General features: G+C 41.8%; 5 protein-coding genes across 10 annotated transcripts; 2 read left to right on the forward strand and 3 right to left on the reverse strand.

The window, feature by feature from the left end:
- Positions 1 to 12,232: 12,232 nt before the first annotated feature.
- plk1 (polo-like kinase 1 (Drosophila)) lies at positions 12,233 to 29,717 on the forward strand. Its single transcript, XM_060898562.1, has 11 exons — positions 12,233 to 12,883; positions 15,253 to 15,421; positions 15,774 to 15,918; positions 16,005 to 16,098; positions 16,807 to 17,029; positions 17,194 to 17,248; positions 17,381 to 17,481; positions 17,638 to 17,715; positions 24,168 to 24,322; positions 24,502 to 24,684; positions 29,173 to 29,717. Exons 1-11 carry the CDS (start codon positions 12,521 to 12,523, stop codon positions 29,380 to 29,382), a joined length of 1,776 nt encoding a protein of 591 aa, XP_060754545.1. The 5' UTR covers positions 12,233 to 12,520; the 3' UTR covers positions 29,383 to 29,717.
- A 10,013-nt stretch (positions 29,718 to 39,730) lies between these two features.
- Positions 39,731 to 149,177, reverse strand: ern2 (endoplasmic reticulum to nucleus signaling 2). Of its 3 annotated transcripts, none has more exons than XM_060898564.1 (22): positions 148,904 to 149,177; positions 131,780 to 131,897; positions 127,406 to 127,439; positions 125,944 to 126,016; positions 125,794 to 125,866; positions 98,765 to 98,887; positions 94,157 to 94,261; positions 93,788 to 94,055; positions 93,431 to 93,509; positions 93,204 to 93,357; positions 88,382 to 88,509; positions 68,672 to 68,800; positions 68,230 to 68,464; positions 67,852 to 67,942; positions 65,941 to 66,130; positions 63,720 to 63,819; positions 63,069 to 63,268; positions 59,474 to 59,621; positions 56,147 to 56,274; positions 52,694 to 52,817; positions 49,355 to 49,422; positions 39,731 to 41,228 (listed from the first exon to the last, which is right to left on the reverse strand). In XM_060898564.1, the coding sequence occupies exons 1-22, from the start codon at positions 148,955 to 148,957 to the stop codon at positions 41,058 to 41,060; spliced, it is 2,793 nt and encodes a 930-aa protein (XP_060754547.1). In that variant the 5' UTR covers positions 148,958 to 149,177; the 3' UTR covers positions 39,731 to 41,057. The 3 variants fall into 3 exon arrangements, with proteins under 3 accessions (XP_060754547.1, XP_060754546.1, XP_060754548.1); XM_060898563.1 differs by having other exon boundaries at positions 68,230 to 68,467; XM_060898565.1 differs by lacking the exon at positions 148,904 to 149,177 and adding an exon at positions 148,555 to 148,784 and having other exon boundaries at positions 68,230 to 68,467.
- A 4,289-nt stretch (positions 149,178 to 153,466) lies between these two features.
- chtf18 (CTF18, chromosome transmission fidelity factor 18 homolog (S. cerevisiae)) lies at positions 153,467 to 193,564 on the forward strand. Of its 2 annotated transcripts, XR_009650536.1 has the most exons (23): positions 153,546 to 153,653; positions 155,447 to 155,587; positions 156,001 to 156,115; positions 156,325 to 156,547; positions 158,381 to 158,473; positions 158,553 to 158,605; positions 163,498 to 163,642; positions 164,181 to 164,387; positions 164,634 to 164,731; positions 164,806 to 164,929; positions 165,057 to 165,202; positions 165,331 to 165,424; positions 166,073 to 166,171; positions 166,318 to 166,448; positions 168,233 to 168,356; positions 180,884 to 181,108; positions 181,340 to 181,489; positions 182,009 to 182,139; positions 182,286 to 182,430; positions 191,234 to 191,350; positions 191,840 to 191,906; positions 191,988 to 192,658; positions 193,066 to 193,564. XR_009650536.1 is itself a non-coding variant. In XM_060898566.1 (22 exons), the coding sequence occupies exons 1-22, from the start codon at positions 153,566 to 153,568 to the stop codon at positions 192,113 to 192,115; spliced, it is 2,844 nt and encodes a 947-aa protein (XP_060754549.1). In that variant the 5' UTR covers positions 153,467 to 153,565; the 3' UTR covers positions 192,116 to 193,563. The 2 variants fall into 2 exon arrangements, 1 of the variants encoding a protein (XP_060754549.1); XM_060898566.1 differs by having other exon boundaries at positions 153,467 to 153,653; positions 191,988 to 193,563.
- On the reverse strand, positions 191,610 to 206,293 carry gng13a (guanine nucleotide binding protein (G protein), gamma 13a). Of its 2 annotated transcripts, XM_060898569.1 has the most exons (4): positions 206,220 to 206,293; positions 205,717 to 205,854; positions 192,504 to 192,601; positions 191,610 to 192,415 (listed from the first exon to the last, which is right to left on the reverse strand). In XM_060898569.1, exons 2-4 carry the CDS (start codon positions 205,795 to 205,797, stop codon positions 192,310 to 192,312), a joined length of 285 nt encoding a protein of 94 aa, XP_060754552.1. In that variant the 5' UTR covers positions 205,798 to 205,854; positions 206,220 to 206,293; the 3' UTR covers positions 191,610 to 192,309. The 2 variants fall into 2 exon arrangements, with proteins under 2 accessions (XP_060754552.1, XP_060754553.1); XM_060898570.1 differs by lacking the exons at positions 205,717 to 205,854; positions 206,220 to 206,293 and adding an exon at positions 192,924 to 193,053.
- Positions 206,294 to 206,349: 56 nt separating this feature from the next.
- Positions 206,350 to 217,805, reverse strand: ubn1 (ubinuclein 1). 2 transcript variants are annotated; one of them, XM_060898568.1, is made up of 13 exons: positions 217,457 to 217,805; positions 216,240 to 216,338; positions 214,220 to 214,354; positions 214,029 to 214,120; positions 213,571 to 213,919; positions 211,795 to 211,865; positions 211,539 to 211,665; positions 210,188 to 210,507; positions 209,932 to 210,075; positions 209,596 to 209,646; positions 209,461 to 209,500; positions 209,169 to 209,272; positions 206,350 to 206,430 (listed from the first exon to the last, which is right to left on the reverse strand). In XM_060898568.1, exons 2-12 carry the CDS (start codon positions 216,288 to 216,290, stop codon positions 209,171 to 209,173), a joined length of 1,482 nt encoding a protein of 493 aa, XP_060754551.1. In that variant the 5' UTR covers positions 216,291 to 216,338; positions 217,457 to 217,805; the 3' UTR covers positions 206,350 to 206,430; positions 209,169 to 209,170. The 2 variants fall into 2 exon arrangements, with proteins under 2 accessions (XP_060754551.1, XP_060754550.1); XM_060898567.1 differs by lacking the exon at positions 206,350 to 206,430 and adding an exon at positions 208,533 to 208,796.
- Between the last annotated feature and the right edge of the window lie 12,468 nt (positions 217,806 to 230,273).

Consider the following 230,273-nt stretch of genomic DNA (forward strand, 5'->3'; position numbering starts at 1 on the left):
ACCTAACCTGCATGTCTTTGGACTGTGGGGGAAACCGGAGCACCCGGAGGAAACCCACGCGGACACGGGAAGAACATGCAAACTCTGCACAGAAAGGCCCTCGCCGGCCACGGGGCTCGAACCCGGACCTTCTTGCTGTGAGGCGACAGCGCTAATCACTACACCACCGTGCCGCCCATGTATTAAATTATCATAGAAAAACATATAAACATTCATGTGAAGTTCCTTTCAATAATCCATATTAAATGTACTTTTGATGAGAGAAAAAAAAGAAGAAACACTAGTAACTATTGAACTGCATGAGTTAATTAGACTGCATTTCCGCAGAGAAAATGCAGTGTGCTTGCTGAGCTGTAGCAGAACAGCTATCATGCTAGCATGCCAACATGCTAATGCTAACATGCTAACAGTTAGCATGCTAACAGCTAGCATGTTAAAACGTTAATGCTAACATGCTAATAGATAACATGCTAATGATTAACATGCTGGGGCGGCACGGTGGTGTAGTGGTTAGCGCTGTCGCCTCACAGCAAGAAGGTCCGGGTTCGAGCCCCGTGGCCGGCGAGGGCCTTTCTGTGTGGAGTTTGCATGTTCTCCCCGTGTCCGCGTGGGTTTCCTCCGGGTGCTCCGGTTTCCCCCACAGTCCAAAGACATGCAGGTTAGGTTAACTGGTGACTCTAAATTGAGCGTAGGTGTGAATGTGAGTGTGAATGGTTGTCTGTGTCTATGTGTCAGCCCTGTGATGACCTGGCGACTTGTCCAGGGTGTACCCCGCCTTTCACCCGTAGTCAGCTGGGATAGGCTCCAGCTTGCCTGTGACCCTGTAGAACAGGATAAAGCGGCTAGAGATAATGAGATGAGATGAGATTAACATGCTATTTGTTAAAATTCTAACACTTTAAGGCTAATATGCTGACAGCTAACAGGCTAACATGCTAATGGCTAGTATGTTAACTTTTAGCATGCTAACACACTGAGGGTGACATGCTAACAGTTAGCATGCTAACATGCTCAGGCGAACTCGCTAACAGCAAACATGCGAACTCTGCATGCTACCATGCTAATCCTAACATGTTAACAGCTCTCATGATAACATGCGAACGGTGAACATGCTAACAACTCGCGAGCTAACAGCAGGCATGATATCGTAATGGGTAACATGCTAAGAGCTAGCATGGGAACATGTGAATGCTTATATGCTAATTGCTATCGTGTGTGCGTGTAAGTATTCCTAATAAAGTGGCCATTGAGTTGAAGTTGATTTGCTGTCAAAGTCTGAAATGACAGGGTTCCCGCAGGTCCTTAAAAAGTCTTAAATACAACTTTCGGTTTTCAAGGCCTAAAAACGTCTTAAATTGTTTGGAATGACTGGAATTTTCGAAAGGGAGGTCTCATCTCATCATCTTTAGCCGCTTTATCCTGTTCTACAGGGTCGCAGGCAAGCTGGAGCCTATCCCAGCTGACTACGGGCGAGAGGCGGGGTACACCCTGGACAAGTCGCCAGGTCATCACAGGGCTGACACATAGACACAGACAACCATTCACACTCACATTCACACCTACGGTCAATTTAGAGTCGCCAGTTAACCTAACCTGCATGTCTTTGGACTGTGGGGGAAACCGGAGCACCCGGAGGAAACCCACGCGGACACGGGGAGAACATGCAAACTCTGCACAGAAAGGCCCTCGCCGGCCACGGGGCTCGAACCCGGACCTTCTTGCTGTGAGGCGACAGCGCTAACCACTATACCACCGTGCTGCCCCTCGAAAGGCAGGTATTAAATTTAATATTGGACCGAACGAGTGAAATGTCTCCATCCGGTTTGGGGTATTTTTTTAACCGTAATTTTAAAAGTGACCAGCGTAGCTTTTGGGGGCAGCATTGGTTCTGTGCATTCCGTAGATCAAGAACTAACGTTAGGAGGCTACTGGAGGAAGTGTGGTGTGGTGTGGTGAAGAGATGCGCAGGTAGCTATGCGGGCGCTAGAAAGCGTTGATAATTATGGGAAGATGTCTGTTTAACGACAAGTGGTTGGGGGATGACAAATACCCCCAAAATAAAGAGAAGAATCGTTTGCGATAAAAAGCGCTGGATCGCACAAATGTGTTTAAAGCCGGTACCGCAGCACTGGGGACACGGCGGACTGGGAAACTGGCTTTTCACGGACACGAGGTGTGCGCGTGTGTGTTAGAGGTCAAGCGCTCCGGAGTGAAACGCAGGGGGGTTCGCGCATGCACACAAGAGTCAGGTGGAAAATGGGACTTATAGGAAATACTACTGATAATAGTGATTAACATATTTTCTTTTACATAATTAACATTGTTTATTGTACTAAGTTTAATACAAATATATAAACAACCTTTATTTCAAAACTCAATTAAAAAGAACTCCAGAAAATACAATAATTCTAAATATAGTACAATATAAATAATTTGTACAAAGTTTTTTAGTTTTATTACCTATCGTCGACAACAGTGTTTTTAATATAATAATAAGAATAATATTAACAACCACTAATAATTAGTAGTAATAGTAATTATTATTGATTATTAATCATTACTACTTATGAATTAGTGATTAATAAGTACTAGGGATTATTAAATGTTATAAAATTAAGTTATTAAAAATGATTACAAATAATTAAAAAGTAGTAATTGGTAGAATACAAACAAATACTCATGGATTATAGATAATTTTTAAAATAGTGAACATTGATATAAAATAACTATACTACTAATAATAATAATAAACAATAATACTACTAGTAATACTTGTTGTTAATGTTGTGATTATTATCAGTTCAATTGTTATATCAATGTCCACTATTAAAAACAAATTATGATCTATAATCCATGAATAATTGTTTGTATCACTACTAATAATAATAATTACTACTTTTTTAATAATAATTTTAACTAATCTTATAACTCAATTTTATAGCATTTTAATAATCACTACTTATTATTTATTAGTATAATTTAGTAGTTGATAATAATAATTACTACTTATTATTAAATTACATTTTGATAATGGGCGGCACGGTGGTGTAGTGGTTAGCGCTGTCGCCTCACAGCAAGAAGGTCCGGGTTCGAGCCCCGGGGCCGGCGAGGGCCTTTCTGTGCGGAGTTTGCATGTTGTCCCCGTGTCCACGTGGGTTTCCTCCGGGTGCTCCGGTTTCCCCCACAGTCCAAAGACATGCAGGTTAGGTTAACTGGTGACTCTAAATTGAGCGTAGGTGTGAATGTGAGTGTGAATGGTTGTCTGTGTCTATGTGTCAGCCCTGTGATGACCTGGCGACTTGTCCAGGGTGTACCCCGCCTTTCGCCCGTAGTCAGCTGGGATAGGCTCCAGCTTGCCTGCGACCCTGTAGAAGGATAAAGCGGCTAGAGATAATGAGATGAGATGAGATTTTGATAATCACTGCTTATTAATTAAGTAGTAATTAATAATACTGAATTATAATAATTGCTACTCTATTATTAATTAATATAGCTAATAAGTAGTGATTATTAAAATGTTATAAAATTGAGTTTTTTTCTTATTAAAAAAGTAGTTATTATTATTAGTAGTAATACAAACAATTATTCATGGATTATAGATAATAATTAATGATTATTTTTGAATAATGAACAGTGATATAACAATCGCACTGATGATAATTAGTTTACAGTTATTACAACACATTGATTAATATTGATAATGGTTATGAAAGGTGACAGTTGTTTTTCTGTGTTTAATGTAACGCTCTGATGATTGTATGACTGCATAAACAGGTTTACGCTGTTACCTGCTATAATGCAGAAGATACTCGAGAACTTCCTCAGCCAGCTGTGTACTGTACCACACTCAGACTGATTTTGCTGTCGGACACAAAATCACACATCAAAGATAATCTTTGGGGATTGAAATAATGCCGGCTAAGGTTGTTCAGCTGGTTCTACTTGCCGTTTATCGTTTTCGTTTTTGAAATGATTCATGGTGTTTTCTCCAGTAAACCCCAGTCTTCTCCTTGCTGCTACAGTAGTTCTGCAGGTCCAAAACACACGACTTTGCTTCAGCTGTTTGCATGTCTAACAGTTGCCATCGATGCACCCTGTTCACCAATTGTGTGCATTCTTCTTAAAGTTAGTAAAAAAAACTATTGCAGAAAACAGTTTTAAGTTGTCATATTTATCATTTTCTTTTCCATGGTACAGTCTTAAATTTTCCATTTAGAGATCTTGAAAAGGTCTTAAAAGTCTTTAAATTTGTACTTGAAAATGTGCAGATACCCTGAATGAGCAGATCCTTGCCAAATGCATCATCACCTATGGGGGAAGGGAGGAATGACTCAGTCAAGCTTCCATTGATTAGCGGCAAAATGGAGAAAAAATGGACAGATGAAAGGCAAGACAAAGCCGAGTGCGGGTCAGAACCGATATCATGTGTGTGATGGGTGATTTGGCCTGAGGTGCCCTATGAAGTTTGGTGGATGTGTGGTGAAATGTTACTGAGCAAAACTCCATTCATTTGAATGGGGCCAAAAATCAATGGAAGCCTATGGAGGTAAAAAGAGATGCGTGAAAACCAAGGAAAAGACGAGTGCAGGTCTCAGATGAGGGGATGGTTCTGTGCAGGGACTTGGCCTGAGGCATGAAGTGAAGTTTCTTGAAGTTTGGTCACTTGGTTAAAAAAATTGATGGAGAGTGAAAGTTTTTCTCCTGAAACACCATTCATTTTCAATGGGGCCAAAAGTCAATGCAAGCCTATGGAGGAAAAAAGGATGAGCAAAAAGAAAGGAAAAATATGAGTGCGGGTCAGGACCGATTGCATGTATGTGTCGGGGGAGTTGGCCTGAAGTATCACATGAGGTTTGGTGCATCTGCGATGGAGCGTGTCCGAGTAGGACGATTAGATTCATGAGCCCTATTCATTCTCTATGGGAAAAAAAACAAAAGAAAAACAACAAGAACAAGAGAACGGGCGCATTGATCTAAAAGCTGTATACAAGCACACTACACCACTTCGGGCCAGACGTCTCAGAGTTGGAATGGTGTCTCTATCTCAAACGCCCAAGGAGGAGTAGCGGATCCAAAAAACGTGTCGGAATAAGGCAGAATAAGTAAACTTAAGAAGAACAATAGTGTGCTTGCCTTCGGCTGCTGTGTGCTTGAGCAAGCACAATAATAAATCAGTTTAGCCCAGAATTAAAACTGTACAATGTCCTTCTTATAGTAAACGAAGCAGATCAACTCAGACATGTTTGAAATCTGAAGTGTGCTTTTGAAATGATGTCCTGGAGCTATGACACTGTGGACGTTATTATGGAAGGGAAGCATCTAGCTGGAGGTTCAGCATCACATGAAAAATAAGAGCAATGAAATACAGTGGTGCTTGAAAGTTTGTGAACCTTTTAGAATTTTCTATATTTCTGCATAAATATGACCGAAAACATCATCAGGTTTTCACACAAGTCCTAAAAGTAGATAAAGTGAACCCAGTTAAACAAATGAGACAAAAATATTATACTTGCTCATTTATTTATTGAGGAAAATCATCCAGTATTACATATCTGGGCGGCACGGTGGTGTAGTGGTTAGCGCTGTCGCCTCACAGCAAGAAGGTCCTGGGTTCGAGCCCCGGGGCCGGCGAGGGCCTTTCTGTGTGGAGTTTGCATGTTCTCCCCGTGTCCGCGTGGGTTTCCTCCGGGTGCTCCGGTTTCCCCCACAGTCCAAAGACATGCAGGTTAGGTTAACTGGTGACTCTAAATTGACCGTAGGTGTGAATGTGAGTGTGAATGGTTGTCTGTGTCTATGTGTCAGCCCTGTGATGACCTGGCGACTTGTCCAGGATGTACCCCGCCTTTCGCCCGTAGTCAGCTGGGATAGGCTCCAGCTTGCCTGCGACCCTGTAGAAGGATAAAGCGGCTAGAGATAATGAGATGAGATGAGATTACATATCTGTGAGTGGCAAAAGTATGTGAACCTCTAGGATTAGCAGTTCATTTGAAGGTGACATTAGAGTCATGTGTTTTCAATCAATGGGATGATAATCAGGTGTGAGTCTCTCTGTGACGCGAATACCTGCATACAAGCCCCTGCTGATCAGGAAAAAAAACCCACAGTGAAGCAGGTGAGGGTTTGACCTGTAGGAGCTACGGAAGCATTACAGGACCGCTTCGAGCACACAGACTGGGACATGTTCAAGGCAGCTGCAACAGACAATGATCACACGCAGGTGGAGGAGTATGCTGATTCCGTCTCTGCGTTCATTCAGAAGTGCATGGATGTTGGTGTGATCAGAAACATCTCCACACGGGCCAACGAGAAACCCTGGATGGCCAGAGAGGTACGTGCAATGCTGAAAGCACGGAATGTTGCTTTTAAATCTGGCGACATGGTGGCACTCAGAACAGCTAGAGCCAACCTGAACCATGCCATAAGAACTGCAAAGCATGCCCATGGCCAGAAAGTGCAGGACTTCTTCCATGACCCCACGAACACCAGACAAATGTGGCAGGGTATCCAAGTCATCACAGACTACAAAGCTACTCCTCCCCCCTGTGATGACAACATCAACTTTCTCAACAAACTCAATAACTTCTTTGGGAGGTTTGAGACACTCAACACCACTCCTGTGAGGAAATTTATTCCTCGCCCTGATGAGCAGCCGATCAGTCTGGACACAGCTAATGTCCGCAGAACCCTGAGGAGAGTGAACACACGGAAAGCAGCCAGTCCTGATGGCATACCAAGACGGGTGTTCAAAGAATGTGCTGATCAGCTGGCTGGCGTTCTCACGGACATCTTCAACACCTCACTGATCCAGGCTGTGGTACCAACATGTCTAAAGACTGCTACGATCATCCTGGTGCCTAAAAAACCCATAATCTCCTCCCTCAACGATTACCGCCCCGTAGCACTCACCTCCATAATGATGAAGTGCTTTGAGAAGCTGGGAAAGGACCACATTGTCTCCGGACTCCCCCCCCCCCCCGTTCAACCCGTACCAGTTTGCTTATCACCCTAATTGCTCCACAGAGGACGCCATCTCCTCTGGACTCCATCTGAGCTTAGAACATCTGGAAGGGAAGGACACACATGTGCAGATGTTGTTTTTGGACTTCAGCTCAGAGTTCAATACCATCATCCCACAGTGCCTGGTGAGCAAACTGGCCCCTCTTGGTTTCAGCTCCCCCCTGTGTAACTGGCTGCTTGACTTTCTCACCAACAGATGTCAGTCTGTGCAGGTGGGCAACAACACATCTAGTGTCATCTCCCTGAGCACCGGCTCCCCTCAGGGCTGTGTCCTGAGCCTGCTGCTGTTCACCCTGATGACCCATGACTGCTGTCCCAGGTCCACTACTAACCATATCGTGAAGTTTGCAGACGACACAACAGTAGTGGGCCTTATCCAGGGTGACAACGACTTGGTCTACAGAGAGGAGGTGATACACCTAGTGGACTGGTACAAAACCAACAACCTAGTCCTGAATGTCGCCAAAACCAAGGAGATCATCGTTGACTTCAGGAGCCGGCCCACTCACACACCACTCATAATCAACAACACAGCAGTGGAGAGAGTCAGCAGCACAAAGTTCCTGGGGGTGCAGATAACAGACACTCTAACCTGGTCCCATCACACCTGGGCCCTTGTAAAGAAGGCTTAGAAGCGCATGCACTTTCTGAGCCGGATGACGAAGGCACATCTCCCCCCACCAATTCTCACCACTTTCTACAGAGACACTATAGAGAGCATACTGACTTGCTGCATCTCTGTCTGGTCAGGAGCCTGCAGGGCCTCTGACTGGAAGTCCCTGCAGAGGGTGGTGAAGACAGTGGAGAAAATCATCAGGACTTCACTTCCTCCAATACAGGATATTGCAGAAAAACGCTGCCTGACCAGGGCTCGCAACATCAGCAGAGACACCTCCCACCCCCACTATGGACTGTTCTCGCTGCTGGTTTCTGGAAAGAGGCTATGCAGCCTCCGGAGTAGAACAGCCAGGTTCTACAACAGCTTTTTCCCACATGCCATAAGACTGTTGAACCGAATTAATCCCCACCACCACCGAGGCAATATACTTTATATTCAGGCAATACACTTTATATTGTGTATATAGGACTTTATACACAGTTTTCTCATCTCATCTCATTATCTCTAGGTGCTTTATCCTGTTCTACAGGGTCGCAGGCAAGCTGGAGCCTATCCCAGCTGACTACGGGCGAAAGGCGGGGTACACCCTGGACAAGTTGCCAGGTCATCACAGGGCTGACACATAGACACAGACAACCATTCACACTCACATTCACACCTACGGTCAATTTAGAGTCACCAGTTAACCTAACCTGCATGTCTTTGGACTGTGGGGGAAACCGGAGCACCCGGAGGAAACCCACGCGGACACGGGGAGAACATGCAAACTCCACACAGAAAGGCCCTCACCGTCCACGGGGCTCAAACCCGGACCTTCTTGCTGTGAGGCGACAGCACTAACCACTACACCACTGTGCTGCCCCCACACAGTTTTCTGTTTTATATATATATATATATATATATATATATATATATTTTTTTTTTTTTATTTTTATTTTTTTTTCAGGTAATATACTTGCTGCTGTTTCGTTCTGCACTACACTGAGCCAAAGCAACGAAATCTCATTCTGATGTGTATTGTTTGATGCAAATCAGAATGACAATAAAGAAATTCTAAGTCTAAAGTGTGACTGGGCACCCTGTTTTATTTAAAGAACAGGGATCTATCAAAGTCTGATCTTCACAATGCATGTTTGTGGAAGTGTATCATGGCACGAACAAAGGAAATTTCTGAGGACCTCAGAAAAAGTGTTATTGATGCTCATCAGGCTGGAAAAGGTTGCAAAACCATTTCTAAAGAGTTTGGACTCCACCAATCCACAGTCAGACAGATTGTGTACAAATGGAGGAAATTCAAGACCATTGTTACCCTCTCCAGGAGTGGTCGACCAACAAAGATCACTCCAAGAGCAAGGTGTGTAATAGTCGGCGAGGTCACAAAGGACCCCAGGGTAACTTCTAAGCAACTGAAGGCCTCTCTCACATTGGCTAATGTTCATGAGTCCACCATCAGGAGAACACAACAACAATGGTGTGCATGGCAGGGTTGCAAGGAGAAAGCCACTGCTTTCCAGAAAGAACATTGCTGCTCGTCTGCAGTTTGCTCAAGATCACATGGACAAGCCAGAAGGCTATTGGAAAAATGGTTTGTGGATGGATGAGACCAAAATAGAACTTTATGGTTTAAATGAGAAGCGTTATGTTTGGAGAAAGAAAACCATTGCATTCCAGTATAAGAACCTTATCCCATCTGTGAAACATGGTGGTGGTAGTATCATGGTTTGGGCCTGTTTTGCTGCATCTGGGCCAGGACAGCTTGCCATCATTGATGGAACAATGAATTCTGAATTACACCAGCGAATTCTAAAGAAAAATGTCAGGACATCTGTCCATGAACTGAATCTCAAGAGAAGGTGGGTCATGCAGCAAGACAACGACCCTAAGCACACAAGTCGTTCTACCAAAGAATGGTTAAAGAAGAATAAAGTTAATGTTTTGGAATGGCCAAGTCAAAGTCCTGACCTTAATCCAATCGAATTGTTGTGGAAGGACCTGAACTGAGCAGTTCATGTGAGGAAACCCACCAACATCCCAGAGTTGAAGCTGTTCTGTATGGAGGAATGGGCTAAAATTCCTCCAAGCCAGTGTGCAGGACTGATCAACAGTTACCAGAAATGTTTAGTCACAGTTATTGCTGCACAAGGGGGTCACACCAGATACTGAAAGCAAAGGTTCACATACTTTTGCCACTCACAGATATGTAATATTGGATCAATATTAATATCAATAAATAAATGACCAAGTATAATATTTTTGTCTCATTTGTTTAACCGGGTTCTCTTTATCTACTTTTAGGACTTGTGTGAAAATCTGATGATGTTTTAGGTCATATTTATGCAGAAATATAGAAAATTCTAAAGGGTTCACAAACTTTCAAGCACCACTGTAGTTCGGTATTTTGTAAGTCAATTTTGAACTAATAAGGCATAGTAATTCCATAGAGATTGGAAGGTGACAAAAATATTTGAATATAAATTTCATATATATTTGAGTTATTTACTAGCCTGGCAAGGCAGACTAAATGTGAATATAAATATAAATATTTTTGGCCGCTAGGCGGGTGGGTCTAGTTTACTAGGCTAGTTATTTACACATCACATTAAATAAAATAAATGTTTTCCCCGGTGGTGTGTTTAATAAATTAACATTTTGTTTTGAACTTCCTTGGGGTAAGATTAGGGTGGCACTGTTGCCTCACAGCAAAAAGGTTCTGGGTTCAAGCCCATTGGCTGATGGGGGCCTTTCTATGTGGAGTTTGCATGTTCTCCCCATGTCTGTATGGGTTTCCTCCGGGTTCTCCAGTTTCCCCCACAGTCCAAAGACATGCGGTTAGGTTAACTGGCTCAGGGCCGGACCTGCCATCAGGCAGGACACTAAAGAAGAAGGGGTAAGATTTGCCTATATAGAATACAGATTTTTGTACCTGGATTTTGTACCTCATAATAATGACAAGAACGTGCCCTTTACTTATTTGTCCTCGACTAGATCTAGACTCATAACATTGGAACCGATGAATCCTCTTCCTTTAAATTTATTCAAGCTGCTAAAAACCTTTTCTCATGAGTTCACAGTGTCTTTTCCAAAAAGGACTCTGAAGACACAGGGCACTGGATCATGGTGACATTTGTGGAGGATGTGAGGATACAAACAGTTTTTACATCATGGCACAGGAATACTTGTTGTTATGGTAATTGAGTGCGAGAAAATGAGTCATCTGAATAGTAATCTGGAGGAGTAAACAACACGGGGTCAGTGTGACTGTTCCATTCTGCTAAACATTCCCAGTCAACCGAGACCCATCCTGAGTCTCTCTCTCTCTCTCTCTCTCACACACACACACACACACACACACACACACACGAGTCAGGTGGATGAAGATTTTCCTCTGACATTATCACATCCACTCTTCTCCTGACCGAAACAGTGACCCATGCTCTTCTCTACACGTTAAAAATCACAGAAATGTGTAGATTTGTGCTTTCTCATTTTTTTTTGTTCAATGCACTTTTATTAATTTTTAGGTTATACAAAATACAATTTTAAATATAGTCCAACACACAACCCTATCCCTTTGCACCATCCCAAATGTAAAACATTATGCATCATATTAAGTATGATAGACAATTCGTAGAACATACAAAAAGAACCACAAATAAGTTCAGAAAAGTTCAGAAAAAGGAAAAATAATAATTGAGAAAAAAAGAGGGGGGTTACATCTATACATTTAATATGTTTGAAGTGGGCGGCACGGTGGTGTAGTGGTTAGCACTGTTGCCTCACAGCAAGAAGGTCCTGGGTTCAAGCCCCGTGGCCGACGAGGGCCTTTCTGTGTGGAGTTTGCATGCTCTCCCCGTGTCCGCGTGGGTTTCCTCCGGGTGCTCCGGTTTCCCCCACAGTCCAAAGACATGCAGGTTAGGCTAATTGGTGACTCTAAATTGACCGTAGGTGTGAATGTGAGTGTGAATGGTTGTATATCAGCCCTGCAATAACCTGGCGACTTGTCCAAGGTGTACCCCGCCTCTCGCCCATAGTCAGCTGGGATAGGATCCAGCTTGCCCCCGACCCTGTAGGACAGGATAAGCGGCTACAGATAATGGATGGATGTTTGTATAATCAATAAAATAATGTTTTGAGGGGCAGCACGGTGGTGTACTGGTTAGCACTGTTGCCTCACAGCAAGAAGGTCGTAGGTTCGAGCCCAGTGGCTCAGGAGGGTGTACCCCGCCTCTCACCCATAGTCAGACGGGATAGGCTCCAGCTCGCCCACGACCCCGTAGAACAGGATAAGCGGCTACAGATAATGGTTGCGGTTTGTGCAATGTATAAAAAGTTTTAAATTTTTTTTTAAAAACTCTATAATTGTTGATAAATAAACGGAAAACACTCTGGAATGTGCTGTTACAGGAAAATAATCAACTCTTTTCAATATATTACTAGTCAGGACTTTTAATATGAATTACACCGTCTCTCATGATCCTTTCCTGTACTCGCTTGGAATTTCAAATCAGGCGAGCCAATCAGAACCGACCGCAACACGACAGCCAATCAGAAGTGACGCTGGTATGAAAGCCAATCAGAGGCGACGCTAACGAACAGGGCAGAATTTAAAAATGATGCAGTCGGCAGAGCGTCGGTGCTGAGCGTCAGGAAGAAGCGCACCTACCGTACTCGGTTTTATTGGTTTGCACGTTTATTATTTTATTTTCTACATAAACAGAGGTGGAGTTGTGTTATTGTAGGTCTACATGGTTTGGGGTTTAGGTGTATATATGTATTTGTTTAGGTAACAGAGGTCCAGTTGGAGTTTTTATTCGAATCGGACATCATTTGGAGATCTTCATCGCGCTTTCTTTCATTAAAAATAATAAATAAAACTAAAAAGACATGAGCGCTGGCATGGCGAAGGCGGCGAAGCCTTCCTCACATGGAGACCCCAAGTGCGCTCCTCTGAAGGAGATCCCGGACATCCTGGTGGATCCCCGGAGCATGAAGCGCTACATGAGGGGACGCTTCCTGGGGAAAGGCGGCTTCGCGAAGTGCTACGAGATCACGGATATGGACACCAAGGAGGTGTTCGCAGGGAAAGTCGTGCCCAAGTCGCTGCTGATGAAGCCGCACCAGAAGGAGAAGATGAGCACTGAGATCGCCATCCATAAGAGCCTGGACAACCCGCATGTCGTCGGCTTCCATGGCTTCTTCGAGGACGATGACTTTGTGTTCGTGGTGCTGGAGATCTGCAGGAGAAGGGTGAGCGCTCTCTGCCTCGGGCTGCGACCCAAACACCCTGTTACTGAACATCTACTGCACTGTAGTATAGTCCTGTAGTGGTAGGGGTCAGATTTATAACTTGAGCGCTTTTTTTTCACCTCTTCTCTTTGTAAAAATATTTCAGTATATTTACTTGTTAGAACTGCTCACAATGCTAGCTAAAAAAAATCTCTCTCTCTCTCATTCATATATATATATATATATATATATATATATATATATATATATATATATTTCAAAAAAATCTCTATATGCTAGCTCAAAAAAATCTTTATATGCTAGCTCAAAAAAATCTCTCTCTCTCTCTCTCTATATATATATATATATAAAATTTAGTTCAAAAAAATCTCTATATGCTAGCTCAAAAAAATCTCTTATATAGCTAGCTCAAAAAAATCTCTTATATAGCTAGCTCAAAAAATCTCTCTCTATATATGCTAGCTCAAAAAATAACTATATGCTAGCTCAAAAAATATAACTCTATATGCTAGCTCAAAATAAAATCTCTATCTCTCTCTATATATGCTAGCTCAAAAAATCATATATATAAAATAATAAATAAAATATGCTAGCTCAAAAAAATTAGCTTTTCTTGCTAACTCGTTTAGCCAACGGTCGAAGTTACTCAGCTGTATTTCGCGAGTTCGCACTAAACAACCGACTCGTTTTGGATTTTTTTTTTTTTTACAGCATTAGTCAGTAAGCTGTTTAACAGAAAAACAAACAAAAAAAAGCGTTTAACCTGTTTATTATACATTTTTTTCCCCCCATTTGAGGAGGTTTTAAAAACCTTGCTTGCAGCAGGCGTCTGTGTGTCCAGTGGATTTAAACGGCCGGATGTGACGTCACAATTGCCAGTATTTGAATGGAAGGAAACACAATGCATGCAGCAAACATGTAGAAATGCTTAAAAATGTAACCATTTTTATTTTTTGCAGCTGTGGAATAAACTCAGCCGGTGTAATTTTTAAAAATATATTTATTTTGAATATCACAATTGTCATTTATTTTTAATTATTACTGCTTTTGTTTTATTTTTTTAAAGTATCAATTTAGCATTTTATTTTGTTATTGCTGCTTTAATTTGTTTACAGAATGTGTCCTGTTTTTTTTATTCATTGGTGTGTGGAAGGGCTCCATATCAAGCAAATTATAAGGGTTGTTTTACAATCAGGGTATGCAAGCTAAAAATCAATTATCTTCAATATCAAAAGGCTTGACTAAATAAACTTGGTTGTTTACTGTAGCCCTGTGATCGCTCTATTTACCATGCAAAAAAAAGTGGTGATGACGTTATTTTTGGTGAATGTATGGCAATATGTCATTTAGCAAAATTACTCGTGTCATTTAGAAAGTGTTTTTTTTGACCACAGGTAGCTCCAAAAGGGATGCACTTACATCATTCTCATCTCATTATCTCTAGCCGCTTTATCCTGTTCTACAGGGTCGCAGGCAAGCTGGAGCCTATCCCAGCTGACTACGGGCGAAAGGCGGGGTACACCCTGGACAAGTCGCCAGGTCATCACAGGGCTGACACATAGACACAGACAACCATTCACACTCACATTCACACCTACGCTCAATTTAGAGTCACCAGTTAACCTAACCTGCATGTCTTTGGACTGTGGGGGAAACCGGAGCACCCGGAGGAAACCCACGCGGACACGGGGAGAACATGCAAACTCCACACAGAAAGGCCCTCGCCGGCCACGGGGCTCGAACCCGGACCTTCTTGCTGTGAGGCGACAGCGCTAACCACTACACCACCGTGCTGCCTTACATCATTCTTTATACCATAAAACACATATTTGGTTCCATATCATTGGAAACATAGTTAAGTTTTAATGTTGAATGCCAGTAAGTTTTCAGACTATTTGGATCAAATTAGTATGCAATTGTGTCAAAAAAAAGTCCTCTCCGAGACAGCTCATTTTTCAATATAAAATAACATCTCTAAAATGATTATTTTCATTCTAAAATGTGGTCAAGATATTGGGACATAAATATTAGAGACAACTAACACAAAGCTTACAGCCGTATATTTAAAAGCACTGTGGAAGTAGTGGATTCTGATTTGTCAAAAAAAAAGTCCTCTCCGAGAATCACTTCATTTGTTTCTCCCAGCCCTGCTTAAAGCTACACTTAATCTTGTTATACAAACTATTACACATGCCTATGTTCATATGTGTATTAATTTCCAAAAGTGCAGATTTGATAGGTTTTTTAAAAATTTGAATTTTGGACCCCTGTGACACAAACTTTGTACCCTGATTGTAAAACAACCCGTGTAATTTCATCTGTTTTCAAACCATTAACATTTTTGTTAAACCGTCTGATTGAACTTCCAGTCCCTTCTGGAGCTGCACAAGCGCAGGAAAGCTGTGACGGAACCCGAGGCGAGATACTTCATGCGTCAGACCATCCAAGGCGTCCACTACCTCCACAACAACAGGGTTATCCACCGTGACCTTAAACTGGGCAACCTGTTCCTCAACGATGACATGGAGGTTAAGATTGGTGAGCCATGAGGTTTACGCTATTGTGGTCGACATCTGGTCAGACTGAATTGTCCAACACTGACTATCTTGAGGGTTTGAGCTGTTATGTTGGTAAATAATATATATAAAATAAATGAGATTCGTGCAGCTCCTGTAGTGTTTGATTTAGAAACTGTCACTTAACCGGTTATGAAATGATATCAAGGAAATATAATACCAGCTAGAAAACCAGAGTTCTATAAATGTTAACTTTTTAAATCTGACTCTTCTGACCAGTCCTTCGGTTGGAGATTTAGACTCTGTTCCTACTATAAAATAGAACGTCAATATAAAACCCAGCCGGCTACATTTCCAGTCCTCTTGTGTCTCAGGTGACTTCGGTTTGGCCACCAAGATAGAGTTTGACGGCGAAAGGAAGAAGACGCTGTGTGGAACCCCGAACTACATCGCCCCCGAGGTGCTGTGCAAAAAAGGCCACAGTTTCGAGGTGGACGTCTGGTCCCTGGGCTGCATTCTGTACGTAAGACTAGCGGCTGTCTCCTGAACGTGTTTAGATTGTTCTGGAAATGGTTTCTGATTCCGACCGCTGTCTTGGGCATTAGGTACACGCTGCTGGTGGGAAAGCCGCCGTTTGAGACGTCGTGCCTGAAGGAGACGTACGTCCGCATCAAAAAGAACGAGTACACTATTCCCAGGGTGAGCAGCACTGAATCATACCCCTTTTCCACCAAATCAGTTCCGGGGCTGGTGATGGTTCACAACTCGTTCAACTTGCGAGCCGGCTGAGAACCAGTTTGCTTTTCCATAGCTCACGGTGCTAAGGGAAGCCACGTCAGTTACATCGCTACATTTGCATGAACCTTGGTGTGAATATCGAAGCAAAAAACAACACGGAAGAAGCAGCAATAATAAATTACTTTGCGTTTGTACAGCTGCTGCTTCTCGTCGCTTAAAAATGGTGACCTTTCGCCGTCTTATTGTTGGTCTTAACAACTCCGCCCCCCTGCTGATGTAAGCGGTTCTCTCTTCTGGCCCAGCAGAGTTGGTGCTAGCCTGGAACCGGTTTTTCTGGCTCCAGAGCCAGTTCTTTGTCAGTGGAAACAGAAAACCCGGTTCCAAACTAAGCACTGGCCCCGAACCAGCCCTGGAACTGCTTTGGTGGAAAAGGGGCGAGGTGTCTCAAACCTCCATTTCATGAAGTTTTTTTTTTTTTTTAAGCTTGATTGTCAAGTGTGCCATAAATTTGTGGGAAGAAGTGCTCTTAATTTGTTCATTATGGGGGGGAATCCAGTTTAAAGCTTTTCAGATGTTACCAGCTGTGTGAAACTGGACATTTTTAGCAGTAAAGGATGGTGCTGTGTATCCTGGAACAAAAATGTTCTTGTTCCCCTTCTCACGCTGTAGCACATTAACCCTGTGGCTACGTCACTGATCCGGCGGATGCTCCATGCAGACCCCATGCTCCGCCCCTCCGTCGCTGACCTGCTCTCAGACGAGTTCTTCACCTCGGGTTACGTTCCATTGAGACTGCCGACGTCCTGCCTTACCGTACCGCCGAGGTTCTCAATCGCCCCCTCCAGCCTGGAGGCCGGCCTGCCCCGCAAACCTCTCTCCGACCTTAATAAAGGTGTACACACGTGTACTAAACTTCTTAATATATGTAAATAAAGTAGCTTTACTTTGACCTGAAGCTTTTCCTCCAGTCACATCACTGTACCGGTTTGCTCACTGTTCTTGAGTGTAAAGTGAACACACTGAGCCTGAAGTTGACTTGAAGTTTTTGATTTGCAGAGCATGAAAAAATTGGGAAGGTGGAAGAGCCATTGAAGGAGGAGCCTCCACAAAGGTCTGAGTTAAATCCCCTTCCTCAACACCACCTCCTTAGGTTTTCTTTAGAGCGCTCCAGAACAAAGTAAATTCATTTTTTTTTTTTTTTTTTTTATACCTGATCATAACCTGAAGGTTTTTCCTGATTCAGGGACGGATCAGAGCAGCTCGACTGCCACCTGACGGACATGCTGCAGCAGCTGACGAGCTTAAACGCGACCAGGCCATCTGAGAGAGAGTTCATACGGCAAGGTAACGTCTTCACCGCACGCTCCAAACGATCCGTTTTCACTCCTCAGAGAAGTTTAAATTTGGTTTCACTTCTTTAGCATCGTGCTCAGATTCTGTATTTTCTGTGCGTCTAAATCTGTAGACAACATAATCATGGTCGCTTTTCTTTTATAACAGAGGAAGCCGAGGACCCGGCCTGCATCCCCATCTTCTGGATCAGCAAATGGGTCGATTACTCTGATAAATATGGACTAGGTAACTACACACAGGCGTTGTATCTTCTGAATTTAAAACTAACCCGATGGTCCTGCCTCATACCGGCATAGCGTTCACTATTACTGACGCGGAAACGATTTTGTTTGGTTTGGACTCGTACTGAGGGTTGTGTAGCGCTTGAGGTCCTTGTAGAACTCTCTTCAGCTGGAAATGTGTGAAAGAAAAGTTAAACTAGACAGGGACACTAACGAGTGCAAACCCCACCTTTTCCCTATTAAAATACATTGGGTGAAAATTTCGAAGTTCTGCCATGACCTTGACCTTTGACCTCCAAAATTTAATGGTTTCCTTCCTGGGTGATTGGCAACACATGTACAAAATTTGGTCCAAATCGATCCATTGGTTCTTGAGATATCTTGCAGACACACAGACAGACAGATATATATATATATACACACACACACACACACACACACACACACACACAGACTGACGCAGGTGAAAATAATAACCCCTCCGACTACTGTCGGCGGGGTTAACAAGCGTGTGTAGAAATCCCAAAACTCAACCGTGCTCAGGAAGTCATTAGATGATCATAGAAATAGTGATCGTGTCGCACCACAGCGTCCTGCACAAATTCAGTTCCTGCACGGAGTCGAGCCAGAGTCGTTTATCGAGACCCCCCCCCTTGCTTAGACGCTCTCGTACGAGTGTGATTTCGCTTCATGAGTGTGTTCTTGCCTGACTAACGAGAACACACCCAGGTTCCTTTCAGGTGGAATAAACTGTATATGGAACGTGCTGGGGAAAATGATTTTAATTTTAGCAGCTCTCGTACTCTTTCCCAGGGTTCCCGCGGGTCCTTAAAATCTTAAATCCAACTTTCGGTTTTCAAGGCCTAAAAACGTCTTAAATTGCTTGGAATGACTGGAATTTTCGTAGCCTGGCAAGCCAGACTAAATGTGAATATTTAGGCCAAGTTTACATTAGACCAGGGGTGGGCAATTATTTTTTCCGTGGGGCCACATGAGAAACAGAATTTTGTAGAGGGCCGGACCAAAAGGCTGAACTAAATTCTGCATAATATTAATTGTATTTCTTTATATAAAGCAGTAAATAACATTGTTTGTTTTTACAAGCTGCTAAGACTGGTAAGAGTATGGGGAAAAAACGAGGTTGCCTTCCAAAAAATGTCATTTATTCAATCAAATTTCCCAAAACAATGGTTAACAAAATGTGAACGTTTGTACCTTTTTTTTTTTTTTTCAGTCACATTCACCCCAAAACACAATAAAGACATCACAATATTGTCTTTCTACTCCAAATATCAAGCAAGATGCATCATATTATAATAATGATGCCCACATTTGTAGTCTAATCACCTCATTTGGTGTTTTTCGGATCTGCTCTCCGCAAACTAAACCCAGCTTTATCTCTGACTTCAGTAAATAAATACTTAGTCCATGTTTTGTTGAAAGCCCTGCATTCGGCATCTACCTTTCTTCTTTTTGCGGACATTTTGGGGACTAAAGTCTTCTTGTGACCTGCTCGCAACAACGTCGATTCGGTGTAGGTATCAGATCTACAGATCGGCTCGGGCTCCGGCGCCTGCTGGTGACGTCACACTGTGTGATTGGCTGGACCGTTTGAAGGATGACGTACAAGTTTGTGGTTGGTCTGGACAAATTACGGAAGTAGTTATCGCGGGATTAGGTTTCGTGGGATTTCATGTCATGTTCGTGTCGCGCGCGTTGCGTATTTGTTGAACACAACTTCAAAATAAAAGCAATGCACATTCAGTCCATGCATGAGGTCAAATTAGAAAATACATTTATTTTGTAATTTCTAATTAACCTTACGCGGGCCGGTCAGAATGAACCAAAGGGCTGGATGTGGCCCGCGGGCCGTAAAATGCCCAGGTCTGCATTAGACCGTATCTGTCTCGTTTTCTTCGTGGATGCACTGTCCGTTTACATTAAAACGCCGGGAAACGGGAATCCGCCAGGGTCCACGTATTCAATCCAGATCGTGTCTAGTCCGGTGCTGTGTAATAGTGGTGTGTCGTTCACGAACGAACCGTTCTTTTTGAACGAGTCTTTGAAGTGAACGACTAGAACTAGTTCGCGCTGCTTCTCGTTCTCGGTCGTTGGCGAATCAGCAGTCTCTGCTCGCTGGCAGCAGGGCGGTCGCTGAATCTCGGTCGTTGGCGAATCAGCAGGATCTGTTCAGTAGCAGAAGGGCGTCCAACTTGCATTTTGATCTGTGCAGAGCAGCGCCACTTTACTTCTTTAAGGGCTCTCTGAGCCCTATTATCAGAGCGTTGACACATGCCAGGTCTTTAGTTTACAATTTAGAGCTCTCACTCAGCAATACATTTCAGTTCACAGCGAACGAGCTCAGCAGTTCGCGAACGAACCAGCAGCCAGCCTGCCTGCTGTTCGCTGAATACGATGACTTGTAAAGTTGTTTATTCTCTGAAATGAGTGTTGCTGTTAAATAAGCAATTTTTTTTTTTTTTTTTTTTTTTTTTTGCTTAATGGTTTTGAGAGAACAACTGCATAGCCGGCAGACCATGGCTCTACTAAAATAAATATAATATAAAAACAGCTTTATTCTCATCTACATTTAATTAACTTTCAGAGCTTTGTTTATGTAGTCTTTTTCAGATAATGCTAGGATAATGTTTTTCTTCCATCTTTTTCTCAAGCACATTGTAATGTATGAAAATCTATTGTGGATGGCACCTCTGCCGCCTCTCGTTCACTCAAGATGAACTAAACTTTGGACGACAGCCATTGTTGTGCCGCTTTGGTGTGACGTCATCAAAATGAACGAGTGAACGAACTGAACGAACGAATTTCTCTGAACTGAACGAACTGGCGGAAATGAATCGCCATGTGCCACCAATACTGTGTAAACATTGAGATTACGCGGATACGCTGTGCTGAGCTCTAGCTGGCGTCGTCATTGGACAACGTCACTGTGACATCCACCTTCCTGATTCGCTGGCGTTGGTCATGTGACGCGACTGCTGAAAAACGGCGCGGACTTCCGCCTTGTATCACCTTTCATTAGAGTATAAAAGTATGAAAATACTGCAAATACTGATGCAAATACTGCCCATTGTGTAGTTATGATTGTCTTTAGGCTTGCCATCCTTCCACTTGCAAGTGGTAAGTGACGCGCATACCCGATATGCACTGGAATCTCACACAGCGGCTCAGTCCCAAATCACTGCTCGTGCGCTTCACTTGCGCGCTCTGTGAGCTGTGCAGGGCCGGAGTGCGCACCCTCCAGAGGGCACTCGCTGTTCAGGGCGGAGTGATTTGGAGCGCAGGATGCCTGCGGAGCCGAGCGTATCCGTGTATTGGCGTTGCTGTGTGCACGCGAATCGTGTATTGGCGTTACTGTGTGCACACTAATCATTTTAAAAACGTTAATCTGATGATCCGCTGATGCGGTCTAATGTAAACCCCACCTTAGTCTGGCCTCGATCCGTAGACATTTCCGAAGGGTGTGGGAGGAACAAACTGCTGTCTTTCAAACTGTCTCTGTGCATATAGGCCAACGCTCTGACCAATCAGCGCAACAGTGACTGTGACGTAGTCAGAGCGACAGAAAGCAGTGGGGGAGGCCTTGAAATAAATAATTTTTCAAAATGCGTATTAATTAATAAACAGGTTCTAGATATTAAGAAGTTTGGAGATAATGACCACAAGTTTGGAGTCTGTACCACATACACTCTTATTTTTCTTCAAGTGTTTTCCAAGTGTTTTCTTAAACTGTTTTTGAGTTTTTATTTAGTGGTGTTTGGTGAAATAATTTCCCTTAAATTTAAAATAACGGGAAAATAAGAAACAATCAAAGTAATGTTTCAAAGCTGTTTATTAATTCTTCGTACTGCACAAACTAGCCCCATCCTTTTGGCTACGAGCGGAGCCAGCTGGTAGATCAGACTTTTGCCATAGCCGGTCGGCAAAACAGCGAAAATGTCCTTCTTGAAAAGGAATGAGCGGAGAGCCTCTTCCTGCTCATGTTTCAACGAAAACGCCAAGTCTAATTCTTCTAAAACTGATTCCAAAGCGGAGTCAAACGCGCGCTGTTCACTAGCCATAGCCATCTTTCCTGTTGCGCTTTCTCCAGCGTCGCGCAGCTTTGTCGTCACTCCTGCAAAAGCCCGCCCAAAGAATCCAAACAAAAACCTTGCGTTGTGATTGGCGGGCACGATTTGATGCCCGGGGTGTTTTGTTGATATAATGCGAGGCTAGACCCACTCGCTAGGCAAAAATATTTTTGGCCGCTAGGCGGGTGGGTCTAGTTTACTAGGCTAGAATTTTTGAAAGGCAGGTATTAAATTTAATATTGGACCGAATGAGTGAAATGTCTCTGTCCAGCTTGGGGTATTTTTTTTTAACTAATTTTAAGTGACCAGCGTAGCTTTTGGGGGCAGCATTGGTTCTGTGCATTCCGTAGATCAAGAACTAATGTTAGGAGGCTACTGGAGGAAGTGTGGTATGGTGTGGTGAAGAGATGCGCAGGTAGCTATGCGGGCGCTAGAAAGCGTTGATAATTATGGGAAGATGTCTGTTTAACGACAAGTGGTTGGGGGATGACAAATACCCCCAAAAGGAGAAGACTCGTTTGTGATAAAAAGCGCTGGATCGCACAAATGTGTTTAAAGCCGGTACCACAGCACTGGGGACACGGCGGACTGGGAAACTGGCTTTTCACGGACACGAGGCGCGCGCGCGTGTGTTAGAGGTCAAGCGCTCCGGAGTGAAATGCAGGGGGGTTCGCGCATGCGCACAAGAGTCAGGTGGAAAATGGGACTTGTAGGAAATACTACTGATAATAGTGATTAACATATTTTTTTACATAATTAGCATTGTTTATTGTACTAAGTTTAATATAAATATAAACAACCTTTATTTTAAAACTCAATTAAAGAACTACAGAAAATAATTATAAAATATAGTATAATATATATTGTACAAAGTTTTTAGTTTTATTACTTATCGTCAAGAATGTTTTTAATATAAGAATATTAACAACCACTAATTAGTAATAGTAATTATTATTGATAATCATTGCTACTTATGAATTAGTGATTAATAAGTACTAGGGATTATTAAATGTTATAAAATTATTACAAATTATTAAAACGTAGTAATTGGTAGAATACAAACACTCATGGATTAGAGAATTTTTTTTTAAATAGTGAACATTGATATAAAATTACTACTACATAATAATAATGATAATAATAATAAACAATACTACTAGTAATACTTGTTGTTGGTTATTATTATTATTATTATTCAGTTCAATTATCAATGTTCACGATTAAACAAATTATCTATAATCCATGAATAATTGTATCACTACTACTAATAAATTACTACTTTTTAATAATTTTAACTAATCTTATAACTCAATTTTATAGCATTTTAATAATCACTACTTATTTATTAGTAGAATTTAGTAGTTGATGATAATTACTAATTAAATTTCATTTTGATCACTGCTTATTAAGTAGTAATTAATAATACTGAATTAATAATAGAGTAGCAATTATAATATAGCTAATAAGTAGTGATTATTAAAATGTGATAAAATTGAGAATTTTTATTAAAGTTTATTAGTAGTAATACAAACAATTCATGGATTATAGATAATGATTGATTATTTTTGAATAATGAACATTGATATAACAATTGCACTGATAATTAGTTTAGTTATTACAACACACTAATATTGATAATGGTTATGAAAGGTGACAGTTGTTTTTCTGTGTTTAATGTAACGCTCTGATTGTATGACTGCATAAACAGGTTTACGCTGTTACCTGCTATAATGCAGAAGATACTCGAACTTCCTCAGCCAGCTGTATACTGTACGACACTCAGACTGATTTTGCTGTCGGACACAAAATCACACATCAGAGATAATCTTTGGGGATTGAAATAATGCCGGCTAAGGTTGTTCAGCTGGTTCTACTTGCCGTTTATTGTTTTCGTTTTTGAAATGATTCATAGTGTTTTCTCCAGTAAACCCCAGTCTTCTCCTTGCTGCTACAGTAGTTCTGCAGGTCCAGAACACACGACTTTGCTTCAGCTGTTTGCATGTCTAACAGTTGCCATCGATGCACCCTGTTGTTCACCAATTGTGTGCATTCTTAAAGTTAGTAAAAAAAAAAAAAATATTGCCGAAAAGTTTTAAGTTGTCGTATTTATCATTTTCTTTGTCATGGTACAGTCTTAATTTTTCCGTTTAGAAGTCTTGAAAAGGTCTTATGTCTTTTAAATTTGTACTTGGAAAAATGTGCAGATACCCTGATTTCCTGATTTTTGCACACATTTGGCTTTACAATACATTGGATGAAATGCATTCTGGGTAGTTTAATATTTTACATATTTAGTTTAAAGCATCCTGGACACCTGTATGAGTTGTTGAGCTCAACCTGGGTGTCGTGTCGCATCCCCCTGCTGTAGGGTATCAGCTGTGTGATAACAGCGTCGGAGTTTTGTTCAACGACTCCACCCGCTTGATCATGTACGAAGACGGAGACAGTCTGCAGTACATCGACCGCGCCGGGGCGGAGTCTTACCTGAACGTGCGCTCCTATCCTGTTGCTCTGTCCAAAAAGGTACGAGGTGCACTTCAGGATGTGCTGTTTGAGCAAATGAATCCACTCTGAAGCAGTAACTACTCAATCACTGATTAATTTCTTGTAAAACACACCACTGACTTTTTTTTTTTTTAATAAATTCTTTATTAAACTCCTTGCTGACCCGTCTCTGTTCTGAACGCGTCCCTGTCCTTTAGATCACTCTGCTGAAGTATTTCAGGAACTACATGAGCGAGCACTTGTTGAAGGCGGGTGCTAACATAACGCCGCGCGACGGAGACGAGCTCGCACGCCTACCCTACCTGCGACACTGGTTCCGCACGAAGAGCGCCATCGTGCTCCACCTGAGCAACGGCACGGTGCAGATCAACTTCTTCCAGGTTTGTACACGTGTTCTCCTGGTTAATGGGGATTACTCATGGTACAGGTCTGAATCTCTTGGACCATAAGCAAGTAACTATTCAATTCTGCACGCTTATTCGCCGACTGCCTTTCAGATTTAAGTGTAGGTCATAAACTTTCCCTGATACCCAATTATTTGTTTAGTTGACCGAACGCTACTGAATTCGAATCACAGACTTCAAATTTTATTAGGCTTTTTAAAAATGCAACAATTAATGTATTTAGAGCCACATGGCCCTAAATTCTTTTTTTTTTTTTTCCTGCTTTACCATGACCCAATCAGCGCTCGAAACTAACGGTGTCCCGGGGAACATAAAAAATGTCATCGGGACACAAAATTATCATATCTGGGACAATCCCGGGACAATGGAAAAAAATAGATCTAGAAAAAAAGTTCTACATTAATATTTACAAAGCCGTAACACATACATAGACATTCACCTAATTTGTCAATTTTAATTTTAAAACGTTAACAGCGAAAAATACATAGTAGCTTCACTTTCGATGCACCTGCATCCGTAGGCTACAGAGCAGCGCATTCTGTTCTAGAATCTTCGGCCGGAGTCCGCATTATATGGACTTGGAATGGAATTGCTACCGCACACGCTGCGCCGACTCTTGCCAGAACAAAAATGCTGAAGTGGTTGAAGCGGACCGACCGCGGGGAAGAAACTGAAAGCCCAGACATAACGTCTCCGGGACCTTCAGGATCCAAAGTGTCATCGCCTGGTCTGCAGGCAACGCTAGCAACTGAATGAACTTAATGAACACTGTTAGACACGTTATACAATACAACAGGAATGATGTGGATGATATTGATGGAAGATACCGTTCAACAGAATAAGTGAGTTTTCTTGGTGTCTTTCTAGTTCAGAAAGTTTAGTCAGTCAGCAGCACAACTAGGCTCGGACCTGGCACTATGTTGATGTTGCTAACATTTGCACCCACGTTTCGGCAGCGAAAGTTCATAAAATGGATAACGGTAATGGATAACGGAAAGTTCATAAAAATGGATAACGGTAATGGTGAAAATTATAAGTTGGCCTTATAAGTGCCAACAGATATTCAAGGTATAAGTAGATGAAATGAACATAAAAGGGGTCTTATTTTCAACTAAAGTGTACTGCAGATGTAGGGAGTTGAAACATTTTCTGAATGAGCTAGTTGGCCCCTTTAAATAAACGGGTATCTATTCATACAGTGAGATCGCCAAAGTTTAATAAACTGAAAATGCAATAACTGTAATTTTGAAGTAGATGATGTATAGGACATGTGTCTCTTGTGTCTTGTGACTTATTGTAAAAATGATATAAAGGGTTCAAAATCGCATAGTTACAAATATAATAGTAACTTCATATGATAATATTAACCACTGGTTATTTCAGAGAGGAAAAAAATGGGGACACTATTGCTTCCATTCGGGACAATACAACACAGAATTCGGGACCACTGGGGGACACAAAGAAAAAAAGTTAATTTCGAGCCCTGGACCCAATACAAGATACTAGATTATGCATCACGTGGTGGGCTTTCCGTGTTCGTACAAGGCATTGTGGGATATAAATTTGAAACAGGAGAGAAAAATGGATGATGTGAGTGTGCAAACAAAACGTGCAAGACAGGCCGACTACAGTAATGGAAAGCGAGAAAAGGGGTTGCGTTCTATATGAAGGGAAGGAAATGCAGGACCAAACTAATAAATCTCGGCAGTTAGCGAGCACCTCGGTGTGATCAGCTGTTCATCTAGCGACCGAATGATGGAACAGTCAGTGCACAGTAAACCTGTAGACGCAACACTGGATGCCGCACGACGGAAAACCCAAAAGAAGACAATGAAGGAACGCACGCACATCACTGAGCTCTATATAAAATCTGGACAGCTCCGAGCCCATTCCCTGCTATTGAGGTATTTCACCTGACGTCACAGGGTCACGTGACGCCCCGGTGTCCGCCATTTTGAAGGTCAAGCTAGCTAATGTCAACAGCATAGTAGCTAGTATGTTACTGTAGCAATGTTTACGTTCAGTCATTTGGATGACCTGTTAAAACCTTTCAGTCAAGTTTTTCCTTTACTGTATTTACTAGTTTACTGTATTTACTAGTTTACTGTAATTATGATCCGGCAGCAATTTACACCGGATCCAGTGTAAATAGCTGCCGGAGTGCACTCCGGCTTGCTTCCCCTCAGATTAAGCAGCGCGCTCCGGCTTGCTCCTGGAGTGCTCCGGCCGAGGTTCCGGAGCGCGCTCCGGCAGCTATTTACACTGGATCCGGTGTAAATAGCTGCCGGATCATAATTACAGTAAACTAGTAAATCCAGTAAAGGAAAAACTTGAGACTGAAAGGTTTTAACAGTCATCCAAATGACTGAACGTAAACATTGCTACAGTAACATACTAGCTACTATGTTGTTGACATTAGCTAGTGCTATTAGCTAGTGCTAACAGCTAGCTGCTACAACAGACACCGACCCTAATAATACAGTTCTTGGTCATTCCCTGGTAACAGCAAATTTATAACGGGCCATGTCTCAACAGACTAAGAAGTTATTTCAATGACATTTTAACATTTTGTTTATCCTGAGGACTGAAAGTAAATGAAAATGTGAACAAACCTTAGCTGTAATAAGATGGCGACCACCGGCTCCAGGGACGACCCACTGATGTAGGCATGTTACCCAGCCTGACACTAAATATTTGTAGGTATCCAAACTCTTGTACGCTTTCAGATCAATACCTGTGTATGGCGATGGGTTTTTAACGACATGGGTATACAGATCATGTGGGCCGAAGTCAGGTAAAGACGAGGGCTTCGTGTACTTCCGTACGTCAGTGAACAATCCTGGTGGAAGCAGGTAAACGTCGTTCTCTAAGCCTGCTAACCTCAATTTTTGCAAATACCTCTCCCTCTGCTCGCCCTGTAAATGCTCTACGTCGCTGGATAGTGAAGGTGTTTTCTGCATCTCGCTCCTTTTTCTTTTATGTTTTTCGTTTGTCGCCTTCCTCGCATTCAAACTGATTCGAGCCGTGACGTCCAAAATGGCAGCCTAATGATGCATCACATGACTTGGTCACGTGGGTGAAAAACCTCAATAGAGGTGAGTGAAGCCATATGATTGCCATCTTACCACTCACATCGCATGTATTTTGATTTATGTTAAACAGTCATATCTGATCAAATTTGCCCCAAGAAAAGTATCTCCTGACTTTTTTTTTTTCCCCCTTTCATTACTTTTTTTTCCTTCAATTTGGGCCCCCCCAAAAAAAATTGCTTATCTTTATAGTACTCTTCACTTTTCTTTCCAGTCATCTTTTTTTGGAATGGCTCTTTTACAACTTTTTTTTTATGGAAGTTCAGTTTTTCTCTTTATACAGTGTGTTTTTTTTTTTTTTTTTTTTCTTTCTTTCTCCATATTCTTCCTTTCTATTTATTTTATGTAACTTCTATTATGCCAAATTTTATTAGATCTAACTTTTTTTTCTCCATATTCTTCCTTTCTATTTATTTTATGTAACTTCTATTATGCCAAATTTTATTAGATCTAACTTTTTTTTTTTTTTTTAAAACAAGCCAAATACATGCAATGGGAGTGGCAAGATGGCGGCTAGATGGCTTCACTTGGCTCTGAGCTCTCCAGATTTTAGAGTTCAGTGATGCGTGGATATATACACACACTTCATGCACATTACACTACCGTTCAAAAGTTTGGGGTCACCCAGACAATTTTGTGTTTTCCATGAAAAGTCACACTTTTTTATTTCCCACCATAAGTTGTAAAACGAATAGAAAATATAGTCAAGACATTTTTCTGGCCATTCTGAGCGTTTAATCGACCCCACAAATGTGATGCTCCAGAAACTCAATCTGCTCAAAGGAAGGTCAGTTTTATAGCTTCTCTAAAGAGCTCAACTGTTTTCAGCTGTGCTAACATGATTGTACAAGGGTTTTCTAATCATCCATTAGCCTTCTGAGGCAATGAGCAAACACATTGTACCATTAGAACACTGGAGTGAGAGTTGCTGGAAATGGGCCTCTATACACCTATGGAGATATTGCACCAAAACCAGACATTTGCAGCTAGAATAGTCATTTACCACATTAGCAATGTATAGAGTGGATTTCTGATTAGTTTAAAGTGATCTTCATTGAAAAGAACAGTGCTTTTCTTTCAAAAATAAGGGCATTTCAAAGTGACCCCAAACTTTTGAACGGTAGTGTATTTCTTGGGAATCCACTCAAATTAAATAACTTCCCAGCCATAGAATGGCTTTTTAAGATGTTACAGAAATAAACATGTATTACGGTGACTAAATTTGACCGATTTTTATGAAATCGAAAGGCTGTCTCGCTTTAGCGTGCATCGATTGAGTTTTGCCTCTGTTGGGAACAATTTCAAAACATTCTTCGGTCTGTATTTTGTTTGAGAATTGGTAGTTCATTGTTTTGCTTTATCCCCCTGGTTGTAGGACCACACGAAGCTGATCCTGTGTCCCCTCATGGGTGCCGTGACGTACATTAATGAGCGGCGTGACTTCTGCACCTATAAGATGACTCTGATCGAGGAGTACGGCTGCTGTAAGGAGCTCGCCTCGCGCCTGCGCTACGCCCGCAGCATGGTGGAGAAACTCCTGGCCTGCAAAAGCACAACCACCACCACCACGTCCTCCACCCGCTAACTCGACACACCGGACTGTGCACTCGCACACAGCTGAACACTTGGTCATGAACTCTGACACATGAACTGAACTTTCCAAACTGTACAATTTCCTCTTTCTCTCTCTCCTTAAAACTTGTGATGAGGGAAAGCTCAATGTGACCACGCTCTTCGTCTGCTGTATCATGTACATTTTGTGTGTATGGGGTTTTTTTTTTTTTCCTTGTTTTCTTAAAGCCTTTTCCTTTTCATCTGTCTTTTTTTATAAAGCTTTTATGGCTTTACCGGAGATGGCCACAAGTGTAATAGAATTGTATTACAGTATATTCAGTTTAATAAAGATCCTTTTTGGTGAAATTGCTTCTGTACAAAAGATTGTTAATGAGATGCACCAATACCCTAGTTATTGAATCTTATTTCATATTAACTTCTATTCACTACATTTCCAAAGTCTTTTTTTCATACAATCAAGGAACTTGAATTCCTCACAAATCTAAACTTTAATGAATGTGACAGTGAATGACAGACCTAATCACTGTTTTCTATCTGCTATGTACACTTTATTTGTATAACACCTACAGTGGTGCTTAAGTTTGTGAACCCTTTAGAATTTTCTGTTTCTACATAAATATGATCTAAAACATCAGATTTTCACACAAGTCCTAAAAGTAGATAACAAGAACCCAGTTAAACAAATGAGGCAAATATACTTGGTCATTTATTTAGGGAAAATGACCCAATATTACATATCTGTGAGTGGCAAAAGTATGCAAACCTGTGCTTTCAGTATCTGGTGTGACCCCCTTGTGCAGCAATAACTGCAACTAAACGTTTCCAGTAACTGTTGATCAGTCCTGCACACCGGCTTGGAGGAATTTTAGCCCATTCCTCCATACAGAACGGCTTCAACTCTGGGATGTTGGTGGGTTTCCTCACATGAACTGCTCGTTTCAGGTCCTTCCACAACATTTCGATTGGATTAAGGTCAGGACTTTGACTTGGCCATTCCAAAACATTCACTTTATTATTCTTTAACCATTCTTTGGTAGAACAACTTGTGTGCTTAGGGTCATTATCTTGCTACATGACCCACCTTCTCTTGAGATTCAGTTCATGGACAGATGTCCTGACATTTTCCTTTAGAATTGGCTGGTATAATTCAGAATTCATTGTTCCATCAATGATGGTAAGCCGTCCTGGCCCAGATGCAGCAAAACAGACCCAAGCCATGATACTACCATCACCATGTTTCACAGATGGGATGAGGTGTTTTCCTTTCTCCAAACATAACGCTTCTCATTTAAACTAAAAAGTTCTATTTTGGTCTCATCCGTCCACAAAACTTTTTTCCAATAGCCTTCTGGCTTGTCCACATGATCTTTTGCAGATGAGCAGCAATGTTCTTTCTGGAGAGCAGTGGCTTTCTCCTTGCAACCCTGCCATGCACACCATTGTTGTTCAGTGTTCTCCTGATGGTGGACTCATGAACATTAACATTAGCCAATGTGAGAGAGGCCTTCAGTTGCTTAGAAGTTACCTTGGGGTCCTTTGTGACCTTGCCGACTATTACACGCCTTGTTCTTGGAGTGATCTTTGTTGGTCGACCACTCCAGGGGAGGGTAACAATGGTCTTGAATTTCCTCCATTTCTACACAATTTGTCTGACTGTGGATTGATGGAGTCCAAACTCTTTAGAGATGGTTTTGTAACCTTTTCCAGCCTGATGAGCATCAACAACGCTTTTTCTGAGGTCCTCAGAAATCTCCTTTGTTCGTGCCATGATACACTTCCACAAACATGTGTTGTGAAGATCAGACTTTGATAGATCCCTGTTCTTTAAATAAAACAGGGTGCCCACTCACACCTGATTGTCATCCCATTGATTGAAAACACCTGACTCTAATTTCACCTTCAAATTAACTGCTAATCCTAGAGGTTCACATACTTTTGCCACTCACAGATATGTAATATTGGATCATTTTCCTCAATAAATAAATGGCCAAGTATAATATGTTTGTCTCATTTGTTTAACTGGGTTCTCTTTATCTACTTTTAGGACTTGTGTGAAAGTCTGATGGTTTTTGGTCATATTTATGCAGAAATATAGAAAATTCTAAAGGGTTCACAAACTTTCAAGCACCACTGTAGCTAACGTGTGAGATTAGCCTTCACTAATTATGGTTTCTTATTGAAAGAGCAACTGATTTAGCATCAGGAACTAAAACTGGTTTGGTTTGAAACTGAAGCAATTGGAAGTGTCCTGTGAGACCAGGCTGGAGTTTAATTTAAAATTTGGTAAATTTTAAGCATTTATTCTCTGCTTAAACTTTTACTGAAGGGTTTCTTTAGACGAGTGACTACTCTTCTTTTACCGAAGTTAAACTGCAGTGACAAAATTGAAACAAATCTTAATCAAAATGGCAGAAACACTGACTGACGCACACACTGCAGAACGTCAAGCATAAAGATTTCCAAAACACAGATTTATTTCCCAACTGGAAGAAATCTCATTCAAGGCTTTTTGGTATTGTTCAAAAAACAGAACTTCATGTAACTGAAATAAATAAATCCAAAGTAACGTATACACCACCACTTCCAGCCATCTTTCATTTTCCTTTATGTATAAAATAAGAATAATAAAAGTAACACATTCAACTTTGTTGTTTAAAGCCACTGCATTAAGCAGAAGAACCTTACTGATGGTGTGAGTATGTCGGATCAGAATGCAGTTGGAAGGCACGGTGTAAGAAAAAAAAAACCTTTATAGAATGTTTTAAAACTAGACATTGGCACTCTGGTCTTTAGCAAGTTTTTAGTTCCGCACCTTATAACATTTCTTGCAAATTTTCTCGGTATAAAATATTGAGCAATGTGAAAATCTACAACAGTAGCACATGATTTTCTTTGTAAAATAAAGTTCCAAGATGTTTTTAAAAAATGTTAGTCAATGCCGTCGCATTAAAACCGTGTATGAGGTTGTTGTGTGAAACCTGAAGCTCCAGCTACAGCACTTTGTGTAAGTACATTTCCACGTTTTTGTGGTGGTGTTCTGATGCAGCCACTTGACATCATAAAACAGAATTACACCTGTGATCTACATAGGTTCACCAAACACGATGCTACCACCAGCATGCTTCACATTTCCAGGTCGTAACACTACAAAAAGTAGAAAAGTTCAAGTGAGTGAATACTTACACAAGGAACTGTAAATTACAGTGCTGAGCGTAAATGAGTGCACCCCCTTTGAAAAGTAACATTTTAAACAATATCTCAATGAACACAAACAATTTCCAAAACGTTGAAAAGACAAAGTTTAATATAACATCTGTTTAACTTACAACGGGAAAGTAAGATTAATAATATAACTTAGATTACACATTTTTCAGTTTTACTCAAATTAGGGTGGTGCAAAAATGAGTACACCCCACAACAAAAACTGCTACATCTAGTACTTTGTATGGCCTCCATGATTTTTAATGACAGCACCAAGTCTTCTAGGCATGGAATGAACAAGTTGGCGACATTTTGCAACATCAATCTTTTTCCATTCTTCAACAACGACCTCTTTTAGTGACTGGATGCTGGATGGAGAGTGATGCTCAACTTGTCTCTTCAGAATTCCCCAAAGAAAATCATTTCTTTACACCACAAAGCTGAAGGCTACAAGATGATCAGCAAAGCTTTACTTATCGGTCAGAATACTGTAGCAAAAGTGGTACAAAAATTTAAGAAAGATGGAACTGCAACCATCTCACAGAGACGTCCAGGTCATCCATGGAAGTTAACACCTCGACAGGAGCGTCTTCTGATGAGAAGGGTTGAAGAAAATTGGCATGCAAGTTCACTGCAGTTATCTAAAGAAGTAGAAAGCCAAACTGGGGTGACTATTTCCCGTGACACAATACGGCGTACGCTGCAGAGGAATGGCATGCATGGATGCCGTCCACGAAAGAAGCCTCTCCTAAAACCCAGGCACAAAAAAGCCCACCTAGAGTTTGCCAGGGCCCATGCTGACAAAGATGAAGACTACTGGGACTCTATACTCTGGAGTGATGAGACCAAGATAAATGTTTTTGGAACTGATGGCTTCAAAACTGTATGGCGTCGCAAAGGTGAAGAATACAAAGAAAAATGCATGGTGCCTACAGTGAAACATGGTGGTGGCAGTGTCCTTATGTGGGGCTGCATGAGTGCTGCTGGTGTCGGGGAGCTGCATTTCATTGATGGCATCATGAATTCACAGATGTATTGCTCTATACTGAAAGAGAAGATGCTACCATCACTCCGTGCCCTTGGTCGTCGTGCACTTTTCCAACATGACTAAACACGCATCTAAGGCCACTGTTGGATTTCTGAAGAAGAACAGGGTGAAAGTGATTCAGTGGCCAAGTATGTCTCCTGATCTGAACCCAATCGAACACCTATGGGAAATTCTGAAGAGACAAGTTGAGCATCGCTCTCCATCCAGCATCCAGTCACTAATGGCGTATTCACACCTACGTTGTTTGGTCCGGACCAAACGACCAAATGAACCAAATTTCCCTTGGTCCGGACCTTTTGGGTTGGTCTGAATACAAACCACCGAACTCTGGTCTGGACCAAACAAGCGGACCGAGACCGAGCTGCAAGGTCGGACTCGGTCCGGACCAAAGGAACCCTGGTGCGGACCTTCTGGAGGTGTGAAAGCAGACCGGACCTAATCCGACAGTTTTGCTTTTTTGTACCTCGGGAGCTTCCGTCGTTTGTCGAGCATTATGGGAAACAGAGTCTTGACACTCCACCGCAAAGCGCAAACACTGTTTCGGTTGTCAAGGGAACCTTACAACAGTCGTTCAGTCATTCAGACCAGTGGTAGGCTAGACTACAGAGTACAAAAAATGAGTAGGGGGCAAACGTGGGCCGAGGAAGAAACGCGTCCCCTTGTGGATATATGGGCAGATGTCCACATATCTGAGCTTTTGGAGAGAACACACAAAAATCCCGACGTGTTTGCTGTATTCAGTGAGAAAATGAAGGAGAAGGGGTTCACGCGCTCCCCAGAACAGCGCTTTGTGCGCGTGTCGTCTCTGACCAATAGCTGAACGACCTCAGGGCACGTGGCTTTGTTGACAGATTTTGGTCCGCTTACTAAAATGTACAGTGTGAAAGCGAACCGCACCAAAATGAAAAAAAAAAACAAAAACATTTGGTTCGGACCAAAGCAAGTGAACTATCGAACTATCCTGGTCTGAATACACCCTAAAAGAGGTCATTGTTGAAGAATGGAAAAAGATTGATGTTGCAAAATGTCGCCAACTTGTTCATTCCATGCCTAGAAGACTTGGTGCTGTCATTAAAAATCATGGAGGCCATACAAAGTACTAGATGTAGTAGTTTTTGTTGTGGGGTGTACTCATTTTTGCACCACCCTAATTTGAGTAAAACTGAAAAATGTGTAATCTAAGTTATATTATTAACCTTACTTTCCTGTTATAAGTTAAACAGATGTTATATTAAACTTTGTCTTGTCAACATTTTGGAAATTGTTTGTGTTGAAAGGGGGTGTACTCAATTACGCTGAGCACTGTACATAGTTAAACAGTTACTTACGTATCTGTAATGCCAAGAGAAAACAAAATTTCCTGGTATCACGTTGCGTAAATTAAGCGTATTTAAAGTAAAAGCTTGATTAATGTTTTTAGCAGCGTTGTGGGAATTCTGAGAAATGATTTGAATTTTCATCAATTTAATACTCGCGTACAAATACGATTCATTTTTCACTTAATAGTGTGCTGAAGTTTTGGCAGTAAAGGCTGAATAGCAAACGTAGAAACGGAAATGGCCGTCTGAAAATGGCTGGTGGCTCATTTTCAGACCCGATCTAATCATAGAATAACCAAGGGCAACTCTCAACATGATCCTACCACCACCATGCTTCACAGTGATGACAGGTGTTGAGTTTCTGCCAAACACTGAAGACAAGAAGTTGTGCATTTTAGTCTCACAGACCAGACAACTTTTCTCCACATTCTGTACCATTGATTTCTTTCTTTCTTTCTTTCTTTCTTTCTTTCTTTCTTTCTTTCTTTCTTTCTTTCTTTCTTTTTCAACCCCTATTTCATTATCATAGAATATTTTGTGTAGATTCGTGACATACAATCCAATTAAGGGCATATGGGTTCCAGGATGTAACATTACAAAATATGGAAAAGATCAGGGAGTGAATACTTATAGAAGGCACTGTTTATGGTTGATCACCTTAAATCTAATGAATATACCTGCAGGACAGGACAGAGCTCCGGTGTGCTGTCCAGTCCTGTGTTTTATTCGTTAATTAAAAATGATATAAAACAAATAGTCTGGACGTGAAATGGGCTTGTCCTGTGATCCCGGGCTGCTGAGTTGTCCACCCCGATCAGACCTTCTCATTCGTTAACAGAGATCTGCTAAAGGTGATTTTAAGGTTTGGTCTCCCAGAGTTTAACCAATCAGAAAGTCCTCAGAAGCTGTAATGCTTGTCACTAACCTGTTACGCTGTACCACTGGATTTGTGATAGCCTCCTCTAAAGAGAATGTTTATTCCTATTGACCTCACCCTCGCTGCGTGTTGGCTACCGTACACACACTGACCAGTGTTATAGTCGAGTCACTAAACCTCGAGTCCGAGTCCAGTCTCGAGTCCCCGGTGTTCAAGTCCAAGTCATTACAGAAAATTTCGAGTCGAGTCCGAGAACAAAACTCCAACCGCACCGTTTGACGGTGGTTGTTGCTGCCTTTATGTGAAAGCGTCTCTGCTACTGTGTCGGACTAACGTTCCTGCTCGACTGCCCCGTTTTAGTTAACAGGCTACAGATAAAAAGCTTGTTCATCGCTCAGCAAGCCCCGCCCACTATCAACAGGACAAATAACATGAGAGAGGGTTAACACCAGGGCTTTGAACCGGTTCAAGGAACGAAAACGAAAACCGGGAACTTTTTCTATTTCACATGGAACAGAAACGAAACCAGAAACTTTATTATTTTTTATGTTCCGGAACAGAAACACATTAAAAATAATGGTAACCGGTTAATACCGGTTTTTATTTCGTTCCTCAAAGTTTCCGTAGCCTACAAATAAAAAAGTCATTCTTCTCCTGTGCAAGTTTCTATGACCCGCTGGGGTTCACTTCCTGTGTGACGTTCGCTGACTGAATGGAGAGAGCGGGAAGGTGGACTACTATCACGTCTCCACGTGATAATAAGTGAGTAAGTGCATTACTGAGTGTCTGAGCAAAGAAGAGCCTGAACGATGCAACCTCCCTATTGGCTGTTTGTAAAAATGTATCAGTTGTTGCCCCTCCCACGGGAATCATCGCGGGCTCGAGAGACGAGACCTGACGAGTTAGTTCGTTGGTAGCAGAACAAAATGTCTGGACACAAATCGGGTTTTCAGAAAAGGAAAGAAAATAAACAGAGGGTCGAAAATACAAAAAAGGAGGCAGAAAATGACAAATGAGTTTTAAGGTAGGACAAATGGTTACTTTTTAAGGCAGCCCGCCGTGGCTGCAGGCTTTCAGTTGTGTCATTGAATGGTTACTTTTCTGAGGCGGCCCGCCGTGGCTGCCTGCAGGCTTATTTATTATAGCCCATTTAGTTAAAATAGTTGATATAAAATGTTTATAGTTATAGTTATGTGATGGTTGTCCTGATTTAGACTGTTTTTTTTGGGGGGTGGGGGGGTAGGGGGGGGGCTTGCGCGATGTTGCACCCAGGTCCAGATTAGGGCAGAACCGGCCCTGGCTACATTTCAGGTGTAGTTTGTTTTATGTATGTATGTACTTGCATAGATGTGTACTTGGTCTTCCAATATGGCGCCTAACAAAATCTCGCGGCGCGGTGACGTCATGCGGTAGCCCTCTATAGGGTCTGACTAGCCTTTGGTAACACACTAAACGAATTATCTTTCATTTTTGGCACTTTTTCTGTTTGTGTAGATGGGAAGACATACTGAGAATCCAAATCGCCAACATTTGAAATAATAATTGTTTTGAATTATTTCTTGTCTTATTTAATGAAGGTTGTAATAGAATTAGCCTACATTTGGCTTAAGCTGGATGAGACAGAGACATAATTTTATAGCTATTTGTTAAACAGCTGACAGGGAACGTAATTAACCGTTCCGGGAACGAAATTTTTTTGTTCTAACCGGTTCGGGAACGTCTATTTAATGGTGGAACCCAAAACCGGAAACGTTAAAATTCCGTTTCTGTTCGGAACGAACCAATAGGAAAAAAATTCTGGTTCAAAGCCCTGATTAACACTAGCAAGTTCATCGCTCAGCAAGCAAGCCCCGCCCACTATCAACAGAGCAATGAACACAGCGTGTCACTTCCTTCTCTGGGTGGAGTCTTACCAAATGACGATTGAAATTCGAGGTCGTCCCCGTCATCTCCTCGATCGTTCTTCTACATATGGAACACATAACGGTGCATTTTTCCCCACTGCTTGAGAAGTCTGTATAAGCAAAACGGACAATCCTAGAGGCTTCTCTCCAGGCATTTTAGCGCCATTAACGTTAGTTTGTTCCTGAACACGACGTATGAACAGGTGAATGTGTGTTCTCTTGCATGAAATTAGTACAATTAGATATAAATATGTTATGCCAAATTATTATTACATGTTACAAAAAAAAAAATTCCGAGTCCTCGTCTCCAATTTACGAGTCCGAGTCAAGTCACGAATCCTTAAAATTAGGTCACGAGTTGGACTCGAGTGGTACAAGCCTGACACTAACACGTCCTCCTTTTAATAAGGCACCATTACGTTTAGTCCTATTTATCTTTTAATAAGTTTATGGATTTGCTTTCTTTCAAGTCATTAATATAAAACGACCAGGTTTTCACAAAATAGTGTGTGTAAAATACTGAAACCTTGACGGTGTGTAAAGTCGTATAAAAACTGATCTTCAGCCAATCAATCGAGATTCACGTTGTACATAAAACTGACACCAAGTTGTAAGATATTAACGTTTCTCCCTAACCGATGAGATTGTGGAAATGCCATACATGTCAACCTATACGGAATGTCCGTATTTTATATGGATTTGATTCAATAAATGTAGTATACGGGTGTATAAATAAAGTTATACGGATTCTTTAAAAAAACTTCAATATTTATTTAGAGCTATAATCAATTCCCACGATGATAAAAGAGCGCATAACATTTACAAATGTACTGTACAGCACAGACAGCCAGTAAAGAGTCTTATGAAATCGCGCGTTGTCTTGTGGTAGCGAGACTTCATTCCACTTTTGATCATGCGCACACCGCATTGCGAGAATCCCGCCAACCGTGAAGTCATAGACATATAAACATAGACGCCGCCTTCTGCGTAGAATCATACGTCATCCTCGCCGCCATATTGGATGTGGCAAAGTGGAGATTCTTCAACCGTCTCTGGTATTGAGGTTTTTCACCCACGTGACCAAGTCATGTGATGCATCATTAGGCTGCCATTTTGGACGTCACGGCTCGAATCAGTTTGAATGCGAGGAAGGCGACAAACGAAAAACATAAAAGAAAAAGGAGCGAGATGCAGAAAACACCTTCACTATCCAGCGATGTAGGGCATTTACAGGGCGGGCAGAGGGAGAGGTATTTGCAAAAATTGAGGTTAGCAGGCTTAGAGAACGACGTTTACCTGCTTCCACCAGGATTGTTCACTGACGTACGGAAGTACACGAAGCCCTCGTCTTTACCTGACTTCGGCCCACATGATCTGTATACCTATGTCGTTAAAAACCCATCGCCATACACAGGTATTGATCTGAAAGCGTATAAGAGTTTGAATGCCTACAAATATTTTGTGTCAGGCTGGGTAACATGCCTACATCAGCGGGTCGTCCCTGGAGCCGGTGGTCGCCATCTGATTACAGCTAAGGTTTGTTCGCATTTTCATTTACTTTCGGTCCTCAGGATAAACAAAATGTTATTAAATGTCATTGAAATAACTTCTTAGTCTGTTGAGACATGGCCCGTTATAAATTTGCTGTTACCAGGCAATGACCAAGAACTGTATTATTAGGGTCGGTGTTTGTGTTGTAGCAGTGTACTAGCAGCTAGCTGTTAGCACTAGCTAATGTCAACAACAGAGTAGCTAGTATGTTACTGTAGCAATGTTTACGTTCAGTCATTTGGATGACTGTTAAAACCTTTCAGTCTCAAGTTTTTCCTTTACTGTATTTACTAGTTTACTGTAATTATGATCTGGCAGCTATTTACACCGGATCCAGTGTAAAAAGCTGCCGGAGCGCGCTCCGGCTTGCTTCCCCTCAAATTAAGCAGCGCGCTCCGGAACCTCGGCCGGAGCACTCCGGGAGCAAGCCGGAGCACACTGCTTAATTTGAGGGGGAGCAAGCCGGAGCACGCTCCGTCAGCTATTTACACTGGATCCGGTGTCTGTAACACGTTTTTTTCAAGCTGGTTCTCCCTCTCTGTCTGCAGCGTTAGTATGTAGCTTGACCTTCAAAATGGCGGACACCGGGGCGTCATGTGACCCTGTGACATCAGGTGAAAAACCTCAATAGCGTCTAGAGAGTAGCCGAGAATAAAGATGCCTCATTCATGTGCTGCGTTTAACTGTACCAACAGGTTTGCCGTCCAAACGAGACCACATGGGATTACCTTTCACAGGTGAGACTGGAAAAATACTTTTCATTGTATTTGGTCATTATAACGTAATTTTACGAACAGATTTTCCTGACTTTGTGGCTAATATGAAGTCTCGTGCATAATAGCCGCTCGGTGAAACCTGTCTCCAAACAACGAAGTATTTCCTTCGTAACTACGCTGATAACACTTTGTGTTTTTGTCAAACATTGGAGCTTTGTATTCATTCTGAAGGTTTATTGTTATTAATATTGAATAAAAAGTAACTGGGATATATCATTGTTAATTATCATTCAAATTTTAGGTAAATTATTTTAATTTGCATCTTATACGGATTTTATAAGGGAAATACGGATTTTGGAGGTTGGTTATACAGGTTTGATTGACCAAAGGTTGACATGTATGAAATGCTCTCGAGAATGATTTACGAATGAATTTGTTCGTATCCGCTTTGACAAACTGTTTGACAAAAAGAAATGGACGCGTAAAAAATAATTAGTGCTCGTAACGAACAGCTATCACTCGCAGTCGAGTTCATGGTACGGCAGCGATTAAAACAAACAAGCTGCAGCTTTTAAAATCAAATCCGTTTCCTTGATTTCCCATTCGGGATTTCGGGTTTAAAACCTCAGGGGGCTGTTTCCATGACGATTACAGCTAAGGAATAACGCACAGGACTCCGAGAGCTCTACTTAAACAACACCTGCAGCTGAAGTGACTTATTCTCCAAGGCATCGCTCATCAAGGCTTAATAATGCTCAACACTAAACAAAACCTCATCCACTGCTTAATCCGTTCGCTCGAGTCATCAGTCGGAGAATCGGATCTGAGATCTGCTGGATGAAAGAAATGCTGGCCGTTATGGATGATCATATCAGCAGTTCCACAGGACACGTCGGTGCTAATACTTCAGCAGAACCACAACTTTTGCCTGAAAGTCTTCTGCATGCCATGACTCAGGACACACAGTGTCTATTAAATCGTTCCATAAAGAATCCTGAATGAATCACGTTTTATCCTGTGTCACATCCTCTTCGTCTGCAGCAGGAGCGTATCGTTTCTGTGTGTGTGTTTAGTTGTGGTAATAGGGGTGGAACGGTCTCTCAGGAGCGCAGATGCTCAGTGCAGTGTGTGTGTGCAGCAGTAACCGCGGGAAGCGCGAGGTGAAATATGCCACAAAGCCTTCTGGGACTTCACCAAGCGCCGCTTGAACTTCAGGGGGGAGTTCATGGTAATGATGCTTCTGAAACACACACACACACACATAATCCTTGTGTTCTATTCACTAACCTAGAAAGCAAGGTGACAAACTAAAATCACACTTTTGTTTCAGGTTTACAGACACACATCATCTACAATATGGGTGAGATTACGTTCAAGTCATTTTAATATTATATTTAAACATTTTTAGTCATAGTTTAGCATATATATGGGTCATTCAAAAATGCGGGGTACATTTCGCGTCTCCGAGATAAACCTTTCGTTATTTTCCACAAAAGAAATCGTTACTGAATCAGTTTTGAGCAAATTATGACAAACTTTCACCAGAAGCGATGCTTGATGTACATTTTAGACCCAATTTATCCATAAAACATGAACTAAATGACTCCCACCCCTTCCCCCACATTACTGGCTGTCTTCGAGTCCTGATTCATTCATTCAACTCAAATAAACACGACGTGGTTCAGTCTAACAATTTGTTTTTTGGCGGCTTATTCTCATATCATCTCATCTCGTTATCTGTAGCCGCTTTATCCTGTTCTACAGGGTCGCAGGCAAGCTGGAGCCTATCCCAGCTGACTATGGGTGAAAGGCGGGGTACACCCTGGACAAGTCGCCAGGTCATCACAGGGCTGACACATAGACACAGACAACCATTCACACTCACATTCACACCTACGCTCAATTTAGAGTCACCAGTTAACCTAACCTGCATGTCTTTGGACTGTGGGGGAAACCGGAGCACCCGGAGGAAACCCACGCGGACACGGGGAGAACATGCAAACTCCGCACAGAAAGGCCCTCGCCGGCCATGGGGCTCGAACCCAGACCATGTTGCTGTGAGGCGACAGCGCTAACCACTACACCACCGTGCCACCCACGGCTTATTCTATTAACTGTTATAAAATCAATTGCATACAAAGTCTATTTTCTGTATTATGTGAAATTTCAGTAACAAAAAAAAAAAAGATTTTTTTTTATCTGTCCCTATAGGGCGGCACGGTGGTGTAGTGGTTAGTGCTGTCGCCTCACAGCAAGAAGGTCCTGGGTTCGAGCCCAGTGGCCAACGAGGGCCTTTCTGTGTGGGTTTCCTCCGGGTGCTCCGGTTTCCCCCACAGTCCAAAGACATGCAGGTTAGGTTAACTGGTGACTCTAAATTGACCGTAGGTATGAATGTGAATGGTTGTCTGTGTCTATGTGTCAGCCCTGTGATGACCTGGCGACTTGTCCAGGGTGTACCCCGCCTTTCACCCGTAGTCAGCTGGGATAGGCTCCAGCTTGCCTGTGACCCTGTAGAACAGGATAAAGCGGCTACAGATAATGGATGGATCTGTCCCAATGTTTGTGTCAACTCTGTTATAAAACCCGCAAAGAATTTTAATAACACGCAGGACACCTCTGGCGGGAAACTTCAGAAAGGCAGCGAGGTATGTTGTGATGTTTCTTCTCTCATCAACTTGAACGAAATGTTGAGGATTTTACAGCAACAGTAGATTAATTATTCATCAACTCTGTTACCGCGATACTGGAGTGACTTGAGCGCTCGTTTTTTCAAAAAACGACAATATGATTAAAATCCATAAAATTCTGTTTTAAACGTGCCGTGTGGTAGCTAGTTTGAGGCTAGCATGTTGGAGTTAAGACACAGAATGGGGGAAAGTGTCAACACTGTTATCATCAGTTCTGTCAACGGATTGCCCAGTTTAACGATCACAGAGTTGACGGTGACGAGCAGAGTCAAAAGCTTCATCCGGGACATGGGGAACCAAAACCGTGACATAAATCTCTATATGTCACTTGCTAGAAACTTGATGAATTGTTTTGATAAATTTGGGGACTTTTTGTTTGTGAGCGTGTCTATATACGGTAAATAAAAGGGAAAAACAATCACATGTTGGCTTGAAGATATGAAGTTTATCTTCTCGTGTTTGAAAAACTCTCATTTTTCATACGAAATACATCGCAGATCTAAGTGACATATTTCCCGATATTCACTCCGATGATGTCACTCCCAGTGGTTTCCCGCTGACTGGACCCGCGTTGTTCGCCATTCATTTCTCGAAGATAAGCATCATATCTTCACGCCACCATGTAATATCATCTACGTATATTTAATAGTTATTCCATGAAATCAAGTCGTACATGAGCTGATACGGTAGCTGATGAGATGCGGAGCGCTGAGTTGGCTATAATCCATGTACGACGAGATTGACTGATTGGAATAACTGTTCTATTTCATTTCTACTGACCGCCAGAGGCGGTGCTGTAAGCACCTGGATGTCCATCACATGCGCATGCAGTTCGAGTGTCTGTATACCAACAAGGTCGCTTGCGACAGGGGGTGACGTATGTCACTGCACCGGTACTTAAGGTGCGTTCACCCCGGAAGCGTTCTCTTGCATCTTCTCGTGCAGAGCAGATTATTCGAGTAGTACTATTTTCTAAGAGCAATCGCTGGAGTCTTGCAAACCCTTAACGGGTTGGAGCTGCGTTTTTTTCGCCCTCTTAAGACTGCGATTTGCCATTTGCTTAAGGTAAGAAACCGTTTATGAGTAAGTTCGCTGACTTTGGCAGCTAGCAACTTCCAATTATAAATTTCAGTTTTACCGCGACCGTAGGGGTGTTTTCTCGCCTTGTAGCGATCTAATAAGTATCGTTTTGTTGCAAGTATGACACTTATTTGGTGCTTGTGTGCGCTTCTGATTCGCACGGTAGCTTGTTTACTTCAGCTAATTGCTGAGTGAAGTCCGCTCTGACTTCGGCAACTAGCAACTTCTAATTATAAATTTCAGTTTCACTGTGATCATAGGGGTGTTCTCTCGCCTTGTAGCAATCTAATAAGTAGCGTTTTGTTGCAAGTATGACACTTATTTGGTGCTTGTGTGCGCTTCTGACTCGCACTGCAGCTTGTTTACTTCAGCTGATAGCTGAGTGAGTTCGCTCTGACTTCGGCAGATAGCAACTTCTAACTATAAGTTTCAGTTTCACCGCGATCATAGGGGTGTTCTCTCGCCTTGTAGCGATTTAATGAGTATCATTTTGTTGCAAGTATGATACTTAATTAGTGCTTGTGTGCGCTTCTGATTCGCACTGCAGCGTGTTTACTTCAGCTGATTGCTGATTACCTAAACGCGGCTGGGTGAGCGTGTCCGCTCCTGACTCCGATGTTCGCCTGACTCCGCCGCGGATATTTCGTTTTGTTTGCTTGACGCACTGCTAGGCTTGCTCAGCTGGAAAGCAGTTTGGGCTCTCGACTGCCCCCAGCACCAAGCGACTACGCTCTGCCTCCTAAGTCTAGGAAGCGCCCTAAGCAGCCGTCACAGGAGGCTCCCTGTAGGCCCAAGTACCAGAAGGTGGACCCCTTGGCGCAACAAGTGGGCACCTTGGCTCTTTTTGTATTGTATTGATTTATTTCGCAATAAAAATATAATATAAATATAAATATTACGGAGGATAACACAAAAGTAAAAATACTTTTTTCCATTGTGGTCCTTCAGAGCTTGCTGAGATTAAGGCTTTGCTCTATAACCTATAACCGCCTGAAGCACAGCCTGCTGATGCTCTTGCCTCTGCTGCTTCATTTACCCCTCCTGAGCCACAGCCTCCGGTGCTGTCCCCGGCCGCAGAGCTTCAAGAGGAGGACGTGCTTTCCACTATGGTCAAGCCCGCGATAAAAATGGCGCCTGGGGTTGGACACGGCACCATCTGAAGTACGGATGCAGAGTGCCTTTTTTAGACTCCCCTCTGCTGTTTTCACTGTTCCACCTTCAGCCCCCTTTATTGAGGAGCTGTAGAGATACAGGATGCGTCCAGTCAGGGTCTGGTCAGCATGGAGGTGTTGAGACCCGACGCTCGCTGTCCACGGCCACAGTGTCGTTTGACCGATGACTTCATCAGGAAGAGCTATGACGCTGCAGCACGGGCTGCACGCATAGGCAATTCGTTATCTCGCCTGATCCTGGCCCAGTCTCAGGCTCTTCAGTCTTCTGGAGCAGACCCATCACTGCAAAGCCTAAGCGAGGCCTCGCTGCAGGCATTTGCTTTCATGTCCAGGGAGCTGGGCAGACTAATGTCGTCTTTAACTCTCGCCAGGCGTCAGGTATGGTTGGCTCAGTCACCACTCTCAGATCCCTGCAGGAGGGCCCTCCGCACTCTCCCAGTGATTCCGGGACAGCTCTTTGGTGCCGCCGCACAGGCACGTCGGGGTACAATTCCCACTCCCCCCCCCCCGTAGGGGGCGTGGAGGCAGACATTGACTACTCCACTCCGGCGGTCGGACACTTCACCAGTCAACAACTTGCCTACTGGGAAGTGGTAACATTGGACCCTGGGTTATATCCACCCTCTCTCAGGGTTACAGCATACAATTCAGATGATGACCGCCGAGATTTCAAGGGGTCAAAATGAAAGCTCTGGCAGTACGCCAGGAGGTCTTGACCCTCCTGGAAAAAGGGGCCATCGAGCCATTAGATCCACCTTCACAAAACAGTGGGTTTTATTCCACCTATTTCATCATCCCCCCCCAAAAAAAGGGGGGTGGGCTTCGCCCCATACTGGATCTGAGACATTTGAATGACCATCTCAAGGTCTTCAAATTCCGTATGCTGCGCACATCCGATGTCTTAAACAGCATCAGACAGGACGATTGGTTCACAACCATCGATCTGAAGGATGCATACTTCCCAGAATCTTTGAGATTCGTCGCGGCAGCACTGTCCCTACTTCAGAGCAGGGGAATGCGTAACCTCCCCCTACCTGGATGACTGGTTGATTGGTTCTCAGTCAAGGGTAGACACGCTCAGCGACCCAGCCGTGCTGGTTTCTCACATCACCAAACTTGGGCTCAGGGTGAACCACGCCAAGAGCTCCCTTACACCCAGCCAGAAGACTGTTTTTCTTGGCCTTCAGCTGGATTCTCAGCTGTTGAAGGCAACCCTGTCTTAGCGACGGGTGAGCGATATTGTCTGACGGCTACATCGCTTCAGGAAGGGACGAACCCTGACCTTCAGGTCTTTCCAGACACTACTAGGTATACTCACCGCGGCCTCGTCGGTAGTTCCGTTGGGCCTCCTCACACTCAGGCCTCTACAAATCTGGATGAACAGCTTTGGGTTACATCCACAACATCACAGGCACAGGCCAGTCAGAATCACGGCCAGTTGCTCCTCATGTCTACGTCCATACCCTCTCGCAGAGAAGTAGTCGCCACCGATGCGTCACTGATCGGCTGGGGCACAGTGTGGCAGTGCAGGACTGCCCGAGGCATATGGGCCCCACAACAGCAGGGACAACACATCAATGTGTTAGAGCTGCGGGCCGTTTTCCTTGCCCTGAAACATTTCCGTCCGGTTTTAGCGGGTCGGCATGTCCTTATAAAGACTGACAATACATCTGTGGTCTATCATATAAACCACCAGGGCGGCACCAGGTCACTACCTTCCCTGAAAGCTCACTCGGCACCTACTGACATGGGCTTACCCTCGTCTGGTGAGCCTGAGGGCAATGCATTCACCAGGAGTGAGGAACACTGCTGCGGATCTTCTGTCACAACAGAACCCCGATCCGGGGGAGTGGAAGCTGCACCCGGAAGTGGTGCAGAGTATTTGGCTGCAATACGGCAGGACAGAGGTGGACCTTTTCGCCTCCCAGGCCACGACACATTGTCCCCTGTGGTTTACACTGAAAGAAACGTCAAGCCCCTTGGGCCAAGATGCACTGGCACATGAGTGGCCACAGCAGCTCCTATATGCTTTCCCACCACTCCCGCTAATTCTGCCCACTCTCAAGAGGATCCTCAAGGAGGGTCACAGGGTGCTGTTGATAGCCCCCTATTGGCCGGGGAGAGTCTGGTTCCCTACCCTGTATGGGTTGCTGCACAAGGAGCCTTGGTGTCTTCCTGCACGGATGGACCTCCTCTCACAGATGGAAGGTCAAATTTGGCATCCGAACCCAGTACGGTTGCAGCTGTGGGTGTGGCCTCTGAAGGGCCCGACCCACTGCTAGCAGAATGTGAGTCGACCGTTGTGCGGACCATCCAGTGTTCCCGCGCACCTTCCACCAATGCGCTCTATGCCAATAGGTGGAAGCTCTTTGTAAGTTGGTGCCAAGCACGCCATCAGGAACCGGCATGTTGCCCGATACCGGGGATTCTCAGCTTTTTACAGTCTCATCTGGACGAGGGCCTTGCACCCTCCACCATCAAGGTGTATGTAGCCGCTATATCCGCAATGCACAACAGGGTAGACGGGCTGACTGTGGGATCCCACACACGGGTGAGCCACTTTCTTAAAGGTGCTCAGCGCATAATACCCCCTCAACGCAGTCCAAGACCAGCTTGGGACTTGCCTCTGGTTTTAAGTGCACTGTGTAAACCTCCATTTGAGCCCCTACAGGGGACGGAGCTCAAGTGGCTATCTTTAAAGACAGCCGACGTCATAGCTAAAAGGAATGCTAAGAGAACGGGTGAACTACACGCCCTGTCTATCGGCCGGGAGTGCTTACAATGGAGCCCGATGGCACAGGTGTAACATTGTGGCCTAATCCTTCATTTATGCCCAAGAACAACTTCTCCTCTTCATACACCAATCAGCCCCGCAGCCTGGAAGCCTTCAGACCACCACCTGAGGAGAATGAGCAGGGCCAAGGTCACGTCCTTCTTTGCCCAGTTCGAGCACGGAGGGCATACATTGAAGCGACTGCTGCATTTCGGCAGTCGGATGCACTGTTTGTGGGCCACACTGGACATAGGCGCGGCCACGCGCTGTCCAAACAGACTGTCGAACTGGACCGTGGAGGCCATTAGCAGCAGCCTCCCGGTCCCTCCCCACATCCGAGGCCACTCCACTCGGAATGTGGCTGCATCATGGGCGGCTCTACGTGGAGTTCCACTCTCTGATATCTGCGCCGCTGCCTCATGGGTCTCAACTTGCACATTTGCAAGGTTTTATAGGGCTAATGTGGCCATGCACAATCCACTGGCCACAGCCACCCTTTTCAGCCATTCGTAGGGTAAATAGGTCTTCCTCGTGACCCTGTTGGTATAAGTCATCCAGGTGCTTACAGCACCGCCTCTGGCGGTCAGTAGAAATGAAATAGAACGATGGTTACATATGTAACTGCGGTTCTATGAATTTCGGATGACCGCCAGAGCTTGGCCGTCACTCGGAAGGCTGACGAGAAGACTGCCAAGAGAACGCTTCCGGGGTGAACGCACCTTAAGTACCGGTGCAGTGACATACGTCACCCCCTGTCGCAAGCGACCTTGTTGGTATACAGACACTCGAACTGCATGCGCATGTGATGGACATCCAGGTGCTTACAGCACCGCCTCTGGCGGTCATCCGAAATTCATAGAACCGCGGTTACATACGTAACCATCATTTTATTCTATCCACGTTCACTGGATTTTGTGAAACGGAGCATTTTTATTTTTTGCAAATTCGATAAATAAAAACTTTATACAAAACGTCCGACAAAATCATTTCCGCTTCCCAAATGACAGGAGCAATTTGTGAAAAACGCGATAATAATAATTCTTGAAAAATAAAAAACATACCATCAAATACTTTCATTCCATATTTTGTTGCATTAAAAAAAAAAATTCAGGTTTTGTTTTCGAGTAGAGTTTTTAATTCATCCTCGGGTGCATCGGCAACACGCTCCGCCATTTTGTTTTTCTCTACTTACGGTATATGAGCTGATATCCTAGTAGTAGAGTAGCCAATCAGAGCGCGCGATTGCTCATATCCAGTGAATGTGGATAGAATAAAATACGTGAGGTGCACTGAAGGCGAGTGCGTGTCTTCTTCTTCTTCTTCTTCATCATCTTAAATTTGTTATTTATAAAATAAGTAAAAATAATGAATAGATGAACTTTTACATTTAAACCTGATGAAAGAATAGAATGTCAAATGTTTCCCGACTTGGAAAAAAAAAGCACGAAGAGTCAAAATTTGTAACAGCATGTCATTATAAATATCAATAAATATATCAATTTTTAACAAAGTTTATGTTCAAAATGACAATTTTCTAATCTGAAAACCAAAACAGTGACTGACGAGTCAATTCTTCTTCAAATAATTGTTTCTTGACCTTTTGTAATAATAATAATAATAATAATAATAATAATAATAATACACAAGTACTCACTTTATTTCTCATGGCTCTGAGCAGGTCTCTGACTGAGTTCCCTTTATATGTGCGGAATTTCCTCAGATCTGACAGACAGAAGAGATAGTAAGACTATAAATCATTACACTTATGATGCGACCTACTTTATAGTGTGTACAGCAGTATTTTCCTCAGAAAAAAATGAAAGCCCTAAATTCTGGCATGATAAAACACAGACAATTGAGCACCAATGGCGCAAAGTGAAACTAGAGGGGTCCGAGGGCATGGCCCCCCCGCAAAATTTTTTGAAAACAGATGCTCTCAGGTGCATTTTCAGGGTCTCTGAGAGGTTTTTGATAGATGATTATAGGATAGATTTTACCAGTGTTTCAATGATTTCTGACCTAAATACAACCCTGATTCCAAAAAAGTTGGGACAAAGTACAAATTGTAAATAAAAATGGAATGCAATAATTTATAAATCTCCAAAACTGATATTGTATTCACAATAGAACATAGACAACATATCAAATGTCGAAAGTGAGACATTTTGAAATTTCATGCCAAATATTGGCTCATTTGAAATTTCATGACAGCAACACATCTCAAAAAAGTTGGGACAGGGGCAATAAGAGGCTGGAAAAGTTAAAGGTACAAAAAAGGAACAGCTGGAGGACCAAATTGCAACTCATTAGGTCAATTGGCAATAGGTCATTAACATGACTGGGTATAAAAAGAGCATCTTGGAGTGGCAGCGGCTCTCAGAAGTAAAGATGGGAAGAGGATCACCAATCCCCCTAATTCTGCGCCGACAAATAGTGGAGCAATATCAGAAAGGAGTTCGACAGTGTAAAATTGCAAAGAGTTTGAACATATCATCATCTACAGTGCATAATCTCATCAAAAGATTCAGAGAATCTGGAAGAATCTCTGTGCGTAAGGGTCAAGGCCGGAAAACCATACTGGGTGCCCGTGATCTTCGGGCCCTTAGACGGCACTGCATCACATACAGGCATGCTTCTGTATTGGAAATCACAAAATGGGCTCAGGAATATTTCCAGAGAACATTATCTGTGAACACAATTCACCGTGCCATCCGCCGTTGCCAGCTAAAACTCTATAGTTCAAAGAAGAAGCCGTATCTAAACATGATCCAGAAGCGCAGACGTCTTCTCTGGGCCAAGGCTCATTTAAAATGGACTGTGGCAAAGTGGAAAACTGTTCTGTGGTCAGACGAATCAAAATTTGAAGTTCTTTATGGAAATCAGGGACGCCGTGTCATTCGGACTAAAGAGGAGAAGGAAAACCCAAGTTTTTATCAGCGCTCAGTTCAGATGCTCGCATCTCTAATGGTATGGGGTTGCATTAGTGCGTGTGGCATGGGCAGCTTACACATCTGGAAAGACACCATCAATGCTGAAAGGTATATCCAGGTTCTAGAGCAACATATGCTCCCATCCAGACGACGTCTCTTTCAGGGAAGACCTTGCATTTTCCAACATGACAATGCCAAACCACATACTGCATCAATTACAGCATCATGGCTGCGTAGAAGAAGGGTCCGGGTACTGAACTGGCCAGCCTGCAGTCCAGATCTTTCACCCATAGAAAACATTTGGTGCATCATAAAACGGAAGATATGACAAAAAAGACCTAAGACAGTTGAGCAACTAGAATCCTACATTAGACAAGAATGGGTTAAGAATGGGATGTCTCACAGTGGTAAACATGGCCTTGTCCCAACTTTTTTGAGATGTGTTGTTGTCATGAAATTTAAAATCACCTAATTTTTCTTTTTAAATGATACATTTTCTCAGTTTAAACATTTGATATGTCATCTATGTTCTATTCTGAATAAAATATGGAATTTTGAAACTTCCACATCATTGCATTCCGTTTTTATTTACAATTTGTACTTTGTCCCAACTTTTTTGGAATCGGGGTTGTAGTATTAATGTATACACATTTGAAATTTCACCTTAAAGTTCAACATGCAAGTTAAACTGTTTTGTTCTAGATTACTGAGGTCTATGACCGATTGAAAATCTACGGGGATCCCTTAATTATCTATCATCAAGTGGTGCTGTAACAAAAATGTGCATGAAAATATGACCAGCGGTTTACTCCGTCTTATGCAATCCAGTGAAGAGAATCGATCATCATGACCTCCTGTTGATCACAAAGGGATCTGAACCTAAGACCTGCCACCTTAAAATAAGTTGCTGTTTTACTATAACTGTAATGGTTTAGAATGTTTCTGATGCAATTACCGTAATATATGTAGAACTAAGATACACTGAAAAGAAAAGTAAGGTGACTGCATATTATAAAGTTTCAATTTTGGCACTTTATTAAATGGACTAGATTAAGATTAAAACATGTTTAAAGGAAAAGAAAACTTAATTCATACATTGAAGTTGGCAGAAAGATTATGTATTTATAAACACATTCATGAATGATAACAGACGAGGTCAAACTTTTGTGATTAAAGTCAGTCGGCTTTGTCCGTCTGGTCGGGGACAACATCGGCAGCCAATGAGATCGCTTATAATGAATCGGAAACTTCCAGGATGTCTGACGTTTTCTTTCGATATTTTTATTGGACGGTTTGAACGCGTGATCTTGACACAGCCAACAGATTACAGTTTGTTTACATCATACCACGCAGGCATATTACTTTGACAGAAGCAACACAAACATTGGAAAAAAAGGCCGCTTGTTTAGCACAAATCTCAGTCAATACGTAAATGGATCTGTTATTTGCTCTCCTATGTAAGTACTTACTTGTGGGTAGGAAATTTAATGTATTGGTATAAATCTAAGCGTATTGGATTTTAACTAAGTGTATCGGCAGGCAGAGCAAGCATATCGGGCCCGATACGCTCAAACGCTTTGGGGAAAACCATGTACAGGCAGTTTTTCTGAACAGCCATTTGGGTTAGACATGCCAAATCATTTCTTACAGAAGCGTTATTATTGCGTTTTACATTTTGCTGTGACTCTAACACTAATAGCTGGATGATTAACTGGATTCAGGGATCTGCTGCGCATGTCAGGGGATGAATCTGATTCCCTCTTGGGCCCTTAGTGGCTCATTTCTTAGCGCTGCTCTATGCTGTAGAGATACTCATACTAAAAGCTTCATCACCAAGAACGTCAAAACTGCTTTAAAATGTCTCACAGACTGAGAAAATCATTTTTCGGAACAGCTCACCCGAGACAAGCGATCACCACATGGGGGCGTAGCGATCTGTTGCCAGGTTTGGGGTGCAGCTGTTGCAGAGTCCTGATATTAGTGTACGACAGGGAAATTTAGAAGTCTAAACAACGATCCAAAAAGATGTTTGGCGAAAAAAAAAAGGTTGCAGTTCCACTAACCGGCCTGTAGAGGTGCTGAGATGTGCATTCTCCAGTTGGTTCGGACCACCGATCGGCCTGACGTCTCTAAACGGACCACGATAGGGCTCTCAGGTGGCTCCTTTTCTATACGATCACTGACATCCTGCAACACACACACACAAGATTTGTGATTTTCAGTGACTAATAAATGACCACATATTCTATATTTGTATCCATAAACTCTATAAAACTCTGTCTGTGCTCAAAATTTAAACCTGCGACAAAGCCGCAAATATTTTTAGAGCGATTACATGATCACATCAGAAGTGCTGATTTTCTGACACTTGGCTCCATTCAGGGATTTGAACATTTTCAATATGTGCAGTACAGTGGTGCTTGAAAGTTTGTGAACCCTTTATAATGTTCTATATTTCTGCATAAATATGACCTAAAACATCATCAGATTTTCACACAAGTCCTAAAAGTAGATAGAGAACCCAGTTACAGTGGTGCTTGAAAGTTTGTGAACCCTTTAGAATTTTCTATATTTCTGCATAAATATGACCTAAAACATCATCAGATTTTCACACAAGTCCTAAAAGTAGATAAAGAGAACCCAGTTAAACAAATGAGACAAAAATATTATACTTGGCCATTTATTTATTGAGGAAAATGATCCAATATTACATATCTGTGAGTGGCAAAAGTATGTGAACCTTTGCTTTCAGTATCTGGTATGACCCCCTTGTGCAGCAATAACTGCACCTAAACGTTTGCAGTAACTGTTGATCAGTCCTGCACACCGGCTTGGAGGAATTTTAGCCCGTTCCTCCGTACAGAACAGCTTCAACTCTGGGATGTTGGTGGGTTTCCTCACATGAACTGCTCGCTTCAGGTCCTGCCACAACATTTCCATCAGATTAAGGTCAGGACTTTGACTTGGCCATTCCAAAACATTAACTTTATTCTTCTTTAACCATTCTTTAGGAGAGCGACTTGTGTGCTTAGGGTCGTTGTCTTGCTGCATGACCCACCTTCTCTTGAGATTCAGGTCATGGACAGATGTCCTGACATTTTCCTTTAGAATTCACTGGTATAATTCAGAATTCATTGTTCCATCAATGATGGCAAGCCGTCCTGGCCCAGATGCAGCAAAACAGGCCCAAACCATGACACTACCACCACCATGTTTCACAGATGGGATAAGGTTCTTATGCTGGAATGCAGTGTTTTCCTTTCTCCAAACATAACGCTTCTCATTTAAACCAAAAAGTTCTATTTTGTTCTCATCCGTCCACAAAATTTTTCCAATAGCCTTCTGGCTTGTCCACGTGATCTTTAGCAAACTGCAGACGAGCAGCAATGTTCTTTTTGGAGAGCACTGGCTTTCTCCTTGCAACCCTGCCATGCACACCATTGTTGTTCAGTGTTCTCCTGATGGTGGACTCACAAATATTAACATTAGCCAATGTGAGAGAGGCCTTCAGTTGCTTAGAAGTTACCCTAGGGTCCTTTGTGACCTCGCCGACTATTACACGCCTTGCTCTTGGAGTGATCTTTGTTGGTCAACCACTCCTAGGGACGGTAACAATGGTCTTGAATCTCCTCCATTTGTACACAATCTGTCTGACTGTGGATTGGTGGAGTCCAAACTCTTTAGAGATGGTTTTGTAACCTTTTCCAGCCTGATGAGCATCAACAATGCTTTTTCTGAGGTCCTCAGAAATCTCCTTTGTTCATGCCATGATACACTTCCACAAACATGTGTTGTGAAGATCAGACTTTGATAGATCCCTGTTCTTTAAATAAAACAGGGTGCCCACTCACACCTGATTGTCATCCCATTGATGGAAAACACCTGACTCTAATTTCACCTTCAAATTAACTGCTAATCCTAGAGGTTCACATACTTTTGCCACTCACAGATATGTAATATTGGATCATTTTCCTCAATAAATAAATGACCAAGTATAATATTTTTGTCTCATTTGTTTAACTGGGTTCTCTTTATCTACTTTTAGGACTTGTGTGAAAATCTGATGATGTTTTAGGTCATATTTATGCAGAAATGTAGAAAATTCTAAAGGGTTCACAAACTTTCAAGCACCACTGTAAACAAATGAGACAAAAATATTATACTTGGTCATTTATTTATTAAGGAAAATGATCCAATATTACATATCTGTGAGTGGCAAAAGTATGTGAACCTTTGCTTTCAGTATCTGGTGTGACCCCCTTGTGCAGCAATAACTGCAACTAAACGTTTGCGGTAACTGTTGATCAGTCCTGCACACCGGCTTGGAGGAATTTTAGCCCATTCCTCCGTACAGAACAGCTTCAACTCTGGGATGTTGGTGGGTTTCCTCATATGAACTGCTCGCTTCAGGTCCTTCCACAACATTTCGATTGGATTAAGGTCAGGACTTTGACTTGGCCATTCCAAAACATTCACTTTATTCTTCTTTAACCATTCTTTGGTAGAACGACTTGTATGCTTAGGGTCATTGTCTTGCTGCATGACCCATCTTCTCTTGAGATTCAGTTCATGGACAGATGTCCTGACATTTTCCTTTAGAATTCGCTGGTATAATTCAGAATTCATTGTTCCATCAATGATGGCAAGCTGTCCTGGCCCAGAGGCAGCAAAACAGGCCCAAACCATGATACTACCACCACCATGTTTCACAGATGGGATAAGGTTCTTACGCTGGAATGCAGTGTTTTCCTTTCTTCAAACATAACGCTTCTCATTTAAACCAAAAAGTTCTATTTGGGTCTCATCCATCCACAAAACATTTTTCAAATAGCCTTCTGGCTTGTCCATGTGATCTTTAGCAAACTGCAGATGAGCAGCAATGTTCTTTTTGGAGAGCAGTGGCTTTCTCCTTGCAACCCTGCCATGCACACCATTGTTGTTCAGTGTTCTCCTGATGGTGGACTCATAAACATTAACATTAACCAATGTGAGAGAGGCCTTCAGTTGCTTTGAAGTTACCCTGGGGTCCTTTGTGACCTCGCTGACTATTACACACCTTGCTCTTGGAGTGATTTTTGTTGGTCGATCACTCCTGGGGAGGGTAACAATGGTCTTGAATTTCCTCCATTTGTACACAATCTGTCTGACTGTGGATTGGTGGAGTCCAAACTCTTTAGAGATGGTTTTGTAGCCTTTTCCAGCCTGATGAGCATCAACAACGCTTTTTCGGAGGTCCTCAGAAATCTCCTTTGTTCGTGCCATGATACACTTCCACAAACGTGTTGTGAAGATCAGACTTTGATAGATCCCTGTTCTTTAAATAAAACAGGGTGCCCACTTACACCTGATTGTCATCCCACTGATTGAAAACACCTGACTCTAATTTCACCTTCAAATTAACTGCTAATCCTAGAGGTTCACATACTTTTTCCACTCACAGATATGCAATATTGGATCATTTTCCTCAATAAATAAATGACCAAGTATAATGTTTCTGCTCTACAAAATTTACAAACCTGAAAGAATTGCAGTTGTTTTTCTGGCCTCCAAAAAAACGGATGTTTTAGTATTGAGGCGGTGGAGGGGCGGGACTTGGGATCTGCACTGATCATCATTTCGATCAAATCTCTTGCAATGACGTCCTCTATAATCACTCACACACACACACACACACACACACACACACACACACACACACACACACACAAAATACATTTTTTAAACAAAACAGACTCTCCTTTAAGTATGAAATATTGCTCGAACCAATTTGTACCTCACACACCCATTTATCAAACAGGATGAAGGAATTTATTTAAATTCCTGAAAATCCAGTTCGCTTGGGAAAATGTTCATTTCCTCCATTTTGTGTCACTGTAACGTGAACTTCGATTAATCAGCTGCAGGTGATGAGTTACTGCGGGTTTATACACAGATCACACTCCTGTTGTTCGCTCACTTATTCCTTTCAATTACACACCTTTTATTTAACAAACTCAAATTTTGTCAATTCATATTAATGACTTGAAAGAACAAATCCATAAAAGGATGAATAAGGACAAAAATAATGGCACCCTAGAAAAGGATATAAGCAAAAGCTGCACTTACGAGGCTCCGTCACCGTTTAGTCTTAATTTTATTGTTTTTTGGTACACTGTGGAGTTTTGTGGGCGGGGCTAAATCTGAATCTGAATGTTCCATTCATGGTTATGCTTCGTAATTTATGGCTGACTGGTGCTTATTAACACATACATGAGCAGGAGAAAGAGAAAAATCCGAAACCTTTGTAAATCTGGTGAGTTTTGCCAACTTATGACTTTAACTTCACTCCATTTAAAAGGCAAATATCGTACTTTTCACTCCACTACATTTCTATCCAGCTCCTCGTTACTCGTTACTATGAAGCAGCTTTGAAAGTGGATGTTTTTTTCTTTTCTTTTCTAAAATGTGATTGGGTTTTTTGCAGGTGACGCTGAAACAGCCGATCAGTAATCACTAGGGTCACGTCACGTCCATAGACTGTATAAAATCAAGTTCAGTGATTTCTCAGCAGCATTATTTAACACCATCAGTTGATGGCAGAATGGAAGGAGGCGGTTCTTCTGGGGAATGAATGCACCCATGGCCATACCTAGAATCCATGTTTCAGTTTTCTGAAAGGATTAAAGATTTGTTTCATTTTAAATGTTTGCTTTGTTTGCTTAAAACGAACCACATCACGGCCTACAAAAACTCGCCATCCAACCTGCGGAAGCATATTGAGGTATGTAAATGTTTTATTCAAAGAGGAAGCTTGCAACAAAGTTATCTGTGCTTTAGAGCTAGCGATAATGTTGCAATAGCTATGCAGTCTGGTTAGTCAAATGACTTTCTATGGATTTGCCCGCCAAGTTGCCGTAGCCTTGTCCACAGCTAACGTTAACACATAGCTAGTTAATGTGGACACTGTTAGTTAGCATGTAAACACCGAGTTACGCTAACATAAATAACGCTAACTTATCCTTTCAGAAATATGTTTTAGCATAATCTTGCCAAATAAACAGAATGTAGAAATCTTTCTTTTCTAGTAAGGTTAGCTACCCAATATGATTTCGAGTTTGAAAAGAGTTTGCTAGCATGTCAGATGGAGCTTCACTGACTAGCTAGCTTAACGTTAAACCACCATGACGGCACAGCATGCGTTCATTTTGTGAATTCACATTTCTGTCTTTGGTAATGGCGTTAGGTTTTGTAAGCGTTGTGGCAATAATACAACGATGCCTTGACAGAAAATTTACTTTTAATACTTAAGTATTTTTAAAAGCAAGTACTTCAGTACTTAAGTAAAAATTTGACTGAACAACTTTCACTTGTATCGGAGTAACATTTGACCAGTGGGATCTGTACTTTGACTTAAGTAATGAAGTCGGCGACTTTGTCCATCTCTGGTTTGGCCCAGTGACTGTTAAAAACATGGACAGCGAATCGTCTCTATAAAGTGAAGCCACTGCAGGTCTAGTGCCCCTGCTGGCTGGCTGCAGTACAACTTTTAGCCCTGCCCATCCCCATGAGTTTCAATGACAAAACAGTCTTTTCTCCCTCCCCATGTCACTTTTCTCATCTAAACTGTATTTCCATCTACACTGTCTTCCCCTGTGCTGATCTGCATATTTTTAAAACCTTATTCCACTCTGTGTTAAGAAGGCGTGGCTACACTTTGGAATGAAGTGATTGACAGCCTTGGTGATGTGCTGGATTTTGGGATTGGAAGAAGGGGGCGGAGCTCCCAAATGAGTAGGTGTACCTGACGTCGACTCTCGTCTCTACTGCGCAGACTCTGGTTCCAAATTTGGCCCCATGATGAAGGAATTTTGGCTTCATTTCTATAGAGCAGAAGTTGATGGAGCCACGCCCTCCATGTTTTTTACAGTCATTGGTTTGGACAAAGTAAAAGCGTCCCAGGGAATCACATCTGGTGATACTGGGATGGACACAATCAGGATAAAGAGCTTACTGATGATGGCTGAATGAATGAATGAATGAATGAATGGCATTGACTTTATGGAGGTGTGTTTTTTGGTGAACGAGACACTAAAAGTGTGACAGAAATTAAAAAACTTGTGAATGTGAGAACGTGTCAGTATGCACCAGCAGGATTTTATGTTACACAAGAGCAAGGGCGTAGTTTTGGTCTTAACATTGGTGGGGACATAAACCCAATGCCAACCCCCAGTGGCGCCAACCTCAGGCCAACATTAGAGGGTCACAATATTTTGCTCCGTCGTGTTCCACCAAACGAGTATCCATCATCTCTCCAAAGTCCAGACTTTTAAAATTTGAAGTTCAGAACTGTAGTAATTAATGAATAATAATAATAATAATAATAATATGCAATTCATTTGATTAATTGCAAATCTTACACTGAATACGAACTGTTGTTAACTGATTCATTTTACAAGCTAATCTAACGTTACATTCCTCAAGGACAGTTTGCTAGCTAGCAGCCGGTCACTGCACTGCAACCGCACTTGCTAACTGACATGGTAGCCAAACTTGTTTGCTATTTTCGCAAGTGAATATTCATGAGCGAATTTTGCGTGGTGTTTCGCCCAGTGGAAACCTACAGTAACCATTTGTGTACCGCACATGGAGTGTGATTTTTTTTTCTTCAATCAGAAATATCGGAAGGGACATATCAGCCGTTGTTTGATATTGGTAGGGACACGTCCATACTCAATTCTACACCTATGCACAAGAGGAACAAATGTGGTAAGCAAAGTTTGAATAAAGGATTAAATGGCACTCTCTCTCTCTCTCTCTCTCTCTCTCTCTCTCTCACACACACACACACACACACACACACACACCGTGCATATCCTCCATAAAGTTCTCCAGACTGTACGTTCCACAGAGGATGTTAGCTTGACGCCGCAGCGTGTCCCCGAATGGATGCTGTCCTCTGGATACCACGTAATAAAACAAACAGCCTGCTGAGAACACGTCCACCGCACTTGTCTACACACACACACACACACACACACACACACACACACACACACACACACAAACAGATTAATAATAACTTAAACATTATTTCCTCCATGTTCACCGTATACATAAGGAATAACACACTTCAGCGAGTGCTGTTACAGGAAAATCATCAACGACAGGGTGCTGTGATGACAGGGTATCTGCACATTTCTGATAACCAAAAATAATACTTTTTAAGGCCATTTTAAGACCTGTGAGAATAAAAAATAAGACCACTACCGCGGGGAAAAAATATTTTAAAAAATCAGACTCTAGGCTATTATGGTCAAAGCATATTTATATTTTAATCAGTGCATCTCCAGTTTACGAACAGAATCTTGTCTTTCCCACAAGTAAACGATTTTGCATATTCAGAATCAGGGAACATTGCCCTGAAGACGGTGCCTACGTCTCCGTTCGAATTGTAGGAGTGGTGTCGGTCAATCATTTGCAGAACCCACAGTATTTCAGCCTTAAGTGTAGCGGTCGAGGCGAAAGCACCGAAGGCACTTGTGCTGGGAGAAGTAGGCACCGAAGGGAAAGTGGGCTTTGCGCTAACGTTTGCAACCGGTGCTGCAAACATCTGCATGGAAACTGTTGTTACCTGACTGGCGGCAAAGCGTTTATGCTTTTCCCCTTTCATGTGAGCGTCAAGGGCAGTAGAGCCCATTGTTCCCAACTTTATGTCTTTCTTGCAGAGTTTACACCGAGCTTCATTTTCGGACGTTGCTTTTGACAACCAACTGCTATATTTCTGGTCCTCAAGCCACTTGTCCCTAAATTTACACTTCCCCATCCTACATGTCTGCCACGCTAAAGAAACCACTTCTTCGTCTTTTCCCACAACACTATAAGGAAAACACTGCCCCCTAAGTGTTGTGTGACGCCTGTACTTTTAGGTACAGAGCGGTCTTTTTGCCATCTTCCTGTTACACATTGACGTGCGCTGTTTGAACAACGTTAGCACAGAAAAAAATGTACAAACATATATATTTTTGTGCCCCGATGAAATTTAATGCCACCCATATGAAAATTAATGCCACACTTCGAAATATTAGCAAAATATAAGGCTATTTAAGGCCTTAAACGCCATATACTGTATATCAGACTTTTTCAGACTTTTTAAGGATCCGCGGACACCCTGGATGAAGTTACTGTTATCACGGCAAAGCTGATTATTTTCTAAAATCAGCATATCAAAGTGTTTTATCCTTCTTATACCACAGCAAACTGCCAGCAATTTTCTAGGGATTAAATAAAACAACTTATTTTTTTCGCAGTGCGGTTTCCATCAAATCCTGCGCTCTGATTGGCTGGCGAGCGGGTCCGTATCCTATGGTACGGACCCCAGTTACGGACCCCGGTTACGGACCTCTGGTGACTCACTCGTTCACAACAACAACAAACATAGTAGCATTTTTTTGTCAATATTTATCTTTTTTTATAAGATTTATTTATAAGATTATCAAAAATCTTATAAATTTTTGCCAGCATTTCTCAGGAGAATAGCATTAATTTTACAGCATGGATAGTGATAACGACAGTGTTCACAGCGAAAGCGAGTTTTACTACCCTGAGGAAGAAGAAATAAAAGAAAAATTTCAGGAGAAAGCTAAAAACCTCTAACTGTTGCTAACGGCAAGCAAAAACATGGTTGAATCCTCTCATCTCATCTCATCTCATCTCATCTCATTATCTCTAGCTGCTTTATCCTGTTCTACAGGGTGGCAGGCAAGCTGGAGCCTATCCCAGCTGACTACGGGCGAAAGGCGGGGTACACCCTGGACAAGTCGCCAGGTCATCACAGGGCTGACACATAGACACAGACAACCATTCACACTCACATTCACACCTACGGTCAATTTAGAGTCACCAGTTAACCTAACCTGCATGTCTTTGGACTGTGGGGGAAACCGGAGCACCCGGAGGAAACCCACGCGGACACGGGGAGAACATGCAAACTCCACACAGAAAGGCCCTCGCCGGCCGCAGGGCTCGAACCCAGGACCTTCTTGCTGTGAGGCGACAGCGCTAACCACTACACCACCGTGCCGCCCACTGGTTGAATCCTGAATGACTCCTATTTGTATAAATAGGGGACTACATAGGCAGCAAAATGTAGTTTTTTTCCTGCCATGGAAGTGCACTTGTATACCGAGGAGGAAGCCATTTGCATTACAGCCGTGAATGAGGATTCAAAATGGCGGCTCGGCTCGGTTTTCCCTTTCGGGCGCTCTCGTTTTCTGTTAGAATTTGGTAAAGAAAAAAATAAATATATTATTTACCAGCTTAAGCTCGGTCCGTATGGTGAAATACTGTGACCTCGGCCTTGAATACTGACCTCGGCCTTTCAAGACCTTGGTCACAGTATTTCAGGATACGGACCTCCCAGCTGGTAAATAACATATATTGTACTTTTAAACTCCTCTGTCCTGAAGATGTCGGGAAAGTATCGTAAAATTACAGCTTCACCTCCCACACTGGAGACTCCTTCCATTAATGTTAAAGCTAGCCTGCCTTTCAGATTTTTCACGTTTAGGTCATAAAAAGAATTTTCCCTGACACCCAATTATTTTTTCAGTGGCCCGAAAGCTACTGAATTTGAATCACAGTCTTCCGATTTTATTAGTTTTTTTTCCTAAAAGAACAGTTAATGAATTTAGAGCCAAGTGGCCCTAAATTCTCCGCTATTTTTTCCTGCTTCACCATGACCCAATACAAGATACTACGTCATGCATGACGTGGTGGGCTTTCCCCGTTCGCACAAGGCGTTGTGGGATACAAATCTGAAACAGGAGAGGAAAATAGAGGATGCGAATGAAACGTGAAAGACCGACTACAGTAACGGAAAGCGAGAAGAAAAGACGTTATGTTCTATACGAAGGAAAGGAAACGCAGGACCAAACTAATAAATATTGGCGCTCAGCGAGCACCTCAGTGTGATCAGCTGTTCGTTTAGCGACAGAATGATGGAACTGTCAGTGCACGCTCAAAGGTAAACCTACACATGCGCACACACACGGACTTCCTCTGTCGGCTTGACTGCGCGAAGCAAGCGATTTCATGCATGTTATTTGCTTTAATCCCCTCAAATGAAATAACTTCCCAGCCACAGAATGACCTGTTTTTTAAGATATTACAAAAATAAACATATCTCACAATGACCAAATTTCAGAGGGAACTAAATTTCACCGGTTTTATGAAATTGAAAGGCCGTCTCGCTTTCAATAAATATCTCCTTACAGGAAACTTCACCATGTTAAATTATTATTAATAACGAGTGCATTCATATAAACCGGTAATTCAGTGTTAAAGCTGCTGTGAAAGAAAATTAATCAACACCTTCTGACCAGTCAGATTCACGAGTTCAACAGAGCTGTGGTATAAAACTCTACATCACAAAGATGATGATGATGATGATGATGATCGTACAGGGTTTCCTTTCTCCACACCGATGAGTAATTCCGGAGCGATCCAGCCTTCCGTTCCTGGGATTCCGGAGCGCAGGCTGAAACTGTGCCGGCCGTCTGGAAGCTTTTTACACAATCCGAAGTCGGAGATCACGGCTCGCACTCGACCGAGCGCTCCCGGGGCGGAGAGGAGAATATTGCGAGGCTTCAGGTCTCTGTGAACTGAGAATGAGATAAAACCACGTGAATGTGAAGAGTTTATAAACGTACACAATGGCACAGGCGTGTTAAATACACCGTGGAAATGTGAGAACGTTCCAGAGTCTCCCATCAAACGCTCTAACACTTCCTTTATAATTGCATTATAACTCTATTATTACTAAATCAGTTGTTGGTTCTTTTCTCAGAACGGAGAAATTACTGTGGAAATGCCGTTGAATATATTTTGAAAAGGTTACGATGATGACCTGAAATCCCGTCGGACGTTACTGCGTGAGAATTCTAAATAATTAGATTTCACTAGAGTGATGCGTAAAATATTGGATTTAACTTTCTAACATCATTTCACGTCGTATAAGGAGCCAGTTTAATGAACGCTATCCATCTATAACGGCAGCATATTCAACCGGATCCTGTTACTATTGATACGGTCGCCATGGCGATGGAAACTCACCGATGTTGAGGGAGTGAAGGTGGTTGAGTCCGCACATCGTCTGCTCCAGCAGAGTCACAGGGTCCAGTTTGGAATATGGACAGCTCGGGTCCTCGACATACTACAAACAAATACACGCGTACGAGACTTTTAGCTTTTATTTCTACATACACCGTGCTGTGCATAAGTATTCGCCCTCCTTGAATGTTTCTACATTACAACCTGGAACTGAAATGGATTTTATTGGGATTAAGCAAAATGTGAAGCACGGTGATGGTAGCATCGTGGTGAGTATAACCACTGATGGCGTTTTTGCTTATCATATTATTCCCATTGCTCTTTTATATTTTTATAACCACAGATTGATTGATACTGTTCTCGAACTTTGTTTATTTCTGTAACAACCTCTGGGTTCTTCCAGGAGCTGGCTGACTGGATTCACCGAGTCATGTCGTTTCTGAAGGTAACTGCTTGCACCAGAAGTAATTGATTTATGCAATCACAACTTATTTCTCATTCTCATTATCTCTAGCCGCTTTATCCTGTTCTACAGGGTCGCAGGCAAGCTGGAGCCTATCCCAGCTGACTACGGGCGAAAGGCGGGGTACACCCTGGACAAGTCGCCAGGTCATCACAGGGCTGACACATAGACACAGACAACCATTCACACTCACATTCACACCTACGCTCAATTTAGAGTCACCAGTTAACCTAACCTGCATGTCTTTGGACTGTGGGGGAAACCGGAGCACCCGGAGGAAACCCACGCGGACACGGGGAGAACATGCAAACTCCGCACAGAAAGGCCCTCGCCGGCCATGGGGCTCGAACCCGGACCTTCTTGCTGTGAGGCGACAGCGCTAACCACTACACCACCGTGCTGCCCCACAACTTATTTATTTATTTTATTTACAAACTGTATTGATTTTTCCCACCATTACTGTATTACGATATATTTTGTGTAGATTCATGACATAAAAACCTCAATGAGGTCCAGTTCAGTACCAGGTTGTAACACAGTGGTGGGGGCAGAGGGGGGCCCCCCCCCAAAAAAAAGGAAGAAAAATTATGTTGGAGGGCATTACAATGGGAATCCTTTGACTATTTACAAGGAAGAAAAGGAGAGAGAGTAGTGTGAATAAAAAGCCCACTGCACACCTTTGTATTCCCTTATTAAATCCCGCTGCGTCCCTTCATCCCGGTGCCCCGGCGACATCCCTTTGTACTACAGGTTGGTAGCACCCATTTGCACCAAAACCGATGCAAATTGGCCTGGCCCTGACGTCACCGATTGCCTCCGCTTTCCGGGATTTTCCTTATTTGGCTTACGCAGAATTGCAAAACCCATCATTTTTAGTAGACAAGCAGATTTATGAATATTCTGTGAACTAATTAACCCGTTGCTGTGGCAACTGTCTAGCCATGTCTGGTCTCCTTGGGTACTTGCGCCAAAGCAGGGACCCTGTGACAACAAGGCTATGACAGTGTCGCTGCATTTGTATCTGACTGATTACTCGTGTCCTGTCTGGATGGCTAGACAACGTTCACGAGGCGTACAAGCAGTTTTGGGCGCCCAAAAACTTGATGCTGCTCTAGATCTACATGAATTTGCTTGCTGCCCTGACCACTCACTGAAAATCAGCATGAAGAGGAGTTTCAGACAAATATCAAACTTTTTGGGCTCAACAAAGGCACCCACGCTGCTTGATGATAACGAGGTAAGTTTTCAGTATACGTTTTTTTTTAAATCCCAAGTCAAATTTCACAAACCAAGAAATGAATGACTGTTTACTCGCACTGAAGACTAAAGGAAAGACGGTTATTCATGCTCTTGCTTTATACCACGTAGCTGAGCAGGTAATACCTGGTAGATACCAGGTATACTAAGTAGACGTAATTACGTTATAGTATCATTGGTTCTGTTTCATATAGAAAAAAATACATGGATGAAATGTACTCTAGTAGAGACATTAAATTTAGCTTTACTCCACCAAAATTTACCTCTCAAAATGCGGGAAATAGCGTTTTAGAGGGTTAAAAATTCCAAAATTTCCTGGGAGGGCATGTCCCCGGACCCCCCTAGATTTGGCGCATCTTTGGCATGCGACACATCGCCCCCCCCATCCAAAACTTCCTGCCAACACCTCTGTAACACTACATATGCTGAAAACGTCGAAGGGGTGAATACTTATGCAATACATATACATAACACACACACACGTGCACGCATACGCACACACACCTGCTGTAAGGTGGCAGCACACAGCTCGATGGCGATGTAGATGAACTGGCGGTCGCGCTCGGTGCAGAAGTAGCGGATGACGTTAGGATGTTCATCTGATTCACGCAGCAGCTGAACCTCACGCTCGGCAAACTCCACACACTCAGGCAGGATACGCTTCACTGCGACATGTCGCCCGTCAAAGTGACCTCTTTACACACACACACACACCTCCAAAGTTGATTACCCCTCTTATATCACAGCAATTACAATTTCTATTCTGACTTATGTTACACCAGCTATAAACCGCGTCTCCCTCACCAGCCTCTCTTTATTCTCTCTCTTAAAGAAAATTTCACCGTATCAACAACTGCATGTTTTTCTTTTTAATCTGTTTAACACCAATCGAGTGTCCGCTAGAACAGGGGTTCTCAACCTTTTCTACTGTAAGGCCCACCTATTCATACTTGTAACGAGTCGGGGCCCTAAAAAAAGAGCCCCAATTATTTTGGCTCATCTATTCTATTAGAATCTAATAATCTATTGTAAAGTGTATTAATGGGATGCGACATCACTCCTTGTTACAGACGGGAGCCCAGGAATTACATAAATGCAATAAAAACAAACTGTTTTTAATTGTAGGTTTTGTATTTAAAACTGTATGGATGTGCCAGAAGCCAAACCATGCATGCAAGGCATTCTCAGTCAAAAGAGATTAATGATCCAAAAGTGGAGTCTGGTCCATTAACACAAGAACTTATTGCCATGTTTGTGTACAGCAAACAAGCAAGTTAATAAAACCAAGAAGTGGATATAGAAACCACTCAATGGGATTAGATCCTTACACGCTAACAAAGACGGATTTTTCCAATGAAAGAAAAATTTACGAGCTAAATTTGACATTAGTCGAATAAATTTTGATCTTATTGTAGTCAGAACTAAATAGAAAGACAATAGTTATGCATACTATTAATTAACTTAATGTCAAAATAATTAACAGATAATCAACAGATTTTAAGTTGATTTTTTTTTAAGATTGTGTTTATTTTTAGCCTTTTGTATTTGTAATTATTTGTATCTGTACATGCACGACCCCACCAGCTCTGCTGATCAACTTATCATGTTTAAATAAAGTTATTCATTCATTCATTCATTAGGAGTTGGAAAATTATCCATCCATTAAGTTCCCCGACATCTCAAACTACCTGGTGCTGCAGACATCGCTCTACACGGACACACAGATGAAAACCTGGAAGAACATGGAGGAGAACAACTTTTTATATGTGGCTGGGTTAAAGATCTGTGGATCAGGACACTGCAAGATAAATCCTGTATCGTTTTTGCCCGGGTAAGGAGGGATTTCTGGGCTTTGTACGCATCTTTGCGATGGTTGCTAGGATGCCAGAAGTTTTAGCATCTGGTGTAAACAAACCACAGCTGCTTGATTCTCAATCCTTCCTGCTCTTCTCTTCCAGTAGGCATCACAGATCCATAATATTTACCCACAAACGTATTTATTTATTCTGCCCACTGCGCATGCACACTCTGTGTGTGTGTGTGTGTGTGTGTGCAGGGGTTAAATGCAAAGAAGGAATGTGACAATAATAAAGACTTGTTCTTCTTAATTCACCCACAAATGTATTTATTCCACCTGAAAGGTGTACGTCAAACCGGCTACCGGATTTGGGACACTACGACACCCTGAATTATTGAGTATTTGGCTTCAAATTTGAAATTTTTTTTGCAGTGGGCCACAAAGCACCATCTAGTGGGCCCAGTGGTTGAGAACGCATGCCTGTGAATGAGCTGTTGCTATAGAAACAACGATATATTACAATGAGCGCATTAATATAAGCCTGCACTCCTGTCAGAGCTGCTGTTACAGAGAATTAATCAACACCTGATGACCAATCAGAGTCCAGCAGCACTCACCTGAACACGAACGTCCCCTCTGTACCGTGTCCCAACACTTCAGAAGGGCTGAAGGAAATTTTTCCCACTTCCACCACGTTGGGCTGCACATCTGAAATTTTTTGGAAACCGGTTTTTTTAACCCGTCTGGAAATTCTGTTACATGTGCATACTGTGCGGATTTTCACTTTAAATCAATAACGTACTCAGTACTTAAAGCCCAGGAGACGAAGATGTTGAGTTCCTTTTGTCATAACTATAATTCGTCATTTTATTATTTAATAGAGATGTAACTTGTAAGCACTTACTGAAACCTCTCTCAGAAATGATAAAGATGTGGGACTTTAAAAAAACAAAAACAGCACATAGTTCATCCTGCGCTGAGCACAAGTTTCTCACCCTCTGACTCTCTGGACAAGTTGGGCGTGGCTGTAGGGACCGAGTCCTGAGTGCTCGAGTGAGGCTGGGTCTGATTGGACAAGACGGAGCTGCTGTGGTCTGATTGGTTGCCGTTGCTGTAGGTTGACGATGAAGTGATGTCATTTCCTGTAGGCAAAACCTGACTTGTCTGACTGGTGTTATCTATTAAGGGTCTTGAATCCATCGTCTCTTTAGATTTCTGCGTTTTTTTGACCTGCTGGTGACAAACAAGCAGAAACTTGGTAAAAACATTCAAAGGTAAAGGTTGCGTCTGTGTATTTTTGTGTTCCAGAGTTTACTAAGGTTTTATATTTTGGCTGATGATGTAGCTGGATGTGTAACCAGAGTCACAGGCTGGAACGTAATATACTAAAACAACAAAAACAAAAGAACAACACATCAAATTCATAAACGCTCTTACTTGCTTGTAGGTGAGCAAGAATGCTAGCAGTGTGGCCAGCAGCAGTGTCACCAAGAATGAGGTCACAGGGTCAGAGGTCAACAAATCAGGCAACGTAGGGGAAGAACTTTCATGTGTTACTGGAGGCATCTACGCAGAAGATGTAAAATAAGGCTTAATATTCTGTGGAATATTATTGATTATTATACATACAGTGCTGAGCGTAAATGAGTACACCCCCTTTGAAAAGTAACATTTTAAACAATATCTCAATGAACACAAACAATTTCCAAAATGTTGACAAGACAAAGTTTAATATAACATCTGTTTAACTCATAACGTGAAAGTAAGATTAATAATATAACTTAGATTATACATTTTTCAGTTTTACTCAAATTAGGGTGGTGCAAAAATGAGTACACCCCACAACAAAAACTACTACATCTAGTACTTTGTATGGCCTCCATGATTTTTAATGACAGCACCAAGTCTTCTAGGCATGGAATGAACAAGTTGGCGACATTTTGCAACATCAATCTTTTTCCATTCTTCAACAATGACCTCTTTTAGTGACTGGATGCTGGATGGAGAGTGATGCTCAACTTGTCTCTTCAGAATTCCCCAAAGAAAATCATTTCTTTCCACCACAAAGGTGAAGGCTACAAGAAGATCAGCAAAGCTTTACTTATCAGTCAGAATACTGTAGCAAACGTGGTACAAAACTTTAAGAAAGATGGAACTGCAACCATCTCACAGAGACGTCCAGGTCATCCACAAAAGTTAACACCTCGACAGGAGCGTCTTCTGATGAGAAGTGTTGAAGAAAATCAGCATGCAAGTTCACTGCAGTTATCTAAAGAAGTAGAAAGCCAAACTGGGGTGACTATTTCCCGTGACACAATACGGTGTACACTGCAGAGGAATGGCATGCATGGATGCCGTCCACGAAAGAAGCCTCTCCTAAAGCCCAGGCACAAAAAAGCCCGCCTAGAGTTTGCCAGGGCCCATGCTGACAAAGATGAAGACTACTGGGACTCTATACTCTGGAGTGATGAGACCAAGATAAATGTTTTTGGAACTGATGGCTTCAAAACTGTATGGCGTTGCAAAGGTGAGGAATACAAAGAAAAATGCATGGTGCCTACAGTGAAACATGGTGGTGGCAGCGTCCTTATGTGGGGCTGCATGAGTGCTGCTGGTGCCGGGGAACTGCATTTCACTGATGGCATCATGAATTCAGATGTATTGATCTATACTGAAAGAGAAGATGCTACCATCACTCCATGCCCTTGGTCGTCATGCACTTTTCCAACATGACTAAACACGCATCTAAGGCCACTGTTGGATTTCTGAAGAAGAACAGGGTGAAAGTGATTCAGTGGCCAAGTATGTCTCCTGATCTGAACCCAATCAAACACCTTTGGGGAATTCTGAAGAGACAAGTTGAGCATCACTCTCCATCCAGCCACTAAAAGAGGTCATTGTTGAAGAATGGAAAAAGATTGATGTTGCAAAATGTCGCCAACTTGTTCATTCCATGCCTAGAAGACTTGGTGCTGTCATTAAAAATCATGGAGGCCATGCAAAGTACTAGATGTAGTAGTTTTTGTTGTGGGGTGTACTCATTTTTGCACCACCCTAATTTGAGTAAAACTAAAAAATGTGTAATCTAAGTTATATTATTAATCTTACTTTCACGTTATAAGTTAAACAGATGATATTAAACTTTGTCTTGTCAACATTTTGGAAATTGTTTGTGTTCACTGAGATATTGTTTAAAATGTTACTTTTCAAAGAGGGTGTACTCATTTACGCTCAGCACTGTACGTACAGGCCACTTTTTCCATGGAATAGAAACGTATTCCATTCCCTTCTAGTGGGTTTATTGATTGCATGCAATATTGTTATCATATTGCTTATCCTCTGTGTATTACGCCACTCTCCCCAATGGAGAACGAGCGTGCAATATTGTTATAATATTGCATGTTGTTGAGACAACATGACATCACATGCAAAGATCCAATGACAAAACTTTTCTGTTGCGCATGCGCACAATCATTTCTTTGTTGGCCGGGAGAGAGAGAAGACGGGGTTAATTCAGTGCTCCGTTTAAGCACTAAATAAATAAACTGAAACTAAAGACGCAGTGAACACCTGAAAGGCTACCAAAACTTCATTATATATTCTTCACACATATTTACAAGAGAAAAACATACCAACGGACATCGAAAAACTGGAAAAGAGACACGTCAGAGATGTAAAACATCTGCACTAGTGAGTGACTGACAGTTTGTAAACAAACATGGCCGCCAGGTTTGCTTCATTAAATGCTGAAGATTTAAAGAGAAAGATGCGCTGAACACCCAAAAGGCTACAAAAACTTCATTGGATATTTTTCATGCATATTGACAATAGCGGAAATATAAAGTTCTACTTGGAGGTGAGGAAAAGTGACGGAGACTTTTCCAAGAGGACTTCACTCATGGACTTCACTCAGCAAAGCCCTTTTGTTTTGAACAACTGCAATGGAACAATTAACTACGACCAAAAGTAACTGTGAACTTGAACTGTCACCCTGGATATAGCTTGTATATAAGTTGGGTTGTTGTTCAGGCTTTTTGGACTCGTACCTCTTTTATTGTTAGAACTTTGACTTTGTACAGTACATTGGATTGACAGAACATTGAATTACATTCGATCAGAATCAGCATTCAATATTGGTAATATCGGTAGCCCTGTCCTTAACTTTTAGTAAAATCTATAATTGTTCCATTGAGTGTGTATGTATAATAATAATAATAATAATAATAATAATATTGGCTAGCTTTTTTTGTGGTATATCAGATATATTCCATTCAGCTACTCATCTTCAAACATTCAATAGCATGCTGGCTAAATGGAATATATCAAATCAAATCAAATAAAATCAAGTTTATTTGTACAGCGCTTTTAACAATAAACATTGTCGCAAAGCAGCTTTACAGAATTTGAGCGACTTAAAACATGAGCTAATTTTATCCCTAATCTATCCCCAATGAGCAAGCCTGTGGCGACGGTGGCAAGGAAAAACTCCCTCAGACGACATGAGGAAGAAACCTCGAGAGGAACCAGACTCAAAAGGGAACCCAACCTCATTTGGGCAACAACAGACAGCCTGACTATAATATTAACAGTTTTAACTGATATATATATATATATATATATATATATATATATATATATATATATATATATAATATATCTGATATACCACTCAAAGCCAGCCAATATTATTTAATCCTCTGGGGTTGAGAACTTCGCCAGCAAAGCTCAGCAGGTTTAGAATGAGTAGGTCATGTACTGAGATAAATATCTTTGCGAGTTTTTATCATACAAGCATGATAATCATATTGACCAAAACTTTAATACTTTACACTTTCCTATGTGTCCACTGCCAAATAATATTATAGTTTTTAAATTACCTAAATTAGATGAAACATAAAACGTGTCACCTTACTCAGTCACACCGGAGTCGGAGCACTGAGCGCCCACTTACACATTCATAAAAGACTTCACATAGTAACCTCGTGATAATCACTTTCAGTCTTTCGGTTTTGACTGGTTTCTCTTTTGCGATGGGAACGCCCACCGTGAACAGGATAAAATCTGTCAGACAAAGTTCAGGCTATTTGGAGGTAAAACCCGTTGCGAGATGGCACGCAGATTTTATGCGCTTCGGATGATTCAGGACAGCGAATCAATTCATGATTCAGGACAGTGATTCGGTTCAGTCTTGAGAACTGTGACACTGATGATGAACGGAGCCTTTTTTTTTAACTTCGACTCGATCCAGCTAAAGATCAACTCGAGTAAGTGTAAATATTTCTTCTATTTATTATGAGCACATTGGTTGATATGTGTGTGTTGTAGTGCATACACTGGAAAAATGACTGAGCAATTTTTCCAGAGTTAAAAGTATTTTCCTCAAAAATAGCTACTTTTATTCTATTTTGAGTTCAGAGAGTAAAATTTGGCGTTGGAGTGGGAGCAAAATTACAGAGTAATTGTGTAACAGAGTAACAGAGATGGTTGTGGCTCTGAACTGAGTAAAATAGTACAAGAGTTAATTTCAAGACTCACTGAATAGAGTCAAACACCAAAATAAAGTTAAATACCAGATAAATGAAGCTGTTGTAAAAAGCAGTTTTAGAACTGTGTTGGAATGGGTGAAAAAACATGACCTTACCCATTGGGACTTGACCTGATGGGATTAAGAGTTGGTAGTGGGAGGGGTTTTCACTCTTCTCATTGAATGGAATGGAAATTTTTACTCTTCTCATTGAATACCCCTCCCACTGCCAAACCTTTATCCCAAAACAATAGGACATACGTTTTTTGATGGCCAATTAATTGTTCAAATCAATGGAACAGATTCAAGTTTTTGTGCTTGATCCATTCCTAAGACTGAACAGAATGGGGTCTTCCGGTATGGCGATGTGGGGGTGAGACACGTTCTACAGAGCTCCCAGTGAACTTGTGAAATTATACTGTTTTAACATCGCTCTGGTTTTAAATATTTGTTTTTGTGGGATCATACATTGGTGAGACAATGGTTATTGCGTTTTATGTTACCTCTGAAATGAGTGGCAAATCGAAATCTTTGCAACAAACTCCGTCGACACGACAGGCTAGTCTGGCTAGCAAAGTTTCAGCTATGGCAGAGGACAAGGATAGTGGCAAGATGGCAGATATTGTATCAATGCCTCAACTGGTGGCTGAGCTAGCTAAGCGGAGGTCTGTTCTAAAAGAAGACATCTCCACATTGATTCAAGAGTCGCTAAAACCACTCCAGACTGCTGTGGATGCTATACGGGACACAGTAAATTCGTTCCAAGCCAGGCTGACATCAGCGGAAGCTATAGCTGGTGAGAATTTTGAGCGCTTGAACACTGCTGAAGCAACCATTAAAACTTTGAAATTAGCAAATCAGGAATTGTTGGATTGGGTTGACGATCTGGAAAACAGATCACGCAGGTCGAACCTGCGAATTGTGAATATTCCGGAGGGCAGTGAGACTGGCAAAGACCCCGTTAAATTCATGGAAGAGCTACTTATGGAATGTATGGGGTCGAGTGTGTTCACTGCACCGCCAGAACTGGAGAGAGCTCATCGATCCTTGGCTCCTAAACCGGCGCACGGGAGGCCTGCTAGAGCATTTGTGGTGTGCTTTCGTAGTTTTCAACAGAAAGGAGCAGTGCTGCATTGGGCAAGAAACCATGAGGTTAAGTTTCATGATGCTAGCCTTTGATTCTATAACGACCTGAGTGCTACTTTAGCGAAAAAACACAGGGCTTTCAACGGAGTTAAACAAGCGCTGTATGAGAAAGGGGTGAAGTTCCGCCTGGTTTATCCAGCCCGCTTGAGAGTGACTCTGGGAGAAGAGACGCTTACCTTTGAATCACCGGATGAAGCACAGGAATTTTACAACAAACGCATTCGGTCCAATGAGCGAAAGTAGGTGATGGACATTATGCGACCTGGGCTGTACGACAATTAGGTAGCCTACTCTGCTGTTAACTTGTGCTTTACTTAGTTTGTAAAATATATGACACTTTCATAATGATGTACAGTGCCTTGAAAAAGTATTCATACCCCTTGAACTTTTTCACATTTTTCCACCTTACAACCACGAACTTAAAAGTTTTTTATTGAGATTTTATGTGATAGACCAACACAGAGTAGCACATAATTGTGAAGTGAAACGAAAATGATAAATGGTCTTCAAAATTTTAAACAAATAAAAATCTGAAAAATGTGATGTGCATTAGTATTCAGCCCCCCTGCGTCAATACTTTGTAGAGCCACCTTTTGCTGCAATTACAGCTGCAAGTCTTTTGTGGTATGTCTCTACCAGCTTTGCACATCTAGACACTGAAATTTTTGCCCATTCTTCTTTGCAAAATAGCTGAAGCTCAGCCAGATTGGATGGAGAGTGTCTGTGAACAGCAATTTTCAAGTCTTGTCACAGATGCTCAATGGGATTTAGGTCTGGACTTTGACTGGGCCATTCTAGCACATGAATATTCTTTGATCTAAACCATTCCATTGTAGCTCTGGCTGTATGTTTAGGGTCATTGTCTTGCTGGAAGGTGAATCTCCTTCCCAGTCTCAAGTCTTTTGCAGCCTCCAACAGGTTTTCTTCCAGGATTGCCCTGTATTTAGCTCCATCCATCTTCCCATCAACTCCGACCAGCTTCCCTGTCCCTGCTGAAGAAAAGCATCCCCATAGCATGATGCTGCCATCACCATGTTTCACAGTGGGGATGGTGTGTGCAGGGTGATGAGCAGTGTTAGTTTTCCGCCACACACAGCGCTTTGCATTTAGGCCAAAAAGTTCAACTTTGGTCTCATCTGACCAAAGCACCTTCTTCCACATGTTTGCTGTGTCTCCTACATGGCTTCTAGCAAACTGCAAACGGGACTTCTTATGCCTGTCTTTCAACAATGGTTTTCTTCTTGCCACTCTTCCAAAAAGGCCAGATTTGTGGAGTGTACAACTTATAGTTGTCCTGTGCACAGATTCTCCCACCTGAGCTGTGGATTTCTGCAGCTCCTCCAGAGTGATCATGGGCCTCTTGGCTGCTTCTCTGACCAGTGCTCTCCTTGCTCGCTCTGTCAGTTTAGGTGGACGGCCATGTCTTGGTAGGTTTGCAGTTGTGCCATACTTTTTCCATTTTTGAATGATGGATTGAACAGTGCTTCTTGAGATGTTCAGAGCTTGGGATAATTTTTTATAACCTAACCCTGCTTTAAACTTCTCCAGAACTTTATCCCTGACCTGTCTGGTGAGTTCTTTGGTCTTCATGATGCTGTTTGTTCTTCAGTGTTCTCTAACAAACCACTGAGGCCTTCACAGAACAAGTGTATTTATGCTGAGAGTAAATTACACACAGTAGGACTCTATTAACTAATTAGATGACTTCTGAAGGCAATTGATTGCACCGGATTGTATTTAGAGGTATCAGAGGACAGGGGGCTGAATACTAATGCACACCACATTTTTCAGATTTTTATTTGTTTAAAATTTTGAAGACCATTTATCATTTTCATTTCACTTCACAATTATGTGCTACTCTGTGTTGGTCTATCACATAAAATCTCAATAAAAAACTTTTAAGTTAGTGGTTGTAAGGTGGAAAAATGTGAAAAAGTTCAAGGGGTATGAATACTTTTTCAAGGCACTGTAAATTGACACATGGGAGACTTTGTGTAGATAACATGGTTCTTAAAGGATGTTCACCGGTAAGGCATGTTTTAGCAAGCCTGCAGTTTATCTCATTTTGGGATCTAGACATAGGCAGTTCATGTGCTATGGGTTTCAGTTTGTTATAGTTTTGTTGTAAGGGGGGAGGGGGGTTAAGGGTTTGGGGAAGTGCGTCAGGAGTTTTTTTTGTGTGTCAGTTTTGTTGGGTGCATGTAGCCTACCAGTTTTAAGTTTATTATGATTAATAGTAGGCTTAATCAAGACTTGGGTGAAGCTGTCAGATTTATGAGCTGGAATGTCAAGGGGATGAATGGGCCTGTGAAGCGAGCAAGGATATTTGCACATTTAAAATTTTTAAAAGGTGAAATTGTTTTTTTTTGCAAGAGGCTTATTTATTGGTAAAAGATCAGTTCAGATTAAGGAAATCATGGGTAGGTCAATTATTTCATTCAAAATTTGATCATAAGTCTAAGGGAGTGGCTATTCTGATACATAAAAAAGTTCCTTTTAGCCCAACAAAGGTAATAGAAGGTTCAGAGGGACGATATGTTATTGTATTAGGGTCTTTATATTTTAAGCCTGTCATACTGGTGAATGTATACGCTCCTAATTGGGACGATGAGAGATTTATGGAAAGAGTCATTGTATCCATACCAAGTCTCAATTCTCATTCTCTCATTTTCGGTGGAGATCTAAATTGTACAATGATTCCATCTTTTTTTTTTCTCCTCGTGCTTCCACGGAAGGCAGTCGCATTTTCTGCTCTCCCTCTATCTCCTTTTTTCCCCTGCTTGTGCTTCTGTGTCTTGTCTCGTCTGCTGTACTTTTTGAAGAGACTCTCCCTGCATTACTTTCTAAACTAAAAAAAGCATGGAATTGATAAACTGGTCTCTTAACGAAATTGACACAGTTTTCTCGACGGGGGAACTCGTCTGTCCTGCCGGAACGTTTGCGGCTGGTTACACGATGGACGCATGGGAGCGGTGGCGGGTCGTGTGCCTGGCGATTCTTTCTGTGGAGGATATTGAAGATATCTACCTATTCGGAACCATGATTACAGGACTTTTGCTGATTGGAGTAGGCATTGCCTTGGTATATCGAGGAAATCAGACAACGGTGACAGCTGTTAAAGCCCCACAAAGCTGCCCGATATGATTGGAGTGGTGGGCAAAGCTGTTGGCACTCAGACTGTGGACATTCAGAACTTTAACCACAAAATGGTTGTTATCTCGAAGCAGCTTTCAGCTTTGCAAGGAATACATTTTTCGGAGATCAATTTGAATTTGAATAGAATGGACGGAATGGACAGATATGGACGAGCGGTGTGGACGTGCAAAGACTGCATCTGGAAAGACCAAACAATTTATATCTTATCAACATTCGGCTCCCTGAGACAGCACTGGCCTCGGTTCAGGCCGTTGCTGAGGCAACATTTCCCCCTGAAGGTCACTGCCGGGAGACACTCTCGCATTCCCCGCATTCCTTCTCTAACTTTCCATGGTCGCCATTTTTACCCCCAGTGTGACAAGCGGGTGCGTGACCAGCGCCTTCATGGCTGCAGGAGCGGACGGCTACTTGCTTACGCTGGATTACCTCCTCCCCTCCCCTCCCCCCTGCCCCCCTTACCCCCTACCCCTGATTCCCCCCTCAAGTCCCGTGTTTAAAGTGTACTTGTGTTGTTGTGTGCTTATGTGCAAAGGTTTTTTAAATGTTCCCACACTGTACTCTTGACAGGAGCATAGTGGGGGGGTGTTCTTTTTTTCCTTATCTCTCCTCATGTTGTGTTTCCTTTTTATCTTCATCCCTGTCTTCCTGTCCTGTCTACCCTATGTCAATTGTATGTTGTACATGTATGGACAGGTTGACGGCTAATTTCGCTGGTACATGTGACTAGTGACAATAAAGGGCATCATCATCATCATCATCTTTGGATCGTTCCAACCCAAAATCTAATTCTCCTTCTAAAATGGTGAAGAGACTGTCAATGTTTATGGATCAGGTGGGCTGCACTGACCCATGGCGTTTCTCTTTCCCCTTGAGCAAGACCTATTCTTATTTCTCCCATGTACACCATACATATAGTAGAATTGACTATTTTTTCATTGATAGTGCACTGCTATCTTTGGTTAAAAAATTGAATATTCATCTATAATTGAATCTGACCATGCCCCGGTACTTTTAGACCTCTCTTTGTCACACAAGGGAAAGGAGTACATTCCTTGGAGATTGGTCACTTCTTTATTAAAAGATAAGGGATTTTGCCAAATTATTTCATCTGCCATTGATGATTTTCTTAAATTTAATAGAGGCGATGGTGTGTCTCCTACTATTCTGTGGGAGACGCTTATTACAGGGAATATTATCTCATATAAATCCATGGTAAATAAAAGTAATCGTGTAGAGCAAGAAAGATTGATCACAGCTATACAGGTGATAGATAGCCAATATTCAATCTCCCCATGCCCAGAACTTTATAAAGAAAAAGTGGAACTTCAGGCTAAGTATGAGTTATTGATGTCGGAAAAAACTGAAAAGATGTTGCTGAAATCACGGGGCATTATGTATGAACATGGGGAAAAGTCAGGTCGTCTTTTAGCCCACCAGTTAAAAAGCAGATCATCTGAGCAGCATATTTCATGTATTAGGAAAGAGAATGGGGAACTCACAGTTGATCCTGTAGAAATTAATGATACATTTCAGGCATTCTATTCAAAGCTGTATTCATCTGAAGCTCCCATAGACAATATAGTTATGGATAATTTTTTCAGCAATCTGGATATGCCTAAAATTATTGCAGTCAGTGGAGCAGAATTAGAATTTCCAATCACGCATACTGAAATTGCAGATGCAATTAGGACCATGCAAAATGGTAAGGCACCGGGCCCTGATGGGTACCCAGTTGAATTTTTCAAGAAATTTTCTGAGCAATTAATTCCACTTTTACTTGACATGTTTAGAGAATCAAAAGCTAATGGTACCTTGCCCAGGACATTGAGTGAAGCTTCCATAATTCTATTGTTAAAACCAGGGAAGAACAGAGAGGAATGTGGGTCTTATCGCCCGATTTCCCTCCTCAATTGTGATGTCAAGATATTGGAAAAAGCACTTGCACGCCGTTTAGAGAAAGTTATGCCAGAGGTGATTTCCCCTGATCAAACAGGGTTTATGACAGGTCGTCGCTCTTTGTCTAATGTGCGTCGCCTTATAAATGTTTTATACTCACCAGCATCTACTGTGGTGGCTGAAGTGGTCATTTCCTTGGACGCTGAAAAAGCGTTTGATAGGGTAGAGTGGAGGTTTTTTTTGAGTGTTTGAGTAGATTTGGTTTTGGCCCCAATTTTAGATCATGGATTGAGCTTTTATATTTTAGCCCAAAAGCATCAGTAGTCACTAATAGGAACCATTCTAATTTTTTTTTCCTTGACGAGGGGAACACGTCAGGGATCGCCAATAAGTCCACTTCTGTTTGCTTTGGTTATTGAAGCTCTTTCTATTGTGCTTAAGTCAAAGACAGAAATATGTGGAATTCATAGATGGGGTTTGACTCATAAGTTATCCTTGTATGCAGACGACTTATTATTATACATATCTGACCCTATACATTGTATTCCCCATGTTTTGAATATATTGCGAACATTTAGTGTTTTTTCTGGTTATAAATTGAACCTAACTAAAAGTGAGTGCTTCCCAATAAATGGCTTGGCCCAGTCTCTTCAGGACTCAGATTGACCCTTCTGTATGTCCAGAGATGGGTTTAAGTATTTAGGTATTCATTTAAGTCGTACCTTCCCTGAGCTATACCATAAAAACGTTACTCCATTAGTAGATAGGTTAAAGTCTGATTTCCAGAGATGGAATGCCATTAATTTGTCGTTGGTTGATAGGATTAACTGTATTAAAATGAATGTTCTCCCTAGATTTCTTTATCTTTTTCAGTGTCTTCCAATTTATTTGCCCAAATCATTTTTTCTGTCTATGGATAGGCATATAACATCTTTTATTTGGGCTGGTAAAGCGCCTAGAATTCAAAAGAGATTTCTTCAAAGACATTGCTCTGATGGAGGCTTGGGTTTGTCAAACTTACAATTTTACTATTGGGCAGCAAACTGCCAGAAAAATACTTTATTGGTGCCAGTCATCAGATATGGGCTGGTGTGAGTCTGAAAATAATTCTTGCCTTTCAACTTCGCTCCCAGCCTTAGTGACTTCTAAAATCCCTCTGGCTAGTTCAACATTGTGGCAGCGGGGGCATGGTCAAGCGCCGGTCTGTGACAGGAGGGCGGAGTCAGGGAAGGTAAGTGGCAGAATCACTACACCTGACGGCAATTAACCTGTGTTTGTGTGTGTCTTCCCAGTGACCGTGCCCTACTTAGGGAGAGAGAGCGAGAGCAGAGGAGCTGATCCCCGAACTAGACGCCGGTTGTGTGTGTGTCTGTGTGGTTTCAAATTGTTCACTGAAAAGTGTGGCAATAAAGCCCTATTTTGAACCTGATCTCTGTCCTGCCGTCCTCTGTGCTCCACCCAAGCATACTGAACCGCTACAGTGGTGCCAAAACCCGGGAAATTGGAGCGCAGCAGCTGATCAGCCCCATGGAGTCCTCCCCGTTCGCCAACCTGGTCCACGCCCTTGCCACAGCCCAGCAAAGCCAGCACCAGGTGCTAGTCGCCCTCCGAAAAGAACAAGAACAGCGCTTCGAGGCCCTGGTGCTGGCCCAGCAAGAAGATCGAGAGGCGTTCCGGCACCTCCTCACATCGGCGGGGTCCACCAGCGCTCCCACCGTGGGCCCGTCCCCCCTCACCCTAACCAAGATGGGTCCGCAGGACGACCCCGAGGCATTTATCACGCTCTTCGAGCAAGTAGCAGAGGCCTCGAGGTGGCCGATGGAGCAGCGCACGACGCGCCTCCTCCCCCTGCAAACGGGAGACGCGCAGCTGGCCGCGCTACAGCTCCCCACCGACCGCCGGCTGGCCTACGCGGACCTCCGCCGGGCCGTCCTCCAGCGTGTGGGGCGCACCCTGGAGCAGCAGCGCCAGTGCTTCCGCACTTTGTGCTTGGAGAAAGTCGGCCGGCCGTTCGCGTTTGGCCAGCAACTCCGGGACGCCTGCTGGCAGTGGCTGAGGGCCGACAACTGCGACGCCGAGGGGATCGTCGACCAGGTGGTGCTGGAGCAGTTCATCGCGTGCTTGCCAACAGGAACTGCGGAGTGGGTCCAGTGCCACCGCCCGGCATCACTGGATCGGGCCATCGGGCTGGCGGAGGACCATTTGGCGGCTGTTCCGGCAGCAGGACAGCAGACAGCCTCTTCTCTTCTCTCCTCTTCTCTCTCTCTCTCTCTCTCCCTCCTCCTGTGTCCCGTCCTCGCCCCATTCCCCCATCGCGGAGGCGTGGGCCGGCACCACCCCAGCCGGCCCGCCGCACCCGCGGTGCCCTCCCGTTTCTCCCTTCTGTGTCTGTCTCTCCCCCCCCCCCAGGTGAGTGAGCCCCAGAACACCGGTGCAGAGAGGAAGCCCGGGCCGGTTTGCTGGCGCTGCGGGGAACCGGGACACCTCCAACAGCAGTGCACGGCAATGGAGGTGGGCGCGGTGGTTCGGATCCCCGACGCGCCAGAAGCTGCCCTCGATCGGGCCGGAGCGCATGGCATACCGGTGAGTATTCAAGGGGATACATATCAGGCGTTGGTGGATTCTGGTTGTAATCAGACCTCAATTCACCAAAGCCTGGTGCAAAACAAGGCATTGGGGGGAGCACAGGGGGTGAAGGTGTTGTGTGTGCACGGGGACATTCCCAGCTACCCTTTGGTGTCGGTCCACATTTTTTTCCAAGGGGAAAAATTTATAGTGAAGGCGGCGGTTAATCCTCACCTTACCCACTCCTTAATTTTGGGGACTGATTGGCCGGGATTTCGGGATTTAATGACACACTTAGTAAAGAGTGGGTCCTGCCATTTAACAGGGGGAGGTCCCGGTGTCGCTTTGGCGGGAGCAGCTGTCGCAGAGCCGTCTACGTCATCTCCGCGTCAGAGTGAGGAGCCACCGGCCCCTCCTCTCTCTGTTGGGGAATCCCTTGCAGATTTCCCATTAGAGCAGTCGCGAGACGAGACTCTGCGGCATGCGTTTGACCAAGTGAGAGTAATCAATGGTCAAACGCTCCAGCTGAGCGCCACCCCGTCCTTCCCCTACTTCGCGATTATGAAGGATAGGTTATACCGAGTGACGCAGGACACTCAAACTAAAGAGCGAGTCACGCAACTTTTAATTCCGAAGAGCCGCCGGGAATTGGTATTCCAGGCGGCTCACTTTAATCCCATGGCTGGACACTTAGGGCAGGATAAGACACTAGCCCGAATAATGGCCCAATTCTATTTGCCGGGGATTCGTGGCGATGTTCGTAGGTGGTGTACGGCGTGCCGCGAATGCCAGTTAGTAAATCCAGCGGCCATTCCAAAAGCGCCTTTGCGCCCTCTACCATTAATCGAGACCCCATTCGAAAGAATTGGGATGGATCTCGTCGGGCCATTAGATCGGTCAGCACGAGGGTACCGCTTTATATTAGTTCTGGTGGACTATGCAACGCGATACCCGGAAGCAGTGCCCCTGCGCAATATCTCAGCACGCAGTATTGCGGAGGCGCTGTTCCGCGTTATCTCCTGAGTTGGAATCCCGAAAGAGATTCTGACTGATCAAGGCACCACGTTTATGTCACGGACACTGTGCGAACTGTATGGGTTATTGGGGATTAAGCCGATCCGCACCAGCGTGTATCACCCACAAACGGACGGTTTAGTGGAACGGTTCAATCGCACCCTCAAGAATATCATTAAAAAATTCGTAAGTGAGGACGCACGTAATTGGGATAAGTGGCTCGAGCCCTTGTTGTTTTCAGTGCGAGAGGTCCCCCAAGCCTTCACGGGGTTCTCCCCGTTCGAATTATTATATGGGCGTAAGCTGCGCGGCATCCTAGACGTGCTGCGGGAAAATTGGGAGGAGGGACCGTCACAAAGTAAAAACGAAATTCAATACGTTATGGACCTGCGTGCAAAACTCCACACGCTCACCCACCTAACCCAGGAGAATTTGCGGCAGGCCCAAGAACGGCAAGCCCGCCTGTACAACAAGGGTACGCGCCTTAGGGAGTTCACACCGGGAGATAAGGTACTCGTACTGTTGCCCACATCGAGCTCCAAATTGATCGCCAAGTGGCAAGGACCCTTTGAGGTCACATGGCGAGTCGGGGACGTCAACTACGAGGTGAGGCGAACGGACAGGGGTGGGGTGCTACAGATTTACCACCTCAATCTGCTTAAACTCTGGAATGAGGAGGTCCCCATGGCATTGGTGTCGGTGGTTCCGGAGAAGGCGGAGCTGGGGCCGGAGGTTCAAAAAGGGGCATTGGCATCACGTACCTCTCCGGTCCCCTGTGGAGACCACCTCTCCGCGACCCAACTTACGGAGGTCGCCCAGTTGCAGACTGAGTTTTCGGACATGTTCTCGCCCCTGCCCGGTCGCACCGACCTCACAGAGCACCACATTGAGACGCCCCCAGGGGTGGTAGTGCGTAGCCGCCCTTACAGGCTACCCGAACACAAAAAAAAGTGGTTCGGGAAGAACTCGAGGCCATGCTTGAAATGGGCATCGTCGAGGAGTCCTACAGTGACTGGAGCAGCCCGGTGGTCTTGGTACCCAAGGCCGACGGGTCGGTCCGGTTCTGTGTGGACTATAGAAAAGTCAACGCGGTGTCTAAATTTGACGCATACCCAATGCCTTGTATTGATGAGTTGCTCGATCGACACTGCTCGCTTTTATTCGACACTGGATTTGACGAAGGGATATTGGCAGATCCCCTTGACTCCACTATCCTGAGAAAAAACGGCCTTTTCTACACCGTTTGGTTTACACCAATTCGTCACACTTCCGTTTGGGCTGTTTGGGGCGCCCGCTACATTTCAGCGGCTGATGGACAGAGTCCTCCGCCCCCACGCCACTTATGCGGCTGCTTACCTAGATGATATCATCGTCTATAGTAATGACTGGCCGAGGCACCTCGAACATCTGAGGGCCGTCCTTAGGTCGCTGAGGCGAGCAGGGCTCACAGCCAACCCAAAGAAGTGTGCGATTGGGCGGGTGGAAGTACGGTATCTGGGCTTCCACTTGGGCAATGGGCAGGTGCGTCCCCAAATTAATAAGACGGCAGCAATTGCGGCCTGCCCGAGGCCCAAGACCAAAAAGGGGGTGAGACAGTTCCTGGGGCTGGCTGGCTATTACCGTAGGTTTATACCTAATTATTCGGACATCACCAGCCCGCTGACTGATCTCACTAAAAAGGGGGCACCAGATCCGGTCCAGTGGACGGAGCAATGCCAGCGGGCTTTTTCTGAGGTAAAGGCTGCACTGTGTGGGGGGCCACTTTTACACTCCCCTGACTTTTCTCTCCCCTTTGTGTTGCAGACCGATGCGTCAGACAGAGGGCCGGGGGCGGTTTTGTCCCAGGAGGTGGAGGGGGAGGACTGCCCCGTCCTGTACATCAGTAGGAAGCTGTCGGTGCATGAGGGGCGCTACAGCACCATAGAAAAAGAGTGTCTGGCGATCAAGTGGGCGGTCCTCGCCCTCCGTTACTACCTGCTGGGGCGCCCTTTCACCCTCTGTTCGGACCACGTGCCCCTCCAGTGGCTCCACCGCATGAAAGATGCCAACGCGCGGATCACCCGTTGGTATCTGGCACTCCAACCCTTCAATTTTAAGGTGGTCCACAGGCCGGGGGCGCAGATGGTCGTGGCAGACTTCCTCTCCCGTCATGGGGGGGGGGGGGGGGGGGGGGGAGTCGGCTGCAGGCCGAACAGCCGCCCGGCCTGAGTTGGGCGGTGGGGGTATGTGGCAGCGAGGGCGTGGTCAAGCGCCGGTCTGTGACAGGAGGGCGGAGTCAGGGAAGGTAAGTGGCAGAATCACTACACCTGACGGCAATTAACCTGTGTTTGTGTGTGTCTTCCCAGTGACCGCGCCCTACTTAGGGAGGGAGAGCGAGAGCAGAGGAGCTGATCCCCGAACTAGACGCCGGTTGTGTGTGCGTCTGTGTGGTTTCAAATTGTTCACTGAAAAGTGTGGCAATAAAACCCTATTTTGAACCTGATCTCTGTCCTGCCGTCCTCTGCGCTCCACCCACGCATACTGAACCGCTACAAACATATACTTCAAATCCAACGGTTATTAATACCTTGCGTATTTGGCAACAATTTAGAAAACATATGGATCTACCTAATTTCTCCATTCAAGCCCCAATTTGTCATAATCACTCATTTATTCCAGTTAGAATAGATGCCATTTTCTTGAAATGGAGTAGACAAGGCCTTGCCAGATTTAAAGATTTTTATAAGGAAAGTGTATTTGCAAGTTTCAATGATGTGTGAAAGATTTAATCTCCCCTGCTCAAATCATTTTAGATATCTACAGATTCGCCAATTTATTCGTAGTAATATGACTGATTTTCCAAATGAACCAGATCCATCTGTTTTGGAGGATATTTTGGATGTGTCTTCTAATTTAAAGGGGCTTATTTCTAGAATCTATAACATCATCACTTCCCATGGTGATAATACCCTGGATAAGATTAGAGCAAAGTGGGATGATGAACTTGGAGAGGCAATACCAGATAGTGTATGGGAGGAAGCCGTACTGTATATAGGGTCAATGGGACAACATCCTGTGCTCGTTTAATCCAGTTTAAAGTTTTACACAGGATGCATTTTTCTAAAGTTAAATTGGCAAAAATATTTTCAGGCATGGATGAACATTGTAGTAGATGTCATAGGGCACCAGCAATGTTGACTCACATGTTTTGGTCATGCCCAAGTTTGGATTAATTTTGGTCAGGGGTCTACAAAACGATATCTGAAATTATAGAAATAGAATATGAGCCCAATATGTACACCTCAATTTTTGGAACTGTATCAGGTGACCCTGTGAAGTTTTCTGGGTACAAAGATGTATTAGCCTTTTCAACTTTGATTGCCAGGCGACAAATTCTTTTACATTGGAAATCCCCATACTCACCAAAAGTATCTGTATGGCTGACTGATCTTATGATGTACAACCCCAATTCCAAAAAAGTTGGGACAAAGTACAAATTGTAAATAAAAACGGAATGCAATAACTTACAAATCTCCAAAACTGATATTGTATTCACAATAGAACATAGACAACATATCAAATGTCGAAAGTGAGACATTTTGAAATTTCATGCCAAATATTGGCTCATTTGAAATTTCATGACAGCAACACATCTCAAAAAAGTTGGGACAGGGGCAATAAGAGGCTGGAAAAGTTAAAGGTACAAAAAAGGAACAGCTGGAGGACCAAATTGCAACTCATTAGGTCAACTGGCAATAGGTCATTAACATGACTGGGTATAAAAAGAGCATCTTGGAGTGGCAGCGGCTCTCAGAAGTAAAGATGGGAAGAGGATCACCAATCCCCCCAATTCTGCGCCGACAAATAGTGGAGCAATATCAGAAAGGAGTTCGACAGTGTAAAATTGCAAAGAGTTTGAACATATCATCTTCTACAGTGCATAATATCATCAAAAGATTCAGAGAATCTGGAAGAATCTCTGTGCGTAAGGGTCAAGGCCGGAAAACCATACTGAGTACCCGTGATCTTCGGGCCCTTAGACGGCACTGCATCACATACAGGCATGCTTCTGTATTGGAGATCACAAAATGGGCTCAGGAATATTTCCAGAGAACATTATCTGTGAACACAATTCACCGTGCCATCCGCCGTTGCCAGCTAAAACTCTATAGTTCAAAGAAGAAGCCGTATCTAAACATGATCCAGAAGCGCAAACGTCTTCTCTGGGCCAAGGCTCATTTAAAATGGACTGTGGCAAAGTGGAAAACTGTTCTGTGGTCAGACGAATCAAAATTTGAAGTTCTTTATGGAAATCAGGGACGCCGTGTCATTCGGACTAAAGAGGAGAAGGACGACCCAAGTTTTTATCAGCGCTCAGTTCAGATGCTCGCATCTCTGATGGTATGGCGTTGCATTAGTGCGTGTGGCATGGGCAGCTTACACATCTGGAAAGACACCATCAATGCTGAAAGGTATATCCAGGTTCTAGAGCAACATATGCTCCCATCCAGACGACGTCTCTTTCAGGGAAGACCTTGCATTTTCCAACATGACAATGCCAAACCACATACTGCATCAATTACAGCATCATGGCTGCGTAGAAGAAGGGTCCGGGTACTGAACTGGCCAGCCTGCAGTCCAGATCTTTCACCCATAGAAAACATTTGGCACATCATAAAACGGAAGATACGACAAAAAAGGCCTAAGACAGTTGAGCAACTAGAATCCTACATTAGACAAGAATGGGTTAACATTCCTATCCCTAAACTTGAGCAACTTGTCTCCTCAGTCCCCAGACGTTTACAGACTGTTGTAAAGAGAAAAGGGGATGTCTCACAGTGGTAAACATGGCCTTGTCCCAACTTTTTTGAGATGTGTTGTTGTCATGAAATTTAAAATCACCTAATTTTTCTCTTTAAATGATACATTTTCTCAGTTTAAACATTTGATAAGTCATCTATGTTCTATTCTGAATAAAATATGGAATTTTGAAACTTCCACATCATTGCATTCCGTTTTTATTTACAATTTGTACTTTGTCCCAACTTTTTTGGAATCGGGGTTGTATCTGAAATTAGAAAAGATTAAGTATGCACTTAGAGGGTCTGATGACCTTTTTTCTGGTATCTGGAACCCTTTAATAGCATATTTTGAAAAACTCAAGACCCTTCCTGAGTCTCTGTAATGACATGAAAGCACCAAGATAGTCTGATGGCATAGGCCTAAAGAAGTCTGCAATATTGTTTTATGTACCACTGGTATGGTTTGGTATTACTGGATAATGGATATATGTTTTTTGTTTTTTTTTTGTATAAGAATTGCACAAGTGATTTAATGTCTTTTGTTTGATTGGTGACATACTAAGACGCACAGGTTTTGATGGGGGTGGAAGGGTGGGCAGGGGGTTGTAGATTGGAAATGTAAGAGAAAAATGAATGTCTTTCATCTAAGCTTGTAACTTTGTTGTCTTTCATTGATAAAAAGAGTTAAAAAAAAAAAGACTGAACAGAATCACCTCAAGTGATCAAAACGGTTCGTCACAACGGGTAAGCTCATGGTTTTTTTCACACATTCCAACACCATTCTAAAACTGCTTTTTACAACATCTTCATTTATCTGTTATTTTTAAAAAAAGTACAATCATGACATACATACTACACAGATATTATTGTGGCTGAACTTGTGCTGAATACAAAAAAAGTCATATGACTTTGAAAATACTGCTTAGATTTGTTGAAATTGACAACAAAATCAGAGCATGCCAAAATCATTAGAGCACCAGAAAATACCCTCAGACCCCAGAGGGTTAATTAATATATATATATATATATTGTGTGTGTGTGTAAAAAGTCGTGTAATTAACTTACTGGGCGGGCTCCGGGTCGATATGCGGAGGAGGAGCCTCGAGGAGGGATGATGTCCCCGGAGTGTTGCAGGTTCTCTGGGAATCCTCTCAGCATAGTGGTGTGGGCCAAAGGGGGAATTTCATGATGGCCTACACACACAGACACAATTAATCACCGATGAAATAAATTACTTTTACAGCAAATCAAAGATCATTACAGAAGAATAACGTCAAGATTATGATAGTTAATAAATCATGTTCTCGTACTGATACACTTTGGAGACATTTATACAAAAAAAACAACACTAAGCGCTAACAATCTGTAGCGTTTGCCTTTTTGATTTTTAATGAACTCCTTTGAGGAGGATCGAGATGTTGTGAACCTAAGGAGTGATGCCACTCTGGGATTAACGTAATGCTCCCAAAAGGAGGAACACATTTGAGTGGAGAAGTCAGACCAAATGACCTCTGTGAAAGCTACAAAGGGACTATCGGTGCGTTCCGTTTGTACTGGAAAGTCAGGATTTGTGAGTTCCCGGTTTGGAAATGTCAACTGGAACGCCCCCTTAAGTTGGATTTCCGACTCGGAAAGTCGGAGAAACCTCACCAACCCTGACTTTAAAATCCAAGATGGCTGCTCCACACATGGACAGGAGTGAAAGCTGTAGCAAACTACTGTTTATTAACACTTCGATCTTATTTGTGTCTCATTAAATCAGTTGTACGCACAGTACTGTGGACATGCTGCTACAGTGTTTGTACTACCGCATTATTATTGTCAGCAACTGGTCTTGGACTGGTTTTCTGACTTGTTGTACTGGAACACAGTCAACTCGGGTGTGACATCATTCCCAGCTCCAACTTCCAAGGTAAAATGGAACGCAGTATAAATGTTCTGGTCCAGATTAGGGTTACCCAAACCCACCCCTGAATCCAGGCCTGATTTTCACACAACCAGAACTTGTGAGAATCAGCAGCTCCAAGTCTGAGGCCATGGTGTGTGATACTCTCTTCAGGTGGCAGGAGAAATGACGCCCCTAGTGGAGGAGTTTGGGTCTCTTGGGACTCTCTGAGAAGGCACCTTACAGCAATGCCCATTGGTCGAGCTGTATCAGACACGCCCCTCTATTCAGAGACGCCGCTGGAGAGATTATATCTCACAGTCAGCTTGGGAACATCTAAGGAGGAGCTGGAATCTGTGGCAGAAGATGGAAAAGTCTGCAGTGACCTTCTCAACCTGCTGCCACTGCAACACACAGCAGGAAAAGCAGGAGGGAAATAAATGCAAGAGGAAAACTGAACTTGTGCAACCACTAGAGGAAATGCCATGCAATGCACTGACTTTGTAACAGTTCTGTTCGTTTCAGCTGTTTGCTCCACGTTAATAGTGGAAATGGGAATAAATACATAAACAAAATTAGAAAATTGACAAAACTGTTGGGAAAATAAGGGGAAAAGTGGTTCATTTGATCATCAGAGACACCGTCCAGAACAAAGGCAGAATATAAACTGCCCTGTGATGTATACAACCAGCCAATAAGTAAGGAATGAACCACTAGGGGGCGTGCTCTTACTGGAACATAATCCACGACAGGTGGCTGTGAAGTGAGCTGAGACAAAGTGGAGTTACTGTCACCACCCCGAGGGTGAACAGCACAAAGTGTTTTATTCCTCATATACTACAGCAGTTTGGCAATTACAATTTTTTTTATTTATCCATTTTTAGCTACATTTAATGTTCAGAAAACAAGTCAGTTCCTGTCGTCACTTACGGCAGCTACAGTGCCTTGAAAAAGTATTCATACCCCTTGAACTTTTTCACATTTTTCCACCTTACAACCACGAACTTAAAAGTTTTTTATTGAGATTTTATGTGATAGACCAACACAGAGTAGCACATAATTGTGAAGTGAAACGAAAATGATAAATGGTCTTCAAAATTTTAAACAAATAAAAATCTGAAAAATGTGATGTGTATTAGTATTTAGCCCCCCTGCGTCAATACTTTGCAGAGCCACCTTTTGCTGCAATTCCAGCTGCAAGTCGTTTGTGGTATGTCTCTACCAGCTTTGCACATCTAGACACTGAAATTTTTGTCCATTCTTCTTTGCAAAATAGCTCAAGCTCAGCCAGATTGGATGGAGAGCGTCTGTGAACAGCAATTTTCAAGTCTTGCCACAGATGCTCAATGGGATTTAGGTCTGGACTTTGACTGGGCCATTCTAACACATGAATATTCTTTGATCTAAACCATTCCATTGTAGCTCTGGCTGTATGTTTAGGGTCATTGTCTTGCTGGAAGGTGAATCTCCTTCCCAGTCTCAAGTCTTTTGCAGCCTCCAACAGGTTTTCTTCCAGGATTCTTCCTGTATTTAGCTCCATCCATCTTCCCATCAACTCTGACCAGCTTCCCTGTCCCTGCTGAAGAAAAGCATCCCCATAGCATGATGCTACCACCACCATGTTTCACAGTGGTGATGGTGTGTGCAGGGTGATGAGCAGTCTTAGTTTTCCGCCACGCATAGCGCTTTGCATTTAGGCCAAAAAGTTCAACTTTGGTCTCATCTGACCAAAGCACCTTCTTCCACATGTTTGCTGTGTCCCCTACATGGCTTCTTATGCCTGTCTTTCAACAATGGCTTTCTTCTTGCCACTCTTCCAAAAAGGCCAGATTTGTGGAGTGTACGACTTATAGTTGTCCTGCGCACAGATTCTCCCACCTGAGCTGTGGATTTCTGCAGCTCCTCCAGAGTGATCATGGGCCTCTTGGCTGCTTCTCTGACCAGTGCTCTCCTTGCTCGCTCTGTCAGTTTAGGTGGACACCCATGTCTTGGTAGGTTTGCAGTCGTGCCATACTTTTTCCATTTTTGAATGATGGATTGAACAGTGCTTCTTGAGATGTTCAGAGCTTGGGATATTTTTTTATAACCTAACCCTGCTTTAAACTTCTCCAGAACTTTATCCCTGACCTGTCTGGTGAGTTCTTTGGTCTTCATGATGCTGTTTGTTCTTCAGTGTTCTCTAACAAACCACTGAGGCCTTCACAGAACAAGTGTATTTATGCTGAGAGTAAATTGCACACAGTAGGACTCTATTAACTAATTAGATGACTTCTGAAGGCAATTGATTGCACTGGATTGTATTTAGAGGTATCAGAGTACGGCGGCTGAATACTAATGCACACCACATTTTTCAGATTTTTATTTGTTTAAAATTTTGAAGACCATTTATCATTTTCGTTTCACTTCACAATTATGTGCTACTCTGTGTTGGGCTATCACATAAAATCTCAATAAAAAACTTTTAAGTTCGTGGTTGTAAGGTGGAAAAATGTGAAAAAGTTCAAGGGGTATGAATACTTTTTCAAGGCACTGTATAAACAGTCATTCCACCAGCCTCTTTTTATTCTCTCTCTTTAAAGATATTCTGCCTTTTACATTTTTCAGGTTTAGGTCATAAAAAGAATTTTCCCCGACACCCGATTATTTTTGTTTAGTGGACCGAAAGCGACTGAATTAAAATCACAGAATTCCAATTTTATTATTTTTTTTAAAATAGAACAATTAATGAATTTAGAGCCATGTGACCCTAAATTCTCCGCTATTATTTCTTGGTTCACCATGACGCAATACAAGATACTACGGTACATCATGCATCACGTGGTGGGCTCTCCCTGTTCACGCAAGGCATTATGGGATACAAATTTGAAACAGGAGAGAAAAATAGAGGACACGAATGAAACGTGAAAGACCGACGACAGGAACGGAAAGCGAGAAGAAAAGACGTTATGTTATCTACGAAGGAACGGAAATGCAGGACCAAACTAATAAATATCAGCGGTCAGTGAGCACCTCGGTGTGATCAGCTGTTCGTTTAGCGACAGAATGATGGAACTGTCAGTGCACGGTCAAGGTAAACCTGCGCATGCGCACACACACGGACTTCCTCTGTCTGCTTGACTGCGCGAAGCGAGCGATTTCATGCACATTATTTGCTCGGGAATCCGCTCAAATTAAATAATTTCCCAGCCACAGAATGGCCTGTTTTTTTAAATATTACAGAAATGAACATATCTCACAATGACCAAATTTCGGAGGGAACTAAATTTCACCAGTTTTATGAAATTGAAAGGCTGTCTACTTTTAAGTTAATAAAATCAAATCTCTAATTAGAAGTCCAAGCACAAAATGTGCTGAGTCCAATCAGACCATTGGTGATGCTGTAGTACAAATTTTACAAACAATATTCCTTTTGCCGGCGGCACGGTGGTGTAGTGGTTAGCGCTGTCGCCTCACATCAAGAAGGTCCGGGTTCGAGCCCCGTGGCCGGCGAGGGCCTTTCTGTGCGGAGTTTGCATGTTCTCCCCGTGTCCGCGTGGGTTTCCTCCGGGTGCTCCAGTTTCCCCCACAGTCCAAAGACATGCAGGTTAGGTTAACTGGTGACTCTAAATTGAGCGTAGGTGTGAATGTGAGTGTGAATGGTTGTCTGTGTCTGTGTGTCAGCCCTGTGATGACCTGGCGACTTGTCCAGGGTGTACCCCGCCTTTCACCCGTAGTCAGCTGGGATAGGCTCCAGCTTGCCTGCGACCCTGTAGAACAGGATAAAGCGGCTACAGATAATGAGATGAGATGAGATTCCTTTTGCCCTTGAGTTCTTGACAAAAAATACCAAGAATCATTTAACTCCGCCCACTCAGATTTTGAGATCATTTGTATGATATGGGAAACTTACTTAAGATTAAACTTTTTATGAACGCTAACAGTCAACTCAGATTTATGAACGCTTATAATGAGACTCGTTAATCCATTAGTAGATGTTTATGCTTGTGTGCGTGTGTACTGAACCTATCAGCAGCCACTGGTTCTGCAGCGGGTTGGTGCTTCCTGGTGGGAACTTGACATCAGTGCTGGGCGTGATCTCACACTCAACCTGCCCATTCCCCACCGTCACGTCCGCCGTGGTCGGCCCCTCAATACGTGCCAGCGTGAGGCTGTGAGGCTGCCGGGAGGAAACGTCAGAGGTCAAAGGTCACTATCTGCAATGAAAGAGAATGGACAAGAGCGAAACTTACCACGACAGCGACTCCTTCATGGACGAGAGACGTGGAGGCATACAGGTGAGAATCCATTTTCCCTACGTACAGAGAGGGACTGGAGAAAAAAAAATACGGAACATTATACTTTTTATCCATTTATATTTACGTTTCACGGAACTGAAACAAGTCAGATCTCATTCTCATGTTCTAGCAGCTAGAAAGTCTTTCCCTCACCAGCTTCTCTTTTAGTTAATAAGATGAAAAAAAAATTACTGTTTGTCATGTTCGCGTTCAATCAACACCTTCTGACCAATCAGAATCCAGAAATCTACAGCGCCCATGAAGCAACAGGAGATTAAATCAGATCTCTGATGCTCTGCGTGCACGTCTTACACAAGCTGTGTTTTGGTGCTGTGCTGCTCCTGTGTAAACTGGTAGGTCCACCTCATGGTGTGCGAGTGTGCATTTTGTGCCGTAAATGTGAGATATCGCAGCGTTTCCGTAGCGACAGTGAGGTGAGGCACTCGCCGCAGGCTGTCCTGAATCCACAGGTAAACTCCAGCTACAGGGGATTCGAACTTCTGCATCCACAGCATGTCTCCCGAGTCACGGTCCACCGTCACCACCAGGCCGTCACTGCTCGATGCAAAGTGGGACATCCCTGTAACACACACACACACACAGGTGCTTAAAAACAACACATTCACAAAAGAATGCAGAATATGAGTGACGCTTTTACGTATCTGCACAGGTGGAACTTACTGTAATCATATTTTTGGTCGTCGTAGAGAGGAGCTGAGTAGTCGTTATAGGTCGCATTCCAGCGCAGTTCCTGTGTCTTGGTGTCAAACATGGTGATCATGTACTCTAAAAACAAACCGTAAAAATTAAAAGATAAAAGAAAAAAAACAGAACCAAGATCCTTTCATCACTGTATAATACTTAATAAATATAGGCTTCTGAGTTGGAATAATCTTGTTCTATTTAAAAATTGTTGTCTTGTATATAAAATCAGACAAAGCTTAGCCCCACCACCACTTTGCAGCCTCTTGCAATTTAGATCATCTGTAACCAGTGTTACTAGAGGGGCTGCTAGAGGTGATTGTGTAGTGCCTTTCAAGAAATCAACTTTTGGTCAGGCAGTTTTCACTTATAAAGCAGCTAGCGAATGGAATATAATCCCACAAAGTATAAGAGAGTCCAGTTCTTATAGTTCATTTAAATTTAGATTAAAGAAATGGCTGATAGACAACCAAGTCTGTCAGCATTAGTTTATGAGATGTTGTATCAGTATGAGTGAGTGTGTGTGTGTGTGTGTGTGGGTGCTGTGTGGGTGTGTGTAGGGGGATGGGGAGGAAGGGGGGAGGGTGTGTACTTCTGATGTGTGTGTGTGTGTGTGTGTGTGTGTGTGTGTGTGTGTGTGTGTGTGTGTGTGTGTGAGTGTGTGTGTGAGCCTCTGGTGCATATAGTTGTGTTGTGGAGATGTGTGTGTGTGTGTGTGTATGTGAGTACCTCAGGCTCCTCTATTGCGTGTGTGTGTGTGTTGTGTATCTCTGGTGTGTGAATGTGTGTGTGTGTGTGTGGGGGGGGGTGCTGTTTGTTGTAATTGTTTTATTTTTTTTTGCTTGCTCCTTTGGTAATTTATTCTTTTAATTGATAGGTAACTGCCATGCTCCTTCTGGCAGGGGGACTACCAATGGAAATTAGCCTTTTGGCTATAATTGGGTGCATTTACATTTTCTCTGTAAAATGTTAATTAATGTACAATGTCCCTCTATAACAAATAAATGTTAAAATAAAATAAAATAAATTAAAAAAATGAACGTATCTTATACTCTGTTCAGTCTGCTGTGTGTGTGAGAGTTAAAGGGGAACTGAAGTCATTTTTAAACTTGCTTTATTTCTTAATTAACGTGTTATTCAATTACATTTTCGGTTTTATTAACCTTATATTGTGACTCGTATTGGCATATTATATTACACTTATCAGCCTTTTCGGTTTTTAGCCGTGTCGAATATAGTTCGTTTGGCAGGCGTCGCTTATCCGCGCGATCTTTATGAGACTTGTGCGAGACTTCAAACGTGAAGTGTCGGCGCCGCTATTTTGAAAACTGTTTACACAGCGGCCAGATCGCCATATCATTCCATGAAATTGTTTTTCCAGTTTCCGGTTGAGAGTACGTTGTGCGCGTTCTGGCTGCCGCTTCTCACCGGAGCGTTTTTGTTTTATTTTATTTCTTTATCTATTTTTTTTTCTGTGTGTTTGTGTGGTTTGATGTTTGTTTGAATGTTTTGTCCACCGGTTGTGGTGTAGCTCCGGACCCAGTTTTGGGCGTTGGTTCCCTCCAGGCCTTGGTTCGCCGTGAGCGATGCCTGCGCTCCCAGCTGTGGACTGCAGTGAGCTCATTGCTCATTTTACATCGTGGTTGTCCAGCGCTCTGTGCTTTAATGCTTGGCGTGATGTTCCGAGCGATGTTGCTCAGTGGTGTCGCGGCGGCTGTGCAGGCGGTTTGGGACACACCAGCGCTCTGCGTGGCGAAGCTTCTCTGCTTGCCTTGTGAATTCATGGCGTGGTGTTCGAGCGATGTTGCTGGCGGCGGTGCTGGAGATGTGGGACCTGTTTTCGTGCGCCTTTTGGTGGGACTGTGGCTGCTACACCACGGGAATTACATCCTGACCCCTACTTGGTGGACTTTTTATTTTTATTTATTTATTTTTTATTATATTTTTCTGTTGTCTGTGTCTGTGTGTGTGTGTGTGTGTGTGTGTGTGTGTGTATGTTTGAACCTCCTGTAAAGCGTCTTTGAGTACCATGAAAAGCGCTATACAAAACAGATGTATTATTATTATTATAATTCCAATTTAGATTCATTTCGAGATTTGCCAGCTTCATCAGTGATGGAAAGTATTCCATATGACTTCGAACCAACGTGGAGTAGAGAAGAGTTGGAAAGACGACAGGATAAGGACAAGTCCGTCGTGCTGGTATTTACGTCATTACTGTCGCACAATTAAAACATGCCAGATCAGGCGGCTGGTGGGTTTTCAAAATAATAAATACTGTACATGCATGCATTTTTGTGATAAATCCATATTATACTGAGCGCATTTCCCACATAATCCTCACTAAGGTTTCGGACAGCACTACAAAATGGCGTCCCCACTACAGTATACAGTTAGGGCCATATATATTTGGACACTGACACAAATTTTGTTTTTTTACCTGTTTACTGAAACATATTCAAGTTATAGTTATATAATGGACATGGACATAAGGTCCAGGCTTTCAGCTTTCATTTGAGGGTATCCACATTAAAATTGGATGAAGGATTTAGGAGTTTCAGCTCCTTAACATGTGCCGCCCTGTTTTTAAAAGGACCAAAAGTAATTGGACAATTGACTCAAAGGCTATTTCATGGGCAGGTGTGGGAAATTCCTTCGTTATGTCATTCTCAATTAAGCAGATAAAAGGCCTGGAGTTGATTTGAGGTGTGGTGCTTGCATTTGGAAGATTTTGCTGTGAAGAAAACATGCGGTCAAAGGAGCTCTCCATGCAGGTGAAACAAGCCATCCTTAAGCTGCGAAAACAAAAAAAAACCATCCGAGAAATTGCTACAATATTAGGAGTGGCAAAATCTACAGTTTGGTACATCCTGAGAAAGAAAGAAAGAAAGAAAGAAAGAAAGAAAGCAAGCAAGCAAGCACTGGTGAACTCATCAATGCAAAAAGACCTGGACGCCCACAGAAGACAACAGTGGTGGTTGATCGCAGAATAATTTCCATGGTGAAGAGAAACCCCTTCACAACAGCCAACCAAGTGAACAACACTCTCCAGGAGGTAGGCGTATCAATATCCAAATCTACCATAAAGAGAAGACTGCATGAAAGTAAATACAGAGGGTTCACTGCACGGTGCAAGCCACTCATACGCCTCAAGAATAAAAAGGCTAGATTGGACTTTGCTAAAAAACATCTAAAAAAGCCAGCACAGTTCTGGAAGAACATTCTTTGGACAAATGAATCCAAGATCAACCTCTACCAGAATGATGGAAAGAAAAAAGTATGGCGAAGGCGTGGTACAGCTCATGATCCAAAGCATACCACATCATCTGTAAAACACGGCGGAAGCAGTGTGATGGCTTGGGCATGCATGGCTGCCAGTGGCACTGGGTCACTAGTGTTTATTGATGATGTGACACAGGACAGAAGCAGCCGGATGAATTCTGAGGTATTCAGAGACATACTGTGTGCTCAAATCCAGCCAGACTGATTGGTCGGCGTTTCATAATACAGATGGACAATGACCCAAAACATAAAGCCAAAGCAACCCAAGAGTTTATTAAAGCAAAGAAGTGGAATATTCTTGAATGGCCAAGTCAGTCACCTGATCTCAACCCAATTGAGCATGCATCGCACTTGTTAAAAGACGAAACTTCAGACAGAAAGGCCCACAAACAAATAGCAACTGAAAACCGCTGCAGTAAAGGCCTGGCAGAGCATTAAAAAGGAGGAAACACAGCGTCTGGTGATGTCCATGAGTTCAAGACTTCAGGCAGTCATTGCCAACAAAGGGTTTTCAACCAAGTATTAGAAATGAACATTTTATTTACAATTATTTAATTTGTCCAATTACTTTTGAGCCCCTGAAATGAAGGGATCGTGTTTAAAAAATGCTTTAGTTCCTCACATTTTTATGCAATCATTTTGTTCAACCCACTGAATTAAAGCTGAAAGTCTGAACTTCAACTGCATCTGAATTGTTTTGTTCACAATTCATTGTGGTAATGTACAGAACCAAAATTAGAAAAATGTTGTCTCTGTCCAAATATTTATGGACCTAACTGTATATATAGTGCCCTATACAGTGAGTGATTTCGGACACAGGGAAAACTTCCGGCTTGATTACGTCAGCATTCGAAGGAGGGCGCGCGCGTCTTTTGACAACATTGGCAGATGTCGGTCACTTTGATTTCCGCTGTACGTTTTACTTCCGTCCTACGATGTCTCGCACAGGTCTCAATGAATCTCGTTTACGGCCATCGCTTTGACATATGGACTGATATATTACAGAGCATATTTCAAACACTCAACTTGCTATAGCAGTGACAAAATAGCTGTCAGAAATGTATGCCGATATTTAATAAAATGAGATAAACACAATTTTGATCGTAAAAAATTTGCCTTCAATTCTCCTTTAATTTGAAGCTGTGAAGCTAAATCAAGCGCATATTATTATTATTAGCAATAGTAGTTGCAGTAGTATTCTTTGTATATTCACAAGATGTGCAAAAAATTGTAGTAATGGAGGAAAAGGACCAAGTGAGATAAACTTTCACAGTTGAATAAATATTCCGAGATCCATGTACTGACCTGTGCGTCCGATGTAGAGGAGAGGAGCTGAAGGACAGATGGAATCAGAGGACGCGGTGCTTAAACTCGTCTGTTTCTCACCTGTCTGAGGATCCACTACAAACCATGTGTCTTGTTTTTTACCTGTACAACACACACACACACACACACACACACACACACACACACACACACACAGAAGCAGTGTGAATCTCGCTCTTTCAAATGATACAATACACGTCTCAGCATGTGCAGTACGATTTGATACAAAAACTAAACCAATGCAGTTAAACAACTAATGATTCAATACACTTCTGTTCACTAACGATCCGATATGATTCCATTCAATACAGTTACGTTCACTATTTCTCCAATATGATTTGATTCAGCATCGCTTTGAGTCGACAGAATTCAATTCACTACTGATTGATTCAATTTGATTGAGCATTTGATACACTTCAGATCCGGTGTGAGTCAAATGAATACAATTTGATACACTTCTGTACACTACTGAACTGGTCTGAGTTCCCCAAAAGCATCACAGCACAAAGATCATCGTTAAATGGTAGAGCGAGGAACACAATGAAGGCTCTCTCTCCTAGTTAAGACGCCCTTAGTGTTAAGAGGCTTTTGGGAAACCCACCGCTGAGCTGGGGTGGGTTTCCTGAAAGCCTCTTAAGGCCAAGAGTGCCTTTAACTACTGCTTAAAAGCCATCGTTAAGCGAATGTGGTTTTCCCGAACAACATCGTAGCCAAAGTAGTCCTTTAGTTTGCTCGGAAGTTATGAGAGACCCGGACCGCTCGTTCAAAACAAAGAGCGACTCGCTTGCAGCTGAATGCGCTACACCTCCGAGGGAATCTCACAGTCAACTGGGGAAACTGGTGTTGAATCTGCTGCCGGTGTCAATTATTTTTCTTGTACATTGCAAGTATGTCGAGTTAATTATTAAATAAATATATGCAAAACATTATGAATATATTGCAGTATGTTATGGACAGAAGTGGACAAAGTACCCAACTTCATTACTTAAGTCAAAGTACAGATCCCACTGGCCAAATGTTACTCTGATACAACCCTGATTCCAAAAAAGTTGGGACAAAGTACAAATTGTAAATAAAAACGGAATGTAATAATTTACAAATCTCAAAAACTGATCTTGTATTCACAATAGAACATAGACAACATATCAAATGTCAAAAGTGAGACATGTTGAAATTTCATGCCAAATATTGGCTCATTTGAAATTTCATGACAGCAACACATCTCAAAAAAGTTGGGACAGGGGCAATAAGAGGCTGGAAAAGTTAAAGGTACAAAAAAGGAACAGCTGGAGGACCAAATTGCAACTCATTAGGTCAATTGGCAATAGGTCATTAACATGACTGGGTATAAAAAGAGCATCTTGGAGTGGCAGCGGCTCTCAGAAGTAAAGATGGGAAGAGGATCACCAATCCCCTTAATTCTGCGCTGACAAATAGTGGAGCAATATCAGAAAGGAGTTCGACAGTGTAAAATTGCAAAGAGTTTGAACATATCATCATCTACAGTGCATAATATCATCAAAAGATTCAGAGAATCTGGAAGAATCTCTGTGCGTAAGGGTCAAGGCCGGAAAACCATACTGGGTGCCCGTGATCTTCGGGCCCTTAGACGGCACTGCATCACATACAGGCATGCTTCTGTATTGGAAATCATGAAATGGGCTCAGGAATATTTCCAGAGAACATTATCAGTCAACACAATTCACCGTGCCATCCGCCGTTGCCAGCTAAAACTCTATAGTTCAAAGAAGAAGCTGTATCTAAACATGATCCAGAAGCGCAGACGTCTTCTCTGGGCCAAGGCTCATTTAAAATGGACTGTGGCAAAGTGGAAAACTGTTCTGTGGTCAGATGAATCAACATTTGAAGTTCTTTATGGAAATCAGGGACGCCGTGTCATTCGGACTAAAGAGGAGAAGGACGACCCAAGTTGTTATCAGCGCTCAGTTCAGAAGCCTGCATCTCTGATGGTATGGGGTTGCATTAGTGCGTGTGGCATGGGCAGCTCACACATCTGGAAAGACACCATCAATGCTGAAAGGTATATCCAGGTTCTAGAGCAACATATGCTCCCATCCAGACGACGTCTCTTTCAGGGAAGACCTTGCATTTTCCAACATGACAATGCCAAACCACATACTGCATCAATTACAGCATCATGGCTGCGTAGAAGAAGGGTCCGGGTACTGAACTGGCCAGCCTGCAGTCCAGATCTTTCACCCATAGAAAACATTTGGCGCATCATAAAACGGAAGATACGACAAAAAAGACCTAAGACTGTTGAGCAACTAGAATCCTACATTAGACAAGAATGGGTTAACATTCACACACATCACATCACATTATCTCTAGCCGCTTTATCCTTCTACAGGGTCGCAGGCAAGCTGGAGCCTATCCCAGCTGACTACGGGCGAAAGGCGGGGTACACCCTGGACAAGTCGCCAGGTCATCACAGGGCTGACACATAGACACAGACAACCATTCACACTCACATTCACACCTACGGTCAATTTAGAGTCACCAGTTAACCTAACCTGCATGTCTTTGGACTGTGGGGGAAACCGGAGCACCCGGAGGAAACCCACGCGGACACGGGGAGAACATGCAAACTCCGCACAGAAAGGCCCTCGCCGGCCCCGGGGCTCGAACCCAGGACCTTCTTGCTGTGAGGCGACAGCGCTAACCACTACACCACCATGCCGCCTGGGTTAACATTCCTATCCCTAAACTTGAGCAACTTGTCTCCTCAGTCCCCAGACGTTTACAGACTGTTGTAAAGAGAAAAGGGGATGTCTCACAGTGGGAAACATGGCCTTGTCCCAACTTTTTTGAGATGTGTTGTTGTCATGAAATTTAAAATCACCTAATTTTTCTCTTTAAATGATACATTTTCTCAGTTTAAACATTTGATATGTCATCTATGTTCTATTCTGAATAAAATATGGAATTTTGAAACTTCCACATCATTGCATTCCGTTTTTATTTACAATCTGTACTTTGTCACAACTTTTTTGGAATCAGGGTTGTACAAGTGAAAATTCTCCAGTCATATTTTTACTTAGTTAAAGTACTGAAGTACTTGCTTTTAAAAATACTTGAGTATTAAAAGTACATTTTCTGTCAATGTATCGTTGTATTATTGCCACAGCGCTTACAAAACCTAACGCCTCTGAAGCAACCGACTGGATTTACTGACTAACTTGTAGAACCTGTAGAATAAACACCTGGTAGAACGTTACAAAATGAAACACAACTTACAACCAAGCAGAATCATCAATAAGATGCTCGCTATTTTTTCTCTTTGGCTACTGGTAAAAAAATATGTAGTAGCTATAGCAATTATGCAAGGTCATAAAAGCTACAATGTTAACGTTACCAAAGACAGAAATGTGAATTCACAAAATGAACGCATACTGTGCTGTCATGGTGGTTTAACGTTACGCTAGCTAGTCAATGAAACTCCACCTGACGTGCTAGCAAACTCTTTTCAAACTCAGAATCATATTGGGTAGCTAACGCTACTAGAAAAGAAAGATTTCTACATTCTGTTTATTTGGCAAGATTATGCTAAAACATATTTCCGAAAGGACTTCAGATAAGTTAACGTTATTCATGTTAGCGAAACTCCGTGTTTACTTGCTAACTAACAGTGTCCAAGTTAACTAGCCATGTGTTAACATTAGCCGTGGACAAGGCTACGACAACTTGGCGGGCAAATCCATATAAAGTCATTTGACTAACCAGACTGCATCGCTATTGCAACATTATCACTAGCTCTAAAGCACAGACAACTTCATTACAAGCTTTCTCTTGGAATAAACATTTACATACGAATACATATGCTTCTGCAGGTTGGACGGCGAGTTTTTGGAGGCCATGATGTGGTTCGTTTTCAGCAAGCATTTAAAACAAAATGAATCTTTAATCCTTTCCCCAGAGCATTCCCCAGAAGAACCGTCTCCTTCCATTCTGCCATCAACTGATGGTGTTAAATAACGCTGCTGAGAAATCACTGAACTTGATTTTATCCAGTCTATGGACGAGACGTGACCCTAGTGATTACTGATCGGCTGTCTCAGTGTCACCTGCGAAAAAACCAAATCACGTTTTAGAAAAGAAAAGAAAAAACATCCACTTTCAAAGCCGCTTCATAGTAACAAGTAACGAGGAGCTGGATAGAAATGTAGTGGAGTGAAAAGTACGATATTTGTCTTTCAAATGGAGTGAAGTTAAAGTCATAAGTTTCCAAAAATAATAATACTCAAGTCAGTGGCGTGCACAGATAGACACGAGGTGGTGCTCAAGCACCTGCCCCTCTGCCCTCTGTCCAAAAAAGTGCCCTTTTGAATTTTTTTTTTACAGTTTACTGAGGCCAATGTCGACATGATCTTTTAGAAAAGCCGCGGCATTAAAAGCGTGTGTGAAAATAATGTCCCGATGTGTGCCCCCTCCGCACACACACCGGACCTCTGTCTCTCTTGCTCTGTCACGTGAACAAGCGTGCAGTGCATTCAATGTGAGGTTGCAGCAGCATAGCGTCCTGGAAGCCACGGCCTTGTTGTAGCGCAGACAACACATCGGGCAGTCAGTCAGCTCTTCCCCTGCCAAACCAGCCAGGTAACACATGAATCGAGTGAAAATGTATTGTTTGCCCTCTAAGCCCAAGCTGTAATTATTTTGTCGTGAAGTAGCCCGTCGCATACAGAAACAACTGCACATAAGTATTATATTTTTTGCTAGACCATTTTCAGATTTAGGAAAACAAAAATTAATTTTTCTATTTTGTTCAACTAGAGATTCCTGGCAAAGTCAAAAAGCCTTGATGTAATAAATTAACATTAAGTGGTTGTTTTACACCTTTAAAAACTAAAACGGGTCAGTGGCGACCCGAACACAAGAGGAGGGTTAAATCTCAGACTTTTATAATAAGGTGTTCCACATGCGCAAAAAAGTGCCCTTTTTCCCCCCAGAGCACTTGCCCCCCAAAATGTCTGTGCACGCCACTGACTCAAGTCAAGTACAGATACTCAAAAAGTGTACTTAAGTACAGTACTCAAGTAAATGTATTTCATTACTCTTCACCTCTGGTTATGGAATTATGTACGGATATCGTAATGTCACACTGATATCGCCACATTTTAATCAAATTTAACTCCATTAGGCGAGCGATTCACTAATTTAGTGTCATAAATGAGACACTTCTCTGCACCTCTAACATTGTGTGTGTGCGTGTGCGCACAGAGAGAGAGAGAGAGAGAGAGAGAGAGAGAGAGAGAGAGGTTTTGCTCTGTGTGTAGTGTGTACCAAAGGAGGTTGAATTGACCTCCTATGGAGGTCACTTTATATATAAGGTCAGTTCAACCTCCTTTGGTACACACTACACACAGAGCAAAACCTCTCTCTCTCTCTCTCTCTCTCTCTCTCTCTCTGCACGCGCACGTACTTATAAGGGAGAACACTGCCCGCTTGGCATTGTGGATAACAGCTGAAATAATCCTGACTACATGATCGGGGGGTAACAGTGAAATGAGAGCGCACAGGGAACACATTTACAGTGGATATAAAAAGTCTACACACCCCGTTAAAATGAGAGGTTTTTCTGATGTAAAAAAAACGAGACCACAATAAGTAATTTCAAAACTTTTCCCACCTTTAATGTGACCTATAACCTGTACAATTCAACTGAAAAACAAACAAATCTGTTCGGGGGAAAAACATAAAAAATAAAGAATGTACAATAAGCTGGTTGCGTAAGTGTGCACACCCTTAAACTAATACTTTGTTGAAGCACCTTTTGATTTAATGACAGCATTCAGTCTTTGGGGTTCACACCGCCCATCAATTAAAATGACTCTGATTAACCCCAAATAAAGTTCAGACATTTACTCAGTTGCTCCTCCAGCAAAAGCCAGGGTTCACAGAGAGCTTACAAAGCGTCAGAGGGATCTCATTGTTGAAAGGTATCAGTCAGGAGAAGGGGACAAAAACATTTCCACGGCATTAGATATACCATGGAGCACAGTGAAGACCGTCGTCAAGAAGTGGAGAAAATATGGGACAACAGCGACATTACCAAGAACTGGACGTCCCTCCAAAATTGATGAAAAGACGACGAAAACTGGTCAGGGAGGCTGCCGAGAGGCCGACAGCAACACTGAAGGAGCTGCAGGAATTTCTGGCAAGTACTGGTTGGGTAGGGTCGCAAGACAGAAGCCTTTTCTTACAAAGAAAAACATCCAGGCCTGGCTAAATTTTGCGCAAAAAAAAAAAAACATCAACTCTCCCAAAAGCATGTGGGAAAATGTGTTCTGGTCTGATGAAACCAAAGTTGAACTTTTTGGCTACAATTCCAAAAGGTATGTTTGGTGCAAAAACAACACTGCGCATCACCAAAAGAACGCCATACCCACGGTGAAGCATGGTGGTGGCAGCATCATGTTTTGGGGTTGTTTTTCTTCAGCTGGAACAGGGGCTTTAGTCAAGGTGGAGGGAATTATGAACAGTTCTAAATACCAGTCAATTTTGGCCCAAAACCTTCAGGTGTCTGATAGAAAGCTGAAGATGAAGAGGAATTTCATCTTTCAGCACGACAATGACCCCAAAAAAGTTTTGGAACGGCCCAGCCAGATCCCAGACCGAAATCCAGTTGAAAATCTGTGGGGTGACCTGAAGAGGGCTGTGCACAAGAGACGCCCTCACAATCTGACAGATTTGGAGCGCTTTTGCAAGGAAGAGTGGGCAAATATTGCCAAGTCTAGATGTGGCAGGCTGATCGACTCCGACCCAAAAAGACTGAATGCTGTAATTAAATCAAAAGGTGCTTCAACAAAATATTAATTTAAGGGTGTGCACGCTTACGCAACCAGCTTATTGTACGTTTTTTATTTTTTATGTTTTTCCCCTGAACAGATTTGTTTGCTTTTCACTTGAATTGTACAAATTATAGGTCACATAAAAGGTGGGAAAAGTTTTGAAATTATTTATCGTGGTCTCTTTTTTTTTTTACATCAGAAAAACCTATCATTTTAACGGGGTGTGGACACTTTTTATATCCACTGTACTTAATTATTTAGCTTATTATTTGTTCATTCTTTCGTGTAAACGTTTGTTCATTGAATTAAAAACACGCTTGGAATAAAAAAAAAATTTGCCCAAAAATGTAAAATAGTTTCATTAATTAATTACCACATTATATATGTCATGCTTCCAGATGATACTAAATATTATCTTATTTTAAACACTTTATATTTCATTAGATTTTGGTAAAAAACAAACGCCATGTGACCTTATCGACTGGATTTAGCAACTACTAATGCCTTCAGCAACGACAGTACGATTGCCTTTAGCAACTACTAATGCCTATATCGGGGACGCGCGCTGCAAAGACGCTCTTCGTCCTGTTGCTCTTTAGACTCCTTCTTACAAGTGAGTTTGGGAAAACCACGTACAGAGACAACGTTCGTTGCTTAAGAGAGTCTCTCAACTTGCTCTTTAGCTCTGAAGGGCAACGTTATCGGGAAACCCACCCTGATTTGATTTAGCACCAATGCATTTCAACAGACTTCAACGCAGTACTGATCATTTGTGATTTGATGCAATTCAGCACCAATACAATTTGGTACACTTCAGTTCAGGACTAATCCAATATTGAATATTCAGTATGATTCAATTCAAGTCAGATCCAGTAAGATTCATTTCAATTACATTTAACATGCATTGAGGTATGCTAGTTTTTCCATAAGTTTGAGTTTATGAATTACGACTCTCTCTCTATCTCATCTGTATCAGGTTGTTCCTCTTTTCAATTGAAAGTGAACCTGAGCTTGTGAACTGACTGTACCGGTTTTATGTTACACCCCTTGACAAGAGTGACTGTTAATATGCTGTGTTTGTTTTCAAAGAGAATTTCTTGAAGCATTTCCTTCTTCTCTTTGACTCTTTCGCTCTTCAAGCAAAGCATGCGTTTTAGCAGGAATTTAACTTTCAATCCATGAGGAAATCTATGAAATGGTGAATAAAATGGCTCTCACATGTCCCTCTCTGAGGAAAGGTAATGTAAATCCAGATCAGTGACGAACAAACACACTGCTTTTCACTAACAAAGTGTAGTGCTTAACATTTTCTGTAAAAGGAGCGTTTTCACAACAGTCATAACGAGATTTTGGAAAACACTGCAGGTAAATGGGTCCGTCTCAGAAACTGCTCTCTCATTTGGGACATTACGGTCATCTCATCTTATCTCATCTCATTATCTCTAGCCGCTTTATCCTTCTACCGGGTCGCAGGCAAGCTGGAGCCTATCCCAGTTGACTATGGGCGAAAGGCGGGGTACACCCTGGACAAGTCGCCAGGTCATCACAGGGCTGACACATAGACACAGACAACCATTCACACTCACATTCACACCTACGGTCAATTTAGAGTCACCAGTTAACCTAACCTGCATGTCTTTGGACTGTGGGGGAAACCGGAGCACCCGGAGGAAACCCACGCGGACACGGGGAGAACATGCAAACTCCGCACAGAAAGGCCCTCGCCGGCCACGGGGCTCGAACCCGGACCTTCTTGCTGTGAGGCGACAGCGCTAACCACTACACCACCGTGCCACCCCACATTACGGTCAAAAAATAAATTTTCTAATTTTACTATTTTTTTGCATTTACCGAACACTTAATGTTTCGTTTGTCATGTTTAATAAGAATAAAGATCGCATCTTGCTTTATCTGGCCTCCACTGTGGAAAATTCTTTTGATTACAATTCAAATTTCTCATTTTCTTTTTTTTGTATGTACAAATAGTTACATACATTTTTTATACATTAGAAAATAAATAAATTCATTCATTCATTCATTCAAATTCATTCATTCATTCATTCAATTCAAATGCTTTTGTAAAATTGATTTCCATATAAAATAACTCCATCATGAAGAATTAAAGCCCCTCCTTCACAGAGGAGTGAAAATATTGAATAAATTTCCTCTTTTTGATTGCTTGGGTTAAAAATGCCAAGTTATGATGACTGAATTGATTATTCACTTAAATATGAATAATATGATACAGTTTGGGGATTTGATATAGCGGAATAGGACACAATGGAAAAATCAAGAACACGCCGGAAAGATGAGAATAACGGCGGTGGTAAAAGAACAGCGACTGTACCGGCTGAAGGTCGCGCGGGTCTCTGCTGCGGCGCGCGAGCAACGGGACATCACTACCGCACCGGACGGAGCGCGAGGCGGGGGCGGGGCAAAATGACTGGCCGTAGATTCTATCAAAAGTTCGATCTAAATTGACCATGGTTGCAAAATATCGGCCAAAAATACGCAAACACTACGAAATATGAAAGTAAGACGAAAAAGAAACATTCTATTGCCTTATACTGCAAGACTAAAACAAAACAAAACTGTCAAAACTCACCTTTTCAGTGATAACATCCGAACAGATCACTCGCGTAACAGAAAGACCGCAAATGGAAGCGCGATCAACTTCTAACTGCTGGAGTGGAAAATTCCATTCTACACATGCAAATTGTTAATGTGTGTCCTTCCCCGCACACAAATAACACGCTACGGTAAAAAATAGACCACAACTCATTTTATAGCTCAGAAATTCATACAAGACCAGCTACCATCGTAACATATTCTGTAAGAAACATATTCTATACCTAACTTTCAGCTTTCGTTTTAAAAAACAAAATCGCAGATTTATAACTACATTTTTATATGGCGTAGTGATTTTAAGTTCCTACTTTTGGTGAGGTCGTGACCTTGACCCTGAGGCTTTCCGTTTAGATCTAAACACACGATTGTATTGGTTTTGGGTTTGCGGGAAATGGAGTTACGACGGTGATGAAATATTCTGCATGATGTTTTATTACGGTTATGATTATTTTGTGAGCGCACCAATCCTTAGGTGGATAAAGTTACAAATTAAAATACAATTAGTGATAACTGTAGACTTTTCAGTGGACTACAACCTTTTTAAGGGAATGCGATGTAGTCGACCGTTTATCATGTCCCAGATCAAGCCAACATTTTTCCACAAATTTGCAGAATTTTTGCCAAATTCTGAATAGAGTATTCACATCAAAGATTTAGTTTATCTGTATTATTTCTTTCATCATTTTATTTCAAATTAAAACCAACATCATCATTCAAAACCGTATAGTTTATTGACTGTGAGTATATTTAGTGGGGGATCCCCACAGTACCCAGTTTCTGAGACAGACCCAAATACAATTAAATCAATTTCAGATGTTTCTGGAAGTGAACCATGAGCATGTGGACCAAATTTTTGGTCTGCTATTCATTTATTTTTATTTTTTATTTACAGTGACAAAAAAGTAAGACGGAAAGTGACCTATGTAAAATGGAAGAAGGGGTGGGGCTTCCAGAGAGCATCGGTTAATATCACCGGGTTCAAAACCCCTATGCAACTGTCAATCATACCAGATTCCAGTTTTCTCCCCAGGATTAAAATAAAGTCCCATTCCCATGGGGGGGGGCCCGGCCCTCCCCCAGAAAATTTTGAAAAAAGGAGCCCGTTTGGTGGCATATGGTGACTTTTACGTACATTTTATGGTGGTACTGACATTGTCACTTTCTACTGTTAAAGTGCTAATCTTACGAAAATGACATCACCCCTGGAAATTATACCTTATCCCCTTCGGACACAAGTCAAAATGCTATGGAACTTCATGCTATGGAACTTCATCTGTATAGACCCCGAAGCCGCCGCCAGGTGCCGCTAAAACCGCCATTTAGAATTTGAGCCGCTGCCAGCCAATAATTTTGTAAGCCAATTTGAGCCGCTATCTAATAAAATTTGGCTGAGCCACTAAGAATTGTGTACATCAAATAATGGGTTTATCCACATCATGAGCTACAAGAAAAGTGACACAAACATGATCAGCTGTACACACTAGTAGTAACACAATAGAGACGTATAGGCATACACTGTAGAGATTTAGAACTGATATCACAGCACAGAGAGCCACCACAAGCTTGCTGTTGTGACTACCTGTCTGGCTTCCCGCCCCTCACACCGTTACCACAATACACTGGGGAACCCGGGAACCCACCCAGAGCATCAACCGACTCCGATATCGACGAGATGGCTGCATTCTTTGCCGCTGCTGAGGGAAAGTGTAAAGGTATTTTTTGTTTGTTTGTTTGTTTGTTTCACATACTTCGAGATCGATTAAAAAAAAAGTACTCCACCACTCTACTTTCATCATAGTAAGATAGCTGCCAGTCCTTCACTGGTCATTGCTAGTGAGAGTAGATAGCTAGATGCCTTCCTCGAACAATCCAGATTAGCTTATTATTAGCATTGAACTACAATCTTGCTAGATTTATATTTACAATGAAGTAAGAGACCAGGGGACCTGTGGTAATTTGCTATTTATTCCCCCCATTTGTTTGATCCGTTCGCCCGGATATATGCCACACAGTGACGTCCAGTATCAGCCATTTGTAGCCATAAACATTTTGGTGGCTGCAGCAGCCATTAAGGTTTTGGCTGAGTCAGCTAGCCAGCCAATAATTTCATCAGCCAGCCATTATCCTGAAAACAAACGGCTTCGGGGTCTACATCTGTACAATTGTACACATTATGTCTGAAGGGGTAAAAAAAAATAGGTTTTGGAATTTTGAAAAAAATCTTTTATGGTTGCAGAGATACGGTGGTTTTAGTAAAAATAAATAATGGTAATTGCGCGCTGACCCCCAACACATACACACACCTCTACTTAACATTGTAGCACAAAATAGAAAGGGTCTACATTAGGGTGCATCAGTTGCCCTCACTTTCATAAAATCTGATGCATTTTTGTTTGGGTGTTCCTTTTCACCAATAAAGACATCCTGTAAAAGTTTTTGACCATATTCAAAAGTCTAATGGTGGCACCATGAGGTTCATTTTTTGCCAAAAAACACTTATTTTATGTTTTCACGTAAGGTTTGAATCACAATGTTGGACTCCATTTATTGATTTCTTGTGACCCAGAGATCATGTTAAGAACCTTTGCAAGGGATTGAGAAGCATTAACGTGATTCATAATACATTTGTACTGTTTAAAAGTAGTTGAACAATGATTCAATGAACAGCTGAAACTCAAACTGTGCTTGATAATATATTTAGAATATGTACTAAAAATGTGGATCTCAAACTGGAAAACTTTATAGGTGAAGACTCGTGGCTGTTCTTTGCAGCTTTTGATATAGTTGATGATCGTCTGCTCTCAACACCAGTGTCACAATGGGATGGCTTGGCATCTTACCAGAGGATAAAGGCAACACTCACAAACTTCATTGTGACAAATGATGTAGCAGAGCGTGGGGTTAAACTAGCCCATGAGAAAGTTGGTTCTGCCACAATAGAAGAAAGATTCCAGAACATTGTGCAAGTTGTAGCAAAAGACAGAGTAATGGTTCCAAATCTGAGACGCCCACATAGGAAATAGACATTGAGAATTTGCTTCTTAACATTTCACTTGTATCTTCAGTTGTCTTGAAAACAGGTAATCCAGCATCATTATAACTTTAATAGGGGCTAGCATATGCATAGGTGGCAAGCTTAAAACCAGGGTTATAACACTGATAGATAATGCTAGTACATACATGTCAACCTTTGGTCAATCAAACCTGTATAACCAACCTCCAAAATCCGTATTTCCCTTATAAAATCCGTATAAGATGCAAATTAAAATAATTTACCTAAAATTTGAATGATAATTAGCAATGATATATCCCAGTTACTTTTTATTCAATATTAATAACAATAAACCTTCAGAATGAATACAAAGTATTTTTCCAGTCTCACCTGTGAAAGGTAATCCCATGTGATCTCGTTTGGACGGTAAACCTGTTGGTACAGTTAAACGCAGCACATGAATGAGGCATCTTTATTCTCAGCTACTGTCTAGACGCTATACCAGAGACGGCTGAAGAATCTCCACTTTGCCCCATCCAATATGGCGGCGAGGATGACGTATGATTCTACGCAGAAGGCGGCATCTATGTTTATATGTCTATGACTTCACGGTTGGCGGGATTCTCGCAATGCGGTGTGCGCATGATCAAAAGTGGAATGAAGTCTCGCTACCACAAGATAACGCGCGATTTCATAAGACTCTTTACTGGCTGTCTGTGGTGTACAGTACGTGTGTAAATGTTATGCGCTCTTTTATCATCGTGGGAATTGATTATAGCTCTAAATAAATATTGAAGTTTTTTTAAAGAATCCGTATAACTTTATTTATACACCCGTATACTAAGTTTATTGAATCAAATCCGTATAAAATACGGACATTCCGTATAGGTTGACATGTATGCTAGTGACACCCTAAAATAAACCTCCAAATATTTTTTTTAAAGATTTTTTTGGGCTTTTTTCACCTTTATTGGATAGGACAGTGTAGAGACAGGAAATGAGCGGGAGAGAGACACGGGGAGGGATCGGGAAATGACCTCGGGTCGGAATCGAACCTGGGTCCCTGGATTTATGGTATGGCGCCCTAGTCGACTGAGCCACGGCGCCTCCACCTCCAAATATTTTTAGACATTCTAGACATACTGTCTACAGTATCTAAGATATTTGGTATACTCTATAAGGTGCCATAATGTTTCATGAAAAGTGATCGAAATTTTGTCATAAAAGTCATAAAATAGCAGCTTTTTCCATAACTTTGAGCTCCTGGTGCCACCATTAAACTTTTGAATTTTGTCAAAATATTTCACCCAGTGTGTTTTCTTACCAAAAGGAACATAAAAACAAAAATGCATCATGATCGGAGGAACTTTTCATTTTTAGGGGGCAACTGATGCACCCTAGTCTACATGGTCCTAATTGGTAGTGTTAGAACCAGAAAAGGCTGTAGTTTTATGAGCAACTTTGTTTTGGAGGTGAATCCTAACAAATTCCTGGCTGTTGCGCACTCGCTGCGCACAATGCATATGGCACAACGCACCACCCGCTCCTGCCAGCTCGAGCACTAAAAGTGAAAGTGCCTATTTATTGCCATTATTTAGCCTTGTGCTAAATAAAAAGTGAGGTTACAAAGATGACAATTACAAAGAGACACTGCTTTATCATAACTGTGAAAGTTGAACAAATCAGTAAAAAAAAAAATGAATAAGCAAACTATGATTTGTACAATGTATTAACTTCCCGGGTTCTAGAAAACCACTCGAGCAGTTGTTGATCTTCTTCATGAGTGACTTGGCTTGCATATTCGTCCGCCTCTTTCTCTGTGGCTATAGGTTCTAAATCGTTCTCAGACAACCAGCCGAGGATTGAGGACAAATTTGAAGAGCTTTCATGTCTTTTTCAAAAGATTCAGCATCAAGAACGCAAGCCATTGCAGAGAATAGTGTAGAGTCTGTGTGGACACAAAAGAAGGCAGTGGCGCAAATGACGTCACACATGAAGCGTCACTGACCAGTAAATCGCTGCGATCTAATAATGGCAGACAAGCTTTTAGTTTTTTCTGGAAGAGGGTTCAGATGCAAAAAATTATTTTTTGAAACAATTTTTTTATTTATTGGTGAACTTTATAACCTATTTGAGCACATCACACACAGAAAACCTGGGATTTTATGATGTAATTTTTGTTAGACTAGCACTTTAACATGGTTGAAAAAGTTGCTACAACAAGTGGAGGTCTGTGATGCTGTGGTTTTCAGCATGGGGTTCACATGAGCAATAAAAAAAGTCATCATCTGACAACAATGTAGCACATAATAATGCTGTTTTATTACCTGAACCACTACCAGAACAACACGAACCAAAAGTTTAAATGATTTCTGTTGTGCAGCAATAACTGCAACTAAGCATTTCCGGTAACTCTTGATCAGTCCTGCATACTGGCTTGGAGGAATTTTAGCCCGTTCCTCCGTACAGAACAGCTTCAACTCTGGGATGTTGGTGGGTTTCCTCACATGAACTGCTCGCTTCAGGTCCTTCCAGAACATTTCCATTGGATTAAGGTCAGGACTTTGACTTGGCCATTCCAAAACATTAACTTTATTCTTCTTTAACCATTCTTTGGTAGAACGACTTGTGTGCTTAGAGTCGTTGTCTTGCTGCATGACCCACCTTCTCTTGAGATTCAGTTCATGGACAGATGTCCTGGCATTTTCCTTTACAATTTGCTGGTGTAATTCAGAATTCATTGTTCCATCAATGATGGCAAGCCGTCCTGGCCCAGATGCAGCAAAACAAGCCCAAACCATGATACTACCACCACCATGTTTCACAGATGGGATAAGGTTCTTATGCTGGAATGCAGTGTTTTCCTTTCTCCAAACATAATGTTTCACATTTAAACCAAAAGGTTCTACTTGGGTCTCATCCGTCCACAAAACATTTTTCCAATAGCCTTCTGGCTTGTCCACATGATCTTTAGCAAACTGCAGATGAGCAGCAATGTTCTTTTTGGAGAGCAGTGGCTTTCTCCTTGCAACCCTGCCATGCACACCATTGTTGTTCAGTGTTCTCCTGATGGTGGACTCATGAACATTAACATTAGCCAATGTGAGAGAGGCCTTCAGTTGCTTAGAAGTTACCCTGGGGTCCTTTGTGACCTCGCCGACGATTACAGGCCTTGCTCTTGGAGTGATCTTTGTTGGTCGACCACTGCTGGGGAGGGTAACAATGGTCTTGAATTTCCTCCATTTCTACACAATCTGTCTGACTGTGGATTGGTGGAGTCCAAACTCTTTAGAGATGGTTTTGTAACCTTTTCCAGCCTGATGAGCATCAACAACGCTTTTTCTGAGGTCCTCAGAAATCTCCTTTGTTCGTGCCATGATACACTTCCACAAACATGTGTTGTGAAGATCAGACTTTGATAGATCCCCGTTCTTTAAATAAAACAGGGTGCCCACTCACACCTGATTGTCATCCCATTGATTGAAAACACCTGACTCTAATTTCACCTTCAAATTAACTGCTAATCCTAGAGGTTCACATACTTTTGCCACTCACAGATATATAATATTAGATCATTTTCCTCAATAAATAAATGACCAAGTATAATATTGTTGTCTCATTTGTTTAACTGTGTTCTCTTTATCTACTTTTAGGACTTGTGTGAAAATCTGATGATGTTTTAGGTCATATTCATGCAGAAATATAGAAAATTCTACAGGGTTCACAAACTTTCATGCACCACTAGGCCTACTTAATACCAGTAGGCCTACTTAATACTTCAAACACCTTTAAGCACCTTAACAATCTGCTGTGTCAACAACGTCTTTGGTTTCACATCTTTCCTCTTCTCTTTCTGGCTCTTCTGTTCTAGTCTCTCGTTTAGCTGTCAAAAATATGAATCTATGGGGTGCTGAGTGCCATTCGCGCCTCTTTTTTCACCATCTAAAAAATACATGACATCTCCATTCCTTCCCCCTCCCAACCTCATGGAATATACAGAGAGTCTTGTATGATGTGCTGTGGGTCCCTGCACTGGGTGTAGTTTTGAAAACAGGCTGGGACCCAGTATGTCTATGCCATTCTCTATTCCTGTGTTGATAAGAAATAGAAAACATAGAGCATATTTAACCCAGGGGGTAAACCAGTCTAGTCTCCTTCCTGTTTCAAAACAACATCAGAGTGTCCAAGCGGATATTACTTCTAGACTTTCTGTAAAGCTAGCTCTTCTGAACGTTAGATCACTTTCAAACAAGTCATTTTTAATTAATGATCTTATTTGCAAACACAATCTTGATTTTTTGCTTCTAACTGAAACATGGCTGGATTAAGCAAAGAGTGCTACCAGTCCAGAGCATTTTTTAACATAGTTACTGGGAGACCAAATGGTCTTCCAGTGGCCAGATTTGGTCTCTTAGTCAATGCCAAACCAGCTTCACTGGGAGACCAAATTTTAAACCAAGTTATGTCTTATCATTTGGTTCAATCAGTTGCAATTAATTAACCAAGTACCATGTAAGTATACATTTAACAAGGAAAACTTGGCACTGCATTAACTATGTTGATATTATGCTGGCTGAAATGAGGATTCGTAATGCGGCAATTTGCATCACAGAATATGCCGCAGCGGTGCAGCCGCATGGACTCTGGGGCCTGTGATTGTATTGCCCGGACCAGTTGGTCTCCTAGTGGAAAATCCTTAAAAAATGCTCTGGCTACCACCCTTATTGAAGCAGCTCCCCCAAATTTTAATTTCATGAGTGCTACTCGACACGGGAAAGGTGGAGGGATCGTAAATATATTCAAAGTCTCTTTTCAATGTAAACAATCCTCACTTGGTGATTTTACATCCTTTGAACACTTATGTGCACTTGTTACATGCTCTCCTAACATATTGTTATTAACTATTTACAGGCCTCCGAGACATTCAGCCAAAGTCTTTCTTGAAGAGTTTGGTGAACTGTTGTCAGTCATTTGCTTAGAGTTTGATTGTCTTATTATATCTGGGGATTTTAACTTGCATGTAGATAATCCTGAAAACACTTATGCCAGAGAACTACTTGCACTTACTGACAACTTCAACCTAGTACAACATGTACAGGGGCCGACCCACTCTCGTGGTCATACCCTTGACCTCGTTATCGCAAAGGGTCTTACTGTTTCTACTACTGTTGTTGACCTGGCCTTATCTGATCATTTCTGTGTTTTCTCTGATGTTTCTATGTCCCCTCACATTCAGAACAGCTCAACGACTATGGGTAGGAGAGTCATAAACGACAACATGTGTTCTCTTTGAGCAAGCTCTCTCTCGGATCTCAACTAAAATGTCAGACTCTGTAGACGACTTACTGGAAATTTTTAACTCAAATATGACCCAAATTATGGATGATATTGCTCCATTCAAAATCAAGAGTCAATGACAAGCAGAAAGCACCATGGAAGCAATACCCAGCTGTTAAACTGCTAAAGAGAGAATGTAGGAAGACTGAAAGAAAATGGCGCAAATCTAAACTTCACATCCATTATCAAATCCATAAAGAGATGCTTTGTAAATATAATTATGAAATTGGTAAAGCAAGACAGTCTTTCTTCTCCAACGTCAGCAACAGGAATATGAACAATGCCCGTGTGCTATTTTCAACAGTAGAGGAGCTAACTAATCCCCCACCACAATTAGCACCTGAACTTCTCTCAGTTAATAAATGCAATGAGTTTGCATCCTTCTTCAAAGGTAAAATTGATAAAATACGGCAGAACATTGCTCATAATATATCTCAGTTGCAAATAACTGAAAAGCTGCAATCACCAGTGACACAGACAGACAATTTCAACACAATGTCAGAATTTTGTTTGATTGATTACGAGACGCTTGAAAAAACTGTACAAAATCTCAGTTCCTCAACATCTGAATTGGACATTCTGCCCACCAACTTTTTTAAGTCTGTTCTTCACCTCATAATTACAGATGTGCTTCAGATCATAAATACATCCCTAGAGACTGGCATTTTTCCTGTGTCCCTGAAAAAAGCCGTTGTAAAGCCCCTACTTAAAAAGAATAATCTGGATGCTTCAGTATTAAACAACTACAGGCCAATATCAAATCTACCATTCATCAGGAAAATCCTTGAAAAAATTGTCTTCAATCAATTAACTGCCTTCTTGATATCAAACAGCTGCTTTGATAACTTTCAGTCAGGATTTCGTGCCAATCACAGCACTGAAACAGCGCTGATTAAAGTTATAAATGACATACGTCTTAATACTGATGCAGGCAAAACATCTGTCCTGGTGTTACTGGACCTCAGTGCAGCTTTTGATACTGTTGATCACAACATACTGCTATATCGACTTGAACACTGGGTTGGGTTGACTGGTAAAGTTATCAATTGGTTAAAATCATACTAAAAAGATAGAAGCTTCTTTGTTACCATGGGAAATTGTACCTCAACATCAATGTCCTTGACCTGTGGTGTCCCCCAGGGGTCGATCCTTGGACCATTACTATTCAACCTTTATATGCTCCCACTTGGACAAATTATCAAGAACAACTCAATTTTGTATCACTGCTATGCAGATGACACCCAAATTTACTTTGCTCTATCACCTAATGATTATGTCCCCCTTGAATGTCTCTACCAGTGTTTCGACCAAATCAACAACTGGATGTCACAACATTTTCTTCAGCTGAACACAGATAAAACAGAAGTAATTCTATTTGGGAAAAAAGATGAAAGACTCAGGATTACCACTATTCTTGACACAAAGGGGATTAAAACAAAAGATATGGTTAAAAATCTTGGTGTTTTCATTGACAGCGAGCTAAACTTTGACAGTCATATGAAAGCAATCACTAAATCGGCATTTTATCACCTAAAAAACATTTCCAAACTAAGAGGACTTGTGACTTGTGTCAAAGAATGGTCTGGAAAAACTTATACATGCCTTCATCTCTAGTAGGGTTGACTACTGCAATGGCCTTTTCACAGGCCTGCCAAAAAAGACCATCAAACGACTTCAGCTGGTTCAAAATGCAGCGGCTAGGGTTCTCACAAGAACAAAAAGAACAGAGCACATTACTCCAATTCTAAGGTCCCTTCACTGGCTTCCAGTAAGCTACAGAATTGACTTTAAAGCATTGCTGCTGGTGTACAAATCTCTAAATGGTACAGGGCCCAATTACCTCTCTGATATGTTGCAGCGGCCTAACCCAATCAGATCTACCAGATCACAGGAGCAAAATTTACTGGTAAAACCTGTTGTCAAAACAAAGTGTGGTGAAGCAGCTTTTAACTACTATGCAGTACAGCTATGGAACCAACTGCCAGAGGACATCAAAAATGCTCCTGCTGTTGGCAGCTTCAAATCTAGACTAAAGACCAAGCTGTTCTCAGATGCTTTCTCATCTCATCTCATTATCTCTAGCCACTTTATCCTGTTCTACAGGGTCGCAGGCAAGCTGGAGCCTATCCCAGCTGACTACGGGCGAAAGGCGGGGTACACCCTGGACAAGTCGCCAGGTCATCACAGGGCTGACACATAGACACAGACAACCATTCACACTCACATTCACACCTACGCTCAATTTAGAGTCACCAGTTAACCTAACCTGCATGTCTTTGGACTGTGGAGGAAACCGGAGCACCCGGAGGAAACCCACATGGACACGGGGAGAACATGCAAACTCCGCACAGAAAGGCCCTCGCTGGCCACGGGGCTCGAACCCGGACCTTCTTGCTATGAGGCGACAGCGCTAACCACTACACCACCGTGCCGCCCCCAGATGCTTTCTGCTAACTGATAAATGTCATTATTTTTACATGTTTTAAACTTTACTTAACTTTAACAGTCTTTGCATGTTTTAAATTTTACTTAAAGGTCCCATGGCATGAAATTTTCACTTTCTGAGGTTTTTTAACGTTAAAATGAGTTCCTCTGACCTTCTTAAGTCACCCCAGTGGCTAGAAATTTCATAATGTGTAAACCAAACTATGCCCAACATTTGAGAATGGCGCGTCAAAACGGCGCGTTGATAAACTCTTCCCTTGCCTACGTCAGCAAGGGAGATGATCCCCACGCCCCCCCTCTGGATTCCCACCCACTGTATGGATTGCCCGCCCAGCTCAAAAGTTGCCACCAAACATGGAAATTGCGCTGTACATGGATGTGACAACACAGAAAGGAGTCTGTTTTTACTGCCGACGGGAGAGCCCCTGAAGATGCAGTGGCTTAATTTTATTTACTCCAATAATACGCCGTCGAGTCTACCTAAGACAGTGTATGTTTGTCGGAAGCATTTTCCTGAGGAATGTTTCCACAACTTGGGACAGTACAGGGCAGGTTTTGCATATCAACTGTCACTGAAGTCTGGGTCCGTACCAAGCATCCCTGCCGCATCAGCCACAAACACCGAACAAGTAAGTGTATAACTGTTAAGTCGTTTTGCCGTGTTTTAAAATCGGCGCCACGTTAGCCTTGCAATGGCTACATTAGCTGTGCAGCTAACCGCTTCCTGCAGTTAGCCAGGTACTCTGCGCTACAAAACCAAAAAGCATGCAGCATGCTCTGTTAAACTGAGTTTAGTCTGGAAATTGACTGTAACTTATGAGCTTATGTTTTGCCATGTTTTAAAATCGGTGCCACGTTAGCCTTGCAATGGCTACATTAGCTGTGCAGCTAACCGCTTCCTGCAGTTAGCCAGGTACTCTGTGCTACAAAACCAAAAAGCATGCAACATGCTCTGTTATAATAGCCAATCAAAACAGTTTTTACAAAGACACCCACATTCTTTTTTTTAAGTCACTCGTTCATTTTATTTGTTTGTTTGTTCAGTAAAAACCCAAACATTTGTTGAATTTATTTTATTTCCTCGCGTCGCACCTTAATGACGTCAGCGCGCGGTATTTTTCCCTTCGCGGTTTGTTCCTTCTCTCTCGCCATAGTAAGACACCCACACCCGCTTGTTCTGACCCACTGGAGGTAGCGTCACAGTACCTTTAGCCAATCAGAGGTAACACGTTTACATGTCATGAATATTAATGACAAGACCCGCCCCCACCCTCTACCCTTCCCCGCCTCCTGCTTCTCATTAGCAAAACGACGCACTGGGAAAAGTGCTGAAATGGGGTTTTCTCCCAGGAGGCTATATCTATGTGCCGAGGGTTCATTTCGAGAAAGGCTGTGGATATAACATCCGGAAGCCTCCACGAGCCCGTTTAAAGCATCAACAAACCACCATGCCATGGGACCTTTAACTTTTATTCCATTTTATTCTGCTGGTTTTTACTGAACTTTTACTTCATTTTATTACTTTATTTATACTATTGCTTAATTCTCATATTATTTTTTATTTTTCTCTCTTCTTCCCCCTTTATTTTATGTAATTTTATTTTTTATTGTTTACTGTTTTGCCTTGACCTCTGTAAAGCACATTGAACTGCCACTGTGTATGAAATGCGCTATATAAATAAACTTGCCTTGCCTTGCCTTTTTGGCATGATTGAAATGTGGAGATGTATACCCACCACACAAAAAACATAAACCACGATCTCACCCGTGCACTGAAGCATCATGGTACCAGTGAAGCAGCAACGTGATGGAGGACGTTTGTTGTGATTGGCAGTGTTGGGAGTAACGCGTTACAAAAGTAACGAATTACTGTAATGCATTGCTTTTTGCAGTAACGTGGTAATGTAAGGCATTACAGAAAAAAATTTGGTAATATTTTACTCAGTACAAATGTCAGTAACGCGCGTTACAATGCATTTTTAACCTGGAATGAAGTGGTGGTTTTGTTTTTTTTTCTTCATACAAATTCGCCAACACGGTGGTGTAGTGGTTAGCGCTGTCGCCTCACAGCAAGAAGGTCCTGGGTTCGAGCCCCGTGGCCGGCGAGGGCCTTTCTGTGCGGAGTTTGCATGTTCTCCCCGTGTCCGCGTGGGTTTCCTCCGGGTGCTCCGGTTTCCCCCACAGTCCAAAGACATGCAGGTTAGGTTAACTGGTGACTCTAAATTGAGCGTAGGTGTGAATGTGAGTGTGAATGGTTGTCTGTGTCTATGTGTCAGCCCTGTGATGACCTGGCGACTTGTCCAGGGTGTACCCCGCCTTTTGCCCGTAGTCAGCTGGGATAGGCTCCAGCTTGCCTGCGACCCTGTAGAACAGGATAAAGCGGCTAGAGATAATGAGATGAGATGAGACAAATTCGCCAAAATCACCGCGAGATCAGCAGAGGTGAAACGTCCGCGCAAAATGTTTCACTTCCTTTTCCTTTAGGCTAGTCAGACAGGAGAGAGAGATGAGTGAACCTGCAGCTGATCTAACGTCGGATAGCACATTCTCCAGATGGGCACACGCCCATTACTTTAAGTTTGTGAAAAATAAGGATGTGAAGAACATCGTAGTCAAATGCACTTTGTGTGCTAAACCTAAAGAACTGTCCACTTCCCGAAATAGCACCAGTAATTTCTCATCTCATCTCATTATCTCTAGCCGCTTTATCCTTCTACAGGGTCGCAGGCAAGCTGGAGCCTATCCCAGCTGACTACGGGCGAAAGGTGGGGTACACCCTGGACAAGTCGCCAGGTCATCACAGGGCTGACACATAGACACAGACAACCATTCACACTCACATTCACACCTACGCTCAATTTAGAGTCACCAGTTAACCTAACCTGCATGTCTTTGGACTGTGGGGGAAACCGGAGCACCCGGAGGAAACCCACGCGGACACGGGGAGAACATGCAAACTCCGCACAGAAAGGCCCTCGCCGGCTACAGGGCTCGAACCCGGACCTTCTTGCTGTGAGGCGACAGCGCTAACCACTACACCACCGTGCTGCCCCACCAGTAATTTAACTAAGCATTTACAGAGGTGCCATAGTAACATGAAGTTAGCAAGGAAGCAAGCGGAGGATGAGAGTGGTGATAAAATCACAAAGCGGCCAGAATTAACGTTCTCCCGCTCTGAGATGCTCCTTCAGCCTCAGGAGGTTAGGAGACTTGTGGCGGAGTATGTTGTTGAAGATATGCTGACAGTTTGTTTGCATTTTTGTCCTGTATAACTGAGTTTTTTTTCTGGTCGGAAGTCAGACTAAAGTGATTGAGCTGCCTTTCCTTCGAGGGCTAATAGGCCTAAGCGCTTCAATATCATTAAAAGCACTTTGATTTTGTTATTTCTAATTCCATTTTTCGAAATGTGACTGGGTAGCCTCATATAGCTAATAGTCATTGTCTAGCCGTGATTTAAAAGGCTTGTGGGGTTTTTTTCAGGCCAGTTTTATTGTAGGCTATGATTTGCCATAATATGTTCATTTTTGTTAAATTTCTGAAATGGAGTCATATCCCTTACGGCTAATCTTTTTTTTATGAAGCATAAACTATGCTTAATGCTGTAAACGTGAAAACAATAAAGGCATAGAAATGCTAATTTTGTATCCTGTCATATCTTTAGACATTACAATACAATACAGTTCAATTAATGTTAATATGAATAGGCCTAAAGTTACAGTATTTCTATCACAATTTGCCAGACTTTCACCTTTTGTCTGTTCTTGTGATGATTGTTCCTTGTATTGTGCCATGAGCCGTCACTGTGGCTATTATATTCTAGTGTTTTTAACCATAAGCCTAGCTCAGGTGGTGTTTACATTAGACCGTATCCGTCTCGTTTTCGTCGCGGATGCACTGTCCGTTCACATTAAAACGCCGGGAAACGACTCCACAGGCGGAACAACTTGAATCCGCCAGGGCCCACGTATTCAACCCAGTTCGTATCTGATCCGGTGCTGTGTAAACATTGAGGAACGCGGAAACGCTGTGCTGAGCTCTAGCTGACGTCGTCATTGGACAACGTCACTGTGACATCCACCTTCCTGATTCGCTGGCGTTGGGATCACACACACAGCGGCTCAGTCCCGAATCACTGCTCGTGTGCTTCACTCGCGCGCTCTGTGAGCTGCGCAGGGCCGGAGTGCGCACCCTCCAGAGGGCACTCGCTGTTCAGGGCGGAGTGATTTGGAGCGCAGGAGGAAGCGCTGAGCCGCACTGAGGTTTATTTACATATTTCAACTTATTTACCTCCTTCAGGCGCTTAAACTCAAGGGGTGTTCACACGGCAACTTTTACTCCAGTGTAGCACCGGGGCTGCCCCGGTAGAGCGTTCACACGGTACAAAGTTATACCGGTGTCGCCCCTGAAAGCTGCTTAAACCGGTGCAAATCTAACCCTGCTCGGGAGGTGGTTTAAGAAATTTACTCCGGAGTAAATGCTAGTTTGCGGGGCAGCACCGATATAAAATGGGACGTCTGAACGCTACAGGGGTAGACTCGCTACGCGTGAGGAGAGTTGATTACATAAGGGTATTGCATAATTTGCATCCTGGTATTTTGCGCTTCCAAAATGGCGAATATCAACAACAACAGAACTGCGTGTCTTCCAGTGTTGCCAGATTGGGCAGTTTTAAGTGCATTTTGGCAGATTTGAACATATTTTGGGATGGAAAACGTCAGCAATATCTGGCAACACTGGTGTCTTCATCCACGTTGTTTTCCCGGCGCTTGGTGATGCCATGACAACCGGGAAAAGGAAGTACATTTTCACGCATGCGCATATTTCATTTCCGCATTATTACTATCGGAAATGATAGTAACAATGATAGGAAATGATAGTAACAAAAGGAAATATCAAAACTTTATTACTATCAAAGGAAATGATAGTAATAAAGTTTTTGCTACTATAACACGGTCGCAGAAACTGCCGTGTGACCGCAAGTGGGGCTGCACCGGTGCTAACACGCTTCTCTCTAGTAAGCAGGGTTGTGACGTGTGAACGCTTCGCAAAATTTACACCGGTGTAAGATATATCGCAACAAAATACATCGGTGCAGCATCGATGCAAATATGTGCTGTGTGAACACCCTATCAGTGAGAACATGAACATCACAGCCAGGTGTGTTTATCTGCTGGAGAAGGTGTTCGCTTGCCATCCTTCCACTTGCAAGTGGTGAGTGACTTGCGCATGCCCGATATGCACTGGGATCATGTGACGTGCCGTCTAATTAGTCATGTGATTAGCGTATCCGTGTATTGGCGTTGCTGTGTGCACGCGAATCGTTTTAAAAACGTTAATCTGATGATCCGCTGATACGGTCTAATGTAAACCCCACCTCAGTCAGATACCACATCACCTTCCACTGGATGTGTGATGAGCTCATTGAGCGTCTTGAGCTACATTTAGGTTGCCAAATCCATACTTCCAGTTATTTTGGTGAGAGTAACTTAAAAGTAATGCAATAGTAGTGTAATGCCTTACATTTTAAATACAGTAATACTGTAATGTAACTAATTACTTTAAAATGACAGTAACAAGTAATAAATAATGCAAAACAGTTTTGAAGTAACTTGCCCAACACTGGTGATTGGAGATTTCCCAGGGGTATTTCCGGTGCATCATGGCAGCAAACCGGCCCAAAACACTGATTTTCCTTCAAAATATGTCCCAAACAAACATCGCTACGTAGGAATCTGATGTGATTTTTCAGCGAGTGTCGGAGCAAAAAAATAGCGTGTCGGCAAATCTAAAGCGTGTCGGAATGAAATTAAAGGGAGCACAATGCAGATTCCTATGTCGACTGGCTCATCTGCAGCTTTTACTGGGTGAAAAAAAGAAGACTCCTGGTGTATTGCTGAGTGGTAAATCATAGCAGAGTGTGAACTGTGTGAAGGCCAGCAGGTCTGCTCTGTGTTAGCTGAGGGATTTTGGCCGAATCCCATTTCACCCCTTGGACCAACCCCTTGGCCCTTCCCCTCCATTTTGCGCGTTCACGTGAAGGGGTAGGGGCATCCCAATCCCAGTTAACGCGGAGGGGTAGGGGAAGGGGTAGGGCTTCTGTACCCCTCCAAACGGAGATTTTCCTGGAGCTGACTCCGAACGAAGGGGTTTGAGTGATTTCCCACAATGCCATGCGGATTTCAGCGAGATTTCATGCGGATTTCAGAAAGATGGCGGTTCCCGCGGCGAAAGATTGTCATAAATGTATTTTCTCCATTATTTACGTGTTTTAAGTTGTTATCCAGAGGAAACACGCCGCTTGATTCGCTTTCGAGCTGAGAATGAGCAGCGATTTCTGAAATCCAAGCTGCTGCTAAAAAGCTTTGGGAGTGAGTATTGTTTTCGGTTGCTTGACTGCATACGTTTTGTTCTGTTATTCTCGCTTTTATTGTTTACATGAGTGTTCTGACACCTCATTCTGTCGGATGTGGTGCACGAAGCGCCAAAGATATCCCATTCAGTGGTGTTAGTTAACAAATCACACCCTGCCAGCAGAGATTTCTGGCTCTGACTGTAGCGGCTGGTCGCAGCCAATGACGCATTTGGTCGCGTTTTGCTAACGTAAACGCTGACGGAGGTACGCGATGACGTATGCGATCGTTGAAGGGCTATCCCAATACGTAAGGGTTGAATTTCAAGCCCTATCCCTTGTAGCTCAGTTTCAAGGGGAAGGGCCAAGGGGAAGGCGGAGGGGAAGGCGGAGGGGTAGGGGTAGAAATTAGAATTGGGATTGGGCCTTTGACTCCGGTGTTTACCTGTGTACAGGATGCCGTCTGAGCTTCTGCAGGGAGACGACTGAACCAACTCTGGAATAGTGAAGGGAAGTTTCTGCAGAGGAAAGAGAAATCTCTCATAACACATCAACACAAATACCACACAGTGACAGGAGCACCCAGGATACTCACCATGAGGCCCTGTTTGTGTTTATCTCCCCACACATACAGGCTGCCGTCATTGGGGTCGGGAAGGAAACTTGGCCTAAAGGCAGACAAACAGATGTTCCTCCTGTTAGATACATCTGGTGAACATTCTGGGATCAGTAACATGGATAAGCGTAATGTTGGCTTCCAATTTGGTCAAAAAAAAGTAGCGTTCACATTAGTGACCAAGTGACAGGTGAATATTTTCTATGCAGAGCTGAGATTTCAGTGACAGAGTGAAGTTTGAACTGAGAGTTTCTCAATACTAGGCAAATTAGATACGATTCTGTAAAGTGACAAAACCAAATGACCGGCTCAGGTGATTCCTCAGACCAACCCTATGGCACTTAAAGTTTCTTCAGTTTCTTCTTCCCACTGATAACTTTTGTCCCCACCTGCAATTAGTTCCCATTTACTGACCGATGCTGAAAAACGGAAGAAAAAGACAACCTCGGTTTCATCTTCTCCTGTCATATACCTGCTCGTGTGAACGAGATCTCATGCAATAAATAATTAAATAAATAAATGCAATGGGCGGCACGGTGGTGTAGTGGTTAGCGCTGTCGCCTCACAGCAAGAAGGTCCGGGTTCGAGCCCCGTGGCTGGCGAGGGCCTTTCTGTGTGGAGTTTGCATGTTCTCCCCGTGCCCGCGTGGGTTTCCTCCGGGTGCTCCGGTTTCCCCCACAGTCCAAAGACATGCAGGTTAGGTTAACTGGTGACTCTAAATTGAGCGTAGGTGTGAATGTGAGTGTGAATGGTTGTCTGTGTCTATGTGTCAGCCCTGTGATGACCTGGCGACTTGTCCAGGGTGTACCCCGCCTTTCGCCCGTAGTCAGCTGGGATAGGCTCCAGCTTGCCTGCGACCCTGTAGGACAGGATAAAGCGGCTAGAGATGATGAGATGAGATAAATGCAATGCTGCCTTCAAATTAGATAAAGGTGTTAGAAGATGGGGCGGCACGGTGGTGTAGTAGTTAGCGCTGTCGCCTCACAGCAAGAAGGTCCTGGGTTCGAGCCCCGTGGCCGGCGAGGGCCTTTCTGTGCAGAGTTTGCATGTTCTCCCCGTGTCCGCGTGGGTTTCCTCCGGGTGCTCCGGTTTCCCCCACAGTCCAAAGACATGCAGGTTAGGTTAACTGGTGACTCTAAATTGACCGTAGGTGTGAATGTGTGTTTGTGTGAATGATTGTTTGTCTCTGTGTGTTAGCCCTGCGATGATCTGGCGACTTGTCCAGGGTGTACCCCGCCTCTCACCCATAGTCAGCTGGGATAGGCTCCAGCTCGCCCACGACCCTGTACAGGATAAGCGGTTATGGATAATGGATGGATGGATGGATGTTAGAAGATGGCTACTCTCATGCTGCATATCACAATATCTCACTTTCCTGATGGTCAGCACATGACAAACACAGACACAGTTAGACAGATGTGAAGACTACACACATACTTACTCCTGCAGATAAACTGGAACTTGGATGATTGGATCTGGTAAAGAAATTAAAACACAATGAGGTCATTTCCTGCTAAATATACTTTATTTCTATAATATATACAGCAGTTAGTTCCAGCCCAGTAATCTGACTGGACGAGCGGCGCTCTGCGTGCTGGTATTTAGCATAACGGCATATTTCACTGTGTGTATCACTCCGCTTGTCTGTGTTCGCTACAAAGAAATTACCATTCCAGCAATAGTTCATGACACTGAAACTGTCGGCACATTACCATGGCAGCACACAACACTCTAGCAATCCAACTATGGCTTCTTTTGCCCCTTTTCCACCAAAGCAGTTAGGGCTGGTTCGGGGCCAGTGCTTAGTTTGGAACCAGGTTTTCTGTTTCCACTGACAAAGAACTGGCTCTGGGGCCAGAAAAACCGGTTCCAGGATAGCACCAACTCTCTGCTGGGCCAGAGGAAAGAACCGCTTACGTCAGCGGGGAGGCGGAGTTGTTAAGACCAACAACAATAACAAGACCGCGAAAGGTCGCCATTTTTAAGCGACGAGAAGCAGCAGCTGTACAAACGCGAAGTCATCCATTATTATTATTATTGTTGTTGTTGCTACTGCTTCCGTGTTGTTTTTGCTTCGATATTCGCGCCAAGGTTTATGCAAACGTAGTGACGTAACACGTATACAGCGACGTAACTGACGTATACAGCGACGTAACTGACGTATACAGCGACGTAATGACGTGGCTTCCCTTAGCACCGCGAGCTATGGAAAAGCAAACTGGTTCTCAGCTGGCTCGCAAGTTGAACGAGTTGTGAACCAGCACCAGCACTGGCTCCGAACCAGCCCTGGAACTGATTTGGTGGAAAAGGGGTATTTGGGAACTATTTTTGAACATATTTTGTCTGAAATGTCAGTTACTTGATAGAATTTCTTGCTTAGAAAGCTGTTGTATAAAAGCAATATCACACTTCCAGCCATACTATTGTACTGAATATCAGCACAGCTGTGGTCACCTCTGACACAACATGATGCAATACAAAAGAATATGATGCTGTGCAATTCAATATGGTACTGTAGCTCTTCCTCTTCCATGTGACTCGAGGAGGTCTGGCATCAGAAGGGACTTTTATTTGGAAATCCTGTTGGCACTGTGGCAAGAGAGCCACAGGGACATTTGTTCTGAGATCCAATAGATGACTTGCAACCACGTGATCAAAATGTGCTACGTCACGAGCGTCCGCCATGATGGTGGATATACAAAGCAACTAGGATGGCAGCTGCTGAAAGCGTGTCTGTAAACAATGCTGAATTTTCTCCGTATTACCACGATTTGAACGATTGAACGAAGCTAGATATGTGTGGTTTTGACCCATATTGTTTAAAAAAGTCAGGCTTTTCTGAAGATAAGACGCTTCTACTGACCATCGAGTACGAATACAGGTCGTTTCGTCCCATGACCATTTCGTCCAAAGCCTTTTTCATTCGCACTATCAGTTATTTTATATTTCAGGTATTTGTTTGTTCAAAAAAAGTTGGAATTCTGAATGAAATTTGACCGAAGCAAAATACATTTTTGTAAAGCAAATGAGTGCCATAGTATGGCTCATGTTAAATCTTTAGGCGCCGAGCAGCACTCTGGCGGGGGCTTCGTTCGCGAATCCCGGTCCGAGGCGTGGTCCTACCAACCAAAGACCATGCTCTTTCCAAGGGGGAGTCTTAGAGGGAGGTGCCTGCCAAATCTGGCTTCGTTGCAAGCTCCGTTGGCAGAGTTATTAATTTTTAAAGCTGGCTGGTTCATGTTAAATCTTTAGGCGCAGAGCAACGCTCTCACAGGGCTTTCATTCGCGAACACAGGAATACATGAAAGATAAAATTATTGAGAGTGTGTCTGAAAAAGGCCTTGGATGGAATGTCTTAACTATTGGATGAAATGGTCATTGGACGAAGTGTCCTGATCCCCTCGTCTCCTCTCCGTACCAAGCCTCAGAGTTTCCTCTTTCTGAATCTCGAAAAAATCGGAACATGCCACGATCACGAGTACTGTTGTGACCACAACCATATACAGCACAAGGATATGGCCTAGCTAAAAGAAAGCTTAAAGCAGTGGAAAAACAAAGCGAGTCGCACACGCGTGACTATGTTTTGTATGGAATGTCACTCGACCCCTCATTTGTATCTCCACCAACATGGCCGACATCCGGGTTTCTATTTTGCTTTGACGTCACTTGCAAGTCAAGGATAGGAGCAACACCTCCAACTCAAGCAAGACTTGGCCAAGAGACTTGATGAGTATTCGCCACTGACAGCAGTGGAGATGAGAAAGAGCAAAACAATTTAGAGAGGAGGAATCAATTTAAATATAAAATTATTGGTTGAAAATGATTTGCCACGTTTGTAAATAATAAAGGCAGGGGTTAAATTGGGCCGGGGCTGTCCGGGGCTGAGCCCCGGCACATAAGCTCGGAGCGGATGGCATATGATCACGCACACATCAAAAGCAACAAACCCTTTTCACGATTTTCAGTTCTGAATAATTAAATATCGTTTTATTAATCAATAAACCCATGACTTTTATGAGATAGATCATAGTTTTCCTGATAACAAGACGACCTGTCAAAGCTATTTAGAACAGAACTTGTGATCAGAGATTCTGGTTTCTGGAACACTGCGTGGGTTGCCAATTCCGCTTTTTATAAGCGACTTTGGGGTTTCTTTTTTTGTGAGCTCGCTTTAAAAAAAAATCAGAAGTCGTGGTTTGCGGGTTTTTGGGCTTGTGTTTCAGCGTTGTGACTTGTTTATAATTTTCTCCGTACACCGTCTCCCCTTTTACCTGCATATGATCCTAATCCATCAGAGGTGCTTGAACGAACTGTCTGTGCATTTGGCGAGTTCAATTTCCATAGTCCCCAGTTATCGACAGAAATTAGCCAGGGGGAAGGGGGAGATGTCAGTTCATTATCATGTTTTTTATCATTAAAAACAAAATATCAAATAATACTGAAGAGGGGAAAAAATAATACTGATCTAAATATCTTGTGTTTTTATTTTTAGACAGTATGTGTTTTGCTAAACACATACTGTCTAAAAATAAAAACACAACATATTTAGATCAGTATTATTTTTTCCCCTCTTCAGTATTATTTGATATTTTGTTTTTAATAATAAAAAATATGATAATGATTATGTTCACTGTATTGTTAATATTATTAGTGTTTTATTATTTATTGTTAATATTTAATTTAATGTTAATTTATTATTATTTATTGTTAATATTATTAGTGTATTATTAGTGTAATTATTATTGTTATTATTATGTATTCAATTATTTATTTGTCATGTGGTGCTTTTTGTATTGTCTAGAACATACATAAGATGAGCATATTATAGCAGCAAAATAGAAGCACAATCATTTGAATGCAGCAAAACTTTTGCTGCATTCAAATGATTGTGCTTCTATTTTGCTGCTATAATATGCTCATCTTATGTATGTTCTAGACAATACAAAAAGCACCACATGCCAAATAAATAATTGAATACATAATAATAAAAAATAATAATAAATGCTTCCAGTGTTATAGTGTTGTTTGTATTTGGTTGCATTCACTGCATGAATATATTTGATTGACAATTTGACTGACAGTGTTTTGGCATATTTAACATTTATCCTCTAAAATAAATCAACTGTTTTGGTTTAAGATTGTGCAAGCCTTCAAATTTTCTCACTGAACATTTCTCCTTCACATTTTTCACCTGTAGGCATGTGACAAGATTTAACATGATATTGCTCAACCTACCTCTGTAAAGTCAGCTAACAACTTATTAAAATGCACCAGAATTCAGCAAATAACATGTATGATAATAAAAAACTTCTGGGGGAGGACCCCCAGACCCCCCACTAATCATTTCCTTTAAACCAATGTACAACAACCTGTACAATCTGTTACATTGGCCAACCAATCTACATTCAAACTGCCATAATGTGTAGGGGGGCACTACAAGACACACATAGGCCTACAACACACAGATAAGGTGTATATCTCTGTGCAATATGATATGGTTATCAAATTAGAGGGTTATTTTCCAAAAAGTATATTGGGGCAGGGCGGCGGGGGCAGGGACGGGTACGAGGCAGAGCCCCCCCACATAACCAATCCCAATTTAACCCCTGAATAAAAGCATAGAACTTCTACTAATAATTATATCTTAATAAATTGTACTTTATTAATGCAAAGATGTTAGAAATTATGCATCCCAAGTTAATCCCAAATTGTATCCGGTGCACACTTTTTTAGTCTGGGCAATTGCATTGTGAACTTTTAAACTGGTTCACGTTGCAAATCTGTAAATCTTACCATCCCTAACACACACACACACCTTCCTTCAGAGTCCATTTGATGTCTCCAGTTTGTTTGCTAATGGCGTGTAGACTCCCATCTAGCGTAGAGACGAAGAGCAGAGACTCAGGGAGAGTGACAGAGCTCCCTCCTTCACACTGAGAGAGATAGATAGATAGATAGAGAGAGAGAGAGAGAGAGAGAGAGAGAGAGAGAGAGAGATTAGGGTTAGGGTGTTAACCAACCTGTTTGAGTTACAATGTTATCCTTTCCAGTCAGCTTAGACTCTTACTCATCCCACTTGAATTCCTGTCCCACTCTGGTTAGACCATTACCCAGCCCACTGGAGTTAGATCATTACCCATTCCAGTAGGGTTTGACTGTTACCTGTCCCACTTGAGTTATACCATTACTCATCCCACTTACGTTTTCTCAAAGAAATACTACAAAAGGCAACTGACCGTCCATTGAAAAGTAATGCCGGTAATTCTCCTTTAGGTATAAATCTTTCAAAAAAGTTAATGATTACAAAATCTGTCTATGACTCTTATCCAGTGTTAAAACTATAAGCCAATACCAAACCTCCAAGAGCTTAGCTTTGTAAATGTGGTTACATAAAATCTTTCAGTGAGGGTTTAGTCCTAATTACAGTACTGAGACTGCGCTGCTTGAACTAGTAAATGAGCTAAGCAAATTAGCGCTGGATAAAGTAGTAAATGACCCATATAAGATAGAGCTGGCTAAAGAAGTAAATGACCATTTACTGGCCTCTGAACAGGGTTGTGTCAAACTCAGTGCTGCTCCTAGAACATTTTACTGGTGTTAAAAGAAGGACTCCTTTATTAGATAATTATCAGTTTGTAGATGTGAATGTCTTATTTCTATAAAAGCATAGTTTGCTGCTGTTCCACAAAGATCTGTTCTAGGACCACTGTTTTTTTTATGAGCTTCCATTGCTTTGTTGATATCACAAACCTGCCACCAATTTACTAATGTATGCAATAATGTGGAAAGCTGTTCATAATTTTTTTTAATGTGGCATGACTGTTTGGCTGGAACTCTGTAAATATTGTGCCACGTGATAATGTGCAAGCGATATATTTTTGCCCTAGTAACCAAACTTAACTCAAATATAAATTGTGTACCTCCAAAAACAGAGAAAAAGACAGACCTCAAATTGTGTATTAGTACTGTTAGCCTCATATGGGTTAAAAATAATTGATACCTGATATGCTGTCAGAAATGTCCACTGTCTTTCTAAGATGGGGGTTTATTGTGTGTGTGTGTGTGTGTGTGTGTGTGTGTGTGTGTGTGCTGCAGTGGGTTAAAGCTTTAGTGCTAACCAGGATATCCTGCTTGAATAACATTGAGCAAAGTGCGTGCGCGCACACACACACACTTCGAAGTTGTCTGCAGGGCATGCATATTTACTTTAACCCAACGACTATGAGCACACCCATATTTGCAGCTATTTCTACATAGGAAAAAGTAAAGAGAAGTGTGTGTGTGTGTGTGTGTGTGTGTGTGTGTGTGTGTGTGTGTGTACATACTAAAACTCATGATTCATGCACCATCATTAAACCCCCACTCCTTTTCCCACACACACACACAATTAATTTAAAGTAAAAAAAAGGCTACATGATGTATAATACTGTGCTCCCTGTATGGGTTTCCTTCCCATTCAGAGTGGGACATCACACATCCTACTCCCATTCATCTTCAGTCAATACTTCAGTACTTTATCCTGGTCAGGCTCAGGGTCGATCTGGAGTCTATCCCAGGAACGCTGGGTGTGAGGCGGGAATACACCCTGGATGGGACACTAGTCCTTCTGTCTACTGGCAAGACCTGAGCTCAGGATCAAACCCGGGACCCTGGAGTTGTGATGTAGCAAGGCTACCTGCTTCAATAATAATAATAATAATAATAATAATAATAATAATAATCTCATCTCATTATCTCTAGCCGCTTTATCCTGTTCTACAGGGTCGCAGGCAAGCTGGAGCCTATCCCAGTTGACTATGGGCGAAAGGCGGGGTACACCCTGGACAAGTCGCCAGGTCATCACAGGGCTGACACATAGACACAGACAACCATTCACACTCACATTCACACCTACGGTCAATTTAGAGTCACCAGTTAACCTAACCTGCATGTCTTTGGACTGTGGGGGAAACCGGAGCACCCGGAGGAAACCCACGCGGACACGGGGAGAACATGCAAACTCCGCACAGAAAGGCCCTCGCCAGCCACGGGGCTCGAACCCGGACCTTCTTGCTGTGAGGCAACAGCGCTAACCACTACACCACCGTGCCGCAATAATAATAATAATAATAATAATAATATTATTATTATTATTATTATTATTATTAATAGATTGATTGGTTAATTTAAAATTCAAAATTGCACATAATGTTTGTATTATTTATTATTAATTGATATGATGACCACCAGGTTACAGCTGAAGCAGGTACAGTTCACACGTATATTACTAAACAACACTACACTACAGCATAATACACTATATAATACTATACAACACTACAGTACAGTATAATACACTATATAATACTATACAACACTACACTACAGCATAATACACTATATAATACTATACAACACTACAGTACAGTATAATACACTATATAATACTATACAACACTACACTACAGCATAATACACTATATAATACTATACAACACTACACTACAGCATAATACACTACAACACTACACTACAGCATAATACACTGTATAATACTATACAACACTACACTACAGCATAATACACTATATAATACTATACAACACTACACTACAGCATAATACACTATATAATACTATACAACACTACAGTACAGTATAATACACTATATAATACTATACAACACTACACTACAGCATAATACACTATATAATACTATACAACACTACAGTACAGTATAATACACTATATAATACTATACAACACTACACTACAGCATAATACACTACATAATACTATACAACACTACAGTACAGTATAATACACTATATAATACTATACAACACTACACTACAGCATAATACACTACATAATACTATACAACACTACAGTACAGTATAATACACTATATAATACTATACAACACTACAGTACAGTATAATACACTATATAATACTATACAACACTACACTACAGCATAATACACTATATAATACTATACAACACTACACTACAGCATAATACACTATATAATACAACCCCGATTCCAAAAAAGTTGGGACAAAGTACAAATTGTAAATAAAAACGGAATGCAATGATGTGGAAATTTCAAAATTCCATATTTTATTCAGAATAGAACATAGATGACATATCGAATGTTTAAACTGAGAAAATGTATCATTTAAAGAGAAAAATTAGGTGATTTTAAATTTCATGACAACAACACATCTCAAAAAAGTTGGGACAAGGCCATGTTTACCACTGTGAGACATCCCCTTTTCTCTTTACAACAGTCTGTAAACGTCTGGGGACTGAGGAGACAAGTTGCTCAAGTTTAGGGATAGGAATGTTAACCCATTCTTGTCTAATGTAGGATTCTAGTTGCTCAACTGTCTTGGGTCTTTTTTGTCGAATCTTCCGTTTTATGATGCGCCAAATGTTTTCTATGGGTGAAAGATCTGGACTGCAGGCTGGCCAGTTCAGTACCCGGACCCTTCTTCTACGCAGCCATGATGCTGTAATTGATGCAGTATGTGGTTTGGCATTGTCATGTTGGAAAATGCAAGGTCTTCCCTGAAAGAGACGTCGTCTGGATGGGAGCATATGTTGCTCTAGAACCTGGATATACCTTTCAGCATTGATGGTGTCTTTCCAGATGTGTAAGCTGCCCATGCCACACGCACTAATGCAACCCCATACCATCAGAGATGCAGGCTTCTGAACTGAGCGCTGATAACAACTTGGGTCGTCCTTCTCCTCTTTAGTCCGAATGACACGGTGTCCCTGATTTCCATAAAGAACTTCAAATTTTGATTCGTCTGACCACAGAACAGTTTTCCACTTTGCCACAGTCCATTTTAAATGAGCCTTGGCCCAGAGAAGACGTCTGCGCTTCTGGATCATGTTTAGATACGGCTTCTTCTTTGAACTATAGAGTTTTAGCTGGCAACGGCGGATGGCACGGTGAATTGTGTTCACAGATAATGTTCTCTGGAAATATTCCTGAGCCCATTTTGTGATTTCCAATACAGAAGCATGCCTGTATGTGATGCAGTGCCGTCTAAGGGCCCAAAGATCACGGGCACCCAGTATGGTTTTCCGGCCTTGACCCTTACGCACAGAGATTCTTCCAGATTCTCTGAATCTTTTGATGATATTATGCACTGTAGATGATGATATGTTCAAACTCTTTGCAATTTTACACTGTCGACCTCCTTTCTGATATTGCTCCACTATTTGTTGGCGCAGAATTAGGGGGATTGGTGATCCTCTTCCCATCTTTACTTCTGAGAGCCGCTGCCACTCCAAGATGCTCTTTTTATACCCAGTCATGTTAATGACCTATTGCCAATTGACCTAATGAGTTGCAATTTGGTCCTCCAGCTGTTCCTTTTTTGTACATTTAACTTTTCCAGCCTCTTATTGCCCCTGTCCCAACTTTTTTGAGACGTGTTGCTGTCATGAAATTTCAAATGAGCCAATATTTGGCATGAAATTTCAAAATGTCTCACTTTTTACATTTGATATGTTGTCTATGTTCTATTGTGAATACAATATCAGTTTTTGAGATTTGTAAATTATTGCATTCTGTTTTTATTTACAATTTGTACTTTGTCCCAACTTTTTTGGAATCGGGGTTGTACTATACAACACTACACCACAGCATAATACACTATATAATACTATACAACACTACACTACAGCATAATACACTATATAGTACTATACAACACTACACTACAGCATAATACACTGTATAATACTATACAACACTACACTACAGCATAATACACTATATAGTACTATACAACACTACACTACAGCATAATACACTATATAATACTATACAACACTACACTACAGCATAATACACTATATAATACTATACAACACTACAGTACAGTATAATACACTATATAATACTATACAACACTACACTACAGCATAATACACTATATAATACTATACCACACTACAGTACAGTATAATACACTATATAATACTATACAACACTACAATACAGCATAATACACTGTATAATACTATACAACACTACACTACAGCATAATACACTATATAATACTGTACAACACTACAGCATAATACACTATATAATACTATACAACACTACACCACAGCATAATACACTATATAATACTATACAACACTACACTACAGCATAATACACTATATAATACTATACAACACTACACTACAGCATAATACACTACATAATACTATACAACACTACACTACAGCATAATACACTATATAATACTATACAACACTACACTACAGTATAATACACTATATAATACTATACAACACTACACTACAGCATAATACACTATATAATACTATACAACACTACACTACAGCATAATACACTATATAATACTATACAACACTACACTACAGCATAATACACTATATAATACTATACAACACTACACTACAGCATAATACACTGTATAATACTATACAACACTACACTACAGCATAATACACTATATAATACTATACAACACTACACTACAGCATAATACACTATATAATACTATACAACACTACACTACAGCATAATACACTGTATAATACTATACAACACTACACTAAAGCATAATACACTATATAATACTATACAACACTACACTACAGCATAATACACTATATAATACTATACAACACTACACTACAGCATAATACACTATATAATACTATGCAACACTACACTACAGCATAATACACTATATAATACTATACAACACTACACTACAGCATAATACACTGTATAATACTATACAACACTACACTACAGCATAATACACTATATAATACTATACAACACTACACTACAGCATAATACACTATATAATACTATACAACACTACACTACAGCATAATACACTGTATAATACTATACAACACTACACTACAGCATAATACACTATATAATACTATACAACACTACACTACAGCATAATACACTATATAATACTATACAACACTACACTACAGCATAATACACTATATAATACTATACAACACTACAGTACAGTATAATACACTATATAATACTATACAACACTACATTACAGCATAATACACTATATAATACTATACAACACTACACTACAGCATAATACACTGTATAATACTATACAACACTACACTACAGTATAATACACTATATAATACTGTACAACACTACACTACAGCATAATACACTATATAATATTATACAACACTACACTACAGCATAATACACTATATAATACTATACAACACTACACTACAGCATAATACACTGTATAATACTATACAACACTACACTACAGCATAATACACTGTATAATACTATACAACACTACACTACAGCATAATACACTATATGATACTATACAACACTACACTACAGTATAATACACTATATAATACTATACAACACTACACTACAGCATAATACACTACAACACTACACTACAGCATAATACACTATATGATACTATACAACACTACAGTACAGTATAATACACTATATAATACTATACAACACTACACTACAGCATAATACACTATATAATACTATACCACACTACAGTACAGTATAATACACTATATAATACTATACAACACTACAATACAGCATAATACACTGTATAATACTATACAACACTACACTACAGCATAATACACTGTATAATACTATACAACACTACACTACAGCATAATACACTGTATAATACTATACAACACTACACTACAGTATAATACACTATATAATACTGTACAACACTACACTACAGCATAATACACTATATAATACTATACAACACTACACTACAGTATAATACACTATATAATACTATACAACACTACACTACAGCATAATACACTATATATTACTATATAACACTACACTACAGCATAATACACTATATAATACTGTACAACACTACACTACAGCATAATACACTGTATAATACTATACAACACTACACTACAGCATAATACACTATATAATACTATACAGCACTACACTACAGCATAATACACTATATAATACTATACAACACTACACTACAGTATAATACACTATATAATACTATACAACACTACACTACAGCATAATACACTATATAATACTATACAACACTACACTACAGTATAATACACTATATAATACTGTACAACACTACACTACAGCATAATACACTATATAATACTATACAACACTACACTACAGTATAATACACTATATAATACTATACAACACTACACTACAGCATAATACACTATATATTACTATACAACACTACACTACAGTATAATACACTATATAATGTCCAACACCATCTCTGAAAAAGAAAACATCAATGATGACTGGATTAGCTGGAAGTCTGCATTTCAAGCAGCTGTCAAGCAGTTTGTTCCATCTAAAAAGATCAGAGGCAGGAATAGTCCTCCTTGGATATCTGGTGAGATTCTTCATGCCATCAAGAAGAAAGCACGCATTCGTCGTCAATTTATTCGTTCTCGCACAGACCATTTAAAGGAAAAGTTCAAACGACAGCGCACAGTGGTAAAGCATCTTCTAAAGGAGAGCAGAGATCAGTTCTTTGGCTCCCTAGACAGGGAACTAAAGAACAATCCTAAACGATTTTGGTCACTCCTGAAGCTGAAATCCAAGTCAAGCAACTTCCCGCAAACAATGTCAATGGCTTCTGATAATAACACTAGAATCAAGGCAAACGACCCAGATGATATTGCTAACCTGTTCAACCGTTACTTCACTTCTGTCTTTACTACAGACCATGGTACGAGCATCATGGATGATCTACAGCCTGATGATACCGATGAATCCTTACTTACATCCTCAGGAACTCTGACGTTCACTAAGGAAACGGTAGAAGCATCACTTAAGAAACTTGATCCGTCCAAAGCTTTAGGTCCTGATGGTATACCTGCTCGACTCCTGAAAGAAACAGCTATTCAGGTTGCCCCCTCCTTGTGTGCTCTATTTAATAAATCGCTCAGTCTCGGTATCGTACCAGATGACTGGAAACTAGCTAATGTAGTTCCCGTGTTCAAAAAAGGAGAGAAAGATCATATGGAGAACTATCGACCAATCTCACTATTATCTCTGGTTTCCAAAGTCATGGAGCGTTGCGTTTTCACCACCATAAAAGATCAGACAACAAGCCTTATCAGTACTGTGCAGCATGGATTCGTACCTGGTAGGTCTTGTACGACTCAGCTCATTGAAGTTCTTGATCACATTGGAAGCCTGCTCGACCGAGGAAACCAGATTGATGTAATATATTTGGACATGTCCAAAGCCTTTGATAAAGTCTCTCACCGTCAACTAATCAACAAACTCTATCAATATGGTTTTAGGGGTAATATCCTAAACTGGTTTCAGTCTTATCTGCACGACCGTAAACAACGAGTCACGGTACTTGGCGCTACTTCTATTCCTTTATCAGTTACATCAGGTGTCCCTCAAGGTTCAATCCTTGGTCCAATGCTGTTTCTTCTGTACGTCAATGACTTGCCAGAGACAGTAACATCTTCTAGAGTAGCTACATTTGCGGATGACAGTAAGCTGTTTAAAGCAATTTCAAACATGACAGATTCTTCCTCCCTGCAGAAAGACCTTGAAGATTTGGGCCAGTGGTCTCTGTCATCTGGACTAAAATTTAATGAAAGCAAGTGTAAAGTTCAAACTATCAGTAGAAAAAAGAATAATGTCTTTCATCCCTATTCAATGAATAATATCCATCTCAAACGAACCAAAGAAGAACGCGACCTTGGAGTGTGGATTACTTCTGACCTTTCATGGAAAAAGCAAGTACTCACACAGTGTGCAAAAGCTAATCAGCTGTTGGGCTATGTCAGACGGTCTACAAAATGTTTAAATTCTCAATGTTCAAGACGTACCATTTACCTCACCATCATACGCCCGCATTTAGGGTATGCGACGCAGGTATGGGCTCCTCAGTCTGTAGAACTCATCAGACGAACTGAACTGGTTCAAAGACGGGCTACAAAATACATCCTTGGTTTGCCATACATCTGTGATATTAACTACAAGGAAAGATTATTAAGAACAGAACTACTTCCTTTATGTTACTGGCACGAGTATCTTGACATGGTACTATTTTATAAGCTTGTCACTGGGATAGCTAAGATTGATCCCAAAGTCACACCATCGGTAATCAGTCCAAGAAAAAGGACAAGAAACCAAGGTTCAGCTGAAATCCTGTTTAAACAACCATTTTGCAGAACTTCCACATACCAGAAGTCATTTTTGATAAGAACGACAAGAATTTGGAATTCACTTCCGCAAGAAACTCGTCAACTCAAAGTATCACTGTCTTCTTACAAGTCGCTCCTTTTACAGTACTACATACTATCCTTACAGTCTACTTACGATCCAGATGACCTACGCTCATGGAGAACAATATGTGTGAAGTGCAATTTTGCACGAAGTCTTCATAAGCCTTTGACTTGTTGTTTTTAAATATTTTAGAATTAATTATGACGTTATTGTTATACTTTCACTTTATAGAAGGGTCTGCAGTAAATGGCTCAGCTGTTGCGGATTCCCTGCCTTAGTTTTTTTTTTTTTTTTTTTTTTTTTTTTCTTTTGTCATTGTTGTTGTCGATATTATGCTTTTACATAATTTAATTATTCTAAGGCAAAGTTAAATAAAAAAAAAATAATAATAATAATAATACTATACAACACTACAGTACAGTATAATACACTATATAATACTATACAACACTACACTACAGCATAATACACTGTATAATACTATACAACACTACACTACAGCATAATACACTATATAATACTGTACAACACTACACTACAGCATAATACACTATATAATACTATACAACACTACACCACAGCATAATACACTATATAATACTATACAACACTACAGTACAGTATAATACACTATATAATACTATACAACACTACACTACAGCATAATACACTGTATAATACTATACAACACTACACTACAGCATAATACACTGTATAATACTATACAACACTACACTACAGTATAATACACTATATAATACTATACAACACTACACTACAGCATAATACACTGTATAATACTATACAACACTACACTACAGCATAATTCACTATATAATACTGTACAACACTACACTACAGTATAATACACTATATAATACTATACAACACTACACTACAGCATAATACACTGTATAATACTATACAACACTACACTACAGCATAATACACTGTATAATACTATACAACACTACACTACAGCATAATACACTATATAATACTGTACAACACTACACTACAGCATAATACACTATATAATACTATACAACACTACACTACAGCATAATACACTATATAATACTATACAACACTACACTACAGCATAATACACTATATGATACTATACAAGACTACACTACAGCATAATACACTATATAATACTATACAACACTACACTACAGCATAATACACTGTATAATACTATACAACACTACACTACAGCATAATACACTGTATAATACTATACAACACTACACTACAGCATAATACACTATATGATACTATACAACACTACACTACAGCATAATACACTATATAATACTATACAACACTACACTACAGCATAATACACTATATGATACTATACAAGACTACACTACAGCATAATACACTATATAATACTATACAACACTACACTACAGCATAATACACTGTATAATACTATACAACACTACACTACAGCATAATACACTATGTAATACTATACAACACTACACTACAGCATAATACACTGTATAATACTATACAACACTACACTACAATATAATACACTATATAATACTGTACAACACTACACTACAGTATAATACACTTTATAATATTATACAACACTACACTACAGCATAATACACTGTATAATACTATACAACACTATACTACAGCATAATACACTATATAATACTGTACAACACTACACTACAGCATAATACACTGTATAATACTATACAACACTATACTACAGCATAATACACTATATGATACTATATATATATATGTCTCGGAGAGGACTTTTTTTTGACACAATTGCATACTAATTTGATCAAAACAGTCTGAAAACTTACTGGCATTCAACATTAAAACTTAACTATGTTTCCAATGATATGGAACCAAATATGTGTTTTATGGTATAAAGAATGATGTAAGTGCATCCCTTTTGGAGCTACCTGTGGTCAAAAAAGCACTTTTTCTAAATGACATGAGTAATTTTGCTAAATATGACATATATTGCCAACAACACTACACTACAGCATAATACACTATATAATACTATACAACACTACACTACAGCATAATACACTGTATAATACTATACAACACTACACTACAGCATAATACACTATGTAATACTATACAACACTACACTACAGCATAATACACTGTATAATACTATACAACACTACACTACAGCATAATACACTATATAATACTATACAACACTACACTACAGCATAATACACTATATAATACTATACAACACTACACTACAGCATAATACACTATATAATACTATACAACACTACACTACAGCATAATACACTGTATAATACTATACAACACTACACTACAGCATAATACACTGTATAATACTATACAACACTACACTACAATATAATACACTATATAATACTGTACAACACTACACTACAGTATAATACACTTTATAATATTATACAACACTACACTACAGCATAATACACTGTATAATACTATACAACACTATACTACAGCATAATACACTATATAATACTGTACAACACTACACTACAGCATAATACACTGTATAATACTATACAACACTATACTACAGCATAATACACTATATAATACTGTACAACACTACACTACAGCATAATACACTATATAATACTATACAACACTACACTACAGCATAATACACTGTATAATACTATACAACACTACACTACAGCATAATACACTATATAATACTATACAACACTACACTACAGCATAATACACTGTATAATACTATACGGGTTGTTTTACAATCAGGGGACAAAGTTTGTGTTACAGGGGTCCAAAATTCAAATTGATTCAGATTTCAGGTAATTTTTTGACGTGCGTGTATGGTAGTTTTGTGTAATCTGCTATAAGATAAAGAAGATTAAGTGTAGCTTTAAGCAGGGCTGGGAGAAACAAATGAAGTGATTCTCGGCGAGGACATTTTTTTTTTTTTTGGACAATTCAGAATCCACTACTTCCATAGTGCTTTTATATATAAGGCTGTAAGCTTTGTGTTAGTTGTCTCTAATATTTATGCCCAAATATCTTGACCACATTTTAGGATGAAAATAATCATTTCAGATATGTTATTTTATATTGAAAAATTAGCTGTCTCGGAGAGGACTTTTTTTTGACACAATTGCATACTAATTTGATCCAAATAGTCTGAAAACTTACTGGCATTCAACATTAAAACTTAACTATGTTTCCAATGATATGGAACCAAATATGTGTTTTATGGTATAAAGAATGATGTAAGTGCATCCCTTTTGGAGCTACCTGTGGTCAAAAAAGCACTTTTTCTAAATGACACGAGTAATTTTGCTAAATATGACATATATTGCCAACAACACTACACTACAGCATAATACACTATATAATACTATACAACACTACACTACAGTATAATATACTATATAATACTATACAACACTACACTACAGCATAATACACTATATAATACTATACAACACTACACTACAGCATAATACACTGTATAATACTGTACAACACTACACTACAGCATAATACACTATATAATACTGTACAACACTACACTACAGCATAATACACTATATAATACTATACAACACTACAGTACAGTATAATACACTATATAATACTATACAACACTACACTACAGCATAATACACTGTATAATACTATACAACACTACACTACAGCATAATACACTATATAATACTGTACAACACTACACTACAGCATAATACACTATATAATACTATACAACACTACAGTACAGTATAATACACTATATAATACTATACAACACTACACTACAGCATAATACACTATATAATACTGTACAACACTACACTACAGCATAATACACTATATAATACTATACAACACTACACTACAGTATAATACACTATATAATACTATACAACACTACACTACAGCATAATACACTATATAATACTATACAACACTACACTACAGCATAATACACTGTATAATACTATACAACACTACACTACAGCATAATACACTATATAATACTATACAACACTACACTACAGTATAATACACTACATAATACTATACAACACTACACTACAGTATAATACACTGTATAATACTATACAACACTACACTACAGCATAATACACTGTATAATACTATACAACACTACACTACAGTATAATACACTGTATAATACTATACAACACTACACTACAGCATAATACACTATATAATACTATACGGGTTGTTTTACAATCAGGGGACAAAGTTTGTGTCACAGGGGTCCAAAATTCAAATTGATTCAGATTTCAGATTTGTTAGTTGTCTCTAATATTTATGTCCCAATATCTTGACCACATTTTAGGATGAAAATAATCATTTTAGATATGTTATTTTATATTGAAAAATTAGCTGTCTCGGAGAGGACTTTTTTTTGACACAATTGCATACTAATTTGATCAAAACAGGCTGAAAACTTACTGGCATTCAACATTAAAACTTAACTATGTTTCCAATGATATGGAACCAAATATGTGTTTTATGGTATAAAGAATGATGTAAGTGCATCCCTTTTGGAGCTACCTGTGGTCAAAAAAGCACTTTTTCTAAATGACATGAGTAATTTTGCTAAATATGACATATATTGCCAACAACACTACACTACAGCATAATACACTATATAATACTATACAACACTACACTACAGCATAATACACTATATAATACTATACAACACTACACTACAGCATAATACACTATATAATACTGTACAACACTACACTACAGCATAATACACTATATAATACTATACAACACTACACTACAGCATAATACACTATTCAATACTATACAACACTACACTACAGCATAATACACTACATGATACTATACAACACTACACTACAGTATAATACACTGTATAATACTATACAACACTACACTACAGTATAATACACTACATGATACTATACAACACTACACTACAGTATAATACACTACATGATACTATACAACACTACAGTACAGTATAATACACTGTATAATACTATACAACACTACACTACAGTATAATACACTACATGATACTATACAACACTACACTACAGTATAATACACTGTATAATACTATACAACACTACACTACAGTATAATACACTACATGATACTATACAACACTACACTACAGTATAATACACTACATGATACTATACAACACTACACTACAGTATAATACACTGTATAATACTATACAACACTACACTACAGCATAATACACTATATAATACTATACAACACTACACTACAGCATAATACACTATATAATACTATACAACACTACACTACAGCATAATACTCTATATAATACTATACAACACTACACTACAGTATAATACACTATATAATACTATACAACACTACACTACAGCATAATACACTATATAATACTATACGGGTTGTTTTACAATCAGGGGACAAAGTTTGTGTCACAGGGGTCCAAAATTCAAATTGATTCAGATTTCAGATTTGTTAGTTGTCTCTAATATTTATGTCCCAATATCTTGACCACATTTTAGGATGAAAATAATCATTTTAGATATGTTATTTTATATTGAAAAATTAGCTGTCTCGGAGAGGACTTTTTTTTGACACAATTGCATACTAATTTGATCAAAACAGTCTGAAAACTTACTGGCATTCAACATTAAAACTTAACTATGTTTCCAATGATATGGAACCAAATATGTGTTTTATGGTATAAAGAATGATGTAAGTGCATCCCTTTTGGAGCTACCTGTGGTCAAAAAAGCACTTTTTCTAAATGACATGAGTAATTTTGCTAAATATGACATATATTGCCAACAACACTACACTACAGCATAATACACTATATAATACTATACAACACTACACTACAGCATAATACACTATATAATACTATACAACACTACACTACAGCATAATACACTATATAATACTGTACAACACTACACTACAGCATAATACACTATATAATACTATACAACACTACACTACAGCATAATACACTATTCAATACTATACAACACTACACTACAGCATAATACACTACATGATACTATACAACACTACACTACAGTATAATACACTGTATAATACTATACAACACTACACTACAGTATAATACACTACATGATACTATACAACACTACACTACAGTATAATACACTACATGATACTATACAACACTACAGTACAGTATAATACACTGTATAATACTATACAACACTACACTACAGTATAATACACTACATGATACTATACAACACTACACTACAGTATAATACACTGTATAATACTATACAACACTACACTACAGCATAATACACTATATAATACTATACAACACTACACTACAGCATAATACACTATATAATACTATACAACACTACACTACAGCATAATACTCTATATAATACTATACAACACTACACTACAGTATAATACACTATATAATACTATACAACACTACACTACAGCATAATACACTATATAATACTATACAACACTACACTACAGCATAATACACTATATAATACTATACAACACTACACTACAGTATAATACACTATATAATACTATACAACACTACACTACAGCATAATACACTATATAATACTATACAACACTACACTACAGCATAATACACTATATAATACTATACGGGTTTTTTTACAATCAGGGGACAAAGTTTGTGTCACAGGGGTCCAAAATTCAAATTGATTCAGATTTCAGATTTGTTAGTTGTCTCTAATATTTATGTCCCAATATCTCGACCACATTTTAGGATGAAAATCATCATTTTAGATATGTTATTTTATATTGAAAAATTAGCTGTCTCGGAGAGGACTTTTTTTTGACACAATTGCATACTAATTTGATCAAAATAGTCTGAAAACTTACTGGCATTCAACATTAAAACTTAACTATGTTTCCAATGATATGGAACCAAATATGTGTTTTATGGTATAAAGAATGATGTAAGCGCATCCCTTTTGGAGCTACCTGTGGTCAAAAAAGCACTTTTTCTAAATGACGCGAGCAGTAATTTTGCTAAATATGACATATATTGCCATACATTCACCAAAAATAACGTTATCACCATTTTTTTTGTTTGCATGGTAAATAGCGCTATCACAGGGCTACAATAAACAACCGAGTGTATTTAGTCAAGCCTTTTGATATTGAAGATAATAAGAGTTAAATGGGATTGTTAGCTCGCGCACCCTGATTGTAAAGCAACCCATACGACAGCACGCACGCGCTCAATCAATGCTGCGCCGACAGCGCGCGCTCTCCGTCCGCTGCGCTCGAGCTCAGCGCAACCAATCAGGGCTGAATAAAGAGTTTATTCCTCGCCCTCGCCGGTGAAACCGCTGGCCTGATGTTCAGAGCAGCGCGGCCATTTCACTCGGGGTTCATACGGATACAGTTCCACTGTCTGGACTTTTGACAGAGTGACGCGCGTCTAAACAGCGCACTGACACCGAGCGCTCGAGACTAAAAATAGACCACGGCCCGCACACACACACACACACACACACACACACACAGATGAAAGTGTATATTTCTGACCTGCGCACTCAGACAGGTGAGCACACACACACACACAAACCGGCTCCAGTCCATCCTTTACAGCGCGTGCGGAACTTTACCGAGCTCACGCGCACCGCGAACTAAAACACGAGCTGACGTCAAAATGTCAAATCCGCTTCCATTTTCTAAACATTTCTAAACTCTGTTAAAATAAAAAAAAAGGGTCTGTTAAAACTTTGCTGTTAACGAACTGATGACCGACTCCATATTATCACAATAATTTCGCATTTCCGCGTTGGGACGGAACCACAAACCCACAGCGCAAACGGGGCTGAGTTTGAATGACAGCACTGGCAGCCAATCGTAGGCGTGGAGGGGCGGAGTTTGGAAGCAACTGGACGTCACTTTGAAACACGTGGAACAATAATAGGGTCGCATTGTGTTTACCTCAGGCTGCGCTTTTCAGAGCTGATCCCAGATCAGATACCCGGGCTCTATCAGAGAAATAAAAATCAACGATGGACAGTGGCGCTATGACCGAAAACATCATCAGATTTTCACACAAGTCCTAAAAGTCGATAAAGAGAACCCAGTAAAACAAATGAGACAAAAATATTATACTGAGTCATTTATTTATTGAGGAAAAGGATCCAATATTACATATCTGTGAGTGGCAAAAGTATGTGAACCTTTGCTTTCAGTATCTGGTGTGACCCCCTTGTGCAGCAATAACTGCAACTAAACATCGGCTTAGGTGAATTTTAGCCCGTTCCTCCGTACAGAACAGCTTCAACTCTGGGATGTTGGTGGGTTTTCTCACATGAACTGCTTGCTTCAGGTCCTTCCACAACATTTCAATTGGATTAAGGTCAGGACTTTGACTTGGCCATTCCAAAACATTCACTTTATTCTTCTTTAACCATTCTTTGGTAGAACGACTTGTGTGCTTCGGGTCGTTGTCTTGCTGCATGACCCACCTTCTCTTGAGATTCAGTTCATGGACAGATGTCCTGACATTTTCCTTTAGAATTCGCTGGTATAATTCACAATTCATTGTTCCATCAACGATGGCAAGCTGTCCTGGCCCAGATGCAGCAAAACAAGCCCAAACCATGATACTACCATCACCATGTTTCACAGATGGGATAAGGTTCTTATACTGGAATGCAGTGTTTTCCTTTCTCCAAACATAATGCTTCTCATTTAAACCAAAAAGTTCTATTTTGGTCTCATCCATCCACAAAACATTTTTCCAATAGCCTTCTGGCTTGTCCACGTGATCTTTAGCAAACTGCAGACGAGCAGCAATGTTCTTTTTGGAGAGCAGTGGCTTTCTCCTTGCAACCCTGCCATGCACACCATTGTTGTTCAGTGTTCTCCTGATGGTGGACTCATGAACATTAACATTAGCCAATGTGAGAGAGGCCTTCAGTTGCTTAGAAGTTATCCTGGGGTCCTTTGTGACCTCGCCGACTATTACATGCCTTGCTCTTGGAGTGATCTTTGTTGGTCGACCACTCCTGGGGAGGGTAACAATGGTCTTGAATTTCCTCCATTTCTACACAATCTGTCTGACTGTGGATTGATGGAGTCCAAACTCTTTAGAGATGGTTTTGTATCCTTTTCCAGCCTGATGAGCATCAACAACGCTTTTTCTGAGGTCCTCAGAAATCTCCTTTGTTTGTGCATGTGTTGTGCCAAACATGTGTTGTGAAGCTCAGACTTTGATAGATCCCTGTTCTTTAAATAAAACAGGGTGCCCACTCACACCTGATTGTTATCCCATTGATTGACTCTAATTTCACCTTCAAATTAACTGCTAATCCTAGAGGTTTACATACTTTTGCCACTCACAGATATGTAATATTGGATCATTTTTCTCAATAAATAAATGAGCAAGTATAATATTTTTGTCTCCTTTGTTTAACTGGGTTCTCTTTACTTTTAGGACTTGTGTGAAAATCTGATGATGTTTTAGGTCATATTCATGCAGAAATATAGAAAATTCTAAAGAGTTCACAAACTTTCAAGCACCACCGTAGTAGTTTGATGTGAAGTGAGTTACTGTTAACCCCCTGAAGATGATGCTTTTCCTATAACAGCATGTCCCTAAGTGTTTTATTTCTCTTACACCACACCAATTTGCAAAACATGACAGTTTCTCTTCCTTAATGACAGACTTGACAATTTTTAATCTGTTTATAGTTACAGTTAAAGTTGTGGCAAGTCCATGACTTATTATCCAGATGATAGCATCTGTAAACAGTTGTTCTCTCACCAGTCTTGATTTTTTTCCCTCTCCTGAAGCTCTTAAGACAACAAAAAGCAGCTTTTTGTGTCATGTTACCGAGAAATCACAAAGCGTAAACTCCTCTGTCCTGAAAACTTACAGTTTCAGCTTCACCTCTGACTGTTACAGAGCGTTGACACTGGAGACTCCTTCCTTCCAGACATGTTACACAAACAAGTTTCTCCTTCAGAAAACTCCACTGTAACAACGATTACACGTTTTTCTTTCCTAAATATCGACAATGTTTATTATTAGTCTTAGACTTATTTTTATTATTAGCCTTACGTATTATTAGTCTTAAACTTGTAAGTACGAGTCCTTGCGAAGGAGCTGTTACTGTCAAACAACCACAAAGTCCTGTCAGAGCTTTTATAATAGAAAATTAATCAGAATCCTGTGTGGTATAAAGCAAAATACACACTGTTATTCTATAATATGGAGGTTTCGTGAACTTGACTAACACTACAAATGTTTTGAAGTTAAAATAATTCACTGGTTGTGTAATCCTTTTAATCTTTAATATAATGATCATTTATGTAGTTTATTAAGACTTAATTAACCAGTAATTAATACATAATAATATTTTTTCTTATCTACCTCACTGGTGGACAAATACATTCATTAGCGTAACCACTGGGCAAGTAAAGGCTTCAGTGCGGTGCCCAGTCCTGTGTTTCATTTGCCAGGAAACCCAAAATGTGGCAGTTAATGTAATGTAATGTAATGTAAAGTAATGTAATAACATACAGTGAGCTATTTAGTCAGTTAAGTACATTAATGTAGGCTATATAACCCTTAACATCTGTATAAAGCCCTTTATAAAGTCTCATCTCATGATCTCTAGCCGCTTTATCCTGTTCTACAGGGTCGCAGGCAAGCTGGAGCCTATCCCAGCTGACTACGGGTGAAAGGCGGGGTACACCCTGGACAAGTCGCCAGGTCATCACAGGGCTGACACATAGACACAGACAACCATTCACACTCACATTCACACCTACGGTCAATTAATGGCCCTTTTCCACTACCCTTTTTCAGCTCACTTCAGCTCACTTCAGCCCGACACGGCTCACGTTTCGACTACCAAAAAACAGCACGACTCAGCTCGCTTCAGCCCTGCTTAGCCCCTAAAACTCGCACGGTTTTGGAGTGGGGCTGAAGCGAGCCAAACCGTGCCGAGTGAGGCTGGGGGCATGAGCACACACTCCCCTGTGCACTGATTGGTGAGGAGGAGTGTCCTCACATGCCCACACACGCCCCGCGAGCACGCTGGGATCTGTAAACACCGTAAACCCGGAAGAAGGAGAATTACGAATTACGAGAATTATGAAGCCTTATGCGCCTCGCCTCATCTATACGCTCTTGCCAGTATCTGTTGGCGTTGTCGGTGACAACAAGCCACAGCACCAAGACCAGCAACACTAACGACTCCATGTCCTCCATGTTTATTGTTTACTATTCGGGTCGTGAGACTACCGCTTAAAAGATCACTGATGTCACTGTTTGCGCTGCTTAATGACATCACGTAACATCCACCCACTTTCGCTAACTCCACCCAATGTGTCCACTCACTTCCAGCCAGCACGGTTCAGCGCGGTTGTAGTCGAAATGCAACTCCAACAGCCCCGCTCAGCCCGACTCAGCCCAACTCAGCACGGCACGGCTCAGCCCGACTCAGCCGCGTTGGTAGTGGAAAAGCGGCATTAGAGTCACCAGTTAACCTAACCTGCATGTCTTTGGACTGTGGGGGAAACCGGAGCACCCGGAGGAAACCCATGCGGACATGGGGAGAACATGCAAACTCCACACAGAAAGGCCCTCGCCGGCCACGGGGCTCGAACCCAGAACCTTCTTGCTGTGAGGCGACAGCGCTAACCACTACACCACCGTGCCGCCCCCTTTATAAAGTGAAAACACATATTTTCAGAAGTTTCACAAGTGAAAAATCTGCTTTAATTTTCTCCTGTTTTGAAACATCAGCCATTTTTTTCATCCAAATGCTACAAATGTAAAGAAAAAATTAGTTAAAGTGAAAACTTGACCTTTCCAAGATGGCGGACCCATTGACATTAGTAGCTATCTTTCTATGTTTATAAAGGACGAGCTCTCTGCCAGCCAATCACATATCGTTGATTATTTAATATTCATGAGGGTTTCTCTTTGATTGGCTACTCATGTATGAACCGGAACCGGGCGTTAGGATTCGGCAGCATGCAGGTACTGAATACTTGGGATTTCAACCAATCATCACAAGGAGGCGGGATTTGCGGCGAAAGTACCGGAAAAAGTTTCCAGAATGACCCGGATGTGTATACAAAGCCCAAATATTTTGCGCGAAAATCTGAACCGGGAAGAATTCCTGTGCTTTTGTGAACTGGTGAGAGAGCTGGGTGATTATTTTTCTGCAGCTCAGGATGGATGAATATGATGAAATGTACGGGATCGAGGATGATTTTGAAGAACAGTTTGCAGACGAACTGGAGGTGATGGCAGAAATGGACTGTAAGTGACTTTATTACTAGAGGAAAGAGGAATAAAAACAGGATTAAAGCCATTTAATAAAAAACAATTAGATGAAATAAAAAAGGGAACAAAACACCCAAACCATCAACATTCAGTAAACACCTCGGTGTCAAAGTCTGGCGTTTATATCAGGCTCAATCCCAAACTGCACTGTACAGTACTCACAAAGTGCACTACCTAGGGAAGGTCCATTCTTATTTTACACCCTAACTAGGGCGCCTGTGTAGGGAGCGGAGCTTCGAAGCGGTTCAGCCTGATGTGCTGAGTTTCCTGCACAGAAACCTGTCTCCTTACTGCAGTTATTTATCTATTTATTCTTTATTTAATGCAATAAAACAGTGCTGTTTTGCTTCTAGGTAACCTCATAGAAAAATGCCAAATATGGACAACTCCAGAATTATTGGCACCCTTTATTCATGTCTTATGTGTGAACAATAGTTCATAGATTTAAAAAAAAATATATAGATATAAAACTCTTCTTGGGGTGTCAATACTTTTGGAAAATAAGGGTCTTCCAAAAAATGTTGTCAGTTTATTTGAAGGATGCTGATTGGGGTGGAATAATAATAATAAGGAAAATGAATGAGCAAAATGACAAGTGTATAAAAAGCATATAAATATCTCATCTCATTATCTGTAGCCGCTTTATCCTGTTCTACAGGGTCGCAGGCAAGCTGGAGCCTATCCCAGCTGACTACGGGTGAAAGGCGGGGTACACCCTGGACAAGTCGCCAGGTCATCACAGGGCTGACACATAGACACAGACAACCATTCACACTCACATTCACACCTACGGTCAATTTAGAGTCACCAGTTAACCTAACCTGCATGTCTTTGGACTGTGGGGGAAACCGGAGCACCCGGAGGAAACCCACGCGGACACGGGGAGAACATGCAAACTCCACACAGAAAGGCCCTCGCCGGCCACGGGGCTCGAACCCAGGACCTTCTTGCTGTGAGACGACAGTGCTAACCATTACACCACCGTGCCGCCCCATATAAATATCTAAAATATAAAATGTATGGGGGCGGCACGGTGGTGTAGTGGTTAGCGCTGTCGCCTCACAGCAAGAAGGTCCTGGGTTCGAGCCCCGGGGCCGGCGAGGGCCTTTCTGTGTGGAGTTTGCATGTTCTCCCCGTGTCCGCGTGGGTTTCCTCCGGGTGCTCCGGTTTCCCCCACAGTCCAAAGACATGCAGGTTAGGTTAACTGGTGACTCTAAATTGACCGTAGGTGTGAGTGTGAATGGTTGTCTGTGTCTATGTGTCAGCCCTGTGATGACCTGGCGACTTGTCCAGGGTGTACCCCGCCTTTCGCCCGTAGTCAGCTGGGATAGGCTCCAGCTTGCCTGCGACCCTGTAGAAGGATAAAGCGGCTAGAGATAATGAGATGAGATGAGATAAAATGTATGGATGAGTTTTTGTCCAAAAAAGTAAATGATTTAAAACTAAAAAGAAAGAAAACTTAAAAAAAAAAATCTCCACAAAATATTACCATTTTACAATTTTAAACATTTGGTACAAATTTTAACATTTAATCACTGGCCTACCAAGTTTATAATTGTTCTAAAACTATTTGAAAGATCTCATAATCCCTGTGATATCTCACAAAAGTGTGTTTTATTACGATGTTGATGATGTGCGCTTGTATTGCCTGCCTCGGAGCTGATCACTTGGTTGTGAATAAATTTTCTCATCTTTGCTGAGGATTTTAGTCAACAAACTGCTTTAACAAAGAAGGTTAATTTAGTGCCGATGTTCTGCTGTGCTCACAGGCGAGTCTCCTCGTGACGTGAAGGTATCTGAGTTCAGAAACAAGAAACAGACGTTCGAGGAAGCTCTGATATCCGCCGACTCGACTTTAACCAAACCGAACACGGTTGAAGCTCCAGAGCGCGAGGAGGATGATTCGCTGAGTGAGTCATTTTTTCCCCCCTGATCTGTGTGTCTTATATCAGCATGTGATGATTAGTAACTCCTTTCTAAAAAGATCTGCAGGATGTATCACATGTTTATCAGTGAAGGTGTTTCTCACATTGTTGATTATTTTCCTCTAACGGCACCTCCTGAAGACGCTGAGTGTAAATCTCCTCTGTCCTGACGATGTCGGAAAACTCTGACACTGGAGACTCCTTCCTTAAATGTTACAGAAACGTCTCTCCACCTTTGGCAGTCATTGCACGAGTCCCTGTGAAGGAGCGGTTACTATAGAAACGATAACGGATCAGAACCAGCGCATTAACGTAAAGCTGGGAGGATCCTGAGGTGCTGGAGATGTGATACTGGATCATACGGTAATAGTAAACCGTTAAACACTATTTCTGTACAGCACCGAAAACGAAGAAGCGGAAACAGGACGTGGCCAAAAAGCTCCATTTCGAAGCGGCACATGATGAAGATGAAGATGAGGTCATGCCTTCCTTCTCACCTGAGGTGCATCAGAGGTAAGCGAGGACGAGGTAAAGAAATGTGACTCAGCAGCTTTAACGCGTCTGAGAACAGATATTTTAGTTTTATTGATGAAACTGTCACACAAAACCTAAACAAGGGTGATGTAGATAAACATGCATGGAATTATTGGCACCCTTCAGGACTGATGCTACTTAGAACAGTGAAATTGTGCCATTTTCTCTTTCTCTCTCTCTCTGTACAGGCCAGGATTTTCTCTCTCTCTCTCCCCCGATAGACCCGGATCCACCAGACCTGTCAGTGTGTTGGACATCAGCGGCCTGGAAGTGCTGCAGGAATCTCCGAAGAAAGCCACAGCGCCGCGCCACGCTCTGAAACGTCCACCAGCCAGCGGAGATTACATCACCGTCACCGACTGTATGGGCAACCGAGTATATCTCCGCAAGAACGACGACCAGGACCACCAGGTACACACACACACACACACACACACACACACACACACACACAAATACTGGAAACAAAATCACTAAAATATGTATATACAGTATTTAATAATCACAAAATACAACCCCGATTCCAAAAAAGTTGGGACAAAGTACAAATTGTAAATAAAAACGGAATGCAATGATGTGGAAGTTTCAAAATTCCATATTTTATTCAGAATAGAACATAGATGACATATCAAATGTTTAAACTGAGAAAATATATCATTTAAAGAGAAAAATGAGGTGATTTTAAATTTCATGACAACACCACATCTCAAAAAAGTTGGGACAAGGCCATGTTTCCCACTGTGAGACATCCCCTTTTCTCTTTACAACAGTCTGTAAACGTCTGGGCACTGAGGAGACAAGTTGCTCAAGTTTAGGGATAGGAATGTTAACCCATTCTTGTCTAATGTAGGATTCTAGTTGCTCAACTGTCTTAGGTCTTTTTTGTCGTATCTTCCGTTTTATGATGCGCCAAATGTTTTCTATGGGTGAAAGATCTGGACTGCAGGCTGGCCAGTTCAGTACCCGGACCCTTCTTCTACGCAGCCATGATGCTGTAATTGATGCAGTATGTGGTTTGGCATTGTCATGTTGGAAAATGCAAGGTCTTCCCTGAAAGAGACGTCGTCTGGATGGGAGCATATGTTGCTCTAGAACCTGGATATACCTTTCAGCATTGATGGTGTCTTTCCAGATGTGTAAACTGCCCATGCAGCCCCATACCATCAGAGATGCAGGCTTCTGAACGGAGCGCTGATAACAACTTGGGTCGTCCTTCTCTTTAGTCCGAATGACAAGGCGTCCCTGATTTCCATAAAGAACTTCAAATTTTGATTCGTCTGACCACAGAACAGTTTTCCACTTTGCCACAGTCCATTTTAAATGAGCCTTGGCCCAGAGAAGATGTCTGCGCTTCTGGATCGTGTTTAGATACGGCTTCTTCTTTGAACTATAGAGTTTTAGCTGGCAACGGCGGATGGCACGGTGACTTGTGTTCACAGATAATGTTCTCTGGAAATATTCCTGAGCCCATTTTGTGATTTCCAATACAGAAGCATGCCTGTATGTGATGCAGTGCCGTCTAAGGGCCCGAAGATCACGGGCACCCGGTATGGTTTTCCGGCCTTGACCCTTACGCACAGAGATTCTTCCAGATTCTCTGAATCTTTTGATGATATTATGCACTGTAGATGATGATATGTTCAAACTCTTTGCAATTTTACACTGTCGAACTCCTTTCTGATATTGCTCCACTATTTGTCGGTGCAGAATTAGGGGGATTGGTGATCCTCTTCCCATCTTTACTTCTGAGAGCCGCTGCCACTCCAAGATGCTCTTTTTATACCCAGTCATGTTAATGACCTATTGCCAATTGACCTAATGAGTTGCAATTTGGTCCTCCAGCTGTTCCTTTTTTGTACCTTTAACTTTTCCAGCCTCTTATTGCCCCTGTCCCAACTTTTTTGAGATGTGTTGCTGTCATGAAATTTCAAATGAGCCAATATTTGGCATGAAATTTCAAAATGTCTCACTTTCGACATTTGATGTTGTCTATGTTCTATTGTGAATACAATATCAGTTTTTGAGATTTGTAAATTATTGCATTCCGTTTTTATTTACTATTTGTACTTTGTCCCAACTTTTTTGGAATCGGGGTTGTAATATCATAATGATTTTAGCTTTTCGTCTTCTTTCATACCTGAAAATACACACACACACACACACACACACACCCTGACTTAGTTCAGGTGTAATCTTCTCTGAACTGAGCAAAAGTATTAATACATTCGGGTTCTTTGTATTCAGACACCGGATCCGAGATTTTTCCGAAATTCCCAGAATGCACTGGGGCTGCTGGCTGTTCCTATCGAGGTTCTCAAAGAGCAAGTGTCAGAAAGAGTAAGTGTGTGCATGCGCGCGCGCACACACACACACACACACACACTGGTCTGAATCCTGACATGTTGTTGTTCTGCAGCGTCATCGTCAGTTGCTGGAGGAATCCCACAGATTAACAGAACTCCTCAACACGTACGTTCATCATTTCTCATACAACAGATGTGTGTGTGAGAGAATGAGTGTGTTCAGTGGTATAGGTGTGTGTGTGTGTGTGTGTGTGTGTATTTTATTTATTTATTTAGTGGAATAGATAAGTGTGTGTCTCTGAGAGAGAGAATGGGTGTGTTCAGTGACGCAGGTGTGTGTGTATTTATTCAGTGGTATAGATGTGTGTGTGGCGTGAGAGAGAATGAATGTGTTCAGTGGTGTGTGTGTGTTCGTTCAGTGGTATAGAGGTGTGTGGTGTGAGTTAGAGAGAGAGAGAATGAATGTGTTCAGTGGTATAGAGGTGTGTGGTGTGAGTTAGAGAGAGAGAGAATGAACGTGTTCAGTGGTATAGAGGTGTGTGGTGTGAGTTAGAGAGAGAGAGAATGAATGTGTTCAGTGGTATAGAGGTGTGTGGTGTGAGGGAGAGAGAGAATGAATGTGTTCAGTGGTGTGTGTGTGTGTGTGTGTGTGTGTGTGTTCAGTGGTATAGAGGTGTGTGGTGTGGGAGAGAGAGAGAGAGAGAGAATGAATGTGTTCAGTGGTGTGTGTGTGTGTGTGTGTGTTCAGTGGTATAGAGGTGTGTGGTGTGAGAGAGAGAGAATGAATGAATGTGTTCAGTGGTGTGTGTGTGTGTTCAGTGGTATAGATGTGTGTGGTGTGGGAGAGAGAGAGAGAATGAATGAATGAATGTGTTCAGTGGTGTGTGTGTGTGTTCAGTGGTATAGATGTGTGTGGTGTGAGTTAGAGAGAGAGAGAGAGAGAGAGAGAGAGAGAGAGAATGAATGTGTTCAGTGGTGTGTGTGTGTGTGTGTGTTCAGTGGTATAGAGGTGTGTGGTGTGAGTGAGAGAGAGAGAGAGAGAGAGAGAGAATGAATGAATGTGTTCAGTGGTGTGTGTGTGTGTTCAGTGGTATAGAGGTGTGTGGTGTGAGAGAGAGAGAGAGAATGAATGAATGTGTTCAGTGGTGTGTGTGTGTGTTCAGTGGTATAGAGGTGTGTGGTGTGGGAGAGAGAGAATGAATGAATGTGTTCAGTGGTGTGTGTGTGTGTTCAGTGGTATAGAGGTGTGTGGTGTGAGAGAGAGAGAGAGAGAATGAATGTGTTCAGTGGTGTGTGTGTGTGTTCAGTGGTATAGATGTGTGTGGTGTGAGTTAGAGAGAGAGAGAATGAATGTGTTCAGTGGTGTGTGTGTGTGTTCAGTGGTATAGAGGTGTGTGGTGTGAGTGAGAGAGAGAGAGAGAGAGAATGAATGAATGTGTTCAGTGGTGTGTGTGTGTGTTCAGTGGTATAGAGGTGTGTGGTGTGAGAGAGAGAGAGAATGAATGAATGTGTTCAGTGGTGTGTGTGTGTGTTCAGTGGTATAGAGGTGTGTGGTGTGAGAGAGAGAGAGAATGAATGAATGTGTTCAGTGGTGTGTGTGTGTTCAGTGGTATAGATGTGTGTGGTGTGGGAGAGAGAGAATGAATGAATGTGTTCAGTGGTGTGTGTGTGTGTTCAGTGGTATAGATGTGTGTGGTGTGAGTTAGAGAGAGAGAGAATGAATGTGTTCAGTGGTGTGTGTGTGTGTTCAGTGGTATAGAGGTGTGTGGTGTGAGAGAGAGAGAGAATGAATGAATGTGTTCAGTGGTGTGTGTGTGTGTTCAGTGGTATAGAGGTGTGTGGTGTGAGTTAGAGAGAGAGAGAATGAATGTGTTCAGTGGTGTGTGTGTGTGTTCAGTGGTATAGATGTGTGTGGTGTGAGTTAGAGAGAGAGAGAATGAATGTGTTCAGTGGTGTGTGTGTGTGTTCAGTGGTATAGAGGTGTGTGGTGTGAGAGAGAGAGAGAATGAATGAATGTGTTCAGTGGTGTGTGTGTGTGTTCAGTGGTATAGAGGTGTGTGGTGTGAGAGAGAGAGAGAATGAATGAATGTGTTCAGTGGTGTGTGTGTGTGTTCAGTGGTATAGAGGTGTGTGGTGTGAGAGAGAGAGAGAATGAATGAATGTGTTCAGTGGTGTGTGTGTGTTCAGTGGTATAGATGTGTGTGGTGTGGGAGAGAGAGAATGAATGAATGTGTTCAGTGGTGTGTGTGTGTGTTCAGTGGTATAGATGTGTGTGGTGTGAGTTAGAGAGAGAGAGAATGAATGTGTTCAGTGGTGTGTGTGTGTGTTCAGTGGTATAGAGGTGTGTGGTGTGGGAGAGAGAGAATGAATGAATGTGTTCAGTGGTGTGTGTGTGTGTTCAGTGGTATAGAGGTGTGTGGTGTGAGAGAGAGAGAGAATGAATGAATGTGTTCAGTGGTGTGTGTGTGTGTTCAGTGGTATAGAGGTGTGTGGTGTGAGAGAGAGAGAGAATGAATGAATGTGTTCAGTGGTGTGTGTGTGTTCAGTGGTATAGATGTGTGTGGTGTGGGAGAGAGAGAATGAATGAATGTGTTCAGTGGTGTGTGTGTGTGTTCAGTGGTATAGATGTGTGTGGTGTGAGTTAGAGAGAGAGAGAATGAATGTGTTCAGTGGTGTGTGTGTGTGTTCAGTGGTATAGAGGTGTGTGGTGTGAGAGAGAGAGAGAATGAATGAATGTGTTCAGTGGTGTGTGTGTGTGTTCAGTGGTATAGAGGTGTGTGGTGTGAGTTAGAGAGAGAGAGAATGAATGTGTTCAGTGGTGTGTGTGTGTGTTCAGTGGTATAGATGTGTGTGGTGTGAGTTAGAGAGAGAGAGAATGAATGTGTTCAGTGGTGTGTGTGTGTGTTCAGTGGTATAGAGGTGTGTGGTGTGAGAGAGAGAGAGAATGAATGAATGTGTTCAGTGGTGTGTGTGTGTGTTCAGTGGTATAGAGGTGTGTGGTGTGAGAGAGAGAGAGAATGAATGAATGTGTTCAGTGGTGTGTGTGTGTGTTCAGTGGTATAGAGGTGTGTGGTGTGAGTTAGAGAGAGAGAGAATGAATGTGTTCAGTGGTGTGTGTGTGTGTTCAGTGGTATAGAGGTGTGTGGTGTGAGTGAGAGAGAGAGAGAGAGAGAATGAATGAATGTGTTCAGTGGTGTGTGTGTGTGTTCAGTGGTATAGAGGTGTGTGGTGTGAGAGAGAGAGAGAATGAATGAATGTGTTCAGTGGTGTGTGTGTGTGTTCAGTGGTATAGAGGTGTGTGGTGTGAGAGAGAGAGAGAATGAATGAATGTGTTCAGTGGTGTGTGTGTGTTCAGTGGTATAGATGTGTGTGGTGTGGGAGAGAGAGAATGAATGAATGTGTTCAGTGGTGTGTGTGTGTGTTCAGTGGTATAGATGTGTGTGGTGTGAGTTAGAGAGAGAGAGAATGAATGTGTTCAGTGGTGTGTGTGTGTGTTCAGTGGTATAGAGGTGTGTGGTGTGAGAGAGAGAGAGAATGAATGAATGTGTTCAGTGGTGTGTGTGTGTGTTCAGTGGTATAGAGGTGTGTGGTGTGAGTTAGAGAGAGAGAGAATGAATGTGTTCAGTGGTGTGTGTGTGTGTTCAGTGGTATAGATGTGTGTGGTGTGAGTTAGAGAGAGAGAGAATGAATGTGTTCAGTGGTGTGTGTGTGTGTTCAGTGGTATAGAGGTGTGTGGTGTGAGAGAGAGAGAGAATGAATGAATGTGTTCAGTGGTGTGTGTGTGTGTTCAGTGGTATAGAGGTGTGTGGTGTGAGAGAGAGAGAGAATGAATGAATGTGTTCAGTGGTGTGTGTGTGTGTTCAGTGGTATAGAGGTGTGTGGTGTGAGAGAGAGAGAGAATGAATGAATGTGTTCAGTGGTGTGTGTGTGTTCAGTGGTATAGATGTGTGTGGTGTGGGAGAGAGAGAATGAATGAATGTGTTCAGTGGTGTGTGTGTGTGTTCAGTGGTATAGATGTGTGTGGTGTGAGTTAGAGAGAGAGAGAATGAATGTGTTCAGTGGTGTGTGTGTGTGTTCAGTGGTATAGAGGTGTGTGGTGTGGGAGAGAGAGAATGAATGAATGTGTTCAGTGGTGTGTGTGTGTGTTCAGTGGTATAGAGGTGTGTGGTGTGAGAGAGAGAGAGAATGAATGAATGTGTTCAGTGGTGTGTGTGTGTGTTCAGTGGTATAGAGGTGTGTGGTGTGAGAGAGAGAGAGAATGAATGAATGTGTTCAGTGGTGTGTGTGTGTTCAGTGGTATAGATGTGTGTGGTGTGGGAGAGAGAGAATGAATGAATGTGTTCAGTGGTGTGTGTGTGTGTTCAGTGGTATAGATGTGTGTGGTGTGAGTTAGAGAGAGAGAGAATGAATGTGTTCAGTGGTGTGTGTGTGTGTTCAGTGGTATAGAGGTGTGTGGTGTGAGAGAGAGAGAGAATGAATGAATGTGTTCAGTGGTGTGTGTGTGTGTTCAGTGGTATAGATGTGTGTGGTGTGAGTTAGAGAGAGAGAGAGAATGAATGTGTTCAGTGGTGTGTGTGTGTGTTCAGTGGTATAGAGGTGTGTGGTGTGAGTGAGAGAGAGAGAGAGAGAATGAATGAATGTGTTCAGTGGTGTGTGTGTGTGTTCAGTGGTATAGAGGTGTGTGGTGTGAGAGAGAGAGAGAATGAATGAATGTGTTCAGTGGTGTGTGTGTGTGTTCAGTGGTATAGAGGTGTGTGGTGTGAGAGAGAGAGAGAAAGAATGAATTTGTTCAGTGGTGTGTGTGTGTGTGTGTGTTCAGTGGTATAGAGGTGTGTGGTGTGAGTGAGAGAGAGAGAGAGAGAGAGAGAATGAATGAATGTGTTCAGTGGTGTGTGTGTGTGTTCAGTGGTATAGAGGTGTGTGGTGTGAGAGAGAGAGAGAATGAATGAATGTGTTCAGTGGTGTGTGTGTGTGTTCAGTGGTATAGAGGTGTGTGGTGTGAGAGAGAGAGAGAAAGAATGAATTTGTTCAGTGGTGTGTGTGTGTGTGTGTGTTCAGTGGTATCGATCCTGAGCTTCTTGTGGATGAAGTGACAGAAGACACTGAGGATGGAAACGTTAACGTGTCTGATGAAAGCTCCGCCTCTCGATTGTGGGTGGATCGCTTTGCTCCTCAGCATTATATGGAGCTCCTGAGTGATGATGTAAAACACACACACACACCTCTCTCTCTCTCTCTCTCTCTCTCTCTCTCTCCTCTAAGGCCAAACACATTTCATTATTTTTAATTTATTTTTTCAGATCGTTCCTTCTTTTCTATTTTTTTAAATTTCCTTTTTTTTTTGTTCTTCTGGTTCAGTTTTCTCTCTGGGTTTATTTCTTATTCCTCTTATTCTTGTCATTCTTTTGCAATCTCGGCTCTTTGTAATTCCTTCTGTTTTTATTTTAAGTTCATTCTTGTTTTCTTTTAGAAACTTTCAGTCAAGATTATGTTGTATTTTTTTATTTTTTATTTTTATTTTGTTTGTATTTACTCTGATTCTTTGTTTTTTCTTCACATTTCTCCTGATGATTGACTGATTGGTGTTCTTATCTAAATTAAGGATATCAGGAGGAGATGTTTTAAATTCTGAATATGTTTGTTCATTTAAAAAAAAAACTTTTATACAAAAAATGCAGATCAGAATGCTTCATAAAAAAAATCTAAAAAAATGACGTGTGTAAGGTTATTTATTTTTTCAGTTCACTAATCGCTGTCTGTTGAAATGGCTGAAACTTTGGGACTCGGTGGTTTTCGGGAGAGAGAGAAAGCCACGCCCACCCACAGCCGAGTCCAGAGCCAACGGCACCAACGCTCAGAACCAGAACCAGCGCTTTAAAACTAAAAGCCAGCTCACTGAGGAGATCCTGGAGGCAGAGCTGGACCAGTACAAACGACCCAAACTCAAGGTCAAACCCATCACCTGTCAATCGTCCGCTTTTACACGACATACAAACAGCCGACATTCGAATCCCATGTGCTTTTTTTTTTTTTCTTTTTAAATATTCAACAATACAGTTTCATTAAAATTCCTCCAGCAGCCTTCTGTAGTTCTGCACCAGACCTCAGGAGGAACTTTAACTGGTGATGGAGAAGATTTTCTAAATAATGAGAGAATCCAGATTGTCTCATTATCATCTCGTGTGTGTGTTTAGGTTGCGCTCCTGTCCGGACCTCCTGGATTAGGAAAGACGACATTGGCGCACATCATCGCTAAACACGCAGGATATAACGTAGTCGAGATCAATGCCAGGTACTGAATGAACACACACACACACACTCAGGGCTGTTTTTGTGTAAATCTCTCTATCGTGTGTGTGTGTTCAGTGATGATCGCAGTGCAGAGCTGTTTCAGAAGCGTATCGACACGGCCACACAGATGAAGTCGGTCCTGGGAGCCAATGAGAAACCAAACTGCCTCATCATCGACGAAATCGATGGAGCTCCAGCAGTAAGATCTCCACAAACTACTTTTTCTACTCCTCTTCCGAGTCCTTCATCTGTGTACACCTTCTTCTATGTTTTTCTTTCTTCTCCTTGCTTTTTGTCTTCTTCAGTTCTGCATGGTTTTGTTTCAGGCTGCCATCAGCGTGCTGTTAGCGACCCTGAACAGAAAGGATAGTCGAGACGGAGAAGACTCCTCCTCCACCTCAAACCCCTTGAAGAAAAAGAAGAAGAAAGATTCTGTTTTGCTTCGACCAATTATCTGCATCTGTAATGACCTGTAAGCTCCTCCTCCTCTTCCTCCTGTCTGTACAACACCAGTGTGCCGGTCTGTGATCCGAGCCTATGATGTGTGTGTGTGTGAGACACGAGTCTAGCTGAAATCTGATTGGCTGTTCGTCTCCTTAGTTACACTCCGGCTCTGAGGCCGCTGAGGCAGCAAGCGTTTCTGTTAACGTTTCCTCCGACGCAGCAGTCTCGCCTCACACAGAGACTGGCAGAGGTACGAATCGCACAGAACTTTACAAGCGAAATACACTACCGTTCAAAAGTTTGGGGTCACTTTGAAATGTCCTTATTTTTGAAAGACTGTTCTTTTCAATGAAGATCACTTTAAACTAATCAGAAATCCACTCTATACATTGCTAATGTGGTAAATGACTATTCTAGCTGCAAATGTCTGGTTTTTGGTGCAATATCTCCATAGGTGTATAGAGGCCCCTTTCCAGCAACTCTCACTCCAGTGTTCTAATGGTACAATGTGTTTGCTCATTGCCTCAGAAGGCTAATGGATGATTAGAAAACCCTTGTACAATCATGTTAGCACAGCTGAAAACAGTTGAGCTCTTTAGAGAAGCTATAAAACTGACCTTCCTTTGAGCAGATTGAGTTTCTGGAGCATCACATTTGTGGGGTCGATTAAATGCTCAAAATGGCCAGAAAAATGTCTTGACTATATTTTCTATTCATTTTACAACTTATGGTGGGAAATAAAAGTGTGACTTTTCATGGAAAACACAAAACTGTCTGGGTGACCCCAAACTTTTGAACGGTAGCGTACGTTCAATCGTCTCGGGGGCGGAGTTAACTAAACTTAAAGAGGAATTAAATATGAATGTTTCTATAAATATTGTGTGTGTGTGTGTGTTAGATCACACGGCGACAGGGTATGAAGGCGGACACTGGCTCTCTGATGGCCTTGTGCGAGAAGACGGACAACGACATCCGTGCATGCATCAACACACTACAGGTGTGTGTGTGTGTGTGTGAGCAAGAGTTTAAAAAAGGAACTGAATGTATAAAATACAGCATTTTTTTTTCTTCTCTTGAATTGTAGATGCCCAGTTTTCTCTTTATTTACTCTCTCTAAAGCTGGTACACGTTTGTTTGTTTCAGTTTTTACACGGGCGGGGTCAGAGACAGTTGGATCAGCGTGTGGTGAATTCGATGAGCATCGGATTAAAGGACCAGAACAAGGGGTTGTTTTCAGTGTGGCAAGAAATATTTCAGCTTCCTCGATTGAAAAGGTGTGTGTGTGCGCACACTCAAATCTGAACACGCTGCCAAAGACACATTTCCTTTACTAACACTCATACAAATCTTTACACATTATCCAGAATTGCATTATTTAATTTTTAAACATTTCCGAGACACTTTATAAAGTGTTATTTATTGCACGTTTTTGTCCACTTCAGGGATTTTTCCAGTAAATTATGTGCCTTACTTTTGCAATTTCACTCCAAGGCCGAATCCCATTTCACCCCTTGGACATACCCCTTGGCCCTTCCCCTTCATTTTGCGCGTTCACGTGAAGGGGTAGGGGTATCCCAATCCCAGTTAACGCGGAGGGGTAGGGGAAGGGGTAGGGCTTCTGTACCCCTCCAAACGGAGATTTTCCTGGAGCTGACTCCGAACGAAGGGGTTTGAGTGATTTCCCACAATGCCATGCGGATTTCAGCGAGATTTCATGCGGATTTCATAAAGATGGCGGTTCCCGCGGCGAAAGATTGTCATAAATGTATTTTCTCCATTATTTACGTGTTTTAAGTTGTTATCCAGAGGAAACACGCCGCTTGATTCGCTTTCGAGCTGAGAATGAGCAGCGATTTCTGAAATCCAAGCTGCTGCTAAAAAGCTTTGGGAGTGAGTATTGTTTTCGGTTGCTTTACTGCATACATTTTGTTCTGTTATTCTCGCTTTTATTGTTTACATGAGTGTTCTGACACCTCATTCTGTCGGATGTGGTGCACGAAGCGCCAAAGATATCCCATTCAGTGGTGTTAGTTAACAAATCACACCCTGCCAGCAGAGATTTCTGGCTCTGACTGTAGCGGCTGGTCGCAGCCAGTGACGCATTTGGTCGCTTTTTGCTAACGTAAACACTGACGGAGGTACGCGATGACGTATGCGATCGTTGAAGGGCTATCCCAATACGTAGGGGTTGAATTTCAAGCCCTATCCCTTGTAGCTCAGTTTCAAGGGGAAGGGCCAAGGGGAAGGGGGAGGGGTAGGGGTAGAAATTAGAATTGGGATTGGGCCCTAGTCCATATAAAGTTGTCTCTTGTAGTTCTGAACATGTCCAGTAGGGGGTAGTGCTGTGTTAAGTCAGTGCTACCTGCGACAACGACACATCAGAAACGTAAAATTTCTTCGATATCGATTATCTGAATTCTATTAAATATTTCCACTTGAATTAAAGCTGCATGCAGAATTTTGAGGCAGAGCTTTAAAGCTGGGGTGGCACGGTGGTGTAGTGGTTAGCGCTGTTGCCTCACAGCAAGAAGGGCCGGGTTCGAGCCCTGTGGCCGGCAAGGGCCTTTGTGTGGAGTTTGCATGTTCTCCCCGTGTCCGCGTGGGTTTCCTCCGGGTGCTCCGGTTTCCCCCACAGTCCAAAGACATGCAGGTTAGGTTAACTGGTGACTCTAAATTGAGCGTAGGTGTGAATGTGAGTGTGAATGGTTGTCTGTGTCTATGTGTCAGCCCTGTGATGACCTGGCGACTTGTCCAGGGTGTACCCCGCCTTTCGCCCGTAGTCAGCTGGGATAGGCTCCAGCTTGCCTGCGACCCTGTAGAACAGGATAAAGCGGCTAGAGATAATGAGATGAGCTTTAAAGCTGACTTGGGGTTGATTTGGGCGCTTCCTGTTAAAGTGGCTCTGAGCACTAATGACCTGAGCGCAGCGATAATCTAACGCAGGATTTCACTTCATCTTCTTTTGGATTATAGTGTTCACTCTGTTGCACTGTTATGGAATGTGGATCTTGTGATCAGGATTCAAGTCACGCGACTGATTTTTGGTTTGAAACGTCAGGAAACGGATTGGTGGAGATCCGTTCGGCGGTTTTGAGGAGGCGGGGCTTAAAGACAGCAGCCAGAGATTTCAGCACATCCTTCACCTGGCCTCGTCCTGTGGAGAGCACGAGAAACTCACACAGGTACCAACATTACTGCAGGAGAAGACCAGGCACAAAACATACATATACAAACTACAACAGCGAATCCATTCTTTCACAAATTATTTAGCTCCTTTATTACAAGTAGAGACGATTTTTTGTTATATTTTTGCTGTAATTTCCACAGCACTTTTTAAAAAAAAAAAAAGAATTTTTTTTCACCTTGTATCACCAGCATGATCATATATCTCTTCCAGTCTGATGTCAGGTTTTAAACCTTTTAATGTTTTTGTCTTTGTTAGACACTTCCTGTAGCCTTTTCAACATCTTTTTAAAATAAATAAATAATTAAAAAACCCTTATTTAAAAAATGAATTTCCTTCAGTGAAAGCGTGTATTTCTCAGCGTCAGTCTAATTAACCTCAAAGACTTTTTCTCCACTCCTCCCGATACCAAGGGTGCCAATAATTATGGAACGGAGTGTATATTTATAGTAGTAATTGATGGTAAAATCAATTTTCATATTATTATGGACTTTTTAAATACAATACAAGGGAAATGTTAAGTACAGGAATGATTTCCAGACTTTAATCTCTCCCTCTCTCTGTCCCCCTGTGTCTCTGCCTGTCTGTCTGTCTCTCTCTCTCTCTGTCCATGTCTCTGTCCCCCCCCTTTCTCTCTCTCTCTCTCTCTCTCTCTCTCTCTCTCTCTCTCTGTCTGTCTCCCCCTCTCTGTCCATGTCTCTGCCTCTCTCTCCCTCTCTCTGTCCCCCTGTGTCTCTGCCTGTCTGTCTCTCTCTCTCTGTCCATGTCTCTGTCCCCCCTTTCTCTCTCTCTCTCTGTCTCCCCCTCTCTGTCCATGTCTCTGCTTCTCTCTCCCTCTCTCTGTCCCCCTGTGTCTCTGCCTGTCTGTCTGTCTGTCTCACTGTGTCTCTCTCTCTCTCTCTCTGTCCATGTCTCTGTCCCCCCCTCTCTGTCCATGTCTCTGCCTCTCTCTCTCTCTCTCTCTCTCTCTCTCTCTGTGTACATGTCTCTGCCTGTCTCTCTCTCTCTGTACATGTCTCTGTCCCCCCCGTCCATGTCTCTGGCCCTCTCTGTCTCTGTCCCCCCCTCTCTCTGTCCATGTCTCTGTCTCTCTCTCTCTCTCTCTGCCTCTCTCTCTCTCTCTCTGTCCATGTCTCTATCCCCCCGTGTCTGTCTCTCTCTCTCCCTCTCTCTGCCTGTCCATGTCTCTGGCCCTCTCTCTCTGCCTGTCCCCCTCTCTCTCTGCCTGTCTCTTTGTGCCTTTCTCTCTGTCCACGTATATCTCTCTACCTGTCTCTCTCTGTGTCTCTGCCTTTCTCTCTGTCCCCTTCTCTCTCTCTCTCTCTCTCTCTCTCTCTCTCTTTGCCCATGTCTCTGTCCCCCCCCTCTCTCTGTGTGTGTGTGTGTGTGTGTGTGTGTGTGTGTGTGTGTGTGTGTGTGTCTGTCTCTCTCTCTCTCTCGTTGTGCATGTGCGGTGCGAGTGGGCGGGTTCGGAGCGTGTGTGAGTGAGTGCTGGAAGTTTGTGGCCGCTGTGCCACAAACTTTTTCTTTCTCTTTCTATCTTTTTCTATCCTTGTATGGTGTTTTTGTGAGTTGGTGTTAATAGTTTGTTGAATTTTGTTTGTTACCTAAGGCGTCTGCTTCCTTTTTGGAGGTATGGCTGCTGAGGGTAGACACGAGGAGCGTTTTGGCTACCTCACAAGGAGGCATGGTATTAAGTTGGATACTCCTTTCTCTGTCGAGAAAATCAGCTTAGCTGTCGGTGAATTCATTGGTCATGATAACATTTTATCGGCATCTCATATGAACAGCGGAGTGGTGTTGTTCCTCTCCGAGGTTAGTTTGGTAAATGACATGGTGGAATTGGGGTTGTACATTGACGAGGTGTTTATTCCTGTTTTACCTTTGGCAAGCCCTTCAAGGAAGGTAATTCTTTCTAATGTCCCCCCATTCATTGGAAACGATGTGCTTGCAGAGGCCCTATCACGTTATAGAAAATTAGTATCTCCCTTGAAAATGATACCGATAGCTACCAAATCTCCGCTTTTAAAGCGTGTAGTGTCGTTCTGAAGGTTCGCCTACATTATCTTGAAAGACAGTAAAGAACTTGAGCTTTCTTTGAATATTAAGGTGAATGATTTCAATTATATGATTTACGTAACCACTAATACTATTAAATGTTTTGAATGTGGTCAGCTGGGCCACCTGGCGCGAAGCTGTCCAGAAAAGACTAAGTCCAGTGATGAGAATTCTACTGAGGGTATCCCCAGTGAAGAACAGTCTCAGGAAGCAGCTAACAATGATGAAACAGCCGAGGACAGTGTAGGTGAGATGCAAGGAGCAAAAAAGGCTTCCGATCAGGTTGAGACATCAGATGGTGCCCCAACAGATCCAAGCGCTGAGGCCGAAATGCCCACGGAGTCACAGAGTAGCTCGGGTTTGGCAGAGCAGATCTTTAATGAAGTCATTGGAGAACAACATCCTTCTATGGAAACTGAGTGTTTTTAAAATACCGTCAAAGAAAAGGGGTCGAGCCCACTTGGGTTCAAAAGCGAAGAAGAAAAGTCTTTCAATTGAAGTGTCGGATGCCGAGAGTGAAAGTGATTATGCGTCGGACTGCAGTGTCAGCTGTAGTGTACGCGCAAGTGGTTTCTCTCAACAGAATTATACTGTCAGATATTAAAAGTTTTCTGTTTAAAACGAAACACGCTAGAAATGTCAAGATTGATGATTTTTTTTTTGCAGACGTTGAACAGTTCATTGCTAAGACAAAACTGTTTATGTCAAAGGGAGGATTTACTGATCAGGAGGGTTACCGTTTAAAGAAGATTTTAACTAAGCTAAATGTTCATCTAGGTGACAGTGACGCTAAAAGTCAGTCGTAACTTCTTTAGCCTTTATGATTATCATGCGTACCAAGTTAAATTTTTTATACTTTATGTGTGAATTTTTAATTGCTTCGTTAAATTTAAATGGAGCAAGAGACCGTAATAAGAGAGCTGTTGTTTTTGAAACCCTTAAACAAAAGAAAATTGATATTGCTTTTGTTCAAGAAACGCACACAGATACAAGTAACTGTGCGGACTGGGCAAGTGAGTTTACTGGTGTCGCAATTTTGAGTCACAACACCTCTAATAGTGGGGGTGTTGGCATTCTGTTTAGTCGTGATTTCATTCCATGTTCTTATGAAGTTGACGAAATTATTAGTGCTGTCAAAAATGTCGCGTTATTAACGCGTTAACTTGACTCAATTTTAACGGCGATAATTTTTTTATCGCGAGATTAACGCTCTGTGACATGATGTAGGTTTTTCATAAGCTTTTGAAACTGCCAGGAACTTGGAACAGAGACTTTGCTTAGAAAACCGATAGCAGCTAGACTGTAATGCCGCGCCCCGCACAGCCAGAGTCCTCTGCCCTCCTCCCCCAAAGAACCAGCGTGGGCAGGGCGCGCTAGTAGAGATGGGATTTATGGCTCTTTGATGGGATCCGCATCTTTGTGATCCGTTCTTTGAAAAGAGCCGTTCAAAAGACTGGCTCATTTGGCTCTTTTTAAATATTTATTCAGTTTTAAGAAGACAGCGTCTAAAGAAGCCAGATCCCTCTGAACTGTAAACTCAATGCTATCCCAGAAATCCTTCCTGTAATATGCAAATTTGGCCGCCTCTGATTGGACAGCGCGACGCATCAACAGGCAGAAAGTGTAAAAGTACAAAATGTGTTAAGTGAGCTGAAACAGTAAAGATCAGATTCAATGCAATATTTATCAACGAACAACTTAAAGTTAATATAATAGTGTACTTTATATTATAATCAAGCATGTCAAGCCTACCGTCACTGTGTAACCTGTCTCTCTGATTATAGTTGTAGACTAACTCAAGCAGTAGATCACTTCACTCATGGTTCTCTTGCTAGCCTCGGGACGAAGAGCCACGGTGCTCAGCTTAGGTTTCACTTTGCAGTGGCTGTGTCAAGATGTGCTATGCTTTGCAATAAAAAAAACATTGGTACAAAACAAGCCCATTCACTTTTTTATGCTGATAAGAGAATTACAATGGTTTTTCATGTGACAAAAATGTGCGATTAAATTGCGATTAATCGCGAGTTAACTATGACAGTCGCGACATTAATCGCAATTAAATATTTTAATCGCTTGACAGCACTAGAAATTATTAAAGGCAGACTTTTAAAAGTAAGAGACTTGTATGATAGCAAGCCTTTTGTTTTTGTGTATGCACCTACCAATGGCACTGAGCGTATGCTTTTTCTTCAAACTCTAGAAAGTGTACTTAAGACCTGTGACTGCCAAGACACCTTACTTATTGGGGGGGATTTTAACTGTACTGAGAATGGTATGGATCGTAATCACGTAGAGCCTCACATGCCTTCTTGTAAAAAAATATATGAAATTTTAAAAGCGTACAATCTTGTAGATATTTGGAGGAACTTCCATTTAACTCAGAGGCAATACACATGGGTTCACTCTTACAATAACATGCTTTCTTTGGCAAGGCTGGACAGATTTTATGTTTTCAAGCACCAGCTCAACTTTTTTAGAAGCTGCAATATTGTTCCTGTTGGTTTTTCTGATCACTGTATGGTAACATGTAAAGTATTTATAAGTACTGTCAAACCACAGAGTGCCTACTGGCATTTAAATACCAGTTTATTGCAAGACACTCATTTCAGTGATGTTTTTAAGTTTTTAGGGGGTCAGTGTAAGACTGCAAAGTATTCTTTTAAATCAATACAACAGTGGTGGGACTTTGCCAAAGTCCAAATAAAGATGTTGTGCCAACAATACAGCTTCTAAGACTACGTTCAGACTGCACCCTGAAACAACCCATATCCGATTTTTTTGCCCATATGCGACCTGTATCCGATCTGTTATTGACAATCTGAACGACACAGATCCGATTTTTTCACATGCGACCCAGGCCGCTTGGATATGTGGTCCTAATTCCGATGCATATCCGATATTTTCACATGCGACTGCAGTCTGACCGGACAGGTCGCATTCATGCGACCTACACGTCATCAACAAGAGACAAACGTCACTATTCTGCGTTGGCTAATCCCGCCTCTTTGGTGGAAAACAACAACATTTGTACAGTTTTCAGAATTTAAATAGACTTTTATAGAATTGATCAAGCTAATGGTGGATTTGGTAGGGACCTGGATGTTGATCTGTTAGCCTGATTAAATAAAACAGTTTCTATAACTGATTTATAACTTAAACCATCCTGTATTACAAGATTATAAGATTGTTCTGGAAATTTCCAGTAATTTGACACCTTCGGTCTCATTAGTCTGCTGCCCACATTAATCAGATTATTGTGTGAGTTCCGCCGCCGCCACAAAAACCACATCGCCAGGTCTCGCCTCATCTCCATAGCAAACTGCACTGGTGTTTCTGCACCTTGAGCCAGCGCTGAGAGAAGCTGCAGAATTCAGCTGGCTATAAACAATCTAAATAAATATTTATAAAAATGTAGAAAAAGTTTATTAATATGACGAAATAAATATGTGCAAATGATTAAGCCTGAATTAAGAGTTTGGTAATACAGCGGCCGTATCCCAAATGACTGCCTACTGAAGCTCGAGTGCACTATATAGAGTTTAAAAATCCATTACTTCCTAGTAACATGTAGTGCACTTATATAGAAATTAGAGAGACATTTAGGAGTCAACCCTCGTTACCAGGCTACACGTTTTCAGTTCAGTTCAGAAACAAAAACACACACGAGACCTCACACTTTAACACTAACCAGATAATTAAACAAACAAACAAAAAAAAGAAATCATTAAACTTGAAGAGTGCGCTTTTTGTTTACGTATTACGTAGATGTGCTTATTACGTGTCAATTTGCGCATGCGGGACACTTTTGGGTCGTTTTCCGTTCATATTGGAGATCGCATACAAGTCTCATATAATTGGTAATGTGAACGGCCTAACAAAAAAATCGGATTTCACAACAAATCGGATATCGGTCGTTTCAGGTTGCAGTCTGAACGTAGTGAATGTCACGAGGGACATCTCCAATCGAATGGTAACTTTAGAAAAGGAGACACTGAAACTTCAAGGGGTGTCAGATATGACAAATAATGTAATGGAGACTTTAAAAGCAAAAAAGAATTTACTGGTTGAATTAATGGGGGTCAAGGCTACAGGAGCTCTGGTCAGGTCACGTTTTCAGTCGATTGAACTTATGGATGCACCCACTAAATTCTTTTTTTAATTTAGAAAAGAAAAATGTTCAGAAAAGGCTGATGCAAGCCTTGCGCTCAGAAGATGGCACACTCTTGTCTGAAAATGCAGACATTCAAAAGCATGCACGGTGCTTCTTCAAGGACTTATACAAGAGTGAGATCACTTATGAGCAGGTTCCTGACAATGGTTTTCTGAAGAATCTACCCCAGGTTTCCAGCACAGCCAATACAGACCTTGGAAGGGTGCTATCCCTTGAGGAGTTGACTACTGCCCTCCAAAATATGGAGGGTGGTAAGGCGCCGGGGCTTGATGGGTTACCAGTTGAATTTTACAAAGCTTTCTGGCCTGAAATAGGTGCAGATTTGCTAGAGGTTCTGAGTAACAGTTTGGCCAATGGGTGGCTGCCTCACAGTTGTCAGAGAGCTGTTATAATGCTGTTGCCAAAAAAGGGGGATCTCAGTGACATTAGATCATGGAGACCTGTTTCTGTCCTATGTGTTGAGTACCGGTTGCTCTCTAAAGTTCTGGCCAATAGGCTTAGCAAAGTGGTGGAAGAGGTCATTCATCCTGACCAGACCTACTGTGTGCCTGGCAGGTTAATTCACGATAACATTTGTTTTATCAGAGATATCGTTGACATTGGAAAGCGCCTGAACTTGGATTTTGGCCTTGTTTCAATTGATCAAGAAAAAGCTTTCGATAGGGTTGAACATAATTATTTATGGAATGTTCTGTCTGCTTTTGGTTTTAATCCTGGTTTTATTAGTTACATAAAAGTCTTATATCGTGACATTGAAAGCATATTAAAGGTTAATGGTGACTTGTGTGCTCCTTTTAGGGTTTTCAGAGGCATCAGACAAGGCTGCCCCCTGTCTGGTATATTGTATTCCCTAGCAATAGAGCCACTTTTGGTAAAGCTGAGAAACGACATAGAAGGGGTAAAGATCCAAAATTGTACTTTTACTTTTAAATTATCAGCTTATGCTGATGATGTGGCAATACTTGTTAAGAGCCAGAGGGATGTGGATGCCATGTTGAGAGGATTTAATGATTTTAGAATGTTATCCTCTGCCAAAGTTAACTGGGGTAAGAGTGTGGCTTTGTTGATGGGGAACTGGAATGATGGTTCACCCACATTACCTGAGAATCTGGCTTGGTCCAAAGATGGGTTTAAGTATTTGGGGGTATTTATTGGGAATGACGACTTTATGCTGAAAAATTTTGAAGGTGTTATTCAAAAAGTTAAAGGCCGTCTTACTAGATGGGAATTTTTAATGAATAATTTGTCTTGTAGAGGGAGAGTGCTCATAGGGTGTATTCAGACCAGGATAGTTCACTTGCTTTGGTCCGAACCAAATTTTTTTTTTGTTTGTTTGTTTTTTTCATTTTGGTGCGGTTCGCTTTCACACTGTACGTTTTAGTAAGCGGACCAAAATCTGTCAACAAAGCCATGCGCCCTGAGGTCGTTCAGCTATTGGTCAGAGACGACACGCGCACAAAGCGTTAAGTTCAAAAGTAGTCATGGAGGCTTTCCGTGCTGTTATTCTTTTTAATGTCATCAAAGCTATATGTTTTTTCCAGTTTTTACTGTTTTCACAATTGTGCGATTACTATGCTGTTGTACAAGTAATTTATCAACGACGACGACAAAGGGCAAGGCGGCTACGGAGGATAGCGCTGATGAGCGCACATCATGTTGTGACAGTTCTGGCTCTTCACGCAATAGATGAATTTCTTTTTTGCGTCGCTAGTACCGCCACTTTTTGAAAGAATGTCCCTGATTTTAATGTAGGTCTGACGGAGTTTCTTCACTTTTAGCCGACATTGTTCTGGGGAGCGCGTGAACCCCTTCTCCTTCATTTTCTCACTGAATACAGCAAACACGTCAGCATTTTTGTGTGTTCTCTCCAAAAGCTCAGATATGTGGACATCTGCCCATATATCCACAAGGGTACGCGTTTCTTCCTCGGCCCACGTTTGCCCCCTACTCATTTTTTGTACTCGCCTACCACTGGTGACTGAACGACCCTTGACAACCGAAACAGTGTTTGCACTTTGCGGTGGAGTGTCAAGACTCTGTTTCCCATAATGCTCGACAAACGACGGAAGCTCCCGAGGTACAAAAAAGCAAAACGGTCAGATTAGGTCCGGTCTGCTTTCACACCTCCAAAAGATCCGCACCAGGGTTCCTTTGGTCCGGACCGAGTCCGACCTTGCAGCTCGGTCTCGGTCCGCTTGTTTGGTCCGGACCAGAGTTCGGTGGTTTGTATTCAGACCAACCCAAAAGGTCTGGACCAAGGGAAATTTGGTTCGTTTGGTCCAGACCAAACAAAGTAGGTGTGAATACGCCCCTAATTAACAACCTGGTAGCATCATCCCTCTGGCACCGGTTGGCATGTATAGATCCTCCAGCTAATGTACTTGCAAAGATCCAGTCTGTGTTGGTTGACTTCTTTTGGAATGGCTTGCACTGGATTCCACAGAGTGTACTATTTTTACCAAGAGAGGAAGGTGGGCACGGGCTGGTTCATTTACAGAGCAGGACTGCTGCTTTTCGCCTACAATTTATACAGCGGCTACTAAATGGAACAGTGGACAGTAGCTGGAAAGCCGTAGCTTGTGCCATGCTTCGGACTTTTGAGGGGCTGGATCTAGAGAAGACTTTGTTCTGGATGGATCCAAATCGTTTTAACTTGAACAAGTTTCCCATTTTTTATCACAATCTTTTTAAAGTATGGAGTCTTTTAAAGATTGGGAGGACCTTGAATTCCACATCCCTTTTTTGGTTGTTGCAAGAGCCTTTGGTTTATGGCTCCCTCCTGGATCTCACATCTGAAATATCCTTCCCTGCCCTCACACAAGTTCTCCGTGAGGCAAAAGTCCTCACCTTGGAAAATTTAATCAAGATTGCTGGTCCATCTTTTCAGAATGTTGATCAAGTGTCTAAACGTTTACGAGTAAGGTCAACCCGAGTAGTATCACATCATCTTGGCAAATGGAAGAATCTGTTTACAGAGGATGAAATGAGATTGTTATTTGACTTTTCCATGGGTTTTATTGCACCAAATGACTCTGATCCTGTCCCAAATGTTACGGTGTCTGCAGAGGTAGATGATACCTCAGGCACATTATTTAAGCCTGAACTTTTGTTATTTCTTGGTTCTAACCTTGCCTCTGGTAAGGCATTATATAAACTGTGTGTGATGGTTTTGAACAAAAAATATTTTGAAGAGAGTTGACACTCCTTGGCGTGCAGTTTTACAAGTAACAGAGCAGGTTAAACCACAATGGAGAGCTTTTCACAAGTCACCATTACCTAAGAAGTGTGGGGATTTACAATGGAGGATTCTGTATGGGGTAGTGGCAGTTAATTCTTTTATTTCAGTTTTAAACCCAGATGTTAATCATCAGTGTCCTTTTTGTAGCATAAGGGAAACCATTTTCCATGCCTTCATGCAATGTATGAGACTGAAGCCTCTGTTTTCTCTTTTGGAAAGAATATTTGGCTGTTTTAATGAATGTTTTTCAATGGTGATTTTTATTTTTGGTTTTAAATATTGCCAGAAACGCAGGTTTAAATAGGGGTGTTCACACGGCAACTTTTACTCCGGTGTAGCACCGGGGCTGCCCCGGTAGAGCGTTCACACGGTACAAAGTTATAGCGGTGTAGCCCCTGAAAGCTGCTTAAACCGGTGCAAATCTAACCCTGCTCGGGAGGTGGTTTAAGAAATTTACTCCGGAGTAAATGCTAGTTTGCGGGGCAGCACCGATATAAAATGGGACGTCTGAACGCTACAGGGGTAGACTCGCTACGCGTGAGGAGAGTTGATTACATACGGGCATTGCATAATTTTGCATCCTGGTATTTTGCGCTTCCAAAATGGCGAATATCAACAACAACAGAACTGCGTGTCTTCCAGTGTTGCCAGATTGTCAGTTTTAAGTGCATTTTGGTGGATTTGAACATATTTTGGGATGGAAAAAGTCAGCAATATCTGGCAACACTGGTGTCTTCGTCCACGTTGTTTTCCCGGCGCTTGATGATGCCATGACAACCGGGAAAAGGAAGTACATTTTCACGCATGCGCATATTTCATTTCCGCATTATTACTATCGGAAATGATAGTAATAATGATAGGAAATGATGATAATAATAAAAGGAAATGATATCAAAACTTTATTACTATCAAAGGAAATGATAGTAATAAAGTTTTTGCTACTATAACATGGTCGCAAAAACTGCCGTGTGACCGCAAGTGGGGCTGCACCGGTGCTAACACGCTTCTCTCTAGTAAGCAGGGTTGTGACGTGTGAACGCTCCACAAAATTTACACCGGTGTAAGATATATCGCAACAAAATACATCGGTGCAGCATCGATGCAAATATGTGCCGTGTGAACAGGGCTATAGTTAAGTTTTTAATTTTTTGCTTGGTCAAGCCAAAATGGCTATATATGTACAACCCCGATTCCAAAAAAGTTGGGACAAAGTACAAATTGTAAATAAAAACGGAACGCAATGATGTGGAAGTTTCAAAATTCCGTATTTTATTCAGAATAGAACATGGATGACATATCAAATGTTTAAACTGAGAAAATGTATCATTTAAAGAGAAAAATGAGGTGATTTTTAAATTTCATGACAACAACACATCTCAAAGTTGGGACAAGGCCATGTTTACCACTGTGAGACATCCCCTTTTCTCTTCACAACAGTCTGTAAACGTCTGGGGACTGAGGAGACAAGTTACTCAAGTTTAGGGATAGGAATGTTAACCCATTCTTGTCTAATGTAGGATTCTAGTTGCTCAACTGTCTTAGGTCTTTTTTTTTGTCGTATCTTCCGTTTTATGATGCGCCAAATGTTTTTTCTATGGGTGAAAGATCTGGACTACAGGCTGGCCAGTTCAGTACCCGGACCCTTCTTCTACGCAGCCATGATGCTGTAATTGATGCAGTATGTGGTTTGGCATGGTCATGTTGGAAAATGCAAGGTCTTCCCTGAAAGAGACATCGTCTGGATTGGGAGCATATGTTGCTCTAGAACCTGGATATACCTTTCAGCATTGATGGTGTCTTTCCAGGTGTGTAAACTGCCCATGCAGCCCCATACCATCAGAGATACAGGCTTCTGAACTGAGCGCTGATAACAACTTGGGTCGTCCTTCTCCTCTTTAGTCCGAATGACACGGCGTCCCTGATTTCCATAAAGAACTTCACATTTTGATTTGTCTGACCACAGAACAGTTTTCCACTTTGCCACAGTCCATTTTAAATGAGCCTTGGCCCAGAGAAGACGTCTGCGCTTCTGGATCATGTTTAGATACGGTTTCTTCTTTGAACTATAGAGTTTTAGCTGGCAATGGCGGATGGCACGGTGAATTGTGTTCACAGATAATGTTCTCTGGAAATATTCCTGAGCCCATTTTGTGATTTCCAATACAGAAGCATGCCTGTATGTGATGCAGTGCCGTCTAAGGGCCCGAAGATCACGGGCACCCAGTATGGTTTTCCGGCCTTGACCCTTACGCACAGAGATTCTTCCAGATTCTCTGAATCTTTTGATGATATTATGCACTGTAGATGATGATGATATGTTCAAACTCTTTGCAATTTTACACTGTCGACCTCCTTTCTGATATTGCTCCACTATTTGTCGGTGCAGAATTAGGGGGATTGGTGATCCTCTTCCCATCTTTACTTCTGAGAGCCGCTGCCACTCCAAGATGCTCTTTTTATACCCAGTCATGTTAATGACCTATTGCCAATTGACCTCATGAGTTGCAATTTGGTCCTCCAGCTGTTCCTTTTTTGTACCTTTAACTTTTCCAGCCTCTTATTGCCCCTGTCCCAACTTTTTTGAGATGTGTTGCTGTCATGAAATTTCAAATGAGCCAATATTTGGCATGAAATTTCAAAATGTCTCACTTTCGACATGTGATATGTTGTCTATGTTCTATTATGAATACAATATCAGTTTTTGAGATTTGTAAATTATTGCATTCCGTTTTTATTTACAATTTGTACTTTGTCCCAACTTTTTTGGAATCGGGGTTGTAAGCAGGAGGAACAAAGTTGAATGTGACTCAGGGTACAACATTACAATGGTGTTTAAGACTTTAGTGAAAGCGAGGGTTTTAATCGTGTGTTGTCTCTGGAGTTGTGAGCCTTTTATCCTGAATGTTTTAATTTAAAAAAAAAAATTCTTTTACTTATTTGTCATTTGTAAATATTGTTAAATGATTCTGTACTCTTGGAATTACTTTGTAATTAAAAGAAGTCTAAAAGTCAAAGTCAAGTGTCTCTCTCTCTCTCTCTCTCTCTCTCTCACACTCAGGGTTTGTATGATAATTTCCTCAGTATGAAGCTGAAGGATCCGAGTCTGATGGGTGTGTGTTCAGGATTGGACTGGCTCTCTTTCTCTGATCTGGTGAACGAGTGTGTGCTACACAGTCAGAATTACTCTCTCTTTCGCTACCTGCCCTTCCTCCCCGTTGCGTTCCATCACCTTTTCGCTGCTAACTCCGTCCCGCGCATCAGTTACCCCAACAGCCACTACGAGGTAAAGTACTGTATAGAGCTGTAGTGTTGAGGGGCGGGGCTTAAACACCATATTTAAATCTGTTCGGATCCATATCTCGTACGTTATAAAATCACAGCACTTCCTGTTGTGATGGTTATTAGGGCGGGGTTAGGGGTTAATGGGGATGATTGTACCTGTGTGTGACTTGAGTCTTGTTACTGCATCAGTAATGTGATATTTTGAGCGATTTAATTCCTGAATGTTCCACAGAGCCTTACGAAAACCCAGCACACTAAGAACGCCCTGCTTGCCATGTTGGCAGAGATCCCTCCCTCCATACGGACCCGTGTCTGCCAGAATAACCTGTGTTTAGACGTTCTGAGTCTTTTACTGGAGCTCATCTGCCCCAAACTACGGCCGGTACGTACTTCTGGGGTGGGGTCACGTGGTGAATTAATATCAGTAGTGAGATAAATGACTGACATTTTTGTAGATATTCTGAAATATATATATTTTTTTTATTAAATGTATTTTTTAAAAAAAGTTATAAGCAGACTGGGAGCTGCTGTTCCAGGTTTTTAAAATGTTTTCTCTTTTTTTTTTTTTCAGTGCATATTTTTATTTTTTTGAAAATAAAATATAACTTAATGTTACACTTTTTTTATATAATAATTTAATGCAGCATTACAACTGTAGCAGTGTGGAAGCAAATCTAAATGTCATGATTTGTATCGTAGAAACGTCTTGGTGAACCGTGATGTTTTTTTGTCGTATTATAGATGTTTTCTCCTGCAACTGATGATTAATTTCCTGTAACACTCTGTCCTGAAGTCTTTTTTTATTCCTCATACACCACAGCACTTCACCAACCATTATGTCCCTTACAGTATGTTATAGCAGCTATCAATGAAAGGTGTGTGTGTGTGTGTTTGTTTTCAGGTTAACCCTCAGCTGTACAGTACAAGGGAGAAACAGCAGCTCTGTGAGCTCATTGATACGATGATTAACTACAACCTGACCTACAGACAGGAACGCACAGCAGAGGGGCAGTACACCTACATCCTGGAACCGTAAGTACACACACACCCCTTAAAGCTGCCAGGGTTGAAAGATTATTTCTGGGGTTACAAAATGAAAAAGAAATTATAACTGGAGAGAAAATAAAAAAAAAAGTGTGTGAGCTGCACTCATTCTCAAGAAATTACCATGTGTGTAGTAACGTAGAGGACGTGGTGCGGTTTCCTGGTCTGCCCCCTCGGAGACAGCTGACCTATCAGGTGAAGCAGCTGATCGCCAGGGAGGCGGAGCTGGAGAGGATGAGAAGGGTGGAGCGTGCACAGCAGAAACGCAACCCGCAGAAGGTGAGACGATGAAAAAGTATTCATAGCAATCTACAGAGTGGCAGACAGAAAAACAATCACACCGGGGGAAACTCTGAAATACAAAACACAAACAGTGTTGCTGTTTATTTCCAACGGGACAACATGCTCCACTGAAAAGCAAAACCTTCATCGCATTGTTTTGCTCTTGTGTGGAAAACCTCCCTGATTTATCTCTGAACAGTGGTTTCATTTCAGTGTAGCGCGACTGCAACCCAGTGATGAAAGTGAAATGCAGTGTAATGAGGAACTTCATTCAAAGCAACTGATTTTCACTGAAAAGATAAAACAGTGTAAGATGAATGAAGTTTTTCAGTGTAGTACACTACCGTTCAAAAGTTTGGGGTCACTTTGAAATGTCCTTATTTTTGAAAGAAAAGCACTGTTCTTTTCAATGAAGATCACTTTAAACTAATCAGAAATCCACTCTATACATTGCTAATGTGGTAAATGACTATTCTAGCTGCAAATGTCTGGTTTTTGGTGCAATATCTCCATAGGTGTATAGAGGCCCATTTCCAGCAACTCTCACTCCAGTGTTCTAATAGTACAATGTGTTTGCTCATTGCCTCAGAAGGCTAATGGATGATTAGAAAACCCTTGTACAATCATGTTAGCACAGCTGAAAACAGTTGAGCTCTTTAGAGAAGCTATAAAACTGACCTTCCTTTGAGCAGATTGAGTTTCTGGAGCATCACATTTGTGGGGTTGATTAAATGCTCAAAATGGCCAGAAAAATGTCTTGACTATATTTTCTATTCATTTTACAACTTATGGTGGGAAATTAAAAGTGTGACTTTTCATGGAAAACACAAAATTGTCTGGGTGACCCCAAACTTTTGAACGGTAGTGTAAATGGTCCTCAAGTAACAAATCAGAACGCAAAACTGTTGAAATTATATCTCATCTCATCATCTCTACCTGCTTTATCCTTCTACAGGGTCGCAGGCAAGCTGGAGCCTATCCCAGCTGACTATGGGCGAAAGGCGGGGTACACCCTGGACAAGTCGCCAGGTCATCACAGGGCTGACACATAGACACAGACAACCATTCACACTCACATTCACACCTACGGTCAATTTAGAGTCACCAGTTAACCTAACCTGCATGTCTTTGGACTGTGGGGGAAACCGGAGCACCCGGAGGAAACCCACGCGGACATGGGGAGAACATGCAAACTCCGCACAGAAAGGCCCTCGCCGGCCACGGGGCTCGAACCCGGACCTTCTTGCTGTGAGGCAACAGCACTAACCACTACACCACTGTGCCGCCCATATATATATATATATAATATAAAAATTTTTTTTTAATATGAAAGGCAATAGTTGGGGAATTTTTTTTTTTTATAAACTTATTTTTAAATTTTGTGACTAATGGGGGAATTTTTTTTTTTAAATTAAAGGTGCATTAGACAGGATGATTGAAATAAGTCAAAATTAAATCTTTAACAGTTAAATAGGTGGAGTTAGAATATAGGAGGAGGCCCCGGGGAAGACCCAGGACACGCTGGAGGGACTATGTCTCTCGGCTGGCCTGGGAACGCCTCGGTGTTCTTCCCGAGGAGCTGGCCGAGGTGTCTGGGGAAAGGGAAGTTTGGACTTCCATGCTCAGACTGCTGCCTCCGCGACCCGGCCCCGGATAAGCGGAAGAAGACGAGATGATATATATATTATATTAATATATACACACACTTGGAGTCTTGCCTATGAACACAAAGCTCCGCCTCCTGGATCTTCAGTGCCCTGTACAATTCAACTAGAGATGTTATGACATCACTTTAAGCGATGAGTTAGGCTGTTTTTGTATTAAAGGCAATTAATTAATTAAGATCTCGACCCTATGTGCTGACAGAGTGTATTAAGAAGGTGGAAAGAGTAGTACTTTGAGGATTTATTAAATGAGGAGAATCCAAGAGAGAAAAGGTCAGATTCATTGGAGACAGCAAATCAGGAAGCAGAGTTGGTTAGTAAGGATGAGGTGACGGCAGCCATGAAAAGAATGAAGACTGGGAAATGCAGTCGGACCAGATGGTATCCCGATTGAGGCTTGGAGATGTTTGGGTGAAACGGCTGTGGAGTTCCTAACGAGATTGTTTGTTGAATAAGATCCTAGAGAATGAGAAAATGCCAAATGAATGGAGAAAGTGTGTGCTACTCCCAATATACAAGAATAAGGGAGATGTACAGAGCTGCAGTAATTACAGAGGGATAAAATTGATGAGCCACACCAGGAGGTTATGGGAAAGGGTATTGGAGGCGAGATTGAGAAGAGAGGTAGCAATCTGTGAACAGCAGTACGGGTTTATGCCAAGGAAGAGCACGTCGGATGCAATTTTTGCTTTAAGAATGTTAATGGAGAAGTACAGGGAAGGCCAGAGAAAGCTTCATTGTGTGTTTGTAGACCTTGAAAAGGCATACGATAGAGTGCCCAAAGATGAGTTATGGTATTGTATGAGAGAGAGTGGAGTGAATGAGAAGTATATTAGAGTGGTGCAAGACATGTATGAGAACAGTGAAACAGCAGTGAGGTGTGCAGTTGGAACGACTGAATGGTTCAATGTGAAGGTGGGACTTCATCAAGGATCTGCTTTGAGTCCTTTCTTGTTTGCCATAGTGATGGATAGCTTGACGGACAAAGTGAGGCAAGAGTCACCATGGAACATGATGTTTGCGGATGATATTGTGATGTGTGTTGAAAGTAGAAAGGAGGTTGAGTTGGGTTTGGAGAGATGGAGGTATGCATTGGAATGAAGAGGAATGAAGGTGAGTAGTAGCAAAACAGAATACATGTGCATCAGTGAGAATGGGGATGAGAATGTAGTGAAGATGCAAGGAGTAGACGTAAAGAAAGTTGGTGAATTCAAGTACCTGGGGTCAACTGTGTAGGAAAATGAGGGCTGCGATAGTGAGGTGAGAAAGTGAGTGCAGGCAGGGTGGAGCAGTTGGAGAAGGATTTCGGGAGTCATTTGTGATTAGGAAAGTCCCAGCAAAAGTGAAAGGTAAGATGTATAAGACAGTAGTGAGACCAGCTGTGATGTATGGATTGGAGACCGTACCCTTAAAGAAGAGACAGGAGGCAAAGTTGGAGGTGGCGGAGTTGAGGATGTTAAGGTTTGCGATGGGAGTGACAAGGTTGGACAGGATAAGGAACGAGCACATCAGAGGGACAGCACATATGGAGAGCTTGGGAATTAAGCTAAGAGAGATGAGGCTGAGATGGTATGGGCACATCTTGAGAAGAGATGCAGAGCATGTGGGAAGGAGAACGTTGAGGATGGAGCTGCCAGGCACATGAAAATGAGGAAGGCCAAAGAGGAGATACATGGATATGGTGAGAGAGGACATGAAAGTGGCAGGTGTGGTAGAGAAGGATGCGGAAGACAGGGAACAATGGAGACGAAAGATCCGCTGTGGCGACCCCTAATTGGGAACAGCCAAAAGAAGATGATGATTTAGATCTAGACCCTAAAATAAGGGCCCCTGATGTTTGTTGTACAACATTTAGAGAAGATAATATTAGCTTATGAGTAGCTAGCATTATGCTTATGCTGCTTGTGGGTGGTAGAAATGGGCAACTGGACTTGCTTGAAGATTCTTGAAAACGTTTCACCTCTCGTCCGAAAGGCTTTCTTAGTTCTGTCTGACTAATAAGTAGTTTCAGATATTTATCCTCTCCTGGATCAGAATCAGAATTCTGATGACCAGCTCATCTAAGGTGTCATTGAGGCATCATGTTGGTGTGGGTCACTGGAGGCTGGGTGTGAACGGTGAGTCATTAGGGTGATCAAAGGATTGCCCGTTAGGGTGATCAATGGCAAGCTGACTCTCTCTGTCCTCCTGTGAGTCACCGAAAACAGCTGGGTCCTGGCGTACACCCAGCTGTCTGGGAAGAGTGTCCAAGACCGCATTGTAGATGGTTGATAAATGATGTCTTAGACCCCCACCTCTGTTCAGTGATGGCTGTTCCAGGTTGACAAAAATGGCTTCTTTAACTCCTCGCTCATACCAACGATCCTCTCTGGCTAAAATGCGTATGTTACAATCCTGAAATGAGTGTCCTTTGTTGTTAAGATGAATGTAGACAGCCGAGTCCTGGCCTGAGGAGCTGGCTCTCCTGTGTTGAGCCAAGCGCCTGTATAGCGGTTGTTTTGTTCCCCCAATATATGAGTCCGTGCAATCCTCACTGCACTGAATTGCATACACTACGTTGTCCTGTTTGTGTCTGGGTATTCTGTCCTTAGGGTGGACCAGTTTCTGCTTCAGGGTGTTACTGGGTCTGAAATGTACCGGAATGTTGTGTTTGTAGAAGATCCTCCTGAGTTTCTCAGATAGACCAGAAATGTAGGGAATGACAATGTTCTTGCGTTTGTTCCTGTTATCCTCCTTGTCCGTTCTGTTCCTTTTTCTGCTCTTGAGGAAAGCCCAGTTGGGATAACCGCAATTCTGAAGTGCTTTCTTGATATGATTCTGCTCCTTCTCTTTTCCCTCTAACGTTGTAGGAATGTTCTGAGCCCTGTGTTGCAAGGTCCTAATGACCCCCAATTTATGTTCCAGTGGGTGGTGAGAGTCGAAAAGTAGGTACTGGTCTGTGTGTGTGTGTGACAGCCCTTCTTCCCAGTGAAGTTTTGGAACGAGTCTCTGATCTCACTGAGAAGGCACAGCTTTCACAACACACCAAAGGTAAGGAACGACAGATGCACAAATTTCAAAAATTGCTGTCTAAAACCACCTCCTCCGGCAAGACAGAAGGGCTGACTTGGAGGAAGAAATCTGACCAGGCTACACAACCGGACATAGAAGAGAAATGGGTGAAGAACTTATCTGACAGGGTACTCATCCAACCAGAGAGAGATGTCTTATCCAAGGGTCTTAACTTTGCAGTTTCACCTGAGCGGATACCGGTAGTAGAACTCATCACAGCCACAGAGACGGCCATCAGGAACAACAACCTGACCAACACGGAGTCAGAACAACTTAGACTGAAGATATCAGCTGCTCTATCCAGTGCGAAAGCACCCCCCTCCAACCTCACCAGCCAAGAAAGGAGGGCTCTTACAGTGCATCAAAGAGACCGGAACATCACCATCCTTCCTGCTGACAAAGGGAGATGCACAGTGGTGCTAAACACAGCGGACTACCACTCCAGGATGACCAGTCTCCTCAGTGATACAACCACTTATGAAACATTGAGGAGGGACCCCACAAGTGGTTACAAAAGGAAAGTTGTTAGCTGTTTGCAACAACTAGAAAAGGACCAAGCCATCAACCGATCTCTTTTACTACAGATTGTACCCTGGGGAAGCCGTGCCTCTCATATACAGACTCCCCAAGATTCACAAAGAAGGAGCTCCTCTCAGACTTATTATCAGCAGTATAAACTCGGTCACATATAACATTGCCAAACACCTAGCCACCATCTTGGCTCCTCTGGTTGGGAATACACCATATCATGTCAAAAATTCCCAAGATTTTGCTACTAAAGTTGCAGACCTCAAACTAGATTCAGATGAAACCATGGTTTCCTATGATGTCACTTCTCTGTTCACCTGCATTCCCACCACAGAAGTAGTCGAATCTGTAAGAAAACGACTCCTTCAGGATAGCTCCTTACTGGATAGAACGAAACTCACCACGGATCAGATTTGCACCCTGCTTGACCTCTGCCTGACTACCACTTATTTCCAGTTTAATGAAAGTTTCTACAGACAGAAGCATGGATGTGCCATGGGATCACCGGTGTCCCCTATTGTGGCCAATTTATACATGGAGGAAGTGGAACATATAGCTTTGACCACTTTTGCAGGAGTTGCTCCCAGCCATTGGTTTAGATACATGGATGATACCTGGGTTAAAATCAAAATCCATGAGGTGGAAGCTTTCTCGAAACACATCAATGCAGTGGATAGCAACATCAACTTCACTCGGGAGGATGTCAGTGGGAATAATCTAGCCTTCTTGGATTGTGATGTACACATTAGACAAGACAGAAGCCTTAGTATCGAGGTCTACTGGAAACCCCACACACACAGACCAGTACCTACTTTTCGACTCTCACCACCCACTGGAACATAAATTGGGGGTCATTAGGACCTTGCAACACAGGGCTCAGAACATTCCTACAACATTAGAGGGAAAAGGGAAGGAGCAGAATCGTATCAAGAAAGCACTTCAGAATTGCGGTTATCCCAACTGGGCTTTCCTAAAGAGCATAAAAAGGAACATAACTGACAAGGATGATAACAGGAACAAACGCAAGAACATTGTCATTCCCTACATTTCTGGTCTATCTGAGAAACTCAGGAGGATCTTCTACAAACACAACATTCCGGTACATTTCAGACCCAGTAACACCCTGAAGCAGAAACTGGTCCACCCTAAGGACAGAATACCCAGACACAAACAGGACAACGTAGTGTATGCAATTCAGTGCAGTGAGGATTGCACGGACTCATATATTGGGGAAACAAAACAACCGCTATACAGGCGCTTGGCTCAACACAGGAGAGCCAGCTCCTCAGGCCAGGACTCGGCTGTCTACATTCATCTTAAGAACAAAGGACACTCATTTCAGGATTGTAACGTACGCATTTTAGCCAGAGAGGATCGTTGGTATGAGCGAGGAGTTAAAGAAGCCATTTTTGTCAACCTGGAACAGCCATCACTGAACAGAGGTGGGGGTCTAAGACATCATTTATTAACCATCTACAATGAGGTCTTGGACACTCTTCCCAGACGGCTGGGTGTACGCCAGGACCCAGCTGTTTTCGGTGACTCACAGGAGGACAGAGAGAGTCAGCTTGCCATTGATCACCCTAACGGGCAATCCTTTGATCACCCTAATGACTCACCGTTCACACCCAGCCTCCAGTGACCCACACCAACATGATGCCTCAATGACACCTTAGATGAGCTGGTCATCAGAATTCTGATTCTGATCCAGGAGAAGATAAATATCTGATACTCCCTATTAGTCAGACAGTACTGAGGAAGCCTTTTGGACGAGAGGTGAAACGTTTTCAAGAATCTTCAAGCATCTTCAAGCAAGTCCAGTTGCCCATTTCTACCACCCACGGTTTACTATGACCTGGATGATTGAGAATCTTCAGACATCTTATGCTGCTTGATCAGAAATCCAAATAAATAAATAAGCAAGCAAGCAAGCCTGTTGGGTTAGTTTATGGTAATATACAAGATGGCTGTGTTCAGCTCTAGAAACCTGGCTCTTAGATGAGCATCTCTCTCCCCAGCTGGTGCTGGTTTTTTTTTTTTTGGTAAGTGTGAGAATTATCTGGCTGCGCTGGGCACTTAGGGGGTTCAGTCATACAGTGTCTTGCAAAAGTATCCATCCCCCTTGGTGTTTGTCCTGTTTTGTCCCATTACAAGCTGGAATTAAAATAGATTTTTTTGGGGGGTTAGTACCATTTGATTTACACAACATGCTTACCACTTTAAAGGTGAAATTTGTTGTTTTATTGTGTGACAAACAATAATTAAGATGAAAAAACAGAAATCTGGAGTGTGCATAAGTATCCCCCTCCCAAGTCAATACTTTGTAGAGACAAGTTTTTCTGCAATTATAGCTGCAAGTCTCTTGGGGTATGTCTCTATTAGCTTAACACATCTAGCTACTAGGATTTTTGCCCATTCCTCAAGGCAAAACTGCTCCAACTCCTTCAAATTAGATGGGTTGCGGTGGTGTACAGCAATCTTCAAGTTATGCCACAGATTCTCAATTGGATTGAGGTCTGGGCTTTGATTAGGCCATTCCAAGACATTTAAATGTTTCCCTTTAAACCACTCCACTGTAGCTTTAGCAGGATGTTTAGGGTCATTGTCCTGCTGGAACGTGAACCTTCATCCCAGTTTCAAACCTCTGGCTGACTCACAGGTTTTCTTCCAGAATTGCCTTGTATTTAGTGCCATCCATCTTTTCTGTCCCTGCTGATGAAAAATATCCCCACAGCATGACGCTGCCACCATCATGCTTCACTGTAGGAATGGTGTTCTCAGGGTGCTGGGTTTGCGCCACACGTGGCATTTCCCATGATGGCCAAAAAGATCAAGTTTAGTCTTGTTTGACCAGAGAATCTTCTTCCATATGTTTGGGGAAAACATACAATACTCCAAACGTGTTTTCTTTAAGCAATGGCTTTTTTTTTTTTCTGGCCACTCTTCCATAAAGCCCCACTCTGTGGAGTGTATGGCTTAAAATGGTCCTATGGACAGATACTCCCATCTCTGCTGTGGATCTTTGTTGCATCTCTGATTAATGCCCTCCTTGCCCAGTCTGTGAGTTTTGGTGGGCGGCCTTCTCTTGTCGGGTTTGTAGTTTGGGATATTTATCACCTAACCCTGATCTATACTTCTCCATAACTTTGTCTCTGACCTGTTTGGAGGCTCCTTGGTTTTCATGTTGCTTGCTTAGTAGTGTTGCAGAGTCAGGGTCCTTCCAGAACAGGTTGATTTATACAGACATGTGACCTTATGAAGTGAATTGGTTGGACCAGTATGCACACTCCAGCTTTCTATTTGGTCATCTTAATTATTTGGTCCTAAACCCCCCACCACCAATCCATTTTAATTCCAGCTTGTAATACAGCAAAACACTCTTTGCTCTTTTCAAACAAACAGAGATGAGGTGGGGTGACAGGATCTTGGGGTGTGTTTATAAAAAGGGACCCATGTAAAAACACACATGCAGGTTTTCTCAGCTACATAATACACTTATTGTACCTTTTTTAATTTTTCTTCTAACCTGAGCACCTGCTTCGTTTTGGTTTCTTTAGATGGAGACGGCTGAGGAAGCAAAGGAGGTAAAGAAACCTCAGGCCAAGAAGCAGATGAGCAGGAACCACCATCAGAGGCTGGAGAACATCGTTAAACAGACAGTAGTGGAGAGTAAGGTGAGCGAGCCGCATCGTACTTGCGTTTTAATATTTTATCGTTGGATTTATTTCAGTTCTATCCCCCCCTTGTACTGAGAACCCAGTATGGGTGGAGTTCAGAAGACACAAACACCTGCACCTTCATTTGCATAGTGCCTTTATTTACTAATCAAATCAGTTTTTGCCTTTTGTGCAAATCAGTCGGACTTGAGATTGCTACTGCATTACTGTAACACGGTCTATTAGAGCTGCTTTAAAAAAATAAAACCGGGCAGCATTCAGAACATCCCACTGTTTTATTCCTCTTATGACATGATCATTTTCCAACAAGACTATACAAATCAGAAGTGTTTTTTTAACGTAACTAGCACAAAATTTAGTTTACATTTTACCAAAAAAAGTTTAATTTATATGCATCTCCACCAAGAATGGACACTATGTAGGATAGTGATGTACCTGTATAGAGATGATGTGATAGATAAAAGTGGTACCATCTTTGTTTTACAGCCTGAAATGGATTTCTTCGGCCGAGCCGTTGTCCCTAAAGAGAAACTGGCTGCTAACCCAGCAACAGGTTACATGTTCTTTAAAGAAAAGATGTTGTACACTCCCCCCCAATTCCTCCATTTAACACCCCATTCTCATCTTTTTCTAGATGAAGACGGAAAGTCAAGCAGCTCCCAGCTGGGTAAAGCTGTAGGAAACAGTGACGTCTGGTTCCGCTTTAACGAAGGAGTTTCTAACGCAGTGCGGAGAAACGTCTACATTAGAGAACTGCTGTGAGGGGAAACTCCAGAAAATATGCTTAATAAATAAATTAAACTTTAAAAAAAAAAAAATTCATTATCCATACTTGTGGTTATGGTGTCTTTCTAGATGTTTTCTTTACAGAAAGATAAATCAGATATAAAGCTTCACTTCACAACATGATTTAGTTACAATGCTATCGACAGAAAAAAGAAATTCCAGCTTTTTTTCTAGACAACCACACATTTTCCAGATTCCACCCACGGACTGTTTTTTAGCAGCTCGGGATTCAGAAACGGATCCTCAGGCATTTTCTCCTCGATCCATTTCGCCAGGCTAGAACAAAGGAAAAACAAAAGATGTCAAATCTGATGTCGAAAAGAGCAGCAGAAAAATCCTGAACGTGGACGTGAAGGTCACTCACTCAGGGATCGACACAGACGTTTTCTCTCTTGGTAACTCCAGCTGCTGTTTCAGACTTTCCACCATGTCCTTCAGCTGAGTCTCGTCTAACTCATCCATCTATCCACGTCAGGAGATGGAGAGAATTAAACCGTCAAGACACAGCATATCCATGGGGTATATATTCTCTACTTAAATTAATTAAATGCCTAACTGAGGTTTAATACTTGACAGTATTTAATATCAGTAATTCTTTAACTGTTGAACACCCTGGGTAGTTTTATAAAAATGAGAATTGTTAATTATGATGCTTTAAAAAAAAAAGTTGACTGTCATTGTTTGACATTAAATACTAGTAACATGTCTAATATATAAACATATCTGAATACCTGCCCATCACAAAATAGACATAGCATTACACAAGTTTTTTTTTTTTTTTTACCTTGGTAGTTGTGAGATCAGTGAGGATAAGAGCCCTTTATTGAAACTTTCCCGGCGTGTAGGAACGATTAACTCCGTGCTGTCCGACGCTGTAAGAGTCTCGTTACTCAAACTATTTGCCTTTCTACCCTTGTGTTTTTAAGGAGAAAGGGGTAGGGCTGATTTGCCTGTCCCTCCCTGATGTAAAAGAGATGTAAAAAGAGTTCGCGGTGGCTTCCAGTGAAATCTCAGAAACTATACTTTAAATAATGAAACCTCAGACTTCAATTTTTTTTTTTCACATCTCTGCAAGCAGCAATGAGGGGGCCAAGCAACACAGGTCCACCAAGTAAATGACATCAGAACTCCTCCTACTTGGAGGCTGTCCACACGGCAACGGATTCAGGTGAATCTGATAAAATTGTTTATTGTTTCGGCCTGGCGTCCACACGGCACCGGCGTTTTGGGTGCCCCAAAACGATATTTTTTGAGAACGGGTTCCAGAGTGGAAAAATCTGGCAACGGCACCGTTGCGAAGTCGTCTGGATGAGTAGAACGGATTTGTTTATGATGTCACAACCACATGACTAGAACAAGCAGCACTCTCGCTGTTTTGTATGAACCACTGCATTGCATTCACTTTTGTATACAGCTTTTCTTTTAAATAAACAAGTAACTGAACCATTTCTTGAATTTCTTTTTTTTATTGGATAAGACTGCTTTTCAAAATGTTCACACACAATATAAAAAGTTATCTAAATTATATAAAAATGCTTTTCAAAATGTTCACACAATAAGAAAATTATATAAAAACTATGCACACTAATAAAACTAATTTGTACACACAGAAGGCACGATTTCCTCGCGTAGTCGCAGCCATCTTCTTGTTGTGCGTTTGTTCCTGTGAGTACTTCACACCGGGTAGAAGAAGGGGTTTATGCGCATGCGTCCTACTTCTTCTATTGTTCTGGTGTCTCCGATGGGACCGTCTTACAGCGCACGTAGAGGTGTGGCATGTGTATTGCATCGTTTTCAGCAAGCGTTGCGTTGCCATATGTACCTGATATTTTACTGATCCGTTGCCCATGTGGACGCGATATTTTTTTTAATAAAATCTCGTTGCCGTTGTCCTGTGGATGTAGCCTTAAACAAAAAAACACCCACAGGGTGAACAGATACATGGGGATGGGACACACAGCCCTAGGCAACACAGCATGTCCAATTAGAAAACCCACATTAAATACAGAAACTCCAAATTTGAAGCCTCCATGTTGTTACGTAGAGCAGAGAACATAACATTAGTTGAATATCACCGATTTGAAGCACCTTTCTTGGGCTAAAAGATTTGATCATAAGAATTTCATTTGGCACGAATTTCACAACAAGGCTCGCTGATGTAGAAAATATCTTTTTAATGAATGTCACATTTAAAATATATAAAACAAATAAGATGGTCACATTTTCAAAAGAAAAAAGTCTTCAATTTATAAATTAAAAAAAAAAAAAAACCTAGTTGACTGGGATTTCTATCACTGAACTACCTTGGGAAAAGCAAATTTTTACAGAAGTTCAAAGGCAGCCAGCTTATACTCAGGCCAATACGCTAAATCCAAGTATTTCTTCAATACACTTTCGTGTGCCTTGATGTCCACTGGAACAAAATCTCATTCAATCCAAGTACATGGACACATCTGTGTTTAAGAAGGTCTGCTCTCCACCCCGGGGGATATTGAGGACTGTTCCAAATACACATCTGAAGCTATGCAAGTTTTTGTCCTGGAGACATAAGTGACCCCATTAGAAACCTTGAATCTTCTAGTTTTCAAATCTCATCTCATTATCTCTAGCCGCTTTATCCTGTTCTACAGGGTCGCAGGCAAGCTGGAGCCTATCCCAGCTGACTACGGGCGAAAGGCAGGGTACACCCTGGACAAGTCGCCAGGTCATCACAGGGCAGACACAGACAACCATTCACACCTACGCTCAATTTAGAGGTCACCAGTTAACCTAACCTGCATGTCTTTGGACTGTGGGGGAAACCAGAGCACCCGGAGGAAACCCACACGGACACGGGGAGAACATGCAAACTCCACACAGAAAGGCCCTCGCCGGCCACGGGGCTCAAACCCGGACCTTCTTGCTGTGAGGCGACAGCGCCAACCACTACACCACCGTGCTGCCCGTTTTCAAATATAATATATATATATATGTTTTTAAAATAATTTTTATTGATGGCTCTTTCTAAAGACAATAAAAAGAAATCTTAGGATTTTCAGCTCTCTAGGCACTAGCAGCCTCTTAATGAGAGACCCCTCAGCTATTCAGATGCTAAGCACTCAGGCAATCAATAGCATCATTGGGTCATTGTCTAGCAGGACCGGGTGAGAACACGCCCCATTTCACCAGTATAAACAAGTCCACATACCAACTGAGAAACTTTGAGGAGAGACTATGACCAATGCATGGAAGATGTCACCTGCCAAAGCTTCACAGCTGATCCAGGAACAATTTACTTTGGAGAGTGAGTCAGATGTATCCAGTTAGGACAGCAATGATGAAGAAATGCACTTTGAGCTTCGTCTTGATCCCGCCAAAGATATTTGTGATGAGTAAGTAGGCTAATATGTTTTACTAGCTGTTGTCATGCTGTTTCGGTTAGCTAGGGAGAATATATGACTACCTCTGCCTTCAATCAGACAAACTGTTTTGATGCTTAGCATCCAAATGAGGACTGGTGATTTGAGGAAAAGATCAGTGGGCTGTAGAAATGGGCAACTGGACTTGCTTGAAGATTCTTGAAAACGTTTCACCTCTCGTCCAAAAGGCTTCCTGAGGAAGCCTTTTGGACGAGAGGTGAAACGTTTTCAAGAATCTTCAAGCAAGTCCAGTTGCCCATTTCTACCACCCACAGTTTACTATGACCTGGATGATTGAGAATCTTCACAGACACGATCAGTGGGCTGATACAGCTGAAGATGCCATTTGCTTTTTCTGAAGCTCTTTTCTTTACTGATTGTGACTTCACAACTTATTGGCTATCATACAGCTGAAGAGGTCATATTTTATAAGCTCTTTTGGATTTGGACACACTTTTGTCCCAGAGCTGTCAACTTTGATTGGGTCACTGTCAGCCCCTGCAGAACTTGATCAGGCAACTGAATGCTTAGAGTCAACATTCCGCCATACTTTAGATAATGTAGCTCCTCTAAAAAGGAAAATGGTCAGAGACAAAAAATTAGCACCCTGGTATAATGATGACACTCGCACATTAAAACAGACCACTCGAAAATTGGAACGTAAATGGCGTCAAACAAAATTGGTAGTGTTCAAATTAGCTTGGAAGGAGAGCTTCCTGAAGTATAGAAAAGCTCTTAGTGCTGCGAGATCAACATATTTCTCCTCCCTAATAGAAGATAACAAAAATAATCCTAGATTCCTATTTAATACTGTAGCAAAATTAACCAGGAATAAGTCCACTATCAACACATGCACACCTGCAGTATGTAGTAGCAACGACTTCATGAATTTTTTTAATGACAAAATTGAGAATATCCAACAAAAAATTCAAACTACTAATTTAAGGTTAGACAATGAAAGTGACCTTGTAGTTAACAATATAACTATCAGATCATCAGTTAGAATGTTTTACTCCCCTAAAAGAAACTGAATTACTTTCATTAATCTCTACATGAAAAGCCTCAACTTGCGTACTAGATCCCTTACCGACACATCTATTCAAACAGATAATGCCTGGAGTAATTGAACCGCTTCTAAAAATAATAAATTCTTCTCTTACGATTGGCTATGTACCCAAATCCTTTAAACTAGCAGTTATCAAACCCCTGATTAAAAAACCTGACCTTGATCCCTGTCAGCTGTCCAATTATCGGCCAATATCAAACCTCCCCTTTATCTCCAAGATCCTTGAAAAAGCTGTGGCACAGCAGTTATGCTCATATTTACATAGGAATAACATCCATGAAATGTATCAGTCAGGATTTAGACCTCATCATAGCACAGAGACAGCACTGGTTAAAGTAGTAAACGACCTACTGTTGGCGTCTGATCAGGGCTGTGTCTCGCTACTTGTGTTGCTTGACCTTAGTGCAGCATTTGATACCATTGATCATTCCATTCTTCTGGATAGACTAGAAAATGTTGTGGGAGTTAAGGGAATGGCCCTCTCCTGGCTCAGGTCTTATCTAACTGATCGTTATCAGTATGTTGATATAAATGGTGATATTTCTAGACGTACCAAGGTAAAGTTTGGTGTTCCACAAGGTTCTGTCTTGGGTCCACTGCTTTTTTCTCTATATATGTTACCTCTGGGCGATATTATTCGTAAACATTGTATTAGTTTCCACTGTTATGCTGATGACACACAGTTGTATGTCTCTGCAAAACCTGATGAGAGACACCAGCTTAATAAAATTGAGGAATGTGTTAAGGACATTAGGCACTGGATGCTTATAAATTTCCTTCTGCTTAACTCTGACAAGACTGAAGTACTTGTGCTAGGACCACATACAGCTAGAAGTAAGTTTTCTGATTACACAGTAACTCTGGATGGCCTTTCTGTTTCTTCACGTGCAGCAGTAAAAGACCTCGGAGTGATTATTGACCCCAGTCTTTCATTCGAAACTCACATTGATAACATCACCCGGATAGCTTTCTTTCATCTCAGAAATATTGCAAAGATAAGAAATTTAATGTCATTGCATGATGCAGAAAAACTAGTCCATGCTTTCGTTACCTCCAGGTTGGATTATTGTAATGCCTTACTGTCTGGATGTTCCAATAAGTGCATAAACAAGCTCCAGTTAGTTCAAAATGCCGCAGCAAGAGTCCTTACTAGAACTAGAAAATATGACCACATCACGCCTGTCTTATCCACACTGCATTGGCTCCCAATCAAATTTCGTATTGATTATAAAATACTACTATTGACCTTTAAAGCACTAAATGGTCTCGCACCACAGTACCTGAGTGAACTTCTGCTCCTCTATGACCCGCCACGCCTACTTAGATCAAAAGGTGCAGGCTATCTGCTGGTACCTTGTATAGTGAAGGCTACATCAGGGGGCAGAGCCTTTTCTTACAAAGCCCCACTGTTATGGAACAGCCTTCCAAGTAATGTTCGGGAATCAGACACAGTCTCAGCATTTAAGTCTAGGCTGAAAACATATCTGTTTAGTCAAGCCTTTTGTTAATGGTGTTTATGAGGTAAAGGAGTAGATCTGGAGGGTCCTCAGGCATAGAGTGTTTTGGTAAACTGGGATGTATGGATGCTGTCAGTCCCCAATCGCTTGCTCACTCGAGTTTGTTGACGGTGTAGTGGCTGGCTGCTTTATGTCCCGGGGCTCCCTCATGCCTGTGTTACCTTCTGGCTCTCTCCTTTTAGTTATGCTGTCATAGTTAGTTGCCGGAGTCCCTGCTTGTACTCGGTGCAATATGTATACTGTTCCTACTTATTCAGGTGACATTGGGCATACCTAACCACCTGTGTTTTCTTTCTCTCCCCCCCACCCCAAATCTGTCCCTCTGAGTTACATGGAGTCAACAGGAAATCTTTTGGTGGAGACGGTGGGGACCTCGACTGGCTATCGTAGCCTGCAGGGAATCGGCCGTCAGACATTCTGTCGCATGTCCCAGACCCGGTGAAACGTAACGGAATTGTCTTGGCCAGGCCTAAGGGTCCCATCTGCATCTCATCATTGCTGAGGAGTGTGCTCCCATCACCCAATCAAGCATCCAGCCAGAGCAGGTCATGATATATTTTTACCATATTAACATGTCATTGTGTGTTATGCTTGATGTAAAGACTCTCGTCTGCGAGCCTACCACACAGATTTAATACTTGTCATTTTTAGGGCATACCTAACAACGTGTTTTCTTTCTCTCTCTCTCTCTCTCTCTTCCCCCCATCTGTCCCGCTGAGTTACATGTTGATCCTGGGATTGAGATGCTGGCCTCTTCTGCCCCTCAGACCTGCTTGATCCATCCTGGTGCCCTGTGTCTGGTCGGAGTTTTATCGCCCCACTCCTGTGAAGGACGGCCCCATGAGGACAGTTGAGGGTTATACCTGTTAAAACTGTTAATATTATAGTCAGGCTGTCTGTTGTTGCCCAAATGAGGATGGGTTCCCTTTTGAGTCTGGTTCCTCTCGAGGTTTCTTCCTCATGTCGTCTGAGGGAGTTTTTCCTTGCCACCGTCGCCACAGGCTTGCTCAATGGGGATAGATTAGGGATAAAATTAGCTCATGTTTTAAGTCGTTCAAATTCTGTAAAGCTGCTTTGCGACAATGTTTATTGTTAAAAGCGCTGTACAAATAAACTTGATTTGATTTGATTTTGGGACTGGTTTGCCTGTGACTTTACAAAGAGATGGAAATGGAAGCAGAGAGCCACAGTGACATTACAGGCACCATTACCTATTGAACAATTTATTGAGTATGTACAGTTGAAGAGGATTTTTATAAGCTCTTTTGGATTTGGACACACTTGGAACGGGGTTGCCTGTGACAGATTGTGCATGGGAACAGAGAGCCACAGTTACCCCTTTTCCACCAAATCAGTTCCAGGGCTGGTTCACAACTCGTTCAACTTGTGCCTCTTTTCCACCAAAGCAGTTCCAGGGCTGGTTCGGGGCCAGCGCTTAGTTTGGAACCAGGTTTTCTGTTTCCACTGACAAAGAACTGGCTCTGGGGCCAGAAAAACCGGTTCCAGGCTAGCACCAACTCTTTGCTGGGCCAGAGGAAAAGAACCGCTTACATCAGTGGGGGCGGAGTTGTTAAGACCAACAACAATAGCAAGACCGCGAAAGGTCGCCATTTTTAAGTGATGAGAAGCAGCAGCTGTACAAACGCGAAGTCATCCATTGTTGTTGCTGCTGCTGCTTCTTCTCCGCGTTGTTGTTTCGATGTTCGCGCCAAGGTTTATGCAAACGCAGCGACGTAACTGACGTATACAGGGATGTAATGACGTGGCTCCCCTTAGCACCCCGCGCTATGGAAAAGCAAACTGGTTCTCAGCTGGCTCGCAAGTTGAACGAGTTGTGAACCAGCCCTTGAACTGATTTGGTGGAAAAGGGGTATTGCAAACCAGCTGAGAACCAGTTTGCTTTTCTATAGCTCAGGGTGCTAAAGGGAGCCACGTCATTACGTCACTGTATACGTCAGTTACGTCGCTGTGTTTGCATAAATCTTGGCGTGAACATTGAAGCAACAACACCATGGAGAAGAAGCAGCAGCAGCAACAATGGAGGACTTCGCGTTTGTACAGCTGCTGCTTTTCGTCGCTTAAAAATGGCGACCTTTCGCGGTCTTATTGTTGTTGGTCTTAACAACTTGGCCCCCCCAGTGACGTAAGCGGTTCTTTCCTCTAGCCCAGCAAAGAGCTGGTGCTACCCTGGAACCGTTTTTTCTGGCCCAGAGCCAGTTCTTTGTCAGTGGAAACAGAAAACCCGGTTCCAAACTAAGTACTGGCCCTGAACCAGCCCTGGAACTGATTTGGTGGAAAAGGGGTACTGTAAGTGACACTTTCTTTGCAGTAGCTTGCAAAGCTTTGGGGGAAGGTAACAACAGTGCCCTGGCAGAGCCACTGACCGATTGACAGCCAACACCACATGGACAGTGACAGGGGGGTGGGGGCAGTTACAGGTGTGATACACCCATCTAAGGCTACATCCACACGACAACGAGATTATAAATTATTATTATTTTTTATATATATATATATATATATATATATATAAAAAAAAATCTCCTCCACATGGGCAACGGGTCAGTAAAATATCAGGTACATATGGCAACACAACGCTTGCTGAAAACGATGCAATACACATGCCACACCTCTAGGTGCGCTGTAAGACGGTCCCATCGGAGACACCAGAATAATAGAAGTAAGGACGCATGCGCGTAAACTTGTGCGCGAGACTTCATATTAGCCACAGTCAGAAAAATCTGTTCGTAAAATTACGTTATAATGACCAAATACAATGAAAAGTATTTTTCCAGTCTCACCTGTGAAAGGTAATCCCATGTGATCTCGTTTGGACGGCAACCTGTTGGTACAGTTAAATGCAGCACATGAATGAGGCATCTTTATTCTCTGCTTTGCCCCATCCAATATGGCGGCGAGGATGACGTATGATTCTACGCGGAAGGCGTCGTCGTTAATGGTCCAGAATAAATTGAATGCTACACGTTGATGGATTAATTTGTTCTTCCACGCCCTTTTTGAGGAATGTATTGTAGGACTTAAACCAACATCTGAAGAGGTGAGATCGCTCCTTTTTTTTCCCCTATTTTTGCTGGCGGGATTGACTCTGCCCTAACTCTCTCTCTCTCTCTCTCTCTCTCTCTGCACCATTACACAATAAATATTCACAGTGAAAATATTTTGTAAGCACGTTTCATGAACCAAGTTATAGGATTTGTTGACAACTCGCATCGAGTTCGTTACACTTCTACCCGGCGTGAAGCACTCAGTCATGTGGTTGTGACGTCATCGTAAACAAATCCGTTCTACTCATCCAGACGACTTCGCAATGGCGCCGTTGCCAGATCTTTCCACTCTGGAACCCGTTCTCAAAATATTTCGTTTTGGGGCACCCAAAACGCCGGTGCTGTGTGGACGCCAGGCCGAAATGATAAACAATTGTATCAGATTCACCTGAATCTGTTGCTGTGTGGACAGGGCCTGTATCAGTATTCATTTGAAATAGCCACTGGTTTGTCTGAAGATTCTCAGGCTACATCCACACGACAACGGCAACGAGATTTTTTTTTTTTTTTAAATATCGCGTCCACATGGGCAACAGATCAGTAAAATATCAGGTACATATGGCAACGCAACGCTTGCTGAAAACGATGCAATACACATGCCACACCTCTACATGCGCTGTAAGACGGTCCCATCGGAGACACCAGAACAATAGAAGTAGACGCATGCGCATAAACCCCTTCTTCTGTAGCATTAGCCACAAAGTTTTGATTATTAATCAGTAGCGTAAAACGAAAGACGCGGAAAGAGGAATGAATGGGGGTAGATGGAAGCCAGTACGCCAACATTCTGATATCCTCCAGAATTCTTTAATGGTCCAGAATAAATTGAATGCTACACGTTGATGGATTACTTTGTTCTTCTATGCCCTTTTTGAGGAATGTATTATCGGACTTAAACCAACATCTGAAGAGGTGAGATCGCTCCTTTTTTTTTTCCTATTTTTGCTGGCAGGATTGTTTTTGGAAAGCGCCTGGGCAGTGCGCGGTTTGGTACTGCTTCCGCAGTGTTTGGACTAAAGACTCTGCCCTAAGGGATATTCTCTCACTCACTCTCTCTCTCATTTTGCACCATTACACAATAAATATTCACAGTGAAAATATTTTGTAAGCGCGTTTCATGAACCAAGTTATAGGATTTGTTGACAACTCGCATCGAGTTCGTTACACTTCTATCCAGCGTGAAGCACTGACAGTCATGTGGTTGTGACGTCATCGTAAACAAATCCGTTCTACTCATCCAGACGACTTCACAACGGCGCCATTGCCAGATTTTTCCACTCTGGAACCCGTTCTCAAAAGATTTTGTTTTGGGGCACCCAAAACGCCGGTGCCGTGTGGACGCCAGGCCGAAACGATAAACAATTTTATCAGATTCACCTGAATCCGTTGCCGTGTGGACAGGGCCTCAGTCATCCAGGTCATGGTAAACTGTGGGTGGTAAAAGAGAGCAACTGGACTTGCTTGAAGATTCTTGAAGACATTTTCTCTCTCATCCAAAAGGCTTCTTCAGTTCTGTCTGACTGGTAGGGAGCATCAGGTATTTATCCTCTCATGAATGAAAAGCTCATCTAAGGTGTCATTGAGTCATCCTGTTGATGTGAGTCACTTATGGATGACTCAATGACACCTTAGATGAGCTTTTCATCCATGAGAGGATCATACCTGTCAACTTTGAGGTTTGAAAAAAAAAGGGATATTTCTCAGATTTTTAACTCAAAATAAGGGAAAATTTCGGAAAGTCATACCCTTCACCAAAAGTGGGTGTGTAGTTGAATGGGGGGCAATTTTCTATCTAGTATTTGTGATTTCCTGTACTCTGGTGCATGTTGGCGATAGCCAAGACCCAAACTCAATATGCTTATGGTTTATAAAGTGCATTTGTGAATAAACTATACATTTATTTTTATTTGCTTTCAGTGGTACCAGTTATTTCCCAAATTAAGGGCTAAAATACGTATGTTAAAATAAGAAAGGTCATTATATAACCAGTCAATAAATTAAATTCCATTGCAATTTATGGTTTTACCATAGTCATGGCCTCGGAACGATAGATAGATAGATAGATAGATAGATAGATAGATAGATAGATAGATAGATAGATAGATAGATAGATAGATGTAATAAAGAGTAATAAGATATTAAACCAAGAGTGATTTAAAATGGGTAAGTTTCATATAGAAAATAAAATAGACAATGAGTGGATAAAACAGTTAATACACCAATTAGTTTACACTAGGCTATTTATGAGGTCTTAGCCAGGACATACTTAATGTAAACATGTGTAGCTTACCTTTGATTATTTGGGAGGCTTTCGTTTTCCCCATGGAAAATTTCTTTGCGATGGAAGAGTCTGGGAACATTCTAGCCACGCACTTGTTGAAATCAAAGAAAGAGAGGCTAATGTTTTTCTTAGCTATTAGCATCGCCATCTTCACCTCAGACCTAATCAGTGTTGCCAGATACTGCTGACGTTTTCCAGCCCAAAATATGTTCAAAACCCGCCAAAATGCACTTGAAACCGCCCAATCTGGCACCACTGGACCTAATCACTTGTTCAGCCTCGCCTCTGGACGTAGTTCTGTAATTACTGATGCCTGAGAGGGCAGGGACGTGAATTCATGGCCCGACTTCCTGCTGTAAACTCCTGTCAGAGGCGCGTCATGAATTCTGGACCTACCGACTTTTTTATATTGTGAAAATACGGGACGTTTATATAATGTGAAAATACGGGATATTTTCGGGAAAATAAAAAAACGGGAAGACAGCGGGAAATAAGTCAAAATAAGGGATTTCCTGGGAAAAACAGGAGGGTTGACAGGTATGGAGAGGATAAATACCTGATGCGCCCTACCAGTCAGATAGAACTGAAGAAGCCTTTTGGATGAGAGGTGAAACGTCTCAAGAATTTTCAAGCAAGTCCAGTTGCTCTCTTTTACCACCCACAGTTTAGCCACTGGCTTCAGTTTATCTGACTTTTTTCCAATTTGTATTGAAACTACATAACATTACTGAATGCTCTTCTTACTTTTACGTAGCCAATACTTATGTTTACAAGGTTCAAACTTAAAGTCTTGGCTAGATATATTTATAGTGTGTTTTTTACAAGATTTGAAGACCTTTGAAAATAGGTTTTTGTCTAGTTGGTGTTTACACTGAATTTTAATAAAAACTAATTTCATTACATTTACTTTACTCTCATTGTTATTGTTGGTTTTCTAGAATATCGCCATATGTGCCACTTTTGCATTAGATGTTTTTAGCTAGATGAAAAACTTAAAAAATGTCAAAGTGTAGCAGACTGCCTCAAACTGTCTGAAAGGCCCTGGACCTCCGAGTGTTAAACCCGTTTCAGTATAGCGCCCCAAAGTGGCCAAATTTCACCAAATATGGTGTGCCACACAGTCCTCATGGCAAACATGTGTACCGAGTTTTATGCCAGTCTATAAAAGCATGGCAGAGGTCTGGCCACATCCTTTACGGGTGAAGATAGGGACACTGCATCCATATTGTTCAACCAGCAACTATTCTTTAACAACTCTGAAAGACAGTAGTCCAAAGAGGTGATACACAAAACCTCCGTGCCATAACTAGGAGAAAACAGTTAAATATAATCAAAGATGAATGAAACAAAATAGCTGATGCAGAGCTTCGAGTTCTCAGTTAAGAGCCTTCGGAAGTCCAGAGTAATGGATTTACAGTACATCACCCCTAAGTTGCCAAATTTCATGAAGCTTGGTGCATACCCAGTGTTTCAAATCTCAACCAGATGTACAAAGTTGTTGGAGTGGATGCCAAACTGTTGAGCTGTTACTCACTTCCTGTTTTGGCATCTTCTGCCAACAAACATCATTTGATGACTGGCTACATCAGTCAGCTCATCACAATTCTTTTGACACGTTTTGGTCAGAACCCTCTCTTGGTGATTCATGACAACTTTGCTGGTTATATGGACAATGGTCTGGGATGATTTTGCAAGAGTAGGTTGAACGAGCAAAAAAACAAAACCCCTCCCACATTGTTGCACCATTTTTTTTTTTTTTTAAAGCACTGTATTTTCAGCTGATTAATCCATTTTGTACTTGCAGGCCACCATACTCTAAACATGCTCCACTTTGCCACTCAGTCTCATTAAAAATCAAACTCAGACTGTTCACATTTTATTATAAATATAAAATACATGCACTGCTTTTATTCTCTGTGCACTACGTTTTCTAAAGCGTTTTATGTGCCTTGTCCTCGGTCTTTAAGATCCAACAGCAATAAATGACATTTTTCATCACAAAGTTAAGACTTCTATGGCTTTAACATGAGCTGGAGGTTTCTGGAACGATAATTCGGCATCAAAAAATATTTTCTCTCTTCGCAAGAGATTTCAAAAGATCAACAAGACAAAGAAAAGCAAAAAGTCTGACTTTTCACCTTTCAGCCCTCAAATCAAGTAATGTTTAATTTGAATTCAATCATACTTTTAATAAATCCATGTTTTAAATAAAAATACAGAAATTGCTCATTATTTCCTTTCTGCTCTTACCACTGTAAAGTCCTTTTCTGTTCTGAGGAAGTTAGTAAATGAGGTTTTGCCTCGTCTTCTGCATCCCCCCTCCCCCAACATTCCTCTTCAGTGCAGTTTTCTGAGCGTTTGCATCTCATGTAGGAATCTGACTTCCATCTGTATGGAGGGAGGGGGGAGAGAGAGGGAAGAAAAAAAAAAAAGAAGCATTTCCCACTTGTGACCAAATTAAAAATCACATAAATTAGAAATGCGTTTCAGGAATAACGCTCACAGATTTCTGTTAATCTCCATCCTTATACACTTTTTTTTTTAGAAATAGTTGCTGTATTTTTGCGAGATCTAAAAGGATTAAAGTGCTGCTGCATTGTTCTCTTTATGCAGAGATGAAGCCTCAGACACCTGTACAGAACAGCACTGTGGGTAATGTAGGCAACATTTCCAAATTTAAGATTCACCATGTCCTCCTTGGATGGAGTTTTCATTTATTTTTCATCTCATTTTCCCAAAAAGGAGAAACTCACTGTGCGAGAGTCCGTACTAGAACGTTCCAGGAGCTGCGCTGGCCAGTACAGAAGTTTTGCAGATCCCTGCATGACCAGCAGGTTCAGCATCATGAGGAAGACTGGGGAAGTGTGAAGCATGCAGAGATGGTGCAGTCGGTCCTGACTCTGCAACATTGGATTGAGATGGAGCGGGAGGAGCTGCATCTCCAAATGAACCCTCTATCGCTGCCTGTAGAGAAAAACACATTGATCACTGACTCTCAGGAATTTCCTACAGTTTTAAATTTAGGTGTAAAATGACTACAGATTTAACCCCCCCGAAGCTGTTGCACACTTCATTTCACAAAAACATTTCTGAATTTCATTTCTTGTCTTGTCTGTTTAAAACAGCCTTTTGTTAATAGCTTTATGAGGTAAAGGGGTAGATCTAGAGGATCCTCAGGCAGAGTGTTTTGGTAAACTGGGATGAATGGATGTCATCATCCCCCACTCACTCGTTCACTCAGGTTTGTTGATGGTGTAGTGGCTGTGTGCTTTATGTCCCGGGGCTCCCTCATGCTCGAGTTACCTTCTGGCTCTCCCCTTTTAGTTACGCGGTCATAGTTTTGCCAGAGTCCCTGCTTGCACTCAGCACAAAATGTATCCTGTTCTTACTCTTTAGGTGACACTGGGCATACCCAACAAGCTGTGTGTTTTCTCCCCCTCCCCCGAGTTACATGTCAATCCTGAGATACCAGTAAGATGCTAACCTTCTCCTCGGACTTGCCTGATCCATCCTGATGCCCTACGTCTGGCTGGAGTCTCATCACATCACTCCTGTGCAGGACAGCCCCATATGGACAGTCGAAAGTCACACTTGGAAGATGCTCTGGACACGTACAGTAATGCATTTACATCTGAGGACTTCAGCTGACTTGCTAACTTTAGGACTGTAGTTGTCGTGAACAGTTTATAACTTCAACAAGACAGACTTCATGTTAAAGTTATAATGATTTTCCTGGTTTCACAGTTCTACTTTGTGACTATATAGGACACTTGTCTCTCGTCTCATATAATCCACATCAGGTTTGACGATTGGGGTCCCCCCCATGCCGTCTTGCCCGCCGGCGATCTTCAAGGTTGCGTTCTGAGAGCACTTTTCTCCCCTGACAGATGTTGGAGCACCAGGACTTTGTCAAGGGCAAGATCATACCAGTCTTTGTTGAAACCAAAAGCCTTCAAAGTTGTCTTTTATGCAGTCTTGCCAGCATTTCTTCGGTTGACCCCTTGGCCTTGAACCCTGCGCCAGCTCACCGAAGAGAAGTTGCTTCAGCATCCGGGTGTCGTCCATTCTGCACACATGGCCTAACCAATGGAGCCTATTGCCTCAGATGATTGTCTCTATAGTGATTGATTTTGCACATCTGAGGACCTCCGTGTTCATGATGTGATGCCACCACTTGATGTTGATCAAGCGACGCAAGGACTGTTGATGGAACACCTAAAATGTGCAGCTGCTTGGCGAGTGCCGGCCAGGTTTCGCTTCGCCTTCACGAAACTGTTCTTACTACTTACTTAGTCCTCTTTGTTCCAGACAGGACATAAGGCATCAACAAGGCATCTCCATTTGTTCCTGTTTGCAGCATGTTGTGCCTCACCCCATGAGAGCCCCATCTCCTTCAGTTCGTGCATGATGGTATGCCTCCATGTGGTTTTCAGGCATCCTTGCTTCCTTTTTCCAGGTGGTGTCCACTTCAGTGCGATCTTTGGGGTACGCGACTGGTCCAGTCTGAAGACATGTCCTAGCTATCACATCCACCATTGAGATCAAGCACTGCCGATGTCCTGGCTGCCGGTTCTCTGGTAGAGCTCTGTATTGGAGACTTTCATGGGCCAGAAAATGTGGCAGATTCTCCTGAGGCATCCGTTGTGGAAAATGCCCAGCTTCTTCATGTCGCCCTTGGTCACCCTCCAGCACTCAGAGCCATACAGCAAAACTGGTTTGACATAACTGGTGTATGATTTATAATCATGCCATCACCCAAATGAGGATGGGTTCCCTTTTGAGTTTGGTTCCTCTCGAGGTTTCTTCCTCATGTCATCTGAGGGAGTTTTTCCTTGCCACCGTTGCCAGAGGCTTCCTTATCGGGGATAAAATTAGCTCAAGCCTTTAATTTTCTGTAACACTGCTTTGAGACAATGTCTGTTGTTAAAAGCACTACACAAATAACTTGTTTTCCAGAATCCTGAAGTGACTTCTGACCTCTACACCAGCATAGCGGAATACGAACAGCAGATCGGTTTATGTTTTCAACAAACCTCGACGCTCACCACAGCCAGAGAGGCGGGAACTCCAGAAAAGAGAGTCATGGGAAAGGAGACATCTCGCTCAACCACCGAAAGGATTTCAGGTTTCTTTTCCTCATCAGGAAGCTGCTTCAGAACAGACACACCCCCACAAGCAGAAGGAATCTTCTGAGCTGAAATAGTTAACACTGTTGAGAGATCTCAATTCTTCTGTTAAGAACAAAGTGAGGAGCTTGAAGGAAAGACGAGATGCATATGCTTATCTGCTGATCGCACTTTGTTGGCAGGAATGTCCACGTTTTCTTCAAACTGTGAAATGGTCGAGAAATGAAGGCATAATTAGAGGAAGGTGAACCCGGGGAATTTTCAAGCTCATCATCCCTGGTCAGTAAACACCCCTGCGTCTTTGCCTTTATGCTCACGCTACCAGCTGGCACTTCTTGTAGACGTACATCAGCTGCTACTGTTGATGCTTGTGCGTGTGACTGATATATATATATTTTTTTCCTGATGATAAATAATAGTAGCAATATATAACTTCTGGTCACTTTGTCTCTTGCTAGTGCTAACGTAAATATTGATAAACACCGAACATTTGGCATGTTGGTGCACCACACTGGGCTTCTGCACTGCTCCAGAGTTCCAGGTTCGATCTCAAGTGTGAGGAGCCTTACACATTACCACTAGGTGTGCGTGTGTGAGAGAGATGGATTGGCGTCCCATCCGGGATGGAGTCTCATCTTCCTCCCAGTATTCCTAGGACAGACTCCGGCTCCACAGCAACCCTGAACAGGACCGTGTTTACTGACGATGAATGATTAACGACCAGATTTACAGTTAGAATTATAATTCTATCACAAAAATCACACACACGAGTCAAACTGATACTTTAAGCAGAACTCCGGCTTTCCGAGCTGCTGCATAAACAAACCCGTTTAAAAAAAAAAAAAAAAAAATTCCACAAACCATTTACCTTCTCATATTTTGGTGTGGTCATGGATTTCTTCCTCGCTCTGCACACAAATGGGACAAGGTTTATTTTTTCCTCCCTTCCCCTTCCTGTCATTTTATTGAGTATATTGCAAAACATCTGTAGTTTATAACTTACACTATGCCCGTGATGTGAGCGTGAACTCTCCGACTCTCAATCAGCAAAATCCTGCAATGAGGACAGATGTTAGATGAAACTGAGGGGGGGGGGAAATAAATTAAGTTTACATCTACACTCAGGATTTTTTATTTTTTTTGTTATCGTCTGCTACTGAAGAAAGAAGCCGAGGGATTCCTTTGAAACATTTCCTCACAGGAAAAAGTTTACGCCATTCTTACACAAGTCTGGAAGACGGGTTCAGTTCAGGGAACAGTTTCAGGAAGTCAGATTAATCTCTACTAGCTGACTAGAGAAAGCTCAGAGTCATGAGCAAGACCACGATCAGGGCTTTACCTGGACTGCATCCATCCTCTAGGCCACAGTGTTTTCACACTTGCCTCGAAAAAAGACTTCAAATAATCCTCTAAACTCTGATTAGCAGGAGCGTCAAGCTCATAACCACTCATCTTCAGCCTCACCACCTCGCGTAACAACTCCCTGGGGGGACAAAACCCATACACATCAGCGATGTTACTTTATAAATGTATACAAGTTTTTTTTTTGTTGTTGTTCTCCTTTTAACATTAAATGACAATCTGAGATGTAAAACCTGATCTCCTCGTTCCATCTGAATCTCTTACGAGGTCCAAAAACTCGTTTTCCACTTGAGTCGTCCTCTTCTACAGCTTGCTTTTCTTTCACAGTTTCCAGTCTGAAAACAAAAAAAAAAAAAACACACCCCCAACTCCAAATGGCTCCTAACACACTGGACGATGAAGGCGTGTTACAGTAAAAGGTTTTACGAGTATACTTAGCAGCTCTGGCTTCGGAGTGAGCTTGGCAGTGATCGTTGAACCGATCGATCTGCTCGGGCATGACTTGGAACACCATCTCCTCCAGCCTGCACATCAGAACCGTCAGCTGGTCATTCTGAACAGGAAACGACAAGCAAGGATTTACCAAACAAGATAAAAAAAATGGCACACTTCATTTAAAAGCTAGGCGGCCTTTCACCAATTTTATGAAACCGAAATTCGGTTCCTTCTGAAATGTGGTCATTGTGATATATAATGTTTATTTCTGTAACATCTCTCAAAACATCAGGCCATTCTGTGGCTGGGAAGTTATTTAATTTGAGGGGATTAAAGCAAATAACGTGCATAAAATCGCTCTCCGAAGTCCGTGTGTGTGCGCGCATGCGCAGGTTTACCTTTGAGCGTGCACTGACAGTTCCATAATTATGTTGCTAAACGAACAGCTGATCACACCGAGGTGCTTGCTGAGTGCCGATATTTATTAGTTTGGTCCTGCGTTTCCTTTCCTTCGTATAGAACATAATGTCTTTCCTTCTCGCTTTCCGTTACTGTAGTTGGTTTTTCCATGTTTCAGCCGCACACTCACGTCCTCCATTTTTCTCTCCCGTTTCAAATTTGTATCCCACAATGTTTTGTGTGAACAGGGAAAGCCCACCACGTCATGCATGATGTAATATCTTGTATTGCGTCATGGTGAAGCAGGAAAAAATAGCAGAGAATTTAAGGCCACGTGGCTCCAAGTTCATTAATTGTTCTATTTTTTAAAAAATGAATAAAATTTGAAGTCTGTGATTCGAATTCAGTAGCTTTCGGTCCACTAAACAAAAATAATTGGGTGTCAGAGAAAATTCTTTTTATGACCTACACTTGAAAAATCTGAAAGGCAGTCTAGCTTTAAACATTTTATATGAATTTTGTTGTTTTATCGTGATCAGGGTGGTGGTGGATCCAGAGTCGATCTGGGAGCGAGCGAGCAAATGTGTGAATGGAAAAAGCAAGTCGGTGAATAAAAGGAGCAAATTAACCAAGTATTAAATAAATGGATTAAACAAGTACATCAATGCTTACGCTCCTCAGAACACAATGAAGGCGTGAAGAACCCAAGAGTGTTTCTCAGCCTCGGTCAGTAAAGAAAACGCTACTGACCAGCTGAAGGAGGCGGAGCTTCTTGGCCCTCTTGATCAGCGTGTCTTTGTTGCAGGAAAGCAGTGAGGACAAGTAGGAGAAGATTCTGGAACACACCTCAGAGAACTCCTTCCACTGAACCGAGACACTAAAGAGGAGGCCACAGACAGCTTTATAAAATCAACTCGTGATTTTCCTCAAAACACTGAAAAAAAAAAAAAAAAGTCTTGAGTCATCAATATTCAGCATAAACAGATAAGGAATCCGAGTGACTCACTCCAGTAAAATATTGTTTATCTCTGGAGCAAACATCGCCATCTTATTCCCTTCTCCAGAATCATTGATTCCCTGAAAAAAGAGAACGTGAGAACCAGGTTTCACCTGAGAAAGACACAAAACTCAACTTCCTCCTGAGGTTTAGCAAAAATAATGGAGGTTTTCATTTTGGTCAAACTGTTACTCAGTTCAGAGTTGTGCTTTGATCGTCCTAGCTTCTGTTTTTACTTGTTTTTTAAAAAAAAAGTCTGTATTAACACACTAGTACAGGGGTTCTCAACCTTTTCTACTTTAAGACCCACCTATTCTTACTTGTAACCAGTTGGGGCCCATTAAAAAAAGATCCCCAATTATTTTGGCTCATCTATTCTATTAGAATCTAATAATCTACTGTAAAGTGTATTAATGGGATGCGACATCACTCCCTGTAACAGATGGGAGCCCAGGAATTAAATAAATGCAATAAAAACAAACTTTTTAAGTGTAGGTATTGTATTTAAAAACTGTATGGATGTGCCAGAAGCCAAACCATGCCCTGCATGCATGGTTTATTCTCAGTCAAAAGGGATTAATGATCCAAAAGTGGAGTCTGGTCCATTAACACAAGAACTTATTGCCATGTTTGTGTCCAGCAAACAAGCAAGTTATTAAAACCAAGAAGTGGATATAGAAACCACTCAATGGGATTAGATCCTTACACGCTAACAAAGAAGGATTTTTCCAGTGGAAAAAAAAAATGTACTAGCTAAATCTGACATTAGTAGAATAAATTGATCATATTGTAGTCCGAACTAAATACAAAGACAATAGTTATGCATACATACTATTAATTAACTTAATTTAAAAATAAGTAACAGATTAAGGGTTTTTTTTTTAAAGCTTGCATTTGCTTTTAGTCTTTTGTATCTGTACACGTACAACCCCACCAGCTCTGCTGATCAACTTATTGTGTGTAAATAAAGTTCTTCATTCTGAATTGGAAAATTATCCATCCGTTGAGTTCCCCAACATCTCAAAACTACCTAGTGCTGCAGACGTCATTCTACCGTACATGGACACACAGATGAACTCCTCCATGCTCCTCCAGGTTAACATTTTAATATGCGACTGGGTTAAAGATCTGAGGATCAGGACACAAGATAAATCCTGGATCGTTTTTGTTCAAAGTCAAACTTTATAATTCTTTACGTTAAACTTTAACTTTTGCCCGGGGAAATAGGAGTTTCTGGGCTTTTTGTCCATGTCTTTGAGAAGGTCGCAAGGACACTACAAGTTTTAGTATCAGGTGTAAACAAACCACAGCCGCTTAATTCTCAAATCCTCCCTGCTCTTCTCTTCCAGCAGGCATCACAGATCCGTTTAAATTTACCCATAAATGTATTTGTTTATAGCACTGTGTGTGTACTCGGGTTAAATGTAGAGGGGGAATGTGACAAAATAAAAAGGCTTGTTGTTCTTAAATTTACCCACAAATGTATTTATTTCACTGGGGGGTTGGCAAACCAGCTACCAGATTTGGGACACAACATCCTGAACTATTTAGTATTTGGTTTCAAACCTGAAGAACAAATAAAATACAAATTAATTCACCACCCAGTGGTTGAGAAACACTGCACTAGATAAATAGCTCACCATTATGTCATTACTTGAAGGCTGCTAGCAACTTTTAGCCTCATCATTTAGGTTTTTGGGCCACAACATGGAGAAATGGAGCTTCCACATACCCACTGACCCTGAACTAGATTATTTATTTTAAAAATTTTAAAATCAACAATACCTGAGCAAGTTCTTGTAGGCTTCGCTCCAGAGTGGGAGGTAAGCCATCAGGAAGTGAAGCCTGAGACGACTCTGGGAGAGTCTCTCGGTTCTGATTGTTAATCAGGAGCCCATCCTGCTCCATCACTGCTTGGAGAAGGTCACCAGCACCAATGAGCGTCATCAGTGGATCAGCTGAGACGGCCTTGGTCTGGCCGCTTGAGTTGTAGTGACCTGCTGGACGCGATTCCTTCCTCTTCCTATTGAACAGATGGAGCTCCTTAAGCTTCTCTTTGTGAAATTTCCTCAACATGCCATCAAGGTTCTGCTCCTGCTTCCTCGCTTTCTCTCCCTCATCTACTGATGGTACGCTGGAAAGGGGAAATCCCCCCCAAAATTTGATATCAAATTATTAAAGCTTACACTTCAAAACAAACACTATAAACACATCCAGTATACCAAGACTGGATTTACGAGAACCTGGATTTTGTGTTTTTGCCCTTAGACCAAATGTCTTCTTTTCTCCGCTTCTTGTTCATCTTCACCTCAGCGCCTCCTTTCAATTTTCGTTTCTTCACAAGAGAAAAAGAAACCCCACATTTCTTTAGAAATAGGTTTAAACTAAACAGATTAACATGCACAAGTTATCTTGAAAGAAACGAGAAAGACACCTTGGGTTTAATGTTCTCCTCAAAGTCATCTGTGTCGTTTTCTTCACCTAAAACCTGGCGAAACTTAAGAGTCCCGATGTTGATGTAAAATCCTCCATACTCTGTTGTAAGACAGGCTGGAACCAGCTCATCATACTGCGATACAAAGGAAACCATGTGTGTGTTGTTTTTTTTTAAAGTAGCTACAAAGGAGCCAACAGTGAAACCTGGCCTCTCATTTACACTTGGCAATTTTAACCTTTTAAACTCCAGGGAGTTAAAAAAAAACCAACAACCTCAACATAAAAACATCACAACACAACCACCACCTTCTCACAGGAATAAAGAAAACAAAAGATGAGCAGCAGCATCACTGAACATGTCATAGATACTTCAGTATAGATGACTTGCAACCACGTGATCAAAATGTGCTACGTCATGAGTGTCCACCATGATGGTGGATATACAAAGCAACTAGGATGGCAGCCGCTGAAAACGTCTGTAAATTCAGCATTACCATGATTTGAATGATTGAGTGAAGATGGATGTGTGGTTTTGACCCATATTGTTTAAAAAAAAAAAAAAAAAAAAAGACTTTTCTGAAGATGCTTCTACCACATTTCAGGTGTTTGTTCCAAAAATAAAATAAAATTTGTAATGGAATTTGACCGAAGCAAAACATGCTCGTAAAGCAAATAAGTGCCATAGTACATGCAATACTTCGATACTAAAGAGCGTATTAAAGGGCGTACGTAACCACGTCAGCCCGTGCCACTCGCTGACCCTGGGATGAGTTAACTGTCCATGTTTCCAGCTGGATCATATTAAATCTTCAGGCGCTGAGCAGTGCTCTCACAAAGGCTTCGTTCGTGAACCCCAGGCCGAGGCACGGTCCTACAGACCTGAGCTCTTTCGGAGGAGGCTTAGAGGGAGGTGCCTGTAAAATTTGGCTTCGCTGCGAGCTCCCCTGGCCAAGTTATTAATTTTTTAAAGCCAGCTGGCACGATGCACCGATGCGTCAATATATCACGATTTCTGCGGCCATGATTCGTGTATCGTATCGTCCACAAGTATTGCGACACCTTACCCTAACTGGTCATTTTGTTCATTTTTGTTTTAAAATGATTTTCGTTGAAGAAACTCACAATTTTTACATCTGTTCAGCTCCGAAGCTTCTTGCAACGGGGGCCGCCATTTTGGATCTCGCAAAATCACGCTCGCTTAAACAGGGATCTGTTGGAAGCAGACCAACACCATCCATCATTTCCATTTTGAAGGTAGTGTGATAACTCGCTCGCGGTTAGTTAATAAGTAGTTATTTGACACATTTCACAAATCCTATCATATTTGTGAGAAAAGTGAAGGAGGATAAAATGTCCATAGTGAATGCTCCAACTGGGTACACATCTCCAGTGTGGAGAAAAAATTTGGGGAAATTAGCATTTTCAACCATACTTTTGCTTTTGAATTACATTTTACCAAAAGGTCAGATAATGTACAGTGTATCGCGATACGTATCGTATCATAACCCTACCCCGCAATGCCACCCTTAACCTTTAGGCGCAGAGCAGCGCTCTCGCCGGGGCTTCGTTCGCGAACACCGGAATACCTGAAATATAAAATAATTGATAGTGCATATGAAAAAGGCTTTGGACAAAGTGTCCTGATCCCCTCTTCTCCTCTCCGCACCAAGCCTCAGAGTTTCCTCGCCCGCTTTCCGATCCACGGATGGAATTCTAAAAAATTGGAACGTGCCACGGTCACGAATACTATTGTGACCACGACCATATACAGCATAAAGATATGGCCTAGCTAAAAGAACGCTTAAAGCAATGGAAAAACAGGAGTTGCGCACACGTGACCATGTTTTGTATGGAATATCGCTTGACCCCGCATTTGTATCTCCACCAACATGGCCGATATCCAGGTTTCTATTTTGCTCTGATGTCACTTGCAGGTCAAGGATAAAACAGACTGAAAGGAAGCTGAAGTTTAACTTTTTAAAAAAAAATAAATAAAACACTATGATATTTCTACTCACAGCCTCAGAGTCATCAATGAAGGAGTCGGTGCCGTCGTACCCGTAGCCCATGTCCACCAAATCCTGCACTCGGTCTCTCTTCGGTTTAGGAGCTCTGCCCTAAAAACAAACAGTGGCAGGTTTTCCCACTTTCAAAAAAAACATTTTCCGCTTTTCCACCCACAGGAAATGGGTTCTTCACCAGGTTCCGTTCAGGATTCTTTGAACTGTTGCAATAAAGAACGTAGCACAGCAGGAGTAAACGCAGTAACAAGATAGCAGTGTGCATCAATTACCTCCAACCTTTTGTTTTGGTACTGCAAGGATTTGTTTTCAGCATTTCACGGTTTCCTTTCCCCGTCGCTGTGCTCTGCTTCCTGTCCAAACTAATGACACGAAAAAATAAATGGCAACATTTTGGTTCCAACTGGAAACCAATGTTTCAGACTCTGAACCCATTTCTTTTTGGTCAAAATGCTGTGAATGGTTAAATTTGGTGCGTGAACCAGAACAGAACCTGGTCCTGGTCAGCGGTCAGTTATCAAGAATTATTGTAGATCACATCCATAGAGAGGGGGCACTGTTTTATTTCCTCTCTACAGTTACATTATGGGTTCATTAATCCCATACTTGTCAACTCTCTCGACTTTGCTGTGACTTGTGATTTTTTGCACTGAATCACGCTCTCAAACTCATCTCATTATCTCCAGCTGCTTTATCCTGTTCTACAGGGTCGCAGGCAAGCTGGAGCCTATCCCAGCTGGCGAAAGGCGGGGTACACCCTGGACAAGTCGCCAGGTCATCACAGGGCTGACACATAGACACAGACAACCATTCACACTCACATTCACACCTACGCTCAATTTAGAGTCACCAGTTAACCTAACCTGCATGTCTTTGGACTGTGGGGGAAACCGGAGCACCCGGAGGAAACCCACGCGGACACGGGGAGAACATGCAAACTCCACACAGAAAGGCCCTCGCCGGCCACGGGGCTCGAACCCGGACCTTCTTGCTGTGAGGCGACAGCGCTAACCACACAATTTAAATAAATAAACCCTGTGTAAAATGAACATGAACAGTGGGCAAAGTCACAAAAAGGAACTGGATAAACACGTGTGAAAGGTGGTGTGTTAAAACCACGTGACCCTCCTCCATAAAGAGGGGTTTGAGTAGTGGGTGTTCCTCAGTGCTTGGTGTAAAAAGGTTTTTGAGGAAACGTTCTGCTTTCCACTCACATATCTGGCCAAAGCCTGAAGCTCATCTCCATCTCCATCCTGTTCCTCCTCCAGCACCTCACAGCTCGAGGTCTCCTCAGCCCCTTCAGCTCTCACCTTTAGACAGGGAAACACAGATGAGCTGCAGAACCCTCGGACCGGTTCGGGGAGAGTGCTGCTGTGTTTGACCAGTGCACAGAGCTCCGGATAGTGAAACTCCACAGAGCGCTCTTCATCCGGCTCAAACAGCTGCAGCTCCAGTCGGACACTGAGGGCCCCGGGGCCCCAGGAGGGGGGAGGGGGAACTAACCCTGAGCTGTGGGCTAAATCAGCCTCACAGTGCTGACTAACACCAGAATAAAGAGACACAGGAATGAGCTGCATGCTGTGCGGTGTGGCCATGACCCAGAAACAACACAACAAACCCCGCCCCCCGACCACACCCTCAACCTGAACTTCCGCTCCAGCACCTGAGGGCACTTAAGTTTAATGTACAGCCAATAGGAAGCAAGAACACTGGTGATGACGTCATCATAAAACAGCTCTTTAAGCCTTCAGGAACATATGTGCTCCAAAATAATAATACAATTAAAACTAAATCACTTTTTAATAATAATAATAATAATAATAATAATAATAATAATCGGCGATTTAAAAAAAATAAATCAATCTTTAATTTTTAAACTGCATTTGTACATTTTCTCCAAAAGAGGGCAGCAGAGGGCACAGAATTATACACAATAATGTTATGAGTGTTGATATGAGTGTGTGTCTAATGAGTTTGTGTGTGTATATGAGTAGGTGTGTGTGTAGGAGTTTGTGTATGAATGTGTATATAAGTGTGTGTATAATGAGTATGTGTGTGTATGAGGTTTTGTATATAAGTGTGTGTATAATGTGTGTGTATGAGTATGTGTAATGAATATGTGTATGTGTGTATGTATGAGGGTGCATATAAGGAGTGTGTGTGTGCATGAGTTTGTGTATAAATATGTGTATATAAGTGTGTATATAATGTGTGTGTGTGTGTGCATGAGTGTGTGTATAATGAGTATGTGTGTGCAGAGGCGATTCTAGAGTCTGTTGTGGCTCCAAGCAAAAATTTCCAGGGGGCCCTTCTGACCAGTGTTCATCACCAATATGTTATAAATAATCTGACACCAACTAAAAATGTATGAAACCAAAGTTTTTTTAAATTCCAAATGTGAAAATACAATGGTAAAGAACAATAAAAACAATAAAAAACAAAATAAATAAGCCCTCGGGCTCTGACTCTCGGGGGCCCCTGGGCCAGGGGGCCCCCAGCAGTTGCCTGCCTTGCCTGTTCACAAGCTGCGTGTGTGTGTGTGTGTGTGTGTGTGTGTGTGTGTGTGTGTGTGTGTGTGAGAGGGTGCGTATAAGTGTGTGTATAAGTGTGTGTGTGTATAAGTTTGTGTATGAATGTGTATACACTACCGTTCAAAAGTTTGGGGTCACCCAGACAATTTTGTGTTTTCCATGAAAAGTCACACTTTTATTTCCCACCATAAGTTGTAAAATGAATAGAAAATATAGTCGAGACATTTTTCTGGCCATTTTGAGCATTTAATCGACCCCACAAATGTGATGCTCCAGAAACTCAATCTGCTCAAAGGAAGGTCAGTTTTATAGCTTCTCTAAAGAGCTCAACTGTTTTCAGCTGTGCTAACATGATTGTACAAGGGTTTTCTAATCATCCATTAGCCTTCTGAGGCAATGAGCAAACACATTGTACCATTAGAACACTGGAGTGAGAGTTGCTGGAAATGGGCCTCTATACACCTATGGAGATATTGCACCAAAAACCAGACATTTGCAGCTAGAATAGTCATTTACCACATTAGCAATGTATAGAGTGCATTTCTGATTAGTTTAAAGTGATCTTCATTGAAAAGAACAGTGCTTTTCTTTCAAAAATAAGGACATTTCAAAGTGACCCCAAACTTTTGAATGGTAGTCTATAAGTGTGTGTGTGTATATAGAATGTGTGTGTGTGTGCGCGCGAGTGTATGTGTAAATGAGTCTCTGTGTGTGTGTATAATGAGTATGTGTGTGTATGAGTGTGTGTATATGAGTCTCTGTGTGTGTATGAGTGTGTATATGAGTGTGTGTCATTCAGGGTGTATTCCTGCTTCATATCCAGTATTCCCAGGATGGACTCCGGCTCCACAGTGACTCTGACCAGGATAAAGTTCTTACAGAAGATAAATGATTTGTACAAATTCTTTAATCAGAGAATTCAGATGTTATGGAATGCCAAACAGGGACAAAGCATTTTCATTCATTCAAATATTTACACTTAATTTTGTGTTATTCACTTAGGGCTGGGCGATATGTCAAAAATATCACATCATGATTCTTGAAGACATTTCTGCTAATATATATATAAAATCACAATATCCAAGTTTGCTAAAAAAAACATGAAAAAAGTTTAATGAAAGCTTTATAGAATATATACAAATATAAATTTAAAATAAGCACTGAAAAGGAGGAAAAATCAATTCTGTGAACTGGTTAATATTTCAGAATTAGTAACTCTGTTTCATCACATCACCTCGTTGTTGATTATTTTCCTGTAACAGCCCCACACACACTCGGTTAGGGGTTTGAGGGTTAGATTAGACTGAAGTGTAGTATCGCATTAATTAGCTGCATTAATAATTATATCAAAGGAAGACCCTTGAAAGGATAATGTGTGTGTGTGTGTGTGTGTGTGTGTGTGTGTGTGTGTGTGTGTGTGTGAATAAGAGACAGGATCAGATTGCAGCTCTTTTGTTTAACCAGACTGCTGCTTCATTGAGCTAAATGGAGCGGAAGAGATGGAAGACCCACAGCTCGAGAAGAACCCAGAGACACTGAATAAAAAAAACCTGTCAATAAACATGTGAGAGACAATGAACTAAAACACACACACACAAAAGAGAGGGACAGATGGAGTGGGGAGGGAGCAGGGCCTGAAAAAAAAGAGAGAGAGAGAGAGAGAGAGAGAGAGAGAGAGAGAGAGAAATTCCCTGGATAATTAAAACAACAACACGCCCAGAGAGTGGAGTCCCTGAAGTCGATCACTCAGTGCTTTATTAACTCCAGCAACACAAACGAGTTTTAATTAAACACTCACGTGTGAGTGACACGAACACATCAGTTCATTAAAGAGTGGAAAAGATCATTCTACAGTCATTTACTGATGTGTTAATGAAGTTTTCATCCAAATTGCCTCAATAATCTACTTAAATATGGATTCCTAGTCTCGAAAAAAAAATCATATGGATTTCACTAGGGGAAAAAAAATCACAGGTGAAAATGAATGAGTCGTGCAAAAACGAATCACGTGAAAATAAATGACTCACGCAAAAAGGCTCACGCTTAGCCGTAAATAAGTCAAGTGTCAATATGTAAAAATGAATGAATCATGTGAAAAGAATCAAATGAAGATGAACGAATCATCTTTTCTTTTCTCATTGTCGGTTCTTGACATTGTTTGGTAAATCCTGTAATTGTACGGTTCTTGGTTGTTGTTTACACCCTACCGACGGGACATTTGCTCGCACTGAAGACGCTTTAGTAACACTTCGTACTCAGAAAATATCATCTCGGATAATTAAATAAGAGCTTTGGAAGGTTCCTCTCAGCATGAATCGTAAAGATGATGGAGCTAGCATAGATGGCTTTAATTAAAACATCTTCGCTCGTTTGCAGCATGGCCAGGCTGGGAGTCTCTGGGGTTTTGAGTGTCTTTCAGATGGCAGATGGCCGCGTGGGTCGAAAATAATAGCCCCATCCCCTCCCACCCTGCCCTGTACTCAGTTGTAGGCCTGCGATCTATCTACACGCGAACAACGCGAGTGTGCAAACGATGGTGAGATTAAAACGGTGCTGAGAACAAAAGGATTTGAACTGTTAAAGACCTCTGTGTGAACACAAAAGTGATTGATGTCAGGGCAAAATTACACAATGACACGAGACACATGGTGCACGTCAGGTTTATTCTGTGTTATTAGGCGACAGAAAGCACCTTTAACCTTTACACATTTATATTTTCTTATTGGATTAAAGGGGCAGAATACAGCCGAGATACAGTAACAGTTTACTCCAGGTACATTTTAGGCACAATAAAAGTGCTAAAGTAGCCTGAGTTTGTAAAATTAGCATATTTATGTAACGTTTCTGGAAGGAGTCTCCAGTGTCAGAGCTCTTTACAGTCAGAGGTGAAGCTGGAACTTGACGTTTTCAGGAGTTTCTCAGTAACAGGACAAGATTTTTTTTTCCCTGCTGAACTTGAAGAGAGAGAATAAAGAGAAGCTGGTGAGCGAACAACTGATTATTGCTGCTATAGTGTACAGCGGATATAAAAAGTCTACACACCCCGTTAAAATGAGAGGTTTTTCTGATGTAAACAAATGAGACCGCAATAAATAATTTCAAAACTTTTCCCACCTTTAATGTGACCTATAATCTGTACAGTTCAACTGAAAAACAAACAAATCTGTTCGGGGGAAAAACATAAAAAATTTAAAATGTACAATAAGCTGGTTGCATCAGTGTGCACACCCTTAAACTAATACTTTGTTGAAGTACCTTTTGATTTAATGACAGCATTCAGTCTTTTTGGGTTCACACCTGCCAAAATGACTCTGATTAACCCCAAATAAAGTTCAGATATTTACTCAGTTGCATCCTCCAGCAAAAGCCAGGGTTCACAGAGTGCTTACAAAGTGTCAGAGGGATCGCATTGTTGAAAGGTATCAGTCAGGAGAAGGGGACAAAAACATTTCCACGGCATTAGATATACCATGGAGCACAGTGAAGACAGTCATCAAGAAGTGGAGAAAATATGGGACAACAGTGACATTACCGAGAACTGGACGTCCCTCCAAAATTGATGAAAAGACAAGACGAAAACTGGTCAGGGAGCCTGCCAAGAGGCCTACAGCAACACTGAAGGAGCTGCAGGAATTTCTGGCAAGTACTTGTTGTGTACTACATGTGACAACAATCTCCCGTATTCTCCATATGTCTGGACTATGAGGTAGGGTCAAAGAAAAACATCCAGGCCCGGCTAAATTTTGCAAAAAAAAAAAAAAACATCAACTCTCCCAAAAGCATGTGGGAAAATGTGTTCTGGTCTGATGAAACCAAGGTTGAACTTTTTGGCCACAATTCCAAAAGGTACGTTTGGCACAAAAAGAACACTGCGCATCACCAAAAGAACGCCATACCCACGGTGAAGCATGGTGGTGGCAGCATCATGTTTTGGGGTTGTTTTTCTTCAGCTGGAACAGGGGCTTTAGTCAAGGTGGAGGGAATTATGAACAGTTCTAAATACCAGTCAATTTTGGCCCAAAACCTTCAGGTGTCTGCTAGAAAGCTGAAGATGAAGAGGAATTTCATCTTTCAGCACGACAATGACCCCAAAAAAGTTTTGGAACGGCCCAGCCAGAGCCCAGACCTAAATCCAGTTGAAAATCTGTGGGGTGACCTGAAGAGGGCTGTGCACAAGAGACGCCCTCGCAATCTGACAGATTTGGAGCGCTTTTGCAAGGAAGAGTGGGCAAATATTGCCAAGTCTAGATGTGGCAGGCTGATAAGACTCCAACCCAAAAAGACTGAATGCTGTAATTAAATCAAAAGGTGCTTCAACAAAGTATTAGTTTAAGGGTGTGCACACTTATGCAACTAGCTTATTGTACGTTTTTTATTTTTTATGTTTTTCCCCTGAACAGATTTGTTTGTTTTTCAGTTGAATAGTACAGGTTATAGGTCACATTAAAGGTGGGAAAAGTTGTGAAATTATTTATCGTGGTCTCGTTTTTTTTTTTTTTACATCAGAAAAAAACTCTCATTTTAACGGGGTGTGTACACTTTTGATATCCATTTGTAAGTAAGAACACGAACAAAATTGACGTACATTCTCATTTGTGAATGTTGCTCATGATGGTCCTCCATCTGGCCATTTTCAAAGCTGGCCTTGACATGGACTCAGCAGCACTTTATTACCCACAAGGCTTTGCAGTTATGAATGAGAGAAGATCTTCAGATAAAGTTTGCTAATTTAAACAGCATTGAGGTTGGACTTGATCATAATTTTCTTGACTTTGAGGAAAAGTGTGTATTTTTGTTTTTAATGCCATGAAAACTTATTTAAAACTTTTTTTTTTTGGACAGTTTGGACATATTTTCATCAGCACAGGATTTTCCTTTCATGCTCAGCAACATGTTTAAAGTATTATTAATTGAAATCGTACTCATCCACGGCATTATTAAATTGAATGTCAAGCAGAAAATCTCCAAATTCATCACTTAATACACTACCGTTCAAAAGTTTGGGGTCACTTTGAAATGTCCTTATTTTTGAAAGAAAAGCACTGTTCTTTTCAATGAAGATCACTTTAAACTAATCAGAAATCCACTCTATACATTGCTAATGTGGTAAATGACTATTCTAGCTGCAAATGTTTGGTTTTTGGTGCAATATCTCCATAGGTGTATAGAGGCCCATTTCCAGCAACTCTCACTCCAGTGTTCTAATGGTACAATGTGTTTGCTCATTGCCTCAGAAGGCTAATGGATGATTAGAAAACCCTTGTACAATCATGTTAGCACAGCTGAAAACAGTTGAGCTCTTTAGAGAAGCTATAAAACTGACCTTCCTTTGAGCAGATTGAGTTTCTGGAGCATCACATTTGTGGGGTCGATTAAATGCTCAAAATGGCCAGAAAAATGTCTCGACTATATTTTCTATTCATTTTACAACTTATGGTGGTCAATAAAAGTGTGACTTTTCATGGAAAACACAAAATTGTCTGGGTGACCCCAAACTTTTGAACAGCAGTGTATATTCTAATGTTGTATGAAGAGAGGCGGCTCAGTAAAATCACTTCTTACAGCAACAACAGCAGCAACTTTCCACAATATTTTCCACAATCATAAGAAATATTTTCAAAAAAGTCAGCATAAAGAGAATTTTAAACATTTTATAATTGATCTCATTCAGTAACAGCACACACAGTAATCTCTGTACTGTCTTTATAATAATTAAATGATAAACACACAGTATGTATATGATTCAAACAAACGTTATATTTACTTTATCTTATACAATCTACATATCTGTGGAAAATATAAATCATGACAGTTTTATAATCTTTGGGGGAAAAATCATCAATGCACATGACAATTTTTTATAACTCAAGATTTCTGTGGTCAACTTCCTGTTTGGTGCTGACCACGCCCAGTTATATGACATCACACTAATGAAGTTGTTTCTCCACTGTAAGGGTTTAAAGACATCAGTTTTGACTTTGAAGTCTTAGGCACGTGTAAAGAAATGCTGTAGACCAAAAATGGCTTAAAAATAATGAAATGAAATGTTTCAGCGTTAAAAAAATACTATAAACAGTCATCAGTAAGCCATAATAAATGAAACAAAGTCAATATTTGGTGTGAGACGACCCTTTGCTTTTAAAAAAAGTAGTCTCCGATACAGTGAGTGCAGTTTTATAAGGAAATGCGCTGTAGGTTTTACTGAGCATCTTACAGAACCAGCCACAGTTCTTCTGGACTCTTTGACTGTCACACTCGCTTCTTCATTTTGCACCAAAACCCAGCAGCCTTCATTATGTTTTCTTTTTTCATCTGAAAAGTGCTCTCTTATGGAATATGCTGCTCAGATACAAAAAACATTTTCTGAAACATTTAATTTTGTGCTGGAAAACCAACGATTGGACTCTAAAAAGTTTTTGTACTGACTCAGTGTAGGAGTCTCATCTCATCATCTCTAGCCGCTTTATCCTTCTACAGGGTCGCAGGCAAGCTGGAGCCTATCCCAGCTGACTACGAGCAAAAGGCGGGGTACACCCTGGACAAGTCGCCAGGTCATCACAGGGCTGACACATAGACACAGACAACCATTCACACTCACATTCACACCTACGCTCAATTTAGAGTCACCAGTTAACCTAACCTGCATGTCTTTGGACTGTGGGGGAAACCGGAGCACCCGGAGGAAACCCACGCAGACACGGGGAGAACATGCAAACTCCACACAGAAAGGCCCTCGCCGGCCCCGGGGCTCGAACCCAGGACCTTCTTGCTGTGAGGCGACAGCGCTAACCACTACACCACCGTGCCGCCAGTGTAGGAGTCATAAAACAGAAATCTATAAAAAAGTTTGTATGAAATAAAAATAGGGGGCCTGAGACTTTTGCACAGTACTGTATGTATGTATATACAACCCTGATTCCAAAAAAGATGGGACAAAGTACAAATAGTAAATAAAAACGGAATGCAATAATTTACAAATCTCAAAAACTGATATTGTATTCACAATAGAACATAGACAACATATCAAATGTCGAAAGTGAGACATTTTGAAATTTCATGCCAAATATTGGCTCATTTGAAATTTCATGACAGCAACACATCTCAAAAAAGTTGGGACAGGGGCAATAAGAGGCTGGAAAAGTTAAAGGTACAAAAAAGGAACAGCTGGAGGACCAAATTGCAACTCATTAGGTCAATTGGCAATAGGTCATTAACATGACTGGGTATAAAAAGAGCATCTTGGAGTGGCAGCGGCTCTCAGAAGTAAAGATGGGAAGAGGATCACCAATCCCCCTAATTCTGCACCGACAAATAGTGGAGCAATATCAGAAAGGAGTTCGACAGTGTAAAATTGCAAAGAGTTTGAACATATCGTCATCTACAGTGCATAATATCATCAAAAGATTCAGAGAATCTGGAAGAATCTCTGTGCGTAAGGGTCAAGGCCGGAAAACCATACTGGGTGCCCGTGATCTTCGGGCCCTTAGACGGCACTGCATCACATACAGGCATGCTTCTGTATTGGAAATCACAAAATGGGCTCAGGAATATTTCCAGAGAACATTATCTGTGAACACAATTCACCGTGCCATCCGCCGTTGCCAGCTAAAACTCTATAGTTTAAAGAAGAAGCCGTATCTAAACATGATCCAGAAGTGCAGACGTCTTCTCTGGGCCAAGGCTCATTTAAAATGGACTGTGGCAAAGTGGAAAACTGTTCTGTGGTCAGACGAATCAAAATTTGAAGTTCTTTATGGAAATCAGGGACGCCGTGTCATTCGGACTAAAGAGGAGAAGGACGACCCAAGTTGTCATCAGCGCTCAGTTCAGAAGCCTGCATCTCTGATGGTATGGGGTTGCATTAGTGCGTGTGGCATGGGCAGCTTACACATCTGGAAAGACACCATCAATGCTGAAAGGTATATCCAGGTTCTAGAGCAACATATACTCCCATCCAGACGACGTCTCTTTCAGGGAAGACCTTGCATTTTCCAACATGACAATGCCAAACCACATACTGCATCAATTACAGCATCATGGCTGCGTAGAAGAAGGGTCCGGGTACTGAACTGGCCAGCCTGCAGTCCAGATCTTTCACCCATAGAAAACATTTGGCGCATCATAAAACGGAAGATACGACAAAAAAGACCTAAGACAGTTGAGCAACTAGAATCCTACATTAGACAAGAATGGGTTAACATTCCTATCCCTAAACTTGAGCAACTTGTCTCCTCAGTCCCCAGACGTTTACAGACTGTTGTAAAGAGAAAAGGGGATGTCTCACAGTGGTAAACATGGCCTTGTCCCAACTTTTTTGAGATGTGTTGTTGTCATGAAATTTAAAATCACCTAATTTTTCTCTTTAAATGATACATTTTCTCAGTTTAAACATTTGATATGTCATCTATGTTCTATTCTGAATAAAATATGGAATTTTAAAACTTCCACATCATTGCATTACGTATGTTAAAATAAGAAAGGTCATTATATAACCAGTCAATAAATTAAATTCCCTTGCAATGTATTATGGTTTTACCATAGTCATGGCCTCGGAACGATAGATAGATAGATAGATAGATAGATAGATAGATAGATAGATAGATAGATAGATAGAGAGTAATAAAGAGATAAAGAGTAATATAAGATATTAAACCAAGAGTGATTTAAAATGGGTAAGTTTCATATAGAAAATAAAATAGACAATGAGTGGATAAAACAGTTAATACACCAATTAGTTTACACTAGGCTATTTATGAGGTCTTAGCCAGGACATACTTAATGTAAACATGTGTAGCTTACCTTTGATTATTTGGGAGGCTTTCGTTTTCCCCATGGAAAACTGTTGTAAAGAGAAAAGGGAATGTCTCACAGTGGGAAACATGGCCTTGTCCCAACTTTTTTGAGATGTGTTGTTGTCATGAAATTTAAAATCACCTAATTTTTCTCTTTAAATGATACATTTTCTCAGTTTAAACATTTGATATGTCATCTATGTTCTATTCTGAATAAAATATGGAATTTTGAAACTTCCACATCATTGCATTCCATTTTTATTTACAATTTGTACTTTGTCCCAACTTTTTTGGAATCGGGGTTTTATATATATATATATATATATATATATATATATATATATATATATATATATATATATATATATATATATATATATACACACACACTGCTTTCTTAATTTGCCCCAATTTACCTGAATTCAACTAAAATAGTTGATTTTACTGTTTGTGTGTTTATGCCTAATATTAGACAATTTATATACTGAGGATGAAAGTAATCTGTGAAACTGTCCACAACATCATTAAAACTGGTTTTCAGTCTTGTTATCCCCTACCCAAATGAAGTTTGGTGGCGGATATAGAAACGGGTTCCGTCCGTCCGTCTGGTCACGTTTTCATTTCCGGGCCATGTCTTTAAAACTACTGAAGATATCTTCATGAAACTTTGTATGCATATCAAGCAACATGTGAACTGGTGCCTTTTACTATTTTGGATTTTTGAAAAAAAAAAACGATTTTTCAAATTTTTTACATAAAAAATAGATTTTGACTTAGTTTCTAAGAGCAATGCTCGTTTCCGGAGCATATATCCAAAACTATTCATGATACGGATTTGAAACTTGGTATACATGTTAACAAGGTGATGTAGGTGTGCCTTTTCATATGAAGAAATTTGAGAAATTTTAATTTTTCATGTCTCCATGGGGGGTGGCATGGTGGTGTAGTGGTTAGTGCTGTTGCCTCACAGCAAGAAGGTTCTGGGTTCAAGCCCAGCAGTTAGCGAGGGCCTTTCTGTGCAGAGTTTGCATGTTCTCCCCGTGTCCGCGTGGGTTTCCTCCGGGTGCTCCGGTTTCCCCCACAGTCCAAAGACATGCAGGTTAGGTTAACTGGTGACTCTAAATTGAGCGTAGGTGTGAATGTGAGTGTGAATGGTTGTCTGTGTCTATGTGTCAGCCCTGTGATGACCTGGCGACTTGTCCAGGGTGTACCCCGCCTTTCGCCCGTAGTCAGCTGGGATAGGCTCCAGCTTGCCTGCGACCCTGTAGAAGGATAAAGCGGCTAGAGATAATGAGATGAGATGAGTCTCTCAGGTTAATCTTAGGGGGAGGTTTTGTTTCTGGAGCAGAACTTGAAAACTATGAGTGGTATGGCCTTGAAAGTTGGTACAGGTAGTCGTCGACTTACGACTGCGTTTGGTTATGACTGACCGGTCGTAAACCGATCTGGTGGTAAGTCGGCTTATGTTAAATGAATGTAAGTATATTGTGATGTGTAATGATATTGTAATCATCTTAAAGTCTTATTTTATCAACATTTTCTTATTTCATTACCTTGGCTCATTATTTGGCTTAAGTCAAACACTGCATACTACACTGCGTACAGTACAATTCGTTTAATATGTGCAAAACAAAAAATACAAAATACAGGTGTGAAAAATAGAAAACATTTTAGTTTGAAACATACCAAAATACAAATGTAAAACATAGCAAAATACAAAATTTAGTGACCGCTGGCATCACTGGTGCTTGGCTGTGGGTCGTCTACGTCATCATCAGCTGTTGCAACGCTAGGGCTGGCGGGAGGATTTGCTCGTTTCATAAACCAGGAGCTGGGGCAGAAACTGTATGACGGAGTGCGCGAGGGAGCGAGAGAGAGACTGCGCATGTGCCTGGAGCTGGGGCGGAAACTGTTGTACGCGGCGAGAGGTGCTGCCGGGAGCTGGGGTGGAAACTGTCATACGCTCAGCTAGCTCAGCTGGGAAACACTTGCCAGTCATAACCAGACGGTCGTAAAGTTGATCGGTCGTAAGTCACATAGTTCGTAAGTCGACAACTACCTGTATATATGCTGATTTAGTAATGTATATGTGCCTTTTGATACGAAGAAATGTGAGAAACTTTAATTTTTAGCTCACCTGGACCAAAGGTCTGGTGGGTTTATGCCATGGGCTGCTGAGGTCAGTGTAAAGAGGTAGGGTTGGTTTCCTGCAGCACAACTTGAAAAATGTGACAAATAAAATCTTGAAACTTGGTATATACAGTGGTGCTTGAAAGTTTGTGAACCCTTTAGAATTTTCTATATTTCTGCATAAATATGACCTAAAACATCATCAGATTTTCACACAAGTCCTAAAAGTAGATAAAGAGAACCCAGTTAAACAAATGAGACAAAAATATTATACTTAGTCATTTATTTATTGAGGAAAATGATCCAATATTACATATCTGTGAGTGGCAAAAGTATGTGAACCTCTAGGATTAGCAGTTAATTTGAAGGTGAAATTAGAGTCAGTTGAACATTGCTGCTCATCTGCAGTTTGCTAAAGATCACATGGACAAGCCAGAAAGCTACTGGAAAAACGTTTTGTGGATGGATGAGACCCAAGTAGAACTTTTTGGTTTAAATGAGAAGCGTTATGTTTGGAGAAAGGAAAACACTGCATTCCAGCATAAGAACTTTATCCCATCTATGAAACATGGTGGTGG

Source organism: Neoarius graeffei, chromosome 18 (assembly GCF_027579695.1).
Source record: "Neoarius graeffei isolate fNeoGra1 chromosome 18, fNeoGra1.pri, whole genome shotgun sequence".
Taxonomy (NCBI): Eukaryota; Metazoa; Chordata; class Actinopteri; order Siluriformes; family Ariidae; genus Neoarius; species Neoarius graeffei.

Coding starts and splice junctions, on each gene's coding strand:
- plk1 (XM_060898562.1), top strand. CDS start 12,521: ATGAGCGCTGGCATGGCGAAGGCGGCGAAGCCTTCCTCACATGGAGAC. Junction 15,919..16,004: donor TGGTCCCTGGGCTGCATTCT/GTACGTAAGACT, acceptor CTTGGGCATTAG/GTACACGCTGCTGGTGGGAA. Junction 17,030..17,193: donor TCTCTCCGACCTTAATAAAG/GTGTACACACGT, acceptor TTTGATTTGCAG/AGCATGAAAAAATTGGGAAG.
- ern2 (XM_060898563.1), bottom strand. CDS start 148,957: ATGGACTGGAGCCGGTTTGTGTGTGTGTGTGTGCTCACCTGTCTGAGT. Junction 98,888..125,793: donor AGACGGCATCCTGTACACAG/GTAAACACCGGA, acceptor TGTGTTGTACAG/GTAAAAAACAAGACACATGG. Junction 56,275..59,473: donor CTTTATGGAGGATATGCACG/GTGTGTGTGTGT, acceptor GAGTGATTATAG/AGGACGTCATTGCAAGAGAT.
- chtf18 (XM_060898566.1), top strand. CDS start 153,566: ATGGATGAATATGATGAAATGTACGGGATCGAGGATGATTTTGAAGAA. Junction 155,588..156,000: donor CGAGGAGGATGATTCGCTGA/GTGAGTCATTTT, acceptor ATTTCTGTACAG/CACCGAAAACGAAGAAGCGG. Junction 158,606..163,497: donor TTAACAGAACTCCTCAACAC/GTACGTTCATCA, acceptor GTGTGTGTTCAG/TGGTATCGATCCTGAGCTTC.
- gng13a (XM_060898569.1), bottom strand. CDS start 205,797: ATGTTGGGGGAGGGGGGATGCAGAAGACGAGGCAAAACCTCATTTACT. Junction 192,602..205,716: donor CAGAAAAGGACTTTACAGTG/GTAAGAGCAGAA, acceptor TGACGTGGATAG/ATGGATGAGTTAGACGAGAC. Junction 192,416..192,503: donor ACGTCTGTGTCGATCCCTGA/GTGAGTGACCTT, acceptor CCTTTGTTCTAG/CCTGGCGAAATGGATCGAGG.
- ubn1 (XM_060898568.1), bottom strand. CDS start 216,290: ATGGGCTACGGGTACGACGGCACCGACTCCTTCATTGATGACTCTGAG. Junction 213,920..214,028: donor GGCAAAAACACAAAATCCAG/GTTCTCGTAAAT, acceptor TCCCCTTTCCAG/CGTACCATCAGTAGATGAGG. Junction 209,647..209,931: donor AGAGGATGGATGCAGTCCAG/GTAAAGCCCTGA, acceptor TCCTCATTGCAG/GATTTTGCTGATTGAGAGTC.